Source organism: Erpetoichthys calabaricus, chromosome 7, assembly GCF_900747795.2.
Source record: "Erpetoichthys calabaricus chromosome 7, fErpCal1.3, whole genome shotgun sequence".
Classification (NCBI taxonomy): Eukaryota; Metazoa; Chordata; class Cladistia; order Polypteriformes; family Polypteridae; genus Erpetoichthys; species Erpetoichthys calabaricus.
The window spans coordinates 95,177,877-95,396,273 of record NC_041400.2 but is presented as its reverse complement, the minus strand read 5'-3'; the positions used below and the strand labels follow the sequence as shown (position 1 = coordinate 95,396,273).

General features: G+C 39.1%; 1 protein-coding gene and 1 long non-coding RNA gene across 3 annotated transcripts; one reads left to right on the top strand and one right to left on the bottom strand.

Annotated features, from left to right (window-relative positions):
- Window positions 1-12,117: 12,117 nt before the first annotated feature.
- Window positions 12,118-28,314, bottom strand: LOC127528834 (uncharacterized). The gene is made up of 2 exons (XR_007935437.1): window positions 28,188-28,314; window positions 12,118-12,425 (listed from the first exon to the last, which is right to left on the bottom strand). It is a non-coding gene; the product is annotated as an uncharacterized LOC127528834 (long non-coding RNA).
- Window positions 28,304-172,565, top strand: ppa2 (inorganic pyrophosphatase 2). 2 transcript variants are annotated; one of them, XM_028805184.2, is made up of 12 exons: window positions 28,304-28,524; window positions 74,527-74,591; window positions 85,051-85,095; window positions 120,645-120,698; window positions 127,510-127,629; window positions 134,134-134,220; window positions 140,892-141,018; window positions 141,142-141,269; window positions 144,348-144,433; window positions 160,638-160,707; window positions 169,642-169,681; window positions 172,257-172,565. In XM_028805184.2, the coding sequence occupies exons 1-12, from the start codon at window positions 28,359-28,361 to the stop codon at window positions 172,283-172,285; spliced, it is 1,017 nt and encodes a 338-aa protein (XP_028661017.1). In that variant the 5' UTR covers window positions 28,304-28,358; the 3' UTR covers window positions 172,286-172,565. The 2 variants fall into 2 exon arrangements, with proteins under 2 accessions (XP_028661017.1, XP_028661018.1); XM_028805185.2 differs by lacking the exon at window positions 85,051-85,095.
- Window positions 172,566-218,397: the final 45,832 nt, after the last annotated feature.

Here is a 218,397-nt window from a genome sequence, read left to right as displayed (position 1 = left end):
TGCTGACGAGCTGCATGTTCTGCTTGTCATTGTTTTAAGAGCTGGGAGGACATGAAGTGTGTCTTCCAAAAGCATTCCAACAACTGCTAGGTTAGATGTCCGTGAACTTGTTTTAAATTGCTTGTAAGTAGGGCGTGACATGCAAAAGTCACTGTCTCACGGGTTTTGCTTCCTAAGGTTGTAATATCTAGTCTTGCGTGTCATCAAAGTGTCTCTCCGAGATGATCAGGTCTCGTTTGTCACTTCGCATCTCTCCCGCTCGCGTTGTGAAGGGGGGGAGCTGAATGAACGCTAAGGAGATGCGGACAGATCAGCTGCTGGCTTTGTTCTCCTGCTGCTGAGATGTGTGTTCTGGTTGTCGCACTGCGTGTCGAACATTTAAAAGCCCGTACAGCACCTGTCCTTCTGTCTCACTGCCTTGTCTTGCGGGACGTCAAATTGTCTTACGAGAAGATCACGTCTCGTCTCCCTGCTAAGACTTTTTTTATAATACAGATATATATCCATCCATCCATTTTCCAACCCGCTGAATCCGAACACAGGCTCACGGGGGTCTGCTGGAGCCAGTCCCAGCCAACACAGGGCACAAGGCAGGAACCAATCCTGGGCAGGGTGCCAACCCACCGCAGGACACACACACACAAACATACCCACACACCAAGCACACACTAGGGCCAATTTAGAATCGCCAATCCACCTAACCTGCATGTCTTTGGGAGGAAACCGGAGTACCCGGAGAAAATCCACGCAGACACGGGGAGAACATGCAAACTCCATGCAGGGAGGACCCGGGAAGCGAACCCAGGTCTCCTTACTGCGAGGCAGCAGCGCCACCACTGCGCCACCGTGCCGCCCACAGATATATTATATATATATATATATATATATATATATATATATATATATATACATATACACACACACACACACACACACATACATACATACATACATACATATATGTCCATAAAAGGGAATGAATCATGCATCTTAAAATAGTTTTTGATTCCTGAGCTGTTGACATCTGTCAAGTGTCACCATCAGATGAAAATTATTAGACATACAGGAATCAAAGGCAATATACAGCAAATGAGGAAGGGGGCTTGGGTGGGTGTGGGGGAGAGGAATTAGTAAGGAGGGTTTCAGAGAGTGTAGGTCTTAAAAGTCTTCTTTATTAATTTAAAGCCTGCATATGCTAGGTTCATGTCCAATTTTTTGTTAATGGCATTTTCATTTGATAGCCATAATTCAGGTAACTCTCTGGCACTTAGTATTTGTCCTGACTCTTACTTGAACTGTGTCCCAGTTAAACATATGTCCGGTTGAATTGGTGTGTGCATATATCAGAGACCGTGGGTCCTTCCTAATGAAAGCATTGCAATTTTCTTCTATGCATGTTGCAAATGTGTTAGATGTTTATTCCATATATACAGCTTTGCATACACTGCATGGTATACTGTTTATTGCGTTTTGTGTTTGTGCTGCAGATTTCTTGATTTTGGCATGAAAAGAACTGTACAAAGATTGTTTCCCTGTTTATACGCTACTTTAATGCCTGATCTGGAAAGGATGCATGCTGTGGTTACGTGACACGCCACAGTAATAAGGAAGACTGTACCAGGTAGAATGGGAGATCGGGTTGGGAGATTGGGTTGGTGCCAATTGTTTGCTGAGGTTTGGGGCCTTCCACAGCCTTCCAAAAATCCATAAACCCCTTCGAAATTCAGACTTGTGGTCAACCTAACAGAAGGGCCAACATATAACTTATTGCAAAGTTTTGGATTATTCAGTTAATAGCACAAGGCATTGCAGTGCCTGAAGTATATATCCATTGGTGATGCTGAAATCATGGTCTCATTTGATGACCCTGTCGTAACAGCACAAATGAAGCTGACCACAAAGGACATAATGCTGTTAACATCACTTTGCCAGAAAACGCACTTCCATTTTAATGGGAAATATATAGACAGAAAGAAGGCATGCCAATGGGATCTTCGTTATCAGGGCTCTTAGCCAAACTGGTTATACAGTGATGTGAAAGCCTGACACTAACTCAGTTCAGACCTAAACTTTGGATACACTATGTTGATGATACATTCATTATATTAAAAAGCAACATGATAAATGAATTCCATGGCCACATCAATTCAGTATTTCCCTGAAATTCAGCTCACCATGGAAAGAAAAACAAACAATGGACATCTTCATTGTAAGGGGTAACGACGCCTCTTTAATTACAAGTGTTTTATCTCAAAGACTGTTATGCGGACAAAATATTACACTTTGGTAGCAATCACCCCTTATCATATAAACAGCGTTGTATTAAGATATTGTTCAAAAGGATATACACACACTGTAATACAAAGGAAATTAAAAAGAATGAAAGACATTATCTGTTCCATCTGTTTACATCAAATCCCTACTCCAAAACATTTATCAAACAATGCTTACATAGGAGGTGTCAAAGACCTCAGCAAACAATTGGCACCAAGCCGATCTCCCATTCTACCTGGTAAAGTCTTCATTATCACCATGGCGTATCTGAAACCACAGCACGCAGTGCAGATTAGGCATTGAAGTAGTGCATAAACCAGGAAACCCCCTGTGGACAGCTGTTTTTAATGCCAAAAGTGAGAAATCTGCAGCAGAGACACGAAACGCAGTATACAACATACTGTGCAGTGCATGCCCAGCTGTATATGTGGGACAAACATCTAAAACACTCGCAACATACATACAAGAACATCATAATGCTGTAAGAAGAAAGGTCCCACGGTCTCTGATGCATATACACATCAGTTCAACCAGGCAGATGTTTAACTGGGACACAGCGCAAGTAAAATTCAAGGCTAATGCTAATTTCCTCTGATGATGACACCTGAGAGGTGTTGAAAGCTTAGGAATAAAAGATCCTTTTAATATACATGATTCATTTTCTCCCTTTGTGGATTTCTAGCTATAAATATGCATTACAAACCTTTACTTCTTTCTCTCTTTACATATACATTTATATTATATATATATATATATATATATATATATACATTTATATATATATATATATATACATACATACATTTATATACAGTGATCCCTCGCTATATCGCGCTTCGCCTTTCGCGGCTTCACTCTATCGCGGATTTTATATGTAAGCATATTTAAATATATATCGCGGATTTTTTGCTGGTTCGCGGATTTCTGAGGACAATGGGTCTTTTAATTTCTGGTACATGCTTTCTCAGTTGGTTTGCCCAGTTGATTTCATACAAGGGACGCTATTGGCAGATGGCTGAGAAGAAACCCAACTTACTTTTCTCCCTCTCTCTCTTGCGCTTTCTCTGATCCTGACGTAGGGGGTGTGAGCAGGGTGGCTGTTCGCACACCTAGACGATACGGACGCTCGTCTAAAAATGCTGAAAGATTATCTTCACGTTGCTACCTTCTGTGTGCAGCTGCTTAGTGAAGCAACATGCTGCACGGAGCTTCATATACTTAAAAGCTCAAAGGGCACGTATTGATTTTTGACTTTGTTTCTCTCTCTCTCTCACTGCTCCTGACGGAGGGGGTGTGAGCTGCCGCCTTCAACAGCTTTGTACCGGCGGTGCTTCGCATACTTAAGAGCCAAACAGCCCTATTGATTTGTTTGCTTTACTCTCTGTTTCCTTTGAAGAGGAAGATATGTTTGCATTCTTTTAATTGTGAGACAGAACTGTCATCTCTGTCTTGTCATGGAGCACAGTTTAAACTTTTGAAAAAGAGACAAATGTTTGTTTGCAGTGTTTGAATAACGTTCCTGTCTCTCTACAACCTCCTGTGTTTCTGCGCAAATCTGTGACCCAAGCATGACAATATAAAAATAACCATATAAACATATGGTTTCTACTTCGCGGATTTTCTTATTTCGCGGGTGGCTCTGGAACGCAACCCCCGCGATGGAGGAGGGATTACTGTATATATATATATATATATATATATATATATATATGAGGGGGGACCCAAAAATAACCGGAAATATTTTTAAAACATGTTTCATTTAATTTTCTGTACAAACTACAATTAGTCTCCTTCAAAGTACTCTCCATTGGCAGAAATACACTTATCTAACCATTTGTTCCATTGTTCAAAACATTTTTTAAATTCGTCTGAAGTAATGCCCATTAATGCTTTGGTCGTTTCTTGTTTTACCTCTTCGACGTCAGCAAAACGCCTTCCTTTAAAGTCTTTTTTCATCCAAGGGAACAAAAAGAAATCACACGGAGCTAAATCCGGTGAGTAGGGTGGGTGGTTCAGGGTTGTCATACCGTTTCTTGCCAAAAATTGGCGAATGCTGAGAGCAGTGTGAGATGGAGCGTTGTCATGTTGAAAGAACCAATCGCCCGACTCCCACAAATCAGGGAGTTTCCTTCTCACACTGTTGCGCAACCTACTTTTACAAAAAAATTCACTGAACACAAGCACAACCTTCCAGACTGATGGCACTTGGCAGACTGACTTGTCAGGAGTGTAACTAGTTCGCCCTAGCGGCCCAACCACGTACTACAAGTACCAACCTAACAACAACAAAATTCCGGTTATTTTTGGGTCCCCCCTCGTATATATATATATATATATATATATATATATATATATATATATATATATATATATTTACACACACACACACACATTCAGTATATACTATATATATCAATTACAAAATGTATGTACAACTGCTTCTCAATGCTCACTTACTGAGCAATGTAGGCCTTGTGGTATATTCGGACATGGACACAGACAGGCAGACACCAAATGTCCCCAAACACACACGTGTACTCTTCTGCTCTGTGCACAACACAATCACAGTGCATTAATCACAAATAATACAGTCCTTTAGACTTCCTTCTGCTGCCTCCGCTCCTCCCTTTGCAAGCTTCGTCCTCATCCTCCCAACTCTGGCTCTCCGAATGGAGAGAGGCAGCATCTCTTATAGCACACCTGGAAGTACTCCAGGTGTCCCACAATTAACATCTAGCAGCACTTCCAGGAGTGGCGGAAGTGCTGCATGTGTATCCAGCTCCTCTTCTGGCAGCACTTCCGGGTGTGGCGAAAGTGCTGCAGACCACAGTTCCAGAGCTGTCCAGGCGCCCCCTGGCGGTAGCCACGTCCCCCCACAGGGTTGAGCTTCCAAGCTCCGTGGCCCCCATGTAATCCAGGGAGGCGGTCCTCTTGCATTCTGGGGGAATATATTGCCCCTCTCCCGGTCCTTCCCTTCTCTCGGCATCCCGGTGGGGCAACGTCCCTGGACGTCTGTCACAGACTATATACTGCATCCGGAAAGTATTCACAGCGCATCACCTTTTCCACATTTTGTTATGTTACAGCCTTATTCCAAAATGGATTAAATTCATTTTTTTCCTCAGAATTCTACACACAACACCCCATAATGACAATGTGAAAAAGGTTTACTTGAGGTTTTTGCAAATTTATTAAAAATAAAAAAACAGAAATCACATGTACATAAGTATTCACAGCCTTTGCTCAATACTTTGTCGAAGTACCTTTGGCAGCAATTACAGCCTCAAGTCTTTTTGAATATGATGCCACAAGCTTGGCACATCCATCCTTGGCCAGTTACGCCCATTCCTCTTTGCAGCACCTCTCAAGCTCCATCAGGTTGGATGGGAAGCATCACTGCACAACCATTTTAAGATCTCTCCAGAGATGTTCAATCGGATTCAAGTCTGGGCTCTGGCTGGGCCACTCAAGGACATTCACAGAGTTGTCCTGAAGCCACTCCTTTGATATCTTGGCTGTGTGCTTAGGGTCGTTGTCCTGCTGAAAGATGAACCATCGCCCCAGTCTGAGGTCAAGAGCGCTCTGGAGCAGGTTTTCATCCAGGATGTCTCTGTACATTGCTGCAGTCACCTTTCCCTTTATCCTGACTAATCTTCCAGTCCCTGCCCCTGAAAAACATCCCCACAGCATGATGCTGCCACCACCATGCTTCACTGTAGGGATGGTATTGGCCTGGTGACAAGCGGTGCCTGGTTTCCTCCAAACATGACGCCTGGCATTCACACCAAAGAGTTCAATCTTTGTCTCATCAGACCAGAGAATTTTTTTTCTCATGGTCTGAGAGTCCTTCAGGTGCCTTTTGGTAAACTCCAGGCGGGCTGCCATGTGCCTTTTACTAAAGAGTGGCTTCCGTCTGGCCACTCTACCATACAGGTCTGATTGATGGATTGCTGCAGAGATGGTTGTCCTTCTGGAAGGTTCTCCTCTCTCCACAGATGACCTCTGGAGCTCTGACAGAATGACCATCGGGTTCTTGGTCACCTCCCTGACTAAGGCCCTTCTCCCCCGATCGCTCAGTTTAGATGGCCGGCCCGCTCTAGGAAGAGTCCTGGTGGTTTCAAACTTCTTCCACTTACTGATGATGGAGGCCACTGTGCTCATTGGGACCTTCAAAGCAGCAGAAATTTTTCTGTAACCTTCCCCATATTTGTACCTCGAGACAATCCTGTCTCGGAGGTCTACAGACAATTCCTTTGACTTCATGCTTGGTTTGTGCTCTGACATGAACTGTCAACTGTGGGACCTTATAAAGACAGGTGTGAGCCTTTCCAAATCATGTCCAATCAACTGAATTTACCACAGGTGGACTCCAATTAAGCTGCAGAAACATCTCAAGGATGATCAGGGGAAACAGGATGCACCTGAGCTCAATTTTGAGCTTCATGGCAAAGGCTGTGAATACTTATGTACATGTGCTTTCTCAATTTTTTTATTTTTAATAAATTTGCAAAAATCTCAAGTAAACTTTTTTTCACGTTATCATTATGGGGTGTTGTGTGTAGAATTCTGAGGAAAAAAATGAATTTAATCCATTTTGGAATAAGCCTGTAACATAACAAAATGTGGAAAAAGTGATGCGCTGTGAATACTTTCCAGATGCACTGTATATACCAGGCTAAGAAATGACTCATTATAAGGCAAATAACAAATGCAGCAGGCTGTTTGGAGTAACTAGTTGTTCTTTAAAACTGGAAAGAAAACTGCTGATGAGAACAAAATAACAACCAAAAAAAAAACCTATGATTAAAAAAAACAAGTTAAGTGTTTAGCTTCCTCCTCTTTCTCCCACCTATACTGTTACAGAATCCTCCACCACCTTCATATCAGGCAAGCCCTTGCATTAATTCTGCTCCTAACTTCATGGTAACTCAGCTAAGGAATCACAGCGGTACTTTTAAGAGTATACCATGGAAGACTTTGTGAGCACTGGCCATCGAGCCTATAAGCACTTCTGGGATAATCAAAACTCCTTGGGAGTCATCCAGCTTAATGGGTCAGCACATATCTGCATCCTGGAGGACTGACCACTGGCTTGCTGGCTTCCTTTGACAGAATTCAGCCTACTGTCTAGGGACTCACCTTCTTCATCCTCTCAATGGCTCCCTGGTTTACTACTGTTGCAATACCCAAATAACCAACATAATTTCTTACAAACATCTGCATCTCTCTGTAGATGCAATCCAATTTTGAAACTGTGCTACATGGCATTGTGTTGTTTGGATGGGGCCACCCAATTCAAGAAATTGTTGCTGATGATTAAATGAAAAATACATTATTTTTATTGCAATACAACAAGTGTATAGTAAATGTACAGATACACTGAAATGAAAAGAAAAAAAATCTTGGCTGACGTTATGTGAATTTCCCCTTGGGATTAATAAAGTATCTATCTATCTATCTATCTATCTATCTAGTCATAATTTAACCTTTGTCTTGTACTTATTAAACAGCAAGAATTAATTAGCCTTCTCAAACCCCTAAAACAAACCCTTCTGTGACCCCAGTTCTTACAAATTATGGCTGCAGTTCCCCTTTGCCAGTGATCCTTCATGCCTAAATTGCATCAATCACTTCTAAATTCTGGACTGTGAGTAAGTGTTGGCATGGAGTTGTCAGGATTACTGTGAGTTAATCCTTTTGTGCCTCTTAGTGATATCTTTGAAAGAACTGCACTTCTGCCCATTTGCATGTCCTTGGCTATTTCATCTGTATCAACATTGTATCAACACTGACTGCTGTAGCCTCAAAGCAAGGAGGACTAGGTATGGGCCCATGCTAGCACCCGTTGTATTTTATAACTCACTGCTCATGCGGAATTAACTCTTAAGGTTCCAGCAATAAATAACGAGGGCTTCATCTTCCTATTGGTAATTTTTTCTCTTACTAGTGTGGAACTTATTAAAATATTGCATGTCTTATGCTAAGTTTAGGCTCACTCTGTAGCTGGTGCCTTTCTGCCAGTTGGGCAACCAGATACAAATACTGTAAAAGTGTCTTTTAATCAATGCATAATTGTACAGTTAATTCAAATTATTTAGGTATTTGTGGAACTTTCTGTAGGAATATCAATATTCTTTCTCCTCTTTATACCTGAGGGTGAGAGTGCAAAATGAATAAATGACCGCTGAGTGCCACACGTCAATTCTTATCACCACACAGCACAAGACTGATGAAAACAGCTCCATTATTTAAAAAGTCATTAAAGCAGTAGTTAAAAGGTTCTTAAAGTTTATTACTCTGAAATTCCCAACTTGTGCATTATAGCACCCCCAGGTGATCATATATTAAACAAATAAGTGACATGCAAAACAATCTATGCTCCACATTGTTGAACTGACCTAAAATAAAAACAATGAAATTACCTCATGTAAATATTTCATTCAGAACACACTAATTGTTAAACGTGTCAATTTATTTTTGAAACTTTGTCATTCAGCTTCCTGTACTTACTGTATCTAAAATTACTCCATAACAGGAAAGGTCATATACATAAAAACAATAATTTTTTTTCTTTTTTTGTTATTTTTCACAAAAAAATATGCCATTAACAAATACTCAAGTGATCTGCAAAATATTGGCACGACATATCTTTAAACACGTGGCAACATGATGCATGTCAATTAGCACATGCAAGTAAGAATTTCACGGTACTCTTTACATGAGACAATAAGGACCCTAAGAATCTATGAATACATTGAATGTTGGCATCTGCTTTATTATTATTATTACACTAATGACGACAATAAACATTATTTACTAACAGAATTATCAGTAATTCTGTTTTACTCTCACACCTTAAAGAAACATAGGTTAGTTTAACTTAACATATAACACAACATACAATATAGCATAACATAATCTTAAAACTGCTTAATTTCATTCAGGGATGAGGCAGTCCTGAATCTACTCCAGCACTACTGGTAGGAAATAACCATTAATTGAACCCTAATCTATTGCATGACCCACTCACATGAACAGCAAGACTGACACTCAAACTGCGTCAGCTTTTCAAGTGACAGCAAAGTTCAGATTTTTTGACAAATTTACATAAATTGGCTTGATATGTGAGAGTACGTGCTTGTGTTTACGTCTGTCCTGAGATGGACTGATGCCCCAATCCAGAGATGCTGCCTGCCTTGCACCGAATGATGACAGGATGGGCTCCAGTCTCTTTAATCCTCAGCTCTTCTATGGTCAAATAGTATCAAAATGGATAGCTGGATGAATTAACAGTCAGTGAATGCTTGTTCCCATAGGACTGTCCCATTTTTCCTTTCCTATTCTGGCAAGAGAAAATCAGAATGTAGAAGTTTTGAAAACCGAGTGCCTGAGATGTCATAGTGTAACTTGCTCCATACAAGATTGCAGATTTCCTTTGCAACCCATGACAATCAGTATATTAAGAAAGGACAAATAAAACTGAGACACTTCTGTTGTTATGTGCTGTTAGGATCGGTTTCTGCTCAGCAAATAACGGTGTTTTAGTTGTGGACTGCCCAAATATATATGGCTTTTTACCAAACTATAACTAAGAAAACATGATTGCAACACATATGAGATCATTACTGTTGTTTTTAGTTATTTTTTTCTTCTCTCATCTATTTATATGAACTAAATGCATGCCAAATCCATCAGTCATGCTGTTAAATTAATGAGGAATTTCTATGCCAACTTAAGGCACCATATGTTGTCATTGTCATTATGACTAACATCTTCATTAATATCAAAACCACTTAAATCAGAAAGGTAGAGCTTAACATGAAAGCAATTGGTACAAGGTTGGCAAGAACCTTGAACAAGGTGTTGGTCCATTGCAGGGCATACACACCCACAACAATGCAATTTTACAGTTTCTAGTTTACCTAACTTGCACATCTTTGAGTAGGTGGGAGTGAAACCTACACAGACAAGAAAGAAACATAAAAACTTCACACTTGGCAATGATCTGTCACTGGATTCAGACCTAGGATTTTGGATCCACTAGGCAACAGTGTTAACTATTGCACCAAAATGTTACCTTATTTATCTAAATCCATAAAACAAACACCTCAGTAGAGGTCAAGAATGTAAAGTCTGAATGGATCCTGCTCGAGGCATCCATAGTGGAGGTAAATGCAAGAAGGTGCTACCAAAAAGTTGTTGGAATCTGTCATGGTGGTAAATCTATGACCCACTGGTGAACACCAATGGTAAAGCTTTCATATTGAAGAAAATGGCCTTCCATGCAATGTTAGCAGGACAGACTCCAGATCTTTCTATGAGAAACTGACAGGCCTACAAATTGGCAGTGCCTGAAGTGAAAGCCTTGTGTGTGTGGAATTTGATGAGACAATAAAGAATGACTTTTAAATATAAGAATATAACAAGTTGATAAAAGAGAAGAGACTATTCCATTACCTCATCCAGATAATTTTTAAAAGTAATCGAGATTTCCACTACTCATCTTGGTAGTTTGTTCCAGATTATGGATGCATCCATAATATAAGAGAAAAGTGTGGCAAAAAGTATACATGTAAAATCATTGTTGTACTGTATATATTTATCTTTGTAATTACATATTTGTTTGCCTACTTATTTTGCATTTTTAAAACTTGTGAACTCTGCTGTAATGGTAACAAACATTTCTCCAACAAAAACTGATCCAGCTGCAGCTTCTTTCTTTTTAGCTTTTTGTTCTTTAGCTTCTGTCTGTATTTTCCTCATTCCTAGTGATAGCTTTAACATAACAATCCAAAAAGGCTACAAACAGAAAGCGACCTATACATTGAAATAATAATAACAACAACAAAAAAAACTGCTATGGTCGTCTAATAAAGAAACAATGACAACTTGAAAAAGAATTTATTGACATTAAAAGAAAATATAATGTATAGTTTCTGTTAATTTGGCATCTTCTTTTCTTGTTTCTGCATTCTGTCTGTAGCTTGAAAGACTGTGAGATATGAAACATGTCAAAGCTGTGGGTAAATGATGCAGGGAGTTGGTCCACATGAATATTGTAATATAGACGGTATATAGCGCCTGACCCGGCATAGACTGACGCAGAGGCACGTACTTAAACAAAGCACACTTTTATTTTTCTTCAGCCGTGGGGCACGCCTTCCCCGTGTCCCACAGGCCCAACACAGTTCCAAAACACTCACAAATATTATCACTACACTCTTCTCTTCTTCACCACCACTCCTCCTCAGGCTTAGTCTTCCTCCTCCCGACTCTGGCTCTCTCGAGTGGTGGTGGCTGGCCTTTTTTAATACGCCACCCGGAAGTATTCCAGGATTGGAATACTTGATCACTTAGGCCCAACTGCATTTCCGGGTGGGGCTGAGGAATTGACCAGCCGGGCTGCAAAGTCCATGCAGCTCCCCCTGGCGGCCATTCCAAGCCCCCAACCAGGCTGTGGAGGACTCCATGTCCCATGGAGCCATGCGCCAGGTTGGGGAATCATCGTCCACCAGGGAGGCTGCCACCAAGCGTCCCGGGGGAGGTATTGAGCTGCCCACGGTGGCTCCCCCGGAACAGATGCAGCAGGGGCGTCCCTGCCGGGCATGGGACCCGGCTGTCCTTTACAATATATTCACTCTTTAGCAGTTCAATATTATTTTTGATATTGTTCAATTGCCTATAGAAAAGATCCACATATACAGTGGCCAAAAAGTATCCAGACACCTTTAGTTTCTGCACACTTTATTGTGTTGTAGATATAATTTAAAATTGTGTAATCACCAGGGGGCACCATGGAGCCCCAAACCCAAGACACAGTAATACTCGAAACACTTTTGAGTTAAAATAAAGAATATTTATTCCAACATTGTACCGTTTCACAATCATCTCTCCAGAAATCAGCCAAAATACACAATAATTACACAATTTTCCTCCTTTCGCCATCAGTTGAGTGTTGGCTATCTTTTATGTCGGACCAGGAATGCTTCTGTTACCATGCCATGCATTTCTGCACTCCATATCCCAAGCACCCCTGCCGCTGTCACAGCTGAGTTCCCATATTCCACCAGAATTCTGTCTGTCGCTCCTCTCTGGCATTCCACCTGAGTACCAAATCATCTCATTTTCCTTCTGGGACGCCTGTCCTCCTTCTACAATGGATAAATTCAGCATTTTTCCTCATCAATATACACTCCAGAACCCGTAATCACAAAATGAAAATGTTTTCAGAAAGATTTGCTAATGTATAACAAAAATCATAAATTTACAGTAAACCTCCAATTTATGTAAGTATTCAGACCCTTTGCTCTAGTACTCCAATTTGTGGTCAGGTGAATCCTGTTTGCTTTAATTATCCTTGAGATGTGTCCAGAACTGCATTGGAATCCCTCTGTGGCAAACTGAATTGATTGGACACAATGCATTTCAGGAGAAAAACAAGCCATGAAGTCCAATGAACTCTCTGTTGGCCTCTGCATTAAAATTATGGTGAGGTATAAATCAGGGTAAGAATATAAAAATGATTCTAAAGCTTTGAGTGTTCACAGGAGCATAGTTGCCTCAAAAATTGTGAAATGGAGGAAGTTTAGAACCACCAGGGACCTCATGTATAAATGGTGTGCATGCACAAAACTGTTGTGTACACCCTTTTCCATGCGGCTTTATCAAATACACTGACATTAACTGTATATTCTTTTTTAGTTTAAGGCATCTGATTGTAATCAATCTGTAACTATATAATGGTGCATAGAATGGCCAAAATATTCCAAATACTATAGCTGTTTTGTGTTGTATTTTAACCAACTGCATCTGAGTGTGGAATCACAGCTCTATAGCAGCTGATTGGAAAGCTCTACAGCAGACTGTGTTAAGAGCAGAGAGAATTATTGGTGTAAAGTTTCTAGCCATGGGCACAGTCTATTTGAACCTCTCCCATTCGACAAATGCTTCAGAGCCTTTCCTGCACAAACCTTGAGGTTCAGAAACAGTTTCATCCCAAGGGACATAAACACACTCAATCAGTCCATCAAGTGTTCCCAGTAGAATTGTTTGTACTTATAAGCACAATTACCCCACTGTAAACTTGCATTACAATTGTAATATTGCACAACCTGAGACACTTATGCTTTCATATTTTATATTTTTCATTGTTTTTTATCGTATTATTATTGTTATTTTACCATTTTATAGGAAAATAAGTTTATGGAGGATATGCATATTGAATCTCATTGCACCATAGAATAACAATAAAGGAATTCAATTCAATTCAATAGAAGAGAGCGTGTATTTACAGATGATGAGGACTGGCTTCTAAGTCAATTTAGATTTCCAATCACTATCTTTTTGGAGCTCTTGATATAATTTTTCAGATGAAATGCAGTAAAGTATATATATTACATTATACAGATATTTTTTAACTTCATTTAAATAATGTATACTGTTATTAAACGTGTGGATATGGTGGATTGTGGTAGCGATGAACTGGCTCCCCATTCAAGGATTGTTCCTGCCTCGCGCTGTATGCTTCCTAGGGCTGGTGCAACCCTGGATGGATAGATGGATGGAATAATTAAACTTGTACTACCACGCAGATATTTCAATGTTCCTTAAAAGTTTTGAACAATTGGCATTCTAAGCTTACAGATGGCTTGACATTTATTAAAGAGCTGATTGTGTGGCGATTGGTTACTTGGAGAAAGAAAAGGAAGGACAGGAATTGGGGGTTAGTATGTTTGAAAAAGACAGTACTGCTGCAATAAATTATTTCATAAAGGGTCGTGCACGGCGCAGCAAGCATCTTGCGGGAAGCAAGAACAATTTCTGGATGGGGCACATAGCTCATTGCAACCATTGCGCCACTGTGGCCCCATGTTTAATACATGCTTTAATTCATTTCATCATGAAAATGATATCAAGTATACATCTTAGTATTTAAATTGTTCAGAGAGCTGTAATATCATGAATGTAATGTATTCTGTGTCCTGTCGGTGTAAGAGAAAGCCCAATTAAAAAGCACATAGTGATTTACACACATAGAACACATATAATATGAAACATTCAATGTACAGTAATCCCTCCTCCATCGCGGGGGTTGCGTTCCAGAGCCACCCACGAAATAAGAAAATCCGCGAAGTAGAAACCATATGTTTATATGGTTATTTTTATATTGTCATGCTTGGGTCACAGATTTGCGCAGAAACACAGGAGGTTGTAGAGAGACAGGAACGTTATTCAAACACTGCAAACAAACATTTGTCTCTTTTTCAAAAGTTTAAACTGTGCTCCATGACAAGACAGAGATGACAGTTCTGTCTCACAATTAAAAGAATGCAAACATATCTTCCTTTTCAAAGGAGTGAGCGTCAGGAGAGAGAGAGAGAGAGAGAGAGAGAACAAAGCAAGCAGTCAAAAATCAATAGGGCTGTTTGGCTTTTAAGTATGCGAAGCACTGCCGGTACAAAGCTGTTGAAGGCGGCAGCTCACACCCCCTCCGTCAGGAGCAGAGAAAGAGAGAGAGAGAGCCAGAGAAAAACAAAGTCAAAAATCAATACGTGCCCTTTGAGCTTTTAAGTATGCGAAGCATTGTGCAGCATGTCGCTTCAGGAAGCAGCTGCACACAGAAGGTAGCAACGTGAAGATAATCTTTCAGCATTTTTAGACGAGCGTGTCTATCGTCTAGGTGTGCGAACAGCCCCCCTGCTCACACCCCCCTACGTCAGCGCAAGAGAGAGAGAGAAAGTAAGTTGGGTAGCTTCTCAGCCATCTGCCAATAGCGTCCCTTGTATGAAATCAACTGGGCAAACCAACTGAGGAAGCATGTACCAGAAATTAAAAGACCCATTGTCCGCAGAAATCCGCGAACCAGCAAAAAATCAGCGATATATATTTAAATATGCTTACATATAAAATCCGCGATGGAGTGAAGCCGTGAAAGGCGAAGCGCGATATAGCGAGGGATCACTGTACTACTTTAGTTACGATGGGATTTGAGAAACTAGTAAATTAAAAGATTTTAAGATGAAGTTTATGATGTTCTAATTTAATGACAAAATAAACTACATGATTGAAGTGGAAATTTCAAGCTTTTTTTTTCCACTGTGTCCCTATTTTTTTTTTCTTTTCTCTGTACCCTAATAAGCTTCCATATGACACTCAGACGGTGGGCTATGACTCACCTTTTCATGGCGACTTTGATATCTGATAACTTCTTTTTTATTTCAGGCACTGTGCGACTTTCTGAACTTGAACTTTCGATCAACTTCCTTCTGTTGTTTATACAACTGCTTAAACCAACAAATAGTACGTTTTTCCTTGCCTCCACTTGGCATTCACTGAAATTCTTCTTTTTTCCCTGTGCTTTTGCCATTGTCTTTTCAGAGAATGCTGAAGTTAAGGGAATATTTATATTGATTTGCATATTCAAAGAGGCGTAATTCTGGGAGGAGCGGCAGGCGTGTGCACGAGTGTAACATTTCATGCAGACCGGGATTTATGTAGTGTAAGTGCGTGGAAGTTGACCTACGCATGGTTTTCTGCATCTGAATTTTTTTGTGCTTATGCACATTTCGACTTTTGTCCCTACACCATGTGTTATTGTGTATTCTATGAACGGCGTTATGCATGAGGCCCCAGGACCTTTCTTAGAGCTGGCTAGTCAGTCTTAACTGTGTACTCAGGCAAGAAGGACTTTGGTTAGGGAGCTTACCAAGAACCTAATGACCTCTTTAACAGAGCTTCAGAAGACCTCTGCTGTAATGGGAGAACCTGCCAAAAAAATTCTTAGTAGAACTCGATCAATCAAGCATTTATTGTAGAATGGCTAGATGGAAGCCACTCTTAAACAAATGGCACTTAAATGACTCTGACAGCATGAGAAAAAAGATTATTTTGTCTGATGAGACAAAAACCAATCTCTTTGGGCTGAACTTCGAGCATTATAGAATGTCTGGGGAAGACCAGGCACTGCTCATCACCTGCCTAATACTATTTCTACAGTGAAGCACTGTGGTGACCGCATCATGCTATGGGGACACTTCTCAGCAGCAGGAACAAATAAAATAGTCATTATTAAGGAAAGGAAGAAAGCAGTCAAATACAGAGAGATCCTTGAAGAAAACTTGCTCCAGAGTTCACCAGACCTCAGACTGGAATGACAGTTCACCTTTCAGTACACTAATGACCCGAAGCATATAGCAGAGTAAATGAATGAGTGGCCATGGAACAAGTCACTGACTAACCTTGATAGGCCCATAACGTCTGTTCTGGAACTATTGCATAATGCACTGCATTAATACTGGAGCCAGAATTCTTGTTCTGCTGGCATACAGGTGAAGCACTGGGAGAGTGGGTGGAAACATTTAAGCCCATGAGTGGGTGTTGTTCATTTACAGTTTATTTGATGGGAAAGACTTCCAAGAAAAAAGAGGAAAACAAACTCTTGACTGAGTAAGGTGTGCTTAGTGTTTAAATAGATGAACTTTGTAGTACAACTGAGGTTTCAAACATTTACGTTGGGAATGGCAGGGGTCTTGTGCAATTTGAAACTGTGTGCTGAATATGTTAGTGCATTTCTGTACAAGTTATAGACTGTTCATGGCATACACAAGATTAGGTTACAAGTTCACCTATTACAACCATAACTTGTGCCAAAAGTGAATGTCCACCTTCCATTTGTGTCATTTAATTTGAAGCAGTGTCTTCTGGATAATAGGATAAACAGACATATTAAGCTATCAAATGACTTCAAGAGGTGTGCCCTTTGTATTTGTGTGGATAATTCAGATCTGTTTCTTTATATATTCCTTTAACTCTGAATCGGCTAATTTCAAGACACTCTATGATCTGCATGTATCAATAAGCAATTCAGATTAAGATAATAATCAATTAAAACGTTGAAATATCTGTACAGAAATAATATGACAATCAAGTTGTTACTGCAATATTCCATCCATCTTCTTATGTGTTTACCATGACTGCAGGGTGCAGTAGCCAATCACAGAAGCAACCAGGGACCTTTCTTAAGCAGCTACAGTATATCCAATGATAAGATGCAAATGTTCTACCAATTGCAAAGTAACATCACTCAAAAAAAAAAAAAAAAAAAATCACATTTTAATTGTAGTGCAGCTCAACGTCTTGCATTTACATTTTCACACAATCATTTGTGTTGGTCTCTCACTGATCCATTAATTATTAACTTCACAAATCCACTTACAAAAACAGTTGCTTTCTTTAAAAAGATGTGCTGTAGCCTTCTGTGTTATTAAAGCAATGTACAGATGTCAGTGTTTGGATTTGTACTTCTGTAAAGACTATCTCAACCAAACCCTGAAGGCTGTTTTTACTGTGTGTGCGACCAGGGACCTTGCCCCACTGGGACGCCTGGAGAAGGGAAGGACTGAAAGAGGGGCAATATCTTCCCCGGGGCGCAAGGGGGCGGCCCCCCGGATTACATCAGGGCCACAGATGGGGAGCTTGGAAGCTCAACCCTGTTGGGGTCCGTGGCCACCGCCAGGGGGTGCCTGGACGATCCCGGAACCCTGGATGGCAGCACTTCTGTCACACCAGGAAGTGCTACCGGAAGAGGAACCAAATGCATCTGGAGTGCTTTCGGGTGCCCATGCAGCACTTCTGCCACACCAGGAGTGCCTGAGTGCTCCCATGTGGTGTTTGCTCTGTGCAAAATATAAATAGTGGAGGTGACTGCAAAGTGTTTGGAGTTTGCCATGTTTGCAGCTCTGAGTCTCCAGATCTGACTATGAGTCACCAGACAGCAACAGATGCAGAAGGTGATAAAAAGAAGGCCTATGTATGGAAAGAATTTGTGAGGCAACAGAGTATAACCTCTGGAAAATCATACAAATACACAAGAAACATAGGCTGAATAAGGCCTTGACTGTTTTCAGCAAAAGCAAGAAATTGATGTGTTTAACCGGGGATACTACTGAGAAGTTGAAAGAACAAACTGAAAAACTCATTAATCTATAGCCATGTCCTTTGTCCAGGTCTGAAACATCTGGTAGGGCTGAGATCAGTTATGTGCCTAAAGTCATTCTGCAATATGAAGGGTATGGAAATTAACTAGATTCTACCAGAAATATTATAGGCTTATAAATACAGATGTGTGAGTTAAAGAGACAGTGGGAAGGCAGAGACAGAATCTCTTTACTGGCAGATTTTGGGAGTCTTCCAAGCTATCATAAAAATGGAGACTAGACAGTATGCTGCACTTGTCTTTGCATCACTCTTCTCAGCCTCACACTCTGTATACTAGTGTTTTGCAAAGGAGACTCTAGTCCAAAGTCAAGCTGGCTGTGAAGCAGAAAAAAAAGCTTTTTGCAATCATGTATGAGGAGACATACGAGTTTGAAAAATCTAAAAAGACATAAATAACCCAACTTTGAAGCTTTACAATAGTCAATACTGCATAAACCAACAAATTAAGTGTTTTTTTAAGATTAACACCACAAATTATATTTTACAACACTTCCCCCAGGTTAACTGAATTAAGGGCAGTAGGGGGCCAGAGCCTATACATGCAACATTGGGAACAATGCAGAAACAGCCCCATAGCAGTTTCTATAATCAAATTACAGAGCAGATTAGTTGCAAAGTACCACGAAGTTGTCAATTAGCCTCACCAACACATCTTTAAGGATGAGAAGAAAGTCAGATTGTCTGTAGGAAAACTCTGTCAGACATGAAACAATGTACAATCCCAATATGGAAAATGACCCTCATTGCATAATGCTGTGCGTAGAATTCACACTAAAACATGGCATACGGACAAAAGTCAAATTGTGCATAAGCACAAAAAAATTCAGATGCAGAAAACTGTGTGTAAGCCAACTTCCATGCACTTCCGCTACATAAATCCCTGTCAGTGTGAAATGTAAAGCTTGTGTACGTGCCTGTCACTCCTCCCAGAATTACGCCTCTTTGAATATGCAAATCAATATAAATATTCCCTGAAGTTCAGCGTTCTCTGAAAAGACAATGGCAAAAGCACGGGGAAAAAAAGAATTTCAATGAATGCCAAGTGGAGGCAATGGAAAACGTACTATTTGTTGGTTTAAGCAGTTGTATAAACAACAAAAGGAGGTTGATTGAAAGTTCAAGTTCAGAAAGTCGTACAGTGTCCGAAATAAAAAAGAAGTAGTCAGATATCAAATTCACTGTGAAAAAGGCGAGTTGTAGCCCACCGTCTGAGTGTCATATGGAAGTTGATTAGGATACAGAGAAAAAAAAAAAAGAAAGAGACACAGTGGGAAAAAATGCTTGAAATGTCAACTTTAATCTTGAAATTTCCACTTTAATCATGTTATTTTGTCATTAAAGACATTAGAATGTCATAAACTTTATTTTAAAATTGTTTAATTTACTAGTTTCTCAAATCCCATCGTAACGAAAGTAGCATGTTAAAAGCTTTGTATTCTATGTGTTCTTCTGTGTACTCTATGTGTGTGAATCACTACGTGCTTCTAAAATGTGCTTTCTCTTACGCTGATAGGACACAGAATACATTATATTCATGCTATTACAGCTCTCTGAACAAATTAAATAGTAAGATGTATACTTGATATAATTTTCATGTTGATAGAAATTAAAGCATGTATCAAACATGAGGGCACAGTGGTGCAGTGGTAGCAACAAGCTGGCGCCCCGTCCACAGATTGTTCCTGCCTCCTACAAGATGCTTGCTGCGCAACCCTCAATTAAATAATTTACTGCAGCAGTACTGTCTCTTTCAGACGTACTAACCCCAAATTCCTGCCCTTCCTTTCCTCTCTCCACATAACCAATCGCCACACAGTAAGCTCTGTAATGAATGTCAAGCCATCTGTAAGTTTAGAATGCCGATTGTTCAAAACTTTTAAGGAACACTGAAATATCTTCGTAGTATATGTTTAATTATTCCATCCATCTATCCATCCAGTGTCGCACCTGTCCCAGGAAGCATACAGCGCAAGGCAGGAACAATCCCTGAACGGGGTACCAGCTCATTGTTACCGCTGTCCACCATATCCACACGTTTAATTATTAACAGTATACATTATTTAAATGAAGTTAAAAATGTATCTGTATAAGGTAATATACAGTATATACTTTACTGCATTTCACCTTAAAAATGATATGAACAGCTCAAAGAAGATAGCGCTTGGAAATCTGAATTGACTTAGAAGCCAGTCGTCATCATATGTAAATATGTGCTGTGCCCATGGCTGAGGCAGTGTGTGCTAGATGCTGTATCCTGATAATTATGTCCGCTCTTGACACAATCTGCTGTAGAGCTTTCCGATCACATTCCACACTCAGATACAATGGGTTAAAATACTCTCAGTTCACCACTCAGAGTAACAATGGTAAAGCAGCTATGATAATTGGAATAGTTTGGCCATTCCGTGCATCATTAAAATTGTTATAGGTTGATTACAATCAAATGCCTTAAAATAAAATACGATATGTAGTTAATTTTAGTGTATTTGATAAAGCCGCGTCAGGGATGTGAATCTAAAAAATAAAGGGAAACCACACAGGAACAGTAGCACTGCTTTGGCGCTGGGTGCCGCCAGTTTGCAAAACTGAGCCAAAAATGTGTTTACACAATGGTTTGAGGTGGCGTGAGAATGTGTGTGGCTTTACACCAAGTATAGTTTTTATAAACTGCGATGTGACGTGCCCAAGAGGTCAGGCCTTTAATGACCTCTTGGGCACTGCCATCAGCAGTGTGTCTGTCTGCGGAGAAAGTGTCAACCTTGTTGTGAGGTTTACTTACCTTATCAGTGACATGCATGTCTCTGGTGACTCTTCCTATGAAGTCAGTAGACTAATTGGGAGAGCATGGGGGGGTCATGAGGTCGCTGGAAAGGGGTGTGTGGCGCTCTATATCTATGCAAAAGGACAAAGGTCCAAGCCTTTAGAGTCTCGGTGCTTCCTGTCTTGCTATATGGTTGCGAGACATGGACGCTATCCAGTGACCTGAGACGAAGACTGGACTCCTTTGGTACTGTGTCTCTCCATAAAATCCTTGGGTGTCGCTGGTTTGACTTTGTGTTGAATGAACGGTTGCTCATGGAGTCCCGAATGAGGCACCTTACCTGCATTGTGAGGGAGCGTCAGTTATGGCACTATGGCCATGTGGTGTGTTTCCCGGAGGGTGATCCAGCTTGTAAGATCCTCATTGTTGGGGACCTGAGTGGCTGGACCAGGCCAAGTTGTCACCCATGTAACACCTGGCTGCAGCAGATAGAGGGTCATTTCTGGAGGGTGGGACTGAACTGCGTGTCTGCCTGGTTGCCAACCAGGATCCCAAGTTGTTTCATTGTGTAGTGGGTGCAGCAACGCACTGTACCAGTGCATGCTCCCCAACTTGACTTGACTTGACTTGACTTGATGTGAGCGTGGAAATGGGCGTGCGAAACATTTTCCAGGTGAGGAATTTGATCCCAAGATACTGAATTTATGAATCATTAGTGTTAACCATGTTCTACCATGCTGCCCCACTTTGTGTAAATGGTCTGAACATACTTAATCGCTTTTTTTGCCTCATGGATTTTTAGTAATTGTATTGTATTATTCTGGTTGGATAACTCATCTTAAAAGAATAAAAGATTTATAACAGTTTACAGATGTATCATATCAACCTAGTAGTACACTTTCAGATCAGGTCACAAGAAAAAAAGACTAGTTTTAAAATCTGAAAGTAGAAAAGAAAAAAGTTTTTTGCCCACATGACAACGGTTGCATATTACTCAATTAAATGCTATGATACATAAATATCAGTTACCAATATAGTCTACAGTTATCCTATAAATAAAAGAAACAGTGCATATCTGTTAGTATTTGGCATTAACAACGTGTACAGTATACTATTAAACATTCTAATGTAAAATCGTGTGACTATATTCAGAATGACTATGGGCATTGCATTGCAAAGTTGAGCATAGGAGGAATGTCCAAAATGACCTAAATTCACAAGAACACTACAGATGGTGATAGTACAATAGGAGTATTTCAGTGCTTTTCAAACCTTTTCATTAGGATATACTTTTTTAAATATACATTGGCAAAACCTGGCATTTCTTCTGTAATTAATAAAGAGGACTCATTTATATATACAAATTTATGTATTTTTATGAAAACAAAATCCACTTCTAAAACAAATAAAGATTTTTTAATTGCATATGAAGAATGCTGTTTACTTATTCTACTCACCTAAAACCCACTTCAGAAGACAGGAAAATAGTAAAATTTGTAAGACATTAAGATGGTTATTACTCTGACATACACATCATAAAATTTTTTAAACATGATACAATTAAAAAGTAAAATTCATATTACAGCAAATGCAAGCCGATTACAAATATCTCCTACCACAGCTCATGTGCTCTCATTGGCTGGCTGATCCACAAACTACAGTAAAATCCTCCAAACACTGTAATCAATGAGAGCACATACAACCACATAAATATTCAGATCTTATGTAGAATAATAATGCATTCTGGTTGCAATATTGCTTATGTAACTATTCCTATATTATTTGGATTACGTAAGACTGAAATAATGTAACATTTACTTTTATAATAAATTTTCATACAAATGTATAGTTCAAAGTACTTTACAAATAGCAAAAGTAAAAACTACAATTCCAAAAAAAGGAAAAATAAAAGAACCCTAACAAAGATTATTGTAAACTACAGTAATTATAACTGAATACTTACTAGAAGTCTCTAATGAAATAATGGCGGTAAGACCCATTTGCTAGTTAATTAAGTTATATTAAATGTTTGCCTGTATATTCATGCATAGTCTATGGGAGGATCTTGTAACCCCGACAAGCTAAATTGAATTGGTATATTCTAACTATTTATTGTCTTTCTGATTAATCTCAGTTAGTGACCTGCCTTGCCGAGAGTAAGGCATAGAGGGCACTCGATTTTAAACCATGCCTTAACATGCCCAGTAGTATGAAAGTTAATATGCTCTAATGAACGAACAGTGCTGTACATTTTAGAGCGTACTGAAGGTGAAGTAAAGCATTTTTAAGCACAGAAACAACTGAGGTTTGACAAAAAAAAGGTAAGTTTATAAAAGAAACATTTTTTCCCTGTTTTTTTCCCCTTTTATTCTACATGTGTAACAACCTTTTTTCTTTATTGTTGTGTTACTGTTTACTTTGAATTTTCTCTAAATCTCTTAAAACAAACTTTTGGACTGAGAGATTTCTTTCGGCATGCGTTTCACCCGTGCTTGATCCTGCCTTACTCTCCAGCAGCTACAACGGCAAAGGTTAGTATCTGTCTGACTTGATAAGTATACCACATGTTAAGTCAGACAAAAGATAAACATTATACTGCAATTATGTAGACATATTAAAGATGTTACAACTTAATAATACAGTGGGGAGGAATGTCTTCTGCCAGTGCCAGTAGCAGGCACAATGTATCACTGAGCAGTTCTCTTTAATATTTAAACTTTTTCAGAGTACTGATGGAATAATAAAACTGTCAAATTTCAATAGGTTTCAAAAAAGCCACACAAACATGGTGATTCCACTTTTAGTACAAAGGTATCACTGTCAAGCAGAGGAAGAATCATAGCATGAGTATGTATTTCAAAAGGGGAAACTGGGCCAAACAATTCCCGAGGACTGAGAAGCCATTTTACACATTACATATTGATAACACATAATAGTAGCTACAGCTAACAGTGTGAGAATATACAGTAAATGGATGAGTGTAAAGGTTTATTCTTAACATTGAACACACAAGGGAAAAATTTTACTTAGTTTGTATTGATTATTGAATACAAAATAATTGCTTTCTATTTATATATATATATATATATATATATAACTTTTTTTTTTTTTTTTACTAAGTGGACACATTTTAAGCTTTTATTCTACTATCGATTAAGGTGCAGAATGTCAGCACAGTGGTTAACACTGCCAAATGGGTGACTGGATTTGAAAACTCAGTTTGGCGAGAGTGTATGTGCAGTCTGCATATTGTTCACATCTCCATGGGTTTTCTTCTCATACCTCAAACATGTGCCAGGTTAATTGCTGACTCTAAACTAGGTGCTTGAGTGGCCCTTTTAAAGGACTGGTTGACATATTTAGCATTGATTCCTATCTTGTGTCTGCACCTACCAGTGCAAGCTCTGCCTTCCTGGCCACAATTTAATTAGGTGCGAATAGAAGTTTCATAAACAGTGTTAACATTAAACATAATTGCAGATAATAACTTATTTGTTTAGTCTGAGCAAAGAAAAGCACATGTTGCTAGTTCAATTAAAACACAGCAGCAATACAGTAATAGAGCATTGATCGGTTTAAAGAAATCTTTTTAAAATACTGTTTATATTCAGCAGTACTAAAGATATAAAAGTTACTAGATTTTCACAAGAAGATAAATTCAGAATAATGAACTGCTATAATACTGCACTGCGCTACTCACTGAAAACATTTTTTTGCTCTTTCCATTGGTGATGGGTTACTAAAACGAAGCAACAACATTGTAATAAAGTACAGAGCACAACTACACAAAAGACACAAACTACTGGCAACAAAGATGAAATCAATATGTAATATAATTAAAGATAAAAATTGCAATGCTTTAAACAATTCTGCATAATATGATAATAAATAATTTATACAAGGAAATATTGAATCTAAAGAAGCTTATTCTCACAACTGAAAAAAAAACAAAACATTGCCTTAAATTCAAAAAGTATTGTGTTATTTCATTAAAATGTTTAATTACTTTGCAATAATTATTGCACGATTTAGCAATGATATTGCCGGCTGCAACCATTATCACTGTGCATGTGTGTGTTTTGGTCATCTAGTGAGAAGAACTGAACAAAAGTTAGAGGCATTAATTTAATTTTAACAATGTTAAAGTTTAATATATTTGTTTTAATATAGACAGAGTTATAGTGACCCAGAATTCCTGCCTCACAACACTAGGGTCTGCATGGGGTTTGTATGTTCTCCATGTGCATTTATGGACTAACTGGTATTACTGAGTGTGCCTGTGTATGATTACCTGATTTAAAACTGAATATTGGAAATGTTATAGTAATACTTCTCATTTAAAAAATGTTTAGTCCTTCATGTGCTGTGAAGTAAATAACATTGATCCTGTTTTTCCATCCCCAACCCCCAAAGACTTGAGGTATGAACACTAGCTGCTGCACCACCAGATCACACTGTTTCAAAAGATCTTTTTGAAAATAACTGGATTAAAACTAAACACTACTACTCCTTTGGGACTGCTGATATGGACTTGCAGTATTAAATTCATTCTGATTGCTTTGTGTTTAAATGGGGTCCTTCAGCACCTGTTCTCTGTTTTCCTGAATTTGCAGGTTTTCCAGCAGTGCAAAACATCCTATGTGGTCCCAGTGTCAAATAAATGTCATTCCAGTGATTCCAAGGACTTCAGACCAGTTTCTCTTACTTCATACATCATGAAGACCTTTGAGACCTACTGTACTAGGTTTTAGAACATCTCTAACCTCTGCAGCTTGCCCATCAGACACATACACTGTAGGTGTGGAAGATGCTCTCATTTACATGCTCCACAGAGCCTACTCCCACTTGCATAAAGGCGGCACCACAGTCAGGATAATGTTATTTGACTTTTCCAGTGCTTTTAACACCATTCTGCCTCATCGACTGGGAGAAAAGCTCAAGGTTTTGCATACTAATGCCCTCACAATCTTCTGGATCATGGGCTACCTGAACAACAGACAGCAGTTTGTAAGACTGAGGGACTGTGTGCCAGAAATGGTGGGTGTGTAATACTGGAGCAACTCAGGAAATTGTCCTGTCTCTCCTCCTGTTCACCCTCTATGCAAGAGATTTCCGGCAGAAACCAGTGCTTGTCATTGACAGAAATGTTCAGATGACTCGTCCATCATAGGCTGCATTAATAATGGAGATGAGTCAGTGTACAGGAAGGTTGTGGAGAACTTTATCCTGTGGTTTAGAGATAACAATTTGCAACTCAACATCAGCAAGACAAAAGAGCTGGTGGTAGACTTTAGGTGTGTCAAGGACACCCTGAGACCTGTCACCATTCAGAGGGAGGATGTGGAAGAGGCGCAGAGCTACAAGTACTTAAACAACAAACTGGACAGGTCTGACAACACAGTAGCACTGTATAAGAAGGGCTAGAACAGGCTGCACTTGATAAAGAGACTCAGGTCTTTTAATGTGTGCACCAAGCTACTGGAAACGTTCTGTCAGTCCATAGTTGCCAGTGTGGTGTTCTACGCTGTGGTCTCCTGGGGAAGCAACTAGAGCTCAAAAGAAGCACAATGGCCGAATAAATTTATCAGGAAGGTCTGTGCCATCACTGGACGAACCCTGGATAAACTGGAAGCTGTTGTACAAAAGAGGGTGGTGGCAAAATTGCATGCCATCATGAAAAATCCCCTCCAGGAGGTGCTCTTTTGGAGCACTTTTAGCCACAGGCTCATTCCACCACAGTGTGCTAAGAAGCACCTCTGGGGTTCTTTTCTGCCCAATGTTATCAGGCATTTCAATGCTTCCTCCCAGGGCACTTGTTCAGGTATTTCAAAATAAAAGTAACAAGATACATTTATTTTTGTATTTATTATACTGTATTATATTGTGTATATATAATGTAATAATAAGGAGTTTTGCTTTTGTTTATCATTCATTGATTATGTATACACTGAAACTGCTTTTGTCAATAATAGCTGGTGAAAGGATAACCATACAGTTTATCACGCTTGGCTCCCTGTCACCCTAAACTGGCCAGATTAAATTTACCCCTCAGCACATGCAGGAATAGATGTACAGTATATGCCTATAATGCCTATTCAGTTCTTGACACTTGACTGCACAATATGCATGCATTTACATTCTCCACCAATAACAGTCAGTAGACGGCCTTAACGCATGCATAAACAGTTATTACTGACCCTAGTAGGTATACTGTTGCGAAATAAACGCAATTCACTCCAAGAGCATCTGGCTGCGGCTCCAGCTCGAGTATCTGACACACTGAAATAATGCAATAACCATGAGGCATCTGTTCAGTATTCTGCAATTTTAAAATTAAATTCTATAACTAGTCTACCTAAGAATGACACCAATAGGTAAATCTGAGCACATCTCCCCAGTTTTAGTATCATTACATTGGTTATCTGTGTCTTTTAGAACAGACTTTAAAATACTACTAATGGTAAATAAAGTCTTAAATAATCTTGCTCCTTCATATATTTTGAAGTGCTTAGCCCCCAACATTTCATGTCATAACCTTATATCTTCAAATAGAGGTTTGCTTATTATTCCAAGGGCCAAAAACAAAAGATGTGGTGAAGCAGCCTATTGGCGTTATGCACCAAAAATCTGGAATACTTTACTAATATGCCATGCTAACTTTGTGTGTGTTTTTTTTTTAACTTCTAAAAACCCACCTTTTAAATTTGGCTTTTTTTAGCTACCTGTTAGTGCTACCTTTACTAAATTAGATATACCTTTCAATAAATCTGCAATTATTATTAGTCTTCACTTTTCGGTTTTCTTTTTCTTCAGTGGTGCTGTTCTGTGCCACTACTACCTGATTAGTCCTGTGCAGACACCGGACACCCCAACTTGCCATGAGAGCCACCAAGTAAAAGCCTTAAAAACAAAGAACTACGGATAAATATGTGTTAGACAGAATGCACTGCACCGCACTCAATTGTTTTATAAACTGCAACTGTGCAAACATTAAAGTGTCTATAACACAAAAAACTACTATGATTTCCATATGTTCATGGTGTAAGAGATGTAGAGTAGAGTGTGCATTAACCACTTGCATAAGAATGCCGCACGTTTCGACTACGTTAAAGGTAGACTTTTGCACAAAAATTAAATGAGTTGAACTAATACATACGTAGAGTTATTACCAAAGCATGATCAAAAATCTGACCCATTTTACTTCGTGCCTGCGGAGTGGCGCCATTTTCTGCCAGGCCTCCGGTTGCAGTTAGATGGCAGTGTGGTGCCTGGAGGAGGGCCTCAGCAAACGGACAGCGAAGGTAGTTGTGTCCTCCGAATTGACAGCATGCAAAGGTCTGGTTTCATATCCCGCGCCACATTGCTACTCTCTCTGAGCTGCTCAAGGAGGGTCACATCTGCACAGACGCGTTCCTTGCAGCTCCGAAAAATGGCAAGTTACACTACGGAAAAGCGAGGAAGGCAGAACACGACCGACTACAGAATCTATTTTAGTAAGTTTTCTATTTTCCCTCACTGAAGTAGACAACAATGCTGCGTTCTACAATGTCTGTTATCTTCACAGAAGTAGCTACTTGACAGGAAAAACAAACATGCGTGTACGCCGTATTTTTTAATTTAAAAATGGCCGTATAAATCGACATTTTTTGGGTTGTATTTGCATAGGTTATTCTCACGTGTTCTTACTCCACGCTGCTTCATTTAGGGTTTGCCTTATCGAAGGCGGAAGCTTCAAATCTCACAAGTACCGCCCCTTCCGCTGTGAAACTGCAGCAAAGCTCTTATATAGTAATCACAATTGGCAACTTTATTTGACATAATACATAGGCAATGAAATGCCCGTATCATGACGATTGACATTATTAAAGAACCAGGCATACTGTACCGACATTTAAAGAAGGAAATGGTGCAGAAGAAAAAAATAAAGTTCAGTTTCTACTTTTATTTCTTTTTAATAGTTAGGGATAAAGTTTATTAAAAAGTACATATCTATTAAACGTTTGTAAAGGTATATAATTCCAGGGCTAAGAATTTTAAAGTCCTTATCAATGTGAGAGAAACCTTTTCCTCTTTACATTTAGTTTGATTCGAATCTACGGGTGTTTGGTTAGTACTACTTTTACTTTAAGAAAACCTTTCGTTGATTATCATTGGTGCTAAAGGCATGTATACCTAACGTGACCATTTATTTTTTTCCTCAAAACGAGACATATACTAATTTTTAGGTAATAATATGTGTATTCAAGAAAACGCATATTTCTTCATAGTTTTTATTTATTAATGAAAAGAACAGGAACGAACACGTGAAAATAAATAATTTATGTGGTCTTATATTTTTCTGAAGAACAAATTTGCTTAAGTATATTTGGTGTTGATTTCAAATAAGAATGAAATTCTTGGCAGGATTTTTAAAAATTTACATTGGTAATTAACATTGCTTTAAGAACTGCGACATGCAACTGTGTGTTTTCCCTCGTCCACAACTTATTCATAAGAGAAAAGACCCTTTCTACGGGTGCATTAGTGCAGGGCAGACATAAAATATATTCAATAATTCGAAAGTTCGTATGATTCAAATTATTGGTGTGAAAGTGTTTGAACAATTCCACCCAACGACTTTCGGTTGAAAATTTCCCAGTGTTCCATTCTGTCACTTTTTGCGGTGTAATGTGAATACTCATCAAATACTTCTATAACTTTGTTACAATTAATAAAACCCTTTTCAATCAATACATCCATTACACTTTGAATTTCTTCCCACATAGGTATTTTGGTTAAATTCGTCCATTCAAATATTTCTAATTCTTCACAGAACAAAGTCCACTGCTCCAAATATTCTTTGCTTATTTTATAGAACTCAGCAGCTGTAGTTTTCATATATTCTTCGTCAACACGACTGCAGCCATTTTCTTGAAATTTTGCCATTAAATTACGAATGGAGTAACAATAACACACGTCGAAAAAAAAACAATCAATCATAAAGAAAGATGCGCAAGCTGTCTACGCGTACTCGCAACTGAGGAGCAAACGAGCTAGCAGGCTTCTGGCCGACTTGCATGTGTGTGAGACGTATTGCGCATGCCGTCTTCGCTGCGCTACTGTCGGATAGTCGGATAACAGGATAGGCTACCTAAAAACGGGATGGTCCCGTTCAAAACGGGATGTATGGTCACGTTATGTATACCGGACACAGTGAGCTACATTTTCCACAAATAAAACATGTCTGGGCTGCACGGTGGCGCAAGGCGTACCGCTCTACATATTTGGTTCGCATTTCGCACCCGGTGCATCCTTCACGTGCAGAATCGAGTACAAGGTGTGAACAAGAACTGGACGGGTCACAGGTCCATTTTGGAGCAAAGGAAACACAAAAAAAGCACACAAATGTATACAATCGAGCACCATGTATGCGAGAAACGACTCGAATGCTTGCATATTGTAATGTCTTTAGTTAGCCAATAAAAGGTGTCATTCTGCTTTACTTCTCAGTACATCCATAATGGCTGACATGGTACAACACCCTTTGTACTACATTCAATAATAAGTTATTTTGGAAACACCTTTTTGGAAGTGAAAAAAAAAAAAGTTTTTGGAAGCGAGGTCCTATTTGTCTTGTATGAACTGTGATTGCGCATTGAAGACGAAGCCCGCTGATGAAATCGAGACTTAACACAGTAAGTCTCGCTTGACAATCACGTATTTCCAGTCAAGACTCAGTCGGTTCCACGAATGCTAAGCATTAACCATTCATTCAAGATGCGCGCCGTTGTAAGATTTAAGCAGCACCAAGAACCGATCGTCGATTACAGTGTAGTGTAGTATCTGAAGATCATCGAGTACCTGTGATTTTAAGCCAGAAACTGATGGGATGTATGGTACCGAGTTGTATTATGGGACAGGCAGGAAAGGTTTATATGTATAGAGTTTTATGTAACAGCCATAAATGGAACATGTTACAGAGACATCATAATAACATAAAACAAAAGTGCGTTTGCTATTAAGAAAGTGAGAAAGGCGGCGTGGCAACGTATAACAAACCAATACCCGAGTACATTACGATTCTGAAGTTCAGCTTTGTGTTATTAACTGATGATGGCAATATTCAAGTTAAAAACTTTCTTTTGAATTGTCCGGTTTGATTGTAAACGTACTGGTTTGTGAGCGTCATACTTCAAACACTTAGAACAAGTAAGTATTCAGTAGCAATATATGAAACACATTTGTCAACTATATACAAGAACATGGTTAGGAATTACTAGAATATACTGTACATTTACTGTATATGCAAACAGATATTGTGCATTTAGCAACCAAAACGAAAGCTGCAACGTCTGCTAATGTCACTCCTGCTGAAGGAGTTTGCACTCATCAGAATGGCTGATTACACAGTCCAACTGGCCATACGCATACATCAGTGTCATTTATTAGCAAATGAGTGCACTCTATTCTAATACGATGTCTGGAATAGACAAATAACATCTTGTTGTTTGGATAAATTGTTTTAACATAGATTGAGGAAATCTCTGCACACTGGGGACATTCCAAAGGACTTAGAAAATGGCAAATATTATCTCATTATATAAAAAGGGTGACCGGGCAGATCCAAGCAACTATAGGCCAGTAACCTCATTGTGCATCACAGGAAAATTAATGGAAGAAATTATTAAGGATAAGATTGAGCAGCACACAGTAAGTCCATGAGTTTTTCTGAACAGTCAGTATGAGTTCAGAAGAGGGAGGTCATATTTTACTAACATATTGGAATTCTATGAGGAAGCAACAAAAGGGTATGATCAAAGTGGAGTTTATAATATTACTAGCAAAATACCCGCGCTTCGCAGCGGAGAAGTAGTGTGTTAAAGAGGTTATGTAAACATATATACATATATATACATATCTACATATACATATATACATATATACATATATATATATATATATATATATATATATATATATATATATATATATATATATGCACACATCCACATATATATACATATATATATATATATATATATATATATATATACACACATATCAACATATATATACACATACATATACACACATACATACATATACATACATATATATATATATATACACACATACATACATACATACATACACACATAAATATATATATATATACAGTAATCCCTCCTCCATCGCGGGGGTTGCGTTCCAGAGCCACCCGCGAAATAAGAAAATCCGCGAAGTAGAAACCATATGTTTATATGGTTATTTTTATATTGTCATGCTTGGGTCACAGATTTGCGCAGAAACACAGGAGTTTGTAGAGAGACAGGAACGTTATTCAAACACTGCAAACAAACATTTGTCTCTTTTTCAAAAGTTTAAACTGTGCTCCATGACAAGACAGAGATGACAGTTCAGTCTCACAATTAAAAGAATGCAAACATATCTTCCATCTTCAAAGGAGCAAACAAATCAATAGGACTGTTTGCTTTTAAGTATGCGAAGCACCGCCGGCACAAAGCTATTGAAGGCGGCAGCTCACACCTCCTCTGTCAGGAGCAGAGAGAGAGAGAGAGAGAGAGATAGAGAGAGACAGATAAAAAAATCAATACGTGCCCTTTGAGCTTTTAAGTATGCGAAGCACCGTGCAGCATACTTAAAAGCTGCACACAGAAGGTAGCAACGTGAATCTTTCAGCATTTTTAGACGAGCGTCCGTATCGTCTAGGTGTGCGAACAGCCCTCCTGCTCACACCCCCTACGTCAGGATCACAGATAGTCAGCGCAAGAGAGAGAGAAAGAAAAGTAAGTTGGGTAGTTTCTCAGCCATCTGCCAATAGCGTCCCTTGTATGAAATCAACTGGGCAAACCAACTGAGGAAGCATGTACCAGAAATTAAAAGACCCATTGTCCTCAGAAACCCGCGAAGCAGCGAAAAATCCGCGGTATATATTTAAATATGCTTACATATAAAATCCACGATGGAGTGAAGCCGCGAAAGGCAAAGCGCGATATAGCGAGGGATTACTGTACACATACAGACACATATATATACATATACATGTGAATTTCCCATTGGGATTAATAAAGTATCTATCTATCTATCTATCTATCTATCTATCTATCTATCTATCTATCTATCTATCTATCTATCTATCTATCTATCTATATACATATTTACATATCTACATATATATATACACATATATATACATATCTACATATATCTATACATATTAATAAAAGGCAAAGCCCTCACTGACTGACTGACTGACTGACTGACTGACTCATCACTAATTCTCGAACTTCCCGTGTAGGTGGAAGGCTGAAATTTGGCAGGCTCATTCCTTACAGCTTACTTACAAAAGTTAGGCAGGTTTCATTTCGAAATTCTACGCGTAATGGTCATAACTGGAACATATTTTTTGTCCATATACTCTAATGGAGGAGGCGGAGTCACGTATCGCGTCATCACGCCTCCTACGTAATCACGTGAACTAAAAACAAGGAAGAGATTTACAGCACGAGTCAAACGCGGGAACGAAGGTAAATGACGTTAATTTTTGACTGTCTTTTAATACTGTGTAAGCATACATATTAACACATGTGCAATTAAACGTGTGCATTTACGGGGTGATTTCTCAGGCTTAAAAGCTCGCCTTTTATCAAACGCGGGAACAAAGGTAACTGACGTTGTTCACTGTCTTTTAATACTGTGTAACCATACATATTTACACATGTGCAATTAAACGTGTGCATTTACGGGGTGATTTCTCAGGCTTAAAAGCTCGCCTTTTACTAAAAAGGTAAATGCAAAACTATTTTCAATCATTCTATGATCTGCTTCTCACAACTGAAGGCACCGTGGCTGATGTTACGTCACTTGCTGTCCAACCATAAGCTTTCCCTTTCGGGAATCAAAGCTCTGAGGTTTTCTTTTGTTCTTAATTAAAATTTAAAAGCAATACTTCACCGCTGCTAAGCCCCTCTAGCGCTGACGTCCGAGGTTCGATTACCGTAAGCAAGTGCAGTGAGTGTGTAATTACATTCACGGCATTCGTAGTCTGATTCACAATCTGATTGTATAGGTGGTTACCTACGAGGTAACGCTTATACTTGGCCACCAAGTCAGGTCGAAGTGATCACTCGAGCAAAGGCAGCTTCACAAAAAAACAGATCCTTAACAAACTGTTATTAGTATATTTTCCCTCAATTTAAAAACGTTTTATTTTCTTCTTAATAAAAATTTAAAAGCGGTACTTCGCCGGTGCGAAGCGCGTGGATTTGACCGACTGACACATACAGACATATTCATGAGTGCAGGTACTACGGAAAGAAAGCACCGTGTAAACCTAAAGTTTAAATTAAGTTCATAGACCTACAAAAGGTTGCCATTCATTTGAGGCAAGATTGCTTTTCTTCTGTACAACTATACGTTGCATTCTCAAGAGTGTGCTTGCACGGCTTCAGATATATATGTATATATATATGTATGTCTATATATAAATATGTAAGCTTATAAGTACTGCCTTACTTCTCTTTAAGAAAGGAAGATGTAATGATACTTGATTTAAACGATTCCATGTCTTCCTGGGTTTGCGTAGCTTATTGTCAATATCTTTACACCTGTTTTTAACACTTATTGACTGAAACGGGCTTTCACGAAAAAAGTTAGGGCTTTGCTACAGGATACACCCTCCACAAGTTAAGCAAGTAAAAATAAAATATATATTTCTGTTTTATTTAAACCTTTTAAGTTCGTATGCATAGCCCCATTTGGCTGTTTAATTTTTTTTTTCTTTCTTCAGTAATATTTCATCTCCTTAAAGAAAAAGAACATATCCATTTTACTTTTTTTGTATCTCTTTAGTAATATTTTAGTGTAAAAGAATAACCAGTATTTAAACCTTTTATGTTACTTTATACATTTATTTTACACAATGTTGAAAAATTAATAAGAAAGCTACATATTTTGGCAGCTGCTGCTTTCATTTTCAATGAAATTAAAAAAGCTCTCCAAGAGAAAACGTCAATGAAGAAGAAACAGTTTGCACTATCTAAAAATCAGAAACCCTCATTTATAAAAGTTTGCTGCAGATGACTTAACTGAAAATAAATGAATAGTTCATATGTGTATAATACATATTTATCTATTTTACTTATTCCTTTATTCCACCAACTTACAACATCTGAGGTACAATTTGTTACATTACTTTTGTTTTTTGCAGCACAGGCAGGTGAAGTGACTTCCTCAGGGTCACACAGTGGTGTCAGTACCAGGATTTGAACTGACAAGCTCCGGGTTTACTGAAATATTACTGAACAAAGAAAAAAAACGAAAACGGGCAAATACGGCTATGCATACAGATGTCCATCCGTCCATTATCCAACCTGCTATATCCTAAATACAGGAGCCAATAAGTACATATGTTTATATACAGTATATATATATATATATATATATATATATATGTGAATGCATGTATGTATATATGTATGTCTATATATATAGATATATGTAGATATGTAAATTTGTATATGTATATATATGTTTTTGTGGATGTCTATATACGTATGTATATGTAGATATGTGTATATGTAGATATGTATATATATATATGTATATGTATATATATGTTTATGTGTGTCTGTGTGTGTATATTATATATATAAAAGACAGCAACACTCATAACAATGACAACACAATTACATTGACAATCATGTTACGTTATTTTTAAAATGTTTCCTTTACTTTTTCATAACCTCTTTAACACACTACTTCTCCGCTGCGAAGCGCGGGTATTTTGCTATATATATATATATGACAGCAACACTCATAACAATGACAACACAATTACATTGACAATCATGTTACGTTATTTTTAAAATGTTTCCTTTACTTTTTCATAACCTCTTTAACACACTACTTCTCCGCTGCGAAGCGCGGGTATTTTGCTAGTATATATATATATATATATATATATATATATAGACATACATGTATACATACATACATACATTCACATATATATATGGATTGGCGATTCTAAATTGGCCCTAGTGTGTGCTTGGTGTGTGGGTGTGTTTGTGTGTGTCCTGCGGTGGGTTGGCACCCTGCCCGGGATTGGTTCCTGCCTTGTGCCCTGTGTTGGCTGGGATTGGCTCCAGCAGACCGCCGTGACCCTGTACTCGGATTCAGCGGGTTGGATAATGGATGGATGGATGTATATATATACATATCTACATATATATATATATATATATATAGCCAAATCCGCGCGCTTCGCAGCAGCGAAGTACTGCTTTTAAATTTTTATTAAGAAGAAAAGAAAACCTTTTTAAATTGAGGGAAAATGTACCAATAACAATTTGTTAAGGATCTGTTTTTTTGTGAAGCTGCCTTTACACAGCCTCTCCGCTGTTTTATAAACGAACGCCATATAAGGCTGTCCTTTCTCCTTGCTTAGCGGTTCTGTATTGTTTTATTGTTCGTTTATTACGATTGTTATAGTTATTGTGTAGCTATTTGAGACTCACTTTTCTGTTCAGGTACCCATTTCCTTTATGTAATCCGCGGATTCTCCACTATTTTTTGTTCGTTTATTACGATTATAGTTATTTATTGATTCCCTTCTTTAGCTGACTGCCTGCTCATATAAGGCTCTCTGCTGTTTTTTTCTGAAGCAGCCTTTACACAGGTTCTCTGCTGTTTTATAAACGAACGCCATATAAGGTCATCCTTTTTCCTTGCTTCGCCAAGGAAGCAGCCTTTTTATGTAATCCACGGGTTCTCCGCTGTTTTATTGTTCGTTTATTACGATTGTTATAGTTCTCTTTGTATACCACGTTGTCAGTTCAGCACTCCGGTTGTAATATGACCAAGCCGTGCAAGCTTACTGTTGAGAATGCAACGTATAGTTGTACAGGAGAAAAGCAATCTTGCCTCAAATCAATGGCAACCTTTTGTAGGTCTATGAACTTAATTTAAACTTTAGGTGTACACGGTGCTTTGTTTCCAAAGTACCTGCACTCATGAAAATATCTGTATGCGTCAGTCGCTTCATATTCTTTTCCTACATTATCAATTGTGTAATGTGTTTTTTGAACAGGTTTGATTCATCGAAATGATCACTCGTGCTGCATTCAGTCAGTTCACGTGAGCCGCTCTCTTGTGTGATGTTGCGATGTCCACGGCTTTATTTAATGTTAACTAAGACCCGGCACTTAAAAGTTTCTCGCTACAGCAATTTTAACTCCGTTACAAAGTGATCCAAAGTCTCGTTTATACCTCGTGTCTTCTCATTAAACTTGTATGCTGCGAATATTGTATTGCAAACGGCAGCGGGAGCGTTTCTATAAATTGTGTAATGTGTTTTTTGAACAGGTTTGATTCATCGAAGTGATCACTTGTGCTGCGTTCAGTCAGTTCACGTGAGTCGCTCTCTTGTGTGATGTTGCGATGTCCCCGGCTTTATTTAATGTTAGCTAAGACCCGGCACTTAAAAGTTTCTCGCTACAGCAATTTTAACTCCATTACAAAGTGATCCAAAGTCTCGTTTATACCTCGTGTCTTCTCATTAAACTTGTATGTCGCGAATATGGTATTGCAAACGGCAGCGGGAGCGTTTCTATAAACTTAATTTAAACTTACGGTTTACACCGTGCTTTGTTTCTGCAGTAGCTGCACTTATGAATATGCTTGTATGCGTCACTCACTCGCTTCTTATTGTTTCGCTGCCTTCTCAATTGTGTAATGAATGTTTTCTTCAGCGCTCTTTGGGGCTCTTCCTTGTTTTCTACGTACTGCGTTCACAGTCAGTTCACGTGATTACGTGGGAGGCGTGATGACGCGATACGCAACTCCGCCTCCCAAGGCCATCGAGCTGCAGTCTATTACAGTATATGGACAAAAAAGAGGTTCCAGTTATGACCGTTACAAGTAGAATTTCGAAGTGAAACCTGCCTAACTTTTGTAAGTAAGATGTAAGGAATGAGCCTGCCAAATTTCAGCCTTCTACCTACACGGGAAGTTGGAGAATTAGTGATGAGTGAGTCAGTCAGTCAGTGAGTGAATGAGTGAGTCAGTGAGGGCTTTGCCTTTTATTAGTATAGACTAGCAAAATACCCGCGCTTCGCAGCGGAGAAGTAGTGTGTTAAAGAGGTTATGAAAAAAAAAGGAAACATTTTAAAAATAACGTAACATGATTGTCAATGTAATTGTGTTGTCATTGTTATGAGTGTTGCTGTGTTTTATATATATAAAATACACACACACACATATAAACATATATATACATATACATATACACATATATATACATATCTATATATATATATATATATATATATATATATATATATATATATATATATATACATATACACATCCACATATTAACATATATATATACACATATATACACACACACACGCTTTATGGGTGATGATTGTTTTACTCTTTTTATCTTTATTTTATTTTATTGTAGAATCAACTCCTATCTGCGCACAGCAGGGCAGCCGTGGGCGGATGCGTATGGTGTATTCACTCCATGTTATCGTGCATTGCGCTGTCAGTGGTATTTTGATAAAAGAATTTGAACAACATATAAGAAGCGTATAAATTATTAAACAGTAAAACATTAACATTTAAGAAGTAAAGTTACATTAAGTACTACTGCAGTGCCTTCGGGTATACCTCATTTTTTGTTTGCCCATTACATGCTTAAATGTATACATTTTTTGGTGCACCTACCCGAGAACACGCGACATATAACCGAGCGTGGGAGAAGCATGGATTTTAAACACGCGTTGAGTTCATCTGCTGGTCTCCCTCGTGGAATAACTGGTAATGTTTGACTAAAATCTACAGCGAGTAAAACGACATTACCTCCTATTTTTTTTTTTACGATCTCTGAGATCTTGCTTTTTTCGGTTCAAGGCTTCATAAGCTGTTTTATGTTGTATGGTGTACTTATCCCAAACCATCATCTTTGAATGTTGCAAGACTTTCGCCTTGTATGTAGATCGGGGTAATTACATTCATTGCATTCCTAGTCTGAATCACAATCTGATTGTATGGGTGGTTACCTGGCACTGTAGGGTTGCCACCCGTCCTTTAAAATACGGAATCGTGCCGCGTTTGAGAATGAAATTGCGCGTCCCGTTTTGAATCAATACTGGACGGGATTTATCCCGTATTTTTTTTATCATTTTTTTTTTAAAGCAGCGTCTCATGCAAATCATCCCACACGCATTTTATGAAGATGCCTCCTTTCGTACTTTTGATTGGGTAATACTTGATGTCATCGTTAGTTTGATTGGTGTTTTTAACTGTCCAGTGAGGAGGGCGTGTCTTTTAAGTAGAGTCTGCAAAGTGTTGGCACTGAGATGTGGCGTCAGCGCCATAGTTGAAGCCCCTAACGTTGCGGTCAGCAAGTCGGCTAACATCCGCCATGTGCCGTCTTTCAGTTGCGAGAAGCAGATCATAGAATGGTTGAAACTGTTGCCCCTAACGTTGCGCCACGGCGTGTGGTTCGTTTATACCTCGTGTCTTCTCATTAAACTTTTATCTCGCGAATATGTTATTGCAATCCGCAGCGGGAGCGTTTCTATAAACTTAATTTAAACTTACGTTTTACACCGTGCTTTGTTTCCCTTATGAACATGCTTGTATGCTTAACTCGCTCCGTTCTCAATTGTTTAATTAATTTTTTGCTCTTCGCTGTTTGCGGCTGTTCCTCCATTTCCCCCTACTTCGTTCTTTTATCTCGCGAATATGTTATTGCAATCGTTAACGGGAGCGTTTCAATAAACTGATTGAAAATAGTTTTGCATTTACCTTTTTAGTAAAAGGCGAGCTTTTAAGCCTGAGAAATCACCCCGTAAATGCACACATTTAATTGGACATGTGTTAATATGTATGGTTACACAGTATTAAAAGACAGTGAACAACGTCAGTTACCTTTCTTCCCGAGTTTGATAAAAGGTGAGCTTTTAAGCCTGAGAAATCACCCCATAAATGCACGCGTTTAATTGCACATGTGTTAATATGTATGCTTACACAGTATTAAAAGACAGTCAAAAATTAACGTCATTTACCTTCGTTCCCGCGTGTGACTCGTGCTGTAAATGTCTTCCTTGTTTTTAGTTCACGTGATTACGTAGGAGGCGTGATGACGCGATACGTGACTCCGCCTCCTCCATTACAGTGTATGGACAAAAAATATGTTCCAGTTATGACCATTACGCTTTGAATTTCGAAATGAAACCTGCCTAACTTTTGTAAGTAAGCTGTAAGGAATGAGCCTGCCAAATTTCAGCCTTCCACCTACACGGGAAGTTGGAGAATTAGTGATGAGTGAGTCAGTCAGTCAGTGAGTGAGTGAGTGAGTGAGTGAGTGAGTGAGTGAGTTAGTGAGGGCTTTGCCTTTTATTAGTATAGATTTATCTGGCCTTTCAGAAAACAGTTTTTAAGGTTCCACATGAGAGGTTGGGCATCAAACTAAAAGAAGTGGGAATTCATGGTGATGTTTTTGGGTGGGTGCAGAATTGGCTCAGACACAGGAAGCAGAGGATGATGGTGCGAGAAACCTTATCAGAACTGGCTTATGTTAAGGCCAGAGTTATACTTCACACGACGCATGCTGCAGCTGACGCTCCTGCTACGCAAGCATTGAAGTGCTTATACTTGCGCGCGTACTTTCCGTAAATCTGGAGGAATCCGCCAGGTGGCAGTGCGAGATATTATCACAGTGAGAACATGTTCGGCTTCTCTGTGTTGTGAATTGCCTAGAACACCTATTAAATTCCGATGACACCTTACCACAATATCTCTGAAAAGGATGTTTATTGATTAAATCCAGGGATGTGTCCATTCCAGCAAGCATTGGGCACGAGTGAGAAACAATCCCTGAACGATGCCTTGGCTCATCGCAAGGTGAATATAAGCACACACATACACTAGCATCATTTTAGCGGCACAAAATCCCCAAATCTGCATATCTTTGGAAGGAAACTGGAGCACACTGAGGAAACCCAGCAGGAAAATGTGTAAACTCCAGGCAGGGAATATCAACGACGTGACTTCCTGCAAGATAGCAGCGCTAATGCTCCACCACTGTGTCACCCCATGTGTGTAATTATTAACAGTATTCAGTATTTAAACAAAATTACAGATTTATCTGTAAAATGTAATATACATACTTTAATGCTTTTCATCATGAAAGTGATATCAAGTATAAATCTAAGGATTCTAAATGTGCAGAGAGTTGGAATATCATACATTTAATGTGCTCAGTGTGGCGATCTATTGCTGGCGATTCGCTGCTGTCAGGAGCAGAGGAAGCCCTAGAAAAAAAGATGGCACAGAAGACGGTATGTGAGAATTTTAAAACGTATCGTGTCATTACGATCGGGAATATGCAACGCTTGAATATAAAAGCACCATGAATACATCTGTATGTCGGCATTTTGCTTCACCACATCGAACCATTTATCAAATATCGAAGCGCGCACACCGATCTCGTAGGATCCACAAAGCGGCTTTCTGTCACGTAGATAGTAAACAGAGACTCTGACGTCACATTCCAACTTTTGGCACACTGCGCCCCCCGACTTTTTGCTGGTACTGCAACTCGCGCATGCGTCGCATTAATTTCTGAGGACCTGCTCAGAGGAGGTATCAAATGAACGCTCAGAACGCATGGCGGCCATGATGCAGGCACGTACGTATTCTGAGCGTGAAGTATAAATGAGCCCTAAGTGTGGTGCTCCACATGAGCCAGTGACTCTGACTGTTTTTTATATGTATAAATGATTTGGATAGGAATATAATTAACAAGATGGTTAAGTTTGAAGGTGATATCAAACTAGGTGGATTGGCAGATAATCTGGAATTCGTGAAATCATTACAAATGACTTGGACAGCATACAGGCTTGGGCAGATTTGTGGCAGATGAAGTTTAATGTCAGTAAATGTAAAGTGTTACACGTAGGATGTAAAAATGTTAGGTTTGAATACACAATGTAAGATCTAAAAATTGTGAGTACACCATATCAGAAGGATTTACGAGTTGTAGTGGACTCGACGCTATCAACTTTCAGACAGTATTCAGAAACCTTAAAAAGGCCATCAGAATGTTAGGTTATATAGTACGGTGTGTAGAGTACAAGTCCAAGGAGGTTATGTTCAGGCTTTGTAATACACTGGTGAAGCATCATTTAGAGTACTGTGTGCAGTTTTGGTCTCCAGGCTACAAAAAGGACACAGCATGCTAGTAAAGTTCCAGAGAAGAGCAAATCGGCTCATTCCAGGGCTACAGGGGATGAATTATGAAGAAAGATTAAAAGAGCTGAGCCTTTTCAGTTTAAGCAAAAGAAGATTAAGAAGTGACATATTTAAAGTGCTTAAAATTATAAAGGGAATCAGTGCAGTGGCTCGAGACTGTTATTTTAAAATTTAGTTAATCAAGAACAAGGGGACATAGTTGGAAACTTGTTAAGGATAAATTTCACAGGACGTTTTTCTTTACACAGAGATCCATAAGCACTTGGAATAAGCTACCAAGTAGCATGGTAGACAGTAAGACTTCGAGGACTTTCAAAACTAGAATTAATGTGTTTTTAGAAGAAGTAAGTGGATAGGACTTGGCGAGCTTTGTTGGGCTGAATGGCCTGTTCTCATCTAAATTGTTTTAATGTTCTAATCACCCTCCTACAAAACAATAAATCTTCCATGAGTGTGCAATGAATTGGTGCCAAATGCTGACAGCATAGTCTAGGCTATGCCCCCTGCATGACCATGAACTGGTCTATGCATGTTCAAAGATGAATGGGATTTCTTTTTATACTGCATTTAAAAATGTTCTTGCATTCCCATTTTTGTATATCATTAAGTACACAGTGAAACTAAAACACACACCCAAAACATTCAAGTTAAGTTTAGTGGAAGCTTTATATATGACCAGTGTAGCATGCATGCCTTATGTTGACTGGTATGCTGCCCATCTTTGCCTCCTGCCTTGTGAGTATGTTTGTTTTTAGAACTGTGTATTAGCTTGGTGGTTAGCTTGCTGCCTCACATCTCCTTGTTTTTTTTTTTTTGGTTCAGTTCCTATTTTCCCAAAATGTTATATGTTAATTAGTGATACAAAGAAAACTAATGTGAATGTGTGTTTTGAGATTGCTAGACGAATTGGTAGACTTTGTTTTATCCTACTACTACTACTACTGCTCCTAAATTATTGTAAAGTATGTAAACAATTTTTGTGTCAATGGGACTAGAGCACATCCCTGTTGCACTGGGTGCAAAGCAGAATACAACCCTGGACAAGACAATGTCTGTTGCAAGAATCTGTTTTAGATCAGGAGATAGCAATTTTTTTTTAAATCTGTTTCTTGGGAAATGTGTTCAAGTTCTGTATAAACATACTAAACTCCTACTGGCATTCCACATGGTAATCAATACTATAATTTTGTGGGTCTGTATGCCATGATCAGATACCTTCAAAGCAGATCTTAGTGTCATCTTAAATGAAAAGTGCAGGGTATCATTTGTTTTCATGAAATTAACCATCATAAAGTATTAAACAGTTACTGGATGTAAGATCTTTAGCCTACATTGAGATTTGTATTTCACAGTCCACCAGAAAAAGCAGGAATCACATTACAAGTGTAAAAAGTCAATTCAACAACATTTGCATTGCTCCTATTACCAACAATGAGAGGTATTTACAAATTAAAGTGAAATGGGATCAGCATTAAAAATGGCAAATGCAGTGGCCTTACAGAAGAGCCCTCACATTTTGTACACCAGTCCTGTGTCTCTGAAATTTTCTGACAATTCATCTTAATGATTCCACAATTCTTATTCTGTTATTCTTTGCAAACACTTTTCTTATTTCTTCCAGCTGTACTACTATAGTTGTTACTGTCAGCTTTGGAACTGTGGGTATATTCATTTGTTTCACTGTTTTATGAGTTATAATTATTTTTAAGTACCACAACAGGGCTACCGACCAGAATTATAACGCCCATGCAGCCCTGTCTGTATGCCAGAGGGATACTGCCACCTAGTGTACCTGAGCGAATGCAGGCTTGTCCTTCAATAATGTTGGCCTTCCAACTGGAATAGGGAAATTTAATAATCCTCACTGTCTAACCTTGATGACCTCCAGTCTCAGAAAAGAAACATTATTTGTCTTGACAAGGTGGCCAGTTCATATTCATTGTCTTTCACAGTGTGTATCACCAATCTGTTTTAGACATGTAAAAACTAGTCTTCTGCTTCTAGCTATAGTCCCCATACAAAAGAATATGGATTTGTGCAACTGTTTGAAATTTGAACTTACTATAATTACCTGTTTCCTTTGTACCCACAAAGAATGTATTAATCCATGAAAATATTGTTTCATAAAAACCTTGACTAGTGACAAGTACATAGTTAGTGCCTTTCAAAACCTGTCTTGCAGTGATTGGAAAAGCAACTCATTTCAAAATATACAACTGAAGTGGTTTGTGATTATAAATTTAATCTATCTACCATTACTATCTTTGGGGTTTAATTCTTCCTAATCAAATTTAAAATACTGTAATCACCCCTCATTTTTACTCCTTCCAAGAACGCTACCACATTAAACAGGTCTGTTGTAAAAAAGATTGAGCTACTGTATATACTGTGCAATTATATACAAAAAACAACAATAAAAGAAAACATAGATATTTACAAAAGCAACTGAAGAAATAACACACTGTCCCACCACATATATTTTACAGTTTTAATAACAGCTAGATTTAGAATCCTTTTTAAGAATCCTGAGCTTATTCAAAGATGGTTCCGAAAGGACACACATGCTACAGCTTACCAACTTTTATCCTACCTTGGGGTATACACTTCCATTTGTGTCAGCGATGGTGATCATTCAATGCCCATACTCCAAGTGAAAGTAATCCTCTGTAGGGAAAAAAAATGATAGTGTTGGAATAAATCCTTAATGGCTCTGACACAAAGTTTTCAGCTTTCTTAATCCTGTTTCTTCCAATTAAAGAAAAGGTAAGAACAGGTACAGCTATGGAGGCTTTTTTTAAATGTTTCACGTTCTTCTATTTAACAGTGATATAAAGGAATACAGATATCAAAATATGAAAAAATCATGCTTTAACAGCATTATTTTTTCTAATCACATAAAAACAGATGTTTTACACAATGTACAAACCAAATATGAACAAGTAAAACGGCATGACACAGATGTTTCTGCAGGATTTTTTGTTGCCAAATGGTGCAATGAGTGGTGAGTGAATAGTCCGCTAAAATATATTAACTGGCTTGTGTCAAGCACAAGGGCAAAATGTTTTATATGTTATCATTGATTGAGTAAACAAATAATGCCAAATCAGTGTCTACATAATAATTCAAAACTTTGTCTACTTCAGAAGGCATTTTGTCTTCTTTTTTGACTTTATAACACTAACGGTTTGTCCTTATTCTGATGATTTTTGTTAAGGAAGTACCGATTTATTTACAGGAGCAGCATATTCCTGTAATGTACTTCAGTTTTCCTTATTGTTGTCATTCTTTGCCTTATGTTGGGAAATAGGTCTGTCTGCCGGGAACCTTGTTTTTACATCAGAGGTATTTTTTTTCTCAGCAATGCATGTTTCTTAGCTGCATGCTTTGTAGCTTACTGACTAATTGTACCTACTATTTGTGAGGGTTTCTTAATCTGCTAACTAATGTCTTTTAAGTTTTTCTGTCATTTTGTGTGACTGTTGTTTTCTTAGTGTTTTCTTAGTGTTTCTTCCGATACAGTTTTAAAGTTAGGGTCTTGCTCTCAGTAAACAGATAATAAACAAATATGTCCCTCAACATCTGCTCAGAGCACCATCAAACAGTAATATTTCTGCCACATAATGCTATTTGCTATTACTCTGTTATTTTTCATAAACTTTATATGAAGCTGCTTTTCTGTTTATTCTAAATATAAATTATTACCTTTTGCCTCCTTGCTGCTGAGCATCCATGCATAGTTAAATGTCTCTCTTGCAGATAAAAATGTGTAGCCATGTTTTTCATCTTTCCTTTCTCATTAAAAAAATCAGTTAACATCAGTTACACTGGTTGTTCTTGCAGTAAGGCAGTCCACCTGCAGTATAATGCTCCTTTTGTAATGTCTGATGTGTTTATTGTTTATTTATTTATTTGTTAATTTTTAGTCACTTATTACCCTGGTGGTTCTTAATTCTTTCAAGCCATAAAATTCTGAAATGACCTGCTGAAAGGTAGTTAATTTTGATCAGGACAAAGTATGGCATGCCTTTAGTTAGTCAATCAGATACTTTTTTTCTTTGGAGAGCTAAAAGTGAAAGAAGAAGAAAGATGGCAAAGAGGCCCAGAGACAGTGGAGCTGGCATGATGACAGAGCAAAGAAAGATTGTATTATAATTGAGAGAGAGGTTACCAAAGGATTTTATTTTTATTTTATATTCATGTTAATGTGAAGCATGAGGAGCTATTGAGCAGGTTTATTCACTGGAACGCTAGCATGAAGAAAGCTTGGCTTTGAAAAGATTGTCCAGGACTAAAAGAAATCAACAAAAAGTGGACGCTGAATTTATCACACATAAAGATGAAGATATCAGTATTTCCAGGGCAGAATTGTGAGGGTCCTGTGTTTTATCAAGTATATCAACATGGAGTGTAATAAAACATTCTGGAGTGCCAGAATGATTCCATGAGTAGCCTATGGATTTATATGCAGCATATGTGCTCCAACTAAGTGTGCCAACGATTTTGCTTCCATTTTTTATCTTAACAATTTATACTGAATTAGGTATAACTCTTATCAAGTAATTGAACAGAGCTAAACTGTGGAGATATCTCCTGAGTGTGTGTTTAATAAATGTGTTTTATTTAACACCCTCCACTTGCCTGTCTTCTCTTACCACATCCGTAAACCTCCTCTGAGGCCTTCCTCTTTTTCTCTTACCTGACAGTTACATCCTTAGCATCCTTTTCTCAATATATCCAGCATCTCTCCTCTGTACATGTCCAAACTAATGCAGTCTCGCCTCTCTGATTTGTCTTCAAACTGTCCAACCTGACCTGACCCTCTAATGTACTCATTTCTAATCCTGTCCATCCTTGTCACACCCAATACAAATCCTAACATCTTTAACTATGCCACTTCCAGCTCTGTCTCCTGTTTTTTGGTCAGTGCCACTATTTCCAACCCATATAACATGGCTAGTCTCACTATCGTCCTGTAGACCTTCCCTTTCACTCTTGCTGATACCCATCTGTCACAAATCACTCCTGACACTCCTCCACCCACTCCACTCTGCCTACACTCTCTTCTTCACCTCTCTTCCACAATCCCCGTTACTCTGTACTGTTAATCCCAGGTATTTAAACTCATCCACTTTCACCAACTCTACTCCCTGTATCCTCACCACTCCTCTGACCTCCCTCTCATTTACACACATGTAGATAGATAGATAGAGATAGATAGATACTTTATTAATCCCAAGGGGAAATTCATAAAATGTATTCTGTCTTGTTCCTATTCACCTTCATTGCTCTCCTCTCTAGAACATGTCTCCACCTCTCCAGGTTTTCCTAAACCTCCTCCCTATTCTTGCTACTGATCACAATGTCATCAACAAATATCATAGTCCACAGGGACTCCTGTCTAATCTCGTCTGTCAACCTGTCCGTCACCATTGCAAAAAAGAAAGAGCTCAGAGCCGATCCCAGATGTAATTCCACCTCCATCTTGAATGCATCCATCACTCTTACAGCAGGCCTCCCCACTGTCACACTTCACTTGTACTTATCCTGTACAACTCTTATATACTTATCTATCAATCCTGACTTCCTCATACAATTTCACAACTTCCCTCTAAGCACCTTATCATATGCTTTCTCCAGGTGCACAAAGACGCAAAGCAACTCCTTCTGGCCTTCTCTATACTTCTCCATCAACACCGTCAGGGCAAACATTGCATCTGTGGTGCTCCTTCCTTGCATGAAACCATACTGCTGCTTGCTAATCATCACCACCCTCTTAACCTAGCTTCAACTACTCTTTCCCATAACTTCATAGAATGGCTCATCAATTTTATCCCTCTGTAGTTACTACAGCTCTGCACATACTCTTTATTTTTAAAAATCGGTACCAGTACACTTCTTCTCCACTCCTCAGGCAATTCTCACTTTCCAAGATTACATTAAACAATTTGGTTAAAAACTCTACTGCCATCTCTCCTAAACACACCCATGCTTTCACAGTAGGGCTGCAATGATTAGTCGACATAATCGACGACGTTGACTACAAAAAATAGTTGACGCAGATTTTTTATTGTCGACACATCATAAACAGAACCTTCAATAGTAGCTCCAGTCACAAAGAACCACATTGGTTTTTGTAACTGCAATGCACTACACGAACGTCTGGGGGCAATATTGTTTGTTATTGTTTGTTAAGACTGCACACAGTCCTATCAACGAAGAAAGAACGTCTGAGGAGAAGAAGATTGTAGAGGAAAATAAACATGGTTGCAATGGCGAGTCGGATAAAGGAGGGGGAAGGAGATGGAAAAAAATTGAGACAGAAATTTTCTAAAGTGTGGGAGCACTTCACCTAAAAAGAAAAAAAAGTTAAATGCAGATTATACAAAGCGGAGCTTTCTTTTCACGGCAGCACCATCGCGATGCATGAGCATCTGAAACGCAAGCATCCTGGAGCTGTGATGCCGCCGTCTGTTGAGAATTTATGCTGGCACTGTTAGTTAGTTAGTTAGTTAGGGTCAGATCAGGAGGGGAGGGAGAGCGTGAACGAGACTGAGAAAATAAAAGTGAAAAGTAACAAATTTACACCCGATCTGTTCGTGTTCAAATAATATTGCATTAGTGCAATGATGTTTTCTGATTGGTACTATTCAGATCATACAATGATTTCTTCAAAATGTCACATATATTTGTCGCTTTCTTTTTCTTTTCCCCGGTGCTGCATGCTGACACCAGAAGGCATGAGCTTATTCAGTGCTAGCAGGAGCACGTAGATGGCCGGTTGCTTGTGCTATAACAAGCTTGACCTGGCGGCAATCAAAGCACATGTACTGTGTAAGGCATGTACGAGGTCCACTGAGAAAAGAAGAGCGTTTTTGGCTCACCCTGCAGAGGAACATTCTTTCCTCTGCATGTCCTAGAGTCCTGTGCAGACTGGGCAAGAAACTGTGGGAAAAAAATGTGGTCACTGATTACAACCGCAAGAAGGTACGCGAATGAATATGAATAATGTTGCATCCGTGCTACAATATTTTCCGAAATGTACTATAAGGTCATAAAATGAATAATTCCAAATATCATATATACCTATGTTTCTGTTTTTCAGTCAGTGTGGCTTTGACATCATGGGCCATAAGGTGCATACTAATTGAGCGTAAGCAGGAACACTCAATTAAAATTGAATAAAAAAAATCAAGTGCAATGAGATATGAATAAGGCAGATTCGCCAGCGTTTGTGTGTCAGCATTTATCCATCCAGATCAGAGAATGTCCAGTTCGATTGTCTCAAAACACCACTCACATCTACAGTTATTCCCAGTCTCAGATAAAAAGTAACAGCGTCAAATCCCTAGGGGTGACGGTAGTATGTATCATGATCGTGACTGAGAGAATAAAACTATACATTTACAGTGGCTGTTACAGACGCAAATCAAATGTATGTGTTTATTGTATAATATTAACAATAAGACCAACTCACTACTCAAAACGGTAAATATACGAGGCAGTCAGGATCGAACCGGGGGACTCTTGATTATAAGTCAGCAATTCCTACCTCTGCGCCACAGAAGCTATTGTATCATCCTTGAACCTTTTGTGAAAGTGTTTATTTGATCTTTGCACTTCAGGCTTTACACATTATATAGTTTATGTCTACATTTTGTCATTTATTACTAAAATATGAAAAACTTTTCTGTTTTAACGATGTATTTTTTAGTTAACTTAAATGCACTTTTTTTGTTTAAAGACTATGTGCACTTTAGTTTGTATTGTTTAATGTATTTATTTTTTATTGTGATGGTCATGTTTCACTGGTTGCTATTTTAATTTGATTATTAATTTTAATCGTGTTAATGCAGAGACATCAGGGTGACATTCACAGGTGGACAGATGTGAGCAGATGAGGTAAGACATGTAATGGAGCCCAGAACAGGAGGTGCAACCTCAGGTCGCAGGCTTCAAAATAGTCAGGCATGAAATAATCGTGACTAATCGAAAAAAATTGAACGATTAGTCAACTACCGAAATAATCATTAGTTGCAGCCCTATTTCACAGGTATGTCATCTGGACCAATGGCCTTTCCATTCTTCATCCTCTTCATAGCTGTCCTTACATCTTCCTTGCTTAATCCATTGTACTTCCTGAATCACTATCTCCACATCATACAGCCTTCTCTCTCATTCTCTTCATTCTTCAGTCACTCAAAGTACTCTTTCCATCTGCTCAGCACCCTCTCCTTACACATCTTTCCCAGCTCGGTCCCTCTTTCTGTCCAATTGATACAGGTCCTTTTCTTCCTCCTTAGAATCTGGCCTCTCATACCTCTCATCATACGCCTTTTCTTTAGCCTTCACCACCTCTCTTCACCTTACGCCTTATCTCCTTTTACTCCCGTCTACTTTCTGCATTCTCTCTGACTATCCCACTTCTTCTTTATCAACCTCTTCCTCTGTATACTCTCCTGTATGTCCCCATTCCACCACCATGTTTCCTTTTCCTACTTCCTTTGTCCAAATGTCACACCAAGCATCCTTCTTTCTGCCACCCATAAACTACCTGTATGCATCTTCCTCCACTCTTGTACATCACCCTATGTTTCTCCCTCTTCTTAAAATAGATATTCACCACTGCCATGCCTATCCTTTATGCAAAATCCACTACCATCTGACCTTCTTCATTCCTCTCCTTGACACTATACCTGCCCATCACCTCCTCATCCCCTCTGTTCTCCTCATCAACATGTCCATTGAAATCTGCTGTAATCGCCACTCTCTCTCCCTTGGGTACACTCTCCACCACTTCATCCAACTCACTCCAGAAATCTTCTTTCTCATCCATCGCACACCCAACTTGGGGGGGCAGATGCACTAACAACATTCAACATCACACCTTTAATTTCCAGCTTCATAATCATTACTCTGTCTGACACTCTTTTCACCTCTAAAACTGTTAATAATAATAATAATAATAATATATTTTATTTATTTGTAGGTGCCTTTCTAAACACTCAAGGACAACGAACAATAGAAAAAACACAGGTTATAAACAAAAGTAAAATACAAAAGTTAAAATCAGACAGAGCAATTGTAATCAAAGAGAAAAAGCTGTCTTAAACAAATGAGTTTTAAGTTTAGATTTGAAAAGTGAAAATGATTCAATATTTCTAAGCACAGATGGTAGTGAGTTCCAAAGCTGGGGAGCAGAGCAACTGAATGTGCTGCTCCCCATAGTGGTAAGACAGACAAAGGGGACAGTCAAGTGGATGGAGAAAGAGGATCTAAGGGTACGGGAGGGAATGGCAACATGGAGGAGGTTAGACAGATATGGAGGGGCAAGATTGTGGATAGCCTTAAAAGTTAGTAGGAGAATTTTGAATTGAATTCAGAACTGAACTGGAAGCCAATGAAACTGCTTCAAAATGGAAGTGATATGGTGAATAGAGGGGGTTATAGTAATGATGTGGGCAGCTGAATTCTGGACCAGTTGAAGCTTATAAAGAGATAAGACCAAAGAAGAGGGAATTGCAATAATCCAGACGAGAAGTGACAAAGCTATGAACAAGGATAGCATTGTTGACATACTGTTCCTTCAGGATAACCCTACCCCATTTTTCCTCCCATCCACACCATGATAGAACAGTTTGAACCCACCTCCGATCCACTTGGCCGTACTTGCCGATCCGGATGCCCTTCCTGACAAAACCCTCCCTATTTATCTGGGCTTGGGACCGGCAGAAAGAAACACACTGGTTTGTGCATCCCCTGTGGCTGAGTTAATGAGTAGCAAAAACTACTGTGTGATCTATCAACAGAGAAACTGCACAACTCATGTTGTAATGATGGTGTCATGGTTAGCACACTTGCCTTTTAACTAAGAAATCCAGATTTTATGTCTTATTTCATTCACAGTTTTCTTTATCCCAGCATTTCCCCTCACAATTTATTTCATACACCAAACTGCTATGGGTGGGGCCATATTTTCTCCAGAGTTATTTGTTGTAGTTTTAAGGTTTCAAGTGTAATTTCTCAACATTGCACCATCATCGCAATTGGCCCAGCACTGTTTCTCAGTCATATTTTGAACTATGCAAATGAGATTTTTTTTTTGACATATAACACTCCGCTTTGCCACCTCATAGGCATGTGGCAGCGTTGGTTCAGAGTCGAAGCCAATTGTTTGTAATTGTTGAGAATTGTCAAGACGAACATGGTTAAAGGGGTGAGAAATACTGAAAAATGCCTTACTCCAGGCAGCCTGACCCAAAATTCCACAGGCTGGCTTCTGCATGCACTGGTGAAAAATAGGAGACTGTTTTTTAAAGTTTTAAAGTTTGAAATTTTAAAAATGCACAAAAATGCCCTTCAGGGGAGACAAAAACTGTTAACTTATTACATTAGGCAAAGAAGAACAAATATTGGCAAAATAAGGCCATAATTAGGAAAAAGGAAGTGCCTTTCATGTCAGTGAAGTCCATATCCACAATCATGCAGCAAAACTTCCCAAAAAACACAAAATCCAATAATGATCACAGTCTCTACTCCACAAAACTCCGATGACATTCTGAGGGGATCAATCTCTTTCACCATATAATGGCAGAGAGCAGTCCCTGAGAAATGACATCATGGTGGCCCTGCCTCTTGGGGTTCCACTCACAGAATATAAGAAGCATATTCAAAGTACTTAAATACACAGTGCCTAAATACTAAATAATAAATTAACGTAATAAATCTAACAAAAATTACCTAAAATCAGAAACCTAATGAAAATGATGGTTATGGGAAAAACATTTGAAGTTAATATCAGTGCCAAGCTGGGAAACAGAGGGACACTTTCAAAATTGTATGTAGTATGAAATACTACTATTGTAATCCTGCTAGTTCACAAACTCAAAAACGAGTGCAAGCCACAAAAACAAACAAGTGCCATACCTGCTGTCACCACAGGTTTGCATAATAAGGCTAAGTCTCACTTCCTCTGGCAGCCTGAATTCAAACTTAAGAGGCAGGCTTATAGCCTGCATAGGACCAATAGTTGGGCAAAGCCTTTAAAAGGCAAAAATATAATATAAAAAGGTGTAGAGTGGGAAGAGAGGACAACTAAGAAAAAGCAAAACACGTTTGCATTTAATTAATATTAGCCATTGGATTCAAAAGCCAAACCTAAAATCAACCAAATCCAATAACACAAACCAGAAACAGAACCTTAGAATGATGGCTGAGGACCAAAACTACAAAATCCAAACTCAAAAAAGTGCACCAACCAAAAGAAGACTGAGGTTCTTTGAATTTTGTTTTTAAAATAATGTTGGCAGGCCAGATACTCCTGGGAATATTCACCACTTTCCGAAGTGTTTTCCATTTTTAGATTATGGCTCTGACTGTGGTTCTGTAAAGTTACAGAGCCTTATAAATTGCTTAGTGGCCCATTCCAAAGAAACAGATATTAACGTCTTTATTTTTGACTTCTTGAGTAATTTTCTTTGATCATCGCGTTTTATGCTTATTGAATTTTTATACTGAAGGCATGACTCTCTGATGGTAAAAGTTAAAATAATGGAGGTTTGTATTGGCAGGGCTGATCCTTGTTATCTCTTTCATTGGTTGATTTAATTAGAGGTCAGTTACTATTTCACACTGTGTTATTCAGTGTTGAGTAACACAGCTTTTGCTAATTTAGGTCCTCTTTATTTAATACTAGACAAAGAGCCCGTTTCGACAACGTAAGATGAAATGGGCACAAGTTTGTGTCAGCAGTGTATGAAGAACAAATGATAAGTAACGAAGAAGTTGTTTTATAATGATTGTAGTCCGCTTTACTCATTACTGTACAGGCTTGTACTGTTAGTTGATGAATTTTCCAGGCCTATAGTATAATATTGAATGATGAATGTTCTAGTACAATATGGAATAATAGTAAGTATAAGCACCACAAACCTGATATAGGTGTATTGAATGAATGCATATTTGAATCAGAATGCATAAGTAGGCCTCGAGCTGTAGTCGAAATCGCCTTTCCGGCCTCTAGAGCTTTAATCGAAGTCGCCTTTCTCTTTGAATTTTCTCGGCCGTAAATCCGCCGCCTGCCGCGATGTCGGTCTTGTAAGGTTTTTCGGCCAGCTGCGCCGAAGGCGACTGTGCATTCGGCTTCGGATGTGCGCAGAAGGAGACTGCGCATTCGGCTTCGGACGGACGTGAGTGAGTGAGTGAGTGAGTGAGTGAGTGAGTGAGTGAGTGAGTGAGTGAGTGAGTGAGTGAGTGAGTGAGTGAGTAGGCTGGTGAATTATATATAAGATTAGATTTTGAATGAAGACCCAATAACACTCAGTGACCAAAATTTGCAGTAATAGAGGATATAAGGGAGGAGACATGGCAGACCTATAATCTCTGTTGAAGTCTTGAGGTAAAATTGTTGGCTTCTTTGGACAAAGACGAGGAGCAGGAGCCTCATGTGTAAATGGTGAGTACGGACAAAAATGTTGCGTACACCCGTTTCCATGCTCACATCGTGATGTATAAAAACTAAACTTGTTGTAAAGCCATGCACATTCTCACGCCAGCTCAATCCATTGTGTACGCAAGTTTTCACTTCAGAGCCTTTCCTATAGGGACCTACAGAAACAGTCTCATCTCAAGAGCATTAAACGCACTCGATCAGTCCATCAAGTGCTCCTGCTAGAACTGTTTGTACTTATAAGTACAATTACCTCACTGTAAACTTGCACTACAGTTGTAATATTGCACAGCCTGAGCCACTTTATGAACCATTTAACTATCTGCACCATATGTACATGTATATTGTACTTTTGCTTTCATATGGTATATTTTTCTTTTTTTTATTGCATTATTATTATTATTATTACTGTTATTTTATCATTTTATAGGAAAATAAGTTTATGGAGGATTTGCATATTGAGTCTCATTGTACCATACAACAACAATAAAGGAATTCAATTCAATAGAAGAAACTGCGTATTTACAGATAATGATGACTGGCTTCTAAGTTGATTTAGATTTCCAAGAGCTATCTTCTTGGAGCTCTTGGTATCATTTTTAAGATGAAATGCAGTAAAGTATGTATATTACATTATACAGATAAATATTTAACTTCATTTAAATAATGTATATTGTTAGTAATTATATATGTGAGGGCGCGGTGGTGCAGTGGTAGCAATCAGATGGTGCCCCATTCAGGGATCGTTACTGCCTCGCGGTGTATGCTTACTGGGACTGGCACGACCCTGGATGGACAGATGGATGGAATTATTAAACATGAATAACATAAGATATTTCAATGTTCCTTAAAGGTTTGAAGAATCGGTGTTCTAAGCTTACAGATGGCTTGACATTTATTGAAAAGCTGATAGTGTGGCGATTGGTTACTTGGAGAAAGAAAAGGAAGGACAGAATTGGGGGTTAGTACGTTTGAAAGAGACAGTACTGCTGCAATAAATTTTTTCACCGAGTGTCGCACACGGAGCAACAAGCATCTTGAGGGAGGCAGGAGCAGTCTCTGGACAGGGCGCCAGCTCATCGCTACCACTGTGCCACCGTGCCCCCATGTTTAATACATGCTTTAGTTCCAATTCCTACCATTATGAAAATGATATCAAGTATACTTCTTAGTATTTAAATTGTTCAGAGAACTGTAATATCATTAATGTAATGGATTGTGTGTCCTGTCGGCATAAGAGAACCCCTGTTTAAGAAGCACGTAGTGATTCACACACATAGAGTACATAGAAGAACTCATAGAATACGAAGCCTTTAACATGCTACTTTAGTTATGACGGGATTTGAGAAACTAGTAAATTAAATGATTTTAAGACAAAGTTTATAACGTTCTAATTTGATGACAAAATGTGATGTGATTAAAATGGAAATTTCGAGGTTAAAGTTGACATTTTGACATCTTTTTTCCCACTGCGTCCCTATTTTGTTTTTCTTTTCTCTGTTCCCTAATACGATTCCATATGACACTCAGATGATGGGCTACGACTTGCCTTTTCACTGCGACTTTGATTTCTGACCACTTCTTTTTTATTTCGGGCACTGCGACTCTTTCTCCACCACTCTATGTCACTCGGTCAGCTTCCTTTTGTTGTTTATACCACTGCTTAATCCAACAAATAGTAGGTTTTTCCTTGCCTCCACTTGGTATTCACTGAAATTCTTCTATTTTCCCAGTGCTTTTGCCATTGTCTTTTCACAGAACACTGAACTTACTGGGCTATTTATATTGATTTGCATATTCAAAGAGGCTTAATTCTGGGAGGAGTCGGGTGGGGCAGAAGGGGCGTGCACATGTGTTACATTTCATGCTGACCGGGATTTATGCAGCGGAATAACGTGGAAGTTGGCATACACACAGATTTATGCATCTAAAATTTTTTGTGCATACGCATATTTCTGTTTTTGTTCATACGCCATGTTTTAGTGTGAATTCTACGCACGCCGTTAAACATGAGGCCCCAGATCCGGAGCTTTTACTGTAATGTTTTTAATGTAACATAAATACTAAGTACATATTTATGTACTCTTTGCTTACAGAGTAACACATCTTTCCACTTACATTAATTTCTACATAAGTGACTTTTTTTTTTTTTTAGTTTTATGGTTAACATACCTCAAGCAGCAAGAAAAGATATTAGTATAGCAGAGGTGCATGTGCCACTCCCAGCAATTGATGAACTTGTATTGGGCATCAGGTTTGCTGTCAGAACTGTCCGAAGAAAGATGCTGAGGAAGACAGGAGCACAATTAATCAATGTTAGTTTATTAAAAAAATTAATCAACAGGCAAGTAGCGAGTATGAAGTTTTCTGCTTGCAAGTCAGAAAGACTCTCACTTCCCACTTTCTCTTCAGGCTGCTTATATAGTTTTTTACCTCTCTGTGCCCTTTTCCAAAATATTTTTACACTTGCTTCAGTGTTTCCTCTTTTTGCAAGCTTTTTTTTTCTATGTCATCACATTTTTATTTTTATTTCTAGACATAGAACAGGTTTTTGCTAATGGTTGCTTTTAGGAAATTACAAAACATTCTTTTGTTAACAGTTGTTCTCACCCTGCTTTAAATATTCTTGCTTACACTCACACTTATACTGATATAAACAATTGACTAATATATCAGTAAAAGTACATTAGTAATACATACAGTATATTGTAGCATTATCTATAATAATAAAAGGCAAAGCCCTCACTGACTGACTGACTGACTCACTCATCACTAATTCTCCAACTTCCCGTGTAGGTGGAAGGCTGAAATTTGGCAGGCTCATTCCTTACAGCTTACTTACAAAAGTTAGGCAGTTTTCATTTCAAAATTATACGCGTAATGGTCATAACTGGAACCTCTTTTTTGTCCATATACTGTAATGGTAGGCAGCAAGATGGCCGTAGGAGACTGAGTTGCGTGTCGCGTCATCACGCCTCCCACGTAATCACGTGAACTGACTGTGAACTCAGTACGTAGAAAAGAAGGAGGAGCCCCAAAGAGCACAGAAGAAAACATTCATTACACAATTGACAAGGCAGCGAAACAATAAGAAGCGAGTGAGTGACGCATACAAGCATCTTCATAAGACACGAGGTATAAAAAAGCACGGTGTAAACCGTAAGTCTAAATTAACTTTATAGAACCGCTCCCGCTGCCGTTTGCAATACCATATTCGCGAGATACAAGTTTAATGAGAAGACACGAGGTATAAAAAAGCACGGTGTAAACCGTAACCTTAACTTTATAGAAACGCTCCCGCTGCCGTTTGCAATGCCATATTCGCGAGATACAAGTTTAATGAGAAGACACGAGGTATAAACGAGAGTTTGCATCACTTTGTAACAGAGTTAAAATTGCTGTAGCGAGAAACTTTTAACTGCCGGGTCTTAGCTAACATTAAATAAACCCGTGGACATCGCAACATCACACAAGACAGTGGCTCACGTGAAGTGACTGAACGCAGCAGGAGTGATCTCTTCCATGAATCAAACCTGTTCAAAAAACACATTACACAATTGATAAGGTAGGAAAAGAATATGAAACAAGGCACGGTATAAACCGTAACTTTAAGTTTATAGAAACGCTGCCGTTTGCAATACCATATTCGCCCCTGCGAAGCGCGGTGATTTTGCTATATATATTAAACTATTTCAACCATTGTATGATCTGCTTCTCGCAACTGAAAGAGGGCACCGTGACAGAAGTTAGCCGACTTGCTCACCAACCACAAGCGTTACCTGGTAGGTAACCACCCATACAATCAGATTGTGAATCAGACTACGAATGCCTGCAATGTAATTACCCCGATCTATATGCTGTCAAATGAACGAACCTCACGCCGTGGCACAACGTTAGGGGCTTCGCCTCTACGTCCGAGGATCGATTCCCGTAAGGGAGTGCAGTGACTGTGTACTCCTGATGAGCCCACAATTACAGCGAAACACGTGTCGCATACTATGCATCTTCAAAGCACGGTGTAAACAGTAAGTTTAAATTGAGTTTATAGAAACGCTCCCGCTGCCGTTTGCAATACCATATTAGATGACTTTGTAACACAGTTAAAATTGCTGGAGCGATAAATTTTTAACTGACGGGTCATGTCGCGTGTTCTTGGGTAGGTACACCAAAAAATGTATACATTTATGCATGTAATGGGCAAACAAAAAATGTACTATACCCGAAAGCACTACAGTAGTACTCAATGTATCTTTACTTCTTAAATGTAAATGTTTTACTGTTTAATAATTTATACGCTTCTTATATGTTATTCAGATTCTTTTATCAAAATACCAGTAACAGCGCACTGCACGATAACGTGGAGTGAATACACTTGACATGACCATTCATAGTATTTATCCTCTTTCTCTGTACGTTTACCATTCGTTTGCTCAGAGGTTGATGAGCTTGCTGCTTAATGAGCAGCTCTTGACCCTAGCGTCCCGCTGCTTCTCTTCTTTCGTCGGCATCTTTACCCGTTAAAACTGATTTTTTTTAAAACTTAGTATGTTTTCTTTAATTTTTCAGTTAAGCTGGCACTTAACTCTTCAATCTGCCTCAAGAATGATTAGCGAAGGTGGTAGACAATGAAAACGTCAGCCGTACGCATCCGCCACGCACGCACTGGTGCGCGCAGCTGTGAGTTGATTCTACAATAAAATAAAATAAAGATAAAAAGAGTAATAACTTGCAGCACCGCTATTCAATTACACTTGCCTAACGCCTCTCCTAAGGGGAAATACTGTGGGATCTGGGCATCTGTCAAAGCAGCAATCACAAGCCCGATTAGAAAGCGGGAAGCTGTGATTTGTCCTCTCCCTCCCATGTAACAATCGCAGCCCGTGTTGCAACGCACTATGTATGTATATGTATATATGTGTATGTGTGTGTATATGTATGTGTATATATATATATATATATATATATATATATATATATATATATTCATATGTGTGGGAAAGCGAATAGTAGACGTGACGTAGTATCTGTGTACCAAATTTCAAGTCAATAGGTGAAATGGTTTGCGAGCTACAGCTGATTTAAAATCCTGGACAGACAAACGAATAGCCACAGTAGTGTTTTATAGAAGAACATTTTACTGTTTAATAATTTATATTTATATGCAATGTGCTTCTTATATATTACTTCATATTCTCAAATAATAATGATGTTAATGTTGTTTATATTGATTTCTATGTTATTGTAAGTGCTCTTTATTTGTGGAAAAATAAATTTGGCAATTAAACTTATTTTATACATACATTTTATTTTTTTCTCTTGCACTCAGTCAGCGAATCCACTGGGTAATCAGCTATATATATATATATATATATATATATATATATATATATATATATATATATATATATATTTATATATATATGTGTATATATATATATATATATATGTATGTGTATATATATATGTGTGTATATATATATATATATATATATATATATATATATATATATATATATATATATAGATAGATAGATAGATAGATATATGTGTATGTATGTACATATACAAATATGTATATATATGTATATATGTTTATATATATGTAGATATACAAATATGTATATATATGTATATATGTATGTAGATATACAAATATGTATATGTATATATATGTATATGTGTCTGCGTGTGTGTGTATGTATATATATATATATATATATATATGTATGTGTATATATATGTTGATATATGTATATATATGTGGATGTGTATATGTATATATTTATGTATATACAGTATGTTTATGTATATATATGTTTACATAACCTCTTTAACACAGTACTTCTCCGCTGCGAAGCGCGGGTATTTTGCTAGTATTGTATATTAAAGCTTCCACAATTCTCCCTTTGCGCATATACTGTGCAGCAAATAAGCACACAGACCTCACTATTATCATAGAGTGTCAGGGCAACGTCGGCATCAGCAGGTGGGATCATGGTGACATAATCAGTATCCAAGTTGGAGGGAGAAAGCGGAGCATACAGCAGAAATTGGGTGGTAATTGATTGAGTCACCAAGGAATGAATACAAGGAATAACACAACTTAAAAATAGAACGGCAATCAGAACGACAGCGATAACAATCGTGAACTACATAAGGGAAAGCTTCCAATTCACAAGTAATGAATTAAACCAATCGAATGTGGAAGGTGGTGCAGACGACTGATGTTCATTTCAATACAGGTTCGTTCCACAATTTACAATGTGAAATATGAGTCCAAGAAGCAAGTCCTTCAATTATTACAGCGTGCGGAGTTCTGAGGAGATCTTGGAATGGTCCCCGCCAACGAGGATGGTACCAGTGTTTCCTTCGGGTGTCCTGAATCAGAACCCATGAACTGATTGGAAGAGGTCACGTGGATTGTTCTTCATCTGATTCTCGCCAGGCCTGTTGGACTTGCTTGTGTATCTCCCTGAGGGATTGCCTCAATACTGTAAGGAAGGAAAACAAATCATTTTCAACCGTGTGTATCGTGACATTACCTGTAGGAAGTTCCATTGGCAGTCAGGATTTCAAACAGCGACAATCCTATCTGCTGATGGGTTCTTCCCCTTATGCTAGTCAGGGCCAAAGGCAATGTTTGAGGCCAGGTTAGGCCAGTTTGCTCACAGATCTTTGCCAATTTTTGCTTTAAGGTTGAATTTCCCTTTTCACCATTCCACCACTTTGTGGGTGATATCTACAATAATAATGGACATCCACCTGCAGCCACTGGGCCAGGTCATATAACAAGACGTTCACAAAATGAGAGCCATTATTAGTCTGTATCTTTCTGGGTATCTCCCAGCGTGGAATAATCTCCTTGACTAATGCATTGGCCACTGACTTAGCATTTGCATATTTACAAGAAAAAGCTTCAATTCAACGAGAGAATACATTGAAGATTACTAAGCAATATTTGTACCCATGGGACGGTGTTAATTCAGTAAAATCCATCTGCAGATGTTCAAAGGGCCTTTCTGACATAGGTGTTACTGCTGGACCTACCTGCAATCCTTTTCTTATATTAAAGCGTTGACACAGCGCAACATTTTTACAAAACTCCTCTGCATAGGCAGTGAACCCAAGAGCATGCCATGATTTCTGCAATTGATGTACAATCGCATCTTTGGAGACATAGTCTATTCCATGAGCTGCCTTTTCCATACCTGGAAAAGGAGCTACTGTATTGGAAGAAAACATTTTTTAGTTATTTGATGAACCCAGACTCCGTCCACACAGTCTCCTTCAATTTTTCACAATCTTTTTTCTGTCTCGTTGCTGTGCTCTGTAAAGAGGAAATAATGTCTGTATCTTCTGCGCTCTGGGAGGTCTGTAAGAAAAGAGAAGTTAAAGGTGATGCCTTGTCTTGCCGTGCTCTTTTTGCCAAGGCATCTGCCAGTGCATTTCCTTTACTGACATCATCAGTTTTTGGAAATTTGGAATCCAAGTGTCACTGATAGATACATCATCATCAATGAGTGCAGTACACTCGATACAAGAAAATATAACAAGACTGTCTGGTCACATATGGAGGCTAGAGGCACTGTTGTACACCATCCAGGATAATTTTTACACCTTAGGTAAATGGATCCCCTGAGTACCTGGGATAATCAATGTACTGTAAATACAGTTGAGGTTATACATGCTTTAGCATATTGTTAAATTGAGTATTTCTATGTCACATAAACAGGTATGAATTGTAAAATACATTCTGCAAATGTTTTGAGAATCTTGGATAAAATATTTACTGATTTCTTGATAGTGGAATTTATTTTCCAGGAAAAACTAATAGAAATATACCTTACCATAACCTAAGCCTAATACACTATTAATTAAAATGTACTTATTTGTACTATAACTATTATTTAGCTTTATAATATGCCTGTATGGTTTTTGTTGCTTCTGTGCTTATATTAAATAAGTTTTGAGTAGTGTGCAGATCTGTTAGTTGGTCAATGTGGAGTACCTAAGCAAAAATAAATTTATTGTTAAAATGTTAGTTTTTTTGCATTTGAAAATTTAATCTTATTGATTGATTTACTTAGTGTAACAACTGATTGTGAGATTTCTTTCATAAACTCAGTTAGTATATACTGTATAACAATTTCTAATGTAATTTGGCCATAATTAATTTCATTTGAATTAAATGTGAAGTTAGTTTTAATTTACAGCTTGATAATTTAGTATTGATATTATTAATCCCTTGTGAAACTTTGTTTTTTCATATGTATATTTTATAATATGACCAGGGTCTGACCCGTTATATTAGAGCTGTGATATATCTTGAGCATGGGAAAGGTGCTATATAAATGTATTATTATTATTATTTGGCCAATGTCAATGTATTGATGTAGATAGAACCACAGATACTATGTCAATTATGATTTTGAAACTCTTCAAAGCAAAGGATGTTTATTATGTTAATGTGTAAACCCAGGCTCCTTGACTTATATGTACAGTATATTTACAGTATATACTAAACAATTCCAGTGGCTTTATAATACTGTCATCTTTACATTAGTATATTATCTCTCTCGCATGAGCTAGTACATTGTGACAGTAAGGCAAGTGTTTAAAAAATACATAAAATCATTCCATTATTTACTTGTTGTACATTATGTTCAGTCTTTTACTGTTAAATGCCATATTATGTGCTTTTCTATGATTCTCCAGTGTCTTCACATCCTGCCACAATGTCAATGGGGCAAGTTGTCACTCAGTAAATTAGATCGTCTTTGTTTCATAAGTCTGACTTTTAATCCACTACATTTATCTCTTTAAGCTGCATAGTGAGAGTAAGCATAAGTATATTTCTTTTTCCCTTATTTGAGTGATTGTTTTCATATAAAAGTGACGTGCAAGCTGACATCCAGTCAGATTTTATAGTCCTTAACTTTCAAAATAACCCTTTTATATTATTTCAATGTGAACCAATCACTTTTCATAGGTAACAGTTTGATACGAGTGCCGGTAAGAATGGCTGGAGAAACATGGTGGAGGCTTACTTTGATTAAAAATTATTTCTTTTTGTTCAGCGAGGGCACTAACTTTGTTAAAAAGTGCATGTTATCCTATTCTTGTCACTGTCAATTCTTTATCCAAAAAGGTAACCGAAATCCTCAGCCTATCAGCTTTCCAAAGATACCTCACATGATACTCAGAGTGAATTGATTGTAAGCAATGCAAATGAAAATCCTTCCCAACCTGCCTGCATACATGGGACTTTAATTATTGCTGTCTAAAGAAAAGGGACATCTTTTTCTGTATGGCAAATAATTTTTACAATGTAATTATCACTACACAGCATGAACAGTTTACTTTTATATATAGCTGTAATGAAAAAACATCTTTTATAGTTTATTAGTAGCTGTTTATTATGTAACTGTTACGAATACTCTGGCTCAAAAAAACAGTTAAGGTGGTGCCTTCAAAGATATCTGATAAAACAGGTCTGATCCCAAGGCAAGCTTGGCCACAGGAAAATGGGAGGCTGTAGTTCAAAATGGAGGTGAGGCTTTAAAATTTGAAAGGAACAGCCAAGAGTATGAAAAGCTTGAAGTATATCTCTCCAGAGCTAAAACTGTAAAAATCTCTGGCCGGGGGTAGATACAAGTCAACAAGAAATCTTTATACAAAACCAAAGATTTATTAACATAAAGATAGAGAATATAATAAAATATTCAACAAACAAAAAGGAGGTGAAAAGAAATTGCCTAAGAGGCAGTCCTCGGCAAACAAGTCCCAATATGTTTAACCAAAACTCCAAATCCTTAGAACAGTAGCTGAAATTGGCAAAAACAGTATATCTAAAGAAACACTAATCAAAAGGAGAACTTACCAAACTACCAAACACATTAATTGAACAACAAGGGATTGCATTTCCCATAAGCCTTTAAATTTAGGCCACAGGAAAATCTCTGGCTAACACATAACATTAATGTCTGAGTTGCTAGCCCCATAAAGGTCTCTGAGAAGAGCTGTTGCTGAAAAGGAAGAAGGTGAAGGACACATTTTGGCTGTAGTCAAGTGTGCTAAAAATAAAAGCAGGTAACATACGGTATATAGGAGGGGTAATAAATCCAGGGCAGATGAAAGGAGAAGGTGAGAGTAGTTGTGAAAAAGCCGCAAATAGAGAAGATGAAGGGAGAGATTAATAAATTAGGCAGTCATTAAGATCTGGACAAATGTGTGATCCCAAGCTGAGAAAGAGCTTAGGGTGTGTTTTTTTTTTTTTTTTGCTTTTCTTTCGATAGTATTTTTGAAGCCCTTTGAAGAACAGAACTGCAGGTCTGACATTGTGGTCAGCAACACAGGAGCGCTGCAGGGGACTGTACTTTCTCCAGTCCTGTTCAACCTTTATACATCAGACTTCCAATACAACTCGGAGTCCTGCCACGTGCAAAAGTTCGCTGACGACACTGCTATAGTCGGCTGCATCAGGAGTGGGCAGGAAGAGGAGTATAGGGACCTAATCAAGGACTTTGTTAAATGGTGTGACTCAAACTACCTACACCTGAACACCAGCAAAACCAAGGAGCTGGTGGTGGATTTTAGGATGCCCAGGCCCCTCATGGACCCCGTGATCATCAGAGGTGACTATGTGCAGAGGGTGCAGACCTATAAATACCTGGGAGTGCAGCTGGATGATAAATTGGACTGGACTGCCAATACTGATGCTCTGTGTAAGAAAGGACAGCGCTGACTATACTTCCTTAGAAGGCTGGCTTCCTTCAACATCTGCAGTAAGATACTGCAGATGTTCTATCAGACGGCTGTGGCGAGTGCCCTCTTCTACGCGGTGGTGCACTGGGGAGGCAGCATAAAGAAGAAGGACACCTCACGCCTGGACAAACTGGTGAGGAAGGCAGGCTCTATTGTAGGCATGGAGCTGGACAGTTTGACATCCGTGGCAGAGCGACAGGCACTGAGCAGGCTCCTGTCAATAATGGAGAATCCACTGCATTCACTGAACAGTATCATCTCCAAACAGAGGAGCAGCTTCAGCGAATGACTGCTGTCACTTTCCTGCTCCACTGACAGACTGAGGAGATCGTTCTATTGTTAGTTACATATTTAAAAGTGGCACAGTGGCTCCTTTTATACCTCAAAGTGCCAGGTGAGGAATGTGACTTTCCTCTGTGAAGTGAGCTGTGGTCAACATACTGTATTTGAAAAGGTTGAGTGGTTGACAGAAGGAGAGATAGGGGAAAAGTGCTCCTGTGAAAGGATTATTCTGATGATCTGTGGGAAATGAAAAGTGTTATTGTGGAATGGGAGGATCAGCTGAATATGAGTTTCATTATTGGAACACCTCTTAGAGTGTATGTTACAGAGTCTACTCTAGGCTTTATTGAGGGCCCAGTACAAAACCTAGGTAGGAAGAAAAGAAACACTCTTTCACCCAGATGATGAAGATGGTGATATAGCTATGTACCATTCAGATACCCATTGCATCTTCATTAGCCTGGTGGTGGAGAAAGTTACTATCAAAAGAGAAGGGATTAACAGTAAGAACAAGTTGTGCTAGTCTCATGAGGGTGTTCGAGGTAGGATCCTGACGTCACAAAATTTCATAAAGGCAATCGGCTACAAAAACAATGGATTTGTTTGCTGGGTTTTACTTGTAGTAAGAAAACTGTGTATAATTCTGCTGCCTAAAATGTTTTCATATTTTTACAGATCTGCTCTGACATGCATGTGTAAATTACATTTTTTCTTTAAGTCTGATGTATAATTTTTCCTTTTCTTCAGACATATTTTTAATTTCTTTATTTCCTCAGGTTTTCCACAATAATGTAAATTGCAAATAATTCTGACTGGTTTTTATTTTAAAAATTGCAAGTTTATTAAAGACATTGCTGTGTGAAATTGTGAATTATGGAATTGTGTTTTAAAGACCATTAAAATTTTTGTAGTGGGTAATATTAGTAAATATAGTAATTTTAACCTGTTTAAATGTTAAATTCAAACAAGTTCTTGTGAAAAATTCATACATTTAATGTTTTTCTTTTCATTCATGTTTTTTCTAAAATAATATTTAAACACACTAGCAATACCAGTAAAATATGTATTAGTAATTTCCATCTTTGCTGCCCACATATCAATATAGTTATGAATTTAAAAAGTCCATATCATGCATAGGCGGCACGGTGGCGCAGTGGGTAGCGCTGCTGCCTCGCAGTTGGGAGATCTGGGGACCTGGGTTCGCTTCCCGGGTCCTCCCTGCGTGGAGTTTGCATGTTCTCCCCGTGTCTGCGTGGGTTTCCTCCGGGCGCTCCGGTTTCCTCCCACAGTCCAAAGACATGCAGGTTAGGTGGAATGGCGATTCTAAATTGGCCCTGGTGTGTGTTTGGTGTGTGGGTGTGTTTGTGTGTGTCCTGCGGTGGGTTGGCACCCTGCCCGGGATTGGTTCCCTGCCTTGTGCCCTGTGTTGGCTGGGATTGGCTCCAGCAGACCCCCGTGACCCTGTGTTTGGATTCAGCGGGTTGGAAAATGGATGGATGGATATCATGCATATTTTGTGCATCTAATAATCATTATTAATTAATGTATTAAACTGGCTAATAATGACTAAACTCTTCATAGGGAGCATCATGATATAAAACCTTTTGTTCCAAAACAAAAAAATATATACCAAAATGAAGAATTTTATTTAAAAATAATATAAGACTGTTCAACTAGAAAAAACAGAAATACCAAGCAGAAATGCTTTTAGCCTACCAGGCCTATGTATAAAAATGCTACAAGTATCTTGTTTGGTACTTTAGCCTAAGAAAACGTTTAAGCAATATTCCATAGTAAGTTCGGGTCAAGACCAAGAAACATCTTTGAGCTCAAATACAGCCCTCCATTGTGTTCAGGGACATATTGCTTGAACTTCCTCAGTTGGCACTTTGTATGCATGTATCCAAAGCTCTGTTAGAATTTATTAGGATCATCTATCAGATGCGTTGGAGGGTAATGACAAGCCACTATTTTTCATTCCAGATGATACTATTAAAATGACAATACATGGTTCAAGAGAGGGAAAAGTAGCACCAAGTATTGAACCCTATGGGTCAGGTAACTAGCTTTTTTATCTGTTCTTCTTGGCTGCATACTTTTCCTTTGGTTCTGTTGCCATTGTCAGTGTGGGTGTTACTCTCTCCTTCTACCTCTCTCTCCATCACTTCCCACAAAAGTCTGATCTAGTAGTGGGGGCACTCCTTTAGTGGTGGATCCCTCTTGGAAGGTGCCACTATTTTCGTCACATGACCATTTCCATTGCATTTTGGTGTTTGCAACTACATTTTTGTGAGTTAATACACATACTTAAATCAATTGCTTAATAGTTTGACAAATATTACTGTTTTGCATTGTGCTAATCTGGGTAATTAAAAAAATGAACTTTGCCAGTTATTTTTAATAACAATAATAAACAATAACAAATGAAATATATGTTAACAAATAATAAATATATATATAAATAAACTCAAAAAGAATAGAAAAATAATTTTGATTCTATAGATATGAACTAATAATTTAAATACGACTATTACAGATGAACAAATATAATATACAGTATTTAACATTCTGTTGTATATTAAAGCACATTTGACACACTTCTCTGTTTTATGGGAAATGCTAACTTGCAACTTCAAATTATCATGTAGAAAGAGCATTTTGTTGCTGGTGTTTACCCAGCTTAGAAATCAAATCTGAAATATGGGATATGGTTGTGGATTTTCATTATTTATTTAATTTTGCAGCAGCAAACTGTTGCTGAATATGCTTTTTGCAGGAAATACTGTTTTTGTGATAAACTAAAGTCCTAGAACACATCTACTTTGTTAACTAAGGTGTTATACTGTATTATAAAAGATAACATGAAGTCAAACAATTATTTGAGGTACCAGAAATTTCTCCACTTAAGGGAAATGTCCAAAGGACAAAAGAAAAGCACTTTTGTTCAAGGTAAAAAATGGCTACTGGAGCTACATAAGAAGAAGAAGAAACAAAAAAGTCTTCCTGGGATGGAACTCCATCCTACTCAGAAGCTGGCCCAAGACTGAACACTGACTTCTAGATCATTGTTGTCTTAAATACTGTTGAAATTGGAAAGGGAGGGGCTTGATGCATTTCAGCAGAAGTGATATTGCACATCACTCATTCAGGGACTCCTTCTCTGTTCTAGGAAATAAAAATGAACATATGTTAGTAACAGTACAGCACCATTAATCTTCCCCCCATATCCCTTTGCTAAAACAATAGAAATACTCCCATATCTATATGGAAAGTAACTCAACACTTTTTAGAAAATGACATCTGGGATCAGTAACCTGTAGACTGAAAACAAAAGAAAAATATTATACGTCAAGCGTGTTTCATGTTTACTCAATATTTTCTCTTCCTTTATGGTAGTGGTTCTCAAACTGTGAGGCGGGCCCCCCTAGGGGGGCGTGAAGTAACAAAAAGGGGGGCACGAAGATGTGAAAAAAAGAAAACAAGAATCGAAAATATAAAAAATACATCTATTGAAACCAAAACAAATTAACTTAAACTACACTCTGATACTAGAAAAATAAATATAGAGTTAGATAAATGTCAATAAAAGTTAAGTAGGTATAATAAAATATGCATCTATGATATATCATTAATTAAAAAAACGTTAGGGGGCCGCAATTAAAACTGTTATGAAAACTCGGGTCGCAAATACTTAAAGGTTGAGAAACGCTGCTTTATGGAAACCTCTGGTTTCATTCTCCCTTTCCTCTTTTCTGTGCTTTCCTATTCCTCTTCCAGTTATTATGCCGATTCCCTGAAACACAAATGGTTTGATTCTTATTGAGTGTAATGAGGTATTTAATCATTGTATTTATTCAATGCACGTGTCTGTGATTGTCATAGAAAGACTGATACACACATAGATAGAACTTTATTTGTCCCTGGGGAAGTTTGGCTTTTTTTTCAGAAGGTTATTAAATAAATAAATCAAATAAACAAACAGATATATACACATACACACTATGGTATGACCTCACCGTAGAATGACTAAAAAGAAACAAAACTTTTGACTTGACAGTTCCAGTTCCAGTGAGGCATTATGGTGGTCTATTGCCACAACTATAGGAACCCCACTGGTGTTTCTTGACAAACATTTGCTGAATTATTTTTCGCTGAAAGTACTCGGTGTTAGTGTGTCAGAGAGAGAATGTGCAGCATTTTTCATAATGACACTCAGTTTTGTTTTCATACTTTCTTTTGCTACTACCTCTGAGAGTACATCCCATAACTGAGCCTGGCTTTCTAATTAGCATCTTGATTCGGTGGGCCCCTCTGGAATTGATGTTGCCAGCTCATGTACACCACGATGTAGAAAATCGCACTGACCATCACCGAGTTGTAGAATATATGAAGGATTATTACCCATGTTAAAGGAGCACAATCTCCTAAGAAAAAAGGCTGTTCTGAACTTTAGTTCCTCAGTGTTATGAGACCCGTCCAGCCTATGACTGATGTGGACCCTCAAGCACTCGCGGCAATGCATTATGTCTACATCCACTCCCTGAATAGTTCATGCAGCAGCATTGTTGGGAAATTTGCATTGGACACAAACTTAGATGATATGTCTAGGTACCACATTTTAGAACAGGGCTCTATAAGGATCTTTGCAATGTGACTGTTACATTGGGTTTGTGCCTTGTGTTTACATTATATATATAATATTTTTCTTTTGTTTTCTGTTCATTTTGCATTAAGCAATTTTCTCATCAATAATGCCATTTCGCCAAACCAGGCGGTACGGTTGGAATTGACATATTTCTGAAATAAACATCACCAAATACCTGCCAAGAAATGTCCTATGTCAAGTTCTTGTTTTGACATTAGCTTTGTTTTCCTGAATTAGTTTTGGTTTAGTATTCTGTAGGAGTGATATTTCATTAGAACTGTCTAGTTTTAATGTTAGGAAAGCAGTCCATTATATTTAGAATGTAATATCTGTCTAAAATTAGACATTGAGTGCATTTTATTTTAATGTCATTGCTTGATTTATAGCATTATTATTGTCATATACTTTGCCTGGCTGGCCACACTACCACATATGATACTGACACACTCTGCATGTATCCAACTGTGTATAATTAACAAATCTTTTAAAAATGTCATTACTTGAGAAATAAATTGATGCAGAAAGTGGTTTAATGAACAATGGGTTTTTCCAGTCAAATCTGATTCTAATTTACTTTTGTTACTAATGTCTTCATGTCATAAGGTGGCAAGACCCAAAATTGGTTGTACTACATCAGACTGAGGTTATCTAGGTTTCCTTTCAGGTTTGTGATTTTGCTAGTATAAATGGTCCAATTGGCTACAAAAATCTTTTATAATATTGTCTTTTGACACAAGTTCTGTATTTTATGGAATTCAGCATATGGAGGGATATATATATAACATAGATTGAACACCACAAATTTGCCTGAGAAAAGTGTACAAAATAAAGGCTGATTTACTTCAGAAGTGTTGTAGTTATAATACATATTCATGTGTACTGTGTGCCACAGTATGATTACTTTTGTATCATTTAAATTGAAACTGCTTATTCTATAGTATTTCTAGATTTTGCTCAACAATTGTACAATTGTATCTGGTCACCTAATGGGATCCAAGCCTTGAAACATAATTCAATTTTAGTTAACTACAGATCTCTTGGTTGTATTGTTTGCTTGTAAGAATTGTTTTCTATTCTGTGGGTTGGAATTTAGCTATTTCTCTCTTCCTTTGAGTATAGGATGCTTACACATATAGTAAGTATTTAAAAACCTTCCATTTAACTAGTTGTAATTACTTTCAGATCTAAAATATAATACATTATGTCTAAAATATAATTTGACTAGTCAGAATCTGAGCTAATGTACAGTAATCCCTCCTCCATCGCGGGGGTTGCGTTCCAGAGCCACCCGCGAAATAGGAAAATCCGCGAAGTACAAACCATATGTTTATATGGTTATTTTTAGAATGTCATGCTTGGGTCACAGATTTGCGCAGAAACACAGGAGGTTGTAGAGAGACAGGAACGTTATTCAAACACTGCAAACAAACATTTGTCTCTTTTTCAAAAGTTTAAACTGTGCTCCATGACAAGACAGAGATGACAGTTCTGTCTCACAATTAAAAGAATGCAAACATATCTTCCTTTTCAAAGGAGTGCAAAGCAAGCAGTCAAAAAAAAATCAATAGGGCTTTTTGGCTTTTAAGTATGCGAAGCACCGCCGGTACAAAGCTGTTGAAGGCGGCAGCTCACACCCCCTCTGTCAGGAGCAGGAAGAGACAGAGAGAGAGCCACAGAAAAACAAAGTCAAAAATCAATACGTGCCCTTTGAGCTTTTAAGTATGCGAAGCACTGTGCAGCATGTCCTTCAGGAAGCAGCTGCACACAGCCCCCCTGCTCACACCCCCCTACGTCAGCGCAAGAGAGAGAGAGAGAGAGAAAGTAAGTTGGGTAGTTTCTCAGCCATCTGCCAATAGCGTCCCTTGTATGAAATCTACTGGGCAAACCAACTGAGGAAGCATGTGCCAGAAATTAAAAGACCCATTGTCCGCAGAAACCCGCGAAGCAGCGAAAAATCCGCGATATATATTTAAATATGCTTACATATAAAATCCGCGATGGAGTGAAGCCGCGAAAGGCGAAGCGCGATATAGCGAGGGATCACTGTATTGTATTTCTATGTAGGTTTTGTGATATGCAGTATATGTTTATATACTGCTCAAAAAATTAAGGGAACCATCACTAACACTAACACTAAGTCAGTCAATCTTCAAGGGATATCATTATCTCCATTTTGGAAGCATAGCGATTGTGAACCAACTTCACCTGCTTTCGTGCAAATGAAAGTGATGACAGGTGCATTCGAGAGGCAACAGCAAGACAACACCCAAAAAGGGAATTATTTTGCAGGTGGTGGCAACAAACAATTGCTTATCCTTCTTGACCAATTCTTCTCTAGTTTTGTGTTTTGCTAGTGTTCTTGTCACTACTGGTTGCATGAGGTGGTACCTGCAGCTGATTCAGGTTGCACAGGTAGTCCAGCTCCACTAGGATGGAGCATCCATACATTCTATCACAAGAAGGTTTGCTGTGTCTCCCAGCACAGTCTCAAGAGCATGGAGGAGAGACCAGGAGATGGGCTGTTACACGAGGAGAGCTGGGGGACGTGTTGGCCAGCCAGTGCCATCAATATATATATATAATATATATATATATATATCAATGTATACAGTATAAACATATATCTTCAAATATATTTTTGCTATTTAAAATTACATGTAAAAATGTAAAAAAATTCAATTTATCCACTATATCTTGACACCTTTTATTGGCTAACTAAAAAAATTACAATATGCAAGCTTTTGAGGGAACTCAGGCCCCTTCTTCAGGCAAGAAGGTGTCATTTTGCTTGACTTTTCACTACATTCATAATGACTAACACGGTACAACACCCTAGTTCTACTGTATCTTTAATTCAGATTCATTAGAGATGTCTAATTCAAATCTCGACTAGTCAAAATGTAATTAAAAATATGTTTTAATTGAAAGTTCCATCGAAGTCAAATGGAAAAATACCTCAGGTGTATATTAATCAAAATGGAGCTGTAGCTATTCTGACTAGTCAAAATTTAATTGCAGATACCTCTAAATAGAATTACTAATGACAAGTGAAATTGATTGCAGACATTGAAAATAGGAGCTAGTACAAATAAAGCAAAAATTAACATTGGACACTAAATAATAAAAGAGAATGCCATATGTATGCCCATGTGGCGTGAATTTCAAGGACTCATTCCATTTAGGAAATGTATCCTGATTTTATTGAATTCTAAGCTTTGTTCCAGAATGCAAGTTTTATTAATTTTCCTGGCTGATGTGTTTTGCGGAAAAGTGTAATACAGATTTGCCATCACTAGTACATTATTTCATGGTATTAGTCCCAAAGGCAACCACAAATATTGTGTTGAATTCTAGTCTTTGGTGACTACATTTTATCTTTTGACACTTCATGTCTCATCTCTAAATGGACTGTAATTGCACATCGAGTGATGCTTCTAATAAGACTGAAATATTTCAGTCATTGTTACCCTGAAGAAAATGGCATCTTCTTAAATGTGAAGACAAGTTTTAGCTGGTGTGTTTTACTTTTCGCTACTGTCTTTTACACCCTGTTTTTAAGATTGCAATCTATTGACTATAACAGATCCTGTGAGATCTGGATTATATGTTCTACTAAAAATAGTTCACATAAGGGATCTTGTGAGAATTGCAAGTAGCAGGGACCTTTTAAAAATATGTATATTACATATTACCTATTTGTGGATATTTATTCTTATTTCTTTTAATTCCTTAGAATCACAAATTCTTCTCAGGGTCACAAAAAGCTATTTATGTGTGTGAGCAGCATAGTATTCCAGGTTTTGCAGAGTGCACTTACTGTATTCTGTCATTCACATTAACACAAGCATAAATTGCCTTGAGCAGTTAACTGTACTGTATTTTAAATAATTTGTAATCTGCTATTTTACCATGTATGAATTCCTACAGATGTGCTATAGTTCTTTGTCTGTTGCAGCACTTGACTTTCACCGTTAACAACCTGTAGTGAAATGTTTAAAGCAAAAACATCTCTTTAAAATGAAAAAATTAAAAGGAATCAGGTAACTATAGCTGACTGACAAAATTATTCATTTTGCTTCCTTTATATTACAGAAAATCCAGAGGGAAAATACATTTCACCTTTCCATGACATACCACTGTTTGCAGGTATTGAACAGGTGGGCTTAGTTTCCTGTATTTGTTTGTTAAACTCTTTTTTTTGTCCATTTATAAATATTTGTTTTTATCTATGATTATGTATATGTATAGTAAGGCTTTTGTGAAGCAAATCTACATTTAGATTTAGCTACAAAAAGCAAGCGGTGAACTTAGCAAATTGTCAAAGCTGTAAGGAAAATAAATGTAAGCAGGATTAAATGAAAGCAACAAAACATGAACATTTAAACTGAATGGTTGTTGCTGCATTGTCTGTTTTCTTTTAAATGTATGCACTGGATTTTATTTATTAGTTATATTTTATGCAAAATATATCCAGGAGATTGAATTAAAATGTAGAATTTGTGAAAACATTCAATGTTAGTTTCGAACACAATTTATCAGATGTTTCCAAATTACATACTGTATATGGAAAGTAATTTATTGAGTAAAATTTACAAGATAAGGTAGCACGGCAGTGCCTTACAACTGCAGAGTCCTGGGTCTGGGTTTAAATCCTGGCATAGGCACAGTGTATGTGGAGTATTTGCTTTTGTACTTCAGTTTTATTCCCACATATCAAAACCATATTTTTTATGATAATTTGCAATTGTAAATTAGCACCTTCTTGTTGTATGTGAGTTTGACATGAGACTGACTAGTGGCCTGGAATTCCTCGTGCTGGTGTTTGTCATGTGCCAGATGCTAATAAGATTGGAATGAAACCCTGCACCACTGAATTGGATTAAAACCATGGGCAATTTCTGGCATTTAGGCTTTTCGAGGCATACGAACCATAAAACATAATTGCATTTTTTAAGTTTCAGTCGTACAGCTACATATTTATATCATGCCCCAAGACAACTATCATCTATTATTCCAAATACAAAGATACAATATAACCTGTAAAATATAAATCTCAGAATACCACATTTAAAACCAGAGCTGTGGAGTCGGTAGATGAATTCTTCGACCCCGACTCCTTAATTTCCGGTATTTCTGACTCCGACTCCGACTCCTCTTTATTTAATACGCTAATATATTTTCCATGTTGATTGAAGGAAGGCAAACTTACATGTCATTTAATCACAGAACTCCTGGCTAGGAAGCTGACTCTCTACTGTATTGGCCAGTTAAACAAAAAAATGAAAACAATAAGGTTTTATTTATTGTTTTTATCAAGTGGCTATAAAGTAGTAGCATGCATAAAAATCAGGAACAGGAACTTTACCAGTTCAAAAAAATATAGACCACATTCTTTGGTAGTTTTAAAACAAAAAAAAAGCTTAACTACATGAACAAAAAAGTTTATATATTAAACTTGGAATACAGTTGTAGAGTAATATAGCTGTTAAGTGCAATCCAAAATTAACTCAATGCAGTGTTCTAAGAAACAGAATGGCTTCTGCCAGATCCTCTTTCACAGAAGCTCTTAAATCTGACTTGATTATTTTTAGAGCTGAAAATAGTCTTTCAACACTGACTTGGGTGGGTGGCATTGCCAATAATCTCTGGATCAACAAGGATGGCTTCTTCTACAGTCAGTTTCGATGAGTGATCATACTTTTCAACTTCTTTTAATTCTTTAAAAAACTCCTGCTGGAATCTCTTTATTTGGATATTTACTGGTCGTTCATTTTTCATGAATAGGTTACGTTGGTTTGCTTTTGAAACTTCCATTTTGTCCAAGTAGGAATCAAAGTCTAATTCTTCATTTGAAGAGGAAGATCCTCAGTTACCAGTGCTTATAGCTTCATCCAGTGGTGGTGTTTCAGGTAGTAGTAATCCCTTCATGTGAGCTGCTACATCATAGAGTGCCTTTTTTCCATTAGCAATCTGGTCACTGCTCAACAAAATTCGGCTCATTGAATCAACATAGCAGCTAACAAGATTTGATTATCCAGTAAGAGACTCTCTCTTTTCTTCATTGAAGATACAACGCCATCAGCTCTTAACCCTCCATTTTTGTTCAGACAATATATCAAACTCTTCCATTCCAAGAAAAATTACCGGGTGTTAAATCTTCATATTGCAGCCTCTTGGTGACAGTAAAGGGGTAAGAAAGTAGACTTTCCAGTTCTCTTACTTATGCCCACTGGCTTTCAGTTAATTAAACATTTTCATTGTCCAGTTCTTCAAAAAAGTCTTTTAGTTCAAGCAAACGCTTTACCATCAAATAAGTACTTCCCCAAAATGTCTCCTTTTCCTGCACGTCTTTTCAAAATGGCATCTGTTTTATGGGCCCTGGCTGCAACAGTTATTTGCCTCAATATTGCCAATTAGAGTAGCTGCATGACGATCTTTCAATCCATCTCTTATTGCAAATTGCAGAGTATGAACAGCACAATGAATATGTTGAATAGTAGTAAGCTTAGATGCTTCTTCAGCAATGTTACCCAAAATTTCACTATTCTGTTCGGTTTCACTTTCTCCAATACTTGCAGAACTGTCTTCCTCTAATATCTGTTGGTCACTTTATTCATCTTCTCAATTGTGCTTAACATATTAGAAGCATTATCTGTCACAATACATAGAATCTGTTCCTTTTTACTTTCAAAATCTTCTAGATCAGGTTATGTGCAAAGTTATGCTAAAGTTCAGCCCTAGGTGGCAGCATATGTGGAGAGTGGACACAGAACCCCTGAACACACATCAGGCCATAGCACACATCTACACCTACATCATTACACTTGTATACACTCAGATGAACTTGTTAAACACATTATATCTGAAATAAAATGAAAACACTTTTTGTAATGTACCATAATCCAGATTACAATGTGTGAATGTCTGGTTGTGTAACAGCTCAACTGAACTTCACACTAGTAGTAACACAACTATGCAGTGGGCTTTATTCTTACATCAGAGAAGTACTTAATTATGACTATTGTTTGTGAAATGGGACATTTGAACTTGCTGTATTTTTTTTCATTAGAATTTAAATTTATTAGGAGTCGGGAGTTGGTATGTTTTTGCCGACTCTGACCCTGAGTCCAGGCACCCAAAATTGTCTCAGAGTCCGACACCTCGACCCCGACTCCACAGCCCTGTTTAAAACTTGAAAATTATGAAAAAGTTAATACGCAATGTTCATTTTTTTTGGATTGTCTGCTTATTATACTTGGTAAAATAAACACTTTCTTATTTTTAAACAAGTTAGAAAATTTATATATGGCGTAATGTTCAGGTTTTCTAGGATTGTTTAGAAAGACGTACAGGGGAGTTGAGGGTACTAAATTGGCCCCTGTGTGCATGTTTGGGTGTTCAGCCTGCGATGGGCTGTCACCTTGTCCAGGGATTGCCCCTGCCTTGCCCAGTGTTTGCTGGGTTAGGCTCCAGCTTGCCTAAATCCCTGCTCAGGATAAGTGGATCTAGAAAATTAATGGTTTGATAGAAAGTTAGAGGATTTAAATACGTTACTTACTTCATCAAGAGACATTGTTTATTTAATATTTTGGAGTGGAGTGGAGTGTGTGGTGCCTGGTTGATTTTTGTTCATACCCCTGCACCACTGCTTGTACATGCAACACTTTCAGGCATAAGATGCTGAGATGTGACTTGCATATGCAACAATGTAATCATTTAAACTACTTCTTGAGGATCTGTTTTAGCAAAAGGAGCAGCTATCTGGCATGTAAAAGAGGAATATGCGGTACACAACATATACAAGTTGAAGTGACTTCTGTCAAGCTAAATTTGAAGCAGTAAACTAGTGCTTAATTTATAAGGTACAGAATGTTTCTGTTTTGAGGGTAGATGATGTGCAAGAAAGAATAGGTTGGATAAACTAAATTAACATATTTAATGGTTATTAACATATTTATAGTAGTGGTTGCCTTACAATTATGAAAAAACAACCCTTTATTAGAGATTTATTTCAGAAACATATCTGTTTTGTCAGGCTTCCCCGCCACCCCCCTTTAACTCTAGCTATTATTAAAATAGGTCTGAGAATGTTATGCTATGTCTTTATGTCAAATGTAATTATGTGAAAGCCATTAACAAATTAATATAGAGCTGATTTTGTTTTTTAAAAAAGACCAACATTTAAAAAATGTAGTGTCACTATTCCTGAATTCAAAATCTCAGTGTGAAACTCTTTTGTGATATTCCTCAGGAGTTTCCTTGCTGTTTGCCATAAATGTAATGCTTAAACCTTAGCACCTTCTTGCCAGTTAGACAACACTATTCAACCATAATTTTGGCAGCATCTAGGAGAACACATTCAGAAGTGTTTAGTTATCAAGTTTAAATTTGTCCTGAGATGTCTTCTCAATGTAGTAACAGATTTGGTTTTCTTTCAGCCATAGTTGCTTTCCATTACTGTGAGTTAGTAAATGATCTGCCTCCTGATAGCATTTGCTTTTACTAGGAGTTCTTTAAATCAAAACAATGTGAAACTGTGTGACCTTGCTCGGTTTATTCTTGACAGCCTGTGCCTAGGGGGTAGCTGGGTTGGAGTAATTAATTGCTTCATAACTGTTGTCCAAAGAAATTGCCTTCATTTTTTCTGTCTCTCCGGCACTTAACAGTTCAGTGTTTTGGGAGCTTACACCACCTACATTAAACAATAAATTTAGCATATCTTGTTTTCACTTTTTCATATGTTCCAATGGCAGTTCTGTCAGTATGCTTGAAGCAGTTTTCACCCCATTAGCCTCTAGCATGTTTTGCAAAATCTGTAGGGATCCAATTTGCTTGGGAGCATGGCGCTATCTAGGAAATCTTCTAATTTAACCCTGCAAACATGCATTTTGTAATGCCAGTGCAAGTGATTTATTCTTATTGTTCTTTCTTGCTGTTTTAACAATGAAGTTAGGGGGAAAATATTGAATATTCAATAATTAGTACCTCACTTTAATTTGTGCTTAAACCATTTTTGTGTATGTATGTGCTATATTTTTACTCTATTTACACTAAATCTTTATTTATGAATTTTGACTTACATTTATATGCACATATGAAGCAGCTAAGTTAATACAGAATAAAGAATTTTACTTGACATTAGAAACAAAATGATTACCTCAACATTTTAACCTCAGCAGAGCAAGAAACGTAATAAAACCAGGGCCTGTTCTGCTAGAAATTTATAAAGTGAAGTAGAATGAGATAATTTAGATATAAACCGCACAGCAATGTTGTTTTTTATTTGTAGCTGATGCATATGTTAACTCATAAACTTGGACAATTTTAAGTCTGTGAACCTTTTGGAAAGAAAGTACTGGACATAATTACTAAGACACCAACACAGCCTTCACGTTTGAAATTTTGCTGTTCGGTGATCCTCATCTCTACTGGCTTGCCAACAAGTAATACCATATGCAACCCTTCAGTAGCATACCAATGCCAGTCAACTAAAAAGTCTGTAGAATTCAATATAGATGAGATGATTGCCCTTAGCCTTTAGCCAATTTCAATAACGTGGACCAGAAACCTTTTTCAAATGATGTTGTTTTTTTTGTACCTTCTTAAACTGTTTTCTGTTGGAGGAGTTTTACCAGCAGTAAAAGATAAGTACAGAGTTGCTCTCTAGTGTTCAACTCACCTTTCAGCTCCCTTTTCATAACCACTTTCAAGTAAAACACATTCTTCAGGAAGTCTAATACGTAATGCAAAAAATACATTTTAGGACAATTTCTCAAGTTTCTAGCTGTGAAATTTTAACATTTTTTGAAAAGTTGCTTGGGAAATGTAGTTATTTGCACCATTTATTTTTACTTCACTGTGTATTTTTTCATACAACATCTAATCACATTCACTACTCTCAAGAATGCTTTTTAACTGCAAATAAAATTGCCTATATTTTTGCAGAAGCCCAGTTAAACTTTCTTTAAAAATGTTTTATCTAAGTTTATGTCAAAGATAATTTTAGAGTTAAAGAATTTACTGTTAATAATTATTGGGTACTTCTTAATGCCAAAAGTGTTATGAAGGTACTAGAATGACTTTTACAACTTGTAATTACTGTAAATGCAGATTTGGAGCATTGGGTTAATTTTTTTAATATTTTCATTTACACTTAAAGAGAACCTCTCTTGTGGTCTACACAGTGAATCTATGCAGTGAGTTGCTACTTTAATAGGTAACCCTGGCCATCCTTCATAAGTGACTGTTCTTTAACTGACTGCATTATTATGTGCACTCTGTGTTACTTAAAGCAGGTAGGGAGTTGCCAAAGGATCTCATGGGTGTATATGTGTGTACAAATCAGAGGGAGAAGGAGCCAGTCTAATTATTTAAGATTCAGAAATTTAGAATCAAAAGAGTCATGTGTAATAGGAAAAGCAGGGCTAGTTAGATTTTTCAAGCATGGGCATTTTGAGAACAGACAATCACCCAAATAAACATCCACCTGACAGGGGCTATGTTGGCAGAAAGAGGACCTTTACTGAAAGTATGTTCAACTTGATTTCATAGCATCTTTTCTAGTCTTTTGATCATTTCTACTATTTTCTAGTAAATGCTTTCAGAAATTTTCAGTTGTTTAGATATTTGACAACTGTCCAGAAACTTGCTGTTTCTTATTATTTCAGTACAGTTGGTCATTTGAGGGTCTGTTAGTCTTTCAGATAATGACCTATGAGCACAGTTACTGTAGGCATATTTATGAAAGAATAAGATAAGCAAAAGTTTTGAACCAGGCTGGTGACATGTTCAGCCTAAATAATTTTGACTGAAATATTGTTCATGACATGTCATTTAATTAAAATATACTTTTTATTTCACATGATATGCACATATGTGTAGCCCTAAACTGTATCAGTGTTCTGCTGCTCACATCAGGTGCAAAGAAAGGAAACCTATTGTAGGGCCCACTCACATGCCTTCCCACACTGAGCAATGTGTGCCAATTTGAAATAGATAAATTTTATTTATCCTCAGGGGGAAATTTGGCTTTTTTTTATCTTTTATTGAATATATTAAAAGCATATAACATTCAATCAAGTGAAACTTAACAAAAGTAATTACAAATCAACCCCCACCCAAATTTGGATTTTTAAAGAAGCTTTTTAAATAAATAAATACATAAATAAGAGATAAGTAAGTAAGTAACTATATATATATATATATATATATATATATATATATATATATATATACATACACTAAGGGGATTTGCCCCCTGCTCGCTTCGATCACCAACTCCCCTACCTGCTCTACGCGCCAACAACATCACGTCTCTGCCGCTCACAAACAACAAAACTTTTAATTCTTGCGGATAGGCCTCTTCATTGGGAAGAAACACCACTACTCCCTATTGGCAACACAAATTAGATGATCTACAAGTCTCCAACTTAAAGCTTAAATCCGAACAATATATTTGATCTCTTTTCATACTTCCATTATCTCTAACCTGCTCTGCATGTGTACCGTGTCAATGTTTTTGAATTCTTTATGACGTTCTACTTTGTCATCTACTCTTGTTGGTCTTTTATTTCCGGCCCCAGGTGTGGTTAAATCTCTTGGCTCAAAGTCTCGTCTCACGGGATGTGAAAGTGTCTCTCTTCAAAAGATCACGTCTCGTCACAGGATAAAAAGTCTTGTCTCCCGAGATTTTTTTTATTATAATAGTGATATATATGTACACACATACTGTGGTCTGAACACACACCAGAATGACTGTGTAGCAGAAGATGTGTAGCATTGTTTACAATGGTATTCAGTTTTGTTTTAATTCTCTCCTTTGTTATAACCTCCAGGTGGTCAAGAGTGTGTCCTATCACTGAGCTTGCCCATTTAATTAACTTGTTGATTTGATGGGCCTCTCTTGAAGTGATGTTACCAGTCCAGCACTCCACGGTGTAGAAAATCACACTGGCCATCACAGAGTTATAGAAGATGTGAAGGATGTCACCTCCCACATTAGAGACACCAATCAACCTAACTCACACGTCTTTGTGGATGTGGGAGGGAAAGGGGAGTACCTAGAATAAAAGCCCTCCTAGACATGGGAAGAGCCTGCAAACTCCATACAGACGAAAACTATTCACAGGATTCAAACTCTGGACAGATGCTAAATAGGTAGCAGCACAAACCTCTGCACACACTCATACTTAATATAATGTTTTTGTTATGATTACTGTAGACCCCTGCCTTTGGCAACAATGCCAGCAAGTATTGAGAAGGTGCTTACCCTTATACCCAGAACAACAGGACACCTATATCTGCAGTATGAAAGATTATTTGTGCCAAAATTAAATGAAATTCGTGTTAATTACATTGAAACACAACACAAATGTGCATGGTGCTTTTATTTTTGGCACAATTTTATCATGTTATAATTAAAAACATCAACCAAATAATGAATTACTTTTCACTATAACACTCAATTTTGTGTCAGTTTAAAATGCAATACAAAAGTGTACTGTTTTTAAATTCATATTCCATTTTCTGTTTCCCAACCTTTGATGCTTATTGATAATTTGATTACATTCAGTTTTAGCATGATGATTGTGTGGTCCATCCATCCATTTTCCAACTCGCTGAATCCGAACACAGGGTCACGGGGTTTCTGCTGGAGCCAATCCCAGCCAACACAGGGCACAAGGCAGGAACCAATCCCGGGCAGGGTGCAAACCCACCGCAGGACACACACAAACACACCCACACACCAAGCACACACTAGGGCCAATTTAGAATTTCCAATCCACCTAACCTGCATGTCCTTGGACTGTGGGAGGAAACTGGAGCGCCCGGAGGAAACCCACGCAGACACGGGGAGAACATGCAAACTCCACGCAGGAAGGACCCGGGAAGCGAACCCAGGTCCCCAGATCTCCCAACTGCGAGGCAGCAGCGCTACCCACTGCGCCACCGTGCTGCCCTGATTGTGTGGTTGTAAATCAAAATGCAATACACTCTGAGCACTTACTAAGTGAAGTGTAATATATTTGCTTTCTGAATTTTACCTGATAAACAGAAGTGCTAATTGAAGATATGGTGAAATCCCTGAGGTCTATGGCCAGACCAACAGAAACCTGGAAATATATTTCTCTTAAGCTTATAACTATAATATGAGCTCTTACTCACTGAGAATGGCAGAAATCCTTCTGATCTCCCTGGCTATTATTAGCTCTAACATCAGACTCTCAGACCTTTGGTACTGTGCAACTCACTGAATCTAACCTAAAAATAATCTGAAAGAAGAAGCATTACCTCAAGAAGAGAGTATCTGTGCCTGACTTAATGTTCCAGAAAATATCACAGTTTCCCATACAAGCCTTTAAAAATGGGCAAACACAATTACAAGCTGGAAAAAAGAATACCACACAAGACACAAAGAATACACAACATGGCTAAGACATCCAGTGCATTCTATTTCAAGCTAAGTTCTTCCTGGACCAATGACAATGTAAGCTGTCTTAGCATCCAATATTATTCTTCATGGTTTGGCATTACAAAGTTTTTTTAATGTGTATCAAGACAAAATAGAAGCAAGTAAGTAAGTAGTTAATAAATAGACAGGGTAACACTTGCTTTCTCATATTGAATAAATTACTCTGTAACAAACTTAGAATTAACTGTGTTGGGAAGACTTTTAGCTTAACATTATTTGACTAAATTGGAAACATAAATATTAACAAGAATGAGTTGACTGTATTGTCATGTTAAATTTTCAAAACATAACACTAAAAGCAAAAGATACTCCCGAAAATACCTTAACAAACTAAAAGCAACTCCTTCTATGTAATGTTGGTCTGTCTGGTCTGTGTTGCATCTGATCATTTTTCAATATATATATATATATATATATATATATATATATATATATATATATATATATATATATATATATATATATATATACTGTATATAAGCATTGTCCTATTTCTGTAATCCTTCTGTTTGACCAACCATTTTCTTCTGTTTCTTAAAATAAGAGTGCTTCAATTACTTTCATATGATTCTAACAACCAAGAGACCCCATCTACAGAGAAAGGTAGATTGAACAATATTTGAATCATAGAGATATTTCTTATTAATTATAAGCATTACCAAAAGCAATGCTAATAATTAATTAATTAATTGATTAACATCAACTAATCCATTCCTCTTCCCACACCTTTCTCTCAATATATACAGTAATAATAAAAAATTACACTTTAAAAAATTATATTTGGGTGCCAGATGCTATTCTAATTTTAAATTAACTACTTCTTCCTCACAGAATTTAGCCTAGCATGTTCAATTCTTTTTTATTTTATGATATTCTTTCTCTAAATGCTTTAAGCTTTGATACTACTATGATTTAAAAGTAGATGTAGCTATAGATTAAAATATATACCATGTGAATGTTGGGATACAGTGTTTATAAAGTGAAATTATTAAACGACATTGTTAAATCTTAGCGGTGAGATTAACATGCTAATATATGAAATGGTTGACCTGGAATTAAGGATTGTTGATTGTTATTTTAGTCCTGTGTTTTTCATTTGGGATGGTATTGGTAAATATTTTAAATAATATTTTTTTTTTAAACAGGAAAGTGGTGTTCCAACAAAAAGAGTTAAGAAAAATGAAAATGAGGTACTGTGTTCATTTTGAATTAACTACAAATAATGTTGATTGAGATATACAGTATAGAATTCAATTACAGGTTGTAGGGAATTATATTTTTAAAGGATAAGTTCTGGAATTTTTTTAGCCAAAGTTACTTTTTAAAATAATGGTGTACATTAATTTGTCATGGGGTGTTGTGTTGTTAAACAAACCATTTTTTATCAGTTTAAAACAAAAGGTAATGCTTTCTCTTCCAATTTAAAATGGGATCAATGGAGAATTGGCACAAGAATGTTCTTGAGTTTTGATGTATATCTTGAGATTGCACATACAGTGATCCCTCGCTATATCGCGCTTCGCCTTTCGCGGCTTCACTCTATCGCGGATTTTATATGTAAGCATATTTAAATATATATCGCGGATTTTTTGCTGGTTCGCGGATTTCTGAGGACAATGGGGTCTTTTAATTTCTGGTACATGCTTCCTCAGTTGGTTTGCCCAGTTGATTTCATACAAGGGACGCTATTGGCAGATGGCTGAGAAGCTACCCAATTTACTTTTCTCTGTCTCTCTTGCGCTGACTTTCTCTGATCCTGACGTAGGGGGTGTGAGCAGGGGGGCTGTTCGCACACCTAGACAATACGGACGCTTGTCTAAAAATGCTGAAAGATTATCTTCATGTTGCTACCTTCTGTGTGCAGCTGCTTCGTGAAGTGACATGCTGCACGGTGCTTCACATACTTAAAAGCTCAAAGGGCACGTATTGATTTTTTACTGTTTTGTTTTTCTCTGTCTCTCTCTCTCTCTCTCTCTCTCTCTCTCTCTCTCTCTCTCACTCACCCTGCTCCTGACGGAGGGGGTGTGAGCTGCCGCCTTCAACAGCTTTGTACCGGCGGTGCTTCGCATACTTAAAAGCCAAACAGCCCTATTGATTTGTTTGCTTTCCTCTCTGTTTCTGACAGCCTGTGCTCCTGACGCGCACTCCTTTGAAGAGGAAGATATGTTTGCATTCTTTTAATTGTGAGACAGAACTGTCATCTCTGTCTTGTCATGGAGCACAGTTTAAACTTTTGAAAAAGAGACAAATGTTTGTTTGCAGTGTTTGAATAACGTTCCTGTCTCTCTACAACCTCCTGTGTTTCTGCGCAAATCTGTGACCCAAACATGACAATATAAAAATAACCATATAAACATATGGTTTCTACTTAGCGGATTTTCTTATTTCGCGGGTGGTTCTGGAACGCAACCCCCGCGATGGAGGAGGGATTACTGTATATTGTAAAATAGCTTGTCTTTTTCTAAAAAAAACAAAAATATTTTTGCAAGAGTCTGTCATTTTAAAAGAAGTCCGGCTGTGTTCTTCACCTCATTATCTGTCTCCCTCCCTGTAAAACTTTTAACCCCTAGGGTGAGTTAGGTCATTTCAGTAGTACTGCGATTGGCATTTCTGCTGAGCTGCCTCAGACTAAACTTCTCTATCCAGGCATATTTGGTCCCAAGGCACAATTTCTTTAAAAAAGAACATATTTTTACAGTATATTATTTGTATATGCACTTTTAATGCATGTGTTTTGATTATGACTGCTTCAGAGATTTAGATCCCAGACTCATCAAATTCAGTTTCATGCATCAGCCTTGGTGCAGTTTTACTTTATCAATGATGAAATGTTTTGCTAACAAAATATTAAGCCGCCAGTACCTTTTATATGAACCTACTAGCAAATTAACAGTAATTAACAGTAATAAAAAAAAATGACTGGAAATTCACATGAACATAATGAAGTAAGATGATGAAATATCAAAAATGAAAACTTGCTAACTCTCATTGCATGTGAACATAGCATTTCCTAATTTAGGTCATTTACTCATCTGTAAGGAAACAAAAATGTTGTAACAAAAATCTATACAGTCCATTGTGCTACAACCAAGTGATACTGAACATAAAATTTAGTGGTACACAAATTTAACTCATTTCTATGTGTTTGACATATTTACAGTACTTCTATAAACTAATAATTTTAAATTTAATTCTTCATTACTGTTTTGTTCATATCACCCTTTATGTAAATGAGTTATGAACTCTTTTTACCGTTAGTTTTTATATTTTAGACTTTTTTTTGATAAAGTAGTACTGAAATGTAAAATGCTCTTTTGAGAGTGTGTATGCCCCGTCACCTGCCTAGTATACCAGTGTTTGTGCTCTGAATAAGACTTTCCATCTTATTATATACTTTTGCTTACATTTTAGTATTTAGCAAAACGTTTTAAACTCTCCCATGATTTAGCCCATAACCTTTTTTTGAATGTATAGTTAGCAAACATAAAAATTAAGAATGATATAGGATCAGTGGAGCCAGAATATTAGCAGAATTGGTTACATCTACACCATTTTTTATGTGCATTAGAGACATACTTGCAATATTTAAGAAGTTATTACCTTTTAAGAGTTGATTTCCTGCCTGGCTCATATAGCTAACTTGATAAGCTTAAACTTCCTGTGACCATTAACTCAAAAAAGCAAGAATGAAATTAATTCGTTTATGTAGGGGTTTTGGGTGAGATGCAAGGGTGTCAACTTGACATAAACATTCAGTGAGTCATTCAGTGAGTTGGGGACAAAAATAATGGGCAAAAACATAAATAATAATTTAATAACAATAACAAGTCAAGTCAAATAGCATGCCGTGATGATGGCATCTCTTTTTTTAGCTTGCATTGCAATTTCCTTTTCATCTACAAGAAAAAGAGCTATGAGACAAGTTAAGTGTATACATACTTGTACTTACATCACCTGTTTGCAGAGTAGTGTGTCCGTAAAAATACAGAATATTAAGAATACAGTGATCCCTCGCTATATCGCGCTTCGTCTTTCACGGCTTCACTCCATCGCGGATTTTAAATGTAAGCATATGTGAATATATATCGCGGATTTTTCACTGGTTCGCGGATGTCTGCGGTCTACAGTACGTGTGTTTCCTCAGTTGATTTGCCCATTTGAATTCAAACAAGGGACGCCTTTGAATTCAAACAAGGGACGCTATTGGCAGATGGCTGAGAAGCTACCCAATCAGAGCCTTCGGTTAAGTTCCTGTGTGCTGCTGATTGGCTCAGCGACGGAGTGCTGCATTAACCAGGAAGTCTAATCTCACTCATTCATCATTAACACACGTTACTGCTACTGCTGCAGGAGCCGTGTCCAAGAGCCAACAGAAGATGCAAATGATTGCAGAAAAAGTAAAAGTTTTGGATATGTTGAAGGAAGGAAACAGCTACACCGCTGCAGGACACCATTACAGCATCAATGAGTCCACGATTCTTTTTATTTAAAAAGGAGGAAAAGCATATAAGATCTACGGCCGCAGTGTCCTTTAACCAAGGTGCAAAACGAGTTGCAAGTGGACGTGATAAGGCAGTAGTCTGGATGGAATCTGCTTTAGGGATTTGGATTGAAGAGTGATGGAAGAAGTACAACGGCGGTGCTACACAGTCGCCTGAAGAGGCTCCTTTAGAAGAGCTGTAACGCTATCCTTTGTAGTGCAGTAAAATTAAACTCATCGTTATCGGACAAGTCGTCGTGTCATTGTTGGTGAGTAACCATAATTAATTATTTATGTACAGTACTTATTACATGTACATAGTTTAGTGTCACTGTACACACATTTTACTGTATACAATTTTTCTTGCATTGTACGTATTTATTGCTAGTGGCCTGTCTGTCGTAATGGCTGTAACATATGTGATATCGGAGACGCTCGATATCTTTAAAATAATATTTAGGTTTTACTGTATGTAAACTGTGTTTACATACATAATTTCAACGAATCTTACCTAATATCTAAGAGAATACAAAGGGTTTATGCTGTATAATTGTGCGTGAAATGTTTATAATAGTGTGGGAGAGTTTATAAGGGCTTAAAATATATAAAAATAACCATATAAACATATGGTTTCTACTTCGCGGATTTTCTTATTTCGTGGGTGGCTCTGGAACGCAACCCCCGCGATGGAGGAGGGATTACTGTATTGCTGAATAAGACTGAGTATCTGCCAGCACTTGGTATGCAATGTAGCAGCTATGGATCTCATTTTTCCACTGCCAAGCCAAGAAGTGTTTGCTGTCATCTCTTTGCTTGTGCATTCTTGGTCATTTTCTTGTGAATCAAAACTACTGTGGGCTTTGTAATCCCTTCCTTCCCACCCCAAATAGAAGCTTTTTTGCAGTTCATGCTCAGAGGTTGCATCCAAACTATCTTAATAAAAAAAATACTTATATACTGTACAAGCAGGCATAGATTTGTGTCCATGAAACATAAATCTAATATAACAAAATCTTTCCTGGAATGTGTCCTTGTGGTATATAGCAGATCCATGGCTAGGAAATTAGTGACCAATTGTTAGTAAATAATCACATTCCAAGAAGGTGTGGGTGTATGTGAGTGCGTTTCTTTACATTTAATTGGAAAACTGGCTGACTGCGCTTTATACACGTGCAGAGGTGGGCGGATTAGTCAGGCACCTAACTGATGCCACAGAGAGAGTGGCTCCTCTCAACCGTACCAAATTAGGCAGCAGAGAATAAAGGAGCCTGCGTGAGTCGGGGGTATATGGTGGTGGAGAGAGAAATAAAAAAGCCAGAAGAATGAAAGAACTGAAAGAAAGCATTGGAAGGAGAGACAGGATGAGCCAGCCACACAGTATAGGGAAAGGCATCATGGTGATTGGCCCCACGAAGGAGCAAAGGATTGGTGCTGTAGGGGTGGATCGTCCCAACCAATAATGCTAGAGAAGTGGGTGTGATAAGGTGGCATCCTAAACCAGGGATCTGAGGTACAGCAGGGGTGCAAAAGGGGTGATGGGAGGACAACTGACCCCCAGCGGTTTGGCTGATGCCGCTCGAGGCAACCAAGACATGGGTCAGGTTGGAGAAGACCACAGCTGCTGGTGTCTCCACCGGCTGAGACAGCTATGGGTGAGCCGGGGAGGCAAAGTGAGAGTAGTGCTGGGATTATCAGATGGAACAATGACCTGATGACTGTGATGGTTTTATTCTTGTTTTAAACCTTGGATTTTAGGCTCACAGATTGTCAATGTTTCAAATGATTATTTATTTATTGATGAGTTTTCAGCACTGCACTCATCTTTTGTTTTTAGATTGTTTTAATAAAAGCATTGTCTTTTTATGCATGCTGCTGCATGTGTGTCCTCATTTGTCTGGCTCATCCTTCAGGTACATTATAGGCGGTAGCAGGTTCAAGAGGTTCCTGGAAAGACCCAGAAGCATGGAGCCAAATTGTCATAGGCCCTTCTCCAGTTTTGAGCCTCAAAAGCTCTCTGTATATCACAGTGTACTACATCTGGGGAAACTAGGTGCTATATAAATAAAGTTATTATTATTATTATATGATGTAGATTAAGCATGTTAATGTTACTTGAGCTCCCAGATTGACAAAGATCCAATCTTTTTAGGGAAAGTGTAAGTAATATCAGCTGTGTAAGGTTAAGATAGTTTTTGTGTTACTAATTCTGTCACAAATTTTGTTTAGGAAATCAAAGCAACAGGATGATATAACTGTGATGTGTGTAACAACACAGTTTTGTTGTAATTTTGTTTATTTTTCTGTTAATTAATGGTTAAATAAATACATTAAACAAAAATCAGAAAATAGATGATTTATACACACTTCAGTGATGTCTTCATTAATCTTTATTTATCTGAACTGTTTAGTGATTAGAATAATTTTAGTTGTTCACAATTGCCTCTAAGCTAGAGCCTCCCCCAGTGTACATCTGTGAAATGTAGCAAATCTCAAAGTTAGTGTCTTTTGTATATGGTGATGAAAATAGCTGTGATTTGACGCAAAAGCTTTACAATGCATTAATGTTTTCATAGTATTTTTATAGCTGTAACAAGCTCTATATCAATTTCAGTAGTTTTTAACTAATTTAAGAATTACAAAGCTTTTTTGTTGAAACACCTTTAATGAAGAGAGTTTGGATTCAGTGGTAACTAAATGTTATTTATATTGGGAATTTTATATTAAAATCTGACACAGTTTAACTTCATAAAGGTGTAAAGTTCCATTGTTCTTTTGAGACAAAAGTTAAAATGAAAACAAAACCTTGCTATTAATGCCACTTTTATTCAGTTATGCAAGTTTTTTTTAAGATCCGGAAAACCAACATCTTAGAGAAACCAAAGGCAAATTTTACATATCATAAAAGAACAACCATAACCCAATACCAGCCCTGTGAAGTACAAAGATGTCATTTATGCAAGTTCAGAAATAAAAATGCATCATTTTTGTAAGGTGTGAAATTGTGATGAACAGTCAATCTGGAGATTTAACCATTTTAAGTTCTTATGGTAAAAAGCAAAAAAAGACATGGAATTAGAAAATCTAGTGAGACCAATTGCTGACTAATAATCAAATGTATGCAATACTATTCAACAATTCTAGTTCACCTAAGCCAATTATTTGTAACTTGCCAACCCGCAGCGTAGCATACACCACATAATTATGTATTGATGGGTGAACACTTCCTGAATGACACAGTTGTCCAAACAGAAGTGAAAATAAAATTGAGCCCGGTGCATTCTTTAACTGCATTTTCTGCCTTGTAGCGCAGTGGTAGTGTTGCTGGTTAACAGTAAGGAGACTGTGGAAGATTTTGGGTTCGCTTCCCGGTTCCTCCCCGTGTGGATAGCGCTTTGAATGAAAAAAGTGAACATTTGCAAAATCCGTACCGCAGCGTAGCATACGCCGCATAATTATGTATTGATGGGTGAACACTTCCTGAATGACACAGTTGTCCAAACAGAAGTGAAAATAAAATTGAGCCCGGTGCATTCTTTAACTGCATTTTCTGCCTTGTAGCGCAGTGGTAGTGTTGCTGGTTAACAGTAAGGAGACTGTGGAAGATTTTGGGTTCGCTTCCCGGTTCCTCCCTGTGTGGATAGCGCTTTGAATGAAATAAGTGAACATTTGCAAAATCCGTAACGGTGCGTTCAGTAAGTACAATGCACACGTGTTTAATTTGTCGGCCACTTTTTGCCAGCCGTCTTTTCAGGTTTGGGCTTATTTTGCAGTGTTACCGCTTGTGCATATTAAATCTTGAAATCCTTCGAGTAACTAATTAACTAACACCCACCCACCCAGCTTGTGTGAAAAAAATGCGCCGGTTCTTTCATCGTTTTGTTGCAGCCTACCAAAGACTTGCTGCCCCCAACTCCTCACCTGAGCTATGTTGTCCTTTCATTGTTCTTTGCAGTTTCGGCTGCTTTTCTATATATAATCCACCAAGTCACCCGACCACGGTAGTAGGAGGGGGGTGGGGAGCGTACACAGGGCAGGGACGTATTCAGAGGGAGCGTATGACCCGCACTCAGTGGGTATTCCTCGTTCGTGGGGAACAATTCGAGAAAGAGCTATCAATTTGTCAATCCTCTCCGTGTCCGGGCAGGGTGAGGTTTCCCGTGTTGAGTCAAATAAAGCAAGATTTGTGTGTGGCGAGTTGTTGTTTTCGAGCACATGAGCAGGCACTGTGAATGCCTTGAGAGCATGGGTGGACGCGTGCCGGATGAATAATGAGTATCTATATATCTTCTTAGATATAGACAGCGTCTGATAGTTGTGATGGTTTTACACTCCAGCACATTGGGGTTGAACGCTGGTAACAGTCAGGCGGGCAGGCGTATTAGAGTTGGTGCTCTTAGAGTTGGTGGGAGTGTCTCTCTAGCTGTTCGAGTTCTTGGGCGGTGCTCTGTCGTTTGTATCACACGATCGGACGACTTGGTGGATTATATATGATGATGATTAAATGTTGAAATCCTTCGAGGAACTAATTAACTAACTAACACCAACCCACCCACACACACACACACACACACACAGCTTGTGTGAAAAAATGCGCCTGCACGGTCGGACGACTTGGTGGATTATATATGATGAACATTTGCAAAATCCGTAACGCTGCTTTCAGTAAGTACAATGCACACGCGTTTATATAGTAAAAGGCAAATTATCCGCGACAAACAAACTGTTATAAACGCTGCATACCAAGCCGCGGTGTAGTATACGCCGCATAATCACGCCGCTTTTTAAATGTTTTTTAAGCAGAGGGAAAAAAATGAACATTTGCAAAATCCGTAACGCTGCTTTCAGTAAGTACAATGCACATGCGTTTAGTTTGTCGGCCACTTTTTGCCAGCCGTCTTTTCTGGTTTGGGCTGATTTTGCAGTGTTACCGCTTGTGCATATTAAATGTTGAAATCCTTCGAGGAACTAATTAACTAACACCAACCCATCCACATACACAGAGCTTGTGTGAAAAAATGCGCCCGTACTTTCATAATTTTGTTGCAGCCTATTAACTGTTTTAGACGCTACATTCAGCAATTCACATCCGCGACAAACATGCCTCTTTTCACATGGTCCTGCTTTGGTGGGCGGTGTGGACACTTTTTGTGACTGAAGACAGAGAAGAAATTAAAATTAGTAAAAACCTTTTATTGATACATACCAGACAAGGGTAAAATGACAGAGAAATACAGTCCTAGGACACCGCACTTCATCTGCCTCGAGCGCAGATATCCTTGCTCTTTTATAGCTTTTCTAGTCTCCTGATCGTAGACCAGGTAAGCAATAAAAATAGCGTCCTGACTCATTTTGTATTATTCCAATTGGTAAAGTCTTTACCCTAAAGGTATATTTTCTTGTCACACACATCATTGAAAGAAAACTTACAGAAAGTATATATGCTTTTTGTCACGTACGCAAAACACAAACAAGTTTGATCATTCTGTCCTATTTTCTGTACTTACACACATACATTTTGTTCAATTACATCATTTTATGTTTTTACACTCCTCCCTTTTTGAACAAAATGATGTGGGCAGTAGAATTAAATTGAAATGGTTGATGAAGGGGAAGGGGGGGAAAGGGGGATGGGGAGGAGAAAATGGAAGAAGCTATACGAGACATGTGCTCCTCATGTAGCATATATGCCCTTTCCATAGAGGCAGTAAAGTACTTAGATAGAGATCACCACCCATCCTTGGGTAGCATGAGAGGGTGCGGGTAACAGTCAACAGAAAAAGTATTTTTAAGATAGCCATTTCTTGCAATGCGATGCGTGGATCCAGGCAGGCAGTCCTTCAACTTTCACGGCATGTGGTGTGGATAGAAGAATTTGGAATGGTCCTCTCCACCTAGGCTGATGCCAGTGTTTCCTCCGAGTATCTCGAACCAGGATCCAGGTGCCCAAGGGAATTGGTAAATCCTTAGAAGGTGGGCTGGTCCTCCAGGCTTGATTAACCTGCTGGTGGACTTCCTTCAACGAGGTTCGGAGACCTGCAAGACTAGAGAGAAGATCATTGTCCACAGTATGCAAATTCACATTTCCTACAATCATGCCAATGGGCATGGGACGTCCGGTCAGAATCTCAAACGGCGATAGTCCCAGTTGTCGGTGTGTCCATCCCCTTAGTCCCATTAAAGCTAAGGGTAGTGCATCCGGCCATGATAAATTAGTTTGTTCACAAATTTTTGCGAGTTTAGCTTTTAAAGTGCCATTGCATCGTTCAATGATGCCTCCGCTTTGGGGATGGTATTTACAATAATGGTGCACATTAATTTGGAGCCAGGTGGTTAATTCATTTATAACGGAGTTCACAAAATGAGTGCCATTATCTGTTTGTAACTTTTGAGGGATACCCCATCTTGGAATAATCTCTTTAATTAGTGCTTTAGCTACTGTTTTGGCATCGTTGTGTTTTGAAGGGAAAGCCTCTACCCATCGGGAGAACACATCGACAATCACAAGGCAATATCGGTACCCTTTAGACGGGGTTAGTTCAATGAAATCCATTTGGAGGTGTTCAAACGGACCCATTGGATTAGGGGTAACGGCGGGACTTACCTGGGTACCTTTTCCCACATTAAACTTTTGACATATTGCACAGCGTCTGCAAAATTGCTCTGCATATGTAGAGAAACCTACAGCTTCCCAATGTTTTTCAACATCTCGAACCATGGCGTCTCTACCTGCGTGATCGAGGCCATGGGCGATTTTTGCCATTCCTGGGAAAGAGGCTTTTGGGAGAAAAGGTTTGTTAGTATGTTTATGAGTCCAGACTCCATCAGAGAGGGACCCTTCTTTGGACCATTTTCTCCTTTCGATATCCGTGGCTGCACTCTGTAAAGAAATAATTTGGTTATCAGGGTCCTGGTCATTTCTCTGTTGGAATAAAGAAATTGGTGTGTTATTATATGCAGCCTCTTTAGCAAAGTGGTCAGCTAATTCATTTCCTTTGCTAACAGGATCCTGTTTTCCTGTGTGAGCTTGACATTTAACAATCGCTAGCTTCGATGGTTTGGTTATAGCTTCTAAAAGGGATTCGATCAATTTCTGATGTTGGATGGGTTTGCCAGTACTGGTCTTAAATCCCCTTAGTTTCCATAGTGCTCCATGATCATGGCAGACTCCAAAGGCATACCTGGAATCCGTATAAATTGTTACGATCTACCCTTCGGACAGCTGACACGCTCGAGTGAGTGCTACGAGTTCAGCTGCTTGTGCACTCAAGCTTGATGAAATTCGATTTGCTTTCAGCAGGCGGTCCCCTTGGACCACTGCGTAACTGGTTGAGGGTGCTCCATTTTTCAATCGCAAGGAACATCCATCCACAAAAATCATTTCTCCAGTTTCTAAAGGTGTTTCCTGTAGATCTACTCTAGGTTTTACAACCTTTGCTATTTCATCATGGCAATTATGTGGTTCTCCTTCGTTGTTAATTGGGAGAAGAGTGGCTGGATTTAAAGTGGAGCATCTTTCAATTGTAACATTTGACAAAGTACAGAGTACATTCTGATAGTGTATTGCCCTAACAGTAGTGAGATGTGAAGTTTTGGCTTGTACTAGGATAGAATGTGCAGCGTGAGGCACTTTAACTGTTAGGGGGCTCATGAGAACTACATCCGTGCTTGCTAATACAGCTTCCGTTGTTGCAGCCACAGCACGAAGACACGGAGGAAGTGCTGCGGCCACTGGATCCATTTTTTTTAGAAAAATAAGCCACCGGTCTCTGTTTATCTCCGTGTTGTTGCATCAGTACTGCATTCATAAATCCCTGCTTTTCGTCCACGAACAAAGTGAATGGACGAGAATGATCAGGCAAACCAAGCGCGGGCGCAGATAGAAGAGCAGTTTTTAAGTCACAGAGAGCCTTCTCAGCCTGTTCATTCCATTGGACCTGGCCAGAAAGGGGGGTGCCAGGAGTATTAGCCAATTGTTGCAACGGCTGTGCTCTTTCAGTAAAATTTAGAACCCACTGTCTGCAGTAGCCCAGAATACCTAAAACAGACATAACCTGTTGTTTTGTGACCGGTCTAGGAAGATTTTGGATGGCTGTAATGCGATCGCTAGAGAGAGCTCTTGTTCCACACGTAATGTCATGACCTAGATATTTTACAGTTGTTTTGATTAGCTGCAGCTTAACTTTAGAAACTTTATGGCCATTGTCCCCCAAAAACAGCAACAATTTCTGGGTATCTTTTGCACAATCTTCTTCCGTAGTGCTACATAGCATTATGTCATCTACATACTGTATCAATGAACTACCTCTGTCCGGCCAAAAGCCTTCTAAATTTTGGGCAAGAGCTTGTCCATATACACAAGGGGCTTCAGTGTATCCCTGAGGCATGACGGTCCATGTCCAACGGCGGTTTTGGAAAGTAAAAGCAAACCAAAATTGAGAATCAGGGTGTACAGGGATAGAAAAGAAAGCATTAGCTAGGTCAATAACAGAGAAGTACCGAGCGGAAGGAGGGATAGTAGAGAGGATAGTGGAAGGATTAGGGGCGATAGGGGCCCTAGGGAAGATGGCAGAATTTAATTGTCACAAGTCTTGTACGAAACGCCATGAACCGTCAGCCTTTTTTACAGGTAGAATGGGGGAATTGACTGGAGAGTATTCAATTGGAATAATGGCACCGCGTTTGACGAGATCGGAATGTACGGCGGAGATGCCAGCCTCTGCTTCGGGAGACAGAGGATATTGGGCACAGTGCGGGCGGAAGGAGGATTTCGGGTGGATCACCAGAGGCTCACAATGGGCTATCCTTCCATAATCATTCTTTCCCTGGGACCATAGTGAATCAGGGAGCATAGAGAGCCAAGAAGGGAAAGTGGTTTGCAATGAACAAGCAAAAGAGGAAGGACGGCACAAAGCGCGATGTACTAAAAAATCAGTTTGAAGCACCACTTTAGTTATTAAACGGTCAGGAGTATCAAAAATACCTGGAGTAACTTGTAACCAGTCTGTTCTTTTAAGGCATTGTTCTACCCATGGTCCTATTTCCCCCCATTTAACAGTGCGTGATTTAGCTAAGGAAATATGAGGCACTGAGCCGCCAAGGTAAAATATATGTTGTGAGCATGTAAGATGAACAGAAGCAGCTGCCTTTGTGGATGAAATAAAAACACAGGAGATGTGAAAGGTTTCGGGGCGAGTACCAGAAGTAAGGAAAGATTCTAGCCAGGGGGTGTCTACTTCTATAGGGAAGTATTGGGCAGTACAGTGTAAAATGTCAGGGGCCTGTAAATTGGGAAAGAGACAGGGGGAAAAAGAGTGTAGGGCTTTGAGGAGAATGGTGTGTGGGGAAATATTTAAAGTCCAAGCTGCAAAAGAGGGTTTGGGGTAAGGGGCAATTTGACACAACAACTTGGGGGTAGAACAGAAAAAACCTTTGTCAGTCATAGAAATAGAAAGAGAAAGTTTTGTCATGAGATCTCTTCCTAAAAGGTTAACTGGACAGAGCTGATTTAAAAGAAAACGATGCAGTGAGGTATGTCCGCCAGGACGTGACTGGACTTGAAGAGGTTTTGATACTTGGAGAAGGTGAGGTTGTCCAGAAGCAGTAAGCACAGTAACAGTCTCGTTCGAGGCAGGGACCTTTGCCAGCGAGAGGGTAGATCGAGTGGCACCAGTGTCGATTAAGAAAATAGTCTCAGTGCCATCAACGAACAATGTCAGTAAAGGATCAGTCTCTGAATTATGGGTGAGCAAAGGTAGTTGAAAAGAGTGGCTGGAGGTCCCTGCGTTTTCCTATGGCCAGTATTGTTGGTCAGGGGTGTCAGAAAAAACAGGTGGAATAGGGGGAGGCGGGGGCTGTTGCTCTCTGTGAGGGCACTCCCGACGAAAATGTCCAGTTTCACCACAGGCATAGCAAGAGTAGGAATTAACATTGGGATTAAAGGGAGAGGGAATAAAAGGATTCTTATTGTGGTCAGCAGGAGGAGCTCCAAAACCACCTCGTCCTCTTCCTCGTCCTCGTCCCCTTCCTCTAAGGCCATATCCTCGACCTCGGTCAGGAGTATTCCTGGTATAATAGTTCATCTGTGCTGCCAATAATTTGGCATGAGAGTCCGATTCCTTCTGCTTAGTTTGTTTTTCGGCATGTTCAGCATGTCGTTTGACTTCATCAAACGCGGCACTTTCCCACCCAATACAGGAAGTGCGGACCTTGTTTTGTATATCAAGGCACAAACCGGAAACAAAAGGTGGAACTGCAGCTCAGGTGCGGTCATCAACATTTTCCAAGCCTGAGTGATTAGCCATAAGGTCTTGAATCCTATGTGCCCATTCATCAACCGTCTCGTCTCTCTTTTGTTTTGCAGCAGAAATAAGGGACCAGTCCGTTCCTTTTTTATATTTTTCTGCAATATTTTGTCTCAACGCCTCCCATTGTGGGTTAAATTCGCCTTCTCCACCAATCCCCTGTCCTCAAGTTAAAGCTGGGTTCCATACCCATGGAACATCATTGCGGACACCCTTGCAAACAGTGGCCCATGTGGTCCCAAGCTTTCGACGAAGTACCTGGGTCCATTCAGCAGCGTTAGGCTTATACATGCTATCTAACTGATCAAGTTGTTCAACAAATTTTAGTCCTCCTACTTCCTTTGGATCTGGAAGTGCATTCACGACATCTTTTAGTTCTTGGATGTCCCAGTTCCGATTTATCATAACTGTTGTGGGATTTTGGGGTCCGGCTGGATGGGCAGGGTTATAATGGGGATTGGGAACTTCTATTAAAGGGCAAGTAAGTAAAGGTGAAGGATCAGAAGAGGTTGGAGTCGGTAGAGCATGAAACTCTTACTCTCAGGGTCGTGGGTTCGAGCCCCACGTTGGGCGCCAAAAAAATGTGGACACTTTTTGTGACTGAAGACAGAGAAGAAATTAAAATTAGTAAAAACCATTTATTGATACATCCCAGACAAGGGTAAAATGACAGAGAAATACAGTCCTAGGACACCGCACTTCATCTGCCTCGAGCGCAGATATCCTTGCTCTTTTATAGCTTTTCTAGTCTCCTGATCGTAGACCACGTAAGCAATAAAAATAGCGTCCTGACTCATTTTGTATTATTCCAATTGGTAAAGTCTTTACCCTAAAGGTATATTTTCTTTTCACACACATCATTGAAAGAAAACTTACAGAAAGTATATATGCTTGTTGTCATGTACGCAAAACACAAACAAGTTTGATCATTCTGTCCTATTTTCTGTACTTACACACATACATTTTGTTCAATTACATCATTTTATGTTTTTACACTGGGAAACATTTTCCGTGTTCCTGCAGGACCATCTAAGAAGACGCATGTTTGTCGCGGAAACGAATTGCTGCATGTAGCGTGTAAAACAGTTTGCTATGGTGCGTCGTAAGCGAAAAGTCAACGTGGCTCAGAGGTGCATGTGTACTGTAGCCCAGACGAAGATAAATGACGGCGTTTTTTCCCAGTCGATGCGTCTGAGTTGGTGGGCGTGGCTCTGCGAGTTGTCGTCGTAATCCAATGGTCTTAGAGTTGGTGGGCGTGGTTCCTTCCTGCGTGCGCCATGGGCGGCTTACTTGTCGGCGGCTTACTGAATCCACGCCCCTTCCGGCGTGGTTTCCATGGGTGGCTACTTGTCTTCCGGCTTAGTGAATTATATATATAGGTACTAGTGATCTCTGCAGTAACTGTTTATTACTTTGTAAAAATGCTATATAAACAAATAAGAAAACAGTCATTCCATTCATTCTGTGAATGTCATGTATTGACAGTTCTGGCAAGTAAAAAATTTAAACAAATTTCAAACCATCTGGCGATGACCTGCTTTATTTATTAAAAAATAAAATTTACAAGCCGGTGATTCAAATGCACATGCAGTACATAATGAAAATGTGTTGGAGTACTTTGAGTAAAATGTTACAAGCATCAGCTGCAATTGCTGTGTTTTTTTTTGTATGTCCATAAGAAATAACTTAGCTCCCAGTTGACTGATTGTGATGAAATTAGTAAATGTACTCTTTAAGGAAATTTGTCTATGTTCATTTTTGAAATTACAAAATCTTCCATTGAAAAGCATTACTGAATTTTCAAACTTGAAAGAAATGTTCTGTGCGACTTACAAATTACATTAATGTTTGAAATGTTCTTTGAGAGAGGTCTGTTTTGCAAATTTCCTGTTTTATTCCTCCAACAGCCACTCTTGCTGGCAAAATGGATTCCCCAATACAAGTTAGTCAAACACTGGGAAAGGCATGCATGCACACACATGCAAGCTGCACCTTTGGAATATCAGAGCTTCTCCTGCTGCTTGACGTATGGTAACTGTAAAAGTAAAAAAAAAAAGACACTTACTGTATTTAGAAATGATAAGCACAGAGAGAACAAACATATGTGTACTATTTCTCTACAGTACTTTACACTAAGAACAAGCTCATGGCTACATGCACATTATAAAGATTCTGACACTATCATTTATCAGGAATGCTCCAGACATGCTCTTGATCATGGACTAAAGCAGCCAACAATTTTAACTTTGACTTAAGCATATTTTAAATCTTTCAAAAATATTATGTTTAAGAAATGTATACTACAGTTAGTAATAGACTCTGCACAACTAACAACTAATAATAGTACATCAATTGTAGTCTACTCCCAGCTATTTTTGAATAAACAAAAAATAATATACAAAAATTTAACTGATTTTTGAAGTAAATAAAACAATGAGAAATGTTCCAAATTTCAAACCAAATGAAATAATGTTCCTGAAGGCACCTGCTTGTTATCCATGCATATGTTTTCTAACTTACCTAAAAAAGGTCTACATAATACCAAAAGTAGAGTTTTTTTCTCAAAAATGCCTGACTTTTTCTTTTAAGTTAACTTCAGAAATGAAAGAAAATTTGATTATTTCTTTAACAAAACACCCCTTCATAAATTGTTCACTTGAAGAAAATAAAGAAGATAAAGTAGCTTGGACTGGATTGACCTGACTTAAGAATTCAAGGATGAGCTTACACACAGACTTTTTCCAGCTCTTGTTATGACAAAAGAAGTTGGCTAACTGGGTATTGTGTAAGCAATGCGTTTTTTTGCTTTCACCGTTTACTATTTTAAAGTGCTGGTACCGAAGGTTTGTGGGCAACGACGGGAGTATGAAATCTGAAACATCTTGCTGAAAAATGCAAACAACATGAAAGTAGCCACAGTCATCTAGACAATAGCATGAGGCTACATTTTTTTGGCGGGCTTAGTATTGCTGAAGAGCTAGATGAAGGCTACAGGATTGGCAATAGAAGGCACAAGAAAGAAGTGATCAAAAATTGACAGAATAATAGATGAGATATATACAGTGGTGTGAAAAACTATTTGCCCCCTTCCTGATTTCTTATTCTTTTGCATGTTTGTCACACAAAATGTTTCTGATCATCAAACACATTTAACCATTAGTCAAATATAACACAAGTAAACACAAAATGCAGTTTGTAAATGGTGGTTTTTATTATTTAGGGAGAAAAAAATCCAAACCTACATGGCCCTGTGTGAAAAAGTAATTGCCCCCTTGTTAAAAAATAACCTAACTGTGGTGTATCACACCTGAGTTCAATTTCCGTAGCCACCCCCAGGCCTGATTACTGTCACACCTGTTTCAATCAAGAAATCACTTAAATAGGAGCTGCCTGACACAGAGAAGTAGACCAAAAGCACCTCAAAAGCTAGACATCATGCCAAGATCCAAAGAAATTCAGGAACAAATGAGAACAGAAGTAATTGAGATCTATCAGTCTGGTAAAGGTTATAAAGCCATTTCTAAAGCTTTGGGACTCCAGCGAACCACAGTGAGAGCCATTATCCACAAATGGCAAAAACATGGAACAGTGGTGAACCTTCCCAGGAGTGGCCGGCCGACCAAAATTACCCCAAGAGCGCAGAGACGACTCATCCGAGAGGTCACAAAAGACCCCAGGACAACGTCTAAAGAACTGCAGGCCTCACTTGCCTCAATTAAGGTCAGTGTTCACGACTCCACCATAAGAAAGAGACTGGGCAAAAACGGCCTGCATGGCAGATTTCCAAGATGCAAACCACTGTTAAGCAAAAAGAACATTAGGGCTCGTCTCAATTTTGCTAAGAAACATCTCAATGATTGCCAAGACTTTTGGGAAAATACCTTGTGGACTGATGAGTCAAAAGTTTAACTTTTTGGAAGGCAAATGTCCCATTACATCTGGCGTAAAAGGAACACAGCATTTCAGAAAAAGAACATCATACCAACAGTAAAATATGGTGGTGGTAGTGTGATGGTCTGGGGTTGTTTTGCTGCTTCAGGACCTGGAAGGCTTGCTGTGATAGATGGAACCATGAATTCTACTGTCTACCAAAAAATCCTGAAGGAGAATGTCCAGCCATCTGTTCGTCAACTCAAGCTGAAGCGATCTTGGGTGCTGCAACAGGACAATGACCCAAAACACACCAGCAAATCCACCTCTGAATGGCTGAAGAAAAACAAAATGAAGACTTTGGAGTGGCCTAGTCAAAGTCCTGACCTGAATCCAATTGAGATGCTATGGCATGACCTTAAAAAGGCGGTTCATGCTAGAAAACCCTCAAATAAAGCTGAATTACAACAATTTTGCAAAGATGAGTGGGCCAAAATTCCTCCAGAGCACTGTATCAGACTCATTGCAAGTTATCGCAAACGCTTGATTGCAGTTATTGCTGCTAAGGGTGGCCCAACCAGTTATTAGGTTCAGGGGGCAATTACTTTTTCACACAGGGCCATGTAGGTTTGGATTTTTTTTTTCTCCCTAAATAATAAAAACCACCATTTACAAACTGCATTTTGTGTTTACTTGTGTTATATTTGACTAATGGTTAAATGTGTTTGATGATCAGAAACATTTTGTGTGACAAACATGCAAAAGAATAAGAAATCAGGAAGGGGGCAAATAGTTTTTCACACCACTGTATGTGTTTGTAGGTAGTAGAATACTGGTGTGCCTTGTGATGATTTTAGTTACAAAAATGTGCTACCACAGAAAAAAGGTTAAGAAACACTGCTCTAGACAATATTATGTGGCCAGTTTTTTTGGCAGGCTTAGTGAATGAAATGACTTATTTTAAGCAGAAAGTAATTGAGAGATTTTCAGGCTTGAAGGAAAGGAGGACAAAGTTTATGTTCAAGGAAATATAGGTATCCTGATCGTGAAGGCAGAATAAGATTTAGGTTGGACTTGTGTTATGTTTTTTTTTAGCACAGGTCAGGTTGGGGGCGATTTATGTTTTTTTAAGATGGGTGGGTGGGGGGTTGTTCTGTGGATCTTACAATGTGAATTTTACATTATTGTTTTACCTGATAATTGCTTCATAGTGAAGTTGAATTAAACAATAAACATACACAGATGAAATTAAAAATGCATCCTACGAAAGAATTGCTATGTCAGTGTCATTAGCACCTGTATGTAACCATCAGGTGAGTCCATTTAAAAAAAAACAAATAACTGTCTAAAACCTTGATGAAGTGCTTCAGGAGATACACTTCTATCTCTTGTGAAAGATTTATCTAGAACATTTACTAAAGGTAGATAAATAAAGCTAGTTCTTTTAATAGCACTCATTCCTGAAAGAGTACAAAAACAAACTCTCTAATTACAAAGGGGGCTTACCTAAAGGCAACTAAGATTGGTTTACAAAAAAAAGTATATAGCCTTTAGTGCGCTCTTCAAATCATTTTGCAGAGTACTTTACAGTGAATTTATTTGGGCATTATTCCTCATCTTAAAGAGAAGGCTTTCTATTCAGCTTTATTTTTCTGTGCCTCAGTTATGCCAGTCATTTGGTCTACTGTAAAGAATGTTTCCATGATTAAACCTGCCATTTGTATTAAAACATATAGACTCTTAAGATCTCAAATTATGACATCAAGCTGCACTTTGACAAAGATGGTTTATCTCTATTCTACTGTGCGCATCACAATCTTATTACATGCAAATAAGAGCATGATATATTAATCCAGATTCAGCGAAGTAGGCAGGCAATGACAGTTTGTTTAGAAAGATGGTCCCTTGTGTGTTCTAATTTTGTTTGCAGCAGCTCCAGGATCCTTGCTCAGTGATTGACAGCAGTAATTATCTGCCTCATTGATTGTTTGATGTCTCCCTGAGGCAATGAATTTGCTCTAGTTGTTTTTTTTTTATTCTAAAAATAGAACTTCATCAGTGATTCTTGCCTTTCATACTTTGTTGTGATGGTACTATTCTGCACTTGTCAAGATAGTACGTAAAGGACTTGCATATTTTCTGTGCAAGATTTTTTACATATTCTGTATTTCATGCTGGTATTTCTTCAGGAAATCCTTAATAATGCCTTTTGTATTTAATTAAAAATGCTTAACCAAGCTTCTCCTAAATTCTTTGTTTATGATGTTCCAGTACAGTGCTGCTAGACCATTTCAGCTTACAGCACACTGGAAACTAAAAAGACTGTTCATTTAAATTGCATTGCACTTTTCATGGAAACAGATAATTGCCATCTGCTCCTTTATATTTTAATAAAAAGGAAATGAAAGATTGCTGTGCATTATTTCTGAAAATTGAAAATGAAGTAAAATTTAAATAGAGTAAAATAAGTAAATTTAGAATTAGGGTTGCATTTTAATGGAGTGGTTAGTGCTTTTGCTTGAGATTCACTAAGATGTTCAGATTTATTCCGTTTTACCTTACTTTATGTAATTTATGTTTATGTATATAGATGTTGTAAGGTTTACTATTTTACTGTTGCCACATTATACTTACATATGTATAGTATGTAAGATTTTTCTACCTAAGAGCTATATAATAACTGAATTGAACCAAATCTCAGAATGTTATGATTCAGCCAGGATCTCATTCTTGGCTGTCTGCAAGGGGGGTGTGATTCAGGGCAAAATTTTCTGTGAACCACAAAATTAGGGAATATTCATAGAAGCCATTAGAACCAATAAGGAACAAAGGTATACAGTATATTTGGTTGATATTAGAGAGCAATATTAGAAAATAACATCAAATGATTTCTAACTACTTGATTTAAAAGGCATTTTTCACAATTAGCAATTCAGTTAGTAATATATTTCAACAAACAGGTGAAGTCTAAGATTGTAAGGCTGAATAGAAAAGACTATAAAATGCATGGCAAGATCTAGCCTCATGGTAACTTGGATGCACACCTTATTACCCCCTGCTTGCAAAGGAGCCTTAGCATACATACATTTAAAGCATATAATGTATGGACATAATGCTTACTTAGCAAAATAAAATGTTAAAAGAATGATTGTTTACTGACTGAAAAACTGAATTGTGTTTGGGTGGTGAGAGAAGTGAATGGAGTAGGAGCATTTAGGTTCTTCTCATTCACTTTCTTTGTAATGTTTTTCATTTAATAATTGGGCAAAAATAATACAGAAAATTCAAAAGCACAAGACTTCTTAAACAGAAACACACAACCCTGAGACATGTCTGCATGTGGCATGCTGTTCAGCTTTACGGGGTGGGTGGTACTTCAAGCTTTTTGCTGATGCACAGACATGCTATTTACATTTTTTCGGATACAGATTCAGAATAGTAGGTTTCAATGTGCATAGTGATAGAAATATAACAATAGCTTTTGAATAGAGTGATTACAAATAGAGGAGAATTGGTGTACAGTTAAGTAATAAATGTCCACAATGTAAAGTTAAAGTTGAAAACCACAATATAATAAATAGTTTTGCCACGATAATTCCAGCCCAAATGCACCAACACAAAGACAGAAGTACTGAAATAAAATAAAAGCTGGCTTGCATGCCACCCCCTGAACCCCCACAAGACACCCATGATCTCATTATTGATTTTGTTGCACCTGCCTCTGTTTCGTACATTCTTATGTAAGAAACATTTACATTTTATAGGTTTCTGGGGTTTTTTGGCAATTTTTTTTTTACAGTATTTCCTGTGAATACATTTTGATATCCAAAGTATTTGCACTATTTATGGGCATATGCAGGCAGAAAGTCTGCCTGTAGACTTTGGGGCTTGGCTGTTTGAGAGGGTGAGGCTGTAAGAGTGTGGGTTGACTCCACACTTCCTGCTGCATGTGGGAGCCTCTTGATCCTGTAACCGTCCATAATGTCCATAGCATGGGGTAGGTGGAAAGGTGCCACAGTGCTTTTATTAAAAATGTCAAATTCAAAACTGTGTCCACAGGTGTAGTGCTCAATTATCTTCAATAAATAATACATAAAAAAGTGAAATTCACAGGTTAAAATCCAGCTTTAAAACAAGAAAAGAAAAAACAACACCACAGCCTTTGGGTCTTTAGTATACAGTCCGAAGAGCTCAGCACAACTCTATCACTGTCTACCCAGCTCACCCATTGATCATACAGCTGGCGGAGACGCTAACAGCCGTGATCTTCCCCACCCAGCCACTGTCATAGCTGTTTCACACGACTCCAGCTAGACCATCCAGGGTCCGTCATTATCCCATCATCCTTCACGCTCCCGCAGTCATACCTTGGATCCCTGGGGAGGACTTCACCATGCTTTCACCCACTCCACACAAATAATCTGTGAGGTGAACCATCCCATGAAACGCCACTCCATCTTTTCTTTATTGATGCCCATGTTCGCACTGACTTTTTTCCACTACCTGGCTGGCTAGCCCATCTTATCTCTCCACCCGATGCTGCTCTCTCCACACCCTGTTTCCGTTATATCTGCCTGTCTTTTTTTTCCCCTCCAACCCTCGTGCTTTTCTTTTTAAAGCGAGGGTGAGGCACAGCTTTGGCAATCACAGCTCTAGCACTGTGCACAAAGCACAGGGCCATCCACTCCCACATCCTGCACTGGAACTGCTCCTGCCGCACTACCACACCCCACCTGAAGACACAAGTGTCAACTGTTATTTATTTACAAATGCACCAGCGCCATAACCTCCCTTACCACAGAAGCCAACACTTTGGTCCAGGCCTATATTGCAGTGCAGGGTAGGGTTTGCTTGTTTCTGAGGCCTGCATCCATTTTAAGCATTTTTGTGCACTCTACCAATGATTCACCAATTGAAAACATTAATTAATTCCAAGCGTCATTCATGTTGCATGCAGTGTCACTGAAATAATTAAATAAAGAAATAACTAAATACATAAAGAAATAAGCAACAAAACATATATTTCATGAAACATTTAACCATTTATATCTGAATGATATTTTGTTTTTATGTATTGTCACATTTAAAGATTCATGTATTTATCTTTTTTTCCCCAAAACATTCATTCCTCTATACATTTTTAACTATGAGAAAACTAATTTGTTGGGCAGTTTCTTTTCAAAGCCTTGGTTTTAGTTTTTTATTCTGTTTTGTTCTGCTTCGCCTCATGTTCAGCAAACTCACTGAAATGCATTGAAGTGAATAGGGAAGGAGAAACTGAGCTAGTCTTGAGTGGATTATAATGCAGCAATGATCTTATAAGTGTCCAAAAGGGCAAGGGAAGTGTCCGGCAACTATGCTGGGCCAATTATATTGGCCAAAAAGGTGACTTAAGCTTTTGGGCAGCAGTGCTAACCTCTGTGCCACTGGGTCTCCCAGAAAAAAAATGTATCAGTCCTTTATCTCTCTCTGCACCTCCTGAGTTTTTGTTCACCAGTTATTGCAATTACATTTACAAGAATAATTTACTTATGGTTTAGAAACTAAAGTTTTAGCCAAAACTAACAGCCCAATCAGTCTCTACTTTGTATTTCCTCCCTCTCTTTTTGCCAGAATGGTTCAGGCCAGTCCTCACAAAATTTTATCATAAAGCCATATTCCACATACTTACTAGCCAACTTTAGGTGCATTTGCAGTGTGCTTAAATTGAAATGTCAAAGTCAAATTCCAAATCCCAGACAAGAAATCAAAAAAAGCTTGAACAAGAGAAGAGAGGGCAACAGTTAGTTATCCATTTTCTTTAAAAGACAGGTAATTCTACCGTTAGTCTATTCTTCATATGTGGTGCAAACAAACTGGTTTAAAGAATAGTTTAATCCAACAACCAAAAGTATTTTGCAGATCTGTTTTTGCACATCACTTCAATAATCAACTGTTTCATAATTTTTAAAAGATAATTTATTATCTTTATTAGTAATATAGCCACACCCCTTCACAACTTTGAGACTGTTTTTTCCCTATTTTACTGCTCTGATTTTTGATCTATAAGTGTACTCGGAGTATTTTTTCTAAATACATCTCTATTATCCTAAAAGTATTGTTCTACATTTGATCTTTTTAATTGTTTCATGCTAAGATGTTCTTATTAATGCAAAAGGAAAGTAACTGTCATTATTCAGATCTTCCTTTTATTACTATAATGCTTTAAAATCCCCACTTTTTTCTACTTTTTTTTCCAGTGTCATTAATACATATTTACCTACCTCAACAAACAATCAAATTGTGCTGCTGGCTTGACACATAATGCCTAAAACAATAAGGCAAAATAAAACATATTCAGGCCACCTTATTACAATTTTGCTGCATCTGTAAAGGAGAAAAAAAAGAACCTTTTGGCCAACCAGCTGCAGAAGGAATAGGGTGGCAGTCAAAGGCAGAGGTCTTGGTGGACTGGAATCCAGACACAAAAACTGAGTTGTGTGACATGGGACAAGGAGCCGGAGTTGGTGGCTCATGTCCACCCACTCACTTGATTGTGGAACCAAACCGCTCAAAAGAGGCCGGACTCTCCTTTACTGTAGAGTTTAACCATGTAAAAGATGATAGATGAGAGTGGGCTCTTTATTGAACTTCTGCATGGTCAATGCCATGTTGGAGAGGCTCGGAGTAGAGTCACTGACCCTTGACATCGACAAAAGTCTATTAAGGTGGTTCAAGCATCTGATACGGAAGCCTCCTTGGACAGATATTATGAACAGCAGGAAAGAGGCCCTGGGGAATTCCCAGGGTCTGCTGAGAGGATTGTTTCTCCCAGATGGCCTGGGAACACCTTGGGTTCACACAGTATGAGTTGGCTGGTGTGGCTAGGGAAAGGGACCTATTAGTCTTACTGCTAAGGTTAAACTTGAGGTCCAGAATCTTCTTAAAGTGGCCTAGCATGTCTGCTCGTTATTTATTCAGACAACAAAATCCATACTTGTGTAATAAATGCATCACTCCGTTATCTATATTTAATGTGCCCTTTTTTAATTGTGTGAAACATTATGATGATGTGGTGTGCTATCCATGAATGATTCCTACTTTTGCAGAAAATACCACTAGGGTAGGCGCAGGATTCCTGCAGCTCTGAATTGGATTGAGTGGGTTTCATCTCTTTATTCTATGTTAACTGTGTGTCAGCAAGTTCCTAAAGTCAAATATTGATTGGTCTGTGTTAGGTTTTCATTCATTTTTGTTTGGTGATGACTTCTGTAGTCCACCATTATTTATTTTGAAACTCCCAATGGCACCATATTCTGAATTGTGAAGGACATCAGTATGTTTGGTGTGGTGGTTATTCTTCACCTCTTTGATGTTCTTTCTAATTTCTATGCTGCTCTTCTTGAACATCCCAACATTCCTTTTAGCCTGTAATTTGCCAAATTTCTTGTAAATTTTGAAATAAATACTGTAATAAAACATGTAATTTCAACTAATTTAATGCAAACTGTATAATGTTTTTTGCATAGATATCCAGGTTTGGAAAAATGCTTTGTACGTATAGACCCCTATCTTAATATACTAGGTGCAAGATTTGTCAGCTTAGGGAGATATATATATATAAGTGTAATATAAAATCTCTCATTTTTTCATTTCCCCTTCAGATTAATAAAGTTTATCTAATTGCCTGGTGAACTGAGAAATTTGCTAAACTAATAGTTTTACTTGGCTTTGCCAGGTAAATTTTCTAAGACAGTGGGTTTCAGTTATAGTGCTTTTAGTTAATTGGTTGTATCAGAAGTACTTTTTAACTAAGTAATTAGTTTTCTGTAAATTTTTTTTTTTTGTTAACCAGGAGTTAATATTAATTCACTCAAGCAGCTAACTGTTGAATGTGTTACATGTAATTGCCAATTAGTGAAACATCTATATTACTAAAGTTTAATTTATGCACGGACGGCGGACGCACCGACGTGCATGCGCACTGTGCCTCGGACGGCGGACGCACCGACATGCATGTGCACTGCGCTTCAGCGCTCCAGAGTCAAACCCAGCGGCTTCCCAGGGTCAGTAGGTGGCGCCCAAACAACACAACCTGTAAACTAAACTTGCTCTAATCCACTGTGCCAGCAGTCAGTGTGGCATATTTAAATCACATAATGGTAATTCAGTATTAAAATTAAGTTGGATTATGATTCCTAACAGTAAACGACTTCTACCTAACGACACAGCCACAGAACAGCAAAGACAAGACCGCATGGATAAAGCGGCTTCCCAGAGTCGGTAGGTGGCGCCCAAACAACACACCCTGTAAACTAAACTTGCTCTAATCCACTGTGCCAGCAGTCTGTGTGGCATATTTGAATCACATGACGGTAATTCATTATTAAACGTAAGTTGAATTATGATTCCTAACAGTAAATGACGTCTACCTAATGACACAGCCACAGAAAAACAAAAGCTCCAAATGGAAAGAGCTCACCGATTAGTAATACAAAACCGAGCCCGTATTTCCCAGTGTTGGTACGTGGTGCCCAAACAACACAACCTGTAAACTAAACTTGCTCTAATCCACTGTGCCAGCAGTCAGTGTGGCATATTTGAATCACATGACGATAATTCAGTATTAAAAGTAAGTTGGATTATGATTCCTAACAGTAGACGACTTCTACCTAACGACACAACCACAGAACAACAAAGACAAGACCGCATGGATAAAGACAATACACGGAGCCTCCTACAACGCGCTTCAGAAACACCAGAAGCAAAGACGTCACAGCTCCACAATGAAAGAGCTCAACTAACGGAAATACAAAAATGAGCCCGTATGGATAAAAACAATGAACGAAGGCGCCCACAACGCGCTTCTGAAACAGCATAGGCAAAGGAGTCACGGCTCCAGAAGGAAACAGCTCAATGATTAGAAATACAAACATGAGCCCGTATGGCTACGACCTGTGAACTAAACTTGGTACTGTTACAAAAGTAATTTAAAGTTAATTCATTGAAAGCCTAAAAATGGCTAAATATCTTGACTCCCCATTAGCATCAATGTGTAAAATTAATACTGCCCCATTATATAATGAGTTTGAATAAATGTCTACTCACAAAAAAAACAAAAAAAAAACCAAAAGATACTAATTACTATTACTCAAAAGCACCATCCTGTTCTCTTATTATCACATTATGAAAAACAGAACCTCTATTAACTATGCTATAGGACAGGGGTCGCCAACTCCGGTCCTGGAGGACCATCATGACTGCAGGTTTTTATTCTAACCCTTTTTTTAATGAGTGCCCTGTTTGTGCTGCTAATTAACTTCTTGTGAATTCATTTTAATTGAATTGCTTTTTTTAAGATTTGCTCCCCTGAATTTCTTCCTCATTCCTCTGAATTGCTTCATTTCTTTCCTTAAATTACACCCAAACAGAAATGAAACGTGAAGTGAGCGAGCCAACAGAAGACTAACTAAGTGAGGGCCTCAAACTCCAACCAGCTGCTTAATGAGGCATCGATTCTTGTTGTTAATTAAACTCATTCTTTAATTCCATGGCTTGTTGCTGCTCTTGTGGTGCATTATCATACATTGTTGAAATTTTTGATTTTCTCTTTTCTAAGAGCACTGTTAAAATGTTTCGGGGTCCTGAGCAGATCAACATTCCTGAGACCTTCATCTTTCTTTATTTTCAGATATTGTATGATGGGCACCCATTGCTTTGGCTCATTTTGTATCTCATTATTGTTTGCCTACTAATTAAGGAAGAAGAAACAATTAAGGGTGCCCGAGTCTTCAAGAGCAAGTCAATTAAAATTAGTTCCAAAGAAGTTAATTAGCAGCAAAAACAGATTACTCATTAAGAAAAGGGTTAGAATGAAAACCTGCAGCCACAGTGGTCCTCCAGGACCGGAGTTGGCGACCCATGCTATAGGAAAGAAATCATGCTTCATTCTGTTCCATTGTGGCTTGACTCCATCTGTGAATTTGCAGCATGTATGTGTTTTTCTTTTTTTTTCTCTTTGTTGGTTTTTGTTCGGGAGGGGGTGTTCAGAAAGAACGAAAGGAGGATTGCTCCTTACCAGTTTTGGCAACACTGCATAGTCTGATTTTGGCAACACATTTCTTAGTAAAGGGTCTAGATTTTATAAAGTGTCTTTTGTAAATGCAACATGTCTAAACACAGTCCAAGATTGAGACAAAAATCAATCAAGACAATGAAATTTTTATTTCAAGTGACAATTAAATTTTTATTTCAAGTTGGTTGAGGAAAAAAACATAGCAGTTACTACCTTTGATGGCATGCCACATCTGTTGATGCTCTTATTTAAACTTTGTAAGCACTACTGAAATCATCTGGAGTAGTGCACTGGCTGATGGGAACTGTAGTCTCCACATCAGCATTTGCCACAAGGTTCCAGATGAAATCTTACTGAAACAGTTGCAGAAAATTCATTACACTCATAACCACAGCACCTGGGAAGCACTTCAGCTTTATAGTTAGTCACCCACTTAGTCCTGAACAGGGTTACAGGGGGTGCTGAAGCCTATCCCAGCCAACGTTGGGCACAAGGCAGGAACAAACCGTGGACAGGGCACCTGTAGATCGCAAGGCAAACAGACACGCACACACACACACACGTGCCAATTTAGTGTCGTCAGTTTTTAGACTGTGGGAGAAAACCCACACAGACATGGGGATAGCATGCAAACTCTATGCATGGAGGAACTGGGACACAAACCCTGGTCTCCTTACTGCGAGGCAGCAACACTACCACTGCGCCACTCTGCCATCCAGCTTTATAGCAGTTGATAAATGCATAAATGCATCTTCTTTGAGCCTTACTTTTTTGAGATTCTTCCTTTCATTTTGCTTCTGCTTCTGCAGATGGCCTTGACTTACATAAACTGGCACACTCCATTTCTCTGTGCAATCTCTGTCAACACTGGCATAAAGGGGATGTGGTGCATGGGTTTCCCTAGAGCATTATTAACTACAACCCCTCTTTTAACCGCCACCTTATCGTGGTGGAGGGGTTTACGTGTCCCAATGATCCTAGGAGCTCTGTTGTCCGGGGCTTTATGCCCCTGGTAGGGTCACCCAAGGCAAACTGGTCCTAGGTGAGGGATGAGACAAAGAGCGGTTCAAACCTCCTATGATGAATGAAAACTTTGGACGGCGTTTTCCCTTGCCCTGACGCGGGTCACTGGGGCCCCCCTCTGGAGCCAGGCCTGGAGGTGGGGCTCGATGGCAAGCGCCTGGTGGCCGGGCCTGCACCCATGGGGCTCGGTCGGGCACAGCCCGAAGAGGCAACGTGGGTTCCCCTTCCCATGGGCTCACAGCCTATGGGAGGGGCCAAGGAGGTCGGGTGCAGTGTGAATTGGGTGGTGGCCGAAGGCAGGGACCTTGGCTGTCCGATCCTCGGCTACAGAAGCTGGCTCTTGGGATGTGGAATGTCACCTCTCTGAAGGGGAAGGAGCCTGAGCTAGTGCGCGAGGTCGAGAGGTTCAGGCTAGATATAGTCGGGCTCACCTCGACGCACAGCTTGGACTCTGGAACCAATCTCCTTGAGAGGGGCTGGACTCTCTACCACTCTGGAGTTGCCTCCGGTGAGAGGCGCCGAGCAGGTGTGGGTATACTTATTGCCCCCCGACTTGGAGCCTGTTCATTGGGGTTTACCCCGGTGGACGAGAGGGTAGCCTTCCTCCGCCTTTGCGTGGGGGGACAGGTCCTAACTGTTGTTTGTGCATATACACCGAACAGCAGTTCGGAGTACCCACCCTTTTTGGAGTCCCTGGAGGGGGTGCTAGAGGGCATACCTTCTGGGGACTCCCTCGTTCAGCTGGGAGACTTCAATGCTCACGTGGGGAATGACAGTGAGACCTGGAAGGGCGTGATTGGGAGGAATGGCCCCCCCGATCTGAACCCAAGTGGTGTTTTGTTATTGGACTTCTGTGCTCGTCATGGATTGTCCAAAACGAACACCATGTTCAAGCATAGGGTGTTCATATGTGCACTTGGCACCAGGACACCCTAGGCCTCAGTTCGATGATCGACTTTGTGGTCGTGTCATCGGACTTGCGGCCACATGTCTTGGACACTCGGGTGAAAAGAGGGGCGGAGCTGTCAACTGATCACCACTTCGTGGTGAGTTGGCTTCGATGGTGGGGGAGGATGCCGGTCAGGCCTGGTAGGCCCAAACGTGTTGTGAGGGTCTGCTGGGAACATCTGGCAGAGCCCCCTGTCAGAAGTAGCTTCAACTCCCACCTCTGGCAGAACTTCGACCACATCCCGAGGGAGGTGGGGGACATTGAGTTCGAATGGGCCATGTTCCGTACCTCTATTGTTGAGGCAGCTGACTGGAGCTGTGGCCGTAAGGTGGTCAGTGCCTGTCGTGGCGGCAATCCCCAAACCCTTTGGTGGACACCGGCGGTGAGGGATGCCGTCAAGCTGAAGAAGGAGTCCTACAGGACCCTTTTGTCCTGTGGGACACTGGAGGCAGCTGATAGGTACCGGCAGGCCAAGCGGATTGCGGCTTTGGTGGTTGCTGAGGCAAAAACTCGGGCGTGGGAGGAGTTTGGGGAGGCCATGGAGAACGACTTTCGGACGGCTTCGAGAAGATTCTGGTCCACCGTCCGGCGTCTCAGGATGGGGAAGCAGTGCATTGTCAACACTGTATATGGTGGTGCTGGTGCGCTGCTGACCTCGACTTGGGACGTTGTGGGTCGGTGGGGGGAGTACTTCGAAGACCTCCTCAATCCCACTAACATGCCTTCCAATGTGGAAGCAGAGCCTGGGGACTCAGAGGTGGGCTCCCCCATCTCTGGGACTGAGGTCACCGAGGTGGTCAAAAAACTCCTTGGTGGCAGGGCCCCGGGGGTGGATGAGATATGCCCGGAGTTCCTCAAGCCTCTGGATGTTGTAGGACTGTCTTGGTTGACACGCCTCTGCAACATCGCATGGACATCAGGGACAGTGCCTTTGGATTGGCAGACCGGGGTGGTGGTCCCCCTCTTTAAGAAAGGGGACCGGAGGATGTGTTCCAATTATAGAGGGATCACACTCCTCAGCCTCCCTGGAAAAGTCTATTCGGGGGTCCTGGAGAGGAGGGTCCGTCGGATAGTTGAGCCTCGGATTCAGGAGGAACAGTGTGGTTTTCGTCCTGGTCGCGGAACAGTGGACCAGCTCTACACCCTTAGCAGGGTCCTGGAGGATGCATGGGAGTTTGCCCAACCAGTCTACATATGTTTTGTGGACTTGGAAAAGGCATTCAACCGTGTCCCTCGGGGAATCCTGTGGGGGGTACTCCGAGAGTACGGGGTACCGGACCCCCTGATAAGGGCTGTTCGGTCCCTGTACGATCGGTGCCAGAGCTTGGTCTGCATTGCCGGCAGTAAGTTGAACCCATTTCCAGTGAGAGTTGGACTCCGCCAGGGATGCCGTTTGTCACCCGAATCTGTTCATAACTTTTATGGACAGAATTTCTAGGCGCAGCCAGGGCGTTGAGGGGGTCCGGTTTGGTGGACTCAGGATTGGGTCACTGCTTTTTGCAGATGAAGTTGTCCTGTTTGCTTCTTTAGGCCGTGATCTTCAGCTCTCACTGGATCGGTTCGCAGCCGAGTGTGAAGCGGCTGGGATGGGAATCAGCACCTCCAAATCCGAGACCATGGTCCTCAGCCGGAAAAGGGTGGAGTGCCCTCAGGGTTGGTAACGAGATCCTGCCCCAAGTGGAGGAGTTCAAGTATCTCGGGGTCTTGTTGACGAGTGAGGGAAGAATGGAGCGTGAGATCGACAGGCGGATCGGTGCGGCATCCACAGTAATGCTGGCTCTGCATCGGTCTGTCGTGGTGAAAAAGGAGCTGAGCTGCAAGGCGAAGCTCTCAATTTACCAGTCGATCTATGTTCCTACCCTCACCTATGGTCATGAGCTATGGGTAGTGACCAAAAGAACGAGATCGCGAATACAAGCGGCTGAAATGAGTTTCCTCCGCAGGGTGTCTGGGCTCTCCCTTAAAGATAGGGTGAGAAGCTCAGTCATCCGGGAGGGGCTCAGAGTAGAGCCGCTGCTCCTCCGCATCGAGAGGAGTCAGATGAGGTGGCTCGGGCATCTGATCAGGATGCCTCCTGGACGCCTCCCTGGTGAGGTGTTCCGGGCACGTCTAACTGGGAGGCGGCCCCGGGGAAGACCCAGGACACGCTGGAGGGACTATGTCTCTCGGCTGGCCTGGGAACTCCTTGGGATTCTCCCGGAAGAGCTAGAAGAAGTGGCCGGGGAGAGGGAAATCTGGGCATCTCTGCTCAAGCTGCTGCCCCCACGTCCCGACCTCGGATAAGCGGAAGAGGATGGATGGATGGATGGATTATTAACTACAAATATCTCTCTATTATATAAAAAAAAATCTTGGGATGAGATGAGACGTGACTTTCTCAGAGAGACACTTTCACATCCCGCAAGAGAGACTTTGTGCCAAGAGATTTAACCATGCCTGGGGCCAGAAATAAAAGACAAAGAGTAGATGACAAAGTAGAACGTCATAAAGAATTCAAAAATGTTGGCGTGATACACATGCAGAGCAGGTTAGAGATAATGGAAGTGTGAAAATTCGAAAGTCTCAAAAAAAATGATAGTAAAGATCACATTAGTGCAAACAAACAGAAATTATTACTCGGGGAAATAATGGAACAGCGAAAAAGAGATTGGATATATTGTTCAGATTTAAACTTTAAGTCAGAGACTTGTAGATCATCTAATTCTTGTTGCCATCAGGGAAAAGTAGTGTTTCTTCCAATGAAGAGACATATCGGCAAGAATTAAAAGATTTGTTGTTTGGTCAAAGTGAAATCCACATACGCTCTCACGCTTTGGTCACAGAGTTGCACAGATACACAGGACATTTTAGAGACAAATGTTATTCAAACACTTCAAACAAACATAAGTCTCTTTCAGGAGTGAATCGAGCTCTGTGTGTAGTCAGGGGGGACAATTCCATCTCTCAATTATAAGAATAGAAAATCTTCCTCTTCATAGGGGCGTGCCTCGGGAGTGGGACCCCCAACAGGAGCAGAGGGTGTCTGGGGGAGAAGAGAGACAAGGCAGTGAGACAAAAGGACAGCTGCTGTATAGGCTTTTAAATGTTTGAAGTGCTGTGCGAGATGCAGATCATGTGGCACGGGAGCAGCAGCAAGCCTGCAGCTGATCGAGCAATGAGGAGGCAAAAAAAAAAAAACTGTTTTTGTTTCCCATTGTATTACCATTTAAGAGGGGGTTTCGGAGGAGCAACCGTTTCTACTTGAGGTGCGTTCAGACCCCCTCTTCACAACGTGCACGGCTGAGATGCGAAGTGGCTGGTGCATAGCATAGGCCTGTGGGGTTGGCGTGCAAAGCGAGCAAAAGCCCCCTAGAGAAAAAATAAAAAACAGGAGTCTGATCATTTTCGTTTTTCTACAATGTCACCAAATTTCAAACAAATCCATCAAAGCATTTTTTAGATTTTGGGATATTTTGTTTTTCTATTATGGGGTCATTTACTCCTACATATTGATTTACTGAAATGTCCTATCTTAGTAGATACATAATGCCCTGGATGTAACATCCTGCCACCTTTTTAGCTAAATGGGAAATAATATTTTTGTTGATGAGTAGGTAAGTCAGTGAGCCAGTCAACTTTACGTTATAAATATGTATATAGATGAGAACATTATTTATGTTTGTTGATATTTTGCACATGTGATTTAATAAATCATTCTTTCTTTAACTTATCATCATTAGAGAGAATCTCACAGGAATCTGTCCTATTTAAACTTCAAATATTTAGTTTGGTTTGCTGTTTGTTGCTGAAGTGTATGTTACACCATGCCTAGATCGAAAGAGTTTTCTGAGGCCTTCAGAAAGAAGGTTGTAGATGCCTGTGAGTCTAGTGTAATCAGTTGGGAGGCCACCAAGCACCAAATCCCAGACACAGTCACACTCAAAACAGTCAGGATAGTCTGCTTATTACACACAGTACCTTAATGAACAGAAAACTGCACCAAAAATATCACAAGTAAAAGATTGTTCCAAGTTTCTTCCCTCTCTTCCTTAGAAGGCTGGCGTCTTTCAACATCTGCAATAAGATGCTGCAGATGTTCTATCAAACGGTTGTGGTGAGCGCCGTCTTCTATGCGGTGGTGTGCTGGGGAGGCAGCATAAAGTCTCCTTCCACTCCTCCCAGTGAACTTCATCCTTTGCCTCCCAACACTGACTTTCTTTGTGATTTTCTTTTGCATTTCTGCCGAGAATGTCAGTACTGGGAGTGTATGGGTTGTTGTTCTGGGTTTGATCATAAAAATATTTTATGGAATCCTGACGAACATGCCAATGTAACCAGTAACAATCACGGGTTCAAATACAATTCACTTATTATACACTGTACCTTAACAAACAGAAAACCAGAGCAAATATTTCATAAGTAATAGGTAATTCCGAATTTCTTCCATGTCCTTCTACTCCTCCTGGTGAGTTTCGTCCTCTGCTTCCCGACACTCACTCCACAAGGCAAGTGAGGCATTTTATTTTATGTCAGACACAGGAGTATTTCTGGTGCCAGAGTATTGTCATTGACATTGACATATTCCTCTGCAGCTCCCCCAGCAGCCCCCAAGTACCCCATCAAGAATTACAACTCCCAACCTGCCCTACAGATGTACATATGGGTGCTCCATCAGCAGGATGCTACCACCCTGTGTACATGGGGAATACCCTGAAAAATAGGCTCCCTTTGCCTTTCTATTAGGGGTCCTTGGCCGGGAAAGGTACCAGCAACCAACCCGGCTGGGATGTCAGCCAACCTGTGTTGTCCGTGACACTGGGAAGGGATTTAAAAAGATCTCCAAACTATCTAAAATCAGCCATTCCATTGATCATCTACAACTGGAGAAGATTTCAAACAAGTTTAGCATGACAGCAGAATGCAAGATGCTGAAAGAAGTCTATAAAAAACCCAGAATTTCATCGCAGGACCTTCAGGCAACTTTTGGCACTGTTGATGTCAAATGCATGAGTCTACTGTTAAAATGATTTAAATGGAAGATGTGCCAGGAGGAAACCTTTGCTGTCCTGAAACATCAGAGCAAGACTATATTTTGCCTACTAACACCTATGTAACGACCAGGACCTCTAGAACAATGTTATCTAGACAGACTTGGCAAAGATAGAATTAGTTATTTGGCAACAGTACCAGAAGACATGTTTTGCAAAAACTAAAGACTGCTTCTAATCAGAATAGTTTGATACCAACTGTAAAGCATGGTGGTAGAAATGTTATGGTTTGTTGCATCAAGGTCTGGGCAGCTCACCATCATAAAATCACTATGAATTCTTCTTACATAGGGTGCTTGAGAATAATGTCTGAAGGCTGAAACTCAACAGAGAATGGACCTTTCAACATGATACTGACCGTTCATATACCAGCAAACACACTAAGGAATGGCTGAAATTAAGAAATTGAGGGTTATAGAGTGGCCAAGTCAAGGCCTAGATGTGAATCTCATTGAGATACAGTGGGGTGATTTGAAACAGGAAGTACATGCAAGACACCCCTCAAACATCGCACAGCTGAAACAATTCTGGTTTAAGGAGTAGGAAACTTTCTTCCATTTGATGTCAGTGACTGGTAGATAGTTAGAAGACATAGCTACTTGAGGTTGCGTCTGTCAACAGGGTCAATACCAGCTGTTAGAGCCAAGGTTGTACTTACCTTTTTCACATACACATGTTGGCATATCTGATCTCAATTTTTCAATGAATAAAAATTGTGAAATCAAATTTTAATTATTTTTTTCCATTTGCATCACACTTATTTAAAGATACTTTTTAAATTAAGATCACAACTTGATCTGTCCATATAGTGTTGAAAAATAATTTTAAAAAAAAATTATGGGGTGTACTTAATTTTTTACTACTGTACATATTTAATATTTTATTGTGTTCCCTTTTTTTGTAAAAGTTCAGCTATGTTGAGAAGAACAAATCAATGGAAACATGGATTAGAATAAATTCAACAATTAAAAAATGTACTTTTTGTCATGAAGTTTGCTTAAATAATAAGACCGTTGCATCATGTATTTTTTTCAGACTGTGTTCAATATGGTAGTTGAAGTACCTAGATGGACGAATGCCAAAATGGAGGTATGTTTTTGTAAACCAACATTAAGATGCAAATGTATGCATTTTGATTGCATAATAATAAGACTTAAAAAATTTTTAAATGAACTAATTACATATAATTTGTAAAGTACACAGTGTATATAAAGTAGTGTACTAGTTTATAATATATTTTAAATTTTTATTTATAGGACTTTTATTAGGGCCACTGCTTAATGGAGCGGTTTACCCAAATTGTAATAGTTTGCAATTATTTCCTTTTCTTGAAAGAGTATTTAAGAGTGAAGAAATCACAATTTTATTGTAGTTAAAATGTCTTTAGTATTTTGTAGACCTTGATAAAACATTGTTACAATGGGAATCTGTGGTCCCATGGTGGTACAATAAATAGAAGTGGGAAATCTCCACAACAGACCTTCAAAGTTGAGGTACATTTATATGCATTTAAGCTTTGTTCCTGACATATTTGTTTTGTGTGTGGTATAATCTCCATTAATTTTAGTTTTTGGATTTTTTCTTACTTGTCTGGTTTGTTAAGTTTTATTTTTATTTTTATTTTTTATGCTCTTTAGGGTAGGTTAACTAACCTTATCTAATGTTATTTTTTGTTGGTCTCTATGGGCAATTCCTCGTAGCTATGTTTCTATTAAGTTACTTAATAGATATTTAAATAAAGGTAAATAGTCACAGTGGAACATTTGACTGAACTTTACCAAAGATCTTTAACTTGTACTCTAGATAAGCAAAAGATTGTTTCACAAATAAGAATAAAAGGCTTTAACTTGTAAGGAACTTCAGATTTCAGACTTAAGTGAAATGTGGTTAAATTCAGCATGCTCAGATTTTCTTTTAAGTTAGGATTCTTGCATTTGGGGGAATCTGCAATCAGTTTATCTCTTTTCTTTTCAGTCTTGATGAGGGGAAATTTCCTCATGCATATTTTATTAATTTGTTTTAATGCAAACTTTTTTCTGGTTTTAAGTCATGCTTTCTAATTTAATGTTGAGTATACTTGCTGTATGAATGACAGAGTATAGGTTTTGGGAAAGTAAAAAAAAGTAGTATGTTGTAGATTCTACAAACAATCTTTGAATAACTAACTCAGGTTTGGAATGTCATTCAGATAGAACAGGGAGGAAATCAGAAAGAGCATTTTCCTGTCATTTCACCTAAGCAAAGCAGTGTACTTATCTGTGAGTCATTTACTAATTATGGTTTTATTTAGACGCAGTGGTTAACACTGCTGCCTCATAATTGCAGATACTTTGATTCATTTCCCTATCACTGCCTCTCTAGGTTTTGCACATTATCCCTATGTATGCATGAGCTTTTCCCAACATAAAAAATATGCCCTTTAAATTAATTAACATAACTTGATCAGCAAATTATGTGGGTTTGAGTGTGGCCGTGTGTGTGCATATGTGTTCTGTAGTGTATTGATGTTCTGTTGGTATTTAGTTGGTGCCTTGTGCCTAGTGCTGCTGAGGTAGACTCCAGGTCCATGTAAACAATGTTTTTAAAGTATTACCTTTTTATTTTCATGATTGTAAAACTCATTAGACCCTAATTGTACTTGTGTCTATGTATATATAATGAATTCAAAAAGTATTCAGACTACTTCAGTTTTTTTCACATTTTGTTATGTAGCACTCTTGTGCTAAAATCATATAAATTAATTTTTTCCCTTCATCAAGCAACATTCAATACAGCAGAATGACAAAGTAAAAATAGGATTTTAGAAATTTGTGCAAATCTCTCTATTATAATAAAAAAATCTTGGCACGAGACAAGACTAATCCTGCGACGAGACAAGACTTTTTGAAGAGACTTTTTGGAAGGAAGTACCATTAGACAGAGACTTTTACCATGAGATTCTTTCAAGTTACGCCATACTTACAGCCTTTGGAAGCAAGTCATGCGAGACGGAGACTTTTGCCATGAGATTCTTTCAAGTCACACCCTACTTACACAACTATTTTCAAACAAGACCACGGTCATCAGGTGCATTCCAGCACTTAACCTGCACAGACACCAATCCATTAAAGGGCTTACTTAGGATCACACACACACTTATGAAGATATGTGTATACATATGTATATGAAGATATTATAAATATGGCAGCGAGAAACGATTAAGTCAAACGAATTAACGCAAAAATTGTTACACAGCAAATTGATTAAATGCGTATCAATAGACTACGCTGAAGCAGTTGGTGGTGAACATGCGAAAGATGAAAATATCAATTTACAATATCCCATAGAATATCTACAAACGTTGCAGGGCCTGAGTTGCCTCGAAAGCTTGCATATTGTAATCTTTTTAGTTAGCCAATAAAAGGTGTCATTTTGCTTGGCTTTTCTCTACATTCATAATGGCTAACACGGTACAACACCCTAGTACTACAAATCACAGGGACAAACATTCAAAAAAGTCTGTTTATTTATTAGAGAGAAAGAAATGATATTCACTCACAGGCAGTTATATGTTGCATTGTCACAATATAAATCCAAACATGGAATCAAAATTCAATGCGATCTTGAGGAAAAGTTAATTCCAAATATTGTTTTAACTGAAGTTTTAAAGTAAAAGTGAAAATACAGTAATCCCTCGCTATATCGCGCTTCGCCTTTCGCGGCTTCACTCCATCGCGGATTTTATATGTAAGCATATTTAAATATATATCGCGGATTTTTCGCTGCTTCGCGGGTTTCTGAGGACAATGGGTCTTTTAATTTCTGGTACATGCTTCCTCGGTTGGTTTGCCCAGTTGATTTCATACAAGGGATGCTATTGGCAGATGGCTGAGAAGCTACCCAACTTACTTTTCTTTCTCTCTCTCTTGCGCTGACTATCTGTGATCCTGACGTAGGGGGTGTGAGCAGGGGGGCTGTTCGCACACCTAGACGATACGGACGCTCGTCTGAAAATGCTGAAAGATTATCTTCACGTTGCTACCTTCTGTGTGCAGCTTTTAACTATGCTGCACGGTGCTTCGCATACTTAAAAGCTCAAAGGGCACGTATTGATTTTTTAATCTGTCTCTCTCTCTCTCTCTCTCTCACTCTCACTCTCTCTCTGCTCCTGACGGAGGGGGTGTGAGCTGCCGCCTTCAACAGCTTTGTGCCGTGGTGCTTCGCATACTTACAAGCCAAACAGCCCTATTGATTTTTTTGCTCCTTTGAAGAGGAAGATATGTTTGCATTCTTTTAATTGTGAGACTTAACTATCATCTCTGTCTTGTCATTGAGCACAGTTGAAACTTTTGAAAAAGAGACAAATGTTTGTTTGCAGTGTTTGAATAACGTTCCTGTCTCTCTACAACCTCATGTGTTTCTGCGCAAATCTGTGACCCAAGCATGACAATATAAAAATAACCATATAAACATATGGTTTCTACTTCGCGGATTTTCTTATTTCGCGGGTGGCTCTGGAACGCAACCCCCGCGATGGAGGAGGGATTACTGTAATGCATATGTAACAATTCCTATGAACATAATATCTCATTAAATTGTATATCCGGTTAACCAAACCTGGGGGTTGGCAAGCGAAGTGAGCAGGGGGCGAGCCCCCTAGTGCAGTGGTTCTCAACGTCGGTCCTGGGACCCCCTGTGGCTGCGGGTTTTTGTTTCAATCCGCTTCTGTTTTTAATTGGAATCCTGGGCTAGTTAAGTGAACTGTTACTGCCCAGATTCAGTGCTTTGCGAACAATATGGAATTTAGAAAACTAAGTTTGGTAAAAAAAAAAAAAAAAATATATTAAAATGTACTAAGCAGTTTTATGGGAATAATGTATTTTTTTTCTTTTTAACAATATTTTCATCTTGATGTTCACTCTATTTTTCCAGGTGTTCTAATTGTTTAATTAATCCATTGTTTTCTAATTAGTGGGTCTAACGCTAAAGTAGTTGCAGCCTTTCATGATTCAGTGTCCTTTTCCTGGGTGTCTGGTCTGCTAGTTTTTAATTGTCATTAGATAGATAGATAGATAGATAGATAGATAGATAGATAGATAGATAGATAGATAGATAGATAGATAGATAGATAGATAGATAGATAGATACATACATACATACATACATACATACATACATACATACATACATACATACATACATACATACTTTATTAATCCCAATGGGAAATTCACATTCTTCAGCAGCAGCATACTGATACAATAAATAATATTAAATTAAAGAATGATAACAATGCAGGTGAAAAACAGAAAAACAGACAATAACTATGTATAATGTTGAATGTTAACGTTTACCCCTCTGGGTGGAATTAAAGAGTCGCATAGTTTGGGGGAGAAACGATCTCCTCAATCTGTCAGTGGAGCAGGACAGTGACAGCAGTCTGTCGCTGAAGCTGCTCTTCTGTCTGGAGATGATACTATTAAGTGGATGCAGTGGATTCTCCATAATTGATAGGAGCCTGCTGAGTGCCCTTCGCTCTGCCACAGATGTTAAACTGTCCAGCTCCATGCCAACAATAGAGCTTGCCTTCCTCACCAGTTTGTCCAGACGTGAGGCGTCTTTCCTCTTAATGCTGCCTCCCCAGCACACCACTGCGTAGAAGAGGGCGCTCGCCACAACTGTCTGATAGAACATCTGCAGCATCTTATTGCAGATGTTGAAGGACGCCAGCCTTCTAAGGTAGTATAACCGGCTCTGTCCTTTCTTGCACAGCGCATCAGTATTGGCAGTCCAGTCTAATTTATCATCCAGCTGCACTCCCAGATATTTATAGGTCTGCACCATCTGCACACAGTCATCTCTGATGATCACTGGGTCTATGAGGGGTCTGGGCCTCCTAAAATCCACCACCAGCTCTTTGGTTTTGCTGGTGTTCAGGTGTAGGTGGTTTGAGTCGCACCATTTAACAAAGTCATTGATTAGGTCCCTATACTGCTCCTCCAGCCCATTCCTGATGCAGCCCACGATAGCAGTGTCATCAGCGAACTTTTGCACATGGCAGGACTCCGAGTTGTATTGGAAGTCCGATGTATATAGGCTGAACAGGACCGGAGAAAGTACAGTCCCCTGTGGCGCTCCTGTGTTGCTGACCACAATGTCAGACGTGCAGTTCCCAAGACGCACATACTGAGGTCTGTCTTTAAGATAGTCCACGATCCATGCCACTAGGTATGAATCTAATCCCATCTCTGTCAGCTTGTCCCTAAGGAGCAGAGGTTGGATTGTGTTGAAGGCGCTAGAGAAGTCTAGAAACATAATTCTTACAGCATCACTACCTCTGTCCAAGTGAGAGAGGGATCGGTGTAGCATATAGATGATGGCATCCTCTGCTCCCACCTTCTCCTGATATGCAAACTGCAGAGGGTCGAGGGCGTGTTGAACCTGTGGCCTAAGGTGGTGAAGCAGCAGCCTCTCCATGGTCTTCATCACATGTGATGTCAGAGCAACAGGCCGAAAGTCATTCAGCTCACTAGGACGTGATACCTTTGGGATTGGGGTGATACAAGATGTTTTCCAAAGCCTCGGGACTTTCCCCTGTTCCAGGCTCAGATAATAAGACAACTGCACAGAGAAAGGGCAAAATATAAAGAAAGCAACAAAAGTGAGTTAAGCATTTAAATCTATAGCAAAAATTGAAATATTTCTAAATGTCTTATAATAAATGTAAAAATCATGCCTCTGTGCTTTCTTAATATAGAATAAGAGAAGACAAAAAAACAGCTAATTAATTGAGATCAGTGCTAGCAGTTGCTCACTGATTATGAATCTGGTTGAAGCAAAAACCTGAAGCCACAGTTGGCACCCAGGATCGACTTTGAGAACCACTGCCCTAGTGTATTAAAAAATACAAAATTGTAAAATATCATATTGACATGAATATTCAGACCATTTACTATGGCAATTGAAATTTGGTCACATGCTCCCCAATGTATTGATCATCATTTAGATGCTCCTACAACTTCTTTGGAGTCCACTTGTGGTCAGTTCAATTGATTGAAACTGATTAGGAAAGGCACATACCTGTGTATATAAATTAATAGCATGTATCAGAGCAAAAACCAAAATCCAAGCCACAAGGTTGAAGGAATTCCCTTCAGAGCTTAGACATAGTACAGGCACAGATCTTGGGAAAGCTGCATTGAAGGTTCCCAAGAGAACAGCTGCCTTCATATTTCCTAAAAAGAGGATGTTTGTAACAAAAACAACTCTTCCTAGAGCTGGACACCAAGCCAAACTGAGCAGTTGTGACAGAAGAGCCTTAGTAAAAGAGCTGACAAAGGACCTGATGATTGTTCTGGCAGAGCTCCAGTGATTTCAAAACCAAGTAAAGTTAAGTTCTAAGCCAGTGCCTAGAAGATCATGCACACTTTTTATTATACCGACATTGTAATTGTTAACAGTTGTTAATATTCCTCTAAAGGCTCACATACCCTGATTTTCTTTGGTATCTGCTGCAGTCGGACGGGGAAAAGCTGTTAGGAAAACTTTTGACAGTTCCACTTTTTGCTTCATGAGGATAGATTTGTTCACACTGCATTGGTTGCAAATGCTGCTCTGTGAAACAATTGTTCAGAAGAGACCTGGAGCAATGTGAATACTGTATATATATCTATCTGTCTATACATACATATTTTACCTCACTATTACTACTTTTGTTCAGTCTTTTAAAGTTCAGGTTACAGGTACTTTTTTTATTCACTTACGCAAGACAAATTACAAAATTGTCATGTATGACACAGCAATTAGTTCCAGTTATTATTTTGTTGTATCGTAGTTCTGTTATTTTTTCTAAAAAAAAAGAAAAGAAAAGAAAAACATGATGTAGACATTCAAAAATACTCTTGGCAATCTTCTTTTGCAGATTTCCACTAAAGAACCACTTAATCCTATTAAACAGGATATAAAAAAAGGCAGACTCCGTTATATTTCAAATGTTTTTCCTTACAAAGGTTACATTTGGAACTATGGAGCCCTTCCACAGGTAAATACTATTACATTTCTTGTTTTATTTTAATACATCATATTGTATTAATGAAAGTCATAGTTTTTGTATATCTTTGATCAGAATTCATTAAGATTTTATAATTCTGTATATAGAATTTCTACATGAGTTTAAAAGTATGTGAGTCTTTTGCTGATTAAGCCCTAATACTGCTGTGCTTGGCAGGTCTTGTTTTAATATACACTGTGTAGCAGATAAAAGCTTTGTCCACCTCTCGGACCCTCAGGTACCACTCCAAACACGAAGTAAAAGTATAACAACTATTTATTTTACTATTACACAGTGCACAAAGCACCCTGCACTCCACACTATTCATAAACACAACAATTCTCTCTCACAAACCAATCCTCCTCACCCAGACACTTCGCCCTCCTACCTCCCAGCTCAGTTCAGTGTACTGGGCTTCCCCGGAGTCCTTTACACCCTGACCTAGAAGTGGTTCCTGTCCAAACCCACAAGTCCTTATTCCTTCCAGGTCAGGGTAGACAGTCCTTTTCTTCACCCTGGGAGCACGTCGCTTCTTCCTGTCACATGACCATGACGTACTCCCAGGTTATAGGGCACATAAGAGCCCACTAGCCCCCCTACAGCGACTCCCGGTGGCCCCCAAGGTATCCAGCAGGGCTGTGTATAAAAACTACAAAGTCCATGAGGCTCTGCTGGAACTCGGGGCACGTTCCTGCTGTCCGGAGGGCTCCTCCTGGCGGCCTGGGAGAGGCGACCGGAGTCTGTAGCCGGCCGTCCATCACAAATGTATGTATTATTTTATTTATAAAAATGTCATAATGATTCCTCTAACTATTTGTAACAACTGCAACAAGTGGCTCCCTAGTGTGAAGATTGTTTTTTTTTTTTGTATATTTTTTGGTCATCTGCACACACTCAAGAGTTTTGTGGTATTTTGGTTTAAAATAAAGTTTGCCAACATTGCTTGAATATTGTTTTGACAACAAGAAAGTGACAGGTATTTTTTAAACAAAGGACCAGAAGAAGAGATGTGAACCAAGGAAACAAACAATGATTCTAAACCAGGAAGTCAATAAGACACTATTATCTAGCCTAAATCACAGTTGAAAATGCATAGAACAGAATTAGTTTACCAGGAGCACCAACCAAATAAACACACATAATGCTTATGTTACTTTTTTGCAAACTCAGATAGATAGGAAGTGTGCTTTGTGATCATTATAACCACAACTCTGTGATGGCATAGATGCTAACTACTGGCTAATTTCCTTACCAAGGTGGTAATAACCACTCCACAATATGGTTGTGTACGGTAAAAATATTCAAATTTACAATAGCACTTTATAGAAGCAAATTAATATCAGATCTAGAATCCTTGGGTTTATAAAACCTTAACTGTATGTAAATGTTTTATGAAAAACTTCAGAAAGGTTATAAAAAAAAATAAGAAAAATAGAAATAACTGAGCACCTCTAGGTTCTGGTCATGACCACCCTGCTTACATGGATAATGTACTGTATATGAAAATACGATAACAGATTACGTACATGAACCTCAGAGGAATGAACCTGTGAAAGATCCTCAGGACACTAATCCTTCCAGTGGATTAGGTATTCCACCATTGAAGCACTCTTATGAATCCAAAGTAGAATGGATGTGGGAGGTAGACTAGGAAGAACAAAATAAGAACTGCAATGAACCAGTTTAAATTAGGATACATGGAAGTCAAATGCACCTTAAAATGAGACGGCAGGACAAACTGTAAGAAACAGAACCAACCTGCCTTTTAACCACATACAGATCAATATAATGGAGCACCAGTTTATAGGATGGAACTCCCAGATGGATGTCTCACACTTTGAGCCACACTCTTTGCCCCCATTTTAAAACAGGAGCTAATCATCGCAGTCGCATTCAGAATCAATCCATACAACCCCATCTGACATAAAGACGCGCTATAGGTCTGCAGTGTACCACGATGCATACTACCGCCCCCCCCCCCCCCCCCAAAAGGGTTCTGACACACAAACGCTGGCGAAGCTGCCTTCTTCGTATCTCAACGTCACTTGAAATCAGCAGTTCTTAGCATTGCACCACGCAAGCTGTCGTATCAACCACCAACTGTAACTTGCTTTCTTTATTCTTCGGTTATACTCTCGAATAAAAATGCACTTTTATTTATGTGAAAACAGCTGTGTCAGATGGGGTTGTATGGATTGATTCTGAATGCGACTGCGAGAATGAAAAGTGAATTAAAAAAAAAAAAAAAAAGCTAACCTTTACCAGTATCATAAGTTACACCGGCTGTTACAGACTGAAATCAAATTTATGTTGTTATTCTAAAATTGTAAGAATAAGAGCAGTTCACTTCTCGAAGTGGAGCCGTGCGGGATCAAACTCGCCACCCTCTGATTCCCAGTCAGAAGCTGATACCATTACACCACCGGGGTGGTTGCATTAAGAGTGTCAATGTGGCATGGTAACGCGGCTTTTTTTTTTGTGCAGTTATATTTTTGAATAACAGCACACGTGTTCTCTTATTTGTACCTTTTGTGAAAGTGTTTCTTTGATATATGGACTTCAGGCTTCATACGTTATATAGTTTATGCCTACATTTTGTCATTTACTATTAGAATATGAAAAACGTTTCTGTTTTAAAAATGTGTTTGCACAGACTACTGAACGGAACGGAACACACATGAAATGCATGTATTCCAAATAACACTATATTATTTCCACTCTAAAACTCCACTTCAATCCCACATAATCAAATCAAGGCAAGGCATGAGCTAGGAGAAATTCGTTCTAAGTCGGTGGGGGGATGGAATAGCTGGCTGCTAGTAGCTTTTGTTTATCAGCACATTTAGATGACAAAGGACTCTAGCGGAGAGCTGCAAACGGATTTAAGACGCGATTTAAGGTGGGACGGATTTACGAGTTTTTTCGTAGGCTCTGGTAATTCTAGTGTTAAAGCTAAATGATATAAAGCATTTCTGGCAAATTCAGACAGAGTTCAGGCAGCATTCAGTGCACATTTGATTATGTCAAAAATGTTATAAATGCATGTAATCATAACAGCAGCTATAGTTTTTTTTCCTGGTGGAAGTACTGGTTTACTGTAGGAGTAGAGGTCACTTTATCAGAATTGAGCAGTCAACAGGCAGTATCAGCTTTCCTATTCTTATTTTCTGGACAGGAAGAGGTGGTAAAGTCAAAACAACTAAACAATAAAGCCCACTGGATATGACAGGCGTTTTGATATTTAACAGTCTTTAAATATACAAGATTTATATAAATACAAAATATTGCTCCCTCTAACTAATGCCTCCATTCTTCTACAGTTAATTTTATAGCTAAGAGTTCTTGGATAGCTACATCATAATTTTCTTCACCAGCATTTAATTTCTTTTTAGAAAGGAAGGCTCAAGGATGTGTAAGTCCTGTACTTGATAATCTTTGAGACAGAAATGTTCCCACCCCCTGGAATTGGACGTGTCCACTCCCACAAGAAATTGTATCATGGGATCAGGATGTCATAATACAGTGGTTGAGGTGAATAAGGATTTCAGCTCTTCAAAAGCTTTCTAAGACTCATGAGTCCCCACAATCTTTTGTTATGCTTCTTTGTGAAAGTGAGAGACAACTGAATAACAATTTTTAACTAGCCCTATGGTAATAGCAAATCCAATTAATTTTTGCACTTGTTTGACATTCTCTGGATAAGATCAGTTAAGGATAGCATAAATCTTAGACTGATCCATGGCCAGACCCTTATAGGAAAATTTGGAACCCAAAAACAAGATCTTATCTTGATGAATCTTACATTTTTCCAATTTCACAAATAGGTTATTATCACATAACTATTGAAAGACTTCTCTCACTAGTAGCATGTAACATTTCATATCTTTAGAGAAAATAAGAATGTCATCTATATATACTAGAACATAATTTCCTAATAAGTCTCAAAAGGTGTCATTCATGAATGACTGAACGACAGCCAACACATTTGCAATCCATAGGACTTTGCCATATACTCGTAACTCCCGTTAGCTGCATTAAAAGCAATTTCCCACTCATCTCCTTCTCTAATGCAAATCAAATGGTATGCACTGTGCAGGTCTAATTTAGAACACCATGATCATCATCTATTACTTGATTCAGTAACGAAGAGATGAGTGGGAATCAGCAATTATTCTTTGTTGTAATTTGGTTTAACTATCTGTAGTCAAATGCAAAGATGTGATTCCCTGCTGTTTTTCTCTACAAAGAAAAAAACAGCACTGTATAGGACTTCTAGGCTAAATAAAACCACCTTGCAAAATTTTCCACCTTGCAAAATTTTCTCCTTGGCTGTATGCTTGGGTTTGAATGATACATAAATTATTCCTTTAGATAATGGTGCATATGGTAGAAATTCAATAATGCAATCTTATTTACAGTGTGGTGGTAGTGCTAGAGATTTAGTGAAAACAGTCTGAAAATCAGTGTATTCTGTGGATATGACTGACATGGTTTTACATGTCAAAACAGGAAACCTATTATTTAAGCAATATTTACTACAAAAAGAGCTCCACTGAACTATGTCTTTTAATTTCCAATCAACTTGTGGCTTTTATTTTAGAATCTGGGGGAATGAAAATTGGATAACAAAGAAGGTGATTGATTCTTGATGCAAAGTCCTATTTGCACGTTTATAGCTGAAGTAATATGTTTAAGGAGACTAAAGCCTGTGAGCTTCTCATCAGCTGACTGAACGTTTGTTTTAAATTTTAATGATCTCTTATGTAAATTTAATGTTTCCACTGAGGCACCAAGTTCTCACCATTTCCTGAATCAGTTATTGCAGATACTTGTATGCCATTTACCAGTGCAGGAGCTAACACCCCACAACACCAGCTCTCGCTTAGACCGAATTCTCAAGTTTCTTAATGGTTTTAGGGTAATTCAGCACAAAATCACAATAAAAACACAATTTTTCTTTTCTTTTCCATTGTTTTTCTTTAAAACAAACAGAAAATAATATTTCTTCTTGATGCTTTCCAGAAGAATTTGATTCCCTCCATAATTAAAATTTTTCATTTTTACTAAATGCCTGAAGTGCTTTTGTCTCTTTAGCTAAAGACACATTAACATCAAGCATATTATCATAAAGGTCTGAGGTAAATTCATGTTTACGTGGACTCAGTGCTCGCCCAGCAACTTGAGAATGTCACTGTAAATATGTCTTGGGTTTGCTCGTTTTTGAGGACCTGAATTAATGTTCTGATACTGAGAAGAATTTTTAAATAAAGGACCAGAAGATGAGAAGTGATTCAAAAAAACAAGGAAAGATTTAAAACCAGGAAGTCAATAAAACACTTATCACCAAGCTATAAAATCGAAACCCCTAAATCATAGTCAAAAATACATAGAACAGAAGTCGTTTATCAGGAGGACTAACTGATAAACATACACAATATTTTTGCTATATTTTCACAAACTCAGATAAATAGGAAGTTCTCTTCATGACCTTTATAACCAAGATCCTGTGATGTCACAGCTTCCAACTACCATAAATCATAACAACTTTAAATTAATAAGTGAAAACAATGTGTATAGTTTATTTTGAGAAATAAATAATTTTATTAGTGCACTTAAAATGCTTTTTGTTAAAATTGTTCACATTATCAAAATGTTTTCCATACTGTCTGTTCTTGTTTTCCATTTTATTTGTCACTGTGTGTTTAAAATTTGAGTGCTAATTGCATTGTTTAACTGATCAAATGCTGCCAATTGCTGGTGAGTAAAAATGTCATTGAAATGCATAATTGCTTACATACATTTTTTCTGCACAATACATCGCACTTTTAAATCAGAATTATTATTATCAGAAAGGTTTCTCAAAATGTTCCTCTCTTAATCTGTTTTGAAGATTTACGTATTAATGTTTTTGTTTGTTTTACATTTGGTTTTGTCTATATAATTCAAAGAATATTTCAGTGGGTGGCACTGTGGCACAGTGATTGTTGCTATTGCCTATCAGTTCCAGGGAGTATGAGTTCAAAATCCAGTCCCGTTCACATTCCCTAATGGTATTTCTATTCATGTACTAGATTTACACGTTACATTAATTGGCATCTCAAACCTGATCATAAGTGAGTGCAGGGGTGTATTCTATTATTTTATGTTGTTAACACCAGTGTAACTGAAAACTGTTATACTGATTAAGTTAAAGACAGGAAGTATCGCATTACATAAGCATAAGACCCTTAGTAATGTGGAATGACTACTGAATTTGACACCTTCTTTAAATCTAAACACTTGCACTGTTCTAGGAATATATACAGTATTTCTGGCCTTATTAAACATGCTACAAAAGAAGTATGAAAAATAAGCAGTGTATTATGATGTATGTTAAATCACAATTTTATATGTATAGCAAGAAGACAAGTATAAATAATCCTTACAATGAAAATATTCATGTAGGTGACTTCTCAGACAACAATGTATAAAGACTGTGCTACTTTTCATTTACAGACATGGGAGGATCCCAACCATAAGGACAGTGATACAGACTGCTGTGGTGACAATGACCCAATTGATGTCTGTGACATTGGCTCAAAGGTTTGAATTTTAAAACAATATAAATTTTGTATTTGAAATTTGCTTTAGCATAACATTTTTCTTGATCATTGTAAATTTGTGTCCCACTGAACCTGAACTTGAATATCTGCATATGGTTTACATTTAAATGTTACTTTCATTAGTCATGTTTTAGTTTTCTTATCAGAGTGTATTTACAGTGTCTTTATTTTTGTCCTTACCCTTTACTAATTATTCTACATTTCAGGCAATAGTAACATAGATATACATTAATTAAAAAGATTTAATGAAAATCTGACTTTGAATATTGTGTTCATTAAAATTTAGTTACAATTTGACAGTGAAATAATATGGTCCCTCTTCCTACATAGAAAGGTTTATCTATCTATCCTTTAATCCAGGAACTGTTTATAAAATGACTGATGTGTAAAAAACATTCTTTTTTAAAGTGAACTGTATTTGACCTGTGGTTTTAGGCAGGTAGTGTGGCATAGTGGGTAAGGCTTTGGACTTCAAACTCTGAGGTTGTGGATTCAAATCCTGTGTGACCATGAGCATGTCACTCCACCCAACCATACTCCAAATGGAAAAACAAAAAAAATGTAACCAATTGTATCTCAAATGTTGTAAGTCAATTTAGATAAAGGTGTTAACCAAATAATAAGTAATAATGTTCTGCACATACAATCAGTGAACTTTACTATATTGAAAAAAGTCCTTAGTCAAGCAGAGTGGCATAGTCGTTAAGGCTTTGGACTTTGAGCTTACACTCTGAAGTTGTGGATTCAAAACCCACTGCTGACACTATGTGACTGTAAGCAAGTCACTTACATGTGCTCAATTTGGAAAAAAAGAAAAAGAAATGTAACCAATTTGTATCTGAAACATTGTAAACCATCTTGTATAAAGGTGTCTGCCATATAATTACATAATAATAAAAAAAATTTCAAAATTAAGCCAGTGAATATGCCGCAAGTGCCTGTGTTTTGAATTTACAACACCCTACCTATCAACAGATTTCTAATTTGTGAGATTATTCGTGTCTGACCTGATGTTAACCTTGTGTCTGTAATCACTTGCCTTGCTCTTCTCAATGTATTTAATGTTATTTTTAATAAGAACTTACTCTGTCTAAATATACAAATGTTGCTTTAAGTTGATAAGTCCTTGTGGTTGTGGGTATAATCCCAATCAATAACCAACTGTTTGTTAATGTGAGAACCCAGGGTAGGCAGAAGATGAAGTTAAAAGACATTTAAGGCCTACCTAACAAAAGGCCAAATGGACATCACTTCCTGAGAGACACTAGCTCCAAATCCTCCTTTTTGGTGACACTTAAGTCATTGGTTGACACTTCACATTGAGAGTGATGGCAGTGGGAGGGACACCTATATTTGTAGAGGCATTCCTCAAATGGAACCTCTTTTCCTATATCTGTCCCAAGATTTGTGGCTCAAGGGTAGCACTCCTCATTCATTTAAAAAAAGAGGTAATCCTAAATCAATCATTTTGAGTGATTGCACAGAGTGTGATCCTGGTCAGGTCACTTAGTTTTCCACAAGATAAATATATAATTATTTTTGTAATTCTAAGTTGTTCTACATAAAGATAATATTTTCTGGTAGATATTATATTATATTATATTATATTATATTATATTATATTATATTATATTATATTATATTATATTATGCATTTGTTTGTGGTGGTGGGATCATGTGACTAAAGAGCAGCACTTATAAGACCCACTCCTCTGTCTAAATCCATTAACCTGGGTCAGCTCATGGAGTGGAGGAAAACGAGTGCAGATGGTGTTGCCCCTGAGCCCAAGTGAAAGGTGTTAGTTAAAGGCAGTGGACAATGGAACCACATGGAAATAGCCATGGAAGATTAAAGTGGCAGTAGCGGCGTTGGAAGGTGGCCAAGGAAGGAGACAGCTTCCAGATAATTTCTTTTTTTTTATATTTTTTAATTTTATTGAATTTTTAAAAATCAAATAACACTCCATACACATAACTTGAGTTTTGCAAAAAGAAAAAGGTTTGAAACAAATCAACCCCCACCACTGAGAAAGAGAGCTAGGCCAGCAGTGTAAAACTTTATGCTAATAAAGACAAATGAATAGATAAAATAATAAATAAAGATAAATGGAGTAAAAGAGGGGAGAGAACCTGCTTCCTCAATTTAAATGCTTATTCTAAAATGTTATTGATTAGATCCTGCCAGATTTTGAAAAAATTTTGTACAGATCCTCTATATGTGAATTAGATTTTTTCCAGTTTCAAATAGTATATAACATCAGTTACCCATTGACTTAAAAGAGGAGATTTAGGATTCTTCCAATTGAGCAAGATAAGTCTACGTGCCAATAGTGTAGTAAAGGCAATTACAGTTTGTTTGTCCTTCTCCACTTTAAGCCCATCTGGAAGTACACCAAACACAGCTGTTAGTGGATTAGGAAGGATTGTGACACCAAGGCTGTCTGAAAGGCATTTAAAGATTTTGGTCCAAAATTATGTTAATTTGGTGCAGGCCCAAAACAAGTGACCCAGTCAGGCCGGAGCTTGATTGCAGCGTTCGCAGGTTGGAACTTGCCCTGGAAACATGTGGACAATTTTAAACGAGAGAGATGCGCTCCATGTATAATTTTAGATTGAATAATTCTATGTTTTGTGCATATGGAGCTTGAGTGAATTCTGTGCATTTCTACTTTCCACTCCTTTTCTGAAATATTGAGTAAGAGATCCTTTTCCCTCTTTTCTCTTGGATCTTTGAAAGGGAGGGACTGTAAAATAGTTTAAATATTACAGAAATGCATCCTTTTTCCGGTATAGAGGTAAGTGGGAGGTGAGGAAAATTGGACAGGTTCTGTTTAACAAAGTTTCAAATTTGAAGGTAGTGAAAGAAATGTGTTGCTGGTAAGTTAAATTTGGAGTCTTAATTGTTCGTAGGATGCAAAAACGTTGTCTATGTACAGATCTCTAAGTGATTTAATCCCAGATGTTTTCCAGGTATTTAAAACTGCGTATTTTTGGGATGGTGGGAAAAGGTGGTTCTCGTACAGAGGTGCCACAGATAAAAGCTTCTCTATCTTAAAATACTTCCAGATAATTTCACATTAGAGAGAAGCAAGATTGCATTGGTTTGGACATGTGCAGAGGAGACATGCTGGGTGTATTGGGAAAAGGATGCTAAGGACAGAGTTGCCAGGCAAAAGGATACGAGGAAGACCTTAGAGAAGGTTTATCGATGTAGTAAAAGAGGACATGTAGGCAATGGGTGTAATACAGCAAGATGCAGAGGACAGGAAGATATGGAAGAAGATGAAGAAGAAGAAGAAGAAGAAAAAGAGAGAAATGGTGAAACACTGCATTTCACAAAGCATTAGACTAGACTATCAGCACCAGTAGTGATAAAATATCAGCCAAACAATGTCATCTATATTACTAAACGAAGGTTGTATATATGCACGGATGCCAGATGGACCGAAGCGCACGCGCACTGCACCCCAGAGTCAAACCCAGCGGCTTCCCAGAGTCAGTAGGTGGCACCCAAACAACACAACACGACCTGTAAACTAAACCTGAGGTAAAGAGTGCACGCCAGGTTGTACGGTATATATGCACAGATGCCAGAGGCCACAGGCAAGCTGTACACATTACCACCGCTGCCCGAACGCGACCGCCCACACCACCACATATACCACCTTCGTTTAGTAATGTACTCCTCCAAGCCTGGGTCCGCTGCCATCGCCACTTCAGCACGCGAATCCGCCGCCATCAGCAAATGACTTCTAGTTAACGACACAGCCATAGAAATACAAAAACGAGACTGCATGGATAAAAACAATAAACAAAGGTGCCTATAACACGCTTCTGAAACACCAGAACCAGATGAGTCACAGCTCCAAAAAGAAACCGCTTTAGTACAAATATGGTTATTTAATTAAATGAAAACTTTCCCAGGACGCACCCACCCTCCATGATTTTTCATCCCTCCAAATATCGGAGGGAACAGAAAGTGATTGCCATTCTTGGATTTGAGATTCTTTCGAGAATCGCGGGTTTGCTGGTAAAAAATAAAGCAAAATAAAGATCTATCAACCTATTAAAAGATATCTGAACTTCAACATCACACATATAACACCAAAAGAGGAAACGCAAATGAATATTCATAAATTTCCAATATTTGTTCAGTGAGCAAGGTGTAAAATCATATTATACACTAGCTGTACCCGGCCACGCGTTGCTGTGGCTCAGTCTGGTTAAATGGAAAAGAAAGAAAAGAGAAAGCGCACATTTCTAATATGTTTAATTTCACAATGCTTGTGGGTATACAGTATTTTTTGTTGTTCCATTGTCTGAATGGTCTGATGTTTACACGCAAATCTTGCAATGATCGATCAAGAGCCTCAAGCGATTTTTTGTGCGCCATTGTGCATTCATCACAAACAATAAGTTTGCATTTCTGCAATACTTTTCCCATGCTGGATGCTTTGGAAATGTTGCACGTGGGAGTTTCAATGAATTGCATGTTCAATGGCAATTTCAAAGCAGAATAAGTAGTTCTTCCACCTGGTAGCAATGTCGCAGCTATTCCGGACGAAGCAAGAGCTAAGGCTATGTCATTTTGGGATCGAATTGCTGCCAGAATCAATCTAATTAGGAAAGTTTTACCAGTTCCTCCTGGCGCATCTAAGAAGAAGATTTCTCCAACCCTGTTATTGACAGTTTGCATTATTTGATTGTAAATGCCTTTTTGCTCAAGCGTTAGCTTAGGAATATTTGATTGCACATACTGTACGACAAGAGATCACCTGTGTTGTAATTTTGTTGACGACGCAATTTTACATCGAACGAAGCAGCAGCAGATCGATTCGGTGATGGCATTCCCAATTGTTTGATAACTTTGTTTGCGATTTCTAAGCACAAATCTTCAATCATTATCAATGTTTCGTTGTAGATTTCTGCTGTGAAATCCATGTTCATATTTGAATTTTCCTTGTGTATTCGACGGAAAATATCTTCAGCCATGTGCGATTTATATTTTTCCCATAACTGTGTTGGAGATGAAGGAGAGCAGACAGTCAATATGATTGCAAACAATGCACGAATTTGATTTGGATGTGACGTGTTGCACGCATCATTAATGCATACATCCCAGTATCGGTCGTTCTCCAATAAATTCAGAGCTTGACATGCACTGCGGAAAGTGGCATGTGTAACGCTGTTGACAATTCTGAATTGCTGGAAAGACGTTGGACCGGGCACATTTACCAACAGCATGTGAAGAAAGAAGCATTCATCTTGATTGGGATGCATGGTGTACAGTCTGCCTATTTTAGTTTCTTTGAATATGCCAGGTTGTCGGTCGACTCACTCTCCTCGTTTGCATCGTTGAAATGATTTTCTACTCGCATTCCATGTGTAATACGTAGGCACTTCCGAATACAGCAGTGTTTTTGCAAACGCGTCATTTTGACATAACGTGAAGAAAGCAGTTAACGTTGTAGCCGGTGGATTCAGGGGTATTTGTTGCACATTTGCAGCTGTGAAATAAATGCATTGTCCATTTTCTAGATATACTGCTAAGTGAACAACAGCTGGACTTCGTTCATGTATGCGAAATGAAAGAATTCGCCATACAGCTTCATTGCTGCTTATGTATCTTCCAGCCTGATATTGTGCGATTTCATCGATATGTATGACCGCATTCCTATCACTTCTTTCTGGTTGCACGCCAAAAACTGCCATGTCGCTGCCTTTATTCACATACTTACAAATGTATTTGATCGATTTAACAGAGTTAAAATCGTAAATCAGAAACATTGAAATGGAATCGTAAAATATTTAGTATAGCGTGTGTTGCTTTTACGTCCAACTGATGGCGCTGTTTTTCAAAAAAAGCATGTTTTTACCTGTGTTGCTTTTACGTCCAACAAATGGCGCTGTTTTTCTAAAAAAGCTTGTTTTTACCTGTCACAGGTGTGACATCTATATAATATAGGTAAATAAAAACACACGCGTTTTCGAATGCAACGTTGTGTCAAAATTTCAAAGCAATCGGTGAAGAACTTTCGGAGATTTAAGGTTTTGAACAAACGAACATTTACATTTTTATTTACATAGATAAGTAATTGGCATGATTCATGGTAATGATATTGACTACTCTGAAACAGCATGATGCACAAGTTAACAAACCCTTTAAATTGCCTCAGATGAATAAATTAAAGGATCACATATTAAGGGCCCTAGACCTCAATCCCCACCTGAACAAACTTATGTTTCATGCCCACAATATGCAAATCGTAACTAACACTTATTCAACTTTGATTGTGCTCCTCTATAGAGTTTATAGAGTATTCTATGGACCTCACCCTGTCTTGAAGTTTAAATCAAATCCTCTGTAGCTGTTTATTTGCTAAACCTTTGTGTACAATGTACAGAAAAGTCCCTTGTACGATAGTGAAAAGTACTGTATAGTCTGAAGTATCTGAGGCAGTGTATCTGGTTCTGTAAGCTTTTCTCATGATCTTAGTATTAGGATATTACTGTTGTCATTTTATATTTTTATATTTGCATTAAAAACCTCTTAGAGGTATTTGCTTTGAAAAATGCTGTGTAAAATAATTAATGATTAATTAACTAAAATTCACAGTGCAAAAATAATTCTAAATTTCTGGTTACCCTTAGGTCTGTTTGCCAGGAGAGGTGATTCAAGTTAAGGTGCTTGGAATTTTGCCTTTAATTGATGAAAGAGAGACAGACTGGAAGATCATTGCTATTAACACTGAAGATCAAGATGCTGAAAATATTAACTGTAGGTTTAAATTATGTTTCATTCAAGTAAAAAAGAAGTTATTTATCCAGAATTAAATGTAAATGTAATTGCTTGAGTTTTTTTTTTTAATTTTAATTTGTTATCTTTTCACGTATTCAATAGCCATTGAAGATATCAGGAGACTTAAACCTGGTTACCTTGAGGCTACATTGAGCTGGTTTAAAAATTACAAAGTACCAGATGGAAAGCCACAAAATCAGTTTGCACATAATGGAGAATTCAAAGACAAGGTATATATTTTATAATTGTTAAGTGCTTACAAAGTAATTTGATATTGCTTGTGTTAAGAACAAAAATTTAGTGAAATAAAAAACTAGGACTGAGCGTACAGCACTGTTTCTGAACACACATCCTTCAGTTAAGGAACATGTATCAGTACATGAAGTGTCACTATTAGTAAAATATTTAAATAATTAATCTTTATAATGTCATAATTCAAATTTGAATAGTAGCATCTGTTTCAGTTAACTCACGTGCACACCTCGGAGAGATTTATTCATTTTTTGTTTAACAATCTGCAATTTGGACCATTATATGTTACATCAAGTAAAGTGTTAATGGTAACATTGCATTCATACAGCTGAGTAAATGTTCACATCTACTCTATATATATATATATATATATATATATATATATATATATATATATATATATATAAAATCCTAAGCCTAAAAGTCCAATGATTTTGTGCAACAATTTTATGTCACGTTTTTGTCACGTTTTAAATCAGGCTTATTTTAAAACCTACATATATATGTTTGGAATCATTCTTTTCAGAATTTATCAAACTTTAATGTGATGTTGTTAGATTTTCAGATTCTTATTCCATTTTTAAATTATAAACTAAAAAATATCAAGAACTTACGTCCCGCGAGACCAGACTTTGTACCAAGAGATTTAACCACGCCCGGGGCCGGAAATAAAAGACAAAGAGTAGGACTGCTGCTGTTCGATCGCCATGCAAGATGCAGATTACGCGGCACGGCAGCAGCAGCAAGCCAGCAGCTGATCAAGCAAAGAGAAGGTAAAAAAAACTATTTGTTTCCCATTGTATCACCATTTAAGAGGGGGTTTTGGAGGAGCAACTGTGTCTCTTTGGGGTGCGTTCAGCCCCCCTCTTCACAACGCGAGTGGCAGAGACGCAATGTGATGCAAAGTGGCTGGCACATAGCGCAGGCCGGGGGTGTTGGCAAGCAAAGCGAGCAGGGGGCGAACCCCCGAGTACAGTATAAGCATTTAACAATAGATTGCAGAATGGCAAACTCCTTAAGGTCAAATTCCAAAGTAAATTATCAAAAGTTATAAACACACTATTAATACAATTAAAAGAATAGCTGAAGTCCTAAGTTGAGGAATATTACATTATCTAATAGAGTTATGTTTTAATGATAACAGAAGAAGAAGATTGTATATATTAGGGCTCTGAAATGATTAAAATTTTAAATTGCAATTAATCACATGTTTAAACAAGGTAGTTCAAGAATACCCAGTGGCTCCCTTTGAATGTGATTGCTACACAACATCTTAGCTGCTCAAACTGCCTTTCATATAAATCCTTGATATGTGATACAATTGTCCCATGTGAAGATAATGTGTAAGAATTGTTAGACCTCACTGAATGATATGTCTCGGCCTAATATCTTCAACTAAATTTAGAGGTCTGCATTCTAATGCGTTCCATTTTGCAATAAATAGTGGTAATTAATGCTTTAAATTTTGTTCCTTTAATGATTTTACTGCGTACCGTTAGAGATTTTAACAGCAGTATTAAGCACATTTTACTCTTAAGTGATAAGCCATTGTGAACAGAATAGCTTAGATCGGGGTTTCCAAACTTTAAATGCTGTACCATCTGGTCATGGCCCAATCTAATATGAACCAAATGGGATGAAGATGAGTATAGTCTTATATCTTGGTTACTGCTAACAGTATTCACACATTTTCTATAACTGTAGAGTTGTTAATTACATCAAAGCATAACTACAACAGACTATTGCTACATATGTGATTAAATGTCATATGATATTTATAGGCCAGGGGTTTTTAGCCTTTTTTCTTGACATTTCACTTTCAAGAATTAAAATATTTTGAAGTATCCCTATTGTTTTTCAGTCTTAAATTGTTAAGTACTGAACTCTTACTGGTGTGGTCTTCTGAGGGAAAGACAGTCTCGACAAGATAAATGTTGGGACTCCAACCCAGTTGTCCCCGTTTTACTTCAAAGAAAAAACGAAAACAAACACTTGATGATCTCAAAAACAGAACAAAATAACATTCTCCTGTTAACATGGGGCTAATTAATTTTCTTTGTATCTTCAAGCTGTAGAGGAGTTCCATCTGTCTAGTTGCTTGGTCATAAAGTCACGCCTCATTCTGGGCAGTCATGTTTTTATGGCCCAGTGACTGGAAGGGGCAAACTTAGTTGCCTTCACTAGCTGGTTTCTCAATACTGTGGAGAAAAAGGAAGACAACACAGTTAACGGCAAAACCCCCTCACAGTCTGGGATGGAACTACAATCCTAGGAGGAAACCAGAGGGTGACCCAGAAGTGAGATTTCAAACTCCCAGCCATGTGCCTAATATTGCATTTGGGGATTTTAACAATTGATTACAGACTTTTTTGTATGATTCTATGTCTTTTAGTTTTTCTTATGCACATCAAATACTATTTTATTTTAATTTTTTTGTAAGAACAGTAGCATGGTTTAACTCTTTGAGGGCTGAATATTTGGAAAGAGAGAACATATAAGGAAACTATTGTCCCCTGATTTATTGCTTTTGTTTTGCTGTGAATTTTCTTTTTTTATTAATTTGTTTAATACCATATACTATGTGCATCAATCCTTTTTCCATTACTCCCTTGCTCTAGAAACTGTCCTGTACCTCACTGGGGCAGCTTTTTCATCATCATGAGTTGCTTTTCTAAGTCTTATGCCATCTAAAGTTATTTTCCTCTGTTTTGATTCAACAAACATAAATTAATCAAGTACAGTACTTACTCAACCTTATGTATGTGACTAACATAAATTTTACTTTACCGTTACTTTTGCAAAATGTCCAGTGTTTAATACACCCTGCAATGGACTAGCACCCTCTCCAGGGATTGTTCCTGCCTTGCGCATGATGTTTGCTGGGATAGGCTTCATTTTCCCCTCAGCCCTGCTCAAGCAGGTTTGAAAATGAATGAATGAATGGATAATGTAGATTAGGAATAATGTGTAAATCATTAACTACTTTTTAACTTTTATGTTTTATAGAAATGTGAAAAAAGTCTTGCATGATTTATGTTTATTTTTGTTTCATGTAGGAATATGCAGTTGACATAATTAAATCTACACATGCATACTGGAAAGCGCTAGTCCTGAAGAAGGCAAATAGTGGTTCGATAAACTGGTAAATTAACAATTTTTTAGACTTCTTTCATAACAGTCTAATTATATGTGTCTATTTGGACACTTTCAGAAAAGTACTTGCAATTGAAAATGTTTCCTTGCGTTGAAATTAAAAATCTTTGAAGGAAAAAAAAAACACATCAAATTATGCTTTGTCACTATAGAGATTTTCATGAAGCTGAAAATTCTGGGTTAAGATGAATACATTTTCATTTCTGTCTTGACTTTGATAATTAGTAGCAAGTGAGAACAATTATCTATTAAAGCATCTGTCTCCTGGGCTTCCTATGAAAGGAGTAAAGTAATTGAAGTGGAGATGTGTTTTAACTTCATTTTTAAATACTCTTCCTTTTAAAGATTCAAGATTTTAAAGCATTCAGCTCAATTTTTGTCTGTGCTTAATTTTTTTTCTGAAGTTTATTGTAAAGGATTTTATGACATTTTGTTTGGATTCATTTATAATAAAATTATGCTATATTTCATTTTTAATAGAATTACAGAATTTATATTTTATAATAAATCTGGATTTGGAATTTTACCATTTTAATTTAGTAATATAGTGGTTTTCTCTTAATTATACTGCCATTATACAGTATAAAGTGATAATTTGTATTTTTAATCTTTGACTTTTGATTACCATATTAATACCTGTTTTTATATAATGGTCAATGAACAAAGAAATTAACTAATATGAACTCTATATATTATAGTTTTTTATTTTTGCAGTTCAAAATTTGCTGTCATAGCACTTTGCCATGTCACAATATGACTCAAGACATGTCATTAACCTATTGCTCTTATTTGTTTAAAATTTTCAATTTAAATTTCACCTCTTAAAATAGAACAACAATTCAAATTTAAATACTGATATTTAAAATACATTTATATTTGAATGTAGCTTAAATATTCTGGGTTCTGCATATATTTTCTGCTGAATGAATCTTCCATCCATCCATCCATTATCCAACCCGCTATATCCTAACACAGGGTCACGGGGGTCTGCTGGAGCCAATCCCAGCCAACACAAGGCGCAAGGCAGAAACAAACCCCGGGCAGGGCGCCAGCCCACCACAGGGCACATACACACACACACACATCCACTAGGGACAATTTAGAATCACCAATGCACCTAATATGCATGTCTTTGGACTTTGGGAGGAAACCGGAGCACCCGGAGGAAACCCACTCAGATACGGGGAGAACATGCAAACTCCACGCAGGGTGGAACCGGGAAGCGAACCCAGGTCTTCTCACTACGAGGCAGCAGTGCTACCACTGCGCCACCATGCCGCCTGAATGTATCTTTATATATTTTATTATAATTAGTCATTTTTTTTCTTTTTTGTGTGCGTTGTAAAAAATGAAGTGCTTTTGACTTGTGCACAGTTGCTTAAAATAAGCATGTGAAAACTGCAGCCTTCAAAACAATGTGAAACCTCAAAACACAAAGTGGCAAGATCAAAGAGAAAGCTCAGTTTAAATACAAAATTCCCAGACAAAAATCACATTTGATTAGTAAAACATATTGATATCAATAACAAAAAAATTAAAAATACACCCAGTGGACAACAGATTATGTGTGTGGCACCTGACTTGATACTTCTCGGCACGAGACACTCGCTGAGGGCTGTAGAAGATGCCGACAATCAATGAATAACATGTAAAACTGAACTAAACTCAGTTTTTCTCCCCACACCCTTCTATTTAAAATGATAACAAAAATGTAGTGGAAGTGACATTATTATTATTAGTAGTAGTATTTATTTATTTATTTTTCATTACACCTTATTGCTTTGGGTGTTCTTTTTCAAGCCATCAGGCATCTAAGCCACAGACAGCATGTTAACTCTATGTTGGCTAAGGTAGTTAGGTGAACATTGCTTCCATTCAAAACAGTGTTTAAAATTTTGACTTTAATGCTGTTATAGTAATAAAAGGGAAATCAGAAATGTGGTACTCTATAAAAATAGTAAAATTCAGATTTTACAAATGCTTAATGATTAAGTCCCAGTTAACTTATCTCACATTTGATCAAATATCAGAGAAATTTCTAAATCTCCACTTGTTAATAACTGGAAAATCCATAATTAAACCTCCATCCATCCATCCTCTTCCGCTTATCCAAGGTCGGGTCGCGGGGGCAGCAACTTGAGCAGAGATGCCCAGACTTCCCTCTCCCCGGCCACTTCTTCTAGCTCTTCCGGGAGAATCCCAAGGTGTTCCCAGGCCAGCCGAGAGACATAGTCCCTCCAGCGTGTCCTGGGTCTTCCCCGGGGCCGCCTCCCGGTTAGACGTGCCCGGAACACCTCGCCAGGGAGGCGTCCAGGAGGCATCCTGATCAGATGCCCAAGCCACCTCATCTGACTCCTCTCGATGCGGAGGATCAGCGGCTCTACTCTGAGCCCCTCCCGGATGACTGAGCTTCTCACCCTATCTTGAAGGGAAAGCCCAGACACCCTGCGTAGGAAACTCATTTCAGCCGCTTGTATTCGCGATCTCGTTCTTTCGGTCACTACCCATAGCTCATGACCATAGGTGAGGGTAGGAGCGTAGATCGACTGGTAAATTGAGAGCTTCGCCTTGCGGCTCAGTTCCTTTTTCACCATGACAGACCTGTGCAGAGCCCGCATTACTGTGGATGCTGCACCAATCCGCCTGTCGATCTCACGCTCCATTCTTCCCTCACTCGTGAACAAGACCCCGAGATACTTGAACTCCTCCACTTGAGGCAGGATCTCGCTCCCATCCCTGAGAGGGCACTCCACCCTTTTCCGGCTGAGGACCATCCATATTACTAACCGAGAATGCTAAACCGGATGATGGACGCAGGCACATCCGGCCATGGGCCGTAGCTGCAAAAAGACGTACTGCGCCGGCGCAACAAACAGTCCGCGAGAGTCGGCTGAGGACCCGAGAAAGGCGGACAAAAGAGGGCGAGAGAGGCGGATGAGGGTCCGCGAGAGACGCAGGCGCAAAAAGAGTCCGACAAGAGCACAGAAAACAGGAGTGAGCACATACAGAAAGGAGTCACAAAAATGAGGCTCAACAAGCACCAAAATAAGGAAAAAAAACATTAAAGAGCACTCAAACGAGGGGAAAGCACGAAACACATTGCACACGAAACTAAACACACCAAAAAAAAAGAACAGACGAGCGCACAATAGCAAGGCACGACCATACCCCCGCCACCCTACAGGCACGGGACGGGACGGGACGGGACACACACCAAGAGGGGGATTCAACAAGCCCATGGAAGACCAAAAAAAAGAACACAAAACCACCCCACAGACCCTACAAGCAAGGGACGGGACACACAAAGAGGGGGAGAGAGGCGGATGAGGGGCCGCGAGAGACGCAGGCGCAAAAAGAGTCCGACAAGAGCACAGAAAACAGGAGTGAGCACATACAGAAAGGAGTCACAAAAATGAGGCTCAACAAGCACCAAAATAAGGAAAAGGCACATAAAAGAGTACTCAAACGAGGGGAAAGCACGAAACACATTGCACACGAAACTAAACACACCAAAAAAAAAAAGAACAGACGAGCGCCCAATAGCAAGGCACGACCATACCCCCCCACCCACCCCACCCCCCACCCTACAGGCACGGGACGGGACGGGACGGGACACACACCAAGAGGGGGATTCAACAAGCCCATGGAAGACCAAAAAAAAGAACACAAAACCACCCCCACAGACCCTACAAGCAAGGGACGGGACACACACAAAGAGGGGGATTCAAACAAGACACAGGAACACAAAAAGAAACAAAACGCTCGCGCAACAACGATCCCCCCCACACATCCATAAGAAAAAATGTCTCGACTCCAAAAACGCAAAGCTCAACTAAAGCTTCTAACTAACGATGTACCTAAAAGTAAAAACTTTATGAACTGCATTAGATCCTACAATAGTTCATTTGCTTTTCCATATACCGGAGTAAATATCAGGCCACCAAAAGGCAATGGACCATACTGCTTTCGCATATGTGCACAAATACTGCATCGCATTGGAACAGTGCACCCTGAAACAAATCAACAACGCAAATATGCACAAATCTACATCCTAGATCCACATTACGCAATCTATCAATCAAAGTGTTGCATCGCAACAAGCACGGATTCAAAACGAAACACCTCCCGTCTCAGACATACGTTAATGGCACCGAAGGCTACAACGGGCTTCTCACACAGCACAGGCAAATCGATTACAGCTCCAAAACAACACGTCCCAAATACTACACATGCAACAACGCGCCTCTCAAACGGCACAAGCAAAACATACACCAGGAAAATTCATTCGGATTAATGAATGTCATTTGCAATCATTGTCATTCAGTTCACTTCCCTGAAGAAACAACTGGCAATACAAGTTATACATTTACACGTTGTTGTCAAAAGGGTCAAATTAGACTGCCTTCTTTACATTCATATACTGAATATCTACAGAAGCTTATAACTGACGATGTACCTGAAAGTTAAATCTTTATCAACTGCATTAGATCCTACAAATCGGTATCCACTATGAACATTAACGGTGGCACTGCACGTGACATCCGTCTTGAAAAAATGTTGTTTATTGATGAATGTTCAATGACATGAAGTCACTTACTCAACACCATTCATAAACTTCTACAAACGTTTATGAATAATAATATTAGATTTGGAGGAAAGGTACTTTTATGAGGAGGAGATTTTAGACAGTGATTAGCTATTCTTCCAGATGCCATGCACTCAGCTATTGTTCAGTGCACCTTAAAATACGCAGACAATTGGCATTACTTTCAAAAGATACAGTTAGTAAAAAAGATACGATGTCCAGAACCAGATCATAACAATTGCTTATTACAACTGAGAGATGGTACACTCACCAATACAGATGGACTTCAGCCACATATTATTACAATTCCTCAAGCCTTTATCTGCGACGACTTAGTTACAGAGACATTTGGAACAGCAATCTCATTAGACCAAATGCCCCTTTTAACACAACGCACTATATTATGTCCAAAAAATATTAATGTGGAAAACATAAATACCCAAGTCATTCCATTACTTCCTGGAAAGACACAACTCTTTCTAAGCTCTGACAAACTTGACTCTGATCACAACAATAACCATCTTAAATGACCTTACAAGTTCTGAGCTGGAATTACCTTTTACACTTAAACGGCGTGTACAAAGAAATTTTCAAATAAACCTTTACACTGTGCCACACACTTTATTGTTTGATTTCTATTTGCATCATCTACACCGTCACACTATTCTATATCTCATTCATACATCACGCTCTTTGTCATTCCCAACACCAGGGGTTGGCGAGCGAAGCCCACCCCACAGACCCTACAAGCAACGGACGGGACACACACAAAGAGGGGGATTCAAACAAGACACAGGAACACAAAAAGAAAGAAGACGCCCGCGCAACAACAATCCCCACCCCCCCCCCCCCCCCCCCACACACACACACACATCCATAAGAAGTGACACCCAAAGCCACATATTCTAAAGTGAACGTCAACACCTTCACACTAGACAGCATAGGTGTCAGCATAGGTGGATCTCCTTACAATAAAGCACTATTAACCGTTCAACTGCAGAAAAGGAAACATATTAACAGTGACTGCGATCCTCCGGAGTGGCAGCAAATCTGTTAATAAATGGTCGTACATGTCACTCAATATTCAAAATACCGGTCCCAATCACAGAGACATCAGTATCCACTATGAACATTCACAGTAGCAATGCCCGAGACATCCGTCTTGCAAAACTGATAATTATTGATGAATGTACAATGGCATCCAGTCACTTACTCAACACCATTGATAAACTTCTACAAACGTTGATGAATAATAATATTCCCTTTGGAGGAAAAGTTCTTTTATTAGGAGGAGATTTTAGACAATGCTTAGCTATTGTTCCACATGCCATGCGCTCAGCTATTGTTCAGTCCACCTTAAAATACGCAGACAATTGGCATTGCTTTAAAACAATACAGTTGGTACAAAACATGCGATGTCCAGATCCAGAATATAACAGTTGGCTAATACAACTGGGAAATGGTACACTCACAAATACAGATGGACTTCACCCAGATATTATTTCCATTCCACAATCCTTTATCTCAGACGACTTAGTAAAAGAGATATTTGGAACAGCAATCACATTAGACCAAATACCCCTGTTAACACAACGCACTATATTATGTCCAAAAAATATTAATGTTAATCACATTAATAACCAAGTCATTTCATTACTTCCTGGAGAGACACAGATCTTTCTAAGCTCAGACAAAGTTGACTCTGATGACGACAATGAACATATAAATTTCCCCTTAGAATATTTGAACACTATTAACCCTGCCGGATTACCACAACACAACCTTGCCCTTAAAAACGGAACAATAATCATGCTATTAAGAAACCTTAACACAAAACAGGGTTTATGCAATGGCACACGGTTAGTCGTCAACACCATGAAACGCAATGTTATTCAAGCGACAGTTCTTACAGGATCACATGCTAACAATACTGTTCTCATTCCTAGAATTGACCTTACAAGTTCTGAGCTAGAATTACCTTTTACATTGAAACGCCGACAGTTCCCCATTAAACCTGCATTTGCCATGACCATCAACAAATCACAAGGACAAACCATGGACAAGGTTGGCATCTACCTCTCTGAACCCGTTTTTGGACATGGACAACTTTATGTTGCCTTCTCACGTGTTCGCCGTTCATCTGACGTTAAAGTTAAAATTATAAATAATCCATGCCAAGGAAGACTCATTCAAGGACAAGACACCATCTTTACTACTAATGTTGTATACAAAGAAATATTCCAATAAAACATTAATATATGACAAACACTCTATTTGTTATTTCTATGGGCATCATCCAAAGCTGCACACTATTCTATATCTAATTCATACATCTGACTCTTTCTCATGTCCCAACGCCAGGGGTTGGCGAGCGAAGCGAGCAGGGGGCAGAGCCCCCTAGTAGTCTCAGATTTGGAGGTGCTGATTCCCATCCCAGCCGCTTCACACTCGGCTGCGAACCGATCCAGAGAGAGGTGAAGATCATGGCCTGATGAAGCAAACAGGACATCATCATCTTCAAAAAGCAGTGACCCAATCCTGAGTCCACCAAACCGGACCCCCTCAACGCCTTGGCTGCGCCTAGAAATTCTGTTCATAAAAGTGACAAAGGGCAGCCCTGGCAGAGTCCAACTCTCACTGGAAACGGGTTCGACTTACTGCCGGCAATGTGGACCAAGCTCTTGCACCGATCGTACAGGGACCGAACAGCCCTTATCAGGGGGTCCAGTACCCCATACCCTCGGAGAACCCCCCACAGGATTCCCCGAGGGTCACGGTCGAACGCCTTTTCCAAGTCCACAAAACACATGTAGACTGGTTGGGCAAACTCCCTTGCACCCTCCAGGACCCTGCTAAGGGTGTAGAGCTGGTCCACTGTTCCACGACCAGGACGAAAACCACACTGTTCCTCCTGAATCCAAGTTCGACTATCTGACGGACCCTCCTCTCCAGGACCCCCGAATAGACTTTTCCAGGGAGGCTGAGGAGTGTGATCCCTCTGTAGTTGGAACACACCCTCCGGTCCCCCTTCTTAAAGAGGGGGACCACCATCCCAGTCTGCCAATCCAGAGGCACTGTCCCTGATGTCCATGCGATGTTGCAGAGACGTGTCAACCAAGACAGCCCTACAACATCCAGAGCCTTGAGGAACTCCAGGCGTATCTCATCCACCCCCAGGGCCCTGCCACCAAAGAGTTTTTTTGACCACCTCGGTGACCTCAGTCTCAGAGATGGGGGAGCCCACCTCCGAGTCCCCAGGCTCTGCTTCCTTATTGGAAGGCATGTTAGTGGGATTGAGGAGGTCTTTGAAGTACTCCCCCCACCGACCCACAACGTCCCGAGTCGAGGTCAGCAGTGCACCATCCCCACCATATACAGTGTTGACACTGCACTGCTTCCCCCTCCTGAGACGCCAGACAGTGGACCAGAATCTCCTCAAAGCCGTCCGAAAGTCGTTCTCCATGGCCTCCCCAAACTCCTCCCACGCCCGAGTTTTTGCCTCAGCAACCACTGAAGCCGCATTCCACTTGGCCTGCCGGTACCTATTAGCTGCCTCCAGAGTCCCACAGGACAAAAGGGACCGGTAGGACTCCTTCTTCAGCTTGACGGCATCCCTCACCGCCGGTGTCCACCAACGGGTTCGGGGATTGCCACCACGACAGGCACCAACCACCTTACGGCCACAGCTCCGATCAGCCGCCTCAACAATAGAGGCACGGAACATGGACCATTCGGACTCAATGTCCCTCACCTCCCTCGGGACATGGTCGAAGTTCTGCTGGAGGTGGGAGTTGAAGCTACTTCTGACAGGGGGCTCTGCCAGACGTTCCCAGCAGACCCTCACAACACGTTTGGGCCTACCAGGCCTGACCGGCATCCTCCCCCACCATCGAAGCCAACTCACCACCAGGTGGTGATCAGTTGACAGCTCCGCCCCTCTCTTCACCCGAGTGTCCAAGACATGTGGCCGCAAGTCCGACGACACGACCACAAAGTCGATCATCGAACTGAGGCCTAGGGTGTCCTGGTGCCAAGTGCACATATGAACACCCCTATGCTTGAACATGGTGTTCGTTATGGACAATCCGTGACGAGCACAGAAGTCCAATAACAAAACACCACTCTGGTTCAGATCGGGGGGGCCATTCCTCCCAATCACGCCCTTCCAGGTCTCACTGTCATTGCCAACGTGAGCATTGAAGTCTCCCAGCAGAACGAGGGAGTCCCCAGAAGGAATGCCCTCTAGCACCCCCTCCAGGGACTCCAAAAAGGGTGGGTATTCCAAACTGCTGTTCAGCGCATAAGCACAAACAACAGTTAGGACCCGTTCCCCCACCCGAAGGCGGAGGGAGGCTACCCTCTCGTCCACCGGGGTAAACCCCAATGTACAGGCTCCAAGTCGGGGGGTAATAAGTATACCCACACCCGCTCGGTGCCTCTCACCGGGGGCAACTCCAGAGTGGTAGAGAGTCCAACCCCTCTCAAGGAGATTGGTTCCAGAGTCCAAGCTGTGTGTCGAGGTGAGCCCGACTATATCTAGCCGGAACCTCTCGACCTCGCACACTAGCTCAGGCTCCTTCCCCTTCAGAGAGGTGACATTCCATGTCCCAAGAGCCAGTTTCTGTAGCCAACGATCGGACCGCCAAGGTTCCCGCCTTCGGCCAACACCCAACTCACACTGCACCCGACCTCCTTGGCCTCTCCCATAGGTGGTGAGCCCATGGGAAGTGGGACCCATGTTGCCTCTTCGGGCTGTGCCTGGCCGAGCCCCATGGGTGCAGGCCCGGCCACCAGGCACTCGCCATCGAGCCTCACCTCCAGGCCTGGCTCCAGAGGGGGGACCCGGTGACCCGCATCCGGGCAAACATTGGTTTGTAAATTTGGTTTATTTTTTTCTCTACTCCCTTTCTAAAAAGGTAATATTTTAACACTAAGGCACCTTTCAGTATGCATTTTGACTTTTTTTTGTTTACATTATTGTTAGAATAGCTAAATAGTAAGCTAAATAGTAAAGTATATATTACACTTATCCCTGTAATTTTTAAGCAGCTTGGTATCTGTAAGGACAGCAGCTAAGAACACCTTCTCTGATTTCACAGATGTTAGCCTCTTGCCACAGTTAAGGTACATATTAAATTTGTCATTGTCTGCAACTTTAACTGTTATCAAGAATTCACACAGCCGCTTGGTGAGTGAGTCTACATATCTACACTGTAACCGATATCTTCTCTGCCAAGAATTTAACCATCTTGCCTGTACAGCAGCAGTTAACTGCTTTGAAAGACCTGTATGCCAGGCTGAAAAATGTTATGTCTGTGGTACTAGCCTTTTCATCTTTTAGTCTTCCTTTATGTGATGGCACATTATTGTGATATAGTGCTCGGTGTAAGAAGAAACTGCCCCCCCGGATAAGTAATTGGTTAATATTCTGTTTCTTTTCTGTGTCTCTGCTATTTGCAGAGAAATTCTTCTTTCAATACTTAATCACATTATCTGAAAGACTTTCTCATCACCTGTTCTCTACGTTCAAATCTCTCTAAACTCCTGCTGCTCCAAAACCTTTGTTTTTCTCTCTAGCGATTTAGCTTCTTAATTCTCATCCAAAGTCACAATTATCCAAAAACAGTTCAAGACCCCAAAAACATCCTCTAACACTCCTGTTTCCTTTTTCTTTACTGTAGCTGACTCTGTAAATGACATCTGCCTTTGAAAACTATTGTCCTGTCGCCCTTCTGCCATTCCTGTCCAAGACACTAAAATGTATAGTCCATAAACAACTTTTTTCATTTCTTTCTGACAACAATCTGCTAGATCCACTTCTGTCTGGATTGTGCAAGGGACATTGTACTGAGACTGCACTGCTTTTAGTCACTAATACTCTTAGATCTGCTTGAGCTATGTTTATCTCTTCCCTGAATAAAATTTGAATTGGTGGTTCTGGTATGGACTGGTTCAAGTCTTACCTTTCAGACCAATCCTTTTTTGTCTCGTGGTCTAACTCCTACTCTTCTCCACTTTTCTTTTGTCTGGAGACCCATTCCTTAGGCAATGTAATTTCTTTTCATGGCACCTCCTGCCACCTTTATGTTGATGACACATAGATCTTCCTCCCATTTCCCTCTTACAGACATTAGAAAATTAGAACAATTTGGACGAGATCAGGCCATTCAGCCCAACAAAGCTTGCCAGTTCTAGCCACTTAATTCTTCTAAAAAACCATTATTTTTAGTTTTAAAAGTCCATAAAGTCCTACAGTCTACCACACAACTTGGTAGCTTATTCCATGTGTCTGTGGTTCTTTGTGTAAAGAAAAGCTTCCCAATGTTTGTGCAAAATTTTACCTTAACAAGTTTCCAACTGTGTCTCCATGTTCTTGATAAACTCATTTCAAAAGAAAAGTCCTGATCCAATGTACTAATTCACTTCATAATTTTAGACACATTAATCATGCCTCTTCTTAATATTCTTTGTTTTAAATTGAAAAGGCTCAGGCATTTTAATCTTTCCTCATAATTCATCCCCTGTAGCCCTGGAATCAGCCTAGTCGCTCTTCTCTACACTTTTTCTAGTGCTACTATGTCCTTTTTGTAGCCAGGAGACCAAACTGTACGCAGTATTCCAGTTGAGACTTCGGCAGTTCGTTATTAAGATTAAACATAACCTCCTTAGACTTGTACTCTACACACTGTGCTATATAACCTAACATTCTGTTAGCCTTTTAAGGACTTCTGAACACTGTCTGGTAGTTGACAGTGTCGAGTACACTACGACTCCCAAGTCCTTCTCTTAAGGTGTACTTTTGATTTTCAGACATCCTACTGTGTATTCAAACCTAACTTTTTTACTTTATATTTCTTTATATTAAATTTCATCTGCCACAATCCTGCCCAAGCTTTTATGTAATGATTCAATGAATTCAAGATTATCTGTCAATCCACCTACCTTGGTATCATGTGTAAACTTAACCAGCTTTTTATCCAACCATCCATCCATCCATTTTCCAACCCGCTGAATCCGAACACAGGGTCACGGGGGTCTGCTGGAGCCAATCCCAGCCAACACAGGGCACAAGGCAGGAACCAATCCCGGGCAGGGTGCCAACCCACCGCAGGACACATACAAACACACCCACACACCAAGCACACACTAGGGCCAATTTAGAATCGCCAATCCACCTAACCTGCATGTCTTTGGACTGTGGGAGGAAACTGGAGCGCCCGGAGGAAACCCACACAGACACGGGGAGAACATGCAAACTCCACGCAGGGAGGACCCGGGAAGCGAACCCGGGTCCCCAGGTCTCCCAACTGCGAGGCAGCAGTGCTACCCACTGCGCCACCGTGCCACCCGCTTTTTATTTATATTCCTATTCAAATCATTTATATACAGTATATTAAAAATAGCAACAGCTCTAGCACCGACCCCTGTGGAACACCACTCTTAACAGCAACCAATTCTGATAAGGTTCCTCACATCATAACCCTTTGCTTCCAGTGTCTGAGTCAATTTTGCACCAATCTACAAACAACTCCCTGAACTCTCACTTCTTTTAGTTTGCTGCCCAACTGCTTATGTGGCACCTTATCAAATACTATCTGACATACTAGATAAATAATATCATATTCTGCATTTTAATCATATCCTTTTGTTGCTTCCTCTTAGAATTCCAGCATGTTGGTAAAATATGATGTCCCTGTTCTGAACCCATGCATTACTGTTAAGTAAAACTCCTGTTCTTGTCATGTGTTGTTCAATCTTATCCTTGATAATTCCTTCCACTAATTTACCTGTGATTCACGTTAAACTTACTGGCCAATAGTTGATTGGATCTGGTCAGTCACCCTTTCTATGTAACAGGATAATATTTGCCATTTTCCAGTCCTTCGGAATTTACCCAGTGCGCAGTGACTTCCTACAAATATGCGTCTAGAGTTTATGTATATACTTGCTAAACTCCTTAAGAACTTTTGGGTAAATATTATTATTATTAATTATTATTATTATTGTTTGATTTCAGCCAATATTATATGGTCCTGGTAATCTGTGCACAAATTTTAGTCCAGATCTCCAGTTGTCTCTCTGCCGTTTCATTATGGATGAATGATCATCACCTTAAACTTAACCTGTTAAAGTCAGATATCTCCTCAGATTTGTTTCTAAGCATCACCCAGGAAGATGTAGCCCTTTCACCATCAGTCATGTTTAGGAATCTTGGCATGACTCTGGACTCTTCTCTCTCATTCATTGAAAATATATCTTCAGCCCTGTCCTATTCTTTCTTCATAATATTTAGAGGGTTTGACCCTTCCTCACTAATTATAATTATGCCACACAACTCTTTGTTCAGCCACTAGAACTTGGTCTGGACTCTTGCATCTCTCTCCTAGCAGGACTTCCTTCAGCTGTAATCAGACCTGTCCAGCTCCTCCAGAATGCAGATGCTTGAGTGGTGTTTTCTGTTCCTCGCTTCACTCATGCTACTCTGCTCCTTAGGTCTCTTCTTTGGCTTCCTGTTGCTGCAAGGATCCAGTTCATAATTCTTATCTTGACCTACAGTTCTTCTCCTCAATATCTCCTTACATCCCCTGAAGAAGTCTCCAATCTGCCTCTACCTGTCTGCAGACTATCCTTCCTCTTGCCAGATGTGCCAAGACTGGACAGTGGTTCTCCATTCTTGCTCCATAGCTGTGGAATGACTCTCCCTTTATCTACAGTATTCAAATAGCACACAATTTACTTGTGTTTAGGTGTCTTTTGAAATCATGCTGTCTTTTTGTTAAATATTTTGGACCTACTTAGTTTCTCTTCTACAGGGTAGCTGCTGCTGAAATGACAGAGTTTAGGATACTGACTTTTGTAGAATCCTAGCTTCAGGTTTAACTAGGTAGTTGTTCTAATTCCCTTATGCTCGTGTTTTCTTTTGTTTTCTATTGCTTTTGATGCTTGTACCTTCATTCTTGTATTTAACTTACTTTGTAATTCACCTTGGATAAATGCATCTGCTAAACAAATTCATAATTATTATCATATAAATCTTGGTCATTAATACAGTCCTAAAGTCACTTGTGAAGGAGAGCTTATTGGCTGTTGCTAGCTGGATTTTTAGTTCTTGCATCTTCTCAGTAAACTGTTAAACTTCTATGGCTGATAGCAGGATTTATAAATGGAATGTTGTTCCCTTGCCTAAGATAAATGATTAACTGCAGAAAGCCTTTTCCAGCAACTATGCCGATTGGCATTATGTTTTGTTGTATTATTATACTGTACATAACCTCTGTGTGATCTTATCTGTCCAGTAGTAATGACTGTTTTTACTTGGTAGTGTTACAGGTTTGATAGGTTATTGCAGTTAGACCTTGAATGTAGTATGTTTGTTTTATGTGGTAAAGAATTGCTGATTTGCTGGTTTGGTATTTCAGCACAGTCTTACAAAGTTACCAAGGAAATTTGACTTCCTTTTGTTTGACATGTTTAATAAGCTTAATTTTTGCCATAATTTTGTGTTCTGCTTCCAGATGTAAAACAAACACATGTGTAGCTTAATTACTGCCCTGGTCCATCTTCAATTTCGTTGTTCCTTTGTAAAAGTGACAATGACAATAAAGATCTATCTATCTATCTATCTATCTATCTATCTATCTATCTATCTATCTATCTATCTATCTATCTATTTAAATTAACAAAATTGATCAAAGTCACTGTATATTAGATATTCCTATACAACAAAGCATTTCAGTTTCCCAAAGCAAATTTACATTCATTCCACAATTTGTAGGAATATTATGTTTAATAATGCAAGGTAATCAATAAACAGTTGTCAGCATCCCTACTGCTAATAGATGTGCTATTTCTATTTGGATTCAAAAGCTCATTTAATTTTGCACATCTTAGTTGCAAGTGAGAGCAAAATATATTACTTTTTTACCTTTTGATTATGCTGGAAGCCTTAAATGTGACATTGTTGCAGGAAAATTGTAATTTGTCACAAATAGTAAAATTATGTTTTATGTAGTCATATATTAAGTTATGCAAGATGTTTGATATACAGTTTGACAAATATAAAGAAAACTGTGTTTTTAGACTTGTAAAACTGTGCCTGTGTGGATATTGTGGTAAGTAAAATGAAACTAACACAATGTGACAAAAACTTAAGTTTAATTGGTAAAAAGAATAAAAGTAAATAAAAATTGAAAAAAGAATGAAAACCTAAATAAAAACTAAAAAACATCTGAAAACCTTAAAAACACTGTAATAAACTTAAACACAATAAAATCAATGTAAGGATAAAACCATAGCAGATGTTTTCAATTGGTAATCAAGACTGAATTGTTAGTTATGCTACTGTTTAGTTTTTCAGTATAATTAAACACCTTCATATTTTTGAAGTAAAGTTACAGAACTGTACAAGAAATTAATAAGGATTTTAGTGCTCCTTTCTTTGTGGGGAAGGTTCTATTGCGTTACACATGAAAAGAGGGTTTCAGAATTGTTTAGATTAAAAGTGAAGTTTCAGTACTATTAAACCTCTGGGTGGAGAGATGTCCGCCTCTGTGTACACTTTGACCAGTGCTGTCCTAGTTGCAGATTGCAGATTGAAGTTCCAAATAATTAAAAAATTAGTTTTGAAGTGGAGAAACAAAATGTGGTCTGATTTCAGTGATAAAAGTTTACTTCCTGCCTGTATCCCAACAGCAGAAATTAACTTATAAAAAGCTTATTTAATGCAACCCAAAATCACAAATTACAAGTTCCTTCAGTTGTTCAAAAAATTAAAATCACAAATAAAATATGTCTTCACACTCACACCCCAATAACTCACATACCATGATTATTTACATGTAGCAGCACAACATAAAGGTTTACTGCCCATCTCTCTGCCCCCAAACCTTACAATTTTGGTTAAGAAAAATATTCAAACCTCTCCTCACACTTCCCCAGCACAGAGTGATTTGTTGTGATCCTCTGCAAAAAAAACAGCCCTGTTTAGAATGCAGCACAAACAGAATAGCCTGACAGTCCCAGACATCTCTTCCATAATCAATTTTCCTGTTTCTCTTGTATATTATCAAAGCAGTATACTTCCAAGATGATGAAGGACAGAAGAGTTTAATTTGCAACTCTTGATATATATTGTGTCATTTCTTTTGGTCCTACAAAACAAATGTGAGGGGGTAAAATTTTTAACAAACCACAAACCCCCCCACCCAGATGTGCTAGACAGTGACATCTGTATTTTGTCTAAAACTGTGACTAGATTTTATATAAAACATTCTCATAAAATCAATATGCTGAATATGTGTTTGGAAATAGAAAGAAAGCACCATAATTATAATCCACAAAAAATATAACTCTTTTCCTCTGGGCTCAAACCTATTAGTCTTTCTATATCTGTATGCTTGTATGTAGTGTAATAATAAAAATAGTTGTAATGGAATGAATTATAATCACTCCTGAGAATTATGTTTCCTAGTATGAGACATACGTGGATTTGTGTGCTTGTCAGTTTCACATTTTGAGTAATCAGCTGCCGCCAAATTTCCAAGTTTTGAGTAACATCTCATATGCTAATAATTTCCTTTAAACAAGGTGTTTTTTTCTTGTTTTACAGTAAAAATGTATCTGTATGCAATAGTCCATTTCAGTGCAGTGAGGAGGAAGCTTCTTTAATTGTACACTCGGTAAGTTTATGTCATACCAAACCCCTTTTTTTATTAGTTCTGTAGATATGCGATTTCTTTGATTTATTAGCATTCATCCCCTTCAAAGTCACAATTTCAAGCATTTGGCTTTATTATTTGTTTCAAGGTTACGTTTTCCCCATACACACTACAAATGAGCCTCTGTCACAGATTAATTAAATTCATTCAGCACTACAAAAATTACCTTACAGACTGCAACATATCTTTCTGTTTTTTGACACTTTTAAATCAGTTAGTCAATACTTTAATATTTTGAAACTTGAATCGTTAATATTTTCTAAACAGTAAGTTTCTCATAAAGCAAGTAACAATTGCAGTGCATAAATTTAAAGTATTTGAATAACATTTGAGGAGAACATTGAAGTTGGAAGCATGTCAAAAATAAAAATTAAAAACATAAATCTGTCATTTGTGGTGGAATCTTTTTATTCATTTTCCAAAGTTATTTAATGAAAAACATAACAAGTGTACAGTAGCAGACTTAATTTGTTAAAAAACATTTCTGTTCTGAATGTTTGTACTTATATTCTTCTGTAGGTTTCATTAAATAGGAAATTATCTTTATCCTGTCTTCTGCAAAATGTTTTTCTTTTTATATTATTTTTACTTGTGATTTATAAAGCCTTGTCCTATAGACATGATTATACTCATTTTAAGGGCATTGATTCTTCTCAGTCTTGCATTTTTTACTCAGATCTATAGGACATAATAGCACCGTAAAGTACTGTAAATGCAGTTACTGCCTGTGTATGAATTACACAGTGAGAAAGAGAAAACAGAAAGCAAATTGAACAAAGGAAACTGTCAAAGTCTTCACAAGAACTTTAGTTCCTCATCAGCCATTGTGTAAATATTATCAATTTTTTGGAACCCACTAGGTATGAATCTACTCCCATCTCTGTCAGCTTGTCCCTAAGGAGCAGAGGTTGGATTGTTTTGAAGGCGCTAGAGAAGTTTAGAAACATAATTCTTACAGCACCACTACCTCTGTGTAAGTGGGAGAGGGATCGATGTAGCAAATAGATGATGGCATACTCCGCTTCCACCTTCTCCAGATATGCAAACTACAGAGGGTCGAGGGCGTGTTGAACCTGTGGTCTCGGGTGGTGAAGCAGCAGCCTCTCCATGGTCTTCATCACATGTGATGTCAGAGCAACAGGCTGGAAGTCATTCAGCTCACTAGGACGTGATACCTTTGGGACTAGGGTGGTGCAAGATGTTTTCCAAAGCCTCAGGACTCTCCCCTGTTCCAGGCTCAGGTTGAAGATGCACTGTAGAGGACCCCCCAGCTCCAATGCACAGACAGTCATGACGATACTACATCTGGACCCGCTGCTTTGTTGGCACGAAGTCTCCTCTGCTCTCTGCTCACTTGCGCTGTTGTAATTATGGGTGGGGATGTCTCTCCTCTGCTGGTATCAGCAGAAGGATTTGTGGAGGGTGCAGTACTCCGAGGTGAGAGTGAGAGTGGGTTAGGGTGGTCAAACCTGTTAAAGAAGTTGTTCATTTGGTTTGCTCTCTTCACGTCTCTCTCGATGGTGGTACCCCACTTCGAGCTGCAGCCAGTGATGATCTTCATCCCATCCCACACTTCCTTCATGCTGTTATTCTGCAACGTCTGCTCCAGCTTTCTCCTGTACTGCTCCTTCGCCGCCCTGAGCTGGACTTGGAGTTCCTTCTGCACGCGCTTGAGCTCATGCTGATCACCGCCTTTGAAAGCCCTTTTCTTCTGGTTCAAAAGGCCCTTGATGTCACTTGTAATCCATGGCTTGTTGTTAGCATAGCAGCGTACAGTTCTTACTGGAACTACAATGTCCATAACAAAGTTGATGTAGTCAGTAGTGCAGTCAGCAACTTCCTAAATGTTCTCACTATGTGATCCCTGCAGGATATTCCAGTCTGTAGTTCCATAACATTCTCTCAGAGCCTTCTCTGCCTCCGGGGTCCACTTCCTGAATGATCTTGTGGTTGCAGGTAGGACCCTCACTTTTGGTTTGTAGTGAGGCTGAAGCAGAACCAGGTTATGATCTGCTTTCCCAAGCGCAGGCAGCAGGGTGGCGCTGTATGCGTCTTTAACGTTTGCATACAGTAAATCAATAGTCTTATTTCCCCGGGTGTTACAGTCCACATACTGGGAGAAGGCAGGTAATGTTTTGTCCAGCGTCACATGGTTAAAGTCCCCAGCGATTAGCACAAGAGCCTCAGGGTGCTGCGTTTGTAACTTAGCAACAGCAGAATGGATGATGTCACTCGCTGTCTCCACGTCCGCCCGAGGAGGGATGTACACGATGACAACAATGACGTGTCCAAACTCTCTGGACAAGTAATAGGGATGCAAACTTACGGCCAACAGTTCGATGTCCCTGCAGCAAGTGGAGACTTTGACGTTAGACTTAGCAGCGTTGTAATGACCACTCCATGGGAGCAACTGCAAAAAATTAAATGGTGTTGGAAAAAGATGCAAAAATATAACTACATTACTGTATATATAGTTTTATGCAAAACTATTATAAGAATTGAATTCTACATATTACAAAATCTAGGTTAGACACAATACATGTCAGAAAACATAACAAAAAAGCCAGTTATTTGAGAACATTGGTTTAAGTGATGTACCATCACAGGCAGGCATAGCCCCTGCCAGGAATAGTTTTTCTGGTTTCTAAATGTCACCAAGCAATCACAGTGGTTTGATTGTTTGATATGAAGGAGAGGCAACCAGTGAATGTTAGGATTGGGTAGCTTTTGAACTACTGGTAAAATGTTTTGGATTACTTCTTAGCAAAAGGCAGGTAAGCAGACATTAAGTGCTCTAGACTGGAGGTAATGAATGACACATGTACAAGTGTACACATGAATCAGTTACTTTTATATCCATATTACTAACCGAGAATGCTAAACCGGATGATGGACGCAGGCACATCCGGCCATGGGCCGTAGCTGCAAAAAGACGTACTGCGCCGGCGCAACAAACAGTCCGCGAGAGTCGGCTGAGGACCCGAGAAAGGCGGACAAAAGAGGGCGAGAGAGGCGGATGAGGGTCCGCGAGAGACGCAGGCGCAAAAAGAGTCCGACAAGAGCACAGAAAACAGGAGTGAGCACATACAGAAAGGAGTCACAAAAATGAGGCTCAACAAGCACCAAAATAAGGAAAAAAAACATTAAAGAGCACTCAAACGAGGGGAAAGCACGAAACACATTGCACACGAAACTAAACACACCAAAAAAAAAAGAACAGACGAGCGCACAATAGCAAGGCACGACCATACCCCCGCCACCCTACAGGCACGGGACGGGACGGGACACACACCAAGAGGGGGATTCAACAAGCCCATGGAAGACCAAAAAAAAGAACACAAAACCACCCCACAGACCCTACAAGCAAGGGACGGGACACACAAAGAGGGGGAGAGAGGCGGATGAGGGGCCGCGAGAGACGCAGGCGCAAAAAGAGTCCGACGAGCACAGAAAACAGGAGTGAGCACATACAGAAAGGAGTCACAAAAATGAGGCTCAACAAGCACCAAAATAAGGAAAAGGCACATAAAAGAGTACTCAAACGAGGGGAAAGCACGAAACACATTGCACACGAAACTAAACACACCAAAAAAAAAAGAACAGACGAGCGCCCAATAGCAAGGCACGACCATACCCCCCCCACCCCCCACCCTACAGGCACGGGACGGGACGGGACACACACCAAGAGGGGGATTCAACAAGCCCATGGAAGACCAAAAAAAAGAACACAAAACCACCCCACAGACCCTACAAGCAAGGGACGGGACACACACAAAGAGGGGGATTCAAACAAGACACAGGAACACAAAAAGAAACAAAACGCTCGCGCAACAACGATCCCCCCCACACATCCATAAGAAAAAATGTCTCGACTCCAAAAACGCAAAGCTCAACTAAAGCTTCTAACTAACGATGTACCTAAAAGTAAAAACTTTATGAACTGCATTAGATCCTACAATAGTTCATTTGCTTTTCCATATACCGGAGTAAATATCAGGCCACCAAAAGGCAATGGACCATACTGCTTTCGCATATGTGCACAAATACTGCATCGCATTGGAACAGTGCACCCTGAAACAAATCAACAACGCAAATATGCACAAATCTACATCCTAGATCCACATTACGCAATCTATCAATCAAAGTGTTGCATCGCAACAAGCACGGATTCAAAACGAAACACCTCCCGTCTCAGACATACGTTAATGGCACCGAAGGCTACAACGGGCTTCTCACACAGCACAGGCAAATCGATTACAGCTCCAAAACAACACGTCCCAAATACTACACATGCAACAACGCGCCTCTCAAACGGCACAAGCAAAACATACACCAGGAAAATTCATTCGGATTAATGAATGTCATTTGCAATCATTGTCATTCAGTTCACTTCCCTGAAGAAACAACTGGCAATACAAGTTATACATTTACACGTTGTTGTCAAAAGGGTCAAATTAGACTGCCTTCTTTACATTCATATACTGAATATCTACAGAAGCTTATAACTGACGATGTACCTGAAAGTTAAATCTTTATCAACTGCATTAGATCCTACAAATCGGTATCCACTATGAACATTAACGGTGGCACTGCACGTGACATCCGTCTTGAAAAAATGTTGTTTATTGATGAATGTTCAATGACATGAAGTCACTTACTCAACACCATTCATAAACTTCTACAAACGTTTATGAATAATAATATTAGATTTGGAGGAAAGGTACTTTTATGAGGAGGAGATTTTAGACAGTGATTAGCTATTCTTCCAGATGCCATGCACTCAGCTATTGTTCAGTGCACCTTAAAATACGCAGACAATTGGCATTACTTTCAAAAGATACAGTTAGTAAAAAAGATACGATGTCCAGAACCAGATCATAACAATTGCTTATTACAACTGAGAGATGGTACACTCACCAATACAGATGGACTTCAGCCACATATTATTACAATTCCTCAAGCCTTTATCTGCGACGACTTAGTTACAGAGACATTTGGAACAGCAATCTCATTAGACCAAATGCCCCTTTTAACACAACGCACTATATTATGTCCAAAAAATATTAATGTGGAAAACATAAATACCCAAGTCATTCCATTACTTCCTGGAAAGACACAACTCTTTCTAAGCTCTGACAAACTTGACTCTGATCACAACAATAACCATCTTAAATGACCTTACAAGTTCTGAGCTGGAATTACCTTTTACACTTAAACGGCGTGTACAAAGAAATTTTCAAATAAACCTTTACACTGTGCCACACACTTTATTGTTTGATTTCTATTTGCATCATCTACACCGTCACACTATTCTATATCTCATTCATACATCACGCTCTTTGTCATTCCCAACACCAGGGGTTGGCGAGCGAAGCCCACCCCACAGACCCTACAAGCAACGGACGGGACACACACAAAGAGGGGGATTCAAACAAGACACAGGAACACAAAAAGAAAGAAGACGCTCGCGCAACAACAATCCTCACCCCCCCCCCCCCCCCCCCCCCCCCCCACACACACACATCCATAAGAAGTGACACCCAAAGCCACATATTCTAAAGTGAACGTCAACACCTTCACACTAGACAGCATAGGTGTCAGCATAGGTGGATCTCCTTACAATAAAGCACTATTAACCGTTCAACTGCAGAAAAGGAAACATATTAACAGTGACTGCGATCCTCCGGAGTGGCAGCAAATCTGTTAATAAATGGTCGTACATGTCACTCAATATTCAAAATACCGGTCCCAATCACAGAGACATCAGTATCCACTATGAACATTCACAGTAGCAATGCCCGAGACATCCGTCTTGCAAAACTGATAATTATTGATGAATGTACAATGGCATCCAGTCACTTACTCAACACCATTGATAAACTTCTACAAACGTTGATGAATAATAATATTCCCTTTGGAGGAAAAGTTCTTTTATTAGGAGGAGATTTTAGACAATGCTTAGCTATTGTTCCACATGCCATGCGCTCAGCTATTGTTCAGTCCACCTTAAAATACGCAGACAATTGGCATTGCTTTAAAACAATACAGTTGGTACAAAACATGCGATGTCCAGATCCAGAATATAACAGTTGGCTAATACAACTGGGAAATGGTACACTCACAAATACAGATGGACTTCACCCAGATATTATTTCCATTCCACAATCCTTTATCTCAGACGACTTAGTAAAAGAGATATTTGGAACAGCAATCACATTAGACCAAATACCCCTGTTAACACAACGCACTATATTATGTCCAAAAAATATTAATGTTAATCACATTAATAACCAAGTCATTTCATTACTTCCTGGAGAGACACAGATCTTTCTAAGCTCAGACAAAGTTGACTCTGATGACGACAATGAACATATAAATTTCCCCTTAGAATATTTGAACACTATTAACCCTGCCGGATTACCACAACACAACCTTGCCCTTAAAAACGGAACAATAATCATGCTATTAAGAAACCTTAACACAAAACAGGGTTTATGCAATGGCACACGGTTAGTCGTCAACACCATGAAACGCAATGTTATTCAAGCGACAGTTCTTACAGGATCACATGCTAACAATACTGTTCTCATTCCTAGAATTGACCTTACAAGTTCTGAGCTAGAATTACCTTTTACATTGAAACGCCGACAGTTCCCCATTAAACCTGCATTTGCCATGACCATCAACAAATCACAAGGACAAACCATGGACAAGGTTGGCATCTACCTCTCTGAACCCGTTTTTGGACATGGACAACTTTATGTTGCCTTCTCACGTGTTCGCCGTTCATCTGACGTTAAAGTTAAAATTATAAATAATCCATGCCAAGGAAGACTCATTCAAGGACAAGACACCATCTTTACTACTAATGTTGTATACAAAGAAATATTCCAATAAAACATTAATATATGACAAACACTCTATTTGTTATTTCTATGGGCATCATCCAAAGCTGCACACTATTCTATATCTAATTCATACATCTGACTCTTTCTCATGTCCCAACGCCAGGGGTTGGCGAGCGAAGCGAGCAGGGGGCAGAGCCCCCTAGTCATTAATAAATTCAAATTAGAAATGGGTATTTCCATTTGCTGCACAAAGTATATTTGTTACCTTATGCTTCTGTCATTCATTTTTATAAGGTAAGCAGGTAGGCACATTCAGCCTTAATGTTTCTGACCTGCTTTACAGTGTAATGTGCATGTTTTTAAACTAAATTTGCATATAGATCTCATTGTTTCCATATAATTTGTGTGAAATATATGGGTAAAATGTGAACCAGGGTTAGCATTTGTCTGTAAGAAAACATCTTATGTAAAATTAAAACTTTCCTTGAAACTGATATTTTCTTATCATTTAAACTCTTTTTTGCTTTTGTGAAAGGTAGGAAAAAACATTTATATAAAGATCCTAGGAAAAATATTTACTTTTAAAAACATATTTAATCATTTACTATTGCATGTTTGCAATTTTGTATTTTGTAAAAAGTTGCCTTATAAGACAATAAAAAATTGCCTAACCCACAGCTGAGAATTTTAATAGAACAATATTTTCAAACTACTTAATTTAGTTTAAGGTGGCAGGAGGTCAAAGTCTATCAAGGCAGCTCTGGACAGGGCACTACTCTGTCACAGGGCTCAGTCACCCATAAAGATGTCATTTTTTGCAGTGTCATAGTATTTACCTTTTTAACATTTTTTTCTCTGTATAATGAGGCATACCCTAATTATGTTGTTTTCCCACACAAAAATTATAGATTTGAGGCACACATTACTATACACTCTACTTGAAAGCAGTACCTTTCAGACTTTTAGAGCTTTAAATATCAACAGTATCCTGGGAAAAAAAATCGATGGATGAAAAATTTTAAGATATGCTGGCTTGGAAGGCTTCTTCTCATGCAAATTATAACATAGGCAATGAGCCAACAACGTCTTATAGCAGGGCATCTGTAAATCTAAGACAAGTATTGCTATTATTCTTCCGTCTTTAGTACCTAAGCTGACCCCTCTGTAATGAGCCATTTGTCCAAATTTAGTATTGGTCTTCAATTGTGTTACAGCTCATACTCCTGTTTTAGATTACCTGTTCAATTCCCAATATTAGATTCATTTTGGTTTTATATGAATGTGCATTCATTTAACCTCATATTTGCCCTGTTTCTATAAGTATAAAACTTTGTAGTTGACATTACAAAATTTTACCTTTTCTCTCAGAAGTACAGTTTTTCTCCTGCATCCCTAAAGCTGTTGGGCATATCAGATTTGCCGACCGCAGTCACTGATCTTGTCTCACGACAGAAAATTGCAGCCCATGCCACATTTTCAACTGTGCGGCAATCTACCAGAGCAGTCGTGCTCACCCCTTTTTCTGACAACTAATAGCTTGCTGCCTGATGGGGCCGGCGCTGTAAGAAGGATTGAGAGCTGCAGTGAGTTAACCAAAAATCTAAGCTCTTATTTGTTTTTTTCCATTTTGTCAAGGTGCGTAAAACATAAGATATCAGATAGACAAGCCTGTCTTCTGCTTGAGAGGCCCACAATCCATAGGCTTAAAACATGCATGACAGGTTAATTGGTAATAATTAATTGGCCACATGTGAGTGTTGGTATGTATATGAGTGGCTCCTGAAATGTACTGCCAAGCACTGCCAGGAGAGGCTTCAGCCCCACCAGAATGTAATTTCATTTTCCTTTCTAGGATGGCACAGTGATTACAATTGCCATCTAGCAACTTCTAAGTTTTATCCCCAACCTTGCCCTGTCTGTGAGGAGTTTTTACCTTCTCCACATTTCAGTTTTTTTTTCTCTGGTTAAATACAAATAACCAAGTATCATACCAAAACTCGTTAGATTTATTCCATGTGTAAATATGTTATTTTTACTTTTTTCCTAGAGCAAAGAGTATGAGGAAGCAGATTCTATTTCTGAAGAAGGTAGGTTATAACACCTGTGTGCACCTTGAAACTCTTATGGGCTGGGGGAGTCAAAATAATAACATAAACTGTCTTCAAAGTCCAGCAATTTTAATTTTATTGAACGTTTTTGACTTTGCTGTAAAATAGTATATTTTATTAAAAACATATACTATCAATGAAACTGGAAAACAATGGTTGAGGTGATTTTATTAGAATTTGTTCACATTTTTTTAAGATGTGCAGAGACTTGGTATGTTCATGGGCAGTATTTTGTAAATGTTCATTTTATTCAATCTATCCTGTTTACTTTCCCCTCTCTTATTGTCTTTCCTCTCACAAATAATTTTCATTGTTCTTTTCTTCATTTAGCTCTAGTAAACCGTGCTACTCATCCTACGTCATCCATGTCTTTGCTACTTGTGTCTGTACAAGGGTGCTAAATTTTAAGGACAATTCAGAACATTTTTCTCTCTTTTGTCTTTATCTCCCATATATGACTCAGATATTTCAAATTGATATTTTACATAACACAATGCCCTCCATTTTACTGGACTCCATTCTGAAATCTCTCCAACAGATGTCTCATACTCAGAAAGGCTTCCTTTATGCAATTTCTGTCAAAAACCCTAAAATGCATATTACACCACTAACACCTCATTTTTTAATGTAGTGGAATTTCTATAGAGATCATTATGCTAAAATTACTTTAAGTAACATTGTCTTGCTGCTCCTCAAGTTGTTTCCCTTTGCTCAGTTCTCATCAATCCTGGTGTCTCATCAGCTTTTGACAGTGTGCAAAACACCCTGTGGTAATCAGAAGGTCTGATTAGTGCTCCATTGTTGGTTGAACACATACTGTACATCTTAATCTGATGCTTTGGAATATTCAGTTTGCTATGTAAAATGCTGCCATTTATTATATGAATGTCTTAACTAGACTAATCATAGCATACACAAATGCGCAATCTGCAAATAGAAGCCATGCCATCTTGAGCTTCTTACCAGAATCATGCAGAACATCCAACACAGTGTGCAAGACAACAGAGTGTGCCAACTGAGTTGCCGTGGTGGTGGTGATGCTCGTCTCAACAGCTTTGAAACATTTGGCTGAAATTTGTTTGCAACATTTTCATTGTTTTATTTGATTTTTTTTAAGTAAATCAAAACAAATGAGAAGAGAACATTGTTTTCTTTTATTTCTTTGGAGCAGAAGTAGGCTAAATGAAGCATTGTTAACACCAACCTACCACAGAGCAGCGCTGCTGCTTTCATGATTTAAGAGCACAGAAGGCAGAAACACCACATTTTAAGGGTAGAGCAGGCTAAAGTAAAAGGAAACTCCCTAACATGTACCTTCTTATAAATGCACATTTAAGGCTAATTTATCACTAGCCCAGTAATGTGAAATTGGAGGTTTATGACACCATAGCAAGTTTTTAAATGCATTTTTGGGGAACCCCCCCACTATTTAGATTTTGAGCTTTTCTTGGGGTCCAAAGGGCTAATCAGGAGATCTCTGATTTCCCAAGAACCTCCCACATTTTGCACTTTGACATTTAATGCAACCAATTGCTCTTTGTTTCTGCTTTCTCTCCCTTTGTTTGGAAACTTTTAGCTTACTCTATGCCCCCTGGGTTGAGACATCCACTAAAAAACAAACAAGAAGAAACCATTATTGATTTCTACCTCCAGCTGTCAAATTCAGTAGTGTGTTTAGGTTTTCACTTCATCCATCTTGTTTAGCTTTTAAAGTGACCTAGGTTGTCAAAGGATGCTCTTTATGACACTTGAGGAAAAATCAGTGCAAAACATCAGTGAATAAGTGAAAGTGTAAACACATTTCAGTGCACTAAATAGGACACTTACTGTACACTTCTACTAAATTCCACATGGATCTTTTTGAAATGAAAAAAGGTGGGTTGTGGGAGTCCAGATAGAAGAGATTTGTTTTGTGATATGTTATAAAAACCTGTAGATATTGGTGGTCTGGAAACAAGTCTACAGATTCTGAAACAAAATACAAATCAAATATACATTAGATATAGTCAAGTGTCATCAAAAACATACAAAAGGTAGAACCTGTAAATTATTTTTTTTTATAAAAACTAAAGATTTTTCCCTCAAATATATTCAGTCAAAATCATGCTATATTTTATTTAGTCCTGAAAAACTAAAGAATGTTCAGTTATTTCTTTTATTCTACTACTTTGCACTCATGGTATGCAAACAAAATAATTTGTTTGAGTTCATGTATTAATATCATATTATATCATATCATATCATATGGTATTTATATTATTCTGTGTTAAATTACACTACATTAGTCTGAGCAGATTTGAAAGTAAATGGAGACATTCACTTGAAAGTAGTTCGCAATAATATTTTTTTTAATTTTAAAAACACAAACATATTCCTGAGGTGGTACTTTGCAACAGTGCAGCTATTGAAGAAAGCTCCAAAAAACTGGGAGTCCATAGCAAGCCATTCATTTTCTGTGTTCTCTTCTAAATATGTCTACTAACTAACTACCTAGGTATTTGTTAGTAATTTTCCAATAATAATTTTAATAACATCTGTCTTCTTGCTTTTACAGTGAACAAATGGTTCTTTCTTCCAAAGTGATTGATCATATATGCATTCAGAATGGAATCCATTTATCTATCCAAAGGAATCGGAAGAGTGTAAGGCACATCACATAAATCTACAAGTTTACTTGCGGTTCAGACTTTAACAACAAAAGACCTATGTAAAAAGGGGATATTTCTGAGAATCTTAGTTTTCCAAATGAGTCAATGTTTTTCTAATTTATGTTGTTTAATTTATATCTTTCAGAAATATCACATTTAGATATTTTGTATCTTGGCAAAATAAAAGAAAATCTGATTTCACAAGCTTTAATTTATATAGTGTATGTGTCAGATTAATACAAGCGCTTTTAAAACTATATCAATAAGAAAACATAAAAAGACGTATTATTTCATATTTGAGAATGAATATTTTAAACAAAAATATGCTCCATATATACTTAATGTTTTTCTTTAAAACAATTGCATTTATTTCTACTGCTGTGATTTCAGCACTATACAAATGCAGCTGTACCTTTTAAAATGATATCTGTCTAAATTATTTCTTTTTTTGCATTTAGAAAATTTATATACTTGACAGTAGAAAATTATAATAAATTGAAGTATTTTTTCATTGTTTCTTTATACATATATTGGCACTGGAAGGTTTGTAAAGCAAAAAATCTAGTATTTCATATTATTTTAATGTTAAATACTCTGAATATTATTTAAAAGCAAGTGCTGGTAGTTCTAAACTTTTATATTTTTCATAGTTTCATTTTATAAATGATTTAACCCCTAAATGAAATTTCAGCTTTAGTCATTAGTAATACAGTAGACTTGCCACTCCCTAGCAGCCAAAGCAGTTTAAGGGTCTGTTGCCATATGTATATTTTCTTTATAAGTTTTATCTACAGTTGAATGGTACACTACAGCAAGCAAAAAGTGAAATTGTTCAATTGATTTACATATTTATAATTAACTTTTTATTTTGCACACAAGAAGTTAACATGAAAGTTTTATAAATTCTATATTTTGCTGAATCTAAAATATAATATGATATTAACCCATCACTGAAATCTGGTTACACAGTAAATGGTTTATTGAGCAATTAGTTAATCTTTGTGTAAGGGTTTGAGCTGAGAGATTTCCTTTACAGTAAAATCAGAAAAGGAAGAAAAAGCTTACAAATATTATGCATTGACAAACACAGAGCCCCTGAAGGGACATAGTATAATTTTTTTGGTGGGGAAACAATCTGGTGCACACCACTTACTGTCTCATGCCCACCACATATTCTAGCATATTATCCAGATACTTTAAGTTTGCACCAGGTAATACTGTATTACATGTGCACCAAATACCATTGCGTAGGACTGTTCATAATTTTCTGCAAATAGAACATACTGCTTAACAATTTAATGTTATGTACAGTTACACTCTACAAAAATAGGTATTGGCAAGTGTATAAAAGTCTTATTCATACAAGTTACAAGATTAATTCATATTCCACATTTTGTGATGTGCATGTGAATTTTGCCCCATCCAAATCTGGTACGCTAATTTCATTCTTTTTCAAACTTGGCACACCAACAGACTGTGACCATTAATATCACTTTCTTAACAAGATGTATTCCTTAGTTAAATGTGTAGGTGATATTTGCTTAGACCAAATGTAGGTACTCTATGGAAATTCATTGGCTAACCTGCCAATTAATCATGTTTATGGTGATGCAAAAATCAAGATACGTTCTGTCAGTTTTATTACATACCACTGGCAAGGGTGGTCATATAATTGTTATTTAATAAAAGTATAGCACATTTACAATGTCGCTATTGATCTCCTTTAAACCCTTACATTACATGTTAAATATTAATAATAATAATAATTCATTACATTTATATAGCGCTTTTCTCAGTGCTCAAATCTGTGCTGTGTTTATGGGAGCGTGCCAGGTTAGTTAGTACTCGTGTTATGAACCAGAAGTCTCATTTGCAGCCTCTTACTGAAAAATATCTAACAGGAGGATGTGATGAAGCACACCATGAGTTATAAAAAATAATTTGTACCTCTCCCCGAGCCAGCATGATTATAATATGCACTACTGTCCTACAGCAGCAGCAAAGAGAAAGAAAAAAAATAATAAAGAAATGTTCTAGGGCACGTGCAACCAATTCAACTTTCCTACTTGATCACGACAAGTACAGAAGCACACCAGTGAAAGCAAAGTTGAGTTATAAAAGAATTGTTATTATCCCATAAAATGAGGCATTGGACACAACAAACAAACCCCTGTATGCATAATATACCACGCTGCAGCTCTTCCACACAGAGACTCACAAAACAAAACAATTAACAACATACACAACTAATACACGAATGTGAAAAACAAATTAATGCAACTAGAGTCCTTTAAATATTCACTGTTAAACATGATTATTTACAGTCTGTGATGGCGAAGGAGCAGTACCTCCTGTTCAGGGAAATGTAATGCTACACAGTCCCTTATGGTGGCCCATCAGGTCCTCTCCCAAATGACTTCACCTCATTCATATGAAAAAAAATTGATTCTTAGAGAAATTAACCCATGTTCACCTGACTTTTTTCAGTGAGTTGAGTAGCTTTCCTTCTTGTCGTTTTGGTGGTGTCTGGTGCTCCTTTGGCTCTGGTCCTCTCTTCTCCTCCTGCACCTTTTTCCCACCACAGATTTACATCTGGTCGGCTCCTCCCCTTACAGTTTGTTTGGGCCTCTGAGCCAGGTGCTCCATTCCCCAGGAAGCATTGGCCGGCCTTGCACATTCAGCCATTCCATCCATAACAAGTCTAAGGAAAGGTGCAAACTGCCAGTGACACCCACACATATTCATAACAACCATTACAGTGTCCACATCCCCAAACCAAACCCCCGTGTCATTGTAAGGTTTCATGTTGGTCACGTGGTATGTATCTGTTTTCATGTTACTGTCAGTTTGACAATTAACATGGTAATTAATGGGCCCTAATTGTTTAATTACAGTTGCTGGACTAACTTGGCACTAGCTTGGATGTAAATTTGGCTGATGCTTTTGAGAAGTAGTGTGTCCTCGGCCAAACCCGGTCCTCTGCAGAATATCTAACACTCTGCCAGCATTTATTGTAAAACCAGTCTTGCTGGGCCTTTGAATGCACTAACCTCTCTCTGACAAGATCCTTTCATTTTTCAAGCTGAAAGACTTTGAGGTATTGGGATGAATCAGGAGTTGGGGGAGTGACAAGCCACTCTAGGGGACTTAATTTCTATCTTCTGAGAGTCAAACAAGCAGGCGATTCACTAGTACTCTCATGCCATGCTGAATTGAGGGCCATTCTTAATTCTGGGAGCCTCTGATCTCAGTCCTGGTGGAAGGTACCGACGTAGGAGGCTATCTTAGTTTTCAGGGTCCGATTCACTCACTCAGTGATGCTGGACTGTGGACGGTATGCCATGATTTTCTTATGGGTTACTCCCCAATCCTTTATGAAACTTTCCATCTCAGAGCTTGTAAATTGCAGATCCCTGTTGGAAATAATGACTTTTGGCACCCCCCAGCAGGTAAACATCTCATTCTTTAGGGTGGAGCACAGTCGTTCAGTTGTTGAGTTTGGCAAAGCAAAAAGCTCCACCCATTTAGAGAAATAATCCACCACCACCACCACCAGTACGGTTTTATTGTTCTTACTTGGCGGCCACGGACCCATAATGTCAATCCCCTTACATCTCTCCGGGTTCAGTGATATTTGTTGACTGTAATTGTCCTGCTGGTAAACAAGGTGGGTTTTTGTACAGCTGTCAGGTTGTACAGATTCTCACATGTCTCCACACGTCCTTCCTCACTGTGGACCACCAGGCTACCTCTAAGATCTTCTTTAGGGTTTTCAATCTACCAAGTTGGCCATCAAAAGATCTGTCATGGAAATAAGAACTCTGGGAGAAGGGTCTCAAAGACAACCAGTTGGTATTTCTCACCCCCAAGTTTTGATGGCACACAGCAATACAATATCCCTTGGAGCTCCTGAAAATGAATACAACCAGTTCGCCACCCAGAGTTCTCCCATACCTCCCAACAAACCAGACTGTTGGTCTGGGCTCGAGCTATATCCAATATGTCAAGAGGCAGGTCACAACCCCAAGTCGAGACCAGGGCTATTGATACCTCCCAAGGCTTTGGAACCCGGGAGAGCACATCCGGAACCACGTTTTTAAAACCCTTTTGATAAAAGACCTTAAAGTTGAATTGCTGAAGACAAAGAACCCACCTGGTGAGTCGAGAGGACATTGTAAAATAAAGACACACAAGAGCATAAAGGTTTGGGGTTTTCCGGCCCCGTATACTGTAAAGAAGATGCAATTTCAGGTTATACAGTCCAAGTACATTCACTGGGTTAACTGCTAACAACCATGTGGGTTGATGGGGGAACATTTATAGAGGGGACCAGAATTGAACAGAGGAATGCTGGGTAACGAGGAGTGGTGCAGTCTGGGATACTGACGTCATCAGAGGGAAGTAAGTTGTGGAACTGGATTAGCGGGAGGTGATTCAGGGTGTCGTCGTTTCCTTCTTTCTGGGAAGATAAAGAAAATAAGGTTAGCTGCCTGTCCGTCCCATATGGCTTTCGGTTTTCGCGCTCTTTCCCGGGTCGTTCTGCGACTCCCCATGCGCGCGTGCGTGACAGGGCCCAGCCCCATCGGGGCGGGCGGACCGGACCGAGAGGTCGTGAACCCGGGAGAGGGCATCGGCATTGGCCTGAAGGTTACCCCGCCTATAAGTGACGGTAAACTTGTAAGGCTGAAGGTCCAAAAACCACCTGGTGACTCGGGGATTCGACTCCCTGTGCAATGCCATCCACTGTAGGGCCGCGTGGTCCGTCATAAGGGTGAACTCCCGACCCAGCAGATAGTACCTCAGATGTGTAACCGCCCACTTGATGGCGAGGGCTTCCCTCTCCACTGCCGCATACCTGGTCTCCCGGTCCAACAGTTTCCGGCTCAGGTAAAAAACGGGGTGCTGGACACCATCGATGCTCTGGCTCAGCACTGCCCCCAGGCCTGTGTCCGAAGCATCGGTCTGGAGAAGAAAAGGAAGCGAAAAATGAGGTGTGTTTAAGACAGGTGCCGAGGTAAGGGCCGCTTTTAAGTCACGAAATGCTCTGTCAGCTGTAGGATCCCATACCACATACAGTGGTGTGAAAAACTATTTGCCCCCTTCCTGATTTCTTATTCTTTTGCATGTTTGTCACACAAAATGTTTCTGATCATCAAACACATTTAACCATTAGTCAAATATAACACAAGTAAACACAAAATGCAGTTTTTAAATGATGGTGTATATTATTTAGGGAGAAAAAAAAATCCAAACCTACATGGCCCTGTGTGAAAAAGTAATTGCCCCCTTGTTAAAAAATAACCTAACTGTGGTGTATCACACCTGAGTTCAATTTCCGTAGCCACCCCCAGGCCTGATTACTGCCACACCTGTTTCAATCAAGAAATCACTTAAATAGGAGCTGCCTGACACAGAGAAGTAGACCAAAAGCACCTCAAAAGCTAGACATCATGCCAAGATCCAAAGAAATTCAGGAACAAATGAGAACAGAAGTAATTGAGATCTATCAGTCTGGTAAAGGTTATAAAGCCATTTCTAAAGCTTTGGGACTCCAGCGAACCACAGTGAGAGCCATTATCCACAAATGGCAAAAACATGGAACAGTGGTGAACCTTCCCAGGAGTGGCCGGCCGACCAAAATTACCCCAAGAGCGCAGAGACGACTCATCCGAGAGGTCACAAAAGACCCCAGGACAACGTCTAAAGAACTGCAGGCCTCACTTGCCTCAATTAAGGTCAGTGTTCACGACTCCACCATAAGAAAGAGACTGGGCAAAAACGGCCTGCATGGCAGATTTCCAAGATGCAAACCACTGTTAAGCAAAAAGAACATTAGGGCTCGTCTCAATTTTGCTAAGAAACATCTTAATGATTGCCAAGACTTTTGGGAAAATACCTTGTGGACTGATGAGACAAAAGTTGAACTTTTTGGAAGGCAAATGTCCCGTTACATCTGGCGTAAAAGGAACACAGCATTTCAGAAAAAGAACATCATACCAACAGTAAAATATGGTGGTGGTAGTGTGATGGTCTGGGGTTGTTTTGCTGCTTCAGGACCTGGAAGGCTTGCTGTGATAGATGGAACCATGAATTCTACTGTCTACCAAAAAATCCTGAAGGAGAATGTCCGGCCATCTGTTCGTCAACTCAAGCTGAAGCGATCTTGGGTGCTGCAACAGGACAATGACCCAAAACACACCAGCAAATCCACCTCTGAATGGCTGAAGAAAAACAAAATGAAGACTTTGGAGTGGCCTAGTCAAAGTCCTGACCTGAATCCAATTGAGATGCTATGCATGACCTTAAAAAGGCGGTTCATGCTAGAAAACCCTCCAATAAAGCTGAATTACAACAATTTTGCAAAGATGAGTGGGCCAAAATTCCTCCAGAGCGCTGTAAAAGACTCATTGCAAGTTATCGCAAACACTTGATTGCAGTTATTGCTGCTAAGGGTGGCCCAACCAGTTCTTAGGTTCAGGGGGCAATTACTTTTTCACACAGGGCCATGTAGGTTTGGATTTTTTTTTTCTCCCTAAATAATAAAAACCACCATTTACAAACTGCATTTTGTGTTTACTTGTGTTATATTTGACTAATGGTTAAATGTGTTTGATGATCAGAAACATTTTGTGTGACAAACATGCAAAAGAATAAGAAATCAGGAAGGGGGCAAATAGTTTTTCACACCACTGTACAAAGGAGCCCCCTTTCTTGTCAGGTTAGTCAAGGGTGCTGCCCTCTCAGAGAAACGGGGCACAAACCGGCGGTAGTACCCCGCCAACCCCAAGAAAGCCTGCACCTGTCTCTTGGTACTCGGACGGGGCCATTCAAGGATGTCTTTGATTTTGGAACATTGCGGTTTCACCTGTCCCTGCCCCCCTAGGTAGCCTAAATATTTGGCCTCCTTTAAACCAAAAAAACACTTCCGAGGGTTTATGCGGAGACCTGCTTTCGCTAATGTGGCCAGGACAGCATACACCTGCACAATATGTTCCTCCCAGGTGCCGGAATAGATGACGACGTCATCCAGATAGGCGGCACAATAGGACTGGTGGGGCCGTAGCACTCTATCGACCAGACGTTGGAAAGTCGCAGGTGCCCCGTGCAGCCCAAATGGGAGAACCTTATAGTGCCAATGTCCACTAGGGGTACTGAAGGCGGTTTTCTCCTTTGCGGATGCCGTTAAGGGAATTTGCCAGTACCCTTTGGTCATATCAAGAGTAGTCAAGTATTGAGCCGTACCCAGTCGCTCAATAAGGTCGTCTATCGGGGGCATAGGGTAGGCATCAAACTTGGAGACCTGATTCAGACGTCTAAAGTCGTTACAGAACCTCCAGGAGCCATCGGGCTTAGAGACGAGGACGATAGGACTGGACCACGGACTGTGACTTTCCTCAATAATATCCAAGTCCAACATCCGCTGGATCTCGAGTTCGACCTCCGCACGCTTTGCCTCCGGGAGGCGATAGGGCCTTTCCCTGACTACCACCCCGGGATCCGTACTGATGTCGTGCTCAATCAACGCGGTGCGGCCCGGCGTCTCGCTTACCAGCTCGGGGACTGCCAGTATTGCTTGTTCCAACTCCTGGCGTTGGGACGAGGACAAATCCGGACCGAGGTTAAGTGGCATTTTTTTTGAAAACAGGGAGATGGTTGTACCGGAGATCGGGGCCTCTTCCCAAACTCTCCACGGCTTCAACAAGTTCACATGATAAACCCTTTCGCGTGGTCGGCGGTTTGGTTGTCGGACCAAATAATCGACCAGCCCCTTTCTCTCTATAACCTCATAAGGCCCTAGCCAATGAGCCAACAATTTAGAGTGGGAGGATGGAACGATCACCATCACCCGATCCCCAGGCTGGAATTCCCTGAGGGTGGAGTTTTTATTGTAGCAACGCGCCTGCGCTGCTTGAGCACGAGTCAGGTGATCTTTAAGAATAGGCCTGATGTGGGCTAACCTATCATGCAGTTGCGCAATATATTCCACTACGTTTGTAGAAGGAAGGGTTTCCTCCTCCCATCCTTCCTTCACTATGTCCAATAGTCCCCGGGGTTGGCGTCCATATAATAACTCAAATGGAGAAAAGCCCGTGGAAGCTTGGGGTACCTCCCGATATGCAAAAAGGACGAGGGGCAAAAGCTGATCCCAGTTCCTACCGTCCGCGCTGACTACCTTGCGTAGCATCTGTTTAAGGGTCTGATTAAACCGCTCGACTAATCCGTCGGTCTGGGGATGATAAACAGACGTTTTAAGATGCTTTATTCGCAGTAACTTGGCCACCTCCCTAAACGCATCCGAAGTAAAGGGAGTACCCTGGTCTGTGAGGACTTCTTTGGGTATTCCCACTCCGGAAAAGAAAAGTACTAGTTCCCGTGCGATTGTTTTAGTTGTAGCGGAGCGCAATGGAACCGCCTCTAGGTAGCGAGTCGCGTAGTCTACCGTAACCAATATATACTTATGGCCGCGGCTTGAAGGCTCCAGGGGACCCACTATGTCTACCCCTATCCTTTCGAAGGAAATATCGACAAGGGGAATTGGCACGAGAGGAGCTCGAGCCCTCCTAGGGATCTGGCGAATCTGACAGTCTGGGCAGGATTGACAGAAACGCCGGACCTCCTCGTTAATACCGGGCCAATAAAATCTGAGCTTTAATCTCTCCAACGTTTTCTCGGCCCCTAGATGGGCGCCTAAGAGATGGGCATGCGCTAGTTCACAGACCTCCCGCCGGTAGGTCCGCGGAACTAGCAACAGTTTCCGCATCTCGCCTTCGTGAGTCGCGACTCGATACAACAGATCGTTCTCAAGAATAAAGTAGGGCTCCGGTGGTGTGGGATCGCTTGACAAATGGCCATTCACAGTAACAACAGCATTTCTGGCAAACTTTAGGGAATCATCATTCCACTGCTCACGTTTGAAAGAAGCCGGTGTAGCCCTATATTGCAGCTCCACCCGGCTTAGTGGGTCGTCCGTCACTGAATAGGGGTCGGTGCTCCGGCTCGGGCCCTCACCCAGAGGTTCCGGGCCAGGGTCCGTCACCTGAGCACCTTCCCCCGGCCGACCTACGTCATCAGTGTTTGCCGCATGGCACGGCGTGGGAGTCGCAGCGAGTTTCTTTGTTTCACTCACAGCCAGACCCAAGTTATTACTAGGAGTGGATTCCGTCTTGCCGCAATTAATCTTTGACCAGTCGTGCCCCAATATTACTGGGAAGGGGGGTTCCGGGAGAACAGCGACCGCCAGTTGAATCACCGCACCCTTCCAAGCAATAAAACATTTCGCGGCTCTATACGCCCTGGTCTCCCCGTGCACACAGGTAACTTTTAAGCGTTGACTTATCCACTGTCGCGGCAAGACATAACGGCAAGCAACAATAGAGATATTGCTCCCGGAATCAAACAATGCCCTCACCGAGTATCCATTTACCAAAACCACTCCCACATTCGGAACAGCCAAGGGATGAGACAAAGCACTATACCTTTCTGTCAGGGCCACGCTGCAATCCATTGACTCGACATATAAGGGACAGGCTGGTAAGATGTGGCCGAGCTCCCCGCACTTGAAACAGCGCGGCGGGGCCGGTTTCTCCCGGGGCTTTACTGGTGCTTCCGCCGCTCGACGGCTGGGCTCGGGGTGGCTAACGCGTCCCTGTCTGGCTCCACGAGCCGGCCGTTCCGTCCCCCCGGATCAGTGAACCGCGAGCTGATGCTCTAAGACCTCTAGGAGGCCTTTCATATCCTTGTAAGGATGTCGCCGGACCTGCTGGGTGAGATAGTCTGGCATGGCATTTATGAGGCCTTCGCACGCCACCTGTTCCACGACCTTTCGAGCGTGGGGCCCTTCTGGCCGTAGCCAGCGGCCCATCTTGCCCCAGACCTCAAAGGCTTGCGCTCTGGCCGGGCCTTCAGGATCAAAGCGCCACAGCCTCCATTCACTCGCCTGCTGATCCGGCGTGACGGCGTAGCGGCTTAGGATTTAAGTTTTAAAATTGTCATAACTCGCGGCCTCCTCCTCAGGGAGATCGTAATAAGCCCGCTGCGCAGCGCCCTTCAAGTACGGCGCTAAGATGGACGCCCAGTCCGATCACGGCCACTGGTTCCGAGAGGCAGTCCTCTCAAAGATTCCCAGGTATGATTCTATATCATCCGCCTCCGAAAGCGGGACAATAGGCGGAGGCGGGGGCCGTGCAGGCTCTGGTCTTACCGCATCAGGTGAGTCAAGCTTAGCGGTGGTTTCTGCCAGTTGTCGCTGCGTTGCGGCATGTTCTACCTGCAGCTTCTGTAGTTGGGTTGCCAGAGTCGTTAATACGGCGTTCAGATCCTGTCCTTCGGTCATATTTCGGACGATTTAGTATCCTGCCGACTACGCCACTGTAAAATAAAGACACACAAGAGCATAAAGGTTTGGGGTTTTCCGGCCCCGTATACTGTAAAGAAGATGCAATTTCAGGTTATACAGTCCAAGTACATTCACTGGGTTAACTGCTAACAACCATGTGGGTTGATGGGGGAACATTTATAGAGGGGACCGGAATTGAACAGAGGAATGCTGGGTAACGAAGAGTGGTGCAGTCTGGGATACTGACGTCATCAGAGGGAAGTAAGTTGTGGAACTGGATTAGCGGGAGGTGATTCAGGGTGTCGTCGTTTCCTTCTTTCTGGGAAGATAAAGAAAATAAGGTTAGCTGCCTGCCCGTCCCATATGGCTTTCGGTTTTCGCGCTCTTTCCCGGGTCGTTCTGCGACTCCCCATGCGCGCGTGCGTGACAACATCTTCGGGTAATTAAATGTCCAGGCCAGAGCACGGTGGCCTATGTACACCTCGAAAAGTGTTCCCTCCAGGTAGTGATGCCACTTTTCCACTGCCCACATGAATGCGAGACACTCCTTCTCTGATGCTGAATAATTGAGTTTGGGGCCATGGAGACACCTTGAGGCAGAGTCAATAACTCATTCTTCTCCTTCTTTGATCTGTGTTAATACTGCCCCAAGCCCCACATTGCTAGTGTCATTCTGGACTTGGAATGTGAGCAGTGGATTAGGTTGTGCCAAAAGTGGTGGTTCCAACAGATGTTTCTTCAGTTGCTCAAATGCCTTTTGGCACATGAGAGTCCATTGCCAATGTAATGGCTCTGCAGTGTCAGTCAATCTGGGTATGAACTTGTGGAACCAACCCACCATTCCCAAAAAACGCTATAGGTATTTAACGTCAGAAGGTGGTGGGTAGTCCACAAGGGCCATGATTTTCTCTGGATCCACACTGATACCTTTTGATGACACCACATGACCGAGGAAGGTAAGTTGAGGCTGCCCAAGATGATTCTTACTGATGTTTAGGGTCAGTCAAGTCTGATGGAGCTGATTGAAGATCTCATTTAATTCCCAGAGGTATTGCTCTAGTGATGGGGAGAAGACAATGATATTGTCAATATAGATGAAATAGTTCTTCCCAATCAACCCCCTCAGCACTTGTTCCATCAGGCATTGAAAAGATGCCCCCGCATTCTTCAGGCCGAAAGGCATTACTCTGAACTGGAATCAGCCATCAGGAGTGATCATTGCAGTCTTTGCCACACTGTCCTATCCCATGCAAACCTGCCAATAGCCAGATTGTAAATCCAGAGTGCGAAAAAACACAGCTCCTCTAAAATTTCATGCACCAGCAACATAGGATAGGCGGTGGTTTTGGCATTCAGTCCCCAGTAATCCACACAAAAGTGAAACGTTCCATTGGACTTATGCACCAAAACTTCCAGGATGCTCAGATCGAGAGGGTTCAAGAACACCTTCCAGCAGCATATGATCAACCCACTCTTTGATGACCTTTCTCTTCATAGGAGAAATCCTGTAAGCTCTTTGATAGACAGGGACTTCATCGACTGTGTATATATGATGGTGAATAACATCCATTCAACCAAGTTTGTCCATCTATACCATAGGCCATCTCCTCAGAATAAGTTGCACCTCACAGGGCTGAGAACAAATGCAGTCCTCCACTGGGAGGATATCTTTAACTGGTACTGCCAAATGATAATGTAACTTTGGCTACTGTAATTCATCACACCTTCTTTCCTCAAAACTGAACACCCCACCCCCCAGACATTACATATTAATGAGTCCTTGGGTGCAAAATGATGTCGGCTGCCACAATGAAATCCAGCCCTAGGAACAGTTGCATAGACAGGAATGCATCCTCCAAGACATACACTTCGACTTCCCAAGATATATTCTGCAAAATAAACTGCATCAGAACCTTGCTACTATCCCCATATGCTCGCCCATCTGTCAACAAGAACTTTACTGTGCCACCTCCCTTACACAGCTCGCCCAGCAACTTTACCTTAATCGCAGCTTGTGGGAAAAAATAAAGATGTTCCAACTGTCAACGACAGCATCCCCAATGATGCCTCGAACACTCACTGGCACCACTAGTAAGGGCAACTGTGCACATAACATAGTGAGCTCAGCTCCAGCTGACCAATCCTTGTCCTTGGGTGCTTCTCTGCTAGAGGTTCCTCCAGGTGGATCTTCTTTACCCCTCATAGCAGCCCAATTCTTGTCCATCAAGAACCCAATCTTTACCAGTGACTTCACTAAACTCACCGTTCCCCAAAGTGCTACAGCAAGCCGCTGGTTACAAGCACTAAGAATTCTTTCTTCTGACATACTGGGGTTCCACTTTAGACAGAGATCACGGTATTCATAAACAAAGTCTCTGATTTTTTGCGAGGGACCCTGTCGAGCAGCCAGCAGCTATTCTTCAACTTCAGTTAGGTCAGACCATAAGAAAGCTTTCCAGAAAACCGGCACGGAAAGATGCCCCGTCCTTAATATTATGCTTCTCCGCCTCCCGCCAGTAGCGCGCTGGTGCTTGAAGAGACATACTCAAGAAGCCCATCAACTCCGCATTAATGGGTGTACTGTAGCTCTAAACATGCATCTGCCTGCTCAATAATATGAAGCACCTCCACCAAATTACAGGAGGCTTCCAGTTTTGGAAACTCCAGCCACAGCAGTAGGAGTAGGATGGCCGCACTGCACCCAATGGTGTCGATTGGCGCAGAGTTTGAAAGTATTCAGCCATATTCCTCCTCATCGCGTCCTGTATTTCCACCTCCCATTGCTGATCGCGCCTCAGTAAGCAGTCTACCAGCTTCTGTTCCATACTTCTTAGCCGTAAGCGCACCCACTCACACAAATCAGCCACCGCTGTATCCATGAAGAGCTGCTTCCCGTGCTACCATACCCTCTGCAATTTCCATTCGCCGGACTTGACGTTCATCCAGCAGCACCTGCAACAACAACAACAACAACATTTATTTATATAGCACATTTTCATACAAAAAGTAGCTCAAAGTGCTTTACATAATGAAGAGAAGAAAAATAAAAGACAAAATAAGAAATTAAAATAAGACAACATTAATTAACATAGAAAGGAGTAAGGTCCGATGGCCAGGGTAGACAGAAAAAACAAAAAAAAACTCCAGAAGGCTGGAGAAAAATATAAAATCTGTAGGGGTTCCAGGCCACGAGACCGCCCAGTCCCCTTTAGGCATTCTACCTAACATAAATGAAATAGTCCTCTTTGTAGTTCGGGTTTTTCACGGAGTCACTTGATGCTGACGGTCATACAGACTTCTGGCTTTTAATCCATCCATCATTGTTGGAACATCATGGTGCTTTGGGTAGATGGTGGTGGCGCACGCCACCACCAACAGGACACCGGAAAAGGAAACAGAAGAGAGAGTAGGGGTTAGTACAGATTTTGAATGAATAGTTATTATAATGAATTAGATATACAGAGTGTGGAGATTGGCTCGGACACAGACAGGCAGACACGTTCATGTCACCCAACACACGTTTATTATACATTATTTACAGTTATATTGCACAATCCCAGTGCACAAAGCACCAATCACCCTTTCAAAGTCCTGGCCACAACACAATGCCTTTCTCTTTCTCTGGTCCGCCTCCACTCCTCTCCAGCACGCTTTGTCTTCTTCCTCCCGACTCTCGCTTCGACTGGAGGGAGGCGGCCCCTTTTATGTGCCCCGGATGGGCTCCAGGTGCATCATTAGGGCCTCCGTAGCCACACCCCTGTGTGGCGGAAGCTCCCAAGGTGTTGCCGGAAGTCCACCGGGTGCTCTCAAGTTTCTTCCCCCCAGCACTTCCCGGTGTGGCGGAAGTACTGAGGGCCAACACTCCCAAGGCATTGGGGCGCCCCCTGGCGGTGACCACGGGCCCCTACAGGGCTGAGCTTCCAAGCTCCGTACCCATGGTCCCCAAAGCCACCAGGGAGGACGCCCCCTCGTGTCCTGGAGGAGGCACAAGCCCTCCTCCACTCCTCCTAGGCGTCCCGGCCGGGCATGGATGCCCGCCGGGCACCACAAGAGTATCAGGATTAAATTACAGTGAAGTTATGAGAAGGCCATGTTAAAATAATGTGTTTTCAGTAGTTTTTTAAAGTGCTCCACTGTATTAGCCTGGCGAATTCCTACTGGCAGGCTATTCCAGATTTTAGGTGCATAACAGCAGAAGGCCGCCTCACCACTTCTTTTAAGTTTTGCTCTTGGAATTCTAAGGAGACACTCAGTTGAGGATCTGAGGTTACGATTTGGAATATAAGGTGTCAGACATTCCGATATATAAGCCGGGGCGAGATTATTTAAAGCTTTATAAACCATAAGCAGAATTTTAAAGTCAATTCTGAATGACACAGGTAACCAGTGTAGTGACATCAAAACTGGAGAAATGTGTTCGGATTTTCTTTTCCTGGTAAGGATTCTAGCAGCTGCATTCTGCACTAGTTGCAAACGATTGATGTCTTTTTTGGGCAGTCCTGAGAGGAGTGCGTTACAGTAATCTAGCCGACTGAAAACAAACGCATGAACTAATTTCTCTGCATCTTTCGATGATATAAGAGGTCTAAATTTTGCTATGTTTCTTAGGTGAAAAAATGCTGTCCTAGTGATCTGATTAATATGCGATTTAAAATTCAGATTACAATCAACGGTTACCCCTAAGCTTTTTACCTCCGATTTGACTTTTAATCCTAATGCATCCAGTTTATTTCTAATAGCCTCATTGTATCCATTATTGCCAATCAATAAGATTTCGATTTTTTCTTTATTTAATTTGAGAAAGTTACTATTCATCCATTCTGAGATACAAGTTAGACATTGTGTTAGCGAATCAAGAGATTTGGGGTCATCAGGTGCTATTGATAAATACAGCTGTGTGTCATCAGCATAGCTGTGGTAGCTCACGTTGTGCCCTGAGATAATCTGACCTAATGGAAGCATGTAGATTGAGAAGAGCAGTGGACCCAGGATAGAGCCTTGTGGAACACCATATAGAATATCATGTGTCTATGAGTTATAATTACCACAACTAACAAAGAATTTTCTCCCTGCCAGGTAGGATTCAAACCAATTTAAGACACTGCCAGAGAGGCCCACCCATTGACTAAGGCGATTCTTAAGAATATTATGATCAATGGTGTCAAATGCGGCACTCAGATCTAAGAGGATGAGAACAGATAAATGGCCTCTGTCTGCATTTACCCGCAAGTCATTTACTACTTTAACGAGTGCAGTTTCTGTGCTGTGATTTGTTCTAAAACCTGACTGAAATTTATCAAGAATAGCATGTTTATTGAGGTGCTCATTTAACTGTATAATGACTGCCTTCTCTAGAATTTTACTTAAGAAAGGCAGGTTAGAGATGGGTCTATTATTTTCAAGAGCAGAGGGATCGAGATTATTTTTCTTAAGTAGGGGTTTAACTACCGCAGTCTTAAGACAGTCTGGGAAGACCCCCGTATCTAATGACATCTGCCCATGGCGGCTGCAAGTTCAGTGAGGAATCCACAGGTCCCTGATCCTGGCTTTTGCTCTTGGGAGTCGAAATATATAAAGTATCTACCAGGCTCGCTGTCTCGTCCAACTCTTCCTTACTCCGGTGCCGCAGGCTCTCTGTCGACATTTCTGTCTATACTAGTGAGTGGTAAATGAATTAGAGTGGATGCAAACTGGTCAAACAGCTCCCCATAAGAACCACCAATAATCTGTACCGCTCCCTGAGCCGGCACAAATATAACATGCACTGCTGTCCTAAGAGAAAGAAAAAAATAATAAGGAAATGATCAAGTAGCATCCACTTGCAGTACCACAGCACCATATGTCACCACAATTGTAGACCCACAATTGCAGACCCGGAAGTGACGTCACCGAAGTGTCAGGACTGACTTCGTAAAATTACTTTCTGAAGGTTTCGGCAGGTCTCGGCAAAGCCAGTTGGGTCAATTTTGAATTTGAATGTTTTGTATATCCTGTATTTATCTTTATTTAGTGAGGATATTATTTGTAGTTAATATTATATAGGTCCTGTTGTTCTTTCTGAATTTTGGGCATAGGAAGGGTTCCATATACTGTAAATACATTGTGTTATTATTAGTATTTTTATTTTTTTTCTTTTGGTGGGCCGTCGTTTATAATAATTGACAAAAACTAGAGCAGTTCTATATAAGGCAATTAATATATAGCATAATTCAGTGTAGAATATGTATTGCCGTTTTCTTCACATATGTTTAAAAATATTAGATTGCCTCAAATGTTCATTCTAAAGTGGTTTAGGACAATATTACACACATGAATTGTACATTTAAAAAAGAATCACTTTTATTATTGATGTTTTAGTAAACTCTAATGTGATGTAAACATTGTAATTATATATTTCATTTTATGAATGTAAACAGAATGACACCTTTTATTGGCTAACTAAAAAGATTACAATATGCAAGCTTTCAAGGCAACTCAGGCCCCTTCTTCAGGCAAGATGTAATCACCTGAAGAAGGGGCCTGAGTTGCCTCGAAAACTTGCATATTGTAATCTTTTTAGTTAGCCAATAAAAGGTGTAATTTTGCTTGGCTTTTCTCTACATTCATAATGGCTGACACGGTACAACACCCTAGTACTATGAATGTAAACAAAAACTTTTTTGAATTAACATAAATCTTGATGATTTTAATTTTGTCAACGTTAAATGGTTCCCACAGACCCGAACACAATGTAAATATTAATAGTGTATTTCACAGAAATGATCCGTATTGTTTAGATTGATGTGTGGCACAACGTGATGGCAGAAACCCTCCGAACTTCACAATAATGTGTATTATTTGGTTTGATGTACAGTTTTTCCTTCTCAGTTTTTATCGTTTAATTTTTGAACGGGTCTTTGACCCCATGTTACTTTCCTGGCTTTGCCGAGACCTGCTGAAACCTTCCGGGTCTGCAACTGCGGGTGTACAACTGCGGTGATGTATGGTGCTGTGGCTGTGCAAGTGGATATCATTGAAATGATCCGGGGAACGTGAGACCGACACTACTTTCCTACTACACCACCACAAGTACAGAAGCACACCAGCAAAAACAAAGTTGAGTTACAAAAGAATTATTATCCTGTAAAATGAGGCATTGAACACAACAAACAACCCCCCTTATACATAATACCGCGCTGCAGAGCTTCCACCCCAAACGCGAATCATGAAACAAAACAATTAACAACACACATCACTAATACACAAATGTGAAAAACAAATTAATGCAACCAGAGTCCTTTAAATATTCACTGTTAAACATGATTATTTACAGTCTGTTGATGGTGAAAGATGCGCCGAGCCGTACATCCTGTTCGGGGAAACACAATGCTACATAATCCCTTATGCTGGGCCATCAGGTCCTCTCCCGAATGACTTCACCTCATTCATATTGTGAACACGGTGAATGGAGCAGGCTAACAGCTGATCCGCAAAGAGGAGCTGAAAAGCTGTGTTTGTTTCCAATTGTATCACTGTTTAAGAGGGGGTTTCGGAGTAACGGCCGCATTCACCATGTTCACACCATGAAAAGAAAATTGATTCTTAGAGAAATAAACCAGGGTTCACCTGACTTTTTTCAGTGAGTTGAGTAGCTTTCCCTCTTGTCGTTTTGGTGGCGCCTGCTTCTCCTTTGACTCTGGCCCTATCTTCTCCTGCTGCACCTTTTTCCCACTACAGATTTACATCTAGTCAGCTTACAGTTTATTTGGCTCTCCGAGCCAGATGCTCCCTTCCTCAGGAACTATTGGCTGGCCTTGCACATTCAGCCATTCCATGCTTAACAGGTCCAAGGAAAGGTGTAAACTGCCTGTGACACCCACACTTATCCATGACAACCGTTACAACCCATAATATCCATTTATTCAATAGGCTGGCAAACACCTGTACATCCTTTGCCCCAGAACAGCCTGCATTCAGGTGTGATTGTGTCTCACACTTTCTTCAGATTGGAGATTTGTTTAGCTTCATCCCACTAGAGACACTTGGATTGAGATCTCCTAGTTAAGCAGGCTACTTTGGGGCAGAAAACTCAATCTGATGCCATTAACATTGCTTCATATCGTGACAAATTATCCTTCTGGGAATATCAATGAACTAACTGGTAAATTATTTTTTTGAAGGAATTCTCCTGCTCAGTAAAAATTTTCCAGAAATTTCAGTAAGAGGGACACTACCAATTTCAGGATGTGCACCCTAATAAATAACTGAAGAACATCAACATGTTTTGATAGGCTGCGCATCTAATAAAATATTGCTCAGCCAAAACAAACATTCTCATAAAACTCTGATGGGGAGCCCGCAATGTAATATTCATATAATGGTGTGGTCAAAACAGAGAATGCTTGATTAAGAACTTGTTTAATTTTAATAGCATCACAAGGACAATCAAGAAGCAGACAAAAGCAGAGCACCAGCATTTATTTGTTTACGCTTTAAGCGCTGTGTGGAATTCTATGTGTTTATTTGTAAAAGTGTTTTTTTTTTTTTTTTTTTTTTTACTGGAGATAACAGGCGATGGGATTTATGCATAAGCATACAATACACAGTACTCAAGTGTCCCAGTTTGGAACTTTGAAAATCTGATCACCCTATAATTAACCTTTGGAGTGCCACATTCACCTGGCATCCATATTGGTCAATCGCTGTAATATGTTTGCCTTTCGCTTATGATATTTCCTATCATTTGTCACAAATAAATAGTTTTGCAAGTACCATTTCATGAAAATTACAATGGCCAGGTAAGTGAAGAAGAAATTCATTACAAGTTTATTTTTTATTTAGGTTGTGTTCATTAACATTTGCAAATTGTCGCTGGGTAAATGTAGTGTGTGTGTTTATATATGTAAGTGTGAGTGGTCTTTGTGAAGGACTAGAGTCCTGTCTAGGCCTGTTTACAGACTTTTGACTAATCCTGGTGAGATAGCCTTAGTCCCCTGCAACCCTCAGATTGACTGAGAAAAATTCAATATTTGATATTTTTCAATATGTTCTCAAAATACCTTAAATACTGAAGATCAGCACCATATACAGTAGACTTGTATTTTCTATACAAAGTCCAAAACCTACTATATTTTCTCACAACAATATGAAATATTAGCAAAGGAAATGGTTTAATTTCTTTTTAAATTACAATTTCATGTATAGCTGTACTTTAAAGAAACACCTCAACATGTTATTTTCAGCCATTTTTGTTTTATATCTCCCTTAGTTATATTTGTGTTTCCACTGTATGTACTGCAAGTGTGTCTGCTAGTCAGCAAACTTTCTCTTTCTCTCTGGCTGTTTTCCATAAGTTAAGAGAAAGCTCTTGGTTTATTACTGTGCTAATCACTGATTATTATAGTGTGCATGTGTATGTCATACATATACTGTTTATGATTTAACGTAAATTGAAATGGTTCTAAATTATGTACCGTATATACTCGCAGATAAGTTCTCCCGCGGATAAGTTGGGAGTTGATTTTAACGTATACTTTCTGGTATTTTATAATGTCTGTCGTATAAGTCGAATACGGAAAACTCACGCTATCGGTCCAAGAGATTATGATATGCTAACGCCCACCTGAGAGCGTAACCACGGAGCACGCTGCCTTTTTTTCAATGTGGGTCCGGCAATGTGTGCTTCTAACCTCTCTCTCTGTCTCTCTCTATTGTGCCTACATAACCACACTGTAATACCCAAACTATTCCGAAGCGACGTTTGTACTTTTTTGTGTTTTTTGTATCTCACACCCTCACACACCTTTATCGTAAGAGCATCTCATATCTACAATGGAACATTCGATCAGAAGAAAATATGAAGCTGGTTTTAAATTGAACATCATTGAAGTAGCAAAAGAAATTGGTAACTGTGCTGCTGCAACAAAATTGGATGCATCTGAGAAACTGATGCGAGACTGGAGGAGGCAAGAAGATGTAAAAAAAAAATGCAAGTGTCACATTTTTGAATGGGTGTATAAGGTGGGGTCTAATTTTATGATCGATTTTTCAGGTTTCAAGACCTGACTTATACATGAGTATATACGGTAGTTGCATATCCGTGCTTTTTCTTGTCTGATACAGCAGGTATTTATTTTATTACATTTACCAGCACAGTAAGTACTTCTTTGGTGGCGATGCAACTCATATTTTGCATTGTGTGTTGTTAACAGCTTTGTTAATCTTTATTTTTCTGTGGTATAGATGGGTAGTTTACACGGCTGATTCCAGATAAGAATCTGTAAGGGGTGGCTGAACTTCTAAGGTGGGCAGTGATATTTCATTGGACACAGAGCTGTTTCAATGACCCATTGAAGCTTTATTTTTACTTTCAATCTGAATAAATATAAAATCACCCTTATAAAATCTACCATTATAAAATCTCAGATTTATATTTAATTAATTGGTATTTTATTATCCTGTGACTGACCTCTGTTCATAAAGTAGTATTATCGGTCGTACATTTGACTTCCTCTAATAATCTTAACAGATTCAAATTTCAGCAAGATATCGTAGACCTGGTAGGGATGTATTTTTCAGGTGGGCATGGGCTGTGAAAGATGGTGAGGTTATGTGGAGAAGCTGGCCATACTTGCTAGAGCTGCTAAGAGGGGTACAGAGACACAACACTTGAAGAGTACTTTGATTGCATGTCACCGTTGCTAATGACTATCTTGGGAGTTTGGTCACCAGCGAGTCACAGATATGCTCACGGAGCCCGAATGAGCAGGGTGAAGTGAAGCCGGGGCATATGTGCACTGGCATTGGGACGAAGCAGTCAGGGGTATGATGAGCAGCAGCCAAGGATTGTAATAGCAGGTTTAGCTGCTGAATAAACTTTCGGTCTAACTCCCTCCAGCTCTCTACAGTGTACTAAATCCAATCCTCCTCCTACCGTACCCCCCAGGTCATCACAGTATTTGTAAATGTTAATTCAAGATAAACATGCTATATGCTGAATATCCATTATTGTAATTGGGAAGCTCATTTCACCAGCTATGCAAAAATACAAACTCAAAATGAAAAAAAAGAAGGCCAGAATGCAGTTTACCTGGTACACAAACATTGAACAATAAACACCAGAAAAACTACGACGGCTGTTGTTTTTGTTCCTGTTTGTAACGTTTCAGTAAGGTGTTAAATGGATGAATGAGGATTTAAAATGGATGAATGTGGATTTATTCTGTATGGGCACCTGACTTCTGGTGTGATGTGTATTAATGGTTAGTGTAATTATTGTACTGTCTTCCTGGGGGAAAACCAGACCATTTCCAAACAGCAGCACTGACACTGGCTGTTATAAACGTTTCCTCTTTTGATCCTTGCCCCCCTTAATGTTTTAAATACCATGATCAATAAACTAAGGTAGGAGAGATGGTCAGTTTCCAGTGCCGTGACTGGGTGTTGCAGGTCGAAAGAGCAGAATGGATAACTAAAATGAGAGCCAGTAGTTAACAGCAAAAAGCATTGTTTGTTAACCATCTTTGCATCTTCCTTACGTTTTGCCAAAATTTCTCTTTCCATTTTACAAAGTGATCACATCTTTTTCCTGTCTAAGACATCATCCTGGGCCTCATGTATAATGGTATGTGTAGAATTCACACTAAAACATGGCATACAGACAAAACTGGAAATGCGTGCATACACAAAAAAATTCAGATGCATAAAACTGTGTACACCAAGTTTCACACACTTCCCCTTTATAAATCCCAATGAATATGAACTTTAACACACATGCCTATGGGTCTACAACCCCACCCCAACTCATTTTGCATATTTCAATATGAAAATCAATATAAATAGACCCTTCAATTCAGTTTTTTGTTAAAAGATAATGGATGAAGCATGTGGAGAAAAGAATTTCAGCAAATGCGAAGTTCAGGCAAGGAAAAACATACTATTTGTTGTCATAAGCAGGGGAATAAGCAACAAAAGGAAATTTATTCTGCATAACACCATATTACAATGAATTATGTGAATTTCCCCCTGGGATTAATAAAGTATCTATCTATCTATCTATCTATCTATCTATCTATCTATCTATCTATCTATCTATCTATCTATCTATCTATCTATCTATCTATCTATCTATCTATCTATCTATCTATCTATCTATCTACAAAAGGTGACCCCCGTGCCGAGAATGCAAATCCACGCGGTGATGGTGCTGCTGTGCCCAGCACATCTTTGGGTTCTGGCACCTGTGCCTTGGAAACCTCCAGGTGACCTGGCTGTGTGCTGATGCATGCTGTTTTGGAGTCACAAAATGCAATAGTGGATGCTGTACGAGATGTGGCCAATGAAATAAGGAATGTAAGGGCGGTACTATGTGATATTGACCACAAATTAAATGAATTGGTTAAAAAATAAATGCTGTATCTGATTACCCATTTTCATTTGATTGTAGTTAGCAGAATGTAAAATGGTAACGTCCGATTTGGATGATTATTTGGTTGGTCAGGTTAATCATACCGCATCTCTACAGGTCCAGCCAAGCCATGATTGTGTGCCACATTATGCAACACGCTACATGCTTGCATAATGCAACACTCTTTCTGTGGACTATAGAGCAGCACATGAATAGAGTGGAAATGCTTTCTATTTACACAAGTGTCTTTATGGTGTAGTGTCAGTGCCGAGCGCCACAACAGATAGATCCTCTGCTCTTTACATGGCTCTTTGAGGTTACTCACTATCCTTAAAAAGACTGCTAGCCTTTTGCCGCACTAGTTGGAAAAAGCACCTGTGACTATGTGGAATTGATATTTTTATAGGCTCTCCTGCTACAGTATATATAATGTAATGCCAGCTCATTCTTTTGGTGATTCATCCCTGGCTGATATAACTTGTCCAGTATCGCTGCGATATCAATGTGCGTGCAGTCGACTATTCTGATTACATTTGGAAAACTGAGCATTGCCACAAATTGCACTTCCTCTTTATGAATCCCAATCAATGTGAAATTTAACGCACATACACATGCCTACAGCCCCACCCCAACTCCTCCCAGAATTCTGCATATTTGAATATGCAAATCAATATAACTAGCCCCTTCCTTTCAGTGCTTGGTTAAAAGGCAATGGAAAAATCACATAGAAAAAAGAAGAATTTCAGCAAATGCAAAATGGAAGCAAAGAAAAACATTCTATTTGTTGGCTTAAGCTGTGGTACAGTATAAGCAACAAAAGGAAGTTATGGAGTGATGCAGCTTGGTGGAGACACTCGAAAGTTCAAGTTCAGAAAGTTATACAGTGCCCAAAATAAAAAAGAAGCGGTCAGATATCAAAGTCGCTGTGAAAAGGCGAGTCGCAGCCCACTGTTTGTTTATTCTGCAGAAGATGTAATGATGATGCTACTGTCCCCAGCATATCTTCAGTCTCTGGCCGCACACACACCTCTGCCTTGTAAACGTTGGGCGACCATCTGGCTGTGTGCTGATAATTGCTGTTCTGGAGTCACAAAATGCAATAGTGGATGCTGTAAGAGATGTGGCCAAATATCTAAGGAATATAAAGGGCACTACTATGTCATATTGACCACAAATTAAATGAATTGGTAAAAAAAAAAAATGCTGCATCTGATTACCTATTTTTAAATTCTGCTAATTACATTCAATAAGAGTTATAAATCTGTCCAATTTGGGCTGATTATTAGGTGGGTCAGGTTCTTCATACTGCAATCTCTTTAGGTATGGGCAAGCTACAATTTTGTGTCACATTATGCAGCATACTACATGCTTGCACAATGCAGTACACTTTCCTTGGACTCTAGAGCAGCACATTAATAGACTGGATTTGCTTTCTATGTACATAAGCAAATTAGTTCTCTTTAGTTCTCGCGCCTTTATAATGTAGCGTTGGCACCAAGCACCACATTGGATAGATTCTCTGCTCTTTATGTGGCTCTTTCATATGACTTTCTATCATTAAAAGGACTGCTTACCTTTTGCTGCACTAGTTAGAAAAAGCAACTGCGAGTGTGTGGATCTACCATTTTTATAGACTGTTATAAATGATGTAATGCCAGCTCATTCTTTTGGTGATTCATCCCTGGCTAATGTAACTTGTCCAGCACCAGTGCAATAGCAATGTGCGTGCAGCTGACCACTCTGATTACACTTGGAAAAGCAGATGTTGCTGCGAATTGCACTTTACTGTTTGCCAGTTCAACCACAGTGTAAGGAAATCTTATCTGTCTGGTTGACAAGCAGATACAGCTGGCATGGTGCAACTCAGTGATGTTTGTGAAATACCTGATTGGTCAGTCAGTTTGTGTCGAAAAGCTCCTGTGGCTAAAAACTGAAGAGTGGACAGAACCTGCAAAGGAGCAGGTAGATCACAATTCCTCAAAGTCTGCCTTTGTAAAGCCGGCTCCAGTTCACCACACAGCTCCAAGAGGACAGCTCTTGGAAATCGAAATCAAGTTAGAAGCCCGTTGTCATCATTATCTACAAATGCACACTCTCTTCTAATTTTTCCATTTGTGATGTCTTCTAACAATGTTAAAGCAGCTATGGTACTTTGGCCATTCCACACACCATTATATTGTTACAGAATGATTACAATCAAGTGAAGTAAATTTGTAAATGAAATGCAATTCATTTTTGGAGCATTTGATAAATCCCACATCATTAACGCAAATATGAAACAGAAAGTGAATCTGCACAGAAACATTAACACTGCTTTGACAATGGGTTTTGCAAAACTGAGCAGAAAAGTGTGTAGCACGGTGTGAGGCTGCCGTGAGAATGTGCAAAGCTTTATGCAAAGTTTAGTTTTAATACATCTCAAAGTGAGCATGGAAAATGCGCATATGCAAGATTTTAGTGCAGACACACCGCATATATATGAGGCCCCTTGTCTTCAGTCATCTATCCACCATATTGGCTAGTGCTGCTCTTTGGCCCGTCAATCATCTCCGCTGCGTCCTTCATTTGCGTAAAGCCCTCTGTTGGCTCAGTGCATGTACGTTAGCATAATATTAATAAATATTGACAAAGAAAAAAGTTAGCATCAAATAAAAAATCTAGGTCAGCTTATTTTCATTTTTCTATAACATCACCAAATTTCAATTAAATCCATCAAGGCATTTTTTGTGATAGATTTTTTTGTGTTTAGTTTACTATTATGGGAGGGGGAGTTACCCCTAAATACTGATATATCGAATTGTCTTTTCTTAGCATATACTTAGCACCTTAGATATACCATCCTGCCAAATTTCAGCTTTTTAGGTAATGAGGAAATTGTGCCTGTGTTGATTAGTCAGTCAACTTTACATTATTTATATATATTGTGAAAAGCAAATGAAGAAGCGGAGAACCAAAGAAAAGTTGGGGTGCCAACCGGATCACCACATTTACTACCAATGTCCAGAAAATTGAACAAAAATGAGTGCAAGGTGGCACAACTGAAAATCTGCCTTTTAAGACACAACAACTTCTCTAAACCTCTGGAAGGTGATCCGCAGACGTCCATGCATGACAATATATATAGACAGATTATTTGAATGTAGGTGAAAATCGGATTTAAATATATAAATAGATTATTTGAGTGTAGGTGACAATCAGATTTAAATTGTCATGTATTTTATGATTATTAAAAGTGTCATATTATGTATATTGTCACACTCGTGATTAGAGGATAGTTTCAGGGCTCACATAACGATGGTAATTCCATTCCAAACCAGGAGGTGGTGCTGTCATTCTTATGGTTTTTCCTTTCCCATACTCAGGCAAGAAGGTCAATGACATGTAGAGCTGTGATGCCACTTCTACTTCACTGCATAATCTCACCTCTTTGTCTCTGAGACTTATCAAGAAACCAGCAGTCAGTGGATTTGTGTCTGAGAAGATGTTATCAATTGCATAAAGCTGATGCATAGCCTATTGCTCGTTTTTTTTTTTTTTCCCAAAAACAATCTTTGCAACATAGTGATCCCGAGCCCAAACCTTTATCTTTGCTTTCTCATTTTGCTACTATATACATTTATATATATATATAATACAGTATATACAGTATCAATATATATATATATATACTGTATAGAGATCATTTTTAAATTAGTTTTTGTTTAAACTTGTTTTTAGCCAAAAATTAGAAAAGCCATTTAGGCACAAACAAGTGAAAGTCAGTTCCCAAAGTAGGTAGGCTTTAAGTGTGCAAGTGGATCCCCGAGCTGTTACAGCAGATGTCTGCTTTGTTTGCAGGTCTGTTGAGTTCTTTTTATTTTATTTTTTCTTCTGCTGAAGCACTCTTAGATGCAGCTTAACAGTGCAGCAGATTCTTTTTCACAGGTCCTTTCAGAGTTACCATGGGAACCAATATTGACAATTGTCTGAAAATGTTACGGGTGGCAGATGGTGTTAATAGTTGCATTTTACAGTCTGGCCCAAAGTACGTTCCTTGTGGCAAGAGTCATAACCAGAGCCAAGATCATATTCCTTATTCACATACACTAGTTTAAAACTGAATTTTAAATTCCCCTTCTGACTTAATAAACTGCTTACCCTTCAATGTACTGTCCCAACGGTGTCACAAAGTGGATACCATCCCCGTATAAAGTTCTAGGCACACTCTGACCATGTTAATAACAATTAGCCTTTCTTGTATGTCCTTTATTATGTGGGAGGAAATTGGAATACCAGAAGAAAGCCCACTGGTACATAGAAGACCATACAGGCAGTGACAAGGGAATTGAAACTTGGACACTGGTGCAAGGGAGCAAAGTGTGGCCCAAATTATGTAGCACAGTGGGATGACTGTGCCTCATAGCATTACAGTGGCATGTACAAATTCTGTTCTTGTTCTGTGTCGGTGTGGAGAGTTTATATTCTTCCTGTGTCTGTGTAGGTGTCTCTCAGTCAGATCATTGTGAGTGGGTCATGTGGTGGACTGCAGAATTCTCCAGAGTTCATCCCAATGTTATGGTCAGTGCTTCCAGGATATGATTGATTTTTCTGTTTATTCAGTTTCCAAATCTTGGAGCCTCATTTGTAAAACATTTTGTGGATTTCAGCATGAAAATATGCACACACCAAAAAAAAAAAAAAAAAGGAAAATGCATACAGCAAGAAAAACAAATCAGATTTATAAATGCTGGTGGATGCACGTTTCTATGCAATTTACCCTTTATAAATCACAATCGCCTTGCAAACATGCGTTTTGTGAACACGCCTCAAACACTAGTCTGAAGCATCCATATATGGAGCATTCTGATCAACTTCATACATATGCAGTTACGATTCTGCAGGATTTCATTGGCTGGTAGAGCAGCCTCCCACCTGACGCATCGAGACACCACCACCTGCATTCAAGAGTATCTGGCTGTGCTCCACAATTGAGTCCCCAAAATCATGTGCAGCACTACAGTGCCTCTCCTCTGCATTCTGGGGGTCAGGGAAAGGTGTAATGAAGCTAACACCTGAGCGGGTAGCTGCTATTACCTGTCACGTGTAATGACATGATTGTTGTGACAATGAGTTGTTCAGGTCATTTGAAAGACTGAGGGTTCAGCGAGTAACCATACCAATAACCAATAATCACAATAATCACCACATACAGCATCATCACGTCTGTCAAAGCTACTTTACTTCAAAATAAATTAATCATAGATTGACCCAGGCCATTAAAACACAATATTTCTCAGTTTGCATCACAGATGGTAACAGTTAAGAGTTAACTGGTAACAGTTAACAAAAGCAGCTTCAGTCTCGCTAGGTGCCATTATTACAATATGAGTGCAACAAAATTACATTTGAAGAATCAGACACTACTGCAAATTGCCTTTTTATGTTTGGAAAAACGAGTTGTGTTTTATGTACATACACCCACACCATACGAAAAGTGGAGTTACTGAGTCAGTTACTGACTTTCAGCTCAGCAGACATTGCGTAGTGTAACTTGGCTGAGATATTCCTGAGCTGTCAGTCAATTCCCTGAGAAGTGACAACATGTAGCATATACTGTATAAACTGACAAATACCCAAAAAAGTTCTTCAGTGTAAATAAGCACCGTTGGTCTTCTTTAAAGGGTACTACAATAGATTCTGCACATCATATTTATCACTTTTGAGGTGTAATATGTTTGTCATGTCAATGCACGTTGTAACAAGAAGGGGGCCCAGAGAGCCCCAAACTACAGACAGAGCAATACAGTCCGCAATATATGAAAAAATAAAGGATTTTTATTCCACAAAGCATGTTCCCATGTTCCCCTCTCCAACTATTAGCCACAATTATACAATAAACCAACAATAAATCACCTATCCTTCCTCCTTCTCTCTTCGTCTGACTGCATGTTAGGCAGCGGGCTCCTTTTTAAACCAGACCCAGGAATAATGGAACCACTTCTGGGCCATAGACAAAGTAGGATGGTCCTCCCCAAAACAGTGCCCTCTACAGGACTTCACTTCCAGACTCCATCTCCCTATAACCCCTGTAGGTGTCCCAACTGGGTTCTCATACGAGTACCACTGCCACCTAACGCATGGGGGATGAAACACCTTCCAAGTTCTAGCTTCTGCTGGTCTATCCATTATTTAATGCCTGCTGAGCACACAGTTATCTTTTCGCCCAGCCATCAAATACATCCGTTCTTCCTCTCAGATCTCTCGTCCAGATAATAAATCATACTCTTCCCTGGCCGGGATGCCCATTCTTATCCCACAATGTTATAATAACAGCTTGGTGGCATGTATTATTATGCATCCGAGTTGTCATTTAGCTGATTTGCCAGCATTTCTCAACTTGATCTAGGGTGTTTTCCTTTCCCAGTTTCTCACAAATGTTGCATACGCATCGGTCAGAGTTATCATAAATATACATGTGTTCCCCATGTCAAGTATTCTTTTATAAATCCCAACAGTTGTGTGGGAAGTTGCAAACACACATTTTGAGCCTTTATTTGAGCATACACAAGCTTTATAAATGAGGCCTCTGTACTAGGATAAATAGGGTTGGAAAGATAACGAATTAAGTGAAAGGCTACACATTGTTCACATTATTTTAATGTAAGCATTTATTCCCTGCACCCCAAAAGATATGCAAGTTAGGTTTATTAGTATCTCCAAATTTTCTCAGTAACTATGATGTGTGTCCTCCAGTGTTGGTACCTTCACCTGTTGATGCCAGGGTCGGTAATAGAGAAAGAGGCATCAAAAAGGACCATTTACTCAAATTATTTACAGTATGTCCATGTCCCATGCTGCAGGATGGAGTAAATCATTATACTAGTGGCAGATTGTTAATGATAGGCAGCAAGCCTAAAGTTATTTGAAGAAGTTCCTAGTCCCTTTTGAAAAATGTTCTGCATGTCACCTTCCCACGTATTTTGTAGGCAGGCAGTGCAGCCTAGTGATGACTGGGGGATTCAGAGTTTATTAAATCATGAGTTTGATGAGTCAGGCTTAGCCACCAGCTCATTTGAGATTGGGAACAAATTTCTTCATCTGCTTTTGTTTCAGATGTAAATACACAGATCTCTTGTCAAATCAAAATCTCTCAATTCCTTATTTTCCTTGGCTGCATTCTTTTTCTGTTTAAATGTTATACACCAGTGGTAGCAGCATGACAGCCAGTGACCACTATGGAAGTCACATTGAATCAACGAAAGAGATCATTTATGCCTTTGAAGCCATATCATAATTCTACAAAAATATTACAAACAAGAATTGCATAAGAGAAAATATTTTCTAGGCACACGTACATATTAGGCCATCCTTGAAGCTTCTGTTTATGACTCTGACTGTTTTGTGAAGCAAGGCAAACACCTGTCATATTTGACCTGATCTGAGATTAAACTGATAATCTGAACTAGCAACTTGGAACCACAAAGGATCATGACACCAGGCTAACACCAGATATTTTGGGTTTTCAGCATATGAGATTAAACGGTGTTTGAAGAAGGGAACTCATAAAGTGGTGGATGTGGTAGAAGTGATGATATGGGATGTACCCAGAACTAAAAGTGTCAGCAGTATGCTAGCATGGAGTTGTGATGGCAATGAGAGTTTGGTTCTCTGTAGGTTAAGTTGGAGCAGTTGCTATATGAGAAAGTGTTCACATTTATACAGACCTTGTTCAGAAGTGATGGCAGAGGTGTCAACCACCCAGACCAATCAATCAGTGCCATGTTAACAGTTTTGCAAACATCACACAAGACTTTAATGGTCCTTGGACAAATTATTAGATTTTTACCAGTCAATACATTTCCAACACCAGCTATTGTCATGATTTCTGGAGAGTGACCGAAAGAATCAGATCATAATTATATGTGTCTGAAATTAGATTTCTTCTCAGAGCCAAGGGCTCACTCTTTATGAATCTTCAGTTGAATCTTCTGATCAAAAGTAGCAGGTTGAGGTGATTGGGAATGTAGTGAGAATGTTCTGCCAGCAACTTCCAAAGTGCAAAGACATGCTGGATTGATTAAATCACTTGGCCAGCCCAAGGGCTTGTTTATTCTTCACGCTCAGAACACGTAAACGCCCACATCATGGCTGCCACCTGTTCTCAGCATTCATTTGACGTGTGCACGAGTTTCAGTACCAGCAAAAAGTCGGGGGGCGCAGTGTGCTAAAAGTTGGAATGTGACGTCAGAGTCTCTGGTTACTACATGTGACAGAAAGCCGCTTTGCAGATCCTATGAGATCGATGTGCGTGCTTTGATGTTTGATGAATGGTTCGATGTGGTGAAGCAAAATGCCAACATACAAATGCATTTGTGGTGTTTTTATATTCAAGTGTCGCATATTCCCGAACGTACTGACACGATACATTTAAAAAGTCTCACATACCATCTTCTGTGTCGTCTTTTTTTCTAGGGCTTCCTCCTGACCTGACAGCAGTGGCAAACAGTAAACAGTAAAACACTTGCGTAGCAGGAGCATCCGCTGCAGCATGCATCACGTCGCGTGAAGTATAAACCTGGCCTAAGAGATCCTGTGTAATCCTCAGTAAGACCTGCAGAGGGGCCTGTTCTGTTTAGCTTGGTTGCTACATTCTCTGCATTCATGGACATGAATGATAGATTCCTAAATTTAAAGAAGCTTTATCTGCTAATGATGTTATTAGCTTGCACTCTTATGCCCAACTGCAATTAGATGGAAGATCGAAGAATATTTAATGATTCAAGGACAAGTCAGGATGTTCATATAAAAATAAAATGCAACTATTAAAACAAGGATGTACAGAATCTACTTCTGCTCTTATTTTGTTAAAGCAAAGAAGAAATAATTTCATTCTACTTTCTGAGCCAGTTCTGGCAAGCTTGTGTTGGTTGGCATCATCAAGAAGGGTTTTCTTAATATTATTATTATTTTTTTTATTAAATAAACATTCCTTAGTTTGACCATAGTTTCTACGAAACAATGACACCCTGCCTAAAATCTAACTTTTGCCCACTTACAGTGTCTGTTTTCTTCATCTTCATATTCTATAGAAACCCAACTGCCTGGGTGATTCTCAAACCTTTCTTCAAGACGTCTCTACCATATGACTCATTGGTGTCTCTGGCCACTTTCCAGAATGGAAGTGTTTACTCAGGTGGCTGCTTATATTCCTTCTAAACAGAATTTCAAAATTTTTTTCTATTTATTTTCAAAATCTTCATATACGTAGTAATCAGTCACAAAGTTCCAGTTAAGCGACTCTACGTTTCTGCTGTTGTCCCATCTTCCCCACTCTGAACTCCTACTTATCAATTCAAAATATTTATTAATCACATAAACATCATATGTCCCTTCCATTCATTCAATATACACATTTCAAAATGTTTATATGAACTGATAATTTGATCAATCAATTTAATTAAGAGTTTAAAATATGAGCAAATGCCTTCAGGCACAAAGGCCCTCAAGGATGTTGAATGTTGCTAGGGGTGACAGTGCAGTGCAGAACGCTCAAAGGTATTGCCACTAGACATTTCTAGATAAAAAGCACTTCATACATTTTAATAATATATGTTAATATGAGAGATGCCAGCTTCTTTCACACTCCATTGCTTTTTCATTTCACTGCCGGATTGAACATCAGAGCCATTTTGGAGATTGCTGAATGAGTGCAGTGCTGTATTCCTTATGGGACATATTATCTTCTGTTTCTCTTTTCATCCCACATTTCAATTACTTACCCGGTTTAATCATCTGGATAAAAGCTTCAGAACATTTTATGGATCTGTTATATTTGGAGAAAATACATTTTAAACCTATTAATTATACAGAAAAGGGAACTGTCCAATGCAGGATGGTCAACTTAAATCAAAAGATTAATGAGACAAAATGAGAACATCAGTTGGAATGAAATTAAACAATCCCCGAGTTGATATTTTTAGAGTAAACACCAGTCTATAGTTAGACTGTATTATTATCTATACGGTATAGATAATATATAAAGTTGGCCCCATGAGAGAAAGTGTGCCCTCTAGCAATTCCTGTTTAGTTCTCAATGTTGGTGGGATCCTGGATTAGAGTGGATAGGTTAGGAAAGTTAATGGATGAAAGGTTATATTTAGAGAGGCAAGTTATGTGTACATCTTAATTATAGGGTGGAGCATAAAAACGCAGCCCAATCTTAGCATCAAATGTATTAAACATTTTATTAGTAATAACAGGTGTTATTTTAATTATTATTTGAGAATGTTATTAAAGAGTGCTATTGTCCATGTTAAGGCTATGCTAAAAGTGGTCACCACCAGAATTGACGCAAAGTTTCACGTGCTGTAACGTGCTCATGACAACAGCCCCAAGTCCATCAGTTGTGATAATCATATCAACCTATGAGGAATTGTCCCCATAACCTAAGCAATGTTAGTGAGTACCTCTGCTTTATGGATTGGAAGGTTTCTTGCTTTTAGTGCATTGCTCACAAAACCAGTAGTAAGCCACTGTCTACTGTATTGTGACTTTCGCTGGAGTATTGCAGCAGAAATCTTCAGTCTCAATGACATGTGTTAGTTTTATTGGTAACACTACTTTAGCCCTGGGTGTGTGTCTCTTGTGACTAACTAATATCTCATCCAGGGTTGGCTTTTGCCTTGAACATGATGATACCTGGATAGGCAAGTCTGATAATACATGGATGAGCTGCATGTTATTATCAGCTCTATGTTTTTATTCATTTTTTTGTGAATATTTACAACACATACATCTATTTAGGAGTTTCAGAATTCAAAGATTTTGATTTATTGATGAAATTAAAATATTAAATATTTTTAGCATTATGCTGCAACAACATCTCTGTTTTTTCTATGGGTGTTGCCATTTCAGAGCAATTGCAGCAGGTGTTTCATGGCAGTTCTACCCAGAATTCCCCAGTACACTTGACATCACCAGAGTGACTGTATAAAGTTCGGCACATGCATTTCCAGGGTATCTGAGGTTGCAGAGAGTTCCCATTGTTGCACACAAACCAACTGTTTTGATATTGTCTTTCTGGTTTAAGAAATCTGACAGTGGTTGTTGGTCTTCAAGTTTGGGTTAGAATATTTTTTTCCTTTTCCAACAGATCAGTTTGACTTTCAGTTTTGACTTTGGTTTGTCCTCTCAACGTTCAGCTCCCGGTCATTTTAATTTAATGTTTCTGTCTTTTCCTGAATCAGTAAACCACATGCTAGATAATCTCCCAGATTTATTTTTTTTACTTTCTCTGGATCTGTATTCAGAATCTGTATTTCATTAGGTCACAAAATTGTGTTCATATAGCCAGAGACTAAAATATTACAAGGTAAATGCAAGGTTAATGAATTTGTAGTATTATTAGAAATTAAAATGAAGAAAATTAAATAAATGACTGAAATAAATGACTGTCACACAAAAAAAATTTAGCAGGAAATGTTCAGAATACCAAGACTAAGCCTCTGCCAGTGAACGATACTTTATCATTCCAGCCTTGAGATACTGAATGTCATGTTTACCCAGAATTCCACCACAGTCATTTAATGAAGGTTATACAGCCAAAAATTGCATCATTAACTTTTCTTTACATTTTTCAGTATAGAAATAATCATTAGCTTATTTTAAATTTAGGCAGACATTCTGTCACTTGTTGCTTTATTTTCAAGCAGTTTTATCACCAGAGGTAACACGCATTGCCCAGAATTAATTTCAGGGTTGGTGATAAAAGTGTATGAATTATAATTCTGCCTATGATTAATTCATTTTAAAAACTTAGTCTTAAAAAAATTATTCTTATAAACTGTCTTAAAATACCATTTATATGGCAATGCCTGTGTCAGAGGGTCAGTACTGCTGCTGCTGTTACAAGCATTTCTGCTTAATTTGCTCTCAGTCGGGAGAAAACATTACAGCATGTTATGATTCCTTGTAGAAAGAGGCCATTTAATTTTTTTTATTATTTGTTTTAATAGTAATTATTACTTCTGATTTATCTTGCATATGCTTTATACATTTAACATCATCCTAACAATTCACAATGTTTTATTTGTCTTCCATATTATATATTATGGCATCCACCCATGCTTTCAGGACATGCTTATACAATTACCGGATTGTATAAAGCCCATTGCAGAAACTCTAAGCCCAAGGCAGACACGGACTCTGTAAGGCAGAAGAAGGGGTTTAACAGGGCACACTTATACTCACTCATACTAGGGGTGTCTGCGAAAAAAGAAGACTGAATTGTGAGTATGCAACTTTCCATGCAAAAGTCATGATTTGTAAAAATCAACATCTTAATTAAAGAAAGAAATGTATCTTCTAGTAGGACAAGTTGGTAAAACTTCTGGATGTCAGAAACCAGGCGGGAGGAAAGTCGTCCATTGCATCATTTATTATCTTGCAGCGGGTGGGGAGAGGGATTTATGGCAGTCCTGGTACAACAGAGAAAAGTTGCGATGGTAAAAATTATGCTCTCTCTCTTTTTATTTAATTTCATGTTTCTGTAAGAAGATCAAATCAATGTCATATCACATATGTGAAAAATAAGTTATCATTGAGTGGACCTAAAACTAGTACTTCTGTATTTAACTCGCTGGTCTGCAAGGTAGCTTAGAGTGCTAACTGCCCTAATACAGTATAATGACAAAATTCTATGAAACAGAAGTGTAATAATTATCCCTACTCATTATTACATTTTGCAGTATTCTTGCTAATTTATGCAAAGAATGTAACATAACCAATCACGTAATGCACTGTGTCAGTTTTTAAGTGAGATACCAGCTATGGAGATCTTTTTTAGCATGTCAGGAGCAAAGGTGTAGATAGAGCAGTGTTTTCCAACTGTTCTTCTGTGGAGGCACACTTTTTGTAATCCAAAAATTCCCAAAGCACACCACAATTCTACCAAACAAAAAACCATTAAATCTTTACATGTAAATTGTCCTAAGGGATGAGACAATTAATTCAGCCTTCAGCAATGTACTCAAAGTCAACAGTTGTTTGGATTGATTAATTTTTACTTTGACACATCTGTGTCTCATGTGCCATACCAATATGAGAATTAATACATTGGCCTTGTTTTTTTATTGCCTACTTTTCAACTTGTCTCTTAGGAAGGCATTCAAAATGAGGTTGTACTTACTTGTTAAAACTTCAATTTTAAGGTCATTGTTTAAGTTAAGCTATGCCATTATTTTTTTAAATTCCTTTGTGTTCATTCTACATTAAATTTATGATTCAGTGGGTATTTACTTCATTTTTTAAGTATCAATTTTTAATTGACATGTTTTAGTTTTAGATGTGATTGTGATTAATTTTATACATTTATGCAATCAATTTCTTATTTTTTAAAATGAACTCCTAGCCCTAATTAAACACATGTACTCAGTGACCTAGCAGGGATTCCAACCCTGCCTCTTGAACTGACCTGTGTCACCCTAGAACAAAGTTGGTCCTGGATGGCTGTGGTGGTTGCAGGTTTTTGTTCCATCCCAAATTCTTAATGAGAAGTTCATTATTGTTGCTAAAGGACTTACTGCTCCAACAAGATTGTTCAGCTACATTTTACTTATCTTACTAGTTAAGATTCCCCACCCTTGATTACTAATTTTATTCTTAAATGGTTGCATTAACTGTTTTTAATTTATCCTTATTTTTGATAAGATGCAAATGACAAATCTAAAAGTGTTCCCATTTACACCTGTGTGTATTCATCGTCAACTATTAGGTTTAATATTATATTTGGAAGGAAGAGGGAAAAAAAGAAAGATTGAGAATTATTAATCTGCTCCAGGCTACAAATCATTTGGATGATATCCTTTAGAAGGAGAAATCTACTTTATAAGTGTGATTTTGTACGCTGTGGTATGCTAGGCTGGTAACATTACTTTAAGAGAGGACCCCCCGAAGCTAATTAAAAGGACAAGCTCAGTTATGGGATGCACTCTGGACCCCCTGAAGGTAGCAGCAAAGGAGTGAATTAAAACAAAACTGAGTACCATTATGAACAACACTGCCACACCCTCTCTGACATACGAACACCGAGGATTTTTAGCTGATGAATAATTCAGCAAAAGTGTGTCAAGAAACACTACTGGGGCTTCTTTATAACTACATCAGTACACTTGTATAATCTATCTATCTATCTATCTATCTATCTATCTATCTATCTATCTATCTATCTATCTATCTATCTATCTATCTATCTATCTATCTATCTATCTATCTATCTATCTATCTATCTCTTTCCTGTTTTGCTGTCGCAGTGCATGTTGGGTGTTTGCTGTGGCGCGAGTGGTTGTGGTGGTTTCTGAGTCCGGTGAGTGAAGTGTTTTGTTTTTAACTACTTTTTTTCCTTTATTTTTCTTCCTTTTTGCTTCATTTCTGTTTGAATTGTTTGCAAGTCTTCCATTTCTTTAGTGTAAGGTGGGATCTGGCTGCCGCCGCCATGAGATAAAACTTTTCTCTGGAGATTTCATTCATTTAGAAACTGTGGTGTTGGTGGTAGGTAGTCTCACCGGGTGTGAGAATATAACATCTGCCTCATAAATGAACGGCATGATTGTGTTGTTTTTAAGTTCTGTAGATCTGGTACCGACAGTTGTAGAGAAGGGTGTAATTGTCAATGGTCTTTTGTGCAGGTTTCTTTATTGGCAGCACAGGCACGTAAAGTAACATTATTGAATGTTCCCCCATTTTTGAGAAATGAAGCAATGGAAAAAGAATTAGAACGTCACAGTTGATTAATGTCAAAAATATATGATATTCCATTGGGGTGTAAGTGTCTAGTGCTGAAATATGTAACGTCTTTTAGGAAGCAAGTACAGTATATATGGTCCTTAACAGAATGGATGAAAGTTTAAATGTTGCATTGATGTTTAAAGTAGATGGATTCAATTATGTGATTTTTTTTTTGAGTGAAATGTTTTGGGTGTGGAAGTGAGGTATATTTGGTTAAAAATTGTCCAGAGAAAGAAAACAGAGCAGCTGGGCATGAAGAACAGCATGAAATGAATGATGAATTACAAGATCGTCCTTTAGTACTTCATGTTGATAAAAAACAGACACCGGAGGATGTGAGGGTTAAGGAGAATGAGAATATTTCAGAAACATTAAATAAGGAGAATGAATTGCTGCTTGGAGAAATGAACAGAACACTATTGTTGAGTGGCTGCAGGAGTGAATGTGCAGTAGAAGATTCCACTATGCTACAGGAAAATGAGTGAGAAGAGATTGAAATGGAGGAATGGGACAATAATGTCCCTGAGAAACAGGATGGGTTTAAACATTCTGCTTGAAAAAGACAAGAAAGGGATGATGAAGGAAAGGTGCATAAATACAATAATGTTATGGATTGCTTTGTTGAGGAATGTCAGGGTCCCATTGAGCTCCACCTGTTATGCAAGGTAGGTACGCAGCCCCTGCTGAGGCAGGCTATGAAAACTAGGCTGGGATAAGTGAGGAATAAGAGCAGGAGGAAACTTGCCTGATTGTTCAATTGTATCTGACCTGCACAAATCTAAAGGTAGAAGAGGGTACAGTGCACAAAATATTTGAACATTTTTGATGGAAAATGTGGGGAAAAGGGGAATAGATGTGGATGAGTTCTTTCCTGATATAGAACTTTTATCTCATCAATAGCCTAAGAAAAGAAAAGTCCACTTCTGTTATATTTAATGATAAAGAGTTTATAAAATTAAAGATCTGACAAACAAACTGAAGAATCATATGAGACAAAATAAACAATAATAGATAGAACAACTAGAAAATCTCCAAGATCATTTATATACTGGGATCTGTGGTTCATCTTGAATATTTTATACTTTCTGTTACATGCTTTAATGTAGGAAGACAAAAAAAGCAAAAAAAAAAAAATGTATAAGTTTTTTTTTTTTTTGCAGGAAACACTTATAGAGAGTATAAATCAATGGGAGTGGAGTAGGGATTCTTCAGGGATCTATGGTATCCAGGGTGAACTTTTCCAGGATGCTGGTAAGGCTGTCCTCCTGGTATTGCAACCAATCTTTGCTTCCATTTTGGAGACTGGCGTCATCCCAACTGACTGGAAAATGGGGCTTGTCATTCCTATCTGGAAAGGGAAGGGTGATCGCCTGGATTGCGGTAACTACAGGGGGATAACAGTTTTCTCAGTGCCGGGTAAGGTCCTTGCCAGGGTCATCCTCAATAAGATCCATGATCACTTGCTCATCTACCAGTGACCGGAGCAGTCCAGTTTTACGCCTAAGAAGTCCACCATCGACCACATAAGACTTTGCAGGATCCCATCAAGGTTACTGGATATCATGGCTGGCCAGTAAACTATGAGTGCTATGCAAAGTGGAGGCAGAACCTCTGCATTTTTCCTAGTTGATTCTGGGGTTCGTCAGGGATGTGTTTTTGCTCCTACTCTGTTCAGTGCTTTCATGGACTGGGTGCTGGGCAAGGTCATGGGGGTCCAGCGGCTGTGGGGCATCTGTTGGTGAAGAAAGATTCACTGGTCTTGACTTTGCTGACAATGCTGTGATCTTTGTGAAATCAATGGAGACTCTGATCAGAGACTGAGCGAGGAGTCTGATTGTCTGAGCATGTGAGTGTCCTGGATAAAAACCAAGATCCAGGCATTTAATGACCTTTTAAGCACAGCTATCAGAGGTGTGTGTGTCTGCAGAGAGACTGTCAACATTGTTGAGAGGTTTACTTACCTTAGCAGTGACATTCATGTCTCTGGTGACTCTTCCTATGAAGTCAGTAGACAGATTGGGAGTGCATGGGGGATCATGAGGTCGCTGGAAAGGGGTGTGTGGCGTTCCTGGAATCTATGTAAAAGGACAAAGATGCAAGTCTTTAAAGTCCTGGTGCTTCCTGTCTTGTTATATGGTTGCAAGACATGGATGCTGTCTAGTGACCTGAGACAAAGACTGGACTCTTTCAGTACTATGTCTCTTCGGAGAATCCTTGGGTACCGCTTGTTTGACTTTGTGTTGAATGAGTGGTTGCCCACAGAATCCCGAATGAAGCACATCACCTGCATTCTGAGGGAGTGTCAGTTATGGCACTATGGCCACAAGGGTGATCTGGCTCACAGCATCCTCATTGTTGAGGACCTGAGTGGCTGGACTAGGCCAAGGGAATGCCTACGTAACACCTGGCTGCAGCAGACAGAGGGTCATTTCTGGAGGGTGGGACTGAGCTGCATGTTTGCCTGGAGGGTTGCCAACCAGGATGCTGAGCTGTTTCGTCATGTAGTGGGTGTGGAAATGCGCTGTACTAGTGCATACTCCTTAACCTGACCTGACCTGACCTGGAGTAGGGATTGGAAGTGAGGCTTTTTTCAGTATGGGTTCAAATATTAGTGCTGCAGTAAGAATTTACTGAAAAGTTGCCCAAAGACGGTGTCAAAAATTCAAGACAGTTCATTTACTTTTATTAATGTATATAGGTTTAGGTTTATTTGTCATATATAGGTTAACACAGGGTCAACATACAATGAAATGTGTATGACGAGAAAAACAAGTCACTCAGCCTAGATCCAATAAAGCTAAAAAAAAAAAATTACAAGTTAAAAATAGACAAGCCATATAAAATAAAATGTGTACGTTTTAAAAGAAGTTATAGAGCAATATGAGTATATGCCCCAAACGATGGAAATGAGAAAGTTACTTTTTTTTTAAAGTTGGCAGGTGTATTAATGCAGTGTTGCACAAATGAAGTCCTGGTTCTAGGTGGGGGTTTTAATGTCATGTCCATTTCTCAAAATGATAGAAATAACGGGCTAGAGTCGCACACACCCTCAACACAGGAATTGGAGAAAGCAGAGTGCGGGTCAGGACTGGAAGATGGTGGTAAAATAAAAATGAGGAAAATGAATTGGGGGGTTATTTCAATGGCGAGGCTTGATCGCTTTTACTGTTTGAAGCATCATATATGCACATTTAAGGAATGTCACATTATACCTGCAGGGTTTTTAGATCACAGTTTAGTGTCTTGTACTGTGATTTTAAATCATTATAAGCCTTGTTGTGCCTACTGGCATTATAATGCGCCTAAATTTTTAAAGGCTTATTTAGTTATTTTTTGCAAAGTTGAAGACACATGAAGGAGTTCACCAGTTTATAGCATCAGTGGGAGGTTGGGAAGACCCACATTTGTTTATTATGTCAAGAGTACACCCAAAATGTCACAAAGTCATTTCAATCTGAACTGGCAATGTTAGAATCTGAAATAATTCAGATTCAGCAGCTTTTAGAGCAGGGTGCATATGTGCAACTGTTAGAAACTCTTGCTCTTGAAAAGATAGGCCTTGCCCACTTATTAGAAACAAAGACTCGTGGGGCCCTAGTGAGTGTTCGGTCCCAACAGATAACTGACATGAATGTACTAACCCAAAACCTTTTTGAACTTGAGAAAATTAGCTCTTGGTGTTAAATCTTTCATTGTATAAGGAAGGAAAATGCTAAGGAGACACAGGGCCATGGTGAGATAAGATGGGCGATCCGGGGGTTCTGTGAGATTCCGTTTGCTGCAGAGGAAGGTGAGGATGAAGAACAGCAGTCGTTTTTGAACAATTTGTCTTACCTTTGTGATGCAAACGTCAAAGAGATGGATAAGGAGTTGTGCTTAGGAGAACTCATTGCTCCACTGGAAGAGATTAACAATGGAAAAGTTCCAGGTATTGATGGCATTTCAGTGGAATATATGCTCCAGATATATTAGAGATGTTCATCCACAGTATTAAAATGGATATGTTACCTCAGAGTTGCTGCAGAGTAGTCATAACACTAGTGCCAAAAATGTCACTTACACAATATCAAAAACTGACAGCCTGTATCCCTTCTCTGCACTGATTATAAAATTTTGTCAAAGTTGCTGGCCAACAGAATGCAGACTGTTTTAGCTCAGGTGGTGCATTCTGATCAGAGCTATTGTGTCCGTGAAGGGATTGTCTTCAACAATATCTTTTTAATTTGAGACATTTTGGCTATCCAAACTTTTTAACTTTCAGACTTGTGTTGTTTCTATAGACCAAGAGAAGGAATTTGATACTGTCAGACAGGCTTCTTTATAGGATGTGATGAAGGCTTTTGGGTTTGGGAACCAGTTTATTAAATACATTCAACTTTTATATAGTGATATTTCTGGTTTAGTTAAGGTCAATGCTGGTTTGTGCAAACCTTGTTGGTGTTGGAATGTTTTCTTAGTTAAATTGAGAGTAGTGTTGACTGATTTATCAATTCCACATTGCACTGTGGAGCCTCTTAAGGTTTCAGCATACACCAATGACATCATTATAGTAACTGAAAATCAGGAGGACATTGACAACTTGCTTCAATGCCAGAGATCTTTTGAAAGTGTATCTTTAGCTAAAATAAACCAGGGAAAGAGCAGTGCTGTCTTAGTGGAACACTGGACTGGTTTAAAACCACCACACCTTGCTGGTGGTCTACAGTAGAACACTGGAGGATTGTTATATTTAGGAGTGTTTCTTGGGCCTGAATGCTTTATAGCCCTTTAAAACCTGAGTTACAAGGTGGTAATGTTCAAGATATAATTGAAATTGGATTAAAACACTTTATTTTATTATGCAGATTGTTAAATTGTTATATAATTATATTTAGAATGTTTAAACTTCAAAAGTAAGTGCTTGTATTTATGTAAAATTATTTGTTTGGATGGTAGAAAATGAGGGTGTGGGTCAGAGGTCAGAAAGAGGAGAGTGGTTTAAGCAGAGAGTAATGGTAGAAGTTTTGAAATGGTTGTCGATAAGTATATTATATTTGAGCTGTTGCAGTGAGAAGTTTGGTTATTTTCAATGGTAAACTTCAACTAGACTTTTATTTATCAAAGAGCTGATTCCAGCATGGAGTTACTGTAGGAAGAGCATACATGGACGTGCTGGTAGTTAGACAAACTGTGTCAAGAATGCCAAACCGGTGAGGTGTTGAGCGCCATCCATGAAGAGCTGAACTAAGGAGATGTCGGCGGGCATTGGAGTTTGTCATCGCTATTGGATGTTGTTGCAGTTGGCTGACTTAATACGTGCCACGACAGACACGAGTGTCGGCTTACTTCTGCCATGATTACAGATACCCGAGTGATTTCTGTATGCTCTACTAGAGCGAAGGAACCAGTCGCAGAGTAACGCTGCAATTGCAAGCAAGTAGCAGGCCTGCAACATTTATGTGTGGTACTATTTACATGATTTTCTTTTTTTTTCTTTATTAGTTTGTGTCAACTTTGGTTTAATAAGGAGAGTTTATTTATTTCTTTATGCTTTCAGAGAAAGGACTGTTGGATAAACATAAAAGTGTTTTCCTGGACTTAGATCTACTGACTGTATAATTTTTGTATGGGATGTGGAATGTACTGTATATATGTAAATAATAGTTCATGCATTTAAACTAAGTAATTGAGAACTTGTGTGTTTTTGATAACTGGCTTAGCCATTAAAGGAAAAAAGGGGACAACACTTTAGTACATGGCTAAAGTATTATAAAATTGTGGTTTAGAAAAGAGGGATGCAATTCATGGTAAAATTATGTAAATTATTTTATTAGCTGGTTAAAATATCAGTTTATCTTTTGTCATAGAGTATTATTTCTTTAGGTTATTAAACTTTAGATTACTTATTAGTTCATTAGATTATTACCACAGTGCTGAGAACGATAGTAGAACAAGAAGGTCATATTTAGATTTATTATTTGGTGGAAATAAAAGAAATGTGAACTCAGGACAACTCCCTCAGTAAAAGTTGAGGGGTGCTACAACTTCATACAAAAGAACTGGGATGGAATACTGCATAAGGTGAAAGATCATCTTTTACGGTGGAGGTGGATTCTGCCTCGGTTATTTTTCTCATCATTAACAACCTCATAGCCTCAGGTTTGTGGCACACGTTCACTTTTTTTAACCCCCTTCACAGCTCCTTCAGAGTACACTGGAAGTTCTAATACACGTTTTTTGGGATTTCTGTATTAGCTTCGGAGAAGTGTTCTGTTTCAGCAGCTGGATGAATGTGGGCAAGAAATCGTAGTTGTGGTCAAGGGGAGTTGTTGCATTCCAGCTACAGACTATACAAAAATTGTTGTATTCTTCTGAACATCAGTCTTGGATGGATTCTACACAATATTTTTTGATCACATTGAAAATCAGATATCTGGAAAAAGTTTGCTGTTGTGTTAGGTGGATACATTTGATATGTCAGACATACCAGAATTTTATAAGAGCCTGTTTAGGACCTGGCAGATGGTGACAATTAAAGGGGATGAGGATTGTCTCTCATTTGCTCTGCGTTTTGGAAGAGCCCATTGTCAATTATATGAACATCAGTAGTTCAATGGGATTGTCTCAAACATTTATTAATCATGTTAAAAGTGGTGGGTGTACTAAACTTGAACATAATGTTCATTGTGAAAACTTCTGTTGAAAGAATGCAAAAACAATTGAAAAGCAGATTGGAGTGCAGTCAGTGTGAGTGGTGGAGAATTTTCTGATGCAAGTAAATACTGCGCTGTCAGCTGAGAGCTTGACACTCCTGAGAGACGCATTTAGTGAACGGACTCCTCTACCTGCAGCTTCTCAGTTTCCAACACTTCTGCATTCTCCTCTGGGTGAATGGACAATGGCTGAACAGAACAAATTACAGTCATGGGAGAGGCTGGTGGAACTACCTTTACCAGCGGCTACAGGGAAACACATGTACTGGATGTGCAGAAAACTAAGACACTGAGTTTCCCTGCAGACGCTACCAGACACTCCAAGGAAGGATAAGATCGAATGCACAGAATTCTCAGTGCCAGCCTGGAGGTCATTGTACAAGCCACCATTGATCAGTACGGTGGGTGATTTACAGTAGAGAGTTTTACTTGGGGTCTTAGCTGTGAACTCCTGCTTCTCAATTATTACTCTGTGGGTGACAGTTGGTTTTTTTTGTAGAAGATTGGAGCCATTGTTTAATAGAGAGGCTTATTGGGGGATTGGCAATTGTGTACAAAAGGGTGGGCTTTCTGTTTAGCTATAAAATGATAAAAAGAAAACGATGTAAATTTAGCAAGTTTTATTGTGGGACAAAATAAATTATCCATATGGAAAACTAGAGCGTAAAATTGAAGAGGGTGGCCTGCAGGATCCAATTGTATTTTTTTAAATACTATGCATTAGTCGAATATTAATAGATTTTAATTTTCACAAATCCAAAAAGAATTCTGGAAAGTTTAAAAGCATACGCTGTGTGAATTGCATATTATATGATTGTATTAATGAAGAACTACAGTTTGTTTTTCAGGAGAGTTTGTGGGTTCATTTATGTTTACTAAAATATTTAGCATGAAAATATATAACAGGCTGTGTACGTTTTTGTGTAATTGGCTGATGTTTTTCAATAGTTATAATTTTTAATTTTAAAATCTATCTATCTATCTATCTATCTATCTATCTATCTATCTATCTATCTATCTATCTATCTATCTACAGTTAGGTCCATAAATATTTGGACAGAGACAACTTTTTTCTAATTTTGGTTCTGTACATTACCACAATGGATTTTAAATGAAACAACTCAGATGCAGTTGAAGTGCAGACTTTCAGCTTTAATTCAGTGGGGTGAACAAAACGATTGCATAAAAATGTGAGGCAACTAAAGCATTTTTTAACACAATCCCTTCATTTCAGGGGCTCAAAAGTAATTGGAAAATTGACTCAAAGGCTATTTCATGGGCAGGTGTGGGCAAGTCCGTCGTTATGTCATTATCAGTTAAGCAGATAAAAGGCCTGGAGTTGATTTGAGGTGTGGTGCTTACATGTGGAAGATTTTGCTGTGAACAGACAACATGCGGTCAAAGGAGCTCTCCATGCAGGTGAAAGAAGCCATCCATAAGTTGCGAAAACAGAAAAAACCCATCCAAGAAATTGCTACAATATTACGAGTGGCAAAATCTATAGTTTGGTACATCCTGAGAAAGAAAACAAGCACTGGTGAACTCAGCAATGCAAAAAGACGTGGACGTCCACGGAAGACAACAGTGGTGGATGATCGCAGAATCTTTTCCATGGTGAAGAGAAACACTTTCACAATAGTATCTACTAACTGTATCTATCTATCTATCTATCTATCTATCTATCTATCTATCTATCTATCTATCTATCTATCTATCTATCTATCTATCTATCTATCTATCTATCTATCTATCTATCTATCTATCTATCTGACCTTGCAGACCCCTGCTCTAGAATAATGCATTCATGCGTATCTATGCATTTTCAAGTCTACATATTCCAATTCATGGTCAGAGTGAATAAAAAAGAAATT

What these genes read in the sequence shown, in the direction of transcription:
- ppa2 (XM_028805184.2), top strand. Translation starts at nt 28,359, where the DNA reads ATGCAAAGGTCTGGTTTCATATCCCGCGCCACATTGCTACTCTCTCTG. An exon ending in TCTGTGACATTGGCTCAAAG is followed by an intron (nt 134,221 to 140,891) that starts GTTTGAATTTTA and finishes GGTTACCCTTAG; the next exon opens with GTCTGTTTGCCAGGAGAGGT. An exon ending in ATGGAGAATTCAAAGACAAG is followed by an intron (nt 141,270 to 144,347) that starts GTATATATTTTA and finishes TGTTTCATGTAG; the next exon opens with GAATATGCAGTTGACATAAT.